Genomic DNA, 255,120 nt, shown 5'->3' with positions numbered 1-255,120 from the left:
CACCACTGGCATGTGGGCCCCTTTAGGATGCCCAGAACAGAACGTGGCTCTTAGACTGCAAAGGGTTCCCTACCCCTGTCTTATAGTGAAGGGTAACAGCATCTCTCCTTTCCATCTGTGTTATCTTGGTTCATCTCACTAGCCAACCACTAGGTGTCAGCATTAACACACAATTGGATCTTGCAGGATGCAAACAGCCAGTGAAACAGAGCTGGGCAGTTGTGGTGATATTGGAGCAGGATCCCACCCCATTTCCAGCCCTTGAAGCAGAGGGCTCATGAGTTAGTAGGGATAATTTTGGCCGTCTCACCTGAATAATGGGCTCCCATTTACCTAAGTGTCTCACTTATTATTTTATTTTATTTCATTTTTTGTTTGCTGTGTTTATAACCCACCCTTTTCTCCAGGGACCTCAGGCTAGCATTCATGATTCTGCGTCTCCTCATTTAATCCCCCAACAACCCTGTGAGGTAGGCTAGCCTGAGAGAGAGAGACTGGCCCAAGGAGCTTCATGACCGAGTGGGGATTTGAACCCTGGCCTCTTGGGTCCTAGTCCGACACACTAACTGCTGAACCAAACTGGCTCTCGCACTTGCAAGATGCCTGGCACTCACTGGGGCGGTAAACAGGGGGAGCAATTGTAGGCGAAGCCTGAGCAAATGATAGGCAGAGCCCATAACAGGCAGAGCCCACTAATCCTTTTCCTTTTCTTGATGCGCGTGGGCACCCTAGCAATGTCAGCTGTCCCACCATGCTTTGCAGTGTGCTGCCATTGTCATCGCTCCCCACCATGCTCTAGGGCACATGCAGAGTTGCGTGTCGAGATCACAAGACACCCCCCACAATAACTCACACAACACACAACAATTTAAGTTTAAGGTTTGGGGCATTAATTTGGCCACAACTTTATTTAAATACAACCAAATGTGAGTGGTTGCTTAGACATTGGTTAATCCATCTGTCCCCCGCCCTGGGACAGATCCATACTGACTTCCGCTAGCCATCTAGGGAAGTCAGTAGGTAAACACCCAGAGGGGGAGGATGTAGTTGTGAGTCAGGCACTCTCCCCTCCCCGAAATGCTCCCTGAGGCTCTTGTGCTTGTAAGGCCCTTGCGGGGGTACAGACGAGAGCCCGTCAAGCCCCAGGATTCCTTTAACAGAATACCTCTATAAGCAGCAGCAATTTTTGAGGGGTAGGCCCAGCCTTTCCATTCCCCTCCACCAACCAATTTTGTAGCCAATGCCTAACCGCCAACCTTACAAGTTGTGACGATTTGCTACGCAGTAGGCAAAAACCAAATGGCCACAGCCAATCAGCCAAATGGACAAAATCCCCAAAGCAGGTGACCCCATGACAGGCATAGCAATGTCAATAGCAAAAGACCCTTAAAAAAGAGGTGGGTGGGCGGGAGATCCATTGCACTTGGCAAAAGTGAAACCGCAAGCTGCACACAGGGGTTTTTATTGGCTAAGGTTGTCAATCAAAACTTGCAACATACTCTTTACCCCAGTAACAAGAATGCCCCAATCAACAGACCCTCTAGCAGGGCCGGCTCTAGGTAGAGCCCCGGTGGCGCAGGGCGCCAGGGCACCGGGCCGGTAGGTGGGGCGCTGTGCGGCAAAGCCGCGCGGAAGCCATGCTGCGCGCTGCGAGGGCGGGGGCGCCGGAGCAATCTCCGCCCCTCAGCGCCAGGGCGCCCGACCTGCTCGAGACTGCCCTGCCCTCTAGACTAATCTGCCCAACAACCCAGGGGATGTCTTGTTAACCCTTCCGCAACTCGTGCTCTCCATGATTGGAGAACCCGTTTTGACGTATGGAGGACAGCGCAAGATGCCAGCAACATCAATGTCTTGTGATTCTTGTGAAACCAGTAGGAGAATGTCACCCAGGACATTCTATACAAGATCTCAAAGTAGCTGTCTTATTACAAAAGAATTTCAGAAATAGACTGTAAAGAGAAGTTGCTGAATTGCAACTTATTATCAAGCTTAAAACCATGGAGAGACCTGGTCTGAATAGAGACATTGGATTCTTATCTCATTATACATGATGAAGCCATTTTTAGCCATCTCACCCCTTGCTTTTTCCTGTAAGACCAATCAGTCGTTAACAGTCGTCAACAGGTTCACCACACCTATCAGCCAATCACCCATTCCCACCACCCTTCTGAGTAATACCCCTTCCCACCCTCCCACAATACATAAGGGTCTGGTGACTTCTGTTTTAGTGCATCCTTCCCAGGTATCTAGACAATCCCTCAGCTGTTGTCCCGTGTCAACAGCCAAGGTACTCTAAGCAGCTGAAGGGGAAACTCTGCTTCCATGTGGTTGATAATAAACCTGTAACAACTTCATTAGAGACCTTATTATAGTACCGAGGCTGATTTTTGGAAGACTCAGTGTTGACCCAGATTGCTTTGTAACGCCACCGCTGTTTCACACTGCCATCTATCAAGTTTGACAGCATCTCTACTTAGGGAAGCAAAATCGGTGAGCCAAGCAAATTTCACGGAGAAATACGTTTTGTCAATACGGTTTAAGGTCCCTCATGCTCCTGAATTCCAAAAATGCAACTTCCATAATGCAAAATAAGTAAATAAAAATAAAACAAGATATATTTATTTCAGATTGTTAGTCTTGCTGCAGTAAATTAATCCCATTTGTGCCACGGACTCCAGAGTGCCAAAGCCTCATAATACTTTTCTGGGAGAAAGATCTATCCCGCAGGGAGCTGAATGGGCGAATTCAATAAAACATAATTATACAAGCTATGGGCCTCCCAACGTTATTGGACTACAACTCCCATGAATCCTGTCTACTGGCCATGCTTGGCTGGGGCTGACTGGAGTCGGAGTCCAGCATTATCAGGAAGGCCACTGGTACACAATGCCTGGGTAAGAATGCAATTGGCTGGCAATTTGTGTGCGAACTTCCTGCTGGTTGCTGTGGTTCCTGCAAAGGACGCTGAATTAAGGTGGACTGAAATCTGCTCCAGCAAGGCACTTTTCACTCTTGCTTGAAGACTTGGACTCACCGGACAGAGTAAAACTTAGTTTAAAAATAACTGAAACTAATTGATCTAAGGTCCCATCACCTCCTGGCAAATAGAAGGGGAAGAAATGGAGGCAGTGAGAGATTTTACTTTCTTGGGCTCCTTGATCACTGCAGATGGTGACAGCAGCCACGGAATTAAAAGACGCCTGCTTCTTGGGAGAAAAGCAATGACAAACCTAGACAGCATCTTAAAAAGCAGAGACATCACCTTGCCAACAAAGGTCCGTATAGTTAAAGCTATGGTTTTCTCAGTAGTGATGTATGGAAGTGAGAGCTGGACCATCAAGAAGGCTGATCGCCGAAGAATGGATGCTTTTGAATTATGGTGTGGAGGAGACTCTTGAGAGTCCCATGGACTGCAAGAAGATCAAACCTATCCATTCTGAAGGAGATCAGCCCTGAGTGCTCTCTGGAAGGACAGATCCTGAATCTGAGGCTCCAATACTTTGGCCACCTCATGAGAAGAGAAGAATCCTTGGAAAAGACCTTGATGTTGGGAAAGATTGAGGGCACTAGGAGAAGGGGACGACAGAGGACGAGATGGTTGGACAGTGTTCTCGAAGCTACCAACATGAGTTTGACAAAACTGCGGGAGGCAGTGGAAGACAGGAGTGCCTGGCGTGCTCTGGTCCATGGGGTCATAAAGAGTCGGACATGACTAAACGACTAAACAACAACAACAATTGATCTAAGGTACTTGTGCTCATTGATTTCAATTATCTGCTCTTGTTGCGGCTGGTGAAGAATGAAGCAATGAGACAGGATGGTTTCCAACGTGAAGGCTACCTCGAGCATTTTTGGGCGCTCCCTTTTATTGACAGTTCTACATGACAGCTAATGATTAACCTATTGGCGCAACTTTTAACCAATGGTGGTAGCGCGACTCCATACAAGGTGATGTTCCTGTGCACCTCACTTTCCCAGTACTGCCCCAAAATGTCTGCATTGCCTACGTGCAGTTTCTCATGCCCTCTGTCCATGCTCCTGTCACATGCCTGCTCTCCAAACACTCCTCCTTGACCAACTCACAACCCTCTCAGTAGTTTCCCAGGACCCCATTGTTCTCTTCCAACTTGCCTCTCCTTGTCCGGTCCTGACCTGTCAAATCCTGCTTCATCTTGTCCTGCCTTGCTCTGCCCTGTTCCACCTCGCTCTGCCATGACCTGCTGCCCTGCTGACCCGTGCCTCCCAACCTGTCCTTTTACACGTGTTTTCCTTTCTGACGTTAGCCGGTATACCGGGCTATTCCTTCTGCTTTAGAGGATCGGCGTGGTGTGCCAGGGCCGACCCAGTTGCATTCCCTACATGAAACCCTTAAGCCTTTCATTTCTATCTGCATCAGGCAAGTTTTCCTTGATCACCATTCCCTGAACCTCCTGCATTATTATTATTTTTTAATGGCCCTTTTGATTGTTGCGCTGTTTAAATGGGCTTGTTTCATAGCACATTTCCGTTGCAGATTTATTGTTGACATTTCTATGGAACGGTTTGAGTGTGTACTTTAGTTAGATGCGTTTATATTTATTTGTAATTGGTTTTCTACTTGTAAAATGCTTGGGGGCCAAGGAGGAGGAAGAAGAACACAGAAAGCTGCCTTATTCAGTCCCTTGAATCCTGTTGGCTATTTTTCTGAGCCATGCAGATTTCACCATTGAAGCCCTAGAGATGAAATAGACTCCACACCCCAGACTTTGAAGAAGCCTCTTTACTTGCAGGGCAACAACTATTACAAGCAATATCATACATATACAGTGGTACCTTGGTTCTCAAACGCCTTGGTACTCAAACAACTTGGAACCCAAACACTGCAAACCTGGAATGAAGTGTTCCTGTTTGCGTACTTTTTTTGGAAGTCAAACCTGTTCTGTTTTGAGCGTTACACTTCCGATTTGAGTGCCACACTTCCGTCTTGCGTGTTACGCTGTCTGTTTTTGCTATTTATTTTGCGTTTTTGTTTTTGCGGCTCTTTTTTGTTTTGTTTTTGCGACTGTGTGGAATCCAGTTCAGCTACTTATTGATTGATTGATTGATTGATTGATGGTGTGACTGCAGTACATTGTTTATTGCTTTCATTTTATGGATCAGTAGTCTTGTTAGATAGTAAAATTCATGTTAAATGGCTATTTCAGGGGTTGTTTTTAAAAGTCTGGAATGGATTAATCCATTTTGCATTACTTTCTATGGGAAAGCACACCTTGGTTTTGGAATGCTTTGGTTTTGGAATGGACTTCGGGAACAGATTAAGTTTGAGAACCAAGGTACCACTGTTTACTAAGTCCAATGCAATGTGTTTCACTCTCTTGAGCCCAAGAGAGGGTTTTCTTGCTTCTTGCTTCTAAAACTCCCTTGAAGCAGTCCATAAATTATAGCTCGGTGCTCACCAACTCCTCCGGGCCACATGTGCTTAGAGTTTCCACACTCGGCGAAACAGCCAGCCAACCTCCCACCCATCCTATCACTACCCATGATCACTTTTAAAGGGAGTTATCCATTTCTGTGACCGGCATTTCTGTCACCTTAATTGGAGCCACGAGATTTTGCAGCTGCTATATTACATCACATGGGTTTTCTCTTCCCCCAGTTCTTTGCAAAATGCATTTCCTAACAAATACGGAACCATTACAATTACTAACAAGTCCATCTAGCTCAACAGCAGTGCAGACATTGGACCAAATTCTTTCAGTAAAAAGCTCGGTAGCTGCAGGTCCTGGAGGTTCAGAAGGAAACCCCGGTTTGGGGAGGTGTAAACATAGGAAGTTGCTTTCTATAGAGTTAGATCTTTGGTAGTGAGAGATTTTATTTTCTTGGGTTCCACGATCACTGCAGATGGTGACAGCAGTCACGAAATTAAAAGACGCCTGCTTCTTGGGAAAAAAGCAATGACAAACCTAGACAGCATCTTAAAAAGCAGAGACATCACCTTGCCAACAAAGGTCCGTATAGTTAAAGCTATGGTTTTCCCAGTAAAATCATAGAATCATAGAGTTGGAAGAGACCACAAGGGCCATCCAGTCCAACCCCCTGCCAAGCAGGAAACACCATCAAAGCATTCTTGACATATGCCTGTCAAGCCTCTGCTTAAAGACCTCCAAAGAAGGAGACTCCACCACACTCCTTGGTAGCAAATTCCACTGCCAAACAGCTCTTACTGTCAGGAAGTTCTTCCTAATGTTCAGGTGGAATCTTCTTTCTTGTAGTTTGAATCCATTGCTCCGTGACCGCTTTTCTGGAGCAGCAGAAAACAATCTCTCTCCCTCCTCTATATGACATCCTTTTATATATTTGAACATGGCTATCATATCACCCCTTAACCTTCTCTTCTCCAGGCTAAACATACCCAGCTCCCTAAGTCGTTCCTCATAAGGCATCGTTTCCAGGCCTTTGACCATTTAGGTTGCCCTCTTCTGGACACGTTCCAGCTTGTCAGTATCCTTCTTGAACTGTGGTGCCCAGAACTGGACACAGTACTCCAGGTGAGGTCTGACCAGAGCAGAATACAGTGGTACTATTACTTCCCTTGATCTAGATGCTATACTCCTATTGATGCAGCCCAGAATTGCATTGGCTTTTTTAGCTGCTGCATCACACTGTTGACACATGTCAAGTTTATGGTCTACCAAGACCACCACTACCATAGTGGTGTATGGAAGTGAGAGCTGGACCATAAAGAAGGCTGATCGCCGAAGAATTGATGCTTTTGAATTATGGTGCTGGAGGAGATTCTTGAGAGTCCTGTGGACTGCAAGAAGATCAAACCTATCCATTCTGAAGGAAATCAGCCCCGAGTGCTCACTGGAAGTCAGATCCTGAAGCTGAGGCTCCAATACTTTGGCCACCTCATGAGAAGAGAAGACTCCCTGGAAAAGACCCTGGTGTTGGGAAAGATTGAGGGCACAAGGAGAAGGGGACGGCAGAGGACGAGATGGTTGGACAGTGTTCTCGAAGCCACGAACATGAGTCTGACCAAACTGCGGGAGGCAGTGGAAGACAGGAGTGCCTGGCGTGCTATGGTCCATGGGGTCACGAAGAGTCAGACACGACTAAACAACTAAACAACAACAAGGTCAGTATTGTCTACACTGACTGGCAGCAGTTCTCCAGGGATTCGGACAAGGGCATCTCTAGCCAAACCTAGAGATGCCAGGGATAGAAGCTGGGCCCTTCTGTACACAAAACAGACCCTTTGCCACTGACCTATGGCACTCCGCCGAGAAAGAACAAGGAGAAGGAGGAAGAGGATGGAATGTTGCTTTGCAAACATACAACACCATGGAGTTTTCTTAAAGAGAGGGAGGGACAGAGTGAGGCCACAAAAGGCAAAACTGAGGCACCCAGTTCTTGGCTTCCTTCTCCAGAGGTCAACCATCGCCCTCTCTGCACACACAAACAGTTTCTCTCCAGCAGATCACCAGGACAGAGCCCAAACATAGAATCCATTAGAAGTTCTCCATCTCTTAATTCGTTGTTAACGTGGCTCTTCTGGAATTGGAGCTCCCCAGAGGAGGGCTTCGTGTTCTGTTATTTTCTCAAAACTGCCAATCAGCGTCTTCCTACACAACTGGGAATGCACACGCAAAGCTCTTTATGAGGTTCTTTTGACTTTTTCTAGAAGCAATTTATCGTTGGATCCGGCTGAGGTCGTTCCATTTGGCAAGCAACACAAATCCCCTCTAGAGGAAAGCCTTATTTTAGCTGACGGCGAGCTTGCATCCTTTCCAAAGCAGGCACTTAACAGTCCCAAGAGTGTGTGCTTGTGTGTGTATCCCCGCTGACTACTGAAAATATTTTCTTATTCATTCCAAGCCACCCACTAATAGTTACCACTTTTACCACCCACTAATAGTTAGTTCTCTGGGCAGTGTATTTTTTTAAAAAAAGTATCAAATCTAAAGGTAGAATAAACATCAGTTAAAACAGCAATTGGATAAACTACAAATTACTCAAGAAGCACTCAAGTGTGTGTTTTCCAAAAACCTAGAGAATAAAGAGGAATTCACCTAGCAGCCAAAGGCCACAAAACAGGCACAGTTCACTTTGAGGCTGAGAGGGGATTTGAACCCTAGCATTCCAGGTTCCCGTCCGAAAATCCAACCACTGCACAACGCTGCCTGTTTTGACTATTGTCTTGCCGACTGGACATTGGCACTTTGGCGAATGCAACCTATCAAAGCTCCTCTTTCAAAACTCCAGGGGGAAATGAAAAAGGAGTTATGGGGTTCCCTAAAAAAATGTCCGCCTTTGTATTAGCCTGGGAGCATCCTTGTCAATGAGACAGAGCCAGAGTTGTGCAAAGGTAACGTGGCTGAGCTGACAAATACAGTTTGTGAGGAAAGTACTAAAATAGGATACCATTCCCCTATATCTTTTGGTCTGGCAACATTCTTCATATGCACTGAGATGCCTGGGGAGAATCGCACAACCTTGTAGAACGTCAGTCATTTTGTGGCTGGTTCTAAACTGTTTACAGGCGAGCTGCTCTTTTGCCCCATAAAACACACAGGCCAGCAGGGGAGGCGGGGAGAGACAACCTTTCCCTTTTGCTAAGCAAAGGTTGAGGCAGTCAAATTACAGTCCAGGAGCCTCTCAGGAGCTGTAGAGAGGAATAGGAAGTAAAGCTGTACTGGAAATGAAACAGCTCATCTCTCACTCAGTGTTCCCAAGAGAGTCATGCTGACTGGAGGTCACATATTCTAAGGACTTCGGCCCTCTTCGCGCCTTCTTCAAATCCACGTGGGCATAACGAAAATGGTCAGAGGATGGAGTGACAATGCTTACAGCACTGACAACTTTTTAGTTTAAAGGAAAGGCGAGTGAGAGCTGGCACAAAAGAAGATTATTAAATTACTAGTGTCATTCAGCCCGTTAAGTAAACGGGCGCTAGAAAAGTGCGGGCACTCTGCACACGCTCAGAGGCGTTGCTGCCCGACAACCGACAATGAGTTCCGGAGCGAGCCCTGCTCCCGCCTCTGGAAAAAGGGGGTAGGGAGGCGAGACAAAGGGAAGGGGGCTGAGGGGAAGCCATGAGCCCCGCTCGTCATCGAGGCATTTCCCCAGCCGGCCTCCAAAGGGGGTGGAATGAGGCATGAGGAAGGTTTCCGAGCTGTCCGGCGGCCGAGGGAGGCGAGCGGCCTGTTTCCCCCTCCCGCCCTCAGACCACCGCGGCCGCCTCCGATCCATTCGTCTCCGTTTCCGCGCTGCTCTCACCCAGGCGTGAGTCGCGTAGGTCTGCGCTTGAGGAGGCTGGAGGGATGGTAAGTGGGGCCGAGCGGGGACCCACTGGCTGAGGAGGCGGCGGGCTGAGGGCGCCCAGGAGAAGGCCACGATTCGGCCTCTTTCTGCGGCGGCGGCGTGGGGGGGGGGCCGGCTGGCCCCTCCCATAGCTGCCGCTTCGTCAGGGCGCTCCGCTGAGCCCAGCAGGGCAGCAGGCACCCAGGAGAAGGCCATGATTCGGCCTCTTTCTGCGGCGGCGGCAAAGGAAGCAGCCTCCCCCTCGCACAGTGAGGCGCTTGTCCGGCCGGGAGCGGCGGTTGGCAGAGGGGTGGGGGGGTGGGGAGAACGTGCACACGCATGATGCGTCCAGTCTCTGCGTCCAGTCCCTGTGTCCGTGGGGCACATGCGCAGTAGCGCAAACCCAGGGACACAGGGACTGGACGCAGAGACACAGGGACTTTATTATATAGGATGTACGGGATGGTGGCTAGAGAGAAGTTTTTCTCCCTCTCTTCGAACTCTAGAACTTGTGGACGTTGAGTGAAAGTGAATGTTGGAAGGTTCAGGACAGATAAAGGAAAGCAGCTCATAGTTGAACTGCGGAACTCACCCCCACAGGAGGCAGTGATGTCACACTTCTAGAACCAATAGGTGAAAGCTTCTCCTAATGTTGCAGTGCAGTTCTCTAGCCAAATAATGTGTACAAACGTGCATTTTTTAAGCAAGATGTGTATTATTATTATTATTATTATTATTATTATTATTATTATTATTATATACAACACTTGATTGGGGAGGGAGCCTTCCAATCAGTTTCTAAAGAAGATAAAACAATAAAATTACCAACAGCTTTCTTGGAAAAGCTAACGTGGAAACTGCAGGTAGCAAAGGGCCAAAAGAAAAGCGATAACTTCTATGCAGTATGGGGCGATTTTTATTGAATACACAGGTAGGACATAGGGGTGTTTGGGGTGGGTAACATAGTAATACTTGAAGTATACATTTTAACCTTTCAGATTGTGGCAGGTATAATGTATTCCTTTCCTTTTAATGAGGTTGGCGCACATGATGGGTTATTTTATGGTTTTTAAGATTATGAGATTGTTTGAAATATATACTGTGGCAAATGAACCATTTTTAAATTAAAAAACCAATACAAAGATCAATTAATATAATTAGTCGAAACTGCATACAGATATGTAAATAATAAAATACAATACAATAATAAATAAACCTTTATTGTCACTACGCCACCTGTGCGCAGTGAAATTAAACGAGCCCCCCCTCCCCCCCCACATACACTCAGTCTTGTTCGCACTCTGTGTGTTTGTCCATATCATGCTAAGTTGCATGAAAATGGTGGTGTATTTTCCAAAATGGTGTGGAAATGCAGATAGATGAAGGTAAGATTGGAAAAAGGAGAAGTTGGAGGCAATTGAAGTGGATTCCTCTCTCCCTCCTTACAACTGCGATATTCTTTGGTGCTGCAGAGTTCATCCTGCTGGGTTTGGGGGTCTGTTTAGCAACGCTAAAATCCTACGGTAAGTTTTGCCCAAGAGAGATAGAGATAGATACTTTATTGTCATTGTACACAATACAGAACAACAAAATTGAATGCCACCCCATGAAAACAAAAACACAGTTTCAAGAGTTACAACCACACAAACTGGTACACATACATATACACACACATTGCAACTCCCCAAGATTTAGTTACAGCATTTAAGATGGTTATAGCTCTTGGATAAAAACTGTTTTTTTTAATCTATTTGTTCTTGATTTAATTGTTCTGTATCTCTTGCCCGAAGGCAACGGTGCAAAAAGACTATATCCAGGGTGAGATGAATCCTGCAAAATATTATTTGCTTTTTTAAGGCAACAGGAACTGTATAGTTCTTCCAGAGTTGGGAGGGGATGACCGATAATCTTTTGGGTTGTGGTTATGACCTTCTGGAGCATGACTGTGCAGCTGGAAAACCAAGCACAGATACAATATGTAAGAATGCTCTCTATGGAGCCTCGGTAGAAGGACACCAGCAGTCTCTCACTCAGCTTGTTCTTTTTTAAAAGTCTGAGGAAATAAATTCTCTGCTGGGCCTTCTTTACCAGAGCAGTGGTATTAGCACTCCAGGTCATACCCTGCTCGATGGTAACACCCAAGAACTTAAATACAGCCAGGGCCGGCGCGTCCGTTTATGTGAACTAGGCAGCTGCCTAGGTTGCCAAAATGGAGGGGGCACTGGCCAGCCTGCCCGCTGCCCACCACCGCCCACCGGTGTCACCTCCACTGTGCCTGTCACCTGTTGAGCAGCTTCAGGCCTCTATCCTGAGGTGCGCGCTTGCCTCCGGAGAGCGGCCTTAAGCCACTCAACAGGCACACCTGACAGGCGCAGTGGAGGCGGCCCCAGGCTCGCACTCCTCGCACGAAGCTCCAGAGGCGCGCGGGGAGCGCGAGCCTGGGGCCGCCTCGCCATGCCTCTCAGCTGTTTTTTATGTTTTATTTTTATGTTTTCTACTTTTTTATTTTTTCTATTTTCTATTTTTATGTTTTCTACTTTTTTATTTTTATATTAATGGGGTGGGGGGCAGAAGGTGATCTCGCCTAGGGCACAAAAAACCCTAGCACTGGCCCTGAATACAGCCACCCTCTCCACCCGGTCCCCGCCAATATACAGGGGCTGAATGTCTGCCTTTTTCTTCCTGTAGTCCAGCACCAGTTCCTTGGACTTGGCAATATTAAGGACCAGATTATTACAGCATCTCAGTTCTTAACGTGGGTCAGAGGAGTGGGAATATAGGTACTGTCCAAAAGGGTCCATTTCCCAAAAATTGCTGGGAAGGGTGATAGAATGGAGCAGCGATAAGGTGAAAGAGGTTGGGTGTGCAGGAATGATGTTGGCATGTGGGCAGGCAGAAAGACAAGAGGAAGGGAGGAGCCGAGTTTCCCCCTGGCTCCGTTTGAGAATCCGAGCCAGAGAATAACTTTGGAAGTCATAGCACTTGCCTTGTATCTTAACTTATGATTCCGTGTCCCTGAGGTCCACATTCTGAGTCGCCGAATTGCTAAGCTTGGCTGCACCATTCATAATAAGACACCTTTAAAGGGACTTAGAAAATATTCAAGAGATGAAATTGCATATAGCTTCTACCTAGCTGATACTTCGGGCAGATGAAATACATACTCGGAAGCAGAGCAACTCCCTGTGGTTGTAAATATGCAAAGTCCTATCTGATAGCACGAATTGGAACTTTAATGTCCTTTAATGGTATATATTAACAGGAGCACCAGAGCATCGTTCCATCGAAACCCTAGGCGGGAAAATGGACATTACGGTTGCTCTTGGAGCTGCCTTTACTAAGCCCTTGTATGGTTTGATTTGAGTTTGCAGCTGTTGTCCATTCATATGCCTCCAGGTTCAAAAACTGGAACAAGGCCCCCAAACGTTGCTCGCAAAGGTTTGAAAATTCAGCACTGCCGCAAGGAGACATGGCGTGACTCGCTTTCCTGCAGGCAAAAATATCGGCGGACATGTCTCTATCGTCAAGGAGAATTTTGAAGAGCAGAGATCCTCTGCCAAGACACTCCCCCCTTCCTGCGCTTTTTGACTATAGTTGATTGCCAAATTTGACTGCGTTTTCAGCATAACGAAGGGCATATTTTTTCCAAATAAATGAATGAATGGATCTGGAAATGGCTGTTATCAGCATGTCTTCCATATGTCCCAGTGAATTCAGGGAGGCTTTGTGTTCTAGACATGCCACCCTGCCCTTGCTAGCTGGTGAAGTGAGACTGGTGTCTCTCCTGGAAATCTCGTTCTCACCTTGCTAGTGGATAATCCCTGCTTTAAATGCGCTCTCACAGACGCAAGCACGCATGTGCATGCAAACCAATTATGTTCCTTCTTTCCCTATAACACAGAGAACAGGGCAAAAGGTCTTGCATCATCCTGGGCTTTCTCGTGCCAAAACATTACAAACAGTGACTTTTCCCCTACAAAATACTTCCCGGCTGAACATCTAGAAGCGGCTTTTTAAAATGTTTGTATCCAGGAACGAACATTATGTTCCCAGACCCGGGTTGTTGAAATAGCTTTCCAGGATTGTTTGCCTTGATTTTTAAAGGAGCACCTCTTGTACAGAATTCCAAGGCACCCAGAGGCTCCCTTGATGGAAATATAAGCCACAGTGTGCAATTTTGTTGTTGTTGTTTAGTCGTTTAGTCGTGTCCGACTCTTCGTGACCCCATGGACCATAGCACGCCAGGCACTCCTGTCTTGCACTGCCTCCCACAGTTTGGTCAAACTCATGTTCGTAGCTTCGAGAATACTGTCCAACGAGCTCGTCCTCTGTCGTCCCCTTCTCCTAGTGCCCTCAATCTTTCCTAATATCAGAGTCTTTTCCAGGGAGTCTTCTCTTCTCATGAGGTGGCCAAAGTATTGGAGCCTCAGCTTCACGACCTGTCCTTCCAGTGAGCACTCAGGGCTGATTTCCTTCAGAATGGATAGGTTTGATCTTCTTGCAGTCCATGGGACGATCAAGAGTCTCCTCCAGCACCATAATTCAAAAGCATCAATTCTTCGGCGATCAGCCTTCTTGATGGTCCAGCTCTCACTTCCATAAATCACTACTGGGAAAACCATAGCTTTAACTATACGGACCTTTGTCAGCTTAGTGATGTCTCTGCTTTTTAAGATGCTGTCTAGGTTTGTCATTGCTTTTCTCCCAAGAAGCAGGCGTCTTTTAATTTCGTGACTGCTGTCACTATCTGCAGTGATCAAGGAGCCCAAGAAAGTAAAATCTCTCACTGCCTCCATTTCTTCCCCTTCTATTTGCCAGGAGGTGATGGGACCAGTGGCCATGATCTTGGTTTTTTTGATGTTGAGCTTCAGACCATATTTTGCGCTCTCCTCTTTCACCCTCATTAAAAGGTTCTTTAATTCCTCCTCACTTTCTGCCATCAAGGTTGTGTCATCTGCATATCTGAGGTTGTTTATATTTCTTCCGGCAATCTTAATTCCGGTTTGGGATTCATCTAGTCCAGCCTTTCGCATGATGATTTCTGCATATAAGTTAAATAAGCAGGGAGACAATATACAACCTTGCCATACTCCTTTCCCAATTTTGAACCAATCAGTTGTTCCATATCCAGTTCTAACTGTAGCTTCTTGTCCCACATAGAGATTTCTCAGGAGACAGATGAGGTGATCAGGCACCCCCATTTCTTTAAGAACTTGCCATAGACCTGTTCATCTTGGGTGGCCCTGCATGGAATAGCTCATAGCTTCTCTGAGTTATTCAAGCCCCTTCGCCACGACAAGGCATTGATCCATGAAGGGGGTGTGCAATTTAGCCCTCCTAAAAAAAAACAACCCACATGTATGGAGTTTGGGAATGCTTGGAACAACTATGGAGTTTGTTGCTTGAGGCTCAGATAGACTCAGTGGCTTAGCGGTGCCTTTTTTCTACTATAGCTGAGATGCCAACTGCAGCCAAGCTTGGACGGGCGATACATACATTGGTAACTTCAACACTTGATTACTGCAATGGGCTCTCTGTGGAGCTACGCTTGGAACTGGTATGGAGGCTCCTGCTGGCGCAAAGTGTTGCAGCTAGACCAGGGGTTGGCAACCTGCGGCCCACAGGGGTCGTTTAAATGGCCCATGAGCCGCCCCCGAACCGAGCCGCCCACTCAGCAAGTCCCCGCGCACTGCACTAAGGTGGCACAGCACGCAGTGAGCAGTCGCTTCCGCGGCGTCAGAAATCGCACATGCCCAGGCACAATCCGGCCCGCGGAGTGATCTCTGCGGGAGTGAACCGGCCCAGGCAAGGTAAACCTTGCCAACCCCTGAGCTAGACTGTTGGTGGGGACAGACTACCGACAGCACATACTTTCAGTTCACAACAGTTTGCATTGGCTGCCCATACTGGCTACTTTAAAAATGTACTGCAGAAACCAAGATAGCAATGAAAGCATTCACTGACAGTCCACTGACCGGGATAACAATACGTAATACAAATTGCCACCCATCAGCCCCACGGGTGTCCTGTTCCTGATGCCAATCTGGACCTCACCAAGGTTGCTGCCTCCTACCTAAGACTCTCATCCAAGGATGGGTGAAACCGCACCCTCGTCCCTGGCACTCCTTCCTCAAACGGGGAAGTGCCTTCACACAATTGAGCTAACACAACACGCAAATGAACCTGATGAGCTACCACAGCTGAGTTCACTGCATACATTTAAAGCACTATGATGCCACTTTAGACCGAGTTACAGGTAGGTAGCCATGTTGGTCTGACATACCATAGTTGTAGTTAAAACAAAATTAAAATAAATAAAAATAAATAATAAATAAATAATTTTTTTTAAAAAAATCTGACTTATTGTTGGGGGGGGGGGAAATTGCAACATTACCAAACTTAAAACCATGGAGAGACCTGGTCTTAATAGAGACGTTGGATTCTTATCAAACGCGAGAGCCAGTGTGGTGTAGTGGTTAAGAGCGGTAGACTTGTAATCTGGGTAACCGGGTTCGCGTCTCCGCTCCTCCACATGCAGCTGCTGGGTGACCTTGGGCTAGTCACACTTCTCTGAAGTCTCTCAGCCCCACCCACCTCACAGGGTGTCTGTTGTGGGGGAGGAGGGGAAAGGAGATTGTTAGCCGCTTTGAGACTCCTTCGGGTACTGATAAAGCGGGATATCAAATCCAAACTACTACTCTTCTTCTTCTTCTTCTTCTTCTTCTTCTTCTTCTTCTTCTTCTTCTTCTTCTTCTTCTTCTTCTTCTTCTTCTTCTTCTCCTCCTCCTTCTCCTTCTCCTTCTCCTTCTCCTTCTCCTTCTCCTTCTCTCATTATACATGATAAAGCTATCTTTAGCCATCTCACCCCCTGCTTTTTCCTGTAAGACCAATTGCTGTCATTAACAGTCGTCAACGGGTTTCCATATCTATCAGCCAATCACCCATTCCCACCACCCTTCTGAGTAATACCCCTCCCCACCCTCTCGCTATATATAAGGGCCTGGTGACTTCTGTTTCAGTGTATCTGAAGAAGTGTGCATGCACACGAAAGCTCATACCAATGACAAACTTAGTTGGTCTCTAAGGTGCTACTGGAAGGAATTTTTTTGTTCGTTAGTTTCAACCACTTTAGACCGTCATAGTTTTCCCCAAAGAATTCTGGGAGTGGTTGAACAGTCAGTCCCTCTTCACAAGGAATTCTGGGAACTGCCTCTCTGTTAGGATGCAAGACGCCATTTTCAGTCAAGGTGAAGGGCCAAAATGCAGCTTTGCTGTGGCTTCACAAGGTTCTCAGCATGATGGGTCCAAATTCACAAATTACGCTATCCATTTAAAAACAAACAAACACTCCCTACTAGTGTAAGTAGAGGTCAGGGGTGGGGAACCTTTTTCAGTTCAAAGGTTGCATCCTTTAACATGCAAACACAGAGACATACATGGCTCTCATTTTTAAAAGATTTCGAGCAACTGCTGTAGAGGAACAATAAAACCCAATCTCTGCGGGGATTCCAAGCATCACATTCTTATTTAAAGAGAAAACATAGAAGAGCTTGTTAGAAATGGAGCAGAACATAAAAACTTAATGCTTATGGCAGTAGGCAAAATATTGCGAAAGTTGATGATTAAAACCAGCTGTTTAATTTGTATCTCTCAGGAGGCTGCCCTGAGAGATGCCTGGTTGGAATTATGGAGGGAACTCCAGAAAGTTGTCTTTGTGAGACCCGGCATTAAACCTCCATTGAGTAACCAACTGCCTTCCTTTATCTTCCACGCGCCGTTTTAGTAGGGATGCCTTAGGCAGAAGGAAGAGAATCGTAGCCGTGGCTTCTGGCAGTGTGTTACAGAAGGAAAACACAAAACATTTGTGTTCTGGAGGTAACGTGGGACGTAGGAATTTCTTTAAAAATCTGCAGCACAGAGAAACCGGCAGAAGCTCTTTGGACCTCAATGGTCAGAGCTGCCTCTCTGCTCCTCGAATCATTTCCCAAAATATAAGATAAAAAACAAATAAAATAAAACCTACATACAGCAGCTCTGTTTTGTGTTGTGTAGGCTCCTATGATGTAAGTCATGGGCCCTGCCTGCTAGCCTGCTCCCTAAAATATCACTGGTTTGCTCATTTCTATATATAGGGTGCCTACATTCTGCATGTGAAAATGGCTTTAAATACCTACCCTATATAATAAAGTCCCTGTGTCTCTTCATCCAGTCCCTGTGTCCATGGGGCACATGCGCAGTAGCGAGGACACAGGGACTGGACGAAGAGACTGCACGTGCACGCTCTCCACCCCCCGCCTCCTCCAACCGCCGCTCCCAGCTGGACACCGCCTCACTGCAGGGCACGTCACGGAAGCGAGGGTGGAGGCCGGCGGAGGTGAATGGGGGGGAGGAAGGGCGCCTTTGAGGAGCCCGGTCCGGCTCCCACAGCCGCGGCCATGGCCGCGGCCCCGGAGCCTGATGCCACCATCTTGGTCCGCCTCCTCACAACCCTCTCTCTGCGCTCGGCCACGGGGGGCGTCGCCACCACCGCCCCCCGGAGCTAGGCAAGGCTGGGCTGTGCAGCGGCGAAGGTGGTGGTGGCAGCAGCAGCAGCAGCAGCGCCTCTGTCAATCAGGCGGACTTCCCTCCTGCACGCTGGGCGCTTCCCAGCCAGCCGCCTGCTGGTGTATCTGCTGCCTTTGCGGGGGAGAGCGGAGCGCTGGAGAGGAGGAGGAGGGTGGATGCGCCAGGGCAAGTGCCGGCGGGGCTGAATGTTCCCTGCCGGGGGCAAGAGGGCAGCACCGCCTGCCCTCCAATGTGGCCGGAGCCCTCTGCAGGGCACTTTGGGCAGCCTCCCGAGGCTGTGCGACGCCTGCGATGGGTTCTCCGGGCGGGATCTCCGCGCTCCTCACCGCCGCCTGCTGCTGCTGCTGCTCCTGGGCGCTCCTTCTGGCCTCGGGGGCCCAGCACCCTTATCAAACTCACTGTTCTAGAACCCATTAATTTAACGGGCTTCAAGATACTAGTTAGGTCCATAAATTACCATATAGCATATATTCAACACAAGAAAAACAGTGACAATTTGTTGTTGACAAAGGACAGCTGGACCTATAAAGGGCCCCATTACCTTCAGTAGCGTAGAGCCGCTTCAAACCTAAATCTGGCCCCGACTGTCCTCCTCAGGAAGGTTCAGGAAGAGGTAGAGAGGCGGTCCCCACCATTCTTTCCCAGTCCAGTCCCTGACACCACCCCTTTTTAGAGAACCTTGACTGTGGACCAAGTGAGTTGTGATTTACTAAAATGGGAAGAGATAAATGCGGAAAGAAGACCTGATCAATGCCCCAGGGAGGTTTCTTGTTTAATGCGGCTTTTCAGTGTAATCAGATATTGATACTGCCCGCCTGTTACAGAATGGCATCTGCAGTCATTGTCAAAAGCAGTCTTAACAGCTTGCTGCAGTCATCAAAGCTGAAATAATATCTTTCGTGCCTGGTCCATTTAACATTACTAGTGTTATTGCCCTGCAGCGTTTATTTATTTGTGTGTGTGTGTATGTTTATAAAACTGCAATGGCAGCTTGTATGCAAACTTTTTATATAACCTCCCTCCTCCCCACACCCTCTTCCCCCTCCTTCAAAAAGCCTAGCAACTGTCAGGCAATTTCTGAGCAAAACTTGAATCTGGCTCTGTGTGCCAGAAAAAGGAAGCGAGCGATCACAGGTTTTGTGTATTCTGCTGGGGGTTTTTTTGGGATGAAAAGGAAAGCCAAATTGGGAGAGAGGGGAAAAGATCTAAACCTGAAATTAACGCAGGTGAATTTTTGCATTTGGAATACAGTCAAAGCTTCACTGAATTCCTGCCCCCCCCCCTTTTCAACAAATACGCAATCAGCTCTTGTCTTAGGTTGGTGAGGCAATCAATATACAATGGTAGCTCATGTTGCCTGTTCGCAACATGAAAAGGCCGCAACATGAAACACCGCATCTGCGCACGCTGTGACACAATGCGGTGCTTCTGCACATGTGCAAAGCATAATTTAGCGCTTCTGCACATGCGCGCAGGTTATGGACGTGCCGAACCCGGAAGTAACCCATTCCGGGACTTCCAGGGGCGCGTCCATAACCTGAAAAGACGCTACATGAAGGTCCAAATTTCAAATAGAATTGTTGGAAGGCAGAATAAAATTATTGTCAAAGATGTATGATTTGTTGTTAGAATGGTATACGAAAGATGAATTGACAAAAGATGTGATGATAAAATGGGCAAAAGATTTTGGGTATAATATTGAATATGATGCGTGGTTGAAATTATGGAATCAAACGTTGAAATTTACTGCATGCATTGCCCTGAAAGAGAATGTTTTGAAGATGATGTATAGATGGTATTTAACACCAGTAAAAATGGCTAAGATGTTTAGGATGAGTAGTAAAACATGCTGGAAATGTAAAGAGAAGGATGGTGAATTTTATCATATGTGGTGGACATGCGAAAAAATCAAAAGATCTTGGGAAATGATATATATAACAAACTGAAAAAGATTTTTAAATACACTTTTCCTAAAAAAAACGGAGGCTTTTCTATTAGGACTTATAGGACAGGAGATAGTAAAAGGAGATCAACTATTATTTATGTATGCGACAACCGCGGCTAGGACTTTGTTAGCCAAAAAATGGAAAACTCAGGAGTTACCGACGATTGAAGAGTGGCAGACGAAAATGATGGACTATGCGGAACTAGCAAGACTGACTAGCAGGATCCGAAACCAGGGAGACTCAAGGTTCCAAAAGGATTGGAGTAAATTTGTGGACTATATGGAGAAGAACTGTAGAAGTTTAAAGACACTTGCAGGACTGAAATAAATCCTACGAATTGTCTTTAAGAAGGAATGAAGGAACTGTGAGATAGGAATGGATAAGAAAACCGAATGGGGGGAAGGAGGGAAGTCAAAGCTCGGCAGAGCAAAGTAAATTGTAATAATTGATTAGATGTTAAGAAGAGGAAATTTTGTGTTTATTATGTGTTGTTGTGGTTGTGGTTGTTTGTTTGTTTTGTTTTTGTTTAAATGTGTTTAATTGGAAAATTTAATAAATTGTCTTTTTTTTAAAAAAAGAAAAGACGCTACATGAAGCGGACGTATCACAGATTCACCTTGGATAGGATGAAAACCAGAAGGGGGGCTATCTCTGTTGTGCTTATAGCACCTATGGAAGACTTCTTAAGAACATAAAAAGAGCATGCTGGATCAAGGCCCATCTTGTCCACAACCTGCCATCAGAGTAACAAACCAGATATCTATGGGAAACACACAAGCAGAATTCGGCATAAAAACACCCACGGAATGTGCTTCTAAGTGAAAACAGGCAAGCCCCATTCCTCCAAGTGGTTTGAGACAGGGCCACCTTGGTGGTGGCTTCGCAGCTGCAGAATTTGCCTCCAACTGAGAATAGACTATTCATGATCCTCCTCTAAAGCCCTCCAAATGTTCTCATATCAGGGGTTGCCAAACAGTGGACTACAGACCAGTAGCAGTCCGTGAGTTTCGTTCCGGCGGTCCAGGGCATATCTGTGAAGAACATTTGCCACTTGGATTCTATGGAATTCAAATTGTAATACGATAAAAGACGACGTAAGAAATAAAAGCCCTGGTTTCTCGGATCCTAGTCTAACACTCTGGCCACCGCACTACACTGACTTCCTAGAATACTTCTGCTACAGGGCAGCTATATAAATTAAGTTGGTAAACAAATATGGGGAAAGGAAAATGTCACTCCTCTTATGTATTTATGACCTGAATACTTCACAGAGAACCAGGAGAATGGCTGTGTGTTATGTGTGTGATTTGCACATCGCATCAAACCTCATCTTGTGTCACTCTGACCTATACTGCATTCATCCTTCATTTAGGAATCTCTCCCGCTCTCCCCTTTAACAACAACAGCAGGTGTCCAGTTTCTGAGGCACCTCAAAAGGACCTGCCTTTCAACAAGCAGGTGCTAAGCTAAAAGCCAATTATAGTCCCAGGCTCCATGGATTAAGTCCTCCGGTTTTGTCTTCGGCAAGCTCATGTTTTCAGCTCTTTGGGCCTCGAGGTCACCTCTGGGCTGAAGCGTCTTGCTGTCAAATGAGTCACCTGGCTGCTAAGGTTTCAACAATGTTTTAAACCCCAAAACAGCACCTGTGATGTGCATGGAGTGGGATGGAGAGAGCTGAGAAGAAAATCAGCATTGTGGGGGAGAGAGAACGGTGTTAATTCCTGGTTTTCACATATTGGTGCCGCACAGGGGAATCAAATGCGTGAGAAGGGAGAGGGAGGTGGATTTGAGCTAAAGAGTCGAGCACCATGTAAAGTAAGCTGCATGCTGAGGTGTGGAGGCAGGCGGCTGTGTGCTGGCAACAGCTTTGTCTCCAAGAAACCGGAAAGAAAGGCTGATTCACACATCCTTGCATATCCCTTCTCCTTGTCTCTTGATTGCACAACACCTTGCCTGGATTTGAGGGGCGAGATTGGCCACGCCCTCCCTGCACCCTGCAACTTGTGTGCTGGGGTTACCTCCAGCGGCCACACATTTGGCACCGGTGGGGCTGGGTCATAATCCTGCAGGGCTCTTCTGAATGAGGGAGAAACCAGAGGGGATCTGTTCTGCCCCAGGCATTCGTCCCAGCTAGATGCATGGGTTTGTAGCCCAAGTGGAGGGTTCTGGCTAGGGACACAGAGTCTGGGGAGATAACTAGGTCGCATAATGCCGGCACCGGTTGGAGGTTCAAGAAGCCAAGGCAGGTCAAGCAAAGGGCAGATTCCAGTCAGGCAAGGTCAGGCAAGGCAGAAGGTGAGCCCAGATGAGAAATATCAGGCAAAGCAAAGATCAGCATCCAAGAAGCAAATTGGTCAGCACCTTGGAGAGCTCCAAGTGGAGCTTTGGGCAGAAAGTGAGTCAAGGCAGGCTTGAAGGTTGGTGCAAAAGCCTTCAAACTCAAACATAGGCTTCAATGGGGCTGCAAAGGCTTTTGGGTAGCTAGCTGCACCCCTGAAGAGTGGAACCTCTGCCTGCTTTAAGAGTCATAGACTCTGGAAGAATAATGGTCTACAAGTTCGAGTCCTCAGAGTCGGAAGATCATTATTATTTATCTGTTGCACTTATATCCCACCTTTTCATCTAAGGAGCTCAAAGTGGGTATAACATGGGCCCAATTCCTCATTTAATCCCCACAACAACCCTGTGAGGTAGGTTAGGCTGAGAGGCAGTGACTGTCCCAAGGTTGCTCAATGAGCTCCATGGCTGAGTGGGGATTTGAACCCTAGTCTCTCAGGTCCTAGCCCAGCACTTTAACCGCTGGGTCTGTAATGATCGCCAACAGGACACAGCACACACACCTTCCATCGTCCTGAGAAAACCCCTTAATCCCAATTTTATTTAATTCTTTGGTATATTATTTTCCCCTCCTCCTCCTCCCTGAGCTTGAAAGTAGAAGCACTGGCAGGGGAAATAGGGACATTCCGGGACCAAATCAGAAGCCAGGATGGCTTCTATGATTCCGGGACTGTCCCTGGGAAATTGGGACATCTGGAGGGTAAATTGCATTCAGCTTAGCTGAACTTACTTTCAAGTAAAGGTGTTCAGGGTTGACTGAAAGCCCTGGGGAACACCAACATTGCATCATTGGAGCACAAACAATGTGGCAGCCATGACCAGTTTCACAGTCTAGTGATGGAACCCTGTGCATTTCTACTCAGAAGTAAGTCCCAATGAGTTCAATAAGGCTTATTTCCAGGTAAGTGTGTGTAGGATAGTAGCCTTAGCAGTTATTTTAATCAACTATGTGTGGTTCCCCCCTAGGTAAAGGGACTCTGGGGTTGTGGCGCTCATCTCGCGTTATTGGCCAAGGAAGCCGGCGTACAGCTTCTGGGTCATGTGGCCAGCATCACTAAGCCACTTCTGGCGAACCAGAGCAGCGCACACGGAAACGCCGTTTACCTTCCCGCCGGAGCGGTACCTATTTATCTACTTGCACTTTGATGTGCTTTCAAACTGCTAGGTTGATTCCCCCCCCCTACCTTACCCCAAATTATATGAGCCACCTTCAGGGACTGAAAGACAGAATATGAATTGAAAATAATTTGATTAGTAGAAACTCGTGTTGCACAGTTGAAATGCAACCCCCAAGGGGATTAGAGGGACTGTAAATTCAGCAGTTCAAGATGTCTGAGGATCCAGGCAACTGCAATAACAGAAATCCGAAATCACCACAGGGCAACTATTTTTCCAACCAACATCATAAATTGGAGAAGACGTTTGGTAGTTCATAATCTGCCTCCCTCAAAATTTGCTCCAGGCGGCTGAGATGAACCATGGGCACATGTAATTTTGCGAAGTCAATATGCCATGAATATTCAACTTCTAACCCAGTGAAGTTAACACCAAGACTCAGTTAAAAAGTGGAGGGGCTCTCAGTGGGATCTTCACATCACTCTCTTAACTTCTCACCTTCTGCAAGGCCCTTGGGACATATTTCTAATTTGGTATATTTACGGGTTGCGTTTTCACTGCCGATGTTTAAAATAGCTGGAGGGGAGTCAGTGCCACTCAGCAAAGGAAGCCGTTCTGAAAGCAGAGCAAGGCTTCCATTATGGGCGAGAGAGATCCACTGTGCAGACAGAATTGCACTCGTTATCCTTTAAGGTCATGACTGCCAGGACTGGAGGGGGCAATTTCTCCATTCTACCCTGTTTATTATTAGCATACAGCAGCAGCAGCAGCAGAAGCTACAAAGTGGTTTACAAGAATAAAAATGTCCAAGTAGAAACACCCATAATTAAAATGTGCAGTAAGCCAATCCAATTAAAAGACAGCAATTAAAATGGAGACCCAACTTCCCCTCTCATCAAAAGATTCCTGCATTGCAGGGGGTGGACTAGATTCCCCTAGCAGTCCCTTTCAACTCTACAATTCATAGAATTCTACGATTCTCTGTAGAGTTGGAAGGGATTCTATGAATTCCACGATCCTATGAATAGGATCTGTGAATCTCCCTCTCCAGCAGTAGAGACTGAGGTTCTTTGCTTCTCTTGGTAGGATCTATTTTCATTCCTTTATTTAACAGCTCCAAGGGGACCTAGTCAGCCGAAGGCTTCTTCCCTCCTGTGGCTGTAGGAAGACATTGTCTCAACAAGGTGTTAGAGCCCATGGAAGCCTTATGTAGGCTGATAAGACCTAGAGTATTGTAGGCTGCCCCTCCCTGGAGAACTGGCGAAGTGGATGGTCTTTCCTGAGCCCATGAAGATACAGGATGAGTGCCCTAGAAGGCCTTAGAGCATGATGGCAGGTTTTGTTCCCCAGGTAGAGTTGGGTCCAAGGACATATTTTCTGTTGGGCTAATTCATCTCAAGACAGGACTAAAGTCCACCCCATCCTTTCTCCATCCATGACAGTGGTACCTCTAGTTACGAACTTAATTCATTCCGGAAGCCTATTCTTAACCTGAAACTGTTCTTCCCTAGAGGCGTGCTTACGCTAATGGGGCCTCTTGCTGCTGTTGCGCCGCCAGCATATGATTTCCGTTCTCATCCTGGGGCAAAGTTCTCAACTCGAGGTAAATCTTCCAGGTTAGTGGAGTTTGTAACCTGAAGTGTTTGTAACCTGAGGCGTTTAATAATAATAATAATAATAATAATAATAATAATAATAATAATAATATATTATTTATACCCCGCCCATCTGGCGGGGTTTCCCCAGCCACTCTGGGCAGCTTCCAACCAAATATTAAAAACAGTACAGCATCAAAAGTTAAAAACTTCCCTAAACAGGGCCGCCTTCAGTTGTCTTCTGAAAGTAGAATAGTTACTTATTGCATTGACATCTGCTGCGAGGGCGTTCCACAGGGCGGGTGGGTGCCACTACCGAGAAGGCCCTCCGTCTGGTTCCCTGTAACCTCACTTCTCACAATGAGGGAACCGCCAGAAGGTCCTCGGTGCTGGATCTCAGTGTCCGGGCTGAATGGTGCGGGTGGAGACGCTCCTTCAGGTATACAGGACCAAGGCCGTTTAGGGCTTTAAAGGTCAGCACCAACACTTTGAATTGTGCTCGGAAACGTTTGTAACTCGAGGTACCACTGTATTTTAAGGACAAATAGTTGCACATGATTTTCCAATAGGAAAAACAGTTACAATGTGGTCCGGGTTTTGTTTATGAGATTTCTTCTTTTGTTGTGGTCGTATTTTTTTGCCTGAAACAATTAAACTGTTTTAATTGCTGCCCTCTTTTAATGGGCTTATTGTGTTGCACATTTTAATTGTGGGTTGTTTTTTTAACGTCTTGATGGAACTGTCTCAGCGAGTATTTTAATGATGTGTGTTTATATATATTTTCTAATGGTTACATACTTGTAATTCGCTTAGAAGGCACTCTGGCAATCAAGTGGTATGTTAAATATTAATTGCTCCTCTGGGAGGAAGGAGGGATATAAATTATATATTATTATAATATATATATAACTTTACATAAAATATGCACAATTCTCCCTATGACTCTAAAGGAGAACTGAATGTAAAATACATACATGGTAAGTAGAATTATCACTGAGATTCTTGTGCTATCATCAAGACTCATTGCTCTCGGTGGGATGTGCTGTTGATTTCAATGTTCCTCCCGAAAAAATACCCTCTTAAAGAAGGCAAGCAGGTAAGCCCCAAGACTACCTCCTATGGAAACCCATAAGCAGAGATCGGGCAATGCATAGATTCTGGCGCAACCCCAAACCCCTTTCCCCACATTGGTTAAGGTTGGTCAAATCATAGAATCATAGAGTTGGAAGAGACCACAAGAGCCATCCAGTCGAACCCCCTGCCAAGCAGGAAACACCATCAAAGCATTCTTGACATATGCCTGTCAAGCCTCTGCTTAAAGACCTCCAAAGAAAGAGACCCCACCACACTCCTTGGTAGCAAATTCCACCGCCGAACAGCTCTTACTGTCAGGAAGTTCTTCCTAATGTTTAGGTGGAGTCTTCCTTCTTGTAGTTTGAATCCATTGCTCCGTGTCCGTTTCTCTGGAGCAGCAGAAAACAACATTTCTCCCTCCTCTGTATGACATCCTTTTATATATTTGAACATGGCTATCATAAAACCCCTTAACCTTCTCTTCTCCAGGCTAAACATATCCAGCTCCCTAAGCCGTTCCTCATATGGCATCGTTTCCAGGCCTTTGACCATTTTGGTTGCCCTCTACTGGACACGTTCCAGCTTGTCAGTCGGTATCCTTCTTGAACTGTGGTGCCCAGAACTGGACACAGTATTCCAGGTGAGGTCTGACCAGAGCAGAATACAGTGGTACTATTACTTCCCTTGATCTAGACGCTATACTCCTATTGATGCAGCCCAGAATTGCATTGGCTTTTTTAGCTGCTGCATCACACTGTTGACTCATGTCAAGTTTGTGGTCTACCAAGACTCCTAGATCCTTTTCACATGTACTGCTCTCAAGCCAGGTGTCACCCATCCTTTATTTGTGGCTTTCATTCCCCCCCCCCAAGTGTATTACTTTACATTTCTCCTTCAGCATTTGCTTTTGGAATCAGCTTGTGGGGTTTCTCTCCTTCCATCTTCCCTACTACCAGCTGGGATGGCCCCAAATAAAGCCCTGAATACCTGCTCCCTGGTCCTTTTTAATTGGCTGGCTGGCTCCCTGGCTCCTTTTAATTTTAATTGGAGATTCCAGGAATTCCACCAGAGAGATATTGCTTGCAAAGTACCATGGGCTCTGACACTGAACCATGGCTGCCTCCTTCCCTTCCCTTGCGCAAATTCAGACGAAGAGGACCACGGTCTCTTTGCATGTTCCTGGGAGCCAAATGGTTTTGTCCTGCGTGGTTTAAAATATCTGCCTTCACTAATTGAATGAAAACGAAGTGTGGTCTTTCCTGTCACTGCCTGGAGACATCTCTGCTCTTCTGTTTTGTCAAGAGCTGTTGCTTCTCTGACTCCTTGCCTGTAGCACATTTGACTCCTGCTAGGTGAGAAACAGCTCTCTGTGTAGGGCTGCCTTCAGATGCCTTGGCGGTCGGATAATTCCACAGCCTCCAACATTTCTCTGAAGAAATTAGGGAGAAGCAGGACACTCCAGGATCAAATCAGAAACCGGAACAGCTTCTGTGAATCCAGGACTGTCCCTGGAAAATAGGGACACTTGGAGGGGGACCAAATTAGAATGGGGACCATATCTTATAGTAACTGTCTTTTGTATTTTGCAAAAAATTAATCAAAGCATAATAAAGATTTTGCTTGGGAACAATGTTTTTTTAAACGGATTCTGTAACACTTGCTGAACTTTTGGGTTGTTCGATTCCTAGTTATTTCTGTCATTTTTACTATAAATATATCATGTAATACCAAGAAATGAGAAACAATTAAAGAAGGCAGTTAATGAAGGGAAAGTGTGACTCGTATTGAGGTAGATGGAAGTCACTTCAAAAGGCTAGAATGTTAAAGATTGATAATTTAGAATATTAATTATTGGTAAATGGTGGAGAGAAAAAATGTTGATTTTGTAAATAGGTAGTTAATAGAATCATAGAATTGGAAGAGACCACAAGGGCCATCCAGTCCAACCCCCTGCTAAGCAGGAAACACCATCAAAGCATTCCTGACAGATGGCTGTCAAGCCTCCGCTTATAGACCTCCAAAGAAGGAGACTCCACCACACTCCTTGGCAGCAAATTCCACTGTCGAACAGCTCTTACTGTCAGGAAGTTCTTCCTAATGTTTAGGTGGAATCTTCTTTCTTGTAGCTTGAATCCATTGCTCTGTGTCCGCTTCTCTGGAGCAGCAGAAAACAATTTTACACCCTCTTCTATATGACATCCTTTTATATATTTGAACATGGCTATCATATCACCCCTTAACCTTCTCTTCTCCAGGCTAAACATACCCAGCTCCCTAAGCCGTTCCTCATAAGGCATCGTTTCCAGGCCTTTGACCATTTTGGTTGCCCTCCTCTGGACACGTTCCAGCTTGTCCGTAATAGTTTATGTTTTTTACTGCTCTTGAGTTTTGTTTGTTTTTGTTTGATTGTTGGACTGTTTTTTTCTTTCTTTTGGGTTTCTGTAAGAGGCAAAAGTCAATAAAAATAAAAAGCAATACATAAATAAAAATACAATGGGGACCATATCAGAGTGAGCTGGCCGGATGGGTGGGGTATAAATAATAATTGTTGTTGTTGTTGTTGTTGTTGTTGTTGTTGTTGTTGTTGTTGTTGTTGTTGTCTCCAGCTACTGTTGGTCTTCTTGCCTACCTTCCTCCAATTCTCAAGCGACAGCAGCCACCACCACGGGATAGAATCCCAGACAGAACTGGAAGCCAAGGAGAGAGTAAAATGCATTTATGTATTGGCTCGAAAAGTGATGGGCTATTATCCAGGTTTACAGGGAAATCACCAAGAAGTGAGATTTTTTTTGCCCTATGTTTTTCTTATAATGGAGTACACAATCAGTTCCCCCTTGTTAGAACGAGTTAAACAGAATAACATGAAAATGCCTTCACCCCCTAGTGACATTTCCCTGTGAAAAGTAAATTGCACAAATTCGCACTCCCAATGTGCTGCTGGGAAGGCTTGCTGTACTTAACCCAGGGCGTTCACTTGTCTGTTATTTATTGATGCTAAATAACGCAGAGCTCTGAACATTGTGGCATGTTCCTCCTTGACAGGCTTGGTTTTTCTCTAAGTAAATGAAACTAATTAAAGCGCTACAGAGTTCAGAGTAATCCTGGCTCAATTACTGAAAGCCTTTCTGGAGTGGATTCGGAGGGCAAGTAAATACAAAGCAATCGAGATGGAGATTAACGTCGAATTATGCGTCCCTTTCAGCAAAGGCTTTAACTTTCCCACCAGTAAGAGAAAACCAGGGTGCTTGGAAACCTGGAATGGGATCTGCCTTCCCTAGAGGGTGGTTCTGGAATGTGTTGTGCCAAACTGTGACTGAATCCAGACATGATGGAGATGTAACATGAGGCTGTGCACAGCCCATACGTACCAAGTTCCTGTGGGAGAAATAAGGGACCGAACCGGAAGTAGCAGACCGGAAGTAGCGCTGCCGCCATTTTGGAACTGGGTGGAGCATGCTCAGAAGCGACTTTTGATGCTGCTTTGCCCAGTTCCAAAATGGCTGCTGCGCCAGAAGTTGCACTGCAGCCATTTTGGAACTGGGCAGAGCTGCATCAAAAGTGGCTTCTGAGCATGCTCCGCCCAGTTCCAAAATGGCTGTCGCGCCAGAATAAACCTGGAAAAAACAAAAAAATCTGTTTTTTCAGCTGAGAACAGCTAGAAAAACAGGGGTTTCCTGGGGAATACAGGAGACTTGGCAGCTGTGGCACAGCCCCACTACAAAATCTGGTAAACACCTGCCCCGACCCACAAATATCTGCTTAGTTGTTATCTGTCCTTCAAGGCTGTATCCTTTAAGGCAAACTAAGGCCCAGGGGCCAGATATGGCCCAATTGCCTTCTCTCTTTTTTTAAAAAAAAATTAATTAAATTATTAAATAATCGATACATTCCATCTTATACATTAATTTTAAAGAAAAAACATATCAACAAAAATTTAATACAAACAAAAAGCATAATACAATACACCGCCCACACCAATTCCCCCCTCTGACATCCCTCCACTGCCTACTCGACTTCTGTTTCTATCATTTTTGAATTCTGTAAATTCTATTATTATATATTCTATTAATATATATCTCTGCATGCATTCTATTTTCATATATTTCTTTATCCATTTCGTTTTTATCTCCAATTTTACCATCTTATATAACTTCATGTCTTTCATTCTAAGCATGAAAGCATATCGTCCTTTGAATGATATTTTTCCATATATTCATCGTAACATTTCCATTCGCTTCTTAATTTTTGTTTTGATTGACTTCTCACTGCTGCTGCTGCCAACAGCAACCAGTCAAAGACTGTAGCAGAGCCCGCTGAACAGGAAGAAAAAGTTAACCTGCAAAGAAGAAACAAAAAAACAAAGGGAGGATAAGGAGGGTGAATCTCCAGAGCCGATTGCCCGGCTATTGTCGGCTCCACCCCCTATTTATAAGTGGGGTGGCCCCACCTCCCAGCAAGAAACTTGATTACTGAGGCTGGGCGTGAACCTCCAAAAATTAACACTGAGAGGCAAGCCAGCCCCTGTTTGCCCTAAGCTCCCTGGGAACTGTAGCACCACGCACGATCCCACAAAGGGCACCCACAATGTAAAGTGTGAGTGCTCATTGTGTTTTCATGAAGAGAGCTTTAGATTCAGGCTACATTTTATCTGAGTCTACAAGAGAGGAATTAATGATCAAAATGAATGGACATGATCAAGCTCAGAGTTTGGGAGGGGGTGCTTAACCCCCAGAAAAGAACAATGGGTTTAAAGATGTTTAACTCTGCGCTTCTCTGTGCCTCTGCAACTCCGCGGACCGAATGTTTCTCAATATAAGTAATCATTCCCCATTTGTTGGGTCCTAGAAATTGCAATCAGTTTTTGAAAAGCCCACACACACAAAAAAAAGACGAGCCTCAGGTTCATTGCCCTCGAAAACACATCCGAACACCATGTCGACGCTAATGGCACCAATGGGAGAGTTTTCCTCTTAGGTCTTATGAAATTAGTACAAGAGCTTTGAATGCAGAGAAAGAGCTTCTGGCCGCATCGCTGTCAATGCCAAATGAGTTAAAAACCAGGTGCCTGTTTATTAAGGAGTATGGATGCGCATAAAGGCAAATGTTCTCTGTTTAGGGTGCTCCAAGGTTGAGGTCACACTGCACCGCAGCATGTGGGTTCACAGCAAGAGGGAAAGTATAGGAGAAGCATTCGGGAAATAGCCCCCACCCTCCATATAAATGGTAGCATGAGTTATCCCCATTAAAGGCATATTCACTGCTGCCGACAGATTGCATGAGAGAAGTTGTTTATGTTGGAGATTCATTCCCTGTGACTGCAGTCATGTGATTGTTGTCTATCACATGATGGTGTATGTTTTCATACCACAGAGTCAGATGTGACGGAACAGCTTAAATGTCTGAATCACCTTTGCAATTGACCACTATTTTATCTATACAGTGGAACCTCAGTTTATGAACACCTCGGTTTACAAATTTTTGGTTTACGGATGCCGCGGACCCATCTGGAACAGATTAATTCACTTTCCATTACTTTCAACGGGAAAGTTTGCTTCAATTTATGAACGCTTCAGTTTATTAACAGACTTCCGGAACCAATTACACCCATGCTTCGGGTTAAGTATGCTTCAGGTTGAGTACTCCGCGGACCCGTCCAGAACGGATTAATCCACTTTCCATTACTTTCAATGGGAAAGTTCGCTTCAGTTTATGAACAGACTTCCGGAACCAATTGTGTTCATAAACCGAGGTACCACTGTAGTAGTTCTTTTCTCCTGATCTTCTTAGTTGCCAACGCATATAATGCTACTTTATAAGTATCACTCAGCAGCCATTTCACCCTTTCCACCCTGTCCGAGTGTGTTCCATTCTTAAGCAGGGGTTTTACAAATTGGTCTCTTGGTTCTATATTAGCAGGCACTCCTCATTTGTAACAAATCACACTTTTTCTGTGGCAGCACCCACACTTTTGATCTCCCTGCCTATTGACATCTAGCAGGTGCCTTTGCTATACTCTGCTCAACACCTACTGGAAAAAATTTTGTCCGTGAAAGGCTGTCCAGAATATTGATATGTGCTATATATATTTTAGCTTACTGTTGATTTTCATTATTTTTGCCAGGTGGACCATTGTTGTTGGTTGGGAGGGAGAGAGAGAGGTAAGACAGTGGCTCCCCTACTGGACCCTCAGTGAATGATGGGGGTGGAGACGCTCCTTCAGGTATATACAGTCATACCTCAGTTTAAGTACACTTTGGTTTGAGTACTTTCAGTTTAAGTACTCCGCGGACCCATCTGACTGGAACAGATTAATCCACTTTCCATTACTTTCAATGGGAAAGTTCGCTTCAGGTTAATTACGCTTCAGGTTAAGTACGGACTTCCAGAACCAATTACACTCATACTTCGGGTTAAGTCCGCTTCAGGTTGAGTACTCCGCGGACCCGTCTGGAATGGATTAATCCACTTTCCATTACTTTCAATGGGAAAGTTTGCTTCAGGTTAAGTACGCTTCAGGTTAAGTACAGACTTCCGGAACCAACTGTGTATTTAAACCGAGGTACCACTGTACTGGGGTGAAACCAACACTTCGAATTGTGCTCGGAAACGTCCTGGGAGCCAATGTAGGTCTTTCAGGACCAGTGTTATATGGTCTCGGCGGCCACTCCCAGTCACCAATAAGCTCAGAAGAAATAAACAAGGCAAAAAAAATCTAAAAGCAGGAAGTTTAACAAGAGATAGGGAGATCTGGGACATGTGCTTTCAATTAACCGGGGGGGGGGGGGGAGAGAATACTTGTTAAACAAGAGTAGTGGCAGTTCCGAACATATCATTCTTTTAATCACAAAAACCAACACTGCAGAATCCAGTCAGGAGGCCATTTGGGACACGCCATTCTCCAAAGCACAGAATGTATATACTTCAAAGGTAATGAAGCTTTGGGAAACTTGCCTAGTTTCATACCACCAAAGTCCCCTCATAACTTTATTAATGGAACAAACTTGCTTCTAGTTGTAAGGCCCGATGCTTTGGAGGCCGAACGTTCCCCTCACCGGAAACATGCCATGAGTTTGCCAGGCCGAGTTAACTCACATGGCCTGCGGGATGCGTTTGTGCAAATTCCGTGTTGGCCTCGCTTCGTTCCATCACGACGAACTGCCTTGACGAGATTGGAATTTTGGATTCATTTTCTTCAAGAGAAACGAGCTCCGGGGCTGGGATGAATCAGAGGGCTCAACGCTTTTGATCAGCATGCAAGGGAGTTTTTTGCTGCCTCTCTCCTCTGCCTTCCTACACCTTGAATTATATAAAGTTAAAACGGAGACGGAATATGACTCATTAGCTCAAGACTAATAGGAATGGTTAAATGCATCTCTCCCCGCCCCCTCCTGGCTGCAAAGGGAAGGAGCTACACCAGACGGCCTCGAAAAATGCATGATGAATTTCTCATTGATTCTGTGTCCCCCACTTCCGTTCTCCATATGCAGCCACAGCTCCCAAGTTCCCCCATTCACTTCAGTGGAGAAGGTGGCTGCCTGTGGGCACATTGCTTTGCATATCCATCATTGGATGCCATCTGCCATTATTTGCTTAATTAATTAATTAATTAATTAGTCACTAATGACAATAGGGTGTGTCGAATTTTTCAACTTTCAAATCCCAACACTGGGGGGTGCTAAAAAGTTGAAATGTGACCAAAAATTAAAAAAGTAAAAACAAACAAACAAGTATAATAAAGTTGAATTGTGACTTGGGAATTCAAAAGATACTTTGGTTAAATTAGCACCATTTAGTTTTGCTTGCTAAGTAAAATAGGCATTGAAATCATTACAAATGATTGCTAAGTCCTTGAAGTTATAGGTGATGATTATTTCAGAAGGTAAAATGAAAATTCCTTGGTTTTCCGAAAGCAGTTTATGTGCTTCTTCATCAAAGGTAAATTTGCCAAGCTAAATGTTGTCCGGTCACAAAAATAGCAGCTTGCATTTGAATTCCTCACACCCAAAAATATATTTTTAAGGCCCCTCGCTGAAGAAATTTGCAAAAATTAAGTTTTACTCTCTGAGATGACACGCCTGACCAAGGCAAGTTACAACAACAGACAGACAAATAATAATAATAATAATAATAATAATAATAATAATAATAAATTATTTTTACCCCGCCCATCTGGCTGGGTTTCCCCAAATGCTACATAGATGCATTAAAACAGGCATCCCCAAAATTCGGCCCTCCAGACGTTTTGAGCTACAATTCCCATCATCCCTGACCACTGGTCTTGTTAGCTAGGGATCATGGGAGTTGTAGGCCAAAACATCTGGAGGGCCGCAGTTTGGGGAAGCCTGCATTAAAACCAAGAGGTAAAGAAAAAACCAAATCTCGGCAAATAGGGGGTGCTGCTGGTCTCCTCCCACCCCTAGGGAGGAAATGGGGGCATCGCCCTCTGGGGTCTCCTTAGCTCTGCACCTGCCTGGCATGATTCTTCTCCCCAAGATAGCCCTTGCTTCCTACTTGTCTTGTACAATTGATATAACCCCCCCCCCCGGTGTGGTGTAGTGGTTAAGAGCGGTAGACTCGTAATCTGAGGAACCGGGTTCGCGTCTCCGCTCCTCCACATGCAGCTGCTGGGTGACCTTGGGCTAGTCACACTTCTCTGAAGTCTCTCAGCCTCACTCACCTCACAGAGTGTTTGTTGTGGGGGAGGAAGGGAAAGGAGAACGTTAGCCGCTTTAAGACTCCTTAGGGTAGTGATAAAGCGGGGTATCAAATCCAAACTCCTCCTCCTTCTCCTCCTCCTCCTCCTCCTCTTCCTTATGTAGATATTTATCGTGCCTCTTCATCCCTGCAGGACGGGGAGCAATATTTTGTGGTTCACCTCGGGTGCCAGAATGTCTAGGACTGGTCTTGCACCAGCCCAAACCTTTGGCAGAGGTTTTGAGGAAGGTAATCAGATTTTAGGATTTCCAGTTAACGCTCCCCGACTTTAGTGTATCGCAGGTTCAGCCAAAAGTGCCAGGGTGATCGATAATAACAGCTCCCTTCTCCTCCTCAGCAACAGGCACCATGCTTTCCAAAGGCAAATAAATGAGGCGGTTTGCCGTTCTCTGAGAACTGCTTATCGGGCGAGTTTCAAAGTGCTCTCATCCCATCTGCTCCCATCTTGAACTTCTCTTATTTATGCAAGTATCCAGCGGGGTCCTGCAGCGTCTGCTGATGTGGTGCTTTAGAACCGGCGCTGCCTGCTTCTTCATGGCTGGGTGTGAAATGATCGCAGAACAGCCAAACCTGTCCGAATGCCTTGAAAACGGGAATGGAATGTAAATCCTTAACCCATGGCAAGAGTAGAGAACTCCCATGCAGTGGCCTCCCATTGAGAAATTGGCTGGTGGAAGAAACTACTCCAAGAAAAGGGCAATGGTTAAAAGAGGTTGCCCTCTGAGAGTGCCTTGTTTGTATTCGAATGCCCGCCTTGTTTGTATTCGAATCCCCGCAACGGGGTGAGCTCCCATTGCTCTGTCCCAGCTCCTGCCAACCTAGCAGTTCGAAAACACAACAGTGCGAGTAGATAAATAGGGACCACTGCGGCAGAAAGTTAAACAGCGTTTCCATGAGCTCTGGTTTCCATCATGGTATTCCTTTGTGCCAGAAGAGGTTTAGTCCTGCTGACCACATGACCCGGAAAGGTGTCTGTGGACAAACGCCGGCTCCCTCGGCCTGAAAGCGAGATGAGCGCCGCAACCCCAGAGTCGCCTTAGACTGGACTTAACAGTCCAGGGGTCCTTCTCATTTCCAATAGAGTCCATTTATGTATGATTTAAAGATCACCTCTGTTTTCACACCTAAAGGTCCCATAGTCATTTGATACAGGACTTTTGCACGTGAATCATTTCCCCCTGACAGAGGGGTCAGCAACAGCTGAGAGGAAGCAAGGTTTTTCTCCACACAATAAATGGGAAGGCAGGAGCGCCCGGAGGCTGGAGATCAGAAGAAAGCCAGGTTGGAGATTATGCCAGGCATATTACATAAAGATCATCAATGTTCGGTACAATTTGTCCTGCCACAATAGAGAGCTCCCTGAACGCGGCTGCATAAATCTGTATTGCAAGTGGGAGATCGCTGAATGATAAATAGTTAATAAAATAACATGAATAAGCCGTCGAGGGTGAATGGCAGCAAAGCGGGAAAGGCTCTGATCGCTGTCCCATCGAAGGCCAATCATACTGCTGTTTTGGAGTTATAATGTGCTGTATCCTTAAAGGTGGAATTCAAGTTGTTGCTTTTTCTTAATCTTTCCATAATGCATTGAAAGTGGTTCTCTATAGGATGGATTACAGGATTAAGAAGCAGCCTGTCTGTTGTTCTCCTAAATCACGTTACAGGCTCTGTTCAGCCCCAGAACAGACAAATCACGTCCTCCCTAACAAGAAGGGAACATGTTGCGGTGTGACATGGCAACGAAACCCTGCGTTGTGGGTGGGAACGTTTGGATGGCCACAACACCCTATTGGAGGTCCCTCGATGCTGGGTGCAATTAAACCAATGGGATGCCAGGTAAATTCTATTGAGGGACCTCTATATGAGCCCATGCACATGTCCTCGAGCTTCCTTTTTGGGGCCAGTGCATCAGAACACCTACCCACCTCTCCCTATATTTAGGGCTTGTGCTTGACCTTGCTATGCCGTCGTGTGTCATCTGTCGTTGGGACAGGGGCATGGCAGGAATTTTCCCCACTTGGCTGATTGGCTGGTGCCATTTGGGTTTCGCCTGCCGCGTAGCAAATTGTCACAACTTGTGAGGTTGCGGATAGGCTCTGCCTCAGGTGGCCATCCCTATGCAATGGGTATTCCATTAAAGGAATCCAGGGACTCTTTGGTTGGTCAACCCTGAGAGGGGTTGTGTGCCCTGTGCCTGAGTCCAGGGAGGCATCTGGCTGGTGGACGGGCTTGACCCCACTTTCAACTGTGACGGGTGTTCACCCAAGGCTGACCTATGGTGTGCCCTGGGCCAGCGCTGTCTGCAAGGGTGCAGGGAGCTAGTCGAATCAGAGCCTATGCAACCACTCACTTTATTGTAATCAATAAAGTGGTGGCCTAAATTCTGCCAAAAACCAAACCAAAAATTTGAGTCTTGTCTGAATTTATTTGGGGGTTGTTAAAGGGTCTACTTTTCTTGGGAGAAAAGCAATGACAAACCTAGACAGCATATTAAAAAAGCAAAGACATCACCTTGCCAACAAAGGTCCGTATAGTTAAAGCTATGGTTTCCCCAGTGGTGATGTATGGAAGTGAGAGCTGGACCATCAAGAAGGCTGATCGCCGAAGAATTGATACTTTTGAATTATGGTGCTGGAGGAGACTCTTGATCGTCCCATGGACTGCAAGAAGATCAAACCTATCCATTCTGAAGGAAATCAGCCCCGAGTGCTCACTGGAAGGACAGATCCTGAAGCTTTGGCCACCTCGTGAAAAGAAAAGACTCCCTGGAAAAGACCCTGATGCTGGGAAAGATTGAGGGCACTAGGAGAAGGGGACGACAGAGGACGAGATGGTTGGACAGTGTTCTCGAAGCTACGAACATGAGTTTGACCAAACTGCAGGAGACAGTGGAAGACAGGAGTGCCTGGCGTGCTCTGGTCCATGGGGTCACGAAGATTCGGACACGACTAAACGACTAAACAACAACAACAACAAAGGGTCTACACAGGCAACTTGTTACAAACATTGCAATGGAGCAAGGGATGAAATTGTTACCTTTGTGCAGTAAAACTGGCTGCTCACACATCACTGCCCTTCCTCCTGGCAAGAAAGAATCATGATCAGACTTATTTGGTCCCAAATGGGGAGTCAAATCTTCCAAACCAGGGCATGTCCCTAATAAATATCAACTGTGGTCCTCAGGGGTGCCCCTTCCCATTTTCCCACCTGATGGGAAAGGAGAAGGTGCTGCGAATCGTTGCAAAAAGACTTACAAAAAAAGCAAGCCTGTTCTTATTTTCCTACGGTCAGGCAGAGAGGTTGTGAAAGCTGCCCTATGTGAAATAGGAATCCATTACGTTTGGAGAGTTTTTCAGTTCCTTCATTCCTTTGATTGCAGGTATACCAAATCTTGAACCAAATATGCCTTTGTGAAGACTCCCTCTTTACACTATACAGTAGATTTAGCAGACAAGCTGTCAGCTTCCTGGTTTGCAGTCTGATATACTTTAACTTATAGAAGCAGTTGTCAGGGATTTTGCAAAACGTAAACTTTTTTTTTCATGGGAGACTTCCATGCCCATCCTGTGGCGCCATCCGTCATTATTATTTTTCTACTGATGTTAAGAGAAAGTTGGAATCAGCTGACATGATAGCAGTAGAATGTTAAATATTAATTTTTTCTTTCACTTAACTTGCCTCTTCTCAATTAATGATGTACGGGTGGAAGTTAAGAGAATGCAGGAGGGTGATGCAGAGTCGTGCCAAAATTCATTTTGCGTGGGCTGCATCCACAACCATTTGCACATCGTCATCCTCAAAAAAAGTTACATGCTGCTTAACGTGCAAAAATCCCAAAGCGGTATACATATAACACAGAGGGATGATTTTTAAAAGGAAAAGGAAATTGTATATGCCAAAGAAATACACCTGTCAAAACAGAGAAGCCATCGACAAAACATTCAGCAAGATAGCAATAAGCAACAAAACAGAACAACGTGCTGAATCCATGGCACTGACAACGTCATGGTCACAGGTTCGATCCCCATCTGGGGCAACTGCAAATTTCTGCATTGACGGGGGTTGGGCTAGATGACCCTCAGGGCCCCTTCCAGCTCTACAATTCTGTGATTCTATGTGGGAATGCCTGCTTAAATAGATGGATCTTTAGGAGATATTTGAAGTTTGCCACTGTTTCTGCCTTGTGAGCAGCACGTGAAAGGATGTTTGGCCATTGACCATGTTGACTGGGATGAGGGGATGGAAACAGGAGCAGACAGAGGCTTCTGTCCAGCTCCTGGCAATGAGCTCTTTCTGGCTCGGGTTCCACTTACTCACTGGCAGGGATATCAAAATTGTTCAGATGCTTCCACAAAAGCCTGAAAGATCACTTCTGCCTACTGAGACACCGCAGTTGCCAGGGCAATAATAATACACACCCATAGCCTCCATGGGGGGCAGTGTGTGGTTGTGAGCAGGCGCAGCCTCTCGCCTCGATTTCCTGCTGATCCTGTTTCTGTGTGTCAATTATATCCAGTTTTCAAACACTAGTAAAAAGGCTGTCAAGTGTTTCTTATTTGGCACCTCCAAATCTGGCTTGCGCAGCTCTGTGCAGAAATTGAAATTTTAAGTTTATTTCATTTCTGGGAAGAGAAATGAGAAGTATAATTTATGGAGAAAGAGACAGGGAGGCTTTGCCTTTCTTTGGTCAGGCCTTGTACATAGCAGAGTGATGTTTGACCCAACCCACAGGGGGAAACTCCCTCAGATCTAAGTAGCCAATCAGAGCACATGCTGCCTCAGTGAGTGTCATGCCACCCTGACTGGTTGCTAAGGAACACATCCGCCCACACACCCTCTTGGTTGGCTGATTTACTAATACAGTTATACCTCTGGATACGTATGCTATGGGTTGCGTACAACACAGGTTACATAAGCACCGAACCCGCAAGTAACGGAATGAGTTACTTCCGGGTTTGGCGGTTTGCACATGGACAGAGGCATCGAATGATGTCATGCGCATATGCGTCGAATCACAACCCACGTGTGCGCAGAAGCGCTGGCGCGGGTTGCATACTGCTCTGGATGCAAACGGGGCTCCGGAACGGATCCCGTTCGCATCCAGAGGTACCACTGTAGCAGAATTAACCCTTAGGTTACAAACAGAATGATCTCTGTTGTTGCACTTCCGGCACATGGAAATAGGGGCCACCAGGGCCGTCTTAAGGTCATCGGGCGCCCTGGTGCAGGGATCCCTCGGGCGCCACCCCCCCTCTTAAAAAAAGGAAAACTCTTGCCGGGCGTGCCGGGCGGCGGGAGCCTCACGGTGGCCCCCGCACCTCACAGCAGGGTACGCTGTGCCGGAGGCCGCCTACCTGTCCGATGCCGCCGGATTGAGTGGGGGAGGGGGCGCCGCTGCTCCGCGCGGCCTTCCTCCCTTCTCCCAGCGGAGCGGGGTGCCTGGGCAGGCCGGGCCACGGCGGGTTCCTTCCCGCCAACAGGGCGCTGCGTTTCATTGGTAGAGGTGCTGCCATGTGGCGTCACCTCTACCAGTGAAACGCAGCGCCGGGGTGAGGGATGACCCTGGCGCTGCAGAGCGGAACAGGGTCCTAGTGCCCCTGTTCCGCTCACTTCCCTCCCTGCTCTCGTGGCGTGGCTGGTGGAGGGAAAAGGGAGGCTGCCGTGAAGCTCCCCCACTTGCTGGGGCGCCCCTCAGCGCCCCCTGATCGCCCAGGCGCCGTGGTGCATTGCGCCACTAGAGTCAATGGGCGAGCCGGGCCTGGGGGCCACCAAGAAAAAGAAGAAGATGGGGACTATTCAGAGATAATATTACAAAGTGGCCTTCCGTTTCTGAGCAGGTGGGTGGGTGAGAAAACTTTCCTCATGAAGTTTTTCAGGAGAAGAAAAATATTTGATAAAATTCAATGCAACTTCTGCATGGTCTGCAGTTTTTTTAAAAAACGATCAGAAATGTTATCACTTATTGATGAGCAGTAAAGGGCAAGGAAGAAAGTGAAAATATATTTCCAGGCGCTGATTGTTCCCGGCAGAAACCCAGGAGCTGTCACTCACCCTCGTCCAAATCAGAAAACGGGGCCAGGGATGTAAAGAGAGTTGATGGATCTGTCTCATGTAACTGAGAGGGGGAGTTGGCTCCGAGTCAAGAGTATTATCTGGGAGCTTTCAAACAGAACATGCCGCTCAGCACATCTCTCTCCATTTTGTCATGTCTGGGCTTTTCAGCAATCGCTAGGCCTGTCACCGGACTAAGGCACTTTTTTTGTGGGTTAATTGCACAGGGTCGGAATAAATTTATCAGACCAATCTGCATAATGCTATCCTTGCATTTGTTTGTGATCAGGGCCCGTATCAGGTCTGCAGTCCCAGCCCACACTCACAATAGGCCCCCCTCCAGGAAATGGATCACGACAGTTGCTGCATTTGCTTCACTCAATGTGTGTCTCTGCTGAGCTCTGGGCTTAGAGGGAAGGGCCGGAGCTCAGCCAGAGGCGTAGCTAGCTGTTCCAGCCATAGCTGCCAAGTCTCCCGTATTCCCCGGGAAACCCCCGTTTTCCCAGCCATTCCCAGCTGGAAAAAAGAATTTTTTTGTTTTCCCCGGTCTACTTACTGGCCAGGGGAGGCTCCTTCTGCGCATGTCTGGACTCTCTGGCATGGCAGCCATTTTGGAACTGGGCGGAACATGCTCAGAAGTGACTTTCGATGCTGCTCTGCCCAGTTCCAAAATGGCCACAGCGCTACTTCCGGTCTGCTGATCTCTTATTTTTCCGGCAGGAACTTGGCAGGTATGGTTCCAGCACCAGGAGCAGTGGGGGCTGGGCAATCCGCCCACGGAGGCAGTGCGGTGATCCGCCCAGGGGGCGCCATGGCATGCTGCCCACGGAGTCCGCCTGGTGGACGCAAGACCCACACTGCCATTTCAGGCTCTGCGAGTCCTGAGCCATGGCATCACTCCCAGAAGAGAAGCGTGGCTTGGGTGCGCTGCAGGCCAGACCCCACGGTAAGTGCCACCCCTGCGGTGTGCCATTTTGTCACCCCCTTAGGGATGACACCCAGGGCAAACCGCACCCCCTGCACCCCCCTTCCTACGCCCCTGAGTTCAGCAATAGAGCACCTGCTTTGCATTCAAGAGGTCCCAGGATCAGTGTCCACTAGGGTGATGACTTTTTCATTTTCTTTTCTCAAAAATTATTTCCTGTAAGACAAATGGATGAACTTTTGCCTATTAATGACTAAAATGAGGTATATACCATTGAAATATTTAAAAAGGTCACACACAAACCGTTTTTAAAATTTTTGTATGCCGTTTTACCGTTTCATAAAATTGTATTAACAATTCTATATATATTTCGTATCAAATTTGGACACAACACCACATTCCACAATGGGGAGTGTTCTTAGCAACATAGGGTATACAAATGTCACACCTGCACAAGGTAAAAGCCCCCTTTTTGGGACCTCAAAACTCAACCAGCAGACCCTGCCAGACATGCTGGGAAAAGAACCTACAGGAGAGGTAGCAAAACATCGTCCTCTAGCGGCGTCTATGCTGTTACTGCAGCTAAAAAAAGCTTCCTTGTGTGTTTGATGACCCTATATAATGTTGTATATATGTGACTCTAAAGCTTGGGTTCAATTTTATATCTGCTTACAGTGATTTCAAAAATGGTCAAAAAACTGATAAATAAAATTTTTAAAATCATTTTGTGCGTGAGGTTTTTTTATCAAATCCCTTTGAAAGTAAGATTTTATCTAATCTTTAATGAAAGCTCATCAAATTATGATACAGGGAAATGAGGTTGTAAAAAAAGTCATCACCCTAGTGTTCAGCCTCGGAGTCCTGTCACCAGCTCTTCCTGCTCACCGGCTCTTCCTGTTGCCCCTTCAGCATCCAGCACATCGTCCCGACCTTCTTGCTCCGTGTCCCACCACCAACGCCCTGGTTGGTGCCTCCCAGCGCTCCTCTTCATCCAACCAGGCCCTGGCAAGGGGTGACTCTGACTCAGAAAGTGGTAACACACCAGCAAAGTCCACGGCAGGCATTGGACCCTCTCAGCATACCTGCCAAGTTGCTGTCAGAGAAATAAGGGACCAGGCCGGAAATAGCAGACCGGAAGTAGCGCTGCCGCCATTTTGGAACTGGGCGGAGCATGCTCAGAAGTGACTTTTGATGCTGCTTTGCCCAGTTCCAAAATGGCCACCGCGCCAGAAGTCGCACTGCAGCTATTTTGGAACTGGGCAGAGCAGCATCAAAAGTCGCTTCTGAGCATGCTCTGCCCAGTTCCAAAATGGCCGGCGCGCCAGAATAAACCAGGGAAAAACAAAAAAATCCGTTTTTTCAGCTAGGAACAGCTGGAAAAACGGGGATTTACCGGGGAAAACGGGAGACTTGGCAGCTATGCCCTCTCAGTGCACGGAGACCCCAGCAGCTGCCCAAGGTCATCAGGCACTGGTGCCATCCCTGAGTACGTGGCCACTATAAATAAGCATAAAAGGGAAATGGGGAAATGATAATCTACCTACGTCCAATTTGCAAACAGAAGCGGATGGCTAAATTATTCCTAGAGATGCTTATTGGATGAAAATAGACCCTGCCTGTTTATTTCCATTTCCAGCGAGCCTGCTTTAATTTCCTCCTCCGTTGGCCCCTCCTGAATTGCTGCTTCCAGGTTGTCATTAACCTTCTTTGTCTTTCCTTGGAGTATGCGGGTTTTGTTTCTATTTTTGCCTAATCCCTCCAAGCCCCTGCCTGGTTGCCTGCCTGGTTGCCATCTCAGTCCCAGGACAGAGGGGCTTGCTCCCCCTTCTTGGGCCTTACTCGCCCAGAGGCAGCTCCGGTGACTACACATTTGTCAATTAAATCTCTCTTCCGCAGAAGCGGAGCAGCTTTCCAAGAAATCCGCTGTTAGCTGTTGCCGTCAAGATGCCAGAAGCACTTGGACATCGCAGCGATGCACAGCGGCAGCCAGCTCCAGTCACTGTAGGCTTTGTGAGGGATGATCTCTGTGTGAGGCCACTATCCATGGGTGTGCCTCCTAAGCCTGACTTGGGAACATGCACAGAGGTCTCCTGCCTGTAAGGTGCCATGTTTGTTTCTGCAGCTGGTGTCGCACTGGAAGCAGGCAGGAGTGGAAGGCAGGCAGGCAGGCAGGCAGGCAGGCAGGCAGGAAGGAAGGAAGGAAGGAAGGAAGGGGAGAGAGAGAGAGAGGAGGGAGGGAGGGAGGGAGGGAGGGAGGGAGGGAGAAAGAAAGAAAGAAAGAAAGAAAGAAAGAAAGAAAGAAAGAAAGAAAGAAAGAAAGAAAGAAAGAAAGAAAGAGGGAGGGGGAAGGAAGGAAGGATGGAGCTCCCATCTCCCCCCACCTCAGGCTGCTCCTCCCCCCTCCCACGTTCCTGTCGCTGGCTGCAGCCGCGGAGGGGGCGAAAACAGCCCGATTTTGGGCTGCTTCCACCCCCCCCCACACACACATTCCTGTCGCTGGCTGCAGCCGCAGAAGGGGCAGAAACAGCCCGATTTCCATAACCCGCAGCGACTTTCCCCCTTCATTTTTCGGAGGGAAAAAGTGCGGGTTATGGTCCGTAAAATACGGTAATTTTTTTTTGCTTGGGGGGGCAGCTTTTCCCCTTGCCCCTCGCTGGGTACGCCCATGCAGTGGAGGCTGGTCCATTAGGGTGAACAGGACAACCTAAGGCTGCCCACAACAGCCAACCCTCACCTGCCTACCTCCTGACTTACAATCAGTCTAGAAAGTGTTGCCATTGTGAAACTCAGCAAAACTCCACCAGCCATTTGCTCTGGCTCCCCCTACTGTTGGCCTCCGTTCCTTCCACCCCAACCATCCCGAGAGGCGCCAGCCACCACTGTCATCATCTTCCCTTCCAGTGTGCGTGTGGCAGTTGTCATCTCCCATGAGCACACCCGGGCAGCTGGAGTCCTTGGTGCAATCTCCGGGCACAGGTTTCATAATTACATGCCATGAGATACAGTTCTAGTTCTTTAGTCTCAAATATTTTGTGGATGGCTGTACTAATGCACTGGTAAGGGGAATTACCCCAGAAGGCATTATATTCAGATTTCTAGGGCAATCTAGGAGTTTTGTGTAATATATCCAACCCCATATAACCAACATCCTTTACTCCAATTAATGCATGAAGGGGTTAAGACCATAGAGTAAGCTGTCCTGCCAGGTCACACACTCTCACACTGGGATGACGGGCTACCAAACTCTTTCTTCTCCCACTTCCCACCGTTCTTCTTCCACCATGTGAATCCGACCAGTAAGGATGTCTAAGCTGAATGGTCCAATTACAGGTAGGTAGCCGTGTTGGTCTGGGTCGAAGTAAAATAAAAAAATTCCTTCAGTAGCACCTTAAAGACCAACAAAGTTTTTATTTTGGTATGAGCTTTCGTGTGCATGCACACTTCTTCAGATACACTGAAATAGGAGTCCCCAGGCGCTTATGTGGAGAAGGGGTGGGGAGGGGGTGGGGAGGGGGTATCACTCAGAAGGGTGGTGGAAGTGGGTGATTGACTGACTGATAACTGTTGATGACTGAAAATGACTGCAAATGGTTTTGCATGAAAAAGCAAGGGTTGAGATGGCTGAAGATCGCTTTATCATGTATAATGAGATAAGAATCCTATGTCTCTGTTCAAACCAGGTCCAAGTTATATTTGTGCTTCTATATAAATAATTTAAACTCTTACCATTTTTGAAACTAAGTTGTACTGCCTGTCTTTTCTTGCTGCTGTATGGGAAAGCACACGAATCTGACCTTTGAAGAGATTGTAAGTAAACAATTTTTAACTTACCAAATGTGTGGTCTCTTTCTATGCTAAGGGGAAGTAGGAAACTTTGGAAGCAACTTAGGAGGACATATTTCAAAGGTCTAACAGCCTATATTTTCATGCTTCGCTTCGCTGGATGTTTTGTGGTTTTAAAATCTCTTCTGGGGTTCTCTCACCAAAGAGTAATTGCCCCAAACCTGCATCTAGGCATCCACAGAATTTTTCTTTCATTCTTTCACCAAATTACCAAAACCCAACAAGTAGGGGGGCTCTTTCCCCCCCTCTTTCAGCCATAAGGAACCTTCTGTGGGGACTGTCAGCCAGTGGTGGCTGGAGCCAAAAGCAAAAGTAGGCAGTTATGATGCTTAGCCTTTAGCCACCAATGCAAAAGTCAGATTTTTATGCTCATAAACATCCTTCCATTCAGACAAGTAAGGGGCATTATCACAGTTCAAGAAACCATTCCAGGCAGACGGCTGCACTCAAAGAGGGCACGAAGCTCTTGGGGTTTAAAAAATTAATCGGTTTATAGCGGAGTTCAAAGCTTGGAAGCTAGAGCTACGCAGCCCCACTACCACCACCTGTTCTGTTGAATTCCCACATCACCAGGATTGCTTAACAGAGTTTAAACATACACACACACACACACACACACACACACACACACACACGGTCCCACTGGTGAAGAAGAAGAAGAAGAAGAAGAAGAAGAAGAAGAAGAAGAAGAAGAAGAAGAAGAAGAAGAAGAAGAAGAAGAAGACCCTTATTTACAGTTTCTTCATATTTACGACTTTGGATTCTAGGCCTACGTAGTGGGAGGCTGTTCCATTGCCGCATCACGTAGGGAGAGGGGGAGAAAGAGAGAAAGGTGGGGTGTGAATGCAGTAATAAAATTTGAGGATCTCCCTCCCTCCCTCCCCCTCCCCCCCTCTCTCTGACACACACACACCAATTTATTCCCCTCCAATCTAGATCTAGAAGCATCCCCTAGCAGCAAACAAATGGTGTGTGCGCATGTTGAGTTTTGCTGTGTCTCCATTTGTGCCCGGCAGGGTACCAAAGCAAACCCTGCTTTCCGAGGTTCATCTAGTTTAAAATCTATCCAAGGCAAGTGGGGGAGGGAGGGAGGGAGATGTGGCATCTCTCTTTTTTTAACTAGCTCTGCCATTGGCATCTCATTTCTATTTTATTTTTTTAAAAGAAGTGACAGGATGTGTTTCAGTCATTGTATCTCCTGTCATTTCTGCGTTTATTTTAAGCTTGCGGTCTATTGTCTCCTTTTATAAGCAGAACTCTTTGGCCTCGGAACGGAGTATGCTAGGAATCGACTTGGGATGTCGCCCTCCTGTCAGCAGGAGTGCAGAGTCGTGAGAGGAAGGGGGGGGAAGGTTTAAGGGTGGGGATGGAGGAAACATACCTTTTAAATGGATTAATACCCAGATTACGTGTCAGAGGTTGTTACGGCTAGTCTTGAGTAACGACTTTCCACATACTTGTCTTTAAAAGAGTCTTTATTGGGGCACGTTATTTACAGTGTAGTGAGCTGTCAGTTTCATGTCCGCTCATTCCGTCTCAAAATCCGGCACTGCCCGTTTTCGCGACTTAACAACATAACAGCCTCGGGACAGTGAATCTCCTCCCCTTTCTCCTTCTCCTTAATTCCGCTGCCGGGGGGAAAGGGTCTACGTCTTTTCCCTCTCCCCCCTTTCCGTCTCTCTCTTTTCCCGCCTGTGGAGCAGGGGCTCTCCTATGCTGCCGGAGACCTGGCTCTCCCTCTCTGCTTCCTGACTAGCTCCTTCAGACCCCACACTTTCATGGCTGCTTGGGGACGAACTGCTCCTGATGAGAGGGGGAGGTTCTCTGTAATCTCTCCCCCTTACATTACGCATTACAAAGGTGTATGCAAACGTGGCTCGAAGGCTGGCAACATTAACCCCACCATGTGGGAATCCCTTGCAGATGAGTGCGGTGGCTGGAGATGGATCAGTCCAATCGTGTCTCCACTGCAGTGACCAGAGGAGAAATGACTGCCTTCATCTGCCCCAGCTGCAACCAAGCATGTCTCTCCCATATCAGTCTCTATAGCCGCAGCAGATACTGTAACTCTCCAATGGTTTGAGTTCATCCGAATTGGCATTTTTGTTAGGTATAGTAGGGGAGGAGAACCCAAAGAGAGATATAAAACAGTTTATGTATGCGACAACAGCAGCAATAACTCTTTTAGCCCCAAAATGGAAGCAACAGACAATTCCATTGTTAGAAGAATGGCAGACAAAAGATGTAGAATTGGCAAAGCTGACCGGGGAAATCTGAAACCAGCGTGATCAAGCTTTCCAAAAAGACTGGAGCAAATTTGTACAATACTCGAAGGACAACTGTAAACAGTTAACAACACTAGCAGGGTTGTTGTAAGAAAACTTACAACAATGATTTGTAACTTTTTATATTTATTTAAAAAATTGTGATGAACGGAAGGAGTGAAACGTAAATTGGAAAATGTACAAATGCTATGAAGTAATAATGAACGATGAAAACCATGAGCTGGGAGGGAGGGAAGTCGAAGCTTGATTGAGCAAATAAGTAAATAGTATAATGTGTTTAAATATGATAAATTAGAAACTTAATAAAAAATATTTCAAAAAAGGAATTGATTGTATTTTCAGAAGAACTGGGGTGGGAAGACTCACTGTATTTGTCAAGATTAAAAAGTGAGGTGGGAAATAGGGAAGAATAAGAAATCCATGTGGGTAAGTTCAACATCAAGACTGTCAGAAAATTCCATCCTGATGAAGTAGGTTCTAGCTCACCAAGGCTTGTGCCATAATAAACTTTAAGGTTTTCACAAGAATCTTGGCTGTTTTGTACAGTTCCCATGCAGCTATAGGGGTCCTCGCCTTTGCCCCCCCCCAAAAAAAAGTGGTTGGATGATGTGCACACATGCATATTCCTGTGTTAAACCTTTGCTTTCCACCTGTTTTGTGGCAAACATAATAATTTATGCCCATATCAGCTGCTGTGATCCACAATCTCCCTCTCCCTGCATGTAATTGTGAGCCCGGAAAGCCCAGCGACGGCCTTTTATTAATAACATTCTTTCCATCCATCAACAGTTCCAAACAAACCTATTCACTTCTCCTGAGCTGTTGCAAAGCTCCCTTTTAAATCTAATTAAGCTGGCATTAAGGACGGACGCAGGAAAAAGGTGAGGTTGGAAGAAAGCACATCCAGTAACTAATCAACAGAGTGCGGGGAGGCGTAAGAGCACAATGGGATAAATATAAAGAAAAGTGGCCTTGCTGAAGGGTTATCACTGGTCTCTCTTCTAGTCCAGGGATTGAGAACCTACAGCTCTCCAGCCAGAATTTGAAACAGAGTGTTTGAAAGGACAAAATGAGAAATGGGGAAGCTGTGTGGCTCCCCAGAATTTGCTGGACTCCAGCTCCCAGCAGCCTCAACCTTTCATGGCCAATTGTCAGGGATGATGGGAGATGGAGTCCAGCAAATTCTGGGGAGTCACACAGCTTCCCCAGTTCTAATTTTGTCCTTCACTCTGTTTCAAATTCTGGCTGCCAGATGTTTCTGGGAAACAAGCAAGGCATAGCTAAATTGTGGGCAACTTGCTCCCGTGAAAGGCACAGTTAGCCACCAGCTTCCATGGTTTTGAAAAATGGTGGAAGGAGGAGGAGATGATCAATGGTCACTAGCCATGATGTTTGTGTGTCGAGGTACCACCAAGACTTCCCACCAATAACTCACACTTCACACAGAATTTAAGTTTAAGGTTTTGGGCATTAATTTTGGCCACAACTTTATTTGGAGTAATTAATTTTGGCCACAACTTTATTTGGAGTAATTTCGTTGTGAGTAATTTCGTTGTTCCCGCAAGGGGACAATGACAATAAAGATATCTTATCTTATTTAAATACAACTGATGTGAGTGGTTGCTTAGGCATTGGTTCCCATGCCACCTGTCCCCCGCCTGGGACAGATCTGACTCCCCTAGCATACTGGAGAAGCTAGGATAGGTAAGCACCCTCTGAGAGAGGCCGGGGCAGGGCCACCACGCCCTATGACCTCTCCCCCAGATGCTCCCCGAGGCTCATGCGCGGTCCTAGCCCCTACCAGGCATACAGACAAACATGTGGAGCCCCAGGATTCCTTTAACGGAATACTCCTAAAGGCAGCAGCAATTTTGAGGGGCAGGCCCAGCCAAATCCGTACCCCTCCACCATCCAATTTGAACCAATGCCTAACCGCCAACCTTACAAGTTGTGACATTTTGCTATGCAGTAGGTAAAAACCACAAGGGAACAGCCAATCAGCCAAATGGCAAAATTCCTACTAGGCCCCCGCATCAATACGGACGACCCCATGACAGGCACAGCAACGTCATGCGCAAACAAACCCCTAAATATAGGGAGGAAGGGCAGGAGATCCGTTGCAAGCACCAAAAGTGAAACCGCAAGCTGCTTGCCCAGTACATATAGGCTGTGGCTGTCAATCAAACAATTACAACATAACATTCTTCCCAGCAACAATACCCTCAGTGGCCATCCAAACTGACCCACCCAAAAAACCAGGGAATGTCTTGTTAACCCTTCCGCAACCCATGCTCTCCTTAAGGGGAGAACCTGCTTTCTTCTCTGCCTCCACAGACAGAGGTTGCAATGCTTCTGAATATCAGTTGCAGGAAGCCACAGAAGGGGAGAGTTGGTCTTGAGTTCAGGTCCTGCTTGCTGGTTTCCCACAGGCATCCGGCTTGGCCACTGTGAGAACAGGATGCTGGAGTAGATGGGCCAGTGGCTTGATCCAGCAAGCCAGTCCTATGTTCTGGTCCAGCTCCAAGGGCCTTCTGCAGTTCCCTCGCTGCGAGAAATGAGGTTACAGGCAACCAGGCAGAGGGCCTTCTCAGTGGTGGTGCCCGCCCTGTGGAACGCCCTCCCAATCAGAAGACAAGGAAATAAACAACTATCTGACTTTTAGAAGACATCTAAAAGCAGCCCTGTTTAAGGAAGTTTTTAATGTTTGATCTTTTGCTGTATTTTTAATGTTCTGTTTGGGAGCCGCCCTTTTTTTCAAAAAGAGAGAGAGAGAGAGAAGAACAATAGGACTTTTGCCATTTGGAAAGTGACAAGAAAATGCATGGAAAAACGTTGGACAAATGAACCAAATCAGTGCTCCCAGTCACACAACTTTCCCCGTAAACAAATTGGGATGAATATTCAATAAAGACCAGACAAATGAAGATGAACGCTGAACAAACAGGTCACCGGGAGCAGCCCTGAGTGTGGTGCATAGACAGGAAGGGCCCATTGCTCAGTGTTTTGCAGATGAGCATATTTAGTTGAAGAATTGTCTCTCATTGCCCCTGCCTCACCCGATCTTTCATGTATTGCATTTCAAAATAATGGGGTATTTCAATTATGGGCATCAGGTCTTTGATGCCAATGACAAGTGTTTCCAGGCCACTCATGCATTTATTGTCCGTGCAGTTTCTAGGGGGGGGGGGCATTTTCCTAACACACACACACACTCACCGTTATTTCAGGAAAGTGTTGCATTCATTATTAATAGAAGCCCTTGAGCTCACTTTCTTTACAGGCTGAAATTATTATGTTCCTGGTTTCAAATGTCAGAGGCTGCTGGCTGTTCTCTGTGGCTGAATGGCTGTTCGCCAAGGACAGACCCACTTCAGATCTGCCATGCTAAAGCCTTCCCACTAGGGTTCCCATTAGAGGAAAGCACAAACCTTTCTTTTGGTCCCCATTTAACCACAGATGAGCAGGCAGGGGCTCTTTGGGAGGGTCTGATATCTGTTTAGGAGCTAATTCTGGAATGGAATGGGGTTTTAGACCAGAGGTCCACCTAGTCCGCTCTGGTCAGACCTCACCTGGAGTACTGTGTCCAGTTCTGGGCACCACAGTTCAAGAAGGATACTGACAAGCTGGAACGTGTGCAGAGGAGGGCAACCAAAATGGTCAAAGGCCTGGAAACGATGCCTTATGAGGAACGGCTTAGGGAGCTGGGTATGTTTAGCCTGGAGAAGAGAAGGTTAAGGGGTGATATGATAGCCATGTTCAAATATATAATAGGATGTCATATGAAAGAGGGTGAAAGGTTGTTTTCTGCTGCTCCAGAGAAGCGGACATGGAGCAATGGATTCAAACTACAAGAAAGAAGATTCCACCTAAACATTCCTGACAGTAAGAGCTGTTCGGCAGTGGAATTTGCTGCCAAGGAGTGTGGTGGAGTCTCCTTCTTTGGAGGTCTTTAAGCGGAGGCTTGACAGCCATCTGTCAGGAATGCTTTGATGGTGTTTCCTGCTTGGCAGGGGGCTGGACTGGATGGCCCTTGTGTTCTCTTCCAACTCTGTGATTCTATGATTCTAGTCCAGTGTTCTATTACTGCAATAGCCAGAGAGGTGTTCCCAGAAAGTTCACAAACACTTAGGGCAGACATCAACTCTTTTGGAAACCTTTTGTGACCTGCTGGATAAACCAGGCAGAAAGTTGTCCAAACAGATCCCTCAAGACTGGCTCCTGAAGTGTCTCCATCCTGAGGTAGTTGGGTGGATCACCTCAAACCAAGGATGAGGGACTCATGCTTGTTGACCGCCCCCAAATTCACGGATACCTGTTGGTGGGTGGACTTATCTACTGCATCATGACCAACTGCAGTTTTCTGGTGGGATGGATTGTGCCACTTCAAATGGCGGGTGCTAGGGGCCAACATTACTGAGTGCTCCCTGGTGTAAAAAGAAACTCCCTTCAAATTTTAAAAAATAACAATATTTAGCAAAGCTGGAAGAAATGTTGTACAGCTCGCTGGACAAACACCTTGCACAAAGAAAAACTCGCAAGACGAAAGTGTTTTGCGAGTTTTTTGGAGACTCGTAAGACAAAGTTTCCTATGGCCGTGCTTCGCAAGACGAAGCAAGGCAGGCGCACGAACGGGCGAGCGGCTGTCTGGTTGGGCGTGTGAATGGCTGCTGGGGAAGGAGGGAGGGCGCATGGCTGTGCAGAGGCACCGAGCAGAAGTCACAGGGCTTCCGGAGCAGACGTCTGGTTGGGCGCGCGAACAGCGCACGAACGGCTGCTGGGGAAGGAGGGAGGGAGCCTTTCCCTGGCCCTCCTCCTGCTTCCCCCTCCCCAGAGCCTTTAAAACTTCCGGCTGTGGCGGGTGAGTCGGCGCCCTTTTTTACGCCTTTTTTTTTTGCCCATAGGAACGCATTAATTAAATTTCAATGCATTCCTATGGGAAGCCGTGCTTCACAAGACGAAATTTTCGCAAGACGAAATGACTCACGGAACGAATTAATTTCGCCTTGCGAGGTACCACTGTATCCCAACCTGCTTCCTGATACATTCATTTTCTACCTGCAAATAACTTTTATACAAGGGAGCATTAAAATACAATGTGACCCTCACCATTGCCACCTGTGGTGTGAAGTGGTACAGTCCTCACCATGGTGCCTCTACAGAGGATACAAACTTTCGTTAGGGAGGAGACGGAGGCATCATGTGGGGAGGGAGGAGCTAATAATACCCCGCTTTGAATTTTTGAGAACTTGCATTGGGGATGAGATTCAAACGCTTGTCCAATAGCCAAAGTAGATGATATGCAGAAGACACATTTACTTTCTTTTTTAAATTGAAAAGCAGCCCTTTTCCAAATCAGGGCTGCTTAACCCATTTCCGCTCCACCATTTCTTTGCTCTCCCAGCTGCTTTTTTCCCTGCAAGAGAAAAGATATTGAGTCCAGCTGAGAACTGCATGGGGCTTTCTGGGTTGTGTACTTTGATTTCATTGAGACATCCTTGGGCAGCCTAACCCATCTGTCATGCCTGGCCCATGGCAGTGGGCAGGGAAAGAGATAATGATCTGGGTCGGCAGTCTGTCTCCCCCCTCCCTTGCCAGCCCGTACCATTTTCTCTATAGGAGGGGGAGTAATTCTGTGGTGCCGGAGGGGAGATTATAAAAAGGACAGGAAAGGGCACATCTCTGCTTCCTGCTTTCCCCCCTCCTGATCGCAGCTTCCCCTGCTGTTTTTCAGCTAAGAACAAGAAGACCGCCTAACCTTGCTATGTCCCAGGCAAATCAAGGGATGCACTGTTAAAGATTCCCATTGAACAGCGGCACAATTCATGTCAATGAGGAATCGTACCTTCAGCATAGTTGGCCCAACTCTATGGAATTCCCTCCCGTTAGAAATCAGGCAGGCACTATCCCTGCTGAGTCTCAAATTCCAGGTTCCAATATTGTTGTTTTTCCCAGGAAGCCTTTGCTCCATGGACACAGATAAAGGGCTCGCCCACACTTGCACACTTGCTCCGAGGGCCTTCTGGCGATTCCCTCGCTGCGAGAAAGTGAGGTTGCAGGGAACCAGGCAGAGGGCATTCTCGGTAGTGGCACCCACCCTGTGGAATGCCCTCCCATAAGATGTCAAGGAAATAAACTACTATCTGACTTTTAGAAGACATCTGAAGGCAGCCCTGTATAAGGAAGTTTTTAATGTTTGATATTTTATCGTGTTTTTAATGTTCTGTTCGGAGCCGCCCAGAGGAGCTGGGGAAATCCAGCCAGAGGGGTGGGGTATAAATTATTATTATTATTATTACTACTACTATTATACACACTGTACTCCTGAGAAATTTCTATGTGGGACAAGAAGCTATAGTTAGAACTGGGTATGGAACAACTGATTGGTTCAAAATTGCGAAATGAGTATGACAAGCCTGTATATTGTCTCCCTGCTTATTTAACTTATATGCAGAATTCATCATGCGAAAGGCTGGACTGGATGAATCCCAAACTGGAATTAAGATTGCCAGAAGAAATATCAACAACCTCAGATATGCAGATGACACAACCTTGATGGCAGAAACTGAGGAGGAATTAAAGAATCTTTTAATGAGGGTGAAAGAGGAGAGCGCAAAATAAGGTCTGAAGCTCAACATCAAAAAAACTAAGATCATGGCCACTGGTCCCATCACCTCCTGGCAAATAGAAGGGGAAGAAATGGAGGCAGTGAGAGATTTTACTTTCTTGGGCTCCATGATCACTGCAGATGGTGACAGCAGTCACGAAATTAAAAGACGCCTGCTTCTTGGGAGAAAAGCAATGACAAACCTAGACAACATCTTAAAAAGCATCTTGCCGACAAAGGTCCGTATAGTTAAAGCTATGGTTTTCCCAGTAGTGATGTATGGAAGTGAGAGCTGGACCATAAAGAAGGCTGATCGCTGAAGAATTGATGCTTTTGAATTATGGTGCTGGAGGAGACTCTTGAGAGTCCTGTGGACTGCAAGAAGATCAAACCTATCCATTCTGAAGGAAATCAGCCCCGAGTGCTCACTGGAAGTCAGATCCTGAAGCTGAGGCTCCAATACTTTGGCCACCTCATGAGAAGAGAAGACTCCCTGGAAGAGACCCTGATGCTGGGAAAGATGGAGGGCACAAGGAGAAGGGGATGACAGAGGATGAGATGGTTGGACAGTGTTCTCGAAGTTACCAACATGAGTTTGACCAAGCTGCGGGAGGCAGTGAAAGGCAGGAGTGCCTGGTGTGCTCTGTTCCACGCTGTCACGAAGAGTCAGACACAACTAAACAACAAACAACAACACCATTAAAGCACCTCTGAAGCACATTCTCTCCACCCCCACTCAAATAATTCTGGGCACTGTAGTTTGTTAAGGGTTGCTGGGAATTCTCACTCTGTGAGGGATCAACATGGTCATGTACTGGCTTGCTCACGTACACAGACTGGAAGATGGCAAGATCCCTAAGGATGTGCTCTACGGGGAGCTGGCTTCAAGCACCAGGCCTGCAGGCATACCAACTCTGCGTGACAAAGATGTCTGTGATGTGAAGGCTGGCAACATTAACCCCGCCGTGTGGAAATCCCTTGCAGACAACCGACCACAGTGCCTGGAGAACGACAGTCAGTTTGTGTATCCACAGCGGCGACCAGAGGAGGAACAACTGCTGGGAGGAGAGCAGAGAGAAGAAACGCCATTGTGCATCTGCAGCAGTGCAACTGGACGCCTTCATCTGCCCCAGCTGCAACCAAACATGTCTCTCCTGTATCGGTCTTTACAGCCAGAGCAAGCACTATAACTCTCTGGTAATGTGACTTTACCCCTCAAGGTGCACCCTTCTATTGTCTCCCGGGACAGACGGGTGCCAACAAGAAAAGGGTAAACATCTATGCCAGGCACCCCCAAACTGCGGTCCTCCAGATGTTTTGGCCTACAACTCCCATGATCACTAGCTAAGAGGGCCAGTGGTCAGGGATGATGGGAATTGTAGTCCAAAACATCAGGAGGGCCGCAGTTTGGGGATGCCTGATCTATGCCCATACTTCTCGGGTGGAAAGGATGCTCTCTCCTCCATATCTTCAGGCTTCGTCCTCAGATTCCAAAACAGGACAGGGCATTTTCACCTTGAGATTGACACATGCCTCTGTTTTTCCTTCGGATGAAGCCTGAAATCAAATCCAAACCTTGTTCCTGTCAATTAAAAGCAGCAGCAGCAGCAGCAACCCCCACCCCCTTCAATGAATAAATAAAAGATACCGAAACATTTCTAATAATAGTGAGCTTAGAACCTGTTTCTTTTTTAAGAAAACAAGAGGAGGATTTATATTTTGACAGGCTTCCTTTCAACAAGGGATTCTTCTCGGGGGTAGAGGCTGACTAACTGAAGTATTTATATAGCAGCTGGGTAAACACCAGGAACAGTGGGATAGTGGTGCTCTGTAAAAGTATCAATACTGGACTTTGCAGCAGAGGGTGTCAGGGAGAGATGACTAGGGAAGACCCCCCCATCTGTTCTTAATAATAATAATAATAATAATAATAATAATAATAATAATAATAATAATTTATTATTCATACCCCGCCCATTTGGCCGGGTTCCCCCAGCCACTCTGGGTGGCTTCCAACAAAACATTAAAATACATAAATCTATCAAACATTAAAAGCTTCCCTAAACAGGGCTGCCTTCAGATGCCTTCTAAAGGTCTGGTAATTGTTGTTCTCTTTGACCTCTGGTGGGAGGGCATTCCACAGGGTGGGTGCCACTACCGAGAAGGCCCTCTGCCTGGTTACCTGTAACTTGGCTTCTCGAAGGGAGGGAACCGCCAGAAGACCCTCGCTGCTGGACCTCAGTGTCTGGGCAGAACGATGGGGGTGGAGACGCTCCTTCAGGTATACTGGACCGAGGCCGTATACCTGAGGCCGTATATCCGGGCCACAAAAGGGAAGTTTATTTATTTATTTATTTTTTTGGGGGGTGCTAAGTTCCAAAGTGACTAAGTTCCTTACACAATAAAGGGTTTTGAATTGGAATCATTTTTTGGATTTTAAACGAACATATTTGGGGAGCGGGGAGGCTACTAGCCATGATGGCTGTTCTCTGCTTATATGGTTGGAGGCAGAAATGCTTCTGAATGCCAGTTGCAGGAAGCCACAGGAGGGGAGCGGGATCTCGCACTCAGGTCCTGCTTGCCGGTTTCCTACAGGCACCTGGTTGGCCGCTGTGAGAACAGGATGCTGGACTAGAGGGGCCATTGGCCAGATCCAGGATGCTCTTCTGGTGTAAGAGGGCACAGCCTTGTTTTCTGTTGCTGCGGAGGGCAGGACTAGGTCTGGTGAGCTTAGTAACAGGATGTCAGAACGTCTGTGGAACAGTTTAACAATGGAACCTGTTCCTTCCGGGCTTCCCTTGCCTTCGGGTGGACAGTCATCTGTTATGGTGGCACCACCAGGGCAGGACTTTAGGGAAGGATGAACAAGGGGGGCACATAGAGCAGGCTTCCCCTAGAGGAGAGGCAGTTGTCAAGCAAAGACCTTCTGTACGAGCTGAGAGGCCATTCAGTCTAGGGACCCAAAGCTCAGGTCAGCCCTTTGCTTCTCTTGAGCTGCAATCCTGGACATGGTTCACCTGAGAGTAAACCGCACAGAATTCTTCTTCTGCACTGACCTGCCTTGGCTTGCATTGCACTGGTCTGAATCTTCCTCCTTGGACCCCAAGAGCTTCTGGGGTTCCTGCTTGCTGTGGAAACAATCCGCTGGTGGACTTCTCATGGGCATCTGTGGAGAACAGGTTGCTGGACCAGATGGGCCAGATCCTGCAGGATACCCACGGAGGCTGACCTGCTGGCAACTCACATCCCAGTCCGCAAATGGGCTGATTGTGGTGCTTTGGTGGAGAGAGGGGGGGTCACTTTGCACATGTCCAGGAGCCCCCACACCCTGCTCTCTCTCCAGATACCTTCCCACCCAAGCCCTGCTTCCTGAAGCCAGGAGCTCTCAATAATAATAATAATAATAATAATAATAATTTATTATTTATACCCCGCCCATCTGGCTGGGTTTCCCCAGCCATTCTGGGCGGCTTCCAACAGAAAAATAAAATACAGTAAGCAAAATAAAATACAGTAAGAAAAATAAAATACTGCCCTCTCGCCCGCGTGAGAAGTGCCACCACAACACCGGGGCGATGGGCAGCTTTCTGGAGGCGGGGTGGGGTGGAGGGGGAGGCCCTCTGCATCTGCTCAGAGGTCCCCTTGTCTTCCTTATTTTAGCACACACACAGAGAGAGGACCCTGCAACCGAAGGCAACCGGAGTTTCTCGTTCCTGCTGCCTCCCCTGGATCCTCAAGGGCGGGGGGACCTGAGCGAGGCAGCCTCGGGCGGAGCGCGCAGCGAGCGCAGGAGAAGGAGGCTCTGCGGCAGGAGAGGAAGTTAGTTTGCCTTCATTAGCAGCGGCAGCGGCTCCGGGCGCCTGCGATGCGCTTGTCCCTGCCGGAGCCGACGCGCTCCGGGCGGGCGTGAGCCGGAAAGGACGGCCGGCACCGGGGGCTGCCCTCATGGGGAGGCGCTCGGCCCAGCCGCGAAGCCCCCGAGCGCTCCCCGCCGCTTTCTTCTTCCTGCTACCGGTAAGTGGCCGGAGAGAGGTCTCTTTCCTCGGCGGGGGAGGGGAGGGAGAGGCGCCTCTACGGGGAACCCCCCCACGCACGCACCTAGCTCACACCTGCAGTTAGGGACCTGCGAAGCTGGTTGGTTGGTTGGTCGGTCTGGCCAGCTCTGTGGTGTCGACACGGACTTGCAGCGGCTCTCCGGGTTTTGCCCCCCCCCCCCAAGCCCTATCTGGAGGTGTTTTCGAGGACCTTGCGCGCGGCATGCGGATGCTCTGGTCAGGTACACATGCCTGCGACGCCTGCTTGCTATCCCATCCCCAGTGGTTGGGGGTGGGGAGTGAAGGCCCATAGGGAGCAGGAAGGGGGTATTTATGTCTTGCTTTTGCCCTGAGGTGGTTTCCGCATGTGTGCACACACCTCTCACTTTATCTTCACAACAACCCTGTGAGGTAGGGCCAGCAGCTCTGAGAACAGGGTGCTGGGCTAGAGGGGCCTTTGGCCTTATATAACAGTCAGGGTCTTCTTTGGTTCTCCCTGCCAGTTTATTTATTCCTTCATAGAAATCCCTTAACCCCTTTTTAAAATCAGTTTCTTTTTAAAAAATAGCGCAATAGGGGAACTCACTGCAATCTCCCCTAACCCTAACCCTAACCCCCCCTTGCTTTGCGGTACAATTGCCCCCAGAACTCACCAGAAGTTGGCAGCCCTTCCCTGAAGTAAGAAGCATGGAAAACACTCTGCACATGAACAGAGGAACTCTTTTTAGATAGGTTTAATAATCACCTTGCTCATGGGATGCGGGGCAAGTCCTGCTGTTGACAACAAGCCCTGGGATTCAGCTCCAGTGTGCTTTGAATCAAGCCCCCTTCATAATTATTAGGATTATTCTAAAGCAAAATAAAAAAATTCCTTCAGTAGCACCTTAAAGACCAACTAAGTTTATATTTTGGTATGAGCTTTCGTGTGCATGCACACTTCTTCAGAAGTGTGCATGGTATCTGAAGAAGTGTGCATGCACACGAAAGCTCCGGCATCCGTATCTGAAGAAGTGTGCATGGTATCTGAAGAAGTGTGCATGCACACGAAAGCTCATACCAAAATATAAACTTAGTTGGTCTTTAAGGTGCTACTGAAGGAATTTTTTTATTTTGCTTTGACTCAGACCAACACGGCTACCTACCTGTAACTAGGATTATTCTAATTCACCACCCTGCACCCTAAAAAGATGATCACATCCAGATCTCAGCCTCTGATGAAGTTTGTTCGGTTGTTCTGCACCTTTTCGCTCTGGGACTTCCTTTGAGCTGGGGGTCCCTAAGGCCCAAACCTAGGCCCCAAATATAATATCTGAGAGAGAGCCTCCTCTCCTGCAGACCCTCTCAGGTGTTAAGATCAGCAGAGGGGTCTCTGGTGGTAGATCCACCGCCATCCTTCAGACAGGGCCTTCTCTGCAGCAGCCCCTAAATTGTGGGAATCCCTCCCTGTAGAGGTACATCTGGCACCCCCACTGCACAGGCTTTGGGTGAACGCTGAAGTTGCACCTTTTAAAATGTATTATTATCCTTTATTAAATTTGTCTACTGCTCTGTACTTGCAGGTCTGTTTTTATTGCATTCTGTGCATTGCCTTGACATGAGTGTAGGAGGCGATTATTATTATTACATAATAGGTTGTGTCAGTAGATCACATTGCTAACAAGGACCACACTCCATTGTGCTTGGTTCAGATGGCTTTCCAGGGTAGAATGATCCACTATTGCTAGAAGACCTGCCCTTCCTAAGCTCTCCAGTGATACCATATGTGTGCAGTGCAGAGAGTCTGGGACTTTGCTTAGGAAATATGTATGAGCCAAACCTTTTGGAAGGTGTCCATTTTTGTTGTTTGTTCTCCCACAGTGGTGTGGCTGATAATTTCAGCTGGTTCCGATTGTGTGTCGATTTCAGTTCCTTGGGTGTCTTTCCCCATGTTCCATTTCTCTTGGTTGCACTGCGCTATGGGTTTTGTAGTCTATAGCTAAATAAATGGATGGTTGCATTCCTGCACGACGAATACAAATGTATATTCCTCTTCCACCACTTAGAGCTGCTAGGCTGCCTCCTGCCCAGGTGCAGATCAGGCCCATATAGCTGCTTAGATATTCAAGAAGTTAGCTCCATTATGCCATGCCCTGAAGGTATGTGTTGCTCATTAGAATAGCGATTTGGTGGACAAAGAGAGGTGGCTGAAAAATGTCAACAATACAAATGTGTTTGTTGTGGGAATGTTCAGGGTGGCAGGAGAGGATATATTGTTTATTGATATCCTTCCTAACTTGCACTAGCAAGTTCCTTTACTTAGCAGAGTTTACATTCCCCTTCTAACATAGCTGGTTGCAGGCTTGTGTAAGCCTCTCACTATCCTACAATTCAGTATTGAATTGTATGTTCCTGGTGAGTTCCCTTTTATCCCTCTTAAAAGAATAAAGACACGGCAATCTTATTTAAAGTCAGTAAAAGAGGTTTACTCACATTCAGTTCACAGTTGGATCCCTGAAGGCAGACTTAGTTACAAATATGTACATGTGGATCCACCCCATATGGGGGGGAATGATCCCAGTGCTTCTGCTAGCTGAGAGCTAGCAGAGCATTCCTGGCTAAAAAGCTGGACCAACAAGGAAGGAAGTGAAAAAGAGAGGGTGTGGCAGCATGCCTTGTCCTTTTGTTACCTGGACAGGTAAGGTCACGCCCACCTCTAGTCACATGCAAAAGGAAGGATGTTCCAGCCAGGAGAAAAACAGGAAGTTTTCAAGTGGCTGGATCAAACATTCCTGTATGTCTTCTCTAGCATTAAAAGGAATGTTGAACTTGACTGCTCTCAGTGAATTACATTCCACATTTGTATCATTTGTGTGTGGATACATATGTTTTGTACCAGCAAAAGATAGTGCAAGAGATTAAGACGGCACTAAGAATGCATGCAGTTTGGGGTGTAAAGGATGGAATGTTACAAACAGCACGGTCGACAATACATAAGGTTTGCTCAGGCAAGCATGGCTCGTAAGTAGATTTTGTTGAAAGTTCGGTGGATTTTGGAATGGCTGCCGGAATGATTTGGAATTTTAACATTTAATGCAAATTCTGGGGTTGTTGTTTTTTCAATCCGGCAATTAGGAAAGCTAAATGTCTGCTTTGGAACCTAGGAAACAGCCTTATAGAAACTCACATTATTCATCCCTCTAGCTTGGTACTATCTCCAAGTGTGGAACCTGTGAGGCATGTGAACTTTCTGAAGTTTCTAGACTACAGTTCCCATCATCCCTGACCATTAGCCCTGTTGGCTTGGGCTTGTGGGAGTTGGAGTCCAGGAAAATCCAGCACAGAGGCTCCCATTGGCTGTCTACACAGACTGGCAGTGGTGCTCCAGAGCAGGGGTCAGCAAACTTTTTCAGCAGGGGGCTGGTCCACTGTCCCTCAGACCTTATGGGGGGCTGGACTATATTTTTGTTGGGGGGGGGGGAATGAACTAATTCCTATGCCCCACAAATAACCCAGAGATGTCTTTTAAATAAAAGCACACATTCTACTCATGTAAAAACATGCTGATTCCTGGACTGTCCACAGGCCAGATTTAGAAGATGATTGGGCCGGATCCGGCCCCCGGGCCTTAGTTTGCCTACCCATGCTCCAGAGTTTCAGAAAGGAGTCCCAAGGGAATGTTTTGAGGGAGCTGGGTCTGTGTAGCCCAGAAAAGAGGAGGTGAAGAGGAGATATGATAATCATCTTCAAATATCTCAAGAGTTGTCATGTGGAAGATGGAACAAGCTTGTTTTCTCTTGCACTGAAGGGCAGGACTCAAACCAATGGCTTCGAGTTACAAGAAAGGAGATTCTGACTAAACACCAGGAAGAACTCTGGAAGTAAGAGCTATTTGACAGTGAAATGGACTCGTTCAGAAGGTGGTGGATTCTCCTTCCTTGGAGGCTTTTAAGCAGAGGTTGGATGGCCATCTGTCATGGATGCTTTAGATGAGATTCCTGCATTGCAGGGGGTTGGACTAGATGACCCTCGGGGTCACTACAATTCTATGATTCTGCGATATGTGTAAATCACGATTCTGTGATTCTATAGGAGCCCAGGGTGGCAAACGCATCAGTGATTAAATAATACAATAAAAATATCTCAAAATCCATATATATGAAAACAATTAAAAACAATTCCAATGTGGGTGTAGACTGAGATAAATATATCTGCTTAAGGGGCCTGTTGAAGGATCTTTAGTAGGTTCCAGAAAGACAGTAGAGATGGCACCTGAATAATATTTAATGGGAGGGGATTTCAAAAGGTAGGTGCCACCACAGTGAAGACCCCGTTCCTATATCATATGGAATGGACCTTCTGATAAGATTGTATCTGCAAGCAAGGATGGAGGAGCCTCTGACCTAGAAAGACTACAACTCCCATCATTCCCAATTGTTGGCTATGCTGGTTGGGGCAGATGGGAGTTGGATTTTGACAACATCTGGAGAGCCACACTTCCCCATCTGTGGCTGTAGACAGAGTGCTCCCCTCCCCCAAGTTGTAGTTCTATGCAAAAGCTTCGTTTGGAAGGGGCAGCGGGAGAAGCAGAATTTCTTTCTTTCTTTCTTTCTTTCTTTCTTTCTTTCTTTCTCTCTCTCTCTCTCTCTCTCTCTCTCTCTCTCTCTCTCTCTCTCTCTTTCTTGCAGCAATACTTTAGAAAATGAGGGATGTGGTTGCGTTTTTAAAATACAATAAAACATACAAATAACCAGGCATAAATCCCCACCACTGTATGAAACAATGTAGGCTGAATTTTAATTTCTGATGAAACCTTAATCTGTTGCGATGGTTTGACAGTTTGAGGCGAAGCTATTCTGCAGCTCTGGAAAAACACAAAATATTTGGGGAACGGCATCACTTTGCAACAGTTCACAAGCCTTCGATTTAAGGACTTGACTTTCCTTTTTCAGATGCATAACTACTTTTTGTTTTGTTTTAAGTTAGCCAGAAAATGTAACTTGAGAATCAAACAAATGTATCGGAAGGGTACATGTATCAGAAAGTTTGCAATTCCCCATTTGCAGTACGCTTGGTGGCTGTGTCATGTGTGGAATAGCGCTTATTCCTTTCCTGATGGGTCTGTTCAGGATTGGCCCATAGCTGCCAAGTTTCCCGCTGAAAAATGCAGGATCAGCAGCGGCGCGACACCGGAAGTCGCTTCTACGCATGGCTGGACATGTGTAGAAGCAACTTCCGGTGCCGCTCTGCCCAATTTCCGGTGCCCAGGCATGGGCAGAGCGGCACCCGAAATGGAGCCTCCCTGGCAGGTAGGAAATCCAGGGGATTTCCAGGATTTTTTTCTATTCGGGATAACAGCAGGAAACTGATTAAAATCCGGGGGTTTCCCGTGAAAAACGGGAGACTTGGCAGCTATGGATTGGCCATGATTCAATAGTGTCAGATTCCACATAGTGATTTATACAGTTCCTAATGCAAATATTCCCCATCTTGTAATGTTCAATTATATTACGAGATGAGCACAGTTTTCCTGAATTACTTCAACACAAAATGCAAGCTTATGAATGTGTGCAATCAGCAAGGTATCTTGGGAAATGTAGTCTCTCAAGGTTTCTGAATAGGTAAAAAGTTAAAGGTAAAGGACCCCTGGGCGGTTAAGTCCAGTCAAAGGTGACTATAGAGTGTGGGGCTCATCTCGCTTCAGGCCAAGGAAACCAGCACTTGTCCACAGACAGCTTTCCGGGTCATGTATCCAGCAGGACTAAACCGCTTCTGGTGCAACAGAACACTGTGACAGAAACCAGAGCGCACAGAAACGCCGTTTATCTTTCTGCTGCAGTGGTACCTATTTATCTACTTGCACTGGCGTGCTTTCGAACTGCTAGGTTGGCAGGAGCTGGGACAGAGCAATGTGAGCTCACCCCATCGCAGGGATTCAAACCGCCGACCTTCTGATCGGCAAGCCCAAGAGGCTTAGTGGTTTAGACCACAGCGCCACCTGCATCCCTGGTATGTGAGTATGCAATAGGAACACGATGTACCCTGGATACCACACGTGCCGTTGAAGCGGTAGTGTACCACTTTAAACAGTCATTGTTTCCCCCAAAGAATTCTGGGAGGTGTAGTTTGTTCAGGGTGCTGAAGGTTGTTAGGAGACCTCTCTACTCCTCCCTCTGAGCCACATTTCCCAGAGTTCTCTGTGAAGAGGGACTGATTTTTAAATCACTCTGGGAATTGTAGCCCTGGGAGGGGAATAGGGGTTCTCCTAACAGGTTTAAGCACCCTTAACAAACAACCCCTTCCAGCATTATTTGGGGGAAAGAGGCTTACTTGTGAGTAGCTCCTGCATGAAGTAGCTCCTCCTGCACACCAGGAGACATCTCTAAGCCTCTTAGAAGATTTCTCGCAAGAGGGGAGAGGGCTCTTGTGCTCGAATCCTGTTTGTCGGTTTCCCACGGGCATCTGGCTGGTCCTTGTGAGAGCAAGATGCTGGACAAGATGGGCCGGATCCAACAAGTTCTCATTGTGTTCTTCACACCACTTGCTGGGTGGGAACCACAGAAGAGGGCTGTTGCCTCCAGGCCCCGTTTCTGGGCTCCTTGGAGGCATCTGATGGGACTGTATGAAAAAATGAAAAGATGAATCCTTGGTCTCCGTCAAAAATACATTTTGCAGGGCATATCGTACAGCTGGAATGCAGGTAACGCCTTTTGAGCTATAATATCTGGTTATGAGGCTTGTTTAAGCTGGGATTTCATCCCAATTTTGCTCCCGGTATGAATGAGTGGCTGGAGGAATAAGTGTCTGTTAATGGGATTTCTGGCAAACGCTTGACTTCTCAAGTTTTGGCTGTGTGTTTGTTCTGATGCTCTGGGGGAGCCATTTGAATGTGCTCAAACAAAAGAGGGTTTTAACACAGTAGCCAGCTTGATCTTTTGGCCCGCTAGAAGACCCGTGAACAAGTAACAATGCTCAGCTTCGCCCGAGTTAAAAGGGGAAGGTATACTTCTAGATTTTGACTGTGCTGGAGGTCTGCTTGCTAGTCATTTTAATGTTTTTAAACACTTCAGAACTGTTACCTGAGGGTAAATTTATGTTGGATTTATTTCAGTTTTAACAGTTGCATCTTCCCAGTGTGGTCACATCTCCTGTGGCATTCAGAAGCATTTTTCCTCCAACAAACGGAGGTAAAACGGAATCACTGGAATTATTAGCCATTGATTATGTACTTTACTTATATTGATTAGCTACATTGAATTTGTCTGAGCCTCTTTTAAAGTCTCCACCCCCATTGTCCTACCCAGACACTGAGGTCCAGCTCCGAGGGCCTTCTGGCGGTTCCCGCCCTGTGACAAGTGAGGTTACAGGGAACCAGGCAGAGGGCCTTCTCAGTGGTGGCACCCGCCCTGTGGATGTCAAAGAAATAAACAACTATCTGACCTTTAGAAGACATCTGAAGGCAGCCCTGTTCAGGGAAGTTTTTGATGTTTGATGTTTTATCGTGTTTTTAATGTTCTCTTGGGGGCCACCCAGATTGGCGGAGAAACCCAGCCAGGTGGGTGGGGTATAAATAATAAATTGTTGTTGTTGCTATGGCATTTGAAAGTGCTGTAAGGTTGTTTTAAATGTATAGAGCAGCTGGTCAGTTAATTCCTGTCTTATTTTCTTTCCTATCAAGGATGGTACCTAGGGGACATGGAAGCATGGGGACCATTATGGAATATGGATAAAAAATTAACAGCATGTTATAGTCTAAGAGAAAATGGTATGAAAATGATACAGTGGAACCTCGGTTTATGAACACCTCGGTTTACGAATTTTCGGTTTACGAACGCTGCGGACCCATCTGGAACGGATTAATTCACTTTCCATTACTTTCAATGGGAAAATTCGCTTCAGTTTATGAACGCTTCAGTTTATGAACAGACTTCTGGAACCAATTACACCCATGCTTCGGGTTAAGTATGTTTCAGGTTGAGTACTCCGCGGACCCGTCTGGAACGGATTAATCCACTTTCCATTACTTTCAATGGGAAAGTTCACTTCAGTTTATGAACGCTTCAGTTTATGAACAGACTTCCGGAACCAATTGTGTTCATAAACCGAGGTACAACTGTATATCATTGGTATGCAACGCTGAGTAAATTGGCAAAAATGTATAAATCTAAGTCAAATAAGTGTTGGAAATGTAAAGAGAAAGAAGGTTCTTTTGCCATATGTGGTTTTTAAGGCTTACTGGGAAATGATATATAAAGAAATGAAAAGGATGTTTAAAATAATGTTTGTAAAAAAAAACACCAGAAGCTTTTCTTTGAGGACTTATAGGGACAGAACTACCCAAACTGTATAGGAACTTATTCATGTATGCTACTACAGCAGCGAGAATGTTACTCGCCCCAAAATGGAAAGAAGCAGAAGTCCCAGAAAAGGAAACTTATCAGAAGAATAAGAAATCAAACTTTTAATAAAAGAATGGAAATGGTTTACTGAGTATTTGCAGGCAAATTGTAAACAGATAAGAACATTGGCAGGATTATTGTAATAACCTGCAGCTTTGTAAGAGTATATATTTAAAGAAGGTGAATAAATGAGCAAATTAAATGAATTTGGATGTGCAGAAGATATTAAAAATAAATTTAAGAAACCGCAGAAAGAGGGGGAAGGAAGTCAAGTTTTGAAATGTCAAAAGATTGTAAAATCAGTGAAACATATAAACCTGAAAAGTATAAATAAAAAATATATATTAAAAAGATGGCACCTAGGGGAGGCTTAGCAAAATATACCTTAGGGTGGATGATATCCTCCCTGCCAGTTGACTTTCCCGAGTTTTAAAGAATTAACGCTATTCTTCTTGAATCTACTGAGATGTACAAGAATGCCTCCTGAATAATTTAAACATGGTTTTTGTTCTGAGTGTTTCTTGGGTGTGTGTGTGGTTTTTTTTTTAAAAAAAGATGTAGGCTAAATGAAAGAGAAAACCCATTAAAAATAGAGAATATTCAAGCCAGCATTTTGTAGTGCTTTGGAAACAGTAAATATTCATGAAGGTCTGCAGTAGTGTCTAGGGCCTCCTTGTCTGGGTGAGAAGTGCCAAACAGATTTGCCAGACAGCTCTGGGACTTTTGAGATGTGAATTTTGTTTTGTAAAAGCCACTGTGTGGTACTGTATGTTGTTCACTATCAATATTAGATGTTGGCAAAACCAGGAAATCTTCTTGCACATCAGGAACTGGTTAAACAACAGGAAGCTGAGAGCAGGAATAAACGGACAGTTATCCCAGTGAAAAACTATTTGCGTGTCAAGACCCTGCAACCACCCTCTCAAAGAGGAATAAAAACACCAAGACACAGGATATAAGGTTAATGTTATTGGGCAAATTTTGGCCACAACTTTATTGGTTACAGAATGTGAGTGGTATTGGCTTAGGCATTGAGTAGACCAGGTTATATCTGACTCCTGCCCACTGCGCAGGAAGTCCGGTAAGGGTAAACCACCGGTAGGGAGAGCCCCGTCGATGCAAACCACCTCAAGCTCCCCCCTTGGTTCCCGAAGGGGTCGTGGCATGGCCCTAGCCCTGCCCCGGGCTTTGGACAAGATCCACCCCCCGGATTCCTTTAACGGAATACCCTTAAGCATGGAGGGGCAGGCAATGGCCAGGTCTCCCCTCCCCCATCATAAGGTCACCCAATGCCTAACCGCCACAAGAGCCCAAAAGGCTGGCCACCACATACCCTCACAACTGCAACCAATACTTCACGCCCTCAATTATGTCAGCCAACCAGATGGTGTATTTTACAGAGGAGGTCAAATGTAACAGGCCTACGCCAGTCCCTGCTTGAAGGTTGCAATCTACGCCAGGCATCCCCAAACTGCGGCCTTCCAGATGTTTTGGCCTACAACTCCCATGATCCCTAGCTAAGAGGACCAGTGGTCAGGGATGATGGGAACTGTAGTCCAAAACATCTGGAGGGCCGAAGTTTGGGGATGCCTGATCTACGCCAACCTTCAAGCGCCCTGCGTACCACAAAATCAGCACAACAGGAAGATGAGAGCAGGAATAAACGGACAGTTCTCCCAGTGAAAAACGCTTTATTGTGAGGAAAGTGAGGTGTTTAGTTAGAGAAATAGCAAGTAAGAGTTGACCTGATGGAAGTGCACAAAATTGCACAGGATGTACTAAGGGTGGACAGAGAAAAAAAATTCTCCCTCTCTCACATCTCAGGGTCAGCCAACAAGGCTAAATGCTGCAGTATTCAGGACAGACAAAAATAAAGTATTCCTTCACACGCCACAGACTTAGGCCAGTGTTTCCCAGGGTCTCCAGCTTTTGGGGGGACTTCAATTCCCAACATCCCTGACCACTGGTCTTGCTAGCTAGGGATGATGCGAGTTGTAGTCCAAAAACAGCTGGAGACCCAAGTTTGAGAAACACTGACTTAAACTATGGGACACACTCCCACTGCCGGGTATAAATCTATACCAGAGTGATTTCCCCAGCCACTCTTTGCGGCTCCCAACAGAATATTAAAAACATGATAAAACATCAAACAGCTGGACGATAGGGGTGGAGACACTCCTTCAGGTATGCTGGGAACCAAAGAATCCTGGGAACTGTAGTTTGCTCAGGGTGCCCGAGTATTGATAGGAGACCAGGGCCGGCTCTAGGTAGACTCCTGGTGGTGCGGTGCGCCAGGACGCACGGAAACCATGCTGTGCCCTGCAAGGGCGGGGGCGCCAGAGCGATCTCCGTCCCTCAGTGCCAGAGCGGCCGACCTGCTCGAGACTGCCCTATAGTAGGAGACCCCTGTTCCCCTCACAGAACACACAATGCAAACATCATAGAATACTGTGGCGAAACTCATCATAAAAGAGAAAGAATATGTGGTGAAGGTTCCTATTCTTTTTATTTTGAAAATGCAGTGTGTTCAATTCTACAATTCCCAGAGTGGTTTAGCAATCAATCCCTATTCCCAGGGAACTCTGGGAACTGTAGCTCTGTGAGGGGAATAGGGATCTCCTAATAATGGCTCTCAGCACCCTTAACAAACTACAGCTCCCAGAATCCTTTAGGGGAAGCCATGTTGACAGTGGGTTCCCTCAGGGATGGGCAGCCATTTTGCCCCATGGGTCCCCCAAATTCTGCAGAGAAAAGTCGCCACAGTGAAATATGTTATTTCACAGTTGCTTCTTCTTCGCATGTGGCTGCACAAACCCCGTTTTAACCTTGAGGGTGAACAAATGGGGACTAATTGCATGGAAATGTCATTCGTTATGGCGGCATTTCCCCTGTAAAAAACGAACGGCACAAAATCACTGTTTCTCATCTCTGCTGCAGTGAAGCCTAATTGCACTTAACTCGATGCCTTTGCTTAGGAGCCCATCTGTATTTATAGACACTAAACAACAGGAGCTACCAAGCTCCGTAGCACGATAGGCCTTATTTTTCCTAAGTAAATAAGACTAATTAAAGCGCTGCAAAGTTCAGAGTAATCCTCGCTGAATTACCAAAAGCCTTTCTTGAATGGTTTTGAAGGGCGAGTAAATACGAAGCTGGGCCTTTAACTTTCACACCAGTAGGAGACAATCAGGGGGCTTGGAAAGCTGGAAGCCCACCTGCCTTGGCGTGCCGATGGTTCTGGAATGCCATGGACTAATCGCCAGTGCTTTGAATCACTTGAGACACACTGGTGTTCTGAGTGCATATCTGGGGGGAGAGTCTATTGGCATGTGCCCCCCTCCCCAATATCCAAGTGGTGAGTTTTTTTTGGGGGGGGGGTCCAGTGCTTACTGGAGAGCCAGTGTGGTATAGTGGTTAAGAGCGGTAGACTTGTGATCTGGTGAACTGGGTTCACGCCTTCGCTCCTCCACATGCAGCTGCTGGGTGACCTTGGGCTAGTCACACTTCTCTGAAGTCTCTCAGCCCCACTCACCTCACAGAGTGTTTGTTGTGGGAGAGGAAGGGAAAGGAGAATGTTAGCCGCTTTGATACTCCTTCAGGTAGTGATAAAGCGGGATATCAAATCCAAACACCACTTCTTCTTCTTCTTCTTCTTCTTCTTCTTCTTCTTCTTCTTCTTCTTCTTCTTCTTCTTCCTCCCAGGGTTAACTTTGCTTGGAATTGTGGGATTGTTGAGAATAGTAGGAGAGTATATATTGATTAAATATTATCCTTCCTCACTCATGGCAGTGAGCTGGTAGCAGAGCACATTCCCTGTATATCTCAGGAAGCTAGTTGGTAGATTCGTTAGAATCTCTTGAGTTAAGCAATCCAGTCTGATAAATTCCCCTTTAATTCCCTCTTAAAAACAATAAAGGCACAACAGTCTTCTCTTAAAAGTAATAAGAAGTTTACTTACATTCAGTTCACAGAATGGTCCCAAAGGCAGGCTTTAGCTTGTAGTTACAGAAGAGAGTGTGGGTTCATCTCATGTGGGGAGTGAGCCCATGTGCTGCTGGCCGAGAGCCAGCAGACAGCATAAGAACATCAAGAAGAGTCAAGAGAGAGAAGGGAGAAGGGATCTTGCTTCTCCATCCAGCACAGAGAAAGCATGTATTTGTGTCTCCAATCTGCTCCCAGCTCAGCTCACCCATGCAACTCTGGCTATTGTTCTCTTACCTGGCAGCAAGGTGAAAGGCCCATGCCTTTGTTCTATGGCACAGAACAATTTCTTTGGTTATGCTAATCGTGGTGCTTAACTGGTCAGCCAAAGCCGTTGCCTGGACGAAGGGACTGGTTTGCTTGCTCTTATCAATTCTATGAGATCCCAAGAACTGGAGGGGTCTCAGGACATCATCTAGACCAGGGTTTCCCAAACTTGGGTCTCTAGCTGTTGTTGGACTACAACTCCCATCATCCCTAGCTAGCAGGGTCAGTGGTCAGGGATGATGGAAACTGTAGTCCCCCAACAGCTGTTGATTCAAGTTGGGGAAACTCTGGTCTAACCTTCTTCTGCCTGGAGAGCAGCTCTCTCCAAGAACTCAGGCAGAGAGGGCCTTTCCCAATTCTGCTGCCTGTAAAATGAAACCCGAGACCTTCTGCAGGGAAAGCTGTGGGCCTTCTCTCCTAAGAGCAACAAGCAGGAGAGTTTGTGAGACTCTCAAACACAAAACGGGAACTGTAAGAAGCTGTTCTATTGCTCCTCTATCCTAGCTTCATCTGCTCAGACTAGGAGTGGCTCCTTGGGGTCTCAGGCAGAGAAGACTTTCCCATCACCTGTTAACTGATCTTCTGATCTTTCTAACTAGAGATGTCGGGGACTGAACTTGGGAGGTTTTTCTTGCCAAGGATGTGGTCTACCACCGAAGGGTGGCCCCTCCATAAAACAAGCGGTTCTCTTCCACATCTATGGCAGTTGTTGCTTTGGGAAAGGAAATGCTTCTCTGCTCTTTCTGCCAAGCGGGACAGCATTTATTTATTATCCTTTTTCATTATTTCCTCTTTTTCTTTTAGTAAGCTCAGAGTGGCTTGGATGGGGGGTCTAATTAGGTCCAGACCTAGTTACCTGCAGCAGCTTCCCAGCTACAGGTGCTCCAAGTTAGTTAAACATCCATAACTCCCCCTTTCAGGTATCCTAGGAAGCAAATGTCATGACTCTTGGGTCTTGGTAGTATAAATTAAAACCAGATGAAGCTTGTCCAAGTGCACACCTAGGGTTGTAAAAGGACCCAGCAGAGCTGTCCCTGCAGTGGAATGCCAAGTCAATAATTAAGATCTCACAGGCATTGAAAAACAACAACAACAACAACAACAACAACAACAACATATTTATACCCCGCCCATCTGGCTGGGTTTCCCCAGCCACTCTGGGTGGCTTCCAGCAAAATAGTATAAGTTTAAAACAACAACAATAACAACAACAACAACAACAACAACTTTTATTTTACAAACAAGAGACTCACGATGTGTCCAGTGGTGCTCCCTCACATAAATAGTGAGAGGAGTAAAAAACAACAACAAGCAGCAAGGCCAGCCAGGAAAACTGGGGCCTAAGCTTTGCTGTTGTGTAGGTGTAGCCTTCAAGGAAACTGACTCTGAGCATGCTCAGAACAGGTCCTCAGAACAAACTGGCTCCTGAGTCTACTATAGCAGCAGACCTATTAGCATTATATGCTATGGCTAGATTGCCAGCATGGCAAAAGGAAAACTTCACAACCAGGGCTAAGAATCAGCTCCGTCAAAATATAAGTTTACTATCACATGCCTTTTTTTCTTCCTTGAGACAGATGAGTGGGAGCTCCTTGCCATAGCAATACATTTGAATCAAAATTTGGTTGAGTGGTCCAGAGAGCTGATTGGCCAGAAATGTCTCCTGGAGCCTCTTGAAATTCAAGTGGATTGTGGGAGGATGTGTATAGGACTTTGAGGGGTTTTTTATGTGAGGGGAGGTGAAAACAATTGCTTGACATTCCACTCGAAAGGGTTGTGCCCTGATTGCCAGAATGGATTGGACCCCACTGGTATAAATGCTGTAAATAATAGGCAACGAATACCGGTGATTTTGCAAGCCCAAAGGACTTGAGGGGGGGGGAATCTGCTGTCACTTCAGATCTGGGATTTGCAGAAGGCAGAAGCAGTAGTACCTCGGGCAGCTTCCGATGCCTGAACTTTGACTCTGCATGTTTGTTGGTGTAGCTTGGCTCCTAGCAAGAGAACGGTAGTGGTTTCTGTGTGCATAAGAAAAAGGCCCTCTCGCACTCTGCAGGAGCCGGAGCCGAGCCCTCGAGCCGGCCTGACATTCAACCTTTCCCTTCCCGTTCTCGCTGTGAAATGCTCTCCAGAGCAGCCTTGTGAAGCGAACAGCTGCATGAGCGGGGTGTAATTTAAACCGGGCATTTTGAAGTACAGCATCTCTCTCTCTCTCCCCTCCTTTCATTGATCGTGTAAAACAGGGTGTGTCGCAGCTGGTTTGCAGCAATTTTTAAATGCAGCTCGACAGTTTGGCGACGAGCGGTGGCCAGAGTTGCTTCAGAAGCCGGCAGTGGCAGAAGAGGACTGTTTGCTCTTCGCGCACCCCCCCCCCAAGTGTAAAACACTTTTGGGAATAAATCCAACAGGCAGAGAGGGTGGGGCTGCTTGGAGAAATCGATTGCTTCCAATTCCATTTTGAAAAGTTGCGATTGGATTAATGCACAGGTCACAAGTTAACCATCTGGCACAGATTTTGCACCAGATTTTGCAATGCAATTCTTGGAAGTTTTAGGCATGGTCCGAAGTGCATTTAAGCACTGTTTTCAGGGGAAACACGCATTTAAATTATTTTAAAATCTCAATCTCAATATACTTTATTCGACCGATAGTCAGAAACAAAAAAACATTTCTCAATACAAAGATAAACATATAAAACTGAAGGCATCAGAGGGATACATAAAAATATAAAAATATAAAACTGAAGGCATCAGAGGGATACATAAATGGGGTATGGCCGCGCTACTAAACCTCCTACAGATAACCCACATCAAGGCATTCGATTATATGTTTCTGACACTTGAGCGCCAGGAAGAGGAATTTAGCCACTGAGAAGGTTATTTTCCCAGTAGGCTTGTTGAGCAAATATGCTGCCTGCCGTTCTCTTGGTCGGGAACTAAACTGAGATAAATACGGGTCTATAAGATATTGCCTTAAATCATTATAAAAGGGACAACTCAGTAGAATGTGTTCTGTGGATTCTACCTCACCCAAGGCACAATGGCACATTCTCTGACCGTATGGGACTCCTCCAAATCTTCCCTTCAAAACCGCCGAATCAAGAACATTCAGTCTGGCCGCAGTAATTAGTCTGCGGTATTCCACGTAGTGGATATCCGCCAGGTAACGGGCTGGTGCAGACCGATACACCTGCTCCCCTAAAAACATCCCAGATTTCACGTGGGCTATGTCCTCCTGTTTGGCGATATCCCCCAATCTCTGAACGGTCATCGCTTTAGCGCGGCTGTATGTCATGGACTCAATATAAAGGGAGGACAGACCACACTTTTGCACTTCCTCTACCACTTCCCTTTCCCATGGAGATTTAAAATTATCCCTCAGAATTTTAAAATCTGCATGTACAGCAGTGAAATTTTTCATAGCGAAAGAGTCCAGGCCAGAGGCGCCAACTTTTTTGGGGGGCAATTGGGTGGGGGCAACTTTGTGCACATGAGCTTTGCACCTCCCTCCATAAGCCAGGCAGACGATTCTCAGCTTTGGAAAAGAGGCACCAGGCTTTAACACTTGAATACTCCAATTTACCAGGAATATTTAGGGAACTAACTTATTCCCCCTAGTCCACAGACCACACACCACTGATCTAAAGATTATTCTTGATTTTTTAAAATATATATATGCAGATTTCTTTATTATTTATTTCAACATTTTGTACACAGCTTAATCACCGTCGTCCCTAAGCAGTGTGAGAGAGACTCAGTGCAGTAAGACTAAAAATGAGTCAAAACTGTAAGAATTCCATTTAAAAGTCAACGGGAACATTTTAAAAAGTCTTCAGTAGGTCTTGAAAGTTCTACAAGGAGGGGGACCTTTCTGACCTCGTCTGACCTCGACTGGAAAACAAGTTCCACAAAACGACCCACAATAGGGAACATACAGATCCTGGCGTATATGTGTCATGCATCCGAGCCAAGGAGGACCTCAGACAGTGTCCCCTTTGAAGAGCTGAGTGATCAAGCAGGGCTATAAGGGTTCAGATGGTCCTTGGGGTATCAGGGGTCCAAATTCAACAGAAGTATAGTGTCCAGATCAAGGAAAGTCACAGTACCACTCTATTCTGCTTTGGTCAGACCACACATGGAATACTGTATCCAATTCTGGGCACCACAATTTAAGAGGGATGTTGACAAGCTGGAACGTGAGCAGAGGAGGGCAACCAAGATGATCAAGGGTCTGGAAATCTAGCCTGATGAGGAACGGTTGAAGGAGCTGGGTGTGTTGAGCCTGGAAAAGAGGAGACTGAGAGGAGATATGAGAGCCATCTTCAGATATCTTAAGGGCTGTCTCATGGAAGATGGAGCATGCTTGTTTTATCCTGCTTCAGAGGGGAGGACTCAAACCAATGGCTTCAAGTTACAAGAAAGAAGATTCCAACTAAACATTAGGAATAACTTTCTGACAGTAAAAGCAGTTTGACAGTGGAATGGACTCCCTTGGGAGGTGGTGGACTCTCCTTCCTTAGAGCTTTTTAAGCAGAGGTTGGATGGCCCTTTGTCATGGATGCTTTAGCTGAGATTCCTGCATTGCAGGGGGTTGGACTAGAGGACCCTCGGGGTGCCTTGTGACTATAATTCTATGAAATTGTTTTGTTGTTTAGTCCTTTAATCGTGTCTGATTCTTCGTGACCCCATGGACCAGAGCACGCCAGGCACTCCTGTCTTCCACTGCCTCCCACAGTTTGGCCAAACTCATGTTTGTAGCTTCAAGAACACTGTCCAGCCATCTCGTCCTCTGCCGTCCCCTTCTCCTTGTGCCCTCCATCTTTCCCAACATCACAGTCTTTTCCAGGGAGTCTTCTCTTCTCATGAGGTGGCCAAAGTATTGGAGCCTCAGCTTCAGGATCTGCACTCGGGGCTGATTTCCTTCAGAATGGATAGGTTTGATCTTCTCAAGAGTCTCCTCCAGCATCAATTCTTCGGCGATCAGCATTCTTTATGGTCCAGCTCTCACTTCGATACATCACTATTGGGAAAACCATAGCTTTAACTATACGGACCTTTGTCGGCAAGGTGATGTCTCTGCTTTTTAAGATGCTGTCTAGGTTTGTCATTGCTTTTCTCCCAAGAAGCAGGCGTCTTTTAATTTCGTGACTGCTGTCACCATCTGCAGTGATCAAGGAGCCCAGGAAAGTAAAATCTCTCACTGCCTCCATTTCTTCCCCTTCTATTTGCCAGGAGGTGATTGGACCGATGCCCACGATCTTGTTTTTTTTGATGTTGAGCTTCAGACCATATTTTGCGCTCTCCTCTTTCACAAGGCTGAATGCTGCAGTTTCTGCCATCAAGCTTGTGTCATCTGCACATCTGAGGTTGTTGATATTTCTTCCGGCAATCTTAATTCCGGTTTGGGATTCATCTAGTCCCGCCTTTCGCATGATGAATTCTGCATATAAGTTAAATAAGCAGGGGGACAATTGTTAGCGCCTTGTAAATTCATACAAGAAGTTTGAACCTGATCTGGTAGGATATGGGCAGCTGGTGCAGCCTTCGGATCGCCGGAGTTATGTGCTGGGAACTGTCTGTCCCCATCCGCAGTCTAGCTGCAACGTTTTGCAGTATCTGGAGCTTCTGGGACAGAACCAATGGTCGCCTCACATAGTGTGCATTGTAATCATTGAGTTTGCCACTGCATGAATTGCTGTGCCCAGGCTACCCCGTCCAAGAACGGCTGAAGCTGGCATACCAACCAAAGCTGGTAAAAATCATTCCTAGCCACTGTGTGTACCTGAGCCAGCAGCAACAAAGACAGAACCTTCAAATCTGTTCTTTTGAATGGAGTATGCCCCCATCCAGAACCTGCAACACCCTGGCACGGGGGCTACCAACCCCCAGTGTCTCTGTCTTCCCAGGGTTCAAGCTCAGCTTACTTGTCCTGGACTCAGATGTTACAGAGAAGTAGAACCCCCTCAAAGATAAGGAAAGAAGTATCCAGCCTTCTGATACAAAAGGAAAAGGGGATGGGGAGGGAGGAGGAAAAGACGCAACTTCAGGTTCCAACTTTTCCGCAAGATTGCATAATGCCCAGGTGGGGTGGCTATTGCAGAAGGTTGTTCGGCGGTTGTGATGGGAGGAGGAGGATCCAAGTGGCCAGTTTGATGGAGAGGGACTTGCTGGTCTCGCCAAGCCCTCTGGTGCAGCCATGTTTAACAGATCCCAGTGGAGGAAATTATGGGATGTTGTATTTCTATGTTTGTCAACATGCAGCGAGAGAGGAGGATTCAAAGAGCATTTGGTCCTGGCAGAGCCAATAAAGGAGGCCTCAGTGACGCAACTTTCCTTCTTTTTCGGCTGCCATAGTATTCACTGCTGATGGTTGAGTGATGCTTCGAAAGTCTTGCCTGTTCCCTTCCCAGCTTCACCCCTTTCCACCAATTGTACTAACAAACTGGTTCTTGGGTAGCTGCATGGCTCCTCTTTCCAACTGCCAAGCAGTTGAGATGCTTGTGAATATTTCGTAGCACCGCTGAAGTCTAATTTCTAATATCATGAAGCCAGACCTCTCGCAGCTGATCATAGCTGCTAGCTATGGATTATTTTTAAAACTCAGCCTACATTTGTGTCCCTGTCTCCCTGCCCCTTGTCTCATTTTGAGCGTGAAGTGGCAAAAAGCACCGCTTTCTGCAAACCTGTGCTTTAATCTGACATCTCATTTGCCTCCCTACCACCGTAAATACCTCAAAGGATTATCCAAAGTGGCTTTTGATATCACAAATAAAAGTGTTGGATAGAGTTCGTACTTCCCTCACCCCGCTGGCAAGATACCTCATTTTTTTAACAGCTCATTGAGAAACGAAAGATTAAGGAACCAAGATTCGGACTCTGAAATCTCCATTTACAAGGCAGGTGGTGGGAAGGGACGCTTTGCCTGGAACTCTAAAAAGTTGTTTACAATTTGAGTCAAGTCGGGGGTAGATAACCCTTTTCACTTTGAGGGCTGCATTCCCCTATTTATTACATTTATGCACCCACTGTGGGATGTGATCCATGAGAGACAGTCAAGTACAACATTCCTTGTAATGCAAGAGAAGACATGCGAGGGAATGTTTGGTCCAGCCAGTCGAAACTTCCTGTTCCTCCTTAATTCTTAAGAATTAAGCAAAAAATTCTAGTAGACAAAAAGGAGAGGGGAGGCTTTGCCATGCCCGAATTAAGGCTATACTATGAGGCAGCATGCCTTCTTTGGCTCAAGGACTGGATTATGTTACAGAACACAGATTTGTTAGACCTTGAGGGGTATACAAATAGATTTGGCTGGCATGCCTATCTCTGTTATAACAAAGTCCATAGGGGTTTTATGAGTCATATATTTAGAGGCTCAATTTTAGAAGTATGGAACCGTAACAAAGCTCTACTGGAAAAGAAAACACCATGGTGGGTGTCCCCCCTAAATGCTCTAGCAATACAGAAATTGAACATGGAGAAGAAAGGAGTGACCTATGAGGATATTGTAGTAAAAACTAAGGATGATTTTAAATTAAAAACTTATGATCAAATTCAAGACAAATTCGCCGGGTGGCTACAGTATTATCAAGTCAACGACTTATTTAATAAAGATAGAAAAGGGATTGGTTTTGAGGAAAAGAAGTCGAAGTTTCAAATTGAGTTATTGGATAACAATCAAAAATTATTATTGAAAATGTATAATCTGTTATTAGATTGGTACACAATGGATGAGGCGACAAAAGATTCTATGGTCAAATGGGCGATAGATTTCAGGCACAATATACCAATCAATAGGTGGACAAAATTATGGAAAGAAAATTTAAATGTTACGGCGTGTACTGTACTTAAGGAAAATGTTATGAAGTTAGTATATCGCTGGTATTTAACACCGGCAAAACTATCTAAAATGTACAGGAACCAAAACAAATGGTGCTGGAAATGTAGAACATCGGTGGGAGAATTCTACCACATGTGGTGGGAGTGTGAAAAGATCAAAAAAAATTGGGATTTGGTTTACAACGAATAAAAAAAAAATTGAGATACACTTTCCCTAAAAAGCCCGAGGCTTTTTTGTTAGGATTAATAGATAAGGAAATTGCAAATGTAGATAAAAAAAATTCTTATATGCCACTGTGGCGGCGAGAATTCTAATAGCCCAGAAATGGAAAACTAATGAAATTCCATCAATTACTGAGTGGCAGTCGAAGATTTTGGAATATATGGAAATCGCCAAACTCACCTATAGGATTCTGGAACAGGATGAAGTAAAGTTCAAATTGCAATGGAGTGAATTTGTTGAATATGCTAAGGTCAATTACAAAGGTATGAAAACATTAGTGGTAATAACATAACTCTTACAATGGTACATATATACTTAACTAGGTAATACGATATGAGAGTGAAATAACTTACCATCTGCTGGAAGGAAGGAAGTCACGCTGTGGATCTTGATGTATATAATGGCTTTGCTGTATGAATGTTGATTGAAAACAAATAAAAATTTATTTATAAAAAAAGAAACTTCCTGTTCCTCCTGGCTGGAACATCCTTCCTTTTGCATGTGATAGAAGGTGGGTGTGACCTAACCTGTCCAGGTAACAAAAGGACGAGTCACACAGCTTTTCTTTTTGACTTCCTTCTTCATTTGACCAGCTTCTAGCTAGGACTGCTCAGCTAGCAAAAGCACTGGGATGATTTCCTCGTATGGGGTAGATCCACATGTACGTATTTGTAACTAAGTCTGCCTTCAGGGATCCAACTGTGAACTGAATGTGAGTAAACTTCTTTTATGGATGTGAGGGACAGGGGATATCGTGAAGTCCCTCCCCTCCTGAGTTCAAGCCCATCCCCGAGCACAGGGGAAAGCAGAGGGAGCTCCGATTCCAGTGAGGAAGCAGGAAGTCGTGTCCGAGGCTCAGGCAAGGTAGCGGAGCCAGGGTCCCAGGTGGGACAGGAAGGGGCAAATAAGGGGGGGAGACCCATCCCCCCAACTCCGGAATTACGCAGAAAGAGGAGGGGAAAGAGGATGGGTCTTCCAAGGCTTTTGTGTTGGGGAAAGACGCGCCAAAAGCCATTCGGAGGTTCTGCAACATAATGACCCCATCGTTCCGTGTAAATAGCAATGACTTCAGCACTGTAAATACGCAGCACCAATAAAGTAATAAAATGCAGAGCTGTGTAGCGTCGTCTCTCTGAAGTAGCCTGCTCCGGCCACTGTGACAGCAACCTCCGAATCTTTTTTTGGGGCTACTTTGGAGTTGCCGGGATGAGTGTGTCAGAGGCGGAGAAATGGCGGCAGATCGCGGAGAAAGCCCAGCAAGACCTGCAGCAGCTGGCGCAGCAGGCGCAGGGGGAACTAAAGGCAGCTAAAGAAGAAACCAAGAAGGTCCAGGACGACCGGCTACAACTTGCGGAACAGGTGAGAGCGCTTCAGGAAAGAGAGCAGCAATTAAGGGCGGTGGCGGTAGACCTCCAAAACAAGCTGGATGCAGAGAAAAACAAGGCGGGAGGGGCCCCCCAAGTCCAAGTGCTGCCAGGAAGGAGAGCCGGGACCCTAGTAAGCAAGTTCAATGGAGACCCGAGGGAATATCAGGGCTTTGAGACTGAGATTGTGTATGCTCTTGAGCTGCACCATGCTGACTTCCCTGATGATGAGCACAGGGTAGCGTTTATTGTGGAGCACCTTACCGGGGCAGCCAGGGAGTGGCTAAGACCGTTAATCGCAACAAAGAATCCTTGCATGAAAAATGTCAAACTATTTCTAGAAGCTTTGCAAACTATGTATTCGTCCGATAGTCATATGGACCAGACTAAGGAGGAACTTCATAATTTACGCCAAGGAAAAATGACAGTTCGCGAATATTGGGCGAAATTCACCATGCTGGTGCACAGACTGGGGTGGGAACTTGAGTCAGCCCCAATGCAAGCGGCGTTCTACTTGGGCTTGCATGAGGAGGTGAAGGATGAGCTCTCGAGAGGTCCAAAGCCCAGTAATATGGATCAGCTGAGCAAAGCGGCTCTGGCGGTGGGGATGAGACAGGAATCCCGGTGGAGCGACAAGCAAGCAACGCGCGCAAAGCGGGCTTGGTTCCCACGGTCGCAGGAGAAGCCACTCCCCCAACAACCCTTTCAAGCCACGCCTGGGGCCAGCCAGGACCAGGAACCCATGCAGATTGATAGCGCGCGCGCGGGGGCTTTTCAAACCCCAGCGGCGCCAAGACGCAAGGAGGGAAGGGGCGGGAATTGCTTTCTCTGCAACTCCCCCCAGCATCTCGTCAGAGACTGCCCACATCGCAGGGAGTGGCAAGGAAAGGCGGGAACGGTAGTGCCCTCCCCCACTGACGCAGCACCACAACAGGGAAACGAGAAAGCCTGGCTGCAGGAGACAAGGGGCAGCAGCCAGGCGCAGTCAGCAGACAACAGCCCCAGCCCACCCACCCGCGCAGCGAGGAGCAGAGCCAGCCCACCCCTCCCAGAGCAGGAGTGGTTCTAGAAGTGACGCTAACGCTCCCAAATGGCTATCCCCTGACGGTCCTCGCCCTAATTGACAGTGGTGCCTCAGCCAACTTCTTCTCGAGAAACTTTGCAGAAGAGCACCAGATCCAGCTTCTGCAGCTGGATTTTCCCCTGCACGTAGCCACCATTGACGGCAGAGAGTTGCTGGGAGGGGCCATCACTCATCAAACCCCCCCCCCATGAGAATGACGGTGGGAAGGCACTCAGAGACACTGGCTTTCAACGTCACCACCATCTCAGACCCCCCCATCGTCTTGGGCATGAGCTGGCTGGCGCGCCACGACCCCTCCATCAGTTGGCACCAGAGATGCATCACGTTTGGATCGGACTTTTGTCTAGAACACTGCATGCAGCACCAACCAGGGGAGGGGCCTCCGATAGCCACGGTGGCCACCATGCACGTCAAAGGGGGTGAGGCGATCCCCAAGCCGTACTGGGACCTGCAGGAGGTCTTCAGCGAAGCGGAGTCCGACCACCTACCCCCACACAGGCCTTTTGACTGCCAGATCAACCTGGTGCCAGGGGCAACTATACCCCCAGCCAAGCTGTACGCCATGTCAGATCAGGAACTGGAGGATCTGCGCGCTTTCATCGACAAGAACCTCAAGCGGGGGTTCATCAGAGAAAGCAAGGCAGCAGGGGGCAGCCCGGTCTTCTGGGTGGACAAGAAAGACACGCAACAGCGCTGTCTTGTGGTGGATTTTAGACGGCTGAATTCAGTAACAGAGCCAGTGGCTTTCCCCATGCCCAGAGTGGATGATCTCCTGACAGCGGCGCGCAGGGGCAAGGTTTTCACCAAGCTAGACCTGAGGGGGGCGTACAACTTGATCAGGATCCGGGAAGGCGATGAATGGAAAACCACGATGTTCACGCCTCTGGGCTCTTTTGAATATCTGGTGATGCCCTTCGGGTTGCAAGGGGGCTCAGCATGCTTCCAGGCCTTCATGCACCACGTCCTGGGGTCCCTCCTCTTCAAGAACTGCTTGGTCTTCCTAGATGACATCCTTATCTATTCCAATGACCCAGTGCAGCATGTGAAAGATGTCAGGGAGGTGTTGCAGCGCCTGAAGGAGAACCACCTGTATGTGAAGCTGGAGAAGTGCAAGTTTCACACCAAAGAGGTGGACTTCCTGGGCTACAAGCTGTCAGACAAGGGGCTGGCGATGGACAAGGACAAGGTGCAGGCCATCCTGGACTGGCACAGCCCCAGGACGCGCAAAGATGCCCAACGCCTACTAGGCTTCGCCAACTTCTACAGGAAGTTCATCAAGAACTTCTCTCGCGTTACGGCTCCCATCACTGACTGCCTGAGAGGCAAGCAGAAGTTCAGGTGGACACCTGAGGCGCAAGCAGCGTTTGAAAGCCTCAAGAGGGTGTTCGCCTCAGACCAGAACCTGTTCCACGTGGTACAGGATGCGCCCCTACGCGTTGAGACAGATGCTTCAGATAGAGCTGTGGGCACCATTTTGTTGCAACTGGACGCCAACAGAGAGTGGAGACCCTGTGCCTTCTTCTCCAGGAAGCTGACCCAGCCAGAGCGCAACTACACGGTGTTTGATAGGGAACTTCTTGCGATCCACGCTGCGTTCCAGCATTGGAGACACTTCCTGGTGGGCGCCAAGCACCCCATCCAGGTGTGCACAGACCACAAGAACCTGGAGTTCTGGAGAACTGCCAGGGTGCTCAACCAGCGGCAGATACGGTGGGCAGAGTTCTTCTCGAACTTCAACTTCTCCATCCACTACATCCCGGGGGAGCAGAATGTCAGGGCGGATGCCCTCTCCCGCAAACCGGAGTACATGGAGGAGGAGGCGCCACCGGCACCCAGGCACATTTCCCCCCCGTCAGCATGGTCCTGCGGAGCAGCAGTGGTGAGCGAGGCAGAACTCACAGCACTAACGGCAGCGGATTAATTTGCCAACCGCATCTTCAGAGAACTGAGAGGGGGGAGGGAGCAGGCAAAAGACTTTGCAGAACGCAGGGGGCTGCTTTTCTACAAGGGTGCACTGTACCTGCCCACCACCCAGCTTAGACGTAAGGTCCTCCAGCAGCTGCACGACAACCCAACGGCGGGTCATTTTGGAAGGGACAAAACCGCTCACCTGGTCATGAGACACTTCTGGTGGCCAGGGGTGCGGGAAGATGTTCGAGACTATGTACGGGGCTGTGACACCTGCCAGCGGGCAAAGGTGGTCAGAGCAGCGCCAGCAGGATTGCTGGAGCCCTTAGCCACACCACACAGGCCGTGGGAAGTGGTGTCCATGGACTTCATCACAGATCTGCCTTCTTCCAGAGGCAAGACCGCAGTGTTGGTGGTGGTGGACCTTATGTCCAAAATGTGCCACTTTATACCGTGTGCCAGAGCGGTCTCTGCAGAAGAGACAGCCAAACTGTTTGTTGACCACGTCTTCAGACTGCATGGATTACCTTTACGAGTTATTTCGGATAGAGGCCGCCAATTTGTTTCCAGGTTCTGGCGGCGGCTCATGAACCTCCTGCAGGTGGAGGTCAGCTTGTCGACGGCTAGACACCCGCAGACCAATGGACAGGCGGAGAGGGTCAACGCCATTCTGCAGCAGTACCTGAGATGCTACGTCAGCCAGAGGCAAACAGACTGGGTGGATCGCCTGCCACTGGCAGAATTTGCCTACAATAATGCAGTGAACGTCTCCACAGGGGTGTCGCCCTTTAAGGCCAATTATGGGCGGGACCTCCGATCTTTCCCAGAGAGGGAGGGGGAGGAGGAGGAGGGGGGCCCGCAGGCTGAGGATTGGGCAGAGGAACTGGAGACGGTGCACCAGCAGCTCAGAGAACACTTGGAGAGAGCCAAGGAAGCGTACAAGAAGGGGGCAGATCGCCACAGGCGACAAGGGGAGGTCATCAGGGTGGGGGACAAGGTTTGGTTGTCCTCGGAGGGCCTTCCCATCAGAGGGAGGTGCAAAAAGCTGGCGCCCAGACGGTTGGGCCCCTTCACGGTCACGCAACAGGTCAACCCAGTGGCCTTCAGACTGGCACTGCCAGAGGAAATGAGGGTGCACCCAGTGTTTCATAGATCGCTGCTGTCGCCGTACAGGGAAAGCAGCAGGCTCAGAGGCAGCGAACAAACCCCCGAGGGAGGGGGGAGAGGGGAGGCAGGGAGCAACTCAATGAGGCCACGGCCATCCTTGATTCACGGAGAGGGGTGGGGGGCCTGGAGTACCTCATGGCATGGGAGGACGCTCCACCGTCTCAGAATGAATGGGTCCCAGCCACTCAGATACAGGAGGAATTCTTGGTGGAAGAATTTCACGCCCTCTTTCCCCACAGACCCAAGCCCTGGCACATGGAAAGGGAGGGGGAGGAGGGGGAAGCACGGGAGAGCAGTTCACCATGGCGCTGGGAAGCGGAGTTTGAGGAACCAGAAGACGAGGTATGGGTGTCACCGAGATCCACCCAGTCAGAGGAAGAAGCCGATTGGCAGCACATTTTTACCCCCACTAGCTCGGACGCCACGGACTTTTTGGGATTCCAGTCCTCCCAGGCGGAAGGGGGGGGCTCGCAGGACTGGGGGGAGGTGTTCACACCAACGGGTTCGGAAAGTACTGAGTTCTTAGGCTTCGAGTCGTCACCGACACCTGGAGGGGACTTGGGGAGGGGAGAAGGAGAGCTTGGGAGGGGGGTGGATGTGAGGGACAGGGGATATCGCGAAGTCCCTGCCCTCCTGAGTTCAAGCCCATCCCCGAGCACAGGGGAAAGCAGAGGGAGCTCCGATTCCAGTGAGGAAGCAGGAAGTCGTGTCCGAGGCTCAGGCAAGGTAGCAGAGCCAGGGTCCCAGGTGGGACAGGAAGGGGCAAATAAGGGGGGGAGACCCATCCCCCCAACTCCGGAATTACGCAGAAAGAGGAGGGGAAAGAGGATGGGTCTTCCAAGGCTTTTGTGTTGGGGAAAGACGCGCCAAAAGCCATTCGGAGGTTCTGCAACATAATGACCCCATCGTTCCGTGTAAATAGCAATGACTTCAGCACTGTAAATACGCAGCACCAATAAAGTAATAAAATGCAGAGCTGCGTAGCGTCGTCTCTCTGAAGTAGCCTGCTCCGGCCACTGTGACAATTGACTTTGAATAAGATTGTGGCATCTTTATTCTTTTTAAGAGGGATTCAAGGGAACTTACCAGGAACGTACAATTCAATCTGAGGCAGACTGAATTGTATAATAGTGAGAGGCTCACACGAGCCTGCAACCAGCTATCTGTTGTGCATGTTAGAAGGGGAATTTAACTCTGCTAAGAAAAGGAACTTGCTAGCGGAAGTTAGGAAGGATATTAATAAACAATATATCCTCTCCTGCCACCCAGAACATTCCCACACCCACTTCCTGTCATGGCACCTGAGGTAGTTGACAAGGGCCATGTCCACACCACAAATTTAGAGCACTGTTATGCCACTTTAATCACACACACACACACACACACACACACACACACACACACACACACACAAAGAGAGAGAGCTTTATTGTGCTCCATAGACCCAAAATACACAGCACAGCAATAATATATATCAACAGTTATTAAGGAGTCTTGCTAGCAGCCATGGCTTCCCTCAAAGGATTCTGGGAGCTGCAGTCCATTTGCAGCTGTTTGCAGACACACACCCTGCCCCGTTTTCCCTCATAGAGCTACAATTCTCAGAGTGGCTTAACAACCAAGCCTTCTTCCCAGGGAATTCTGGGAATGGCAGTTCTTTGAGCAGCAGTGCCAAGTTGCACCCAACATGAGGGCCCCCCATCATGTGTGAATGATGTCACATGCACGATACCCCCCACCCAAGTCCGGCCAGGCCAACTCGGCACACCCTCACCCCCCACCCCCACCCCACTGCCAGCCACCTTACCTTGTGAAAGGAAGGCGCTGGGCAAAGATGCTTCATCCCATGTGTCTCCTGCAGAGATCGCCAGTGCTGCCCCCCCCCCCCCGGTTGGCAGCATCTTCACCCTGGCGAGTCCTTTTGAGGATCGCCGTGGCATTTTTTGGGAGGGGGAGGCGGCTGCCTTCTTAAAAATATTTGGGGGCCCTGCCCCCAATCCTCCGCTAGATTGTGCCTCTGAGAGGAATGGGGGCCTCTTAAAAAAACTCTCGGCATCCCTGACAAACTGCAGCTTCCAGAATTATTTGGGGGAAGCCATGGGAATTAATATTGTGATTCTCATTATTAAATTTAGATACTCCCCTTCATGACAGAGCCGTTTACAGTATATAAAAAACCCCTAAATGCATGACACAATAACACCAAAACAAAGCAACAACACATACCCGCCCCACACACATTTCCCAGGGAAATCTGGGAAGTATAGTTCAGGGAATGGAGTTGAGGTCTGTCAGCACCCTTAACAAACCACAATTCCCAGAATCCTTTGGGGGAGACCAGGGCTGTTAAAATGGTATCATAGTGATTTAAGTGCATTGATGGAGACATGCAGGTTGTCTGTGTACATCTCTCTTTCCTCCCCCCCCCTCCTCTGGCACAACTATATATTTCATTAGGCCTTAAAACCCCGATTAAACATGCAAATTGGATATAGCATGCACAAACGCATAATTAGAGAAACAGGGACCTCAGTTGTCCATCATCTTGTCTGCTTTGGTTCTTAGCCAGCAGCCATTTCTGGCGGCATCAAATTCCATCCTTTCATCTGGCATTATGTGAATAAGCACTTTTTGGTTTTTTTGTCTGCCCCAAATTTCTTTTGGCAGCATCGTGTAATTTCATATGAGGGAGCGTCTGATCGTCCCGTAATTGCCCTGCAACATAGCAATTGATCTCTTTTCATCTCAGATATATAATTTTATAGGCCGAGCCGGACGGTGCCTTGAATTATTCCCAAGGCTAGCTCCGCCGAGAGCTTTCGGTGGATCATAATTCAGAGCACTTCGGGAGAAACAAAATTAGTCGCTGTTCCTCCACCTTGTGCATCGGGTATACGCCTTAAATTGCCCACTGACTCATGCATGAAGGAATCCTTCATTGTTTGGAGACTAAGCCCAGAAGGTTTCAAGCGCGTGCCAGAGATGTCGCTGATGAAAAACTAAATATGAAATTGCAGAAGAGCAGCAGCGTCGGCAGTGAAAGGACACCTTTGGGCACACCCACCCAGGCATTCACAGTGTCTAGCGGCTAGCCTCTGGTGAATGACAGCCAGCTATGCATTCTGCAACAAGGAACAGTGACCTCTATGACTTCTTGTCTCCAGGCTGTCGATGATTTGCAGGAGGGATTCAGGTGCATACTGGAAATGTCGGTCTACAAAAGCATTCTGCCACCCAAGGGCCACAAATCCACCTTGTTTTCTTAAAGGCCACTTTGTGGTTAGGTAGGATTCTCATATGTCTGGGGTTTCCCAGGCCTGTCCTCCTTTCAAGGGCCAACATCTCTGCCCAACATCTCTGGTACGCAGGCTGAGACCCTACCTGCCCGCGGACTGTCTCACCAGAGTAGTGTATGCTCTGGTTATCTCTCGCTTGGACTACTGCAATGCGCTCTATGTGGGGCTACCTTTGAAGGTGACCCGGAAACTGCAATTAATCCAGAATGCGGCAGCTAGACTGGTGACTGGGAGCGTCCGCCGAGACCACATAACACCGGTCCTGAAAGACCTACATTGGCTCCCAGAACATTTCCGAGCACAATTCAAAGTGTTGGTGCTGACCTTTAAAGCCCTAAACGGCCTCGGTCCAGTATACCTGAAGGAGCGTCTCCTCCCCAATCGTTCTGCCCGGACACTGAGGTCCAGCGCCGAGGGCCTTCTGGTGGTTCCCTCGCTAAAAGAAGCCAAGTTACAGGGAACCAGGCAGAGGGCCTTCTCGGTAGTGGCGCCCACCCTGTGGAATGCCCTCCCACCAGAGGTCAAAGAGAATAACAATTACCAGACCTTTAGAAGGTATCTTAAGGCAGCCCTGTTTAGGGAAGCTTTTAATGTTTGATGGATTTCTGTATTTTAATATTTTGTTGGAAGCCGCCCAGAGTGGCTGGGGGAACCCGGCCAGATGGGTGGGGTATAAATAATAAATTATTATTATTATTATTATTATTATTATTATTATTATTATTATTATTATTATGCCCGGGTGGATTTTTACAATTTTCAATAAATGGCTGGGTTTTTTTGTTTTGTTTTGTTTTTTGTTTGAGCAGGCGTGTGCCTGGGAGGCTTCCGATCCCCAGCTGACCCAGCACTGGTGCTTCGCCTGCTCACTCGCGAACCAGCGCCGGGTTGGGGGATCCTTTAACTGGCCCTGGGCTGTGGTAGCTCCACAGCCTGGAGCCAAACCCCTGTGCCTTTTTCTTGGGCTTAGCTGGCAGCAGGGAGTGTGTGTGTGTGTGTGTGTGTGTGTGTGTGTGTGTACGTACTGCTCATGTTGTGTGGATGCCTGATTATTGTCTTCCAGAGCAACAACTCTACTTTGACCTTAAAAACGGAAAGCGTAATGCCTGTGGTCAACAAAAGAGGTTCAATGGCTCTCTCAAGGCAAATCTTTAAAAATGTAGTATAAACACCAACAACTGGGAGACACTGGCCTGCCTGTGAGTGCTACAATTGGAGAACAGCCTTTACCAAAGGTGTCATGGACTTTGAAGACGCTCAAACTCAGGACGAAAGGGAGAAACGTGCTAAGAGGAAGGCATGCTTGGCAAATCCACACCGTGATCAACTCCCACCCGGAAACCAATGTCCCCACTGTGGAAGGACGTGTGGATCCAGAACTGGTCTCCACAGTCACTTACAGACTTATTGTTAAAAAGATAATCTTACTTGGCTACAAGGGATCGCCAAAGAAGAAGTATGAGTCGGCAAATGTGTCCTTTTTGTTCCTCAAAATATGGCAACCCTAGTTAGGAAAGTGAGGGGGGAAATGAGTTGGAAAGTGTGGAAAGACATATAACATACCCTCTAATATACCTCAGGTGAAATTTGGGACATTTCTCACTCCCTCGAACTGACCCTCTTTGACCCCCCATTTTTGGTCAACATTTCCTATCAGAAGAAGGATGAGTGCCACATACTCAGCCACGAAGTTCCCTGGGTGACCTTGGGCTGCTTACTCCCTCTCAACCTAACCTACCTCGCAGGGTTGTTGTGAGGGTGAAATGGGGAAGAGGAGAGCTATGACCTTGAGCTCCTTGGAAGAAAGGTTGAGCCACGAGTGTCCACGTAACTTTCTCCCCAGAGGAACAGCAGAGTAAGACGCTGAAAGGCTATTTTCTTGGGGCAATGTAATACGGTAGTACTTGCACATTTTGTGTCATATTTCATGTTCTAGAAGGGCTAGAAACTTTTTTTTCTTCCCCTAACAAATCCTGTGTTTTCTATTCTTTCTCCCTTCAGTTTTCCTACTAACAAATCTTGTTGTCTCCTTCCTTTCTCTCAGCTGGTTCTGCACTGTGATTCTTCTGCAATCCTGCCCTTCTCCGCTCTGCTGGAGAGATACTGTGAAGAATGGTCCTCCCATCACAATTTGACAGGTAATAATGACCTTGAGATAGTGTCTAATTAGTAAGAGACACCCACTGGCTTAGACAGCTTAAAAGGGGAATTTTGTGGGACAGAGGTATTTCAGTTGGTTGTGGGGTTGTTGTTGTTGTTTTTTGGCCTTGATAGTGAAATGGAACCTGCATTTCAGATCCATGTTACCTCTAAATATCAAGTGATAGAGACATGCAATGGGTTAGGGCCCTTGCCTTCTTGCCCTTGTCTGTGGACTCCGTTTTAATTCTCTCGGTTTCTCATTTAACCTATCATAAATTCAGTTGTCAACATTTTGCAGCAATCTGCTTTCCTTTTTCTTTTAAGCACCTCATTCAAATTCATAAGCATTGTAGGGCTAAATTTCTCCTAGCAAACACGTTTTATATGCAGCCTTGACTAATGTAAGTATTTTTGTAATCAATCTTTCCCAATATAATGCATTTTTATAATGCTGTTTTCACTTTCCCCTGCTAGTTCTCACATTCTTTTGAAAACGGCAAATTTGATAGATTTGGATTTAAAGGTGCACTGAATCAAATTTCTGCTCCTTCCCTACTTCCAGATGACCTGTTTTGTTGAGTATTTGATCCCTATACGTTTGTACAAAGTTTGCAGGGAGGTTACTGTAAATCAGGCATCCCCAAACTTCGGCCCTCCAGATGTTTTGGACTACAATTCCCATCTCCCCCGACCACTGATCCTGTTAGCTAGGGATCATGGGAGTTGTAGGCCAAAACATCTAGAGGGCCGCAGTTTGGAGATGCCTGCTGTAAATGATGTCAGCTAGTTGCTGAGCAAACATTCTGATTTGTTTCTGGGGAGGTTATACAATGTTGCATCCAGCGAGTGTCATCCCATTTCCAATGGCTTTTATGCCACTTTCCTTATCTCGGGAAGACTGGTTTGTGGGCAAGGACAGAGGACTCAGCTACGTTAGTAAAGAAACAACGATTTGAATGCACTATAAACATGCAACACCAGGTGGTGCTAGAGAGCAAGAAATTTCAAAACACGATTTTCAATAGAGATTTTTTTTCTTTTGTTATAACGATTTAATTTCTGACTTATTTATAGGGTTCCCGCCCCGCCCCGCTCCCCAATCCACCCAGGCTTTGTGGCACAGAAGCTCCAAATCAGCTCTAATTGCACAAACTCTGAATTTGGTGGTACCTGAAAATAGTCTGGGAGCACTTTCAGAAGCCACCTTGCATGACCCAAAAGGGGAGTATTTCTCTTGGAGGAAGGGGACCCATATTATGTGTGTCCCGTCAAAGCAGAAAGTGCATGTCACTCTTAGGGAGGGGCAAACCCGTCAATCTTGGTTTCTCTCTCTCATTTTCCAATCTTAAATTCCCTACATTTCTGCTTACAACTCCCTCCTCCTTCTCACACTTTCCTCTCAGACCTCAAGCTGAGAGATCATCTTTAACTGGCTGCCAGTTAGTTTCCAGGCCCAATTCAAAGTGCTGGTTTTGACCTACAAAGCCTTAAACAGCTCAGGACCGCAATACCTCAAGGATCGCCTCTCTCCATTTGAACAAACCAGGACCCTGCAATCATCATATGAGGCCGCCTCCTGCATGAGAGGTCTGGAGAGTGGTAATGCCAGAAAGGGCCTTTTCTGTGGTGGCTCCCGGGATGTGGATATTCTCCCTAGGGAGGTTTGGCTGGCACCTTCATTATACATTATACACCTTTTGGCACCAGGCGAAAACTTTCCTTTACAACCAGGACTTTGACTGATTGCCCTTTTAAATGTGTTGGGGGCGGGTTATTGGTTTGTTGTTGTTCTTATTTTTTATTTATTTTATTATTATTATTACTATGTGTTTTGTGGTTCTTTTATTGTAATATTATGGTGTGAACCGCCCTGAGATCTGTAAATGTAGGACGGTATACAATTCTTCTTCTTCTTCTTCTTCTTCTTCTTCTTCTTCTTCTTCTTCTTCTTCTTCTTCTTCTTCTTCTTCTTCTTCTTCTTCTTGCTGCCTTGTTCTGCTCCAGATTTGTTAGCTAGACTAGAACGAGATACTTTTCTATCCAAGTTGTAGATTTCCTGCAGGAAACAACTTTGCCATTTCCCCACCTACGAGCATCTCTGTGTGTGATTGCAACAAGTCTGCTCTCAAACCAAGATCTGACAGCTTAAAGGCTGTATACGAAAAGGGGTTTCAGTAGGTAATTGACCCCTCTTATTCCATTGCAAGGCATTAAAGACAGCCTGCCTGTGCCCCCTAAGTTGGCCTTCTCCCCCCAGGAGCACACTGTCCTTTGATCACCAGTGTCCAAATAAAATTCAGCGGTGACTTCTGGGCCTGAATGGAAGTGCCATTTCTGCAGGCTGGTCCCTATCCGCTTGCCAACGCTGCAATCGTTTGCTGATTTCCCGAGTTCCTCCTTTACAGTTATTCATTCCGTTGGCTAACTGCTCTAAAGCTACAACTTATTTCTTATCAGTTAATTTCATTCAATACAACTCCATTTTCCTTCCAGACAAGCCAAATGAAAAGACTATTCACTGCTGAGTGGTTTGTTGTTGTCTTTTGGCATTCTCTTCCAAATTAAGTGCTCTTCTTTTTTTAATTCTCTCCCTCCCTCCAAATTTGTGGTCTTCTTAAATAAGATTTTGAACACCACAATAAAACTACAATGTAGTTTGCAACAAACAAACCTGTTATGCTTCCCTGCCCATGAAATTGGAACCTCCCAAGTGTGTTGACATTCAATCCTGGCAAATAGTTTAGTTCTCAACTGATGGATTTTTTTTAAACAAACAAACAAACAACCTCCTGCTGCTGCTGTAGGCTGAAGGCAAATGACTGAATTAGTTCACATTTAAAGGCAAACTTAGCAAATTCACACTTTCCAAAGCCATATGTGGACTCAAATGCAGCCATCCTTCAAAATTCATGCTTTTTCCTGAATTTTGCAATGCAGTTCTCCAGCCAAGCAGTGTGCACAAAAATGCATGTATCATGTGCGCATGTAAAATGCATGTAATGGAGAGCATGACTTTCAAATATGCACTGTGTTAGGGGGAAATGGTTGGCAAAAAAATGTTTCTGTTTCTCAAAACTGAATATGAAATTTGTGTTTATTAGGAGAAAATCACAGCAGGCCACTGAGACCTTACTATGGAGATTTTGTGGATTTTTGGTTTTTTTTAAGGGAAATTGCAGATTGCCGCAGTAATGTATTTCAAGAGCGGAAAAATGAGAAACAGAGAGAACCAAAAAAGGACAGATTCATCCATCCCTAGTTACAGGAGGGCAGATTTCAGTTGAACATTAGGGGAAAATTCTTGATGAGAATGGCAGTTTGACAATGCAACTAGCTACTTGGAGAGGTGCTTGAGGTCTTTAGGAAGAGGCTGGAGCAGTGATCCGTTGAGGATACACTAACTCTGGATTTCTTGCATTGAGGAGGAGGTTTAACCAGGTGCCTGTACATTCCTGTGCAAAGCATCTGCATTAAAAATAATGTAACCCATATGGTCAGCCTGAAGAATGACTGCAGCAAGTAGAGGAAAGAGGGAGGATCGAGGCAAAGGAACTAGCAGAGCAGATTCCCCCACTACCTCTCCCTTTCTGGCTGCATTACATGTGCATGTGTATATGTGTTTGTGCATAAGAGAAGGGATGTAAGGAGGCATCATTTTCCACCCCCAGCCTGTACTCGCTGCACGCAGTACTGTTTCCATTCCACTGCAGTTCGACTCTCTGTGTGCCTCTCTGTGTGCTGCAAAAATATTACATTAGGTGTGGAACACACGCAATTAATTGCGTAAATTGCATTGTATTTACCTTATTCCACCACATTCATTTCAATGCAAAGGAAACGTGATACAGTGGTGCCTCGCTTAACGAATGCCCTGCTTAACGAAATTTCCGCTTAACGAAAGGATTTTTCAAGCGGAGGTTGCCTCGCTAGACGAATTTGTTTTATGAAAAATTCGTCTAGCGAATCGCGGTTTCCCATAGGAATGCATTGAAATTCAATTAATGCGTTCCTATGGGCAAAAAAAAATCCAAAAAAAAATCAATGCATTCCTATGGGATTTGCTAGACGAATTTTTCGTTATAAGAAAAGACCCGTGGAACGAATTGAATTCGTCTAGCAAGGCACCACTGTACAATTTTTTTCGGGGTGTGTGTGTGTGTGTGTGTGTGTGTGTAATCAATGTTGTGTCATTTACGGACAGCGAGCAACACCAGCAGTGAATACCAGTTGTATTTGTCTGATCCGGACGTCAGATGGCTAAGCGAAGACGGACAATTTCTGCTCCTGTCTTGGTTTTTATCGGAATTCTCCAACCTCTCTCGGCAAGAGGGCAGACATTTGCCATTATGATTTTAAAAGAAAACCAGGATTGTGTGGGTGCTTGTGAGCCAGTTGCATCCAAGACACACAAGAACCACTTTATGAAATAACTTGGAAGACCGGGGTTCAGATCCCCACTCAGGCATGAAGCTCATTAGGTGACCCTTACCTACCTCACAGGGCCGTTGTGAGATGGAGAGGGGTACACCACGTCAGTTGTGCTGAAGAACTACTTGGATCTATGCCTTTTAATAGTGCTCTGCTCTCCCGGTCTGCCCTCAATCTGCCTGGCTTCTCATGAACAAGACTGACCTTTGCTTCAAGTGATAAATGTTCCCCGTTCAGCCCCGCAGCCATTTTTTGCTTCCTAAAATAAAAATGACAAAGGGGATTTTCAAGAGCATTTGTATCGTGTGGGTGAACGGAATCAGTCCATTGATTTTCTTTTCTTTCTTTGTACGTGCGACTCTTCCTCGCTCCCTAAAGCTCTCTCACTTACTCGGGTGCCTAGGTGTTGATTTTCAAAACTTGGCAACAACATCATCCGCTCATGGAAGGCTGGAACTTGACACGCACTCCGTTCACTAACTTAACGTGTTTGCAAGTGGGAGGTATAATAGTGCTTTTGGAGCACTATCGATCCTGAATTTTAGCAACAATCTGCGCAAAGCACTTTCGAAAGAAGGTTACCTTGCAGCATAGCATGGAACAGACTTTTGTCTCTTCCTTCAGTTCCCCTCTGCCCCCATCTGTTGGGTTGCTGATTTTCTTTATGAGTACAGTGGTACCTCAGGTTAAGAACTTAATTCGTTCCAGAGCCCCGTTCTTAACTGAAATTGTTCTTAACCTGAGGTGGGCTTTTGCTAATGGGGCCTCCTGCTGCCACCGTGCCGCCGGCGCACAATTTCCATTCTCATCCTGAGGTAAAGTTATTAACCCAAGGTACTACTTCCGGGTTAGTGGAGTTTGTAACTTGAAGTGTTTGTAACCTGAGGTGTTTGTAACCTGAGGTACCGCTGTATTTCCTTTCAATACAGTGGTACCTTGGTTTACAAACACAATTGGTTCCGGAAGTCCGTAATTAACCTGAAGCAGGTTGCAGTTCTGTACCTTTAAACATCATTCCTTTGGCACTACCTGGAGTTAGCTATAACATTCTTTGAAGCTGTGAGTTTAGTAACAATGACTACATGAGTCACTGTTCCGCTAGTATATATTTATCCATATGATGGACGTGGTATGTATTCAGCGATTGTACTTCATTGTATATTTTGTTTTCATATTATCAAGTAGATACAGTGCTACCTCGGTTTAAGTACACAATTGGTTCCAGAAGTCTGTACTTAACCTGAAGCAAACTTAACCTGAAGTGAACTTTCCCATTGAAAGTGGATTAATCCGTTCCAGACGGGTCCACGGAGTACTCAACCTGAAGCGTACTTAACCCGAGGTGTGATTGTAATTGGTTCCAGAAGTCCGTACTTAACCTGAAGCGTACTTAACCTGAAGCGAACTTTCCCACTGAAAGTAATGGAAAGTGGATTAATCCATTCCAGACAGGTTTGCGGAGTACTTAAACTGAAAATACTCAAACCGAAGCGTACGTAAACCGAGGTATGACTGTACATTGATTTGGCCAAATGTTGGCAGTATGTGTGAGGATCCAGCAGGCAGGATAATGTTAGTTAAGCTCCCTTAGGCACCTTTGAAGGAGGGAAGTTGAGTCTCTACAATGCTATGAGGCTATGATTCTAAGACTTGCCTTCTGGGATGAGGGGCCTGATGACCGTGTAAAGATCACCTTTCCATCACCTGCTTGGAGTTGTGGGGTCCTGAAAGGAGGTGCATCAAGACCCAAATGGGTGGGGCTTAATATTTATGCAAATATTATGCAAATCTGGGGCTTGGTGGTGGGCAGACATAATCAATAGTGCATAATTGGCCACCCTGATTTCACTCTAGCAGAGACACGTGGTCTTCTTCCTCGGCAAGGCTGCGGACGTGTGGTCCTCTAAAGCTTAGGGTACGGTGTGCCCCTGTTGTGCTTCAGGAAGAATCCAGCCCCCAATGCAGATTCATAGAATCATAGAATCATAGAGTTGGAAGAGACCACAAGGGCCATCCAGTCCAACCCCCTGCCAAACAGGAAACACCATCAAAGCATTCCTGGCATATGGCTGTCAAGCCTCCGCTTATAGACCTCCAAAGAAGGAGACTCCACCACACTCCTTGGCAGCAAATTCCACTGTCAAATAGCTCTTACTGTCAGGAAGTTCTTCCTAATGTTTAGGTGGAACCTTCTTTCTTGTAGTTTGAATCCATTGCTCCATGTCTGCTTCTTTGGAGCAGCAGAAAACAACCTTTCTCCCTCCTCTATATGACATCCTTTTATATATTTGAACATGGCTATCATATCACCCCTTAGCCTTCTCTTCTCCAGGCTAAACATACCCAGCTCCCTAAGCCGTTCCTCATAAGGCATCGTTTCCAGGCCTTTGACCATTTTGGTTGCCCTCCTCTGCACACATTCCAGCTTTTCAGTATCCTTCTTGAACTGTGGTGCCCAGAACTGGACACAGATTCAATTTGATTGTTTTCTTCCAACTCCTACACCTCTCTCCATCGCCTGTTGAGCTTTCTCTTGGCCCTATTCGGATCTGCTCAGAGCGCTGCCAGGTCCTGGTAGTTTCTCCCAACAGATCAGCAGAATGGAACCCCCTCCCCTTCACTCCTCTTCCTTCTATTTATATTCACTGCCTTTTAATCCCACATTGCAGAAACATTCTAATCCCACCCCCCTCTCCAGGGCTTTCTTTTATGATATCCAAGGTCAAGATGAAAAGCCTTAATTTTGTCAAGTTCTTCTTTTTAAGTTCATCATATCTTGCGTGTATATTATGCTTTTAACCCTTAATCTGCATTTGTGTGTACTATATCATCATTATTATCACCATTTCTATCCCACCTTTCCTCCAAGGAGCTCAAGCTGACATTCGTGGTTGACGTCTCCTGCATTCTGTCCTCACAGCCAGGACCGGGGCGTCCATTTAGGCAAACTAGGCAGCTGCCTAGGGCGCCAAAATGGAGGGGGCGCTGGCCAGCCTGCCCGCCGCCCCTGGTGCTGCCTCCACTGCGCCTGTCAACTGTTGAGCAGCTTCAGGCCGCTATCCCGAGGCGCGCACTTGCCTCCGGAGAGCGGCCTGAAGCCACTCAACAGCTGACTGGCACAGTGGAGGCGGCCCCAGGCTCGCGCTCCCCGCACGAAGCTCCGGAGGCGCGTGAGGGACATGAGCCTGGGGCCACCTCGCCGCGCCTCGCTGCTGTTCAGCAGAGGCAGCCCCAGGCTCCTGCACCCCGTGCGAAGCTCCGGAGGCGCATGGGGAGCGCAAGCCTGGGGCTGCCTCCTCCATGCCTGTCACAGTTGAGCGGCTTCAGGCCGCTATCCCAAGGCGCGTGTGTGCCTCAGGAGAGCGGCCTGAAGCTGCTCAACAGGCACAGCTGACAGGCACAGTGGAGCTCAGGCTCACGTTCCTTGCGCGAAGCTCCAGAGGCACACGGGGAGCACAAGCCTGGGGCCACCTCGCCGCAGCTCTCAGCTGTTTTTTATTTTCTTTTTATTTTCTATTTTGATTTTTTCTACCTTTTTATTTTTATTTTTATTTTTTCTATTCTCTATTTTTATTCTTTCTATTTATTATTTTTATTTTTTTTCTATTTATTTATTTTTATTTTTTCTATCATTTTTATTTTTTCTATTTTATTTATTTATTTATTTATTTATTTTTATTTTTTATTAAGGGGGGGCGCCAGAAGGTGATCTCGCCTAGGGCACAAAAAACCCCAGCACTGGCCCTGCTCACAGCAACCCTGTATAACTGAGCTAGGATCATGGCTGATCAGGGATTTGAACCCTGGCCTCCCAGGTCCTAGTCCGACACTCTAACCCTCCCAACTCTACAATTCTGCAGTTCTAATGGAGTGAAGGTAGAAAATAGGAATCATGGCTGGTAGCCATCTACAGACATATCCTCCATGAATTTGTCTATAATCCTGTTTTAATGCCATCCGATTCAGTGGCCATCTTACAGCAGGGAGTTCCGCAGTTTAACTATGTACTGTGTCAAGAAGTACTTTCTTTTCTCTGTCCCAAATCTTCCTGCTTCATTGAATGTCCACAAGCTCTGGTGTTATGAGAGAGGGATAGAAACAGTCGTGTTTAGGAATACGCTGTTAGTTCTGTCAGTTTTTCTTGGTCATTTTTTTCCATGGGACTTCCATCCTGCACCCCAACATTCCCCAATCATTTCACCCTGTTTCTGTTCTTTATCTTGTGTTTATCTTGTGGCGTATAGAGCCAGCCGTTCCTATTGCCCCCTGAATTTCACAATGCTCTGAAACGGGCTGTCGGAAACACTTAGGGAAACGGTGTGAGAAACCCACAGTGATTTTTATTTTTATTTTTTTAAATCTCACACACAAAAATGTGACACTTCCATTGAGTTACTAGATTATCCAAGCATGCTGAAAGATGAGAAAATAAAAGTTAGCTTTAAGGGCTCTCTCTTCTCTCCCTTTTCCCCCACCCACCCCAATTTTCCTTTCCGCCTCATCTGTCAAGTCCTAAAAGGCTTTTGGGGAATTCTAGAATGTGCGAAAATGTTTCTGAGGTGATTTATGCAACACAAAAGATGCAGAGTAATTTTTTAAAAAGGTGTTAGGAAATGGCATACCCATGAGATTCTTTTCCCCGCTTCTCTCAAAAGAGATGGACCCCCCCCCCAAAAAAGATCTTTTAAATACAGCTTAGTCCAGATTAGTTATTCCTATGAAAACCCCTAAAAACCTGGGTAGCAGAGGAAAATAATTTCCTCTTCGGTGGTTAGATCATAGCCTTTTCTTCCCTTGTGGAATGGTGGTGGGCCATTTGCTAAAGCATAACCAGGGAACCTCTGGTCCTCAAGATGTGTGGGAATGTTCAGGGTGGCAGGAGAGGATATATTGTTTATTAATATCCTTCCTAACTTGCGACCCAGGTGGCGCTGTGGTTAAACCACTGAGCCTAGGGCTTGCTGATCAGAAGGTTGGCGGTTCGAATATCTGTGACGGGGTGAGCTCCCGTTGCTTGGTCCCAGCTCCTGCCAACCTAGCAGTTCGAAAGCACGTCAAAATGCAAGTAGATAAATAGGAACCGCTACAGCGGGAAGGTAAACAGCGGTTCCATTTGCTGCTCTGGTTTGCCAGAAGCAGCTTTGTCATGCTGGCCACATTACCTGGAAGCTATACGCCGGCTCCCTCGGCCAATAATGCAAGATGAGCGCGCAACCACAGAGTCGGTCACGACTGGACCTAATGGTCAGGGGTCCCTTCACCTTTACCTTTAACTTGCGCTAGCAAGTTCCTTTACTTAGCAGAGTTTACATTCCCCTTTTTATGCAGAGCAATTAGCTGGTTGCAGGCTTCTTTAAGCCGCTCACTATTATACAGTTCAGTCTGTCTCAGATTGAATTGCATAGTTCCTGGTAAATTCCCTTTAATTCCTCTTAAAAGAATAAGGACACGACAATCTTATTTAAAGTCAATAAAAGAACTTTACTCACATCAGTTTACAGTTGGATCCCTGAAGGCAGACTTACTTACAAATATCTACATGTGGATCTACCCCATATGGGGGAATAATCCAGTGCTTATGCTAGCAGTCCCTAGCTAAAAAGCTGGTCCAATGAAGGAGGAAGTCAGAGAGAGAGTGTGTGTGCTGCGTGACTTGTCCTTTTTGTTACCTGGACAGGTAAGGTCATGCCCACCTCTAGTCACATGCAAGGAAGGATGCTCCAGCCTAGGAGGAAACAGGAAGTTTTGACTGGCTGGACCAACATCCCCTTGCATGTCCACTCTAGGAAAGCAAGGAATGTTGTATTTGACTGCTCTCAGTGGATTACATCCCAGAAGATGTTGCTGGGCTACAGCTGCCATCATCCCTCACCACCGACCATGATTTCTAGGGCTGATAGATGTTGTGTCAGGTGATGGCTGGATGAGGAGGTGTAGGGGTAGCTGCCCAACCAAGAAGCCCCCCCCCCGGGAAAGCACAGAGGATCCTGGATCCTGGGGGTGGGAAACTGGCCAAACTCCAGAGGAGACGAAGAGCTGGGAAGTCCTGGAGGCTGGGAGCTTGAAGGATGATGAAGAGGGGGAAAACAGGCAGGTGCCCCAGCACAAGGCAGGGACAGGAATCTTTTTTTAAAAAAATATGCTTTATTGAATCCAAAAAGAAAACAAACAGTCAATATAAGAATAATACACATTACCAAAAGAAAATACTTTCATCATACATATAACAACGTCCAGTCACCCCATCACAGGTCCTAAGTAGTTTTAGCACATCGCACTTATCTTTATCAGTCAAAGCAAATCCCAATTCTCTTAAATTCCTAAGATTTTCTGCTTTCCTACAGAAGTCACTCCAGACCTGCCAACGAATTCAGGTTTTTACAATGCTCCCTGAGATATTTTCTGTACATGTCCCATTCTCGTTTGTCCTGTGTGGTCCCTTAATTTTTCTGTCATCCTTCCTCATTCTGCATATTCTACCAGTTTCGATTGCCACTCCAGTTTAGTTGTAGTTGAATCTCCCTTCCATTTTCTGGCTATTAGAGTTCTTGCTGCAACTGTAGCGTACAGAAATATCCAGTGGCATAGGAAAGGGGCGTAGGTAGGGGCAGGCTGCCCCGGGTGCCACTGCTGAGGGGGGTGACAAACTGGGGGAAAAATAAGCTGGCTCGGTCACCCCCGAACTTGCAGCGCAGAGCCGCCTGCAGCAGAAGAGCCCGCCGTGGCTCTCCGACCAATGGGCGGACTCTTCCCCAGACTCAACTCTCGGGCCCCGGACTCTCGGCCTGGTGCCCCTGAGAGCCCGGTGCCCAGGTGCCCCACACCCCTAGCGCCTATGGGTAAGACAGCCCTGGTCACCCATCCAAGTGCTGACCAAACCCAGATCTGGTTAGTTCCAGCAAACTGGTGGCTTCACGTCATTTGGCACCGTACAGCATTCTTCAACCTGGGGTTCCCAGATGTGGGTGGGCTGCAAGGCCCACCATACACAGCCACCTTAGACCAATGACCAAGGATTATGGGTGTTGTAGTCTACCCACATCTGAGGACGCCAGGCTGAAGAACAATGGTTGAAGAACATTCTTAGCTTAGAAGAAGAATAGGGAAATGGTGGACCTTCTAATGTTTTTGGACATCTCCCAACACCACCTGTAAGACCTGCCCTGAAACCTTTGGATGTGCAAAAACAGCATTGTAAGCTGCATTGCATATAACTGCCCCAACACCATCACAAGCACAAATCATCATGAATTTACAATAATAATAAGAAGTATTTGTACAGTTGGCTAGTTTCTACACTCACTCGCAAACCCCTCTCTATCCTCCATGCAAGAGGCATCCACAGAGTTAAAAGACATATTCCAGCTAGGCAAAAGGCAGAAAGAAATCACAGCAGATTTTGGTTAGTCTGCCTGAATCTGAAACCTGGTCTGAATTCCATTTTCTTCTGGAATCCCTTGACTTTCCTAGTGATGTCAGGTTTGGCTTCCTTCTAAGTAAACAGCTACAAGGTGAATTTCCAAGTCCACCGTCTTCTCATGTCCCCCGCCATGCCAAAATCAGCATCTCTCCACCCAAGTTATACATAAGCCTCCAAAATTGTAATATAGCCCATGTTATCACTATGCCTTCAAATTTTATTAGTAATCGCAAAAGTATAACCTCTCCCTGAGGCTCAGGCAAGGCAAAACAGAGCTGTCTCAGAGAACTATTTTAATTTGAAAAACCAAATAAATATTTTTTAAAACAGAAAAGAAAAGAAAGTGGCCACCTTAAGACCAGCCTCTGTGCAATCCCTTATTTGCAAAAGGAGAGACCATTCGCTCTCACTAAGACAGCAACATTCTGCAGCCAAACAAAAACTGCTTATGATTTGCATGTTTGTGGACCTTGACACGAGCTGAAGGATTGGAACTTTATAAGCATGAATTATGCTGCTTCCTCGCAGTCCGCTTTCCTCATCATCCACCCACAGCCCCCACACTCTCCCCTCCCTGCATCAATCTGTGATGTGCTCCCTTTGTATTTGCAAAACCCGTTGGGAGCCCTCCAGTGGCCGGCATGAAAAATCTAAATTTCCATGGGTTGTGGGTGGGGAGAAGAGAATACTGCTCATCACTCAGATGGAGACACTTCCCCAGTTTCTAATGAGATAAAAACCCTTGCTAGGGTGCTGGGAGCAACTATTTTCTTCTCAGGGGGACCCCTGGCCAGATACTCTCTGGCTTTTCCCAAAAAGGGATGTTATGTTCAAGAGCTGGACATGAGCACTGTGAAAATCCCATCAGCAAAATGAGTTTGAAGATCAGACCATCTGGCTTGACACACAAGTGATTCTGAGAGCAAATGTTTGAAGTTGTTCCACTATTAATCTCTCTCTCCATCAAAGACAGTTCTCAAAATACTGTGGTGTGCGCCTCAATCTCCAAGCGACAGGAAACTCCAGGGGTGCTTGCATATTTCAGGGGTTCAGTTTCCTCAGAATGAAGGTCACGGGAGACTGTGGTGCCTTTCGGATATATGGTTTTATTTACACATATCGTAGAATTGTAGAGTTGGAAGGAACCTGAGGGTCTTCTAGTCCAGGGGGTCCCCAAACTAAGGCCCGGGGGCCAGATGCGGCCCAATCGCCTTCTAAATCCGGCCCGCAGATGATCCGGGAATCAGCATGTTTTAACATGAGTAGAATGTGTCCTTTTATTTAAAATGCATCTCTGGGTTAAATGTGGGGCATAGGAATTCGTTCATGTTTTTTTAAAAAAATAGAGTCCGGCATCCCACAAGGTCTGAGGGACAGTAGACCAGCCCCCTGCTGAAAAAGTTTGCTGACCCCTGAATCTAGTCCAGCCCTTTGAAATGCAGGAAAACTCCACCAAAGCACTCATGACAGGTGGCCACCCAACCTCTGCTTAAAAACCTCCAAGGAAGGAGAGTCCACCACTTCCCGAGGTCGTTCCCCTGCCAAACAGCTCTTCCTGTCAGAAACATCTTCCTGATGTTTAATTGGTATCTCCTTTCTTGTAATTTGAAGCCGTTGGTTTGAGTCCTACCCACCCACCCACCCACCCCCACCCAGAGCAGGAGAAGACAAGCTTGCTCTATCTTCCATGTGATAGCCCTTAAGATCTTGGAAGTTGGTCATCATATCTCCTCTCATAAAGAAGGCTGATCGCCAAAGAATTGATGCTTTTGAATTATGGTGCTGGAGGAGACTCTTGAGAGTCCCATGGACTGCAAGAAGATCAAACCTATCCATTCTGAAGGAAATCAGCCCTGAGTGCTCACTGGAAGGACAGATCCTGAAGCTGCAGGTCTAATACTTTGGCCACCTCATGAGAAGAGAAGACTCCCTAGAAAAGACCCTGATGTTGGGAAAGATTGAGGGCACAAGGAGAAGGGGGCGACAGAGGACGAGATGGTTGGACAGTGTTCTTGAAGCTACGAACATGAGTTTGACCAAACTGCGGGAGGCAGTGCAAGACAGGAGTGCCTGGCATGCTCTGGTCCATGGGGTCAAGAAGAGTCGGACACGACTAAACAAGAACATCTCCTCTCAATCTCCTCTTTCCCCCCAGGCTAAACATACTCAGCTCTTTCAACTGTTTCTCATAAGGCTTGGTCTCCAAACATGCTGGGGACTTCTATTTTGTGGTGACCATGGAGAGAGCACTGTTTGGAACTGGCTGTTTTGAAACAGGGCCAGCACCAGATTAGCACCTCTGCAATTTCCATTCATTTCAAAGGATCTTCACACCAGAAGCTCCCATTGCCCAGATGCTTGTTATCTTTCCACCCCTGGTACGGGAGAAAAAGGCCCGCTGCAATAAATGTTGTTTCCCCAAATATGGCCCCTGGGTCGCTCTTACTCTTTATCCCAAAGTTCCTGCGTCGCCTGGTAAGTCACGTCGGAGCTGTTCTAATAACAGCTCCTTAATGGCAAGGAAATGGATCTGACTCTTATCTGCAGAGATCGATTTTCCAATGCTTAATTATGTGGAATTCATCATGCAGAATCACTAATTCCATAATAACGCCTTGCCGGTGCTTCGGCTGACATAACTCCACAGGATAGCTGCCAACTTTGATTTTAAAAAGAAAAGGAAAGAAATACTGGGCCCCTGTGGGGTGGGGTGGGGGGAGTTGGGGCAGAGTTGGTTTGATTGGCACTTTGTTGTGGATCTGAATCCTTGGCGGCACTTCCTGAAATGATGCACGAATTGTAATGCAGGCACACTTCTGCAAACCATGTTCTCACTAGTTTTGCAATGCACTTCTCTGACCCAATTGCATGTGCAACAATGGAGAGGGGCAGGCGTAGCAAAGCGGGGGCCCCCTCTAGATGTGGGACTCCACCTTCCATCAGCCGCAACCAGCATGGCCAATGGTCAGGGATGATGGGACTCAAAGTCCATCAACGCCTGGAGTATGCAATGTTGGGGGAATATGTCTGCCCTTCACACTGTGTGTTCACCGCATCCTAGGCCAAAACACCATCACAAAAACTGCAGCGCTACTTAAAATGCAAAGAAGCTAATAGAAAAATGAGGGTGGAATAATGCGAGGTTCAATATAGCAGTTTTTCACGCATTCATTCTTAGCACCTTTTAATGGGTTAGCTTCAAAAATTGACAGTGTTGTGCCCAGATATCATTTTGGCGCAGTTTCTTTATAGTTTCCCAGCACGACTAACATAATTCTTCTCATGTAATAGGATTCACTCGCACAGTTTTTATAGGACTGGGGAATGGCAAAATGTGCTCACCCCCGGATAAAATATAGCCAGGGTGTTGTGAAACATTCTCTTTAAAATAAAATAAAATATTTGCCCTACTGCAGTCTCTTCTTCTGCAAGCAGTAAATATTTCTTTCCAGTTTTTGTTGCAGCGTAAAGAATTACTGTGAGGAATCTGCATATTGACACTTTATTTGGTTGTTATTTTTTCTTGACAAACCCTCCCAGGTTGTCATTTTTCATTCCTTAATAGGAATCTGCTTGCTCTGCAGATGCCAGCTTGTCAGCTAAGAAAAAGACAAGCGCTCGTCAAGGAAGGGGGCTAGATAAGACTGTGACAACGAAGAACAGAAGCAATGCCTGACTGTATCAGAGATCAAGGGTCCCTCTGAGCCCACAGTTGTATTTCCAGTGATGACCAAGCAGATTCTATGAACACAAACTGCTCTTCATCAGTAGTGTTGGGGGTCAAAAAGTTGTTATTCCATTTGCCTAAGATCTGGCTGGTGCTCCCTGATTCTGGGACCTTGGAGCTTTCACCACCAAGTAGCACAGAAAGATGCCTCAGACTTTTGGTCTACAGTGGTACCTCGGTTTAAGTACACAATTCGTTCCGGAAGTCCGTACTTAACCTGAAGCGTACTTAACCTGAAGTTGAAAGTAATGGAAAGTGGATTAATCCATTCCAGACGGGTCCGCAGAGTACTCATCCTGAAGCGTACTTAACCCGAGGTATGAGTGTAATTGGTTCCGGAAGTCCATACTTAACCTGAAGCGTACTTAACCTGAAGCGAACTTTCCCATTGAAAGTAATGGAAAGTGGATTAATCCATTCCAGACGGGTCCACGGAGTACTTAAACTGAAAGTACTCAAACCGAAGCATACTTAAACGGAGTTATGACTGTATCCGGTTCATTAAGAACATAAGAAGATGCTGCTGGATCAGGCCAATGACCTGTCTAGTCCAGCTCCCTGCTCTCACAGTGACTGAACAGTTGCCAGTGGGAAATTCATAAGCAGGATTCAAGCATAAGAGTCACTCTCCCCTCCTGCAGTTTCCAGCAACAGGCATTCAGAAGTATTGCTGGCTCCAACTGAGGAGGCAGAACATAACCAGCCTGGCTAGCAGCTATGGTGTCCACATGACTTTCAGGAGCTCTCTGTGGTTTCAGACAGAGCACTCTCCTGGTCTTGTTTGGGAACTAGGATTGAACCTGGGATCTTCTGTGTCAGACTTCAAAAGGACTCCGATCGTCCTCCCTCTGACTGGATGCCAGAAACGGAAAAACAAGACGTTCTTCTTACCAATGTATTTATTCACAATTCACAGAGATGTACAGAGGGGCAGCCGCTCAGACAACGGCATTGCTCCAACTGGGCTCCTCCCCACTCCCTTCTTAGCAATAGCATTTCCCTTTACGGTGGCCACCAGGGGTTAATTGTCTCTGAGTCTTTTCATAGAATCATAGAATCATAGAGTTGGAAGAGACCACAAGGGCCATCTAGTCCAACCCCTGCCAAGCAGGAAACACCATCAAAACATTCTTGACATATGCCTGTCAAGCCTCTGCTTAAAGACCTCCAAAGAAGGAGACTCCACCACACTCCTTGGCAGCAAATTCCACTGCCGAACAGCTCTTACTGTCAGGAAGTTCTTCCTAATGTTTAGGTGGAATCTTCTTTCTTGAAGTTTGAATCCATTGCTCCGTGTCTGCTTCTCTGGAGCAGCAGAAAACAATCTTTCTCCCTCCTCCATATGACATCCTTTCATATATTTGAACATGGCTATCATATCACCCCTTAGCCTTCTCTTCTCCAGGCTAAACATACCCACCTCCCTAAGCTGTTCCTCATAAGGCATCGTTTCCAGGCCTTTGACCATTTTGGTTGCCCTCTTCTGGACACGTTCCAGCTTGTCAGTATCCTTCTTGAACTGTGGTGCCCAGAACTGGACACAGTACTCCAGGTGAGGTCTGACCAGAGCAGAATACAGTGGTACTCTTACTTCCCTAGATCTAGATGCTATACTCCTATTGATGCAGCCCAGAATTGCATTGGCTTTTTTAGCTGCTGCATCACACTGCTGACTCATGTCAAGTCTGTGGTCTACCAAGACTCCTAGATTTTGGTCTTTCACTTTCAATGCGTGCTGGGTTCTGGGAGAAGGGAATTCAGGAATGCTGTCCAGTGATAATGTGTCAGCTGGCTGCTCTATCTCTGTCTCTCCCCTCTCTTCTCACAACTCCTCCCAACACTTCTGTTCATCTGTCTATGAGCTGTGACCTTCCGCAAAGCACTGCCGCAAATCAATATCTTCCCCTTACCTGGAAGGTTCAAGAGGCGCAGGGGAGGTCTCCACCATTCCTCCTCAGTCCAGTCCAGTCCCCCTCATTCCAGTCCCTGACATTCTGTATGCAAATTATGAGATACAACCTCATCAAAATCAAATGAAGAAAGGATATTGGATGGCATGGAGTTATGTCTTAAAGCCCTAAATAACTTCAGCCCAGTATACCTTAAGAAGCATCTCCACCCCCATAGTTCAGCCTGGACACTGAGATCCAGCTCCGAGGGCCTTCTGGCGGTTCCCTCATTGCAAGAAGTTAGGTTACAGGGAAGCAGGCAGAGGGCCTTCTTGGTAGTAGCACCCGCCCTGTGGAACGCCCTCCCATCAGATGTCAAGGAGATAAGGAACTATGGAACCTTTAGAAGACATCTGAAGGCAGCCCTGTATAGGGAAGTGTTTGATGCTTGATGTCTTAAAGGTAAAGGGTAAAGGGGCCCCTGACCATCAGGTCCAGTCGTGTCCGACTCTGGGGTTGCGGCGCTCATCTCACTCTATAGGCTGAGGGAGCCGGCGTTTGTCCGCAGACAGCTTCCGAGTCATGTGGCCAGCATGACAAAGCTGCTTCTGGCGAACCAAAGCAGCGCACGGAAACGTCGTTTACCTTCCCGCCGGAGCGGTCCCTATTTATCTACTTGCACTTTGATGTGCTTTCGAACTGCTAGGTGGGCAGGAGCTGGGACCAAGCAACGGGAGCTCACCTCGTCGCAGGGATTCGAACTGCTGAACTTCTGATCAGCAAGCCCTAGACTCTGTGGTTTAACCCACAGCGCCACCTGGGTCTTACTGTGTTTTAATTTGTTGGGAGTCACCCAGAGTGGCTGGGGCAATCCAGTCAGATGGGCAGCATATAAATAACTTGTTGTTGTTGTTGTTGTTGTTGTTGTTGTTGTTGTTGTTGTTGTTTTTAAAGACAATTTATTAAATTTTCCAATTAAACACATTTAAACAAAAACAAAACATACAACTACAAACACAACAACACATAATAAACACAAAATTTCCTTTTCTTAGCATCAAATCAATTATTACAATTTACTTTGCTCTGCCGAGCTTTGACTTCCCTCCTTCCCCCCAGTCGGTTTTCTTATCCATTCCTATCTCACAGTTTCTTCATTCCTCCTACTTAAAGTCAATTCGTAGGATTTGTTTCAGTCCTGCAAGTGTCTTTAAACTTCTACAATTCTTCTCCATATAGTTCACAAATTTACTCCAATCCTTTTGGAACTTTGACTCTCCCTGGTTTCGGATCCTGCTAGTCAGCCTTGCTAGTTCCGCATAGTCCATCATTTTCGTCTGCCACTCTTCAATCGTCGGTAACTCCTGAGTTTTCCATTTTGGGGCTAACAAAGTCCTAGCCGCGGTTGTTGCATACATAAATAATCTCACTATCTCCTGTCCTATAAGTCCTAATAGAAAAGCCTCCGGTTTTTTGGGAAAGGTGTATTTAAAAATCTTTTTCAGTTCGTTATATATCATTTCCCAAAATCTTTTAATTTTTTCGCATGTCCACCACATATGATAAAATTCGCCATCCTTCTCTTTACATTTCCAGCATGTTTTACTACTCATCCTAAACATCTTAGCCAATTTTACTGGTGTTAAATACCATCTATATTGTTGTTGTTGTTGTTGTTGTTGTTGTTGTTGTTGTTGTTGTTGTTGTCGTCATTATCATTAAGGAGATGAAGTAGCTCCTTGATGAGGAAAGGTTGTAGCATCTGGGACATGTTATTGTAGGAAAATGGCATGATTGAAGTTCATGAAACAATGAATGGCATTGAGGAAGTGGGACATGCCCCCAGGAGGCAGTGATGGCCACCAACTTGGATGGCTTTACAAGAAGATTGGACCAATTCATTGAGGGGAAGGCTATCAATGGGTACTAGCCATGATCCCTAAGCTCTGCCTCCCGAGTCGGAGACAGTAATTTTTTTGAGTACCAGCTTCTGGAGACCACAGGAGGGGAGAGGGCTCCTGTGTTCAGCTCCTGTTTATAGCTTTCCCACAAGCATCTGGCTGGCTAGTGTGCGAATAGGACGCTGGTCCAGATGGGCCATTGGCTAGATCCAGCAGGCTCCTCCTTAGCACCATTTGCTTTGGTGGGTACGGAAGAGAAGGGCTATTGGCTTCATGCCCTGCTTGTGAACTTCCTGGAAGCACCCTTTCAGCCAATATGAAGAAAGGATGCTGAACCAGGCGGTCTGATGTGATCTAGTTCAGAACATTCCTCGCGGAACCCCTGCTGACATTTCAATTCCCAACGCTGGGTAATGCTGAGCCATAATTACAAAGATGAACTTAGCTACCAAAGGCATTTTCCCTTCTTACAACACCCCACACCTTTCAGTGGGGTCTCCCTTGTGTTAACACGACCCGGAGGTGATGCCATTGCCAGCAGCCCCACATCAGGGATCTAACCCTGTCAAAACGCTCTCATTATTCAAGCCACTTAGCTAATTGAGCCCCTTGCAATATGTAGCCACGCACATGCATAGTGGGTAACATTATGGGATTTCAGTGTGCGATAAAAGGTGCAAGGCTTAATAATTGGGAGGGCAGGACACTATCACTTAGCAACCAGCAGGCGCCATGTAAACTCTCAGGTGAGTCTCTGTCCCATTGCACAATCATGTAATGCGACCAAGCAGCCCTTGTGTGCTCCTTCGCTGTTGATAGCAAGGGGAAGTGAGGCCCGTGATCAGACTGTAAAAGTGCAGGGCATTGTCAATATCTTTGAATTCCTTGCTTTAGAGATTAGGGGGAGGCCTGTGCCATTTCACCATCTGAGGTGAAGCAGGAATGTGCTGCTCCCTGCCCCCCCCCCAACTTCCAGCATTGCCGGAATGCCGCCCCCCTGCCCTCACAAAACTTTGCAAGAGCCAGAACCCTCCTCTAAACATTGCAGGGAGACGAGCAGCAATGCTGCGTGCAGGCTGCTTCTCAAGTCGTTGCGGCACGTCTTTTCCACCTGTCATGGGGCTGGTTGGATGTAGAGGAATTGTGGGAGGAGCCAGCTGGGAAACCCTCAAGGGAAGAAGGCTCAGAGCCAAGGAGGTGATGGTGGGACAATGATGAGGGGTCAGAGGAAGAAGACTGGAGAGAGGAGGTGTCGGAACCTGAAGAGTTTACAGGGTTTAGTGAGCAGGGGGAGGCTGTGGCAGAGAGAAGTCCAGAATCAGAGGCAGAAGCTGAAGCAGGAGAGAAGGGAGGCCAAGAGGCAGAGATGAGTTAGGCTGTTGAAGAAGCAAGGGGGTCTCCCCTCCTGCTGTGACAATAATAATAATAATAATAATAATAATAATAATAATAATAATAATAATAATAATAATTTATTATTTATACCCCGCCCATCTGGCTGGGTTTCCCCAGCCACTCTGGGTGGCTTCCAACAGAAAAATACAATACAATAATGGATTAAACAATAAAAGCCTCCCTAAACAGGGCTGCCTTCAGATGTCTTCCAAAAGTCTGGTAGTTGTTTTTCTCTTTGACATCTGATGGGCGGGCGCCACTACCGAGAAGGCCCTCTGCCTAGTTCCCTGCAACTTGGCTTCTCACAATGAGGGAACCGCCAGAAGGCCCTCAGTGCTGAACTTCAGTGTCTGGGCAAAACGCTCCTTCAGGTATACTGGACCGAGGCCGTTTAGGGCATTAAAGGTCAGCACCAACACTTTGAATTGTGCTCGGAAACGTCCTGGGAGCCAATGTAGATCTTTCAAGACCGGTGTTATGTGGTCCCGGCAGCCGCTCCCAGTCACCACTCTAGCTGCCGCATTCTGGATTAGTTGTAGTTTCCGGGTCACCTTCAAAGGTAGCCCCACGTAGAGTGCATTGCAGTAGTCCAAGCGGGAGATAACCAGAGCATGCACCTGGTTTCCCAGGACCAGGAGAGGCATGAAGCACAAGGAGCAAAGACAAATATGCAGACAGAGTCTCTGATAGCTTGGGAAAAACCCTGGAGACGCGGAGACATAGCTGGCTGTGGGGAGGCAGGAACCTTTAATCCCAGCAACTGCTTCATTGGGGCAAAACCTGAGTTGCTGTGCTCATGAGACCTGACACTCCTGTGCGGATCCTGTTTTGCTAATAAGGAGTTAACTCCAGCTTTCTTGCTGTGATTTACTTCTTGCTCCCTCCTGTCAGCAGGACGGGTGGCAAGATGAGTGGCCATGTACCCTCTCTCAAGCCACACCCCTTCTCCCCAGGCCACGCCCCTCCCTCGCCCTGCTTTGCACCCTCGCGAAATGCTTTTGTGCAGGTGAAATGGGCACTCCTGCAACTCTGACCGTGCTTTTCCGTTTGCCTGGATGGAGAGACCAGTACATAGGGACAAGCCTATTGTACAAAAGTAACATTTACTGGTACATTGGTTGCTTTGCCTCAGAGCCCACTCGCATGCGGCCCCCGAAAAGTTGCCCAGAAAGCAGTGTGGCCCTTGGAGTTAGAGGAACCCTCCCCGCTTCAGGCTTAGCACTCCCTCCCTGTCTTCCACGTTCCGCCTGAATTATAGGGAAAACACAGAGTGTGGAGGCCCTGAAATGTGGGTGGGTGACCTACATTAATCACAGCTCTCCTGGATTCCAGCAGGATTTTAGCACGATCAGATGTTTGCCGGAGGGAAGCCGGCACATCCAGTGCTGGGGGAAGGCAATGAGCCCCTTAGAACATTGGAATACAGGAAGCTGCTTTCTAAAGACTCAGACCCTTGATTTCTCTAGCTCAGGACTGCCTGGTATTTATTTTGTTGTTGTTTAGTCGTGTCCGACTCTTCGTGACTCCATGAGCATGCCAGGCACTCCTGTCTTCCACTGCCTCCCGGAGTTTCGTCAAATTCACATTGGTAGCTTCGAGAACACTGTCCAACCTTCTCGTCCTCTGTCGTCCCCTTCTCCTTGTGCCCTCAATCTTTTCCAACATCAGGGTCTTTTCCAGGGAGTCTTCTCTTCTCATGAGGTGGCCAAAGTATTGGAGCTTCCGCTTCAGGATCTGTCCTTCCAGTGAGCACTCAGGGCTGATTTCCTTCAGAATGGATCAGTTTGATCTTCTTGCAGTCCATGGGACTCTCAAAAGTCTCCTCCAGCACCATAATTCAAAAGCATCAATTCTTCGGTGATCAGCCTTCTTTATGGTCCAGCTCTCACTTCCATACATCACCACTGGGAAAACCATAGCTTTAACTATACAGACCTTTGCCAGCAAGCTGATGTTTCTGCTTTTTAAGATGCTGTCTAGGTTTGTCATTGCTTTTCTCCCATTTATTTACTGCATTCATATCCCATCTGTGCCTCCTAGGATCTCAAAGTGGCACACATGGTTCTCCCCCTCCTCAATTAATCCCTACGACAACCCTGAGAGGTAGGTCCCAGGGCAATTGAGCTTCTTCCCATGTGGAATTGGTTATTGTATCAAGAAACCCTTCTGTCCCAGTTGTTTATTTAACACCAATATTTATTTATTTGTAGGACACGGGGGGGGGGGCGCTGTGGTCTAAACGGGGTGAGCTCCCGTTGCTCGGTCCCTGCTCCTAGCAGTTCAAAAGCACATCAAAGTGCAAGTAAATAAATAGGTACCACTCTGGCGGGAAGGTAAAAAGCATTTCCGTGCGTTGCTCTGGTTTGCCAGAAGCGGCTTAGTCATGCTGGCCACATGACCCGGAAGCTGTACACCGGCTCCCTCGGCCAGTAAAGCGAGATGAGCGCCGCAACCCCAAAGTCGTCTGCAACTGGACCTAACGGTCAGAGGTCCCTTTACCTATTTATTTATTTATTTATTTATTTATTTATTTATTTATTTATAAAGGCTGGGAATTATGCACACCAAAAATACAGAAATAATGCAGAAATAATACAGGTGCACAAATTGCTCTGTTCAGGTTGTTCCACAAGGTATAATTAATTATGATTGCATTTATATCCTGCCTTTTTCTCCAAGGAGCTCAGGCTAGCATGAATGGTTCTGCCCCATCTCATTTAATCCCCACAACAGCCAACTTCGTGGCCAAGTGGGGATTTGAACCTGGGTCTCCCCTTGCAACATCCAGCAAACCCTAAAAACGGATTTCCCTCAGATCAGCTCGAATTCTGCCATTACCCTGCATAAGCTGCCTGGGTGTTTTTCCCCCCCTCCCCGTGCTTGCAGTCTGTCTGGGAAGAAGAGCGTCCCGGGGCATGTGCAGAGTGCTTTATCCTTTGCCACTCAGAGATGCTGCTCCTGATTTGCAGCAGTTTGACGGTGGCGGGGGTGGGGGGGTTGGTGGAGGAGGAACTGATGCTTAAGAACACCCTCCCCACCCCCCCTGGCAGGGAAGAGTCGGTTCTCGGTTTCGGATACACGAAGGGAGGTTGTTTCCATCTCGCGCGACGCCTTGAAGCCCCTTCTCACCGATTTCGCAGGAAATGTTTATCGCTTAAGGGACAATCAAGCCAATACAGAGACGCGGGGGGGGGGAGGGAGAGAGGGAGAGAGGGAGAGAGGGAGGGAGGGAGGGAAGGAGGGGGAGAGAGAGAGAGAGAGAGGGAGGGGGAGAGAGAGAGAGAGAGAGAGAGAGAGAGAGAGAGAGAGAGAGAGAGAGAGAGAGAGAGAGAGAGAGAGAGAGAGAGAGAGAGAGAGAGAGAGAGAGAGAGAGAGAGTCCCTTCTCCTCTTGAATAGCCAGGGCATGGCAGGATTAGACAGCAGCCAAATGTCAGCAGGAGGGAGGCGCAGAAAGACCCTCACTGAGAAACCGGCTGTGATTTTATTGGCTCCTGAGCTGCTGTTTAAAGCAGGAGCGCTTGGGAGGATATCACTGTGCTGGGTCCACCCACCCTCCAAAAGACAGAAGGAGGGCGGGAGGGAGAGAGAGAGAATGTAGCCAGTAGGGTTTGCTTCACTGGCAAAGGGAGAAGAGGAAAAAGAAAACCACGGGAGAAAGGAACCAACCTGGAACATCAGCCCAGCTTGTTCCTCCTCCTCCTCCTTCTCCAGAACGGGACCACCATGAACGAGACGATCGTCCTCCAGTACTTCATCGAGGAGCTGGATGCGAACTGCAGTTTCCTCGATTTGTTGCAGGATGGATTTGATGGTAGGGGAGCGCGGAAGAGCTGGAAGAGTCTCTCTCTCTCTCTCTCTCTCTCTCTCTCTCTCTCTCTCTCTCTCTCTCTCTCTCTCTCTCTCTCTCTCTCTCTCTCTCTCTCTCTCTCTCTCTCTCTCTCTCTCTCTCTCTCTCTCTCTCGGTGTGAGGGTTCCGGTGCGGCGCGCCCAAGCGCACGGAGCGCGGGTGGTTTCAGTCACTCCCTTTTCTCTCTCTCTTTTAACTTGAAGGTCCCTACTGCAACGCCACCACCGATCAGATCGGAACCTGCTGGCCCAAGACCAGCGCCGGGGAGCTGGTGGAGAGACCTTGCCCCGAGTTCCTCAACGGAGTCAAGTACAACACCACCAGTAAGTGCCAAACTCTCTCTCTCTCTCTCTCTCTCTCTCTCTCTCTCTCTCTCTCTCTCTCTCTGCCTTCGCTTTTCTTGGAGGATGAATTCTGGGGTTTGGGGGTGAAGGTGGGAATGGGTCTTGGTGGAAGCTCAGTGGCAGAATGCAAGATAGATAGATTAGATAGATAGATAGATAGATAGATAGATAGATAGATAGATAGATAGATAGATAGATAGATATTATAATGAATATTGCTGCTTCATTTATCTCTTGCCTGTTACCTGTGTCTCAAGGAAGGCAAACCACAAAAACAGGTAAAATAGTTTTAAGAACAGTACTGAAGGCAAGTTTTAAAACAAGGCAAAATGAACGTCTCAGGGGTGTGTCCGCCCCCCCTCCCCACACACTGTTTCCTCCTTAAGTGTTTTCCTGGAAAATGAGGAGCTTCGTTCCAGAAGAGGACAGATGCAAAATTGCGTTCCCATGTTAAGTTTAGTTTGCTAAGAGTTCATTGACTTATTTCAGTTTTTCCCTGTGGGGAGAAGAGGAAGCTGGGTGCTTTCAAACGGTGCAGTAAAATAATTGAGAAGTAAGACGGGCCACTGAGTGTGTTGTCATGTGGAATCCTTTCTTTCTCGATGTGTGTGCATTAGGTCTATTTTAGGAAGTCTCTAAGGTTGGCTGTAGTCATCACTTGGGAATATTCGAGTGTGTTTTGCGCCTTCCCTTTCCCCAGGTGTATCTTGATCTAGTGGTGAAGTTGGGCAAATGTCTTGGCTTCTGCAAATAGATGGAAATTCCTGGTTGCTACTGGGAATAATAGGGACCCAGGTGGCGCTGTGGTTAAACCACTGAGCCTAGGGCTTGCTGATCAGAAGGTCGGCGGTTCGAATCCCTGTGACGGGGTGAGCTCCCGTTGCTCGGTCCCAGCTCCTGCCAACCTAGCAGTTCGAAAGCATGTCAAAATGCAAGTAGATAAATAGGAACCGCTACAGCGGGAAGGTAAACGGCGTTTCCGTGTGCTGCTCTGGTTTGCCAGAAGCGGCTTTGTCATGCTGGCCACATGACCTGGAAGCTATACGCCGGCTCCCTCGGCCAATAATGCGAGATGAGCATGCAACCCCAGAGTCGGTCACGACTGGACCTAATGGTCAGGGGTCCCTTTACCCTTTACCTTTACTGGGAATAATACGCCTTCCCTGATCCGAAGCAAATCAAGCGTGCAGATGGGGAATAATGCGGTTCAATATGCATGTGGCTCTGCTTGCTCTGGGCAAGAGTAGAGCCCTCTTTGCTACTGAGTTTTGACTGTTCAGTGCCACTTCTAGATCTGCCTGAAAATCGCATAACCCAGATTTCAGCTCCTAGAAGTTGGTCAACCACCGACAGTCAGCCCCAAGCACTTTATATAAGAGTATATATCATGTGAGTGTTGATCATCGCAGACAAATGTGAGAATTTTGACACAGGTCACCTGAATGTGGCTGCATTTGACTGTGTGATTGTGCTTGAATAGCAGGGAAATAGGTTTTTGAATTTGGCAGAATTCTTCCAGGATCAGCAATAGTCACTTCTCAATGTCAGTATTTGAAAATGTATCTTGATCTAGTGGTGAAATTGGGCAAGAAATTGGGCAGGGTTTGGGATTTAGAGGGGAAAGTGTTGTTTGGGGGTGAGTGGGAGAGATATTTTGCTTATACCGGGACGAAAGGATCTGTAAGAACTTTAATCGTTATGTTCAACCCTCTGATTGCTTGGCAAAATATCTGAAGGACAAGATAACCAGGGAGTTTCCCATAGAAGAAACTCTGGTACCCAATCAGCGCTTAACTGAATCAAAACGTGCCCAGGCATCCTAGCCCCGTCCAGAGACCAAAAAAGTCTTTTCTGCTAATTCTGGAATGCCTCCTCTTCTGGATTATTTTGCATTGTGAGGAGTGAGCCCCAGATCTGGCAGCGAATGATGGCGCTCAGCTCAGGTGTGCCCATGGGGCTCAAATTAAGAGCTGCTAGCAATTGCAAGTGCGGGGAATCTGTAGTTCTCCCATGTGAAGTAGGAGCTACCTGCTGTGTCAAACCTGTGATTTCCCCAAGAGATGCTTATATGCGTTGTGAGTAGACAGCAGGAACCCAGAGCTCTGAACCAATGTGCCAGATCACCTGGAAACTATCACAGGACAAGAATGCTTTGATGGTGTTTCCTGCTTGGCAGGGGGTTGGACTGGATGGCCCTTGTGGTCTCTTCCAACTCTATGATTCTATGATTTCTAGAGTTTAACCCACTGTATCAGCCACTTTGAAAGGATGACCTGATTGCAGAGTGTTGCCTAGAGTCATGGAAGGGACGCGGGTGACGCTGTGGTCTAAACCACTGAGCCTCTTGGGCTTGCCGATCGGAAGGTCGGCGGTTCAAATCCCCGTTGCTCTGTCCCAGCTCCTGCCAACCTAGCAGTTTGAAAGCATGGCAGTACAAGTAGATAAATAGGTACTGCTGTAGCAGGAAGGTAAACAGTGTTTCTGTGCACTCTGGTTTCTGTAACAGTGTTCCGTTGCACCAGAAGTGGTTTAGTCATGGTGGCCACATGACCCGGAAAGCTGTCTGTGGACAAATGCTGGCTCCCTCGGCCTGAAAGCGAGATGAGCACTGCAACCCCATAGTCGCCTTTGACTGGACTTAAATATCCAGGGGTCCTTTACCTTTTTACCTTGACCTTTAGAGTCATGGAGCTGGAAGGGACCTCAGAGGCCAACCCCTCTAACCCCACCTGCTCATCACAGGTTCTGCAGTGGAAGATGCAACTGTGGAAGGAGTGAGGAACTCTTTGACCTGCCCAATGTGGCTGAACTACAGTTCCCGTCAGTCCCAGCAAGCATAACCAACAGCCGGGGGTTGTGGGAGTTGTAGTTCAGCAACACCTAGAGGACCAAAGGTCCCCCATACCCGAAGTGCAGCATCCCTAAGAGGTGGACATCCAGATTCTACCTCCAGTGACAGAGTGCCTCCACCTGCTAAGTTAGCCTCTTCCACTGTCAAATAGCTATTATTGGTTAGGAAGTCTCCCCCAATGTTGAGTCACAACCAGCGGCGATTCCTCCATTGCAGGGGGTTGGACTAGATGACCCTTAGGGTCTCTACCAACTCTTAAATTCCAAGATTCTACATCTGTTCTATCTTCTGCGTGAATAGCTATCAGCTTTGGCTACCTGAGGATAGCTCTTGTGTCTGATCTAAATGTTTGATTCTAGCATCACTGTAGCATAGTGGTTAGGAGAGGTTGAAGCTGCAAACCAGAACGTCCTGTGTTCAAATCTCTCAGCTGTTGCAAACTCACCTGGTGGCCTTATATAAATGACTCCGCTGCCTCTCACCACAGGGATGTGCAGTTGTCATCAGATGCACTGCTGTTATTTGAACTGGGCTTGTAGTGCCTTGATTTGATCTGATGACTTCGAATCTTTGGGAGCTGCTGGGAGTCCTTTTTACACAAACCGAGCATGACAAGGGATAGCGCAGCGGTAGTGTATGGTCTACATTTCTAGAGCTATCTGGAAATTAATTAAAATTAAGGCACATTGAGTTTACCGAGATCACCGACTCTCATTTCCTCTCCTCCTCCTCTTTTATTAATTTATTCAATGATTGATTGCAATGCCGTTGATATTGTCTCAGTTGGGTATTACAGGAATGAGCCAGTTTGAGCTTCAGACTTTAGCAGCCTCTCTTCTCCTCTCCTGCCGCACAGCCACAAAGAGGAGTTTCGAAGGAGCTTCTTTCAGGTTTTAATGAAACCCAGTTTGTTGTTACATCCCAAGTGGGAACTGCAATTAGTTGAAATTTGCCATGGGCCAAAGCCAGGTTTAGAACCTGGCTTATTTCAATAAAACCATGGTTTGAATGGACCATGGTTTGTCCTGGTGTAGCAAGAGAATGTGGAAACCTCTTGCTTCCAACCTCTTCTCTATTGCCAGGGAAACTGTGTTGTGTGGTTTTCCTTAGTGACTGGAATAGCTCCACTGGCAGAGCATGAGACTCTTAATCTCAGGATTGTGGGTTCAAGTTCCCCCAAAAGATTCCTGCATTCCAGGGGGTTGGACTAGATGACCCTGGTGGTACCTTCCAACTCTACAATTCTGTGATTCTAAGAAGTATTGGACTATAGCTCGCAGTCAGCAGAGCCAGCCCAGCCAAGGTCAGGAGGAGATTGATAGTGGTGTAGTCTGAAATATCTGGAGTGAACCAGGTTGGGGGACACTGGTTTGGTGCATTGCAAAAGACAACGGCCTTGCTGGATCAGATTAATAAGGCCCAGCATCCTGCTTTTCAGGAATTGTTTAGGACAGATGTCTTCAGGAAGCTTACCAGTAGCAGTTTCCCCCTGTTTTGTCATGTTCAGTGTCTGGTATTCAGTAGCACACACCTCTGAGAGCCAGTGTGGTGTAGTGGTTAAGAGCGGTGGACTTGTAATCTGGTGAACCGGGTTCGCTTCCCCGCTCCTCTACATGCGGCTGCTGGGTGACCCTGGGCTAGTCACACTTCTCTGAAGTCTCTCAGCCTCACGCACCTCACAGAGTGTTTGTTGTGGAGGAGGAAGGAAAAGGAGAATGTTAGCCGCTTTGAGACTCCTTCGGGTAGTGATAAAGCGGGATATCAAATCCAAACTCCTCCTCCTCCTCCTCCTTCTAACATGTTGTTTGCACTTAGCTATCACCAGTGATTGCTGTTGATATGCCTCCTCCTTGACTCATCCCTTTCAAAATGATCTAAGGCTCACTCCTCAAGGAGGCAATGATGGCCACCAACTTGGGTGGTTTTAAAAGAGGACCGGACAAATTCATAAGAGGAGGAGAGGGCTTTCAGTAGCTGCTATCAAACCAAAGAGTTTATTGCATCCACCAAAGGCCATAACCATTTCAGCCACTGCAATTTGCCAAGCTGGAGATCATACTGTACAGTAATTACATAAAACAAGGCACCAACGATGTGAAGAAAGGGAGTCAGAATTCATAACCTGTTAGCTCATACCTAGCTTAACTTCTGTTCGACCTCCCAATCTCCTGCGCAACTTATTGCAATGCCATCTAGCTCAAACTTTCTAATCTTACACACACACACACACACACACACACACACACACTCTTACTTTTCAGGTTTATACATTTCACTGATTTTGCAATCATTTTAACGTTTCAAAACTTGACATCTTTCCCCCTCTTTCTGCAGTTCCTTAAATTTATTTTTATGTCTTCTGCATATCCAAATTAACTTATTTTGCTCATTTATTCATCTACTTTAAATGCCGTATATACTCTTATGAAACTGCAGGTTATTACAATAATCCTGCTGATGTCCTCATCTGTTTACGATTTATCTGTAAATATTCAATAAACCATTTCCATTCTTTTATTTAAAAAGTTTGTTATCTTGATTTCTTATTCTTCCAGTAAGTTTCACCATTTCTGCATATTTCATAAGTTTTTGTATCCATTCTTCCTTTGCTGGGACTTCTGCTTTTTTTTTTCCATTTGGGGGCGAGTAACATTTTTGCCGCTTTCTAATGTTTCTTGCAACCAGAGCATAATGCTCCTCTCTATTTTTCACAAAACTGTTAGTCTCTCTCTTCCACCCTGTGTCTCTCTCACACAGAGAGTGCTATAGCTTTGGGCCCCACTCTCTTGAGGGTCCTCAAAAAAATTAAAGGGGGGAAAAACTGGGTGTATATTTCCAAAATATAAGATAAGTTCAACAATTGCTTTGATAAAATACATATTTTATTAGGTGCAAATGGCTTTAGATACCTATTAGGTTCATAAATTACCACACAGCACATATTCAACACAAAAAACAGCGACAATTTGTTGTTGACAAAGGACAGCTGGACACATAAAGGGCCCCATTACCTCCAGTAGCTTAGGGCCTCATCAAACTTAAATCCGTCCCTGCCCTCCCTCTCTCTCTCTCTCCCTCTCTCTCTCTCTCTCTCTCACACACACACACACACAAATGAACAATTTCTGCCATACTAAGCCTGCTTGCCAGAGTCAGCAAAGGTATCAGCAATCGATCTCTTGGATCCCAATATAATGGGCAGATCAGTAAGTAACGTATTATATCTTCCACCTGAGCTTGGCCACATATGCAGAGCCTGTCATCATATGGAACCCTGTTGCAGTGGCCTCCCAAAACTGTTTTGGGCATCACAAGGAAACTGAGCTCCGTGAAACCATTTCTTAATGGGCCAGGCACGGGTATGGTCAAGTAGCATTCTCTGTGGTGCTCTGTTTTCGGAAATGGGAACCGTGGTGAGAAGCTAGGATTCCTAATTGAATGCAAAGCCCCTTCTGGGTTCTATCCAGAAGAGTCAATCCCGAAGTTGTCCCTTGTACATGGTCAGAAGAGAATTCAATTCTGCAAAGTAATAACTCTCTATAAGGCACGACGTATAGATTTCCCAATGTTGTGAATTACGTTGCAAACCGCCCTTTGTGCTGCAAACCATCCTGAGATCTACGATTGAGGGGCAGTACAGTGGATGCTCGGGATGCGAACGTGATCCGTGCAGGAGGCACGTTTGCAACCTGCAGCGCCGCGTCTGCGCACGCGTGGGTCGCGCTTCGGCACATGCGCAAAGCGTGATTTAGCGCTTCTGCGCATGTGCAAGCGCCGAAACCCAGAAGTAACCTGTTCAGGTACTTTCAGGTTCAGCGCAGGACGCAACCTGAAAAGACGCAACCTGGAGTGCCTGTAACCTGCGGTATGACTGTATACAAATAAAATAAATTAATAATAATGATTATGATGATGATGATGTTGGTTATTACCCCATTCCATATAGCACTAAGCAGGAAAATGTTCAAGGGGTTGAATTGATGAAATTTAGCTGGGTTCAGTGAGCTCTTATCTTAATTGTTGGCCACCCCAGTTCTGTGCAGACAATGGCTACCAGCCACAGCGGCTCTTTTCTGCCTCCTCAGTTGGAGGCAGGAATGCCAGTTGCTGGAAACCACAAGAGGGGAGAGTGGCGTGGCTCCTGTGTTCAAATCCTGCTTGCGGGTTTCCCAGCCAGTAGAGGCATCTGGCTGACCCCTATGAGAACAGGATGGAGGACTAGAGAGAGGCCATTGGCCTCATCCAGCAGCCAGGCTCTCCTTCTGTTCTTAAATGTTCTCCCTCACCAAACTTTCAAATCTTGACACAGTGCTTCGGCTGAACTCTTAACTGCAAGAGATGGAGACAAATTGCTTTGGGGCGATTCTCTCAATTATTCTTTAATGTCCGACATCCTTAAGCATGCAGCATGGTTTTCTTTGCTCTTAAGTAAATGGTGATTCATAAAGGAAAATGGGAGCTGTGGTTTTATATAGTCTCCCTCTCTATTAACGAGCGGAACAGACGAGGAGGGAGGTGATACAAAAAACCACCCCGATTACTGAAAGATAATAATTGTCTCACATCAGAAATAATTTCAGATATATGTGACTGAGGAGCCAGGAGGAAGAAGAGGGGACAGCCATTATGTGGCTGTGCTGTAATTACAGAGAAATTTATGGTTCCAAATGAACCTTTTAACCTGGCTTATTATATGCCAGGTAGGTAAATGTAATATTTGAGAAACATTGGAAACTTCTCTCTCTCTCTCTCTCTCTCTCTCTCTCTCTCTCTCTCTCTCTGCCTAGATTCCCAGAGCTAAAAAATATGGAGCATCATAATGAGAAGAAACAGTTTGGGAATTATTATTAGCAGTAGTAATACTACTAGTAGCAATGTAGTTGTTATTTATATAACAAATAGCAGTGTGTTGGTGTTCAGAGTTGTTCAGTGTTCCAGGCAGCTCTGCCCTCTTCCAGGATACACAATTCCCATAAACGATCACATGTGGATTTTATACAAATTGTGCTCTCTCTCTCTTGTACTCTCCTTTAGAGATGCATAACTGCCTACTAGGGAAGGTCCTAGGAAGAGCTGACTTCCAAATTCTGGTTGCAGCCACCAAGAAGGTGCTGCCCTGTGTCCTAGCCAAATGCCCCATTGAGAAACAGTTGAGGGAGCCCAGAGGAGAGGTATACCATGATACCTTCATGTCTAAAAGGCTGTCCCATGGAAGATGGAGCAAACCAGTTTCCTGCTGCGCCAGGGGTAGGACCTGAACCAACAGATTCAAATGATAAGATAGGCGGTTTCAGCTACCGAACTTTCTGTTGGTAGGTGGGACAGACTCCCTTGGAAAGTGGTGGACCCTCCTTCATCGGAGGTTTCTAAGCAGAGGTTAGAGGGCCAAGTGTCTGGGATTCTTTAGCTCTGATTCCTGCATTGCAGGGGGTTGGACTAGACGATCCTTTGGGTTTCTTCCAACTCTGCAATTCTGTGATTCCTTAGATATTGGGGAGGGAGTGAAAGGGGAACTGAGAAAAGGGCTGTATCAGAAGATCTTGGGAATGGCAAAGCTGATCCTCACCCCCAGCCCAGCTTCAAGGTCAGAGACACAGCCCTGTAGTACCAACCACAGACATCTGCTCCCTGACTATTGCCTGCGCTCATAAACTTCATGTCATGAATGAGCCAGCTCCCAGTGAAGGTTTGCAGACAATTGGTAGATGGAATGCCTGTTGATAAGGGAATGGCTGAGAGCAGGCCAATGCTCCAGGGAAGTGCAAACTGGTGCAAACAGAGAAGGAAGCAGTTTATCAGAAGAGATTGGAGCTGATCCAATCCCTCCTAAGAGTCAGCTAAGGGGAGGGCTTGTTAGACCGGAAACAAAGCAAGAGGTGCAAAGTGAGAAAGTTCAGTATCTTCTGTTACCGGAAGGGGTCTTCAGAAGGGTCATCATGATTGATGATGCCAGGAGGCTGTGTTAGAGCCATCCAGAATTATCTGTTGTTTTGACAACAAATCATCCTTTTTAAATAACTATGCTTACTGTGTCATCAAGCAGGGAACTGGACTCCTGACACTTCATAGAGAATCACAGAGTTGGAAGGGATCATCTAGTTCAACCTGAATATTCAGCTGCCCCATACAGGGATCAAACCTGCAACCTTGGCGTTATCAGCACCACGCTCTAACCAACCAAGCTGTTAAAATGTGAGTCGTGCTGACCACACCACAGTGAACAATGTAGGTTTAAACAAGCAACAACAACAACCCACAGCAATATGGCATCATAGCTGCTGAAGGAACCCCTATAACATGCATTCACTGGCATAAGCCCACCAGGAAGGAGATAGCCACGTTCTCCACCAGTGAATGGAAGCGAGAGAGATGATTTCAAGGGCGGCGTGTGACAGGTACCTTAGCCTTGAGCTGACAAAAGCATGAATGGTTGTTGCTAGGTTCCCCCCCCCAGGAGCTGTAGGTGCAGAGCCACAAGGCCAGCTCTTGCCATCTGTCTCTGCTGAATGGGAGTTGCGGCAGATTGCCTCCCAGGCTGCGCATCTGCAAGAGAGCTTTCCCCCCACTGCACGGAGGTGCAGGGTTTGCATCTGCTAGCCTCTGTCCTGTTTTTTAACATGTTGAGACAAAAACCCAGGCTTGCATGTGAGGAATGTGTCCCTGAGATCTCTCTTGCACAAAGTTCTCATCGGCATGGGATTGAATGCAGAAGTGAAATCAGCCATGCTTCATTAGGAAAAATGGTTTTTGTTTTATTATTTTGTTTTTAAGTCCAAGGCTGGCCCCCAAGACATTTCGCTGCCTGAGGCAAACATGGCATTTGCCAACCGCTTCAGGTTGAAATGAGGTTGAGGTCCTCTTTCAGCCACGCTCACTGAGCGAATTTGGGCCAGTCCTGAAGCCTCACCTGCCTCACTGGGCTGTTGTGATAAAAAAGGGGGGATGGGGAGAACGATGTAAGCCAGCTTCATCTCCTTGTAGGAAAAGCGGGCTGTAAATGTGGTGGCTATTTATTTGTTTATAGCAGGTATCCCCAAACTGCGGCCCTCCAGATGTTTTGGCCGAAAACTCCCATGATCCCTAGCTAACAGGACCAGTGGTCAGGGAAGATGGGAATTGTAGTCCAAAACATCTGGAGGGCTGGAGTTTGGGGGTGCCTGGTTTATAGCATTTATATGCCACCTTTTTCTCCAAGGTTTCATGATTCAACCCTTCCTCATTCAATCCGTACAACAGCCCTATAAGGTAGGCTAGAGTGAGATGTGTGGGAATGTTCAGGGAGGCAGGAGAGGATATGTTGTTTAATAAGATATCCTTTCCAACTTGTGTTAGCAAGTTCTATGATTTAGCAGAGTAACATTCTCCTTTTTGTGTTTCACAGCCCACAAGATGCAGTAACTAGCCCAAGGTCACTGAGCAGGGAGCTTCATGTCTGGGTAGGGGATTGAACCCTGATCTCCCAGGTGCTAGTCTGAGACTCTAACCACTGCACCACACTGGCTCTCAATAGATGATAGATAGATAGATAGATCGATCGATAGATAGCATACATATCGGATCAGCTTGACACTTTATTCTCACTCCAACTGTTGTGATGGGGCATCCTCCTCCCAGGCACCTAATTCTGTTTGTCAGGGTTGTTGTGACTACTCTTGAGTAACGACCTTCCACATGCTTGTCTTTCAGAAGCTTTTATTAGTGCACATTATTTACAGTGTAACGAACTACTGGTTTCATGTCTACCCGCTCGAGTCAGATTCCTGCACTGCCCCCCTCCGCATTCTAGACCAACATAAAAGCCTCGGAACTGAGAAGCGCCTCCCTTTCCTCCTCCTCCTCAATTCCGGCGTCGGGGGGGGGGGGCAAGGGTCTCCAGTCTGACTGATTCCTGTCCTCTCTTTCCCCCTCCCTCTCTCCCTGCCTATGGAGCAGGGGCTCTTGGATGTTGCCAGAGCCCTGGCACTCCCTTTCCGTTTCCTGACTCCCTCCATCAGACCCTTCGCTCTCATGACTGCTGGGAGACGAGCTGCTTCGGATGAGGGGGCAGGGCTGTTCTCTGTAAGCCCTCCCCCTTACACTGTCCTTCCTCACTTTGTCGTCCCGTCCCCCCCGCTTTTGCCGCCTGGGGCAACTGCCTCGCTCTACCTAACAGTGGGGCTGGCTATATTTGCATGCCAACCACAGTCTCCAGTAAGCTGTTTTCAGTCTCACATGTAGGGAAATGTTCCAATGCTTTGAAACATAAAGAAAGCAAGAAGAGCCCTCCTGGACCAGGCCCAAGGCCCATCGAACGTCCTGTTCCCACAGCAACCAACCAGACGGGGAGCCCACAAGCAGGATGTGAAGGGCTACAGCTCTCTCCTGAGCTTGTTCCCCCACCAACTGACATTCAAAGGCCCTGGTGACTAACAACCCTCCGCACTCGTGTCTTCCACGAATTTGCCTAAACCTCTCTTAAACTGAGCCTGGCTCTACATCTTCTGGGAGCCGATTCCACAGTTTAGATCTGCCCTGGGTGACGAAGCGCTTCCTTCTGTCTGCTCTGAACCTCTCCCCTCTTCAAGCTGCATCTGATGACCTCTCTGTGGGAAACTGCTTGCGTAATATAGTTGAAGGAGCAAGAAAATGTGAGAAAGGAATCCAGGCTCTGCCGTGCTTTCTGATCTAAAGGAATTTAATAAGCATTTCCGGATGGGCTTCATTTTTAATGCATGCTAATGATCCCCAGTGTTTCTTGGACTGAGAACCCATTTTTTTTACCAGATTTTCTTCTACGCCTTTTTTCATAAAAGGGGGGTTTCACAAAAGAGGGCGCCCTCCACATGTTTAGCCACTGCATAGAGTGCGCAGGGGAACCTTCTCCACGGCTCCAGTTCCTGACACCTGGGCGCCTTCTAGATTTCCATCCAGACATGTTGAGCAGAGCTTTACCAAGGTGCTCTGTGCCAAGTGATTTCCCAGGCTGGCAGAACTTTACACAAGAGGAGGCCATGTTGATGCATTGAGCAGTTTGCATGGAGAACTTCCTTGCCAGGATCCTCGTGGCTCTGCTTTACCTCTACCTGCGATGCTCTGGGATTCTGGGAGGTGTAGCTTATTAAGGCTAAACATTGGATCAGCACTTGATCTTGCTCTGACAGGGTGCGAGAGCCCCCCTCCTCCTTCCAAAAGCCCCATAAGTGCTTGCTGGCTTGGTGAAGGTGGCAGAAGGGCTCCGGGAGCCTGCCGACACCTCCTTCTCAAAGGCCAGGAAGTGCTCCTTCACAATGCTGCTGTGTGCTGCTTCCCTGAGCCCCCGTCCACAGGCGGCGTGAAATCAGGGCACCCGGGGCACCTTCAAAGAAAGTGTGGGTTTCCAGGTTAAATCAGGGCCTTTGGAGGTGTGGGTGCTTGGATGGAAGGTGAGGAGAAAGCAGGCTTAGTCCTCCCCCCTCAAAGCTTTGGCAGTCGAAGTAGAGGTGAGCGCTTGTACATTTCTGTGCTGGTCCCAGGGGTTATCCAAGAAGGGAAGTCCAAGTCCGGTCCATGGTGTGTAGATTCAGGGTAGAGACAGTCTGAAGAAGCTGAGGCTGGGTGCAGGACAGGGCATCAGGTGAGGTCAGGAACAGGTACGAAGTCCAGGAACTAAGGCAGGTCAGGATCACAGTTCGGGAAGCAAGGCGGATCTAGCAACCAGCAATGTTGCTCCTACAACCTGGGGCGGGGTTTGGCCGCCTTTTATCTGGAACGGGGTAATGGACGGCCCTGCTCTCCTGGCGACTCACTCCATTGCCTCGCCTGGAGACGAGCACTCCTCCTGCGAGTACTCATGTCTCTCTTTCTATTAGCCCTGAGTCTCTGCAGCTCGGGAGACTGGACCCAGGAGCTGCCTCAGCCCCAGCCGGCAGTGGGTCAGATGCTGGTGACGACCCGGCTGTTGGCAACAAGGTATCCTCTGCACCTGGAACCAGGGCAGGCTCAGGCCCCAGCCTCGGCTCAGCTGGTGCTTGTTGCAGGGGAGGTTGAGCAGACTGAGGCTCCTCAGGATCAGGCCCCAAACTTGGTTCAGCTGATGTCCCAGGCAGAGGGTCTGGTGCAGGCTGCGATCCCTCCGGCCCCAAGTCTGAGCCCGAGTCCCAGGCCATCACAATTTGGCTATGAAGTCAAAAAAGCAAAAGGCCACTGTACCTTTAAGACAGGGCTCACATTCCGTCAGTTCTCCCTCCCTAGGCCACACCCTTTACCTGCTGGCCACACCCCTCGCCAGGGCTACACACAACCTTCTGGGGTGTTGCTGCCTGGCTGGAGTGCGCCCTTGCTCACTGGTCACGTATCTTTCTTGCCATGATGGAGGACAGAGAGGGCTGTGTGAGTGGAAAGGAGCCTACTGTACAGAGTTGAAGTTTGCATTCATTGCTCCCCCACTTTTGTCTCTGACCTCGCCCCCCCCCCCCACTGGCATGTGCCCACCCCCAACCTCTGGCAGGTTACCCAGAAGGAATTACAGCTCTTGGGCTGAAAATAATAATAATGGAAATTTGGCCTGAAAATGATATTCCAGCAAGTTCAGTTGTCCTCAGCCTTGCATGGCATTTGACTGTGCCCAAAATGTCTGCTATAGGACCGGTGGATTCCAGCCGGCTTTCGTGGGTCACAAGTTGCAGCGGCCAGATCTCACCCATTCCTGCCTGAGCAACCTTTCCAAACATCTCCTCCCTCCCCCCCCCCCAATGCTTTGCGATCTGCTATTTGCCTCCGTCACCCGCAAGGTCAAGATTCTGTTTACTTTTCGGTTTTCTGTGCTTATTTTAGCATTTTGCGTTATGTACACAATCTGCTCCGAGCGCGACAGATTGGAGCTGGCATCGAAACACCCTCTTGGTAATTTAATAAACTCTCGAAGCAAACCATCTCAGGGGAGTGGCAGTGGCGGGTTGGGGTGGGGGTGGAGAGAGTTATCGAAAGTGGGGGAAAGCAGATGGGATGGAAACTTGCAAAATTGCTCTGCTGTGTCCTATTAGAGGAGCCTTTCAATGGAACCACACAGTTCTGGCTCAAAGGTAAGAAATAAGTTTGGTCTGTGTGAGAAGAAGAGATATTTGCGAGCAGGTAGCAAACAATGTGGCACCATACATTTAAAGCAGCGTTTCTCAACCGCTGTTCCGCGGCACACTAGTGTGGCGCGAGACGCTGGCTGGTGTGCCGCGACGTGCGGCAACGAGAAGGGCGATTTGCATTGTCACGTGCCTGGCGGCCGTCAATACGCAACACTGACCCGCCAGAAAGCAATATTTCTCCTCCTCTTTCCCAAAGCTCAATGCAAACAAGCCTGGCGGCCGCCAATCCACAACACTAACCCGCCGGAAAGCAATATTTGGCAAGTGTTTCTTACAGTCATAATTATAATATAGGGCGGCACAGAGTTAAATTTTTTAACTTTTTTAATGGTGGTGTGCCTCGTGCCTCCGTTTTTTCACGGAACAAGTGTGCCGTGGCCCAAAAAAGGTTGAGAAACACTGATTTAAAGCACTATGATATCAAACCATCATGGGCTTTCCCCAAAGAATTATGGGAGGTGTAGTTTATTAAGGCTAAACATTGGATCAGTGCTTGACTTTGCTCTCCCACGTCCATCAGGTTACCTGTCTGTCAGGGTTGTAGTGACTACTCTTGAGTAACGACCTTCCACATGCTTGTCTTTCAGAAGCTTTTATTAGTGCACATTATTTACAGTGTAACGAACTGCTGGTTTCATGTCTACTCGCTCGAGTCAGATTCCTGCACTGCCCCCCTCCGCGTTCTAGACCAACATAAAAGCCTCGGAACTGAGAAGTGCCTCCCTTTCCTCCTCCTCCTCAATTCCGGCGTCGGGGAGGGGGGGGAAGGTCTCCGGTCTGACTGATTCCTATATTCTCTTTCCCCCTCCCTCTCTCCCTGCCGATGGAGCGGGGGCTCTTGGATGTTGCCAGAGCCCTGGCACTCCCTTTCCGTTTCCTGACTCCCTCCCTCAGACCCTTTGCTCTCATGACTGCTGGGAGACGAGCTGCTTCAGATGAGGGGGCGGGGCTGTTCTCTGTAAGCTCTCCCCTTTACACTGTCCACCTTTTAAAAAAGTTTTGTGACACATATATGTTTGTCCTCCTGCCACAGCCAGAAAATTCACTAAAATTTATGCTTTGGGGTTTGGCAGGGTTGAGGTGTCCCTGGTATAAGCCAATTGGTGCCTTCCATATAACCTGGTTCATCACCCTCTCCATTTGACTGAACCACTCTGGAAACCCTAACCCATTTTCCCGGACTTTATGACAAAGAGAGAGAGAGAGAGGTTTTCAGAGAGACCCAAAACGTTGCCTGCCAATCTTAAGCTGTTTCATCTGTCCTCACTCTGAGAATTTAGTTATAAATATAAGCTGCAACCAGCATTCTCCCGCTAGCTTTTTACCTTGATGGGAAACGTAGCCCCTTTATTATATGTGGGGAGCAAGAGGGGAATGACAGCAAGGGAAATGTGTCCGAAAAGCCGAAACTGGAGCCCTCATCATCAAAGCAAGAGGCATGTGTTGTTCTAGGAACACATTTATGCCAATGGAAGTAGAATTCGGTTCATCGTTTTTCTTTGATAAAGAACATTTGATATTCTCCCCCCCCCTTTGGTGGTGCAAGTTACAATTAGCTGATGGAAAAATCAAGCACTTTTCTAGGAACCGGGGTAGGGGGCGGGCGGGGGGGGCGACTTTCTTGAAGCTATTTTCAGATAAAGCAGTTACAGAACATGTTCTGATAATTAAAGAGCCTGTCTGTTTTACAAGCGGCCGGCCTGAAGGCAGTTCCGAGAGTGTTCCACACCTTTTGACTTCAGCGCAGCCCCTGAGGCCCTTCCTGTAATCTCTCAGTCCTGCATGCTCCAATTTCCTAATGGCTTCTCCTGAATTTTTAAGACAGGCATGCTCTAATTTCCTAATGGCTTCTCCTGAATTTTTAAGACAATTTTTAAGAGGACCTTCCTCTGAATGCATTGGGCATTTGAAAAAGGCGTGAAGGGATGGGGGGGGGTGTCGGTTCTGCCCCATTGAAAGCTATGGGGTTGACACCAGAGCAGAAGAGAGCGGGTCCCTGCCTCTGTCAGTGGTTGCGACAGTAGGGTTTCCAATCAGGAGCACCCCAAACCCTCCAACATTTTTCCGATGAAAATGGTGACATACAATTCAATATTATTAGTATTATTAATACCCCGCCCATCTGACTGGGTTGCCCCATCCACTCTGGGTGGCTTCTAACTTCCCTATACAGTGGTAGCTCGGTTCTCAAGCTTAATCCGTTCCGAAAGTCCGTTCCAAAACCAAAGTGTTCCAAAACCGAGGCGCGCTTTCCCATAGAAAGTAATGCAAAATGGATGAATCTGTTCCAGACTTTTAAAAACAACCCCTAAAACAGCAATCGAACATGAATTTTGCTAACAAGACCATTGATCCATAAAATGAAAGCAATAATGCGCTGCAATCACACAATCAATCAATCAATCAGACCTCAGCATAACACTCAAAACGGAAGTGTGGCACTCAAAACAGAAACATAACACTCAAAACGGAGCACATTCGGCTTCTGAAAAAAGTTCGTAAACCGGAACACACACTTCTGGGTTTGTAGTGTTTGGATTCCAAGTTGTTCGAGTACCAAGGCGTTTGAGAACCAAGGTACCACTGTTCTGAGCTGCCTTCAGATGTCTTCTAAAGGTTATATAGTTACTTATCTCCTTGGTTGGGGGGGGGGAGGTTACATAACTCCATACCCTCCAACATATCTCCATTGAAAATAGGGATGTTCTAAGGAAAAGCCAGACATTTCAGATTCAAATCAGAAACCGGGACCGTCGTTGCAAAATAGAGACACTTGGAGGGTCTGTTTTTCCTATGGCATAGAGCTAATTGTGATGCTTAACCAGTCAGCCAAAGCAGTTGCTAAAACAAAGGGAATAGTTTGGCAAAGTACCCCAGATACAAGATCCAAGAATCAGAAGGGGACTCAGGGCATCATCTAGACCAGGCATGTCAAACCTGCGGCCCTCCAGATGTTTTGGCCTACAACTCCCATGATCCCTAGCTAGCAGGACCAGTGGTTGGGGAAGATGGGAATTGTAGTCCAAAACATCTGGAGGGCCGCAGGTTTGACATGCCTGATCTAGACTGACCCCTCAAACTTGACATGGGTTCTGTAAATCTGGCACCGTCCCTGGAAAATAGGGACACTTAGCAGGTCTGCAGCCTGAGATTTCATGGCTCAAGCCTGTGACCTAAGGGTAGTTTCTGGTGACATAGAATAGAATAGAATAGAATAGAATAGAATAGAATAGAATAGAATAGAATAGAATAGAATAAATCTTTATTGTCATTGTCCCCTTGCCATAGCTGCCAAGTTTTCCCTTTTCTCGCGAGGAAGCCTATTCAGCATAAGGGAAAATCCCTTAAAAAAGGGATAACTTGGCAGCTATGCCCCTTGCGGGAACAACGAAATTGTTCGGTTGCTGTATCAACTCAATTAAGACACTCCACATGAATTAAAATACTAATAAGCTGCAGTGATATCATTAAGCATGCCATATTAAAGCATTAATCACCATAATTGGTCTAATTACAGGTGGAGATGAATCAGCGTACAGGGGGGAGGTTCAAAAAGTATCTACATGGTGCTTAGAGAATAACTTGCACCTAAATATTAGCAAGACAAAGGAGATGGTATTGGACTTTCGGAGAAAGAGAGGGGAACTAGCCCTGTTGTATATCAGGGGGGGTTGTGTGGAGAAAGTTTCTTCCTTTAAATTCCTGGGAGTTTACCTTAGTGAAGACCTCACATGGAAAAACAATATAACTCAGGTGGTTAGGAAGGCCAAACAGAGACTCCGTTTTCTCAGGGTCTTGCGAAAGAACAATGTTAAACAACAATTGATGACCTCCTCCTAAGGGTCCACAATAGAAAGTGTCCTCTCATATTGTATCACAGTGTGGTACGTTGGCTTGACAGCCACGGACAGAAAGTCTTTACAGAGGGTGGTGAACACGGCACATGATATCATGGGCTGTCCCCTGAGCTCGCTAGATGACCTCGCGAGGGATCGTGGCCTTAGGAGAGCGAGAAAAATTCTTAGGGACGATTCACACCCTGGCCAGCACCTCTTTAAACTTCTACCCTCGGGCAGGAGATATAGAAGTATAATCAGTCGTACCAACAAGCTAAAAAAACAGTTTCTATCCGTGGACTGTTAGGGTGCTGAACAGAAAATAATATAGTGCTACCGATTTTCAGGGTTGGTGTGTTGTGCAACAAGAACACAGAGTGCAATGAGATTAAGTGGGGGGGGGGGGCGGGCTCGGTTAATTTCATTGTTCACAGGTTGTACATTGACAATAAAGGTATTATTATTATTATAGGCTCTGAGAGTGTACCATTCAGATAAAGTCTAACAAATAAGCAAATATGTCACTGGTCGGAATCTGGCATAATGGTGTAACTGGTTTTTTTAAAAAATGGAAGATGGTTTTTTTAGAAGTCAAAATACTGACGGCTGTAGTTTGCATTGACCAAAATCAGAATGTCTTTTTTTAATACGCTTGCTTAAAGAGGAATAGATAATATAGAGGATTGTGTACTTTGGGTATTTTAAGTGTTTGAAATGGGCATTATTTGAATTGTTCTAGTCATTGAAAGTCCTTTAAAAACGCTACTACTAAGTGACCATTTTTGTAATGTCCACCAGATGGAGATTATACATGATGTTCTCCAGTGCCTGCAATACATTTTTCTAAATAGTTTGATTTTATCGCTTTACTTTATGCTGATGATGCTCATATTTTGATAGAAGGCTCCCTTGATATCAATATGCCTGGCAGCTGGCAACAGAAGGAACATATGCTGTTGTTGTATGACAAGGAGCTGCTTGACTCTATAGAGCAAACTTGTAGAAACTTGTGTTGAAGTGAGGTGCCCTTTGAGGGGTTTGAGGCATAGCAGAGCCACAAGCAGAGCCACAAGGTGACACAATGCAAACCGGAAACCCCTGAAGCACTTTGTGGCTGTGGCACTTTTTGGCTGTAATCCACTGGGAGCAGCCAAATACAACATTCCTTGTTTTCCTAGAGTGGACATGCAAGGGGATGTTTGGTCCAGACAATCGAAACTTCCTGTTTCCTCCTAGGCTGGAACATCCTTCCTTTTGCATGTGACTAGAAGTGGGACCCAGGTGGCTCTGTGAGTTAAACCACTGAGCTTGCTGATCAGAAGGTCAGCAGTTCGAATCCCTGTAACGGGGTGAGCTCCCGTTGTTTGGTCCCAGCTCCTGCCCACCTAGCAGTTCGAAAGCACATCAAAGTGCAAGTAGATAAATAGGAACCTCTACAGCGGGAAGGTAAACGGCGTTTCCGTGTGCTGCTCTGGTTCGCCAGAAGTGGCTTTGTCATGCTGGCCACATGACCTGGAAGCTATACGCTGGCTCCCTCGGCCAATAATGCGAGATGAGCGCGCAACCCCAGAGTTGGTCACGACTGGACCTAATGGTCAGGGGTCCCGTTACCGTTACCGTTAGAAGTGGGCGTGAACTTACCTGTCCAGGTAGCAAAAGGACAAGGCACGCTGCCACACCCTCTCTTTTTCACTTCCTTCTTCATCGGACCAGCTTCTTAGCTAGAAATGCTCTGCTAGCTTCTCAACTAGCAGAAGCACTGGGATTATACCTCCATATGGGGTAGATCCAAATGTACATATTTGTAACTAAGTCTGCCTTCAGGGATCCAACTGTGAACTGAATGTGAGTAAACTTATTTTACTGACTTTAAATAAGATTGTCGTTTCTTTATTCTTTTAAGAGGGATAAAGGGGAACTTACCAGGAACATACAATTCAATACTGAATTGTATGATAGTGAGAGGCTTACAAAAGCCGGCAACCTGCTGTGCATGTAAAAGGGGAATGTAAACTGCTAAGTAAAGGAACTTGCTAGTGCAAGTTAGGAAGGATATTAATAAACAATATATCCTCTCCTGCCTCTCTGAACATTCCCACAGTCACGACCTGGCAATCTAGATGTGGAAAGAAATGCTGCAGACAAGCATTTGCTAAAAGCGAGTGTCCCTAAGATTACCGTATACATAATAATGCCAGGATGGCGTTGAGAGAGAAAACATCAGAATGGGGAGAAGGTCGATAAAGACCTCTGTTGTGACTCACAGATCAAGCTTCTTGATTTTAATGCCCTTACCCGGATAGTGGAGGGGAAGACACTCTTTCAGTAACCTGGTTCAGAGCGGTTTAAGGGAAATAGTTGGAAAGGAAAATAGACCAGACATAAGATAGGATTCTTCTACTTCATTGTGCTGTGTCTGTAGAGAAGGCCTCATCCTCTCCTCCTTTCGGCCTTACCTTTCAAATTCCTCCTATCCCAAACCTTCCTCAATTTGTACTTTTCAACCGTATCCCCCTTTCTATCACATCTCTGGTGTTTTCTGCTACATGGGTAACAGTGTGGTACCTTTCAGATGTTGTGAACTGCTAGGTCCCTCATCCTTGGCTATCAGGCATGCTTACTGTCATTGATGGCAGCTGTAGTCCACATCTGGAGGGCCATATTTTTGCTGCCCCTTTCTATTTTGGAAACCAAATTGCGACATATTTTATTTTTTATTTTTCATGCTGTTTCCCTACCTGGTGGATTCCCACGATATATTTGAAGCAGTGGCGTGCTGTGAAATTTTGTGTAGGGGAACAGGGCCAGAGGCACCAGGCTGCAGGGGCAATGGGGCAATGGGGAACATCTCACCTTTCTCTCTAAGCCAGGCTGAAACTTCCCAGGCTTTCGGAAGGAGATGCCAGAGGAACATTTAGGGGACTAGCCTTGTCCCCCTAGTTCACTGACCGCACACCTCTGCTTTGAAAGATGGTCACATGAGAATTTAATATGCATCGAAAAGTATACTCAATGCCTTTGTTTCTTACCCTGATCAAGTCGAAGAAGCAATCCTAATTCTCTCTCATACAGTGGAACCTCAGTTTATGAACACCTTGGTTTACGAATTTTCGGTTTACGAATGCCGCGGACCCATCTGGAACGGATTAAATCACTTTCCATTACTTTCAGTGGGAAAGTTCGCTTCAGTTTATGAACGCTTCAGTTTATGAAAAGACTTCTGGAACCAATTACACCCATGCTTCGGGTTAAGTACGTTTCAGGTGGAGTACTCCGCGGACCCGTATGGAACGGATTAATCCACTTTCCATTACTTTCAATGGGAAAGTTCGCTTCAGTTTATGAACGCTTCAGTTTATGAACAGACTTCCGGAACCAATTGTGTTCATAAACCGAGGTACCACTGTATATATATAACAATTTAGAATATTCATTTAACCAACCTTAAAATATCAAAAACTTCCCTTCTTCTCTTTCCATGGTTCATTTTTCATATCCTAAATCCCTGCACATTTTACATGTACCATTCAGTATTCCATTACTGCATCCATCAAAACTTATTTACACTGTTTTATTTTAATGCTGCCAATGTTTTCAAGTGTACACAATTCCCCCCCATATATTCAATAAAGATTTTCCAATCTTCTTTAAACATATGTTCTTCTTGTTCCCTTATTCTATATGTTAGGTCCTCAGTTTAAGTTGTCATTCTTCTTTAGTTAGGACTTCACTCGTTTTCCATTTTGTGGGCTAACCAAACACGGGCCACAATAGTGTCATATATATACATAACCTTTTTTTGACACCTGGGAATTTCCATCTGAATTATCCCCAACAAAAAAGACTCTGGTTTTTTTGGGAAAGTGCTTTTATACATTTTTTTCAATTCATTATGAATTATTTCCCAATACTCTTTTACCTTTTTACAGGTCCACCACATATGAAAGAACGTACCCTCATTGCATCTCCAGCACTTATCTGATTAAGCCTTATACATCTTAGCAAGCCTACTCGGAGTTAAATGCCATCTGTATATCATTTTCAGGTAGTTCTCCTTCAAGGAATAGCATGCTGTAAGTTTCAGATCACTCTTCCAAAGTTTCTCCCCAAAGCAATCCTAATTCCCTATTCAGATAGTCCTGCACTTCCTTTCAAACCAAGGCAGTAATATCTCAAACAATTTCATCATGGCTTATCTCCTTGTTATAAGAGGATGAAAAAATGACAAGGCACCAGTCTTAGACAGACTTCTGGCAGAATCGTCTTAGAAATTTTGTGTTACGTTATTAATTCCTTTTATTAATAAAATAAATGAGCTCTCACAGCAATGGCAATATCTCTGAAACATTGCAAAACAGCTCAGATCATTCTGAGAAGCAATAAAGTGAAAGTAAAATAAAAAAATTCCTTCAGCAGCACCTTAAAGACCAACTAAGTTTTTATTTTGGTATGAGCTTTCGTGTGCATGCACACTTCTTCAGATACAGTGAAATAGGAGTCCCCAGGCACTTATGTAGAGAAGGGGTGGGGAGGGGGTGGGGATGTATAATGAGATAAGAATCCGATATCTCTGTTCAAACCAGGTCCCTCCATGGTTTTGAGCTTGGTGATAAGTTGTAATTCAGCAACTTCTCTGAATTACAGGTTCCACGCTGCCCAAACAGTCTGCCCACTGCCTCTCTTCCCCCCCCCCCCAGCTATAGGGCAGCTGAGTGGGAGAAGGCAGGCAGACTCTAGAGGGCCCGCGGCGGTGCACCCGCCCCTATGGCCGGCTTGCCTCACCTTCACCCCACCCCTATGGGCAGCTTGTCCCTCCCCTGGGTGTCCCGCCCCAGGAACCCGAGCGGCTTTCTCTGCCGCTGCTCTGCCCAGCTGCACACATGACCTTCTGAGCATTGGTAAAAGGAGACTGCAACATGCATGCATTTGCTACCTTGGCATGAGATAAGGCAGCTGGTTTGGGACATATATCTCTCCCATTTTTTGAAATGAAATGACCTCTGATTTGAGAAACAGGGTGTGTTGGGTGATCCGTTGGGACGGGCATTCTGGCATTCCAAATGGCCAAAGCCAGTTTTCCTAATCCACATGCAAAAGCTATTAATGCCGTCCGGGAGAAATATTAAAGCGAGCTGACAGCTGTTTCCTCCCACCATAGACTGTTTTTTTTGTTATAATGGATTCAGCACAGCTGCTTTGTATTGAGTTTTCTCAGTTTGGAAATGGCATGGTTTCACAAAAATAAAAGCCTTGGAGGAGGCGGTGAGCTCCCGTAGATAATTTCCTCCTTGCAATGCACTTTGGGAGGACTTTGCAATGCCCCTTGCCTGCGCTCCTTTGGGAAGAAGAGCAGAATGTAAATTTAATAAATAAGGTGGCTGGGGAATGCAAGGTGGGGAGGGGCTGGGAACCTGGTGCTGAGAAGATTGCAATGCAGGCACCAGAGAGCCTCTTTAGGGAAGCTCTAATTATAATTGGAAATGAATATTGCATCCATTATAATAATAAAAAGATTAAGTAACAGGAATGCCTCCACGCTAATCTGATCAGTGGGAGTGCATCTGCAAACGTTCTCCTGTATCTGACTGCGAGTGCGAACAACAATATAAAATTAGGGATACTGACACAGCTCGAGTGACTGGGAGCTCAGAAGCAGGTTGTATCTTGAGGCTGATTCACAGGGATACAAGAAGATCTAGTATAGCATCCTGGCCAATCAGCTGCCTCCGGGAAACCTGCAAGCAACTTGTATTCAGGAGCATTACTATTTCCAACTCAGTGGTATAGCATTGGGGGGCCACAGGGGCAGTTGCCCCAGGCACAAAATTGTTAGAGTGTGCAAAATTTCCCCATGTGAACCAGGAAGTGACTTCTCCAGGCAACAGAACAACTCTTCTTTTCTTATCTCTGTGGCTGCGATCTCCTGGGTGATGGGAGCGCCATTAGGCAGTTGAATACTCATGCGTACTCCGTCTGTTTCCCTCCAACCCACCCTCTCTGCACGGCCCCGGGCACTGGCAACCCACGCTATGCCACTGCTCTGATTGTAGAGGCAGAGCAAAGCCTTTGCACTCTGTGGAGGCAGAGCACATCCTCCATCACGCCTTATAGCTATGCAGAGCCTTCTCCCTGATCAATCTGCCCAGTCCTCTTTTACAGCCATCCACGTTGGTGGCCATCACTGCCTCCTGTGGGAGTGAGTACCGTAGTTTAACTATGCACTGCAACAAGAAGTCCTTTATCTGCCCTGAACTGTGCACTTTAAGGCACAAACGGCAGGCATCAAAAAACAGATTTTGTGCCTGTCATTTGAAGCTCCCTGCCTAATCAATCCATGTTGGGTAGAGATCTTAAATGCGACTTGAGAATCAATGGGAAATTGCACAATTCTGCTTTGATTGTCTTCCGCAGTTGGATAATAATGACTTGGTAATGGTTATGAGCCAACATGTCACTTGCGATTTTCCTACTTAGGACCCACAGGAGAATTTGTGTACATGCCCCTTTCTTCTTTCTGGAGCATCTCTTGTTATGAGGCACCTTTTATCATTAGGTGGCTGTGCTGTTTCACAGCAAGGTAAATAGATTGAAAGCAAAGTTCAGGTCTTTCAAAAGCAAACACTAATTCTCTTTATTCCTCCCGCGTGTCACTTTAAAATGTTCAGTTTCTGTGAGCATTTTTTTTTAAAAAAAATAAAATGTCTGTAATTGCCTCTTGTCTATAATGATTAGGGGTACTTTGACAACCACTGCCTCTCCAGATTCCGCCCCCCCCCCCCCCGGCTAAATGATTAGAAATCAACTGTCTTGTGAAGTTCTAAAATCAGTTCCCCAATCAAATCGATTCCCGCATCTCACGCCCAGTGCCAGATTTATAAGCTGAACAAGCTATAGCTTAGGGCCCCACTCTCTTGGGGCCCCCAAAAAAAATTTAAAGGGGAAAAAACTGGATATAAGATAATAAAAATAAAAATAAAACCTACATACAGTGACAGTGTTTTGTGTTGTGTAGGCTCCTATGATGCAAATAATGGGCCCCGCCTGCTCGCCTGCTCCCTAAAATATCACTGGTTTGCTCCTTTCTATATATAGGGTGCCTACATTCTGCTATTTATAATTATTAGTAGTTTGCATCATATATTGACACCTGTTATTATTTCATGTTATAGCAAGTTTCTAGAGACTAGGTTATGAGTCTTTGTAAATTGTGTTTCTAAAGGAACTTTTGTTATTGCCAGATGCCAATGTGTTTGCATTATTAAGTTTGTTATGAATAAAAAATCATTTTAAGTTGGAGCCTAATAACTATTTCACTATTAATATATTTCTTCTTAATTGTATTTCACTACTAATAAACCTCTTAAATGTATTTCAGTTCAGCAATCACTTTGATAAAATACATATTTTGTTATGTGAAAATGGCTTTAGATGCCTGTTAGGTCCATCAATTACCATATAGCATATATAGCATATATTCAACACACACAAAAACAGCGACAATTTGTTGTTGACAAAGGACAGCTGGACATATAAAGGGCCCCATTACCTTCAGTAGCATTCGGCAAAATAATGGTTTTGCTTATTTATTCTTTTCCTTTTTCTTCTGTGAAAGATTTCAAGTAATATTATGAACATGAATGACACAATTGCACAAAGAGTGTAAGAGTGTGTTGTGCTGAAGAAATTGCCCTACAAGGTTATTTTTTCTCAGCAATCACCCAGAGGTAGTTTGTGCCTATCAGTTTGTACTCGTCTGCTAAGATGCAGACACAGGCAGAGGAAGTTGAGACTTGACTCTTCTGCTCACTCAATTTTTCTGGGTCTTAAGGAACTCAGATGTAAAACTGCGGATCTGCTAACAAAAATATTTTAACTTTCCCGCTACAGTGGTACCTCGGTTTACGAACACAATTGGTTCCGGAAGTCTGTTCATAAACTGAAGCGTTCATAAACTGAAGCGAACTTTCCCATTGAAAGTAATGGAAAGTGGATTAATCCGTTCCAGACGGGTCCGCGGAGTACTCAACCTGAAGCGTACTTAACCCGAAGCATGGGTGTAATTGGTTCCGGAAGTCTTTTCATAAACTGAAGCGTTCATAAACTGAAGCTAACTTTCCCATTGAAAGTAATGGAAAGTGAATTATTCTGTTCCAGATGGGTCCGCGGCATTCGTAAACCGAAAATTTGTAAACCGAAGTGTTCATAAACCAAGGTTCCACTGTATTATCAGGCTTCGTACCTGAGGACTGGAAAGTGCCCAGGGCAACACCAGATTTTGAAAGGGGATCTAAGGGGATCCTGGTCATTACAGGCAGGTTATCTTAACTGATGGAAAGTATTGCTAAAGAGAGAATGATTAAGCACAGAGAAGAACAAGCCTCGCTGAAGCAGAACCAGCATGGCTTCGGCAAGATCAAATCCTGCCTTGCTAACCTTTTTTCAGAATGTCAACAAGCCAACAGTTGGCATTGTGCAATTAGACTTTCCAAAAGCTTTTGGGAAAATACCTCACCAAAGATTCCCAAGTAGAGCTTGGCAGTCGTGGAATAAGAGGAGAGGTCTTCTTGTGGATCAAGAAACAGGAAGCAGAAAGAAATAAATGGACAGTTCTCCAAATGCAAGGATGTAGAAAGTGGAGCCCCCCTGAGGACTGGCATTGTCTTATCTTTGCAAACTGTATCAGGACTCATTCTGATTGGGTAAAGCGATACATAAGTCACATAAACCAACTTGCAATGAACAAACCTAACCTTCACACTGAACCATCAGGCTTCAAATGATGCTATTATTTTCAGTTAGGGCATTTTCTCAGATTAGGAGCCACCTGGCCATGAGCTCATTTTTCTACGAACGGATGGAAAATGTTGAGACATCTGGATTAATAGATACTAAAAACCCTACACTCTGACTGCAGGTATGGCCTTGGGTTTGTTTTGTTTTAATTTTTTTCTCTAGCATTATCCTATATAAATGACTGCTGGAAATAATTTTTCAGGGTTATTGGGATGTTAAAAATGCTAACTACCTGTTTCCCATGTTTGCAATCCACAGTACAGTAAAAGTTAAATCAAAATGTACGATATACAGCACCATCAAAGGAATATAAAGGTGCCCTGCAGTTAATGATCTTTGAGAGTGATATCTGCATCCTCATTAGAGACATTGTTATCGTTTTACTTCTTTAGACTCCCCACCACCTCTCGGTTTTGTTTTTCCTCATTTCCAGATGTTGCTTTTTTTAAAAATGTGGCGAACGCAGCAATAATTGCACAGCAGAAATGGAATCAACAAAATTACTATGGAAACAAGTGCCAAATGTGAAGCACTGAGAAAGAAACCTTTCACATTCTATTTCATTAATGGGGAATATGGGGTACTATCTTGGCACACTTCCAAGGGAAAGGCTTAGAATTAGGGACAGGGAGAATTTTGATTCAATTTGCATTGAAAGGTGAACCTACCAGATAGGCAGTTCCTGATAGGCACAAAACCCAGCCCAGGCGTCCTTCATAATTTGTACATCTCTGGATTTTGCAGTGCAAGTCTCCAGCAAGAACTGTGTAAAATAAATGCACATTCCAGTTTCTGGCAATCTCAATCACGCTATGGCATTCATAGAATCATAGGATGGTGGAGTTTGAAGGGACTTCATCTAGTTCAACCCCCCCCCCCTCCACAATGCAGGCATCTCAATACATGGGTCTCCCATCCAATTTGAAACCATTCTGGACCCTGCTTAGCTTTGCAAGTATGCTAGCAGTTTTATTGCTCATGTCCTGCTTCCCACTGTCATCTGGTTGGCCACAGTGAGAACAGGATGCTCAGCTAGATGTGCCATTGGCCTGATCTAGCATGATAATAATAATATAATAATAATTTATTATTTATACCCCGCCCATCTGGCTGGGTTTCCCCAGCCACTCTGGGCGTCTTCCAACAGAAATATTAAAATGCACTAATTTCTTAAAGATTAAAAGCTTCCCTAAACAGGGCTGCCTTCAGATGTCCTCTAAAAGTCTGGTAGTTGTTTATCTCTTTGACATCTGGTGGGAGGGCATTCCACAGGGCGGGTGCCACTACCGCGAAGGCCCTCTGCCTGGTTCCCTGTAACTTGGCTTCTCGCAGCGAGGGAACCGCTTAGCTTACTTCACTTACTAGTGTTTATGGGTAATAATTTCGTTGTTTCCTTTCTTTTCTGATTTTGTAATAGATGAGCTTGGGAACCTTCAATAGACAGGTGGAATGCAGCTATCTAAAATAATAACTTTTGCACTCCTGGGGTTTGGGACATTCGTAAAATTGGCTGGAGATTCTTAAGGTTCAAGATTTTGGGGGTATTCCCTGCAACATGCATCATCGAAGCAACCTTTGATTTCCTTTCAAATAGAAACTTTTCCTTAACTATCTTGAAAACATGGACAGTTGATAGTTCTGTAGACATTGGTGTTCCACTGGTACCCAGTTTGGAACTCTGTAATTCCAATAAAGAGGGCAGAAGGGAGTCTTTCCCAGTCCCCATTTATTACTTTAGCAATTACCGCCATAGAGGTCAGTTTCTAGGCACAGATGTCTGCCTTGCTTACTAATGGACTGTCTGGCTGAGTCCTTGCCCATGTGTTGCATTCATCCTAAGAAGAAGCCACATGCTTTGAGCGTTAATGGCTAAGTTATTGAAGGTGCTGAAAGCATTCTGATCAGTTACACATGTCCAGGAAAGATGCCTAGCTGTAAATCCATCCATTTTGCTCTTTGCGGCTCCATTTGGAAGGTACGCTTCTTACCAAATACAACCACCTCTTGACTTCAAAGATGATCATTGCACTGTCTGGAAAGATCACATGTCTTCTTAAAAATTGCTCAATCTAAGCCAGCTAGCTTCCCGGGAGAATTTCATTATTTCTGTATTTCAAACAAGCTCGTCATGATGTATCTTCTGCATCTAATGATATGCCCCCACCCATTGATTTTTATTTTTTTTTGCAATTTGTTCTAGCACAGATTTGTCCAACAGACCAGAGGTCCTTGGAGAAGGAAGGCTGCCAATGTGTATATAGATACAGATTGAAAATGAATGGAAATGTGGGTTGTGCAGAGGTCATACCTGTTTTTCCAGAGAAAAGAGGGGGTGCTGCTTCTGATTGGAAGTTTGATTGATTGATTGATTGATTGATTGATATGATTGATATAATTAAATTAAATTTATCCACCACTTGATTGTGAAAGAGAGAGGGGGACACAGAGAGAAAACCTTCAAAGTGGTTTACAAAGAGAATAAAGCAATAAAATTACCAGTAAAAACAACTATTTAAAACGTTCAAAAGTTAAAATCAGCATTAAACTAAAAACAGATTGCAACATACATCAACATTCTACATGCCTGTGTAGGCTTTTCTAAACAAAAACCTTTTTTTAGCAGGCTTTGGAAAGAGTATGGTGAAGTGGTAGTGAAGATGACTCCTTTGCTGATGGCTCCACCCGAAGTAGCTCTGACACAGGGGAGACAGTCATACAAAAAGGAACTCATGCTGTTTTTAGCAGACCTTCATCGGATGATGAAAAAGTGCTAGAAGCACTTGACCCACTGTTTACCATTGGTAAGAGTTCTCCCAAAAGTCCTGAAGGGGAGAATCTCAGTAAACAGGATTTGCACCTCTCACGCAGGTCTGAGAGGATCAGAAGAGGACCCAAGAGGTATTCTCAGGAGTTTGCCAACACAGCAATTGCAAATCTAGCTGTGCTTAGAACTCCAAAACAGGCAGCAGTCACACAGGCTAAGCCACAACAAGAGGTTGTCAAACGCAACACTGTTTCTGTCAACAGAGCAACTGCTCTGGTCCCCTGGAAGCCAAAACTGGTAAAGCCAGTCTCAGAGAGTTCCACAGCAGGAAAGTCCTACTTTGTTTATGACAACTGTCTGTTCACTTCTCTTAATGATGCTCTCACATTTGCATCTTTTTCCATTTCAGGATTCAGGGGAGATGTTAGCATAAATCCTCTACATGGCACAGATGCTGCATGTGACTGAATTGTTTACTTTATGAGACTGCTGTAACTTTCCCACACACAGGAGACAGTGTAACTTGATCTCCTGCCATGTGATGTTTTCTCTGTTCTGTTTCTACTTTCACTTCTGAACTGGAGAGTGATGGCGAACACACTTAAACCACACTCTCTTAATAAACGTAGATTAACACCTACGATTGTTTACTGTCTTCTTAACCGAAGCCAGTGGCAGTAGTAAGAATATTGGAATTTACACCCCAATATTCTAACATATGCCTGCCTGATGTCCATCGGCGGGGAATTCCAGTGCATAGGTGCTGCTACACTAAAATACTGATATTATTATTGTTGTTGTTGTTATTATTATTATTATTATTATTATTATTATTATTATTATTATTTGTATACCGCCCTATACCTGCAGGTCTCACAGGAAAAAAGTATCACACATTACAGTGGTACCTTAGTTCTCAAACGCCATGGTTCTCAAACGCCGAAAACCCAGAAGTAAGTGTTCTGGTTTTCAAACGTTTTTTGGAAGCTGAACACCCGATGCGGCTGTCGGCTATTGTTTCCAGGGCACTTGCACCAATCAGAAGTTGTGTCTTGGTTTCTGAACATTTTGGAAGTCAAACGGATTTCCGGAATGGATTAAGTTTGGCGCTTTTGTTTTTGCTATTTATTTTGCGTTTTTGTTTTTGAGGCCTTTTCGGTTAATTTGTTTTTGTTACTGTGTGGAACCCTGTTCATGTGGGATATGTCAGTCAAATCCAACATTCTAAGAAAGGACCAACTGCCACTATGTATCAGTTAGTTTGGTCAGTTGGTCAGTTAGGCTTCTGTTTATAGAAGTGTTAAGAAGCAAATGCTCTGAGGGAGTCTTTTTAGGACTCACTAATATCATATATATAAGGTAAAAGGTAAAGGGACCCCTGACCATTAGGTCCAGTCGTGACCGACTCTGGGGTTGCGGCGCTCATCTCGCATTATTGGCCGAGGGAACCGGCGTACAACTTCCAGGTCATGTGGCCAGCATGACAAAGTCGCTTCTGGCGAACCAGAGCAGCACACGGAAACGCCGTTTACCTTCCCGCTGTAGCGGTCCCTATTTATCTACTTACACTTTGACGTGCTTTCAATCCGTCACAGGGATTCGAACCGCTGACCTTCTGATCAGCAAGCCCTAGGCTCTGTGGTTTAACCCACAGTGCCACCTGCGTCCCTCTTTACCTAATATCATATATATAGTTTATATCTATTGTAACCTAAGTATGTACTCAATGAATCTGACAGTAAACTATATTGTTATCATTCAGATTCATGTGTAATTATTCTTTCAAGAGGGACAAAAGGGATTAACAACCAAGAAGGCAGGAAGGACTCAAACGAGTCAGCAATCCGCTTGCTGCTGTGTAAATTCAATAAGGAAACGTTTAGCCCTGCTATATTATATATAAACGTTCCTACAGTTCAGCTACTGATTGATTGATTGTGTGACTGAGGAAATGGATAAAAGCCCCCCATCCAAACAATGACTATCATCAGTGCAGGGAAGAAGAAAAAGTAATTTTAATTTTGATAATCTACAATACTGTAGATGATACAATACTACAATACTGGAATGGACTAATCACTAATCTGTTTTGCCTTACTTTCTATGGGAAAGCACACACCTTGGTTTTGGAACACTTTGGTTTTGGAACGGACTTAAGTTTGAGAACCAAGGTACCACTGTATTATAGATGTGGGAAGGATATTAAGTGGCACCTATAAAAGTGCCTATTCCATACTTTTATCTATCATCTACTGTATCTATCTATCATTTATCATCTATCATCTATATATATCATCTATCATCTATCTATCTATCATCTATCTATCTATCATCTATCATTTATTGATCCTGACTAATCTATCCTGACTAATCAGTTGATTAGAAGTTTTCTGTTGCTTACTCTAAAATTGATCACCTTTGATTGAGCTCAAATCAATCTCCTGCCCTCACACCGTCTCTCTCACTGATTTAGGAAATCCCATTCTGTAATAAAGATTGTCCATAGCCCTCTTCAGATGTTCAAAATAGCACATGAGGATTCATGTGAAGCTGATTTACACCATGTCAAACTGCTCTTCTCTCTCCAAGGCACAAACTTGTCATGACGCAGGGCTCCAACTCCCCATCCTCAGGGGACAAACCATGGGTTCAGAGGACATCTTGGACTGGGAAAAGGATTTGTCTCCCAGAGCCTTCAGCCTTCAATGACCCTGAGCTTCTTGAAAGGCCCTAGAGATGCCACGAGGCCAGTGCCTCTCCATCCTGAACAGATCGCAATGCCTTCTTAAGGATCCAGAGATCCCAGCAAAGAGGCCATACCCTGGCCCTTCCCCATGCCATGACAACAACTCCCAAAACAGGTTGTGTCCCTTTAAAGGGGGTGGAGAAGCTAACTCCCATCAGATGCCAAGGAAGTAAACAACTATCTGACGTTTAGAAGACATCTGAAGGCAGCCCCGTTTAGGGAAGTTTTTAATGTTTGGTTCTATTTTTAATATTCCGTTGGGAGCCGCCCAGAGTGGCTGGGGGAACCCAGCCACATGGGTGGGGTATAAATAAATTATTATTATTATTATTGTTGTTGTTGTTGTTGTTGTTGTTATTATTGCCTAGAAGGAACTATGGTCCTACTTACCATTTGTCTGAATTTTCTTTTTCTCTTTTTGATACAATTTATTAATTTTATAATAACAAAAAACAAAAAAATGCACACACATTACAATCAAATATTTAAACCATTAATCTTAATTGACTTCCCTCCACTCCCCCTCCTAGTTCCATTTTTGTATACTTATTCATGCACGTCCATATAATCTTATATTCTTAACCGTCCATTTTTAAAACCTCATTCATCTTGCTACAAGTAACTTTTCGAAGTTCAACCAACGTAGAAACTTATACACAAAGCTTACCTAATATGCAATAACATTTCTCCTTTAAAAAAAATATCAACGTCCTTTTTCTTCCTTGGATTTCAAATTATCTTATATGTCAGTATTCGGTTTTGCCAGTCTTCTTTGGCTTTGGCTTCTTCCTTCTGTAAAGATGGACTGGTCTTGGCCTGACCTCCACTTTCAGATACAGGGGCCAAGTCTATAAGTCCATCAAACCCTATACATCTCAGTATCATAACTTTTTCTGGAGCAACACTAAACTGCTTTGTGTGGCTACCAGCTGAGCTTCACTTGGAGCTCTCCATGGTGCTACTATCCATCCTGCTCCTTTGGCTTGTGAACCTCTACTTCCTCTAAACTTGCTCAGCTCGAACTTGATCTCTGCTAGACTTGACATTGTTTACTGGATCCTGACCTGGGACTTGCAGCGCATGATCTTGGGCCCTGGAATTTGTTCCTGTATCTGTGCACTAGTAAGTCTTTGATGGATCTAGTCCTCCTGAGGCCAATCAATGGAAACTCACTGCAGCCTGGTATGTTCCAAAGTATGTGCCAGTGCCTGCGTATCATCCTTATAACCCTGTCTGCAGTATTATACTACGGGGCATATCAGGAGAGCGAGTTTGTCTTTTACAGCCCTTTTCTCCCAGCCTGCGACGCTTAAGGAAAAGCGGAGAGAGAGGCAGAGCGTGCACGGGGCGGAGGAGGAGGGGGGAGGGTGTTGCGAGCGGAGCGGGCGGTGCAATCGCGGGGCTGAGTGTCCCCGTTCCCCCGAAAAGCCCGCGAGGGGCCTCTTTCCCTGCATGGACTCACCCAAGCCAGGACTCTCCTGGGCTGCCACCGGCGCTGCTCCTCCGTCGCTGCTCCGCCTCCTCCTCCCGTTCTAGCACCCGTTAATTTAACGGGCTTCACGATACTAGTTTACAGATAAATTACAAACAGATAAAAACATTGGCAGGATTATTTAACAACCTGCAGTATTATAAGAGTCTATATTTAAAGAAGATGAACAAATGAGCAAATTAAGTTAATTTGGATTTGCAGAAGATATTAAAAACAGATTTAAAGAACTGCAGGTTTTGAAATGTCAAAATGAATGTAAAATGTAAAATTTGTGAAATGTATAAAACTAGTGAAACGCATAAACTTGAAAAGAATGAATGAATGAATGAATGAATGAGGGGGGGAATAGAATTCCCCTCGGTGCCCAAAGATTGATAGAGGAGCTGGGATGTGTGCGGACTACAGGGTTAGGGCTTGCACTCAAGCCCCTTCCCACTTTAAACCCACATGTAGCAAGCTTGAAGGCGACTAAAATTAAACACCAGATTTAATCATGCCAAGCATTATATTGAGTTATCAAATGCAAATTCAGCACACACCGTTACAGCCAGTTGGTAGCATACTGGGAAAACAAGGACAAAACTGTGGGTTCTCTTTGCCCTTCTGATCGCCCCCATCGGAATTGTATACAGCCGGATGTGCAGAGATTATGCAAAGTATGCCCATTTGCATACATTGAATCATTTAGGCTGCATCAGCTAGTCAGTGGGGAGTGCTAAGGCATTATGTGGGGCACAGAACCCCCCCAAACCAGTAGGAATCCTCTGCCTCGGCATAACTGACCGAGCTCAGATTATGGGGCTTGACACGGCATTGCCCCTCAAAGGGAACCGTTCCAAAGCCTATTACAAAAGAGGTGAGTCATTTAAACGGGTTTTATTGCCACGACGCTGAAGACTAGGGCCTGATTTATAGACCGATCGGGCTGTCAGAGAGACATTAAGTCCCGGAATTTGCTCTTGCTGTTGAATAAAATGTACATCATAAAGCGCAGCTCACAAAGGGAGCTGATTTAATTCTTCTCTTTCTTATATTGTTGCCGAATGTGCTGACAGAACACTCTGTGCTGCATAGAGCAAATAATTAGGGATGTGTAGAATTTCGGGAGGAGATCAAAACCTCTCCTTCCTTCTGAATGCCTTTGAATTCCTAGGAAGAACATTGATGCTTGAACACTGTCTTCTACCACTCCAACTGCCCTCCTTTGTTGGACTCTGCAGACATTTTATTTTGTTTTGTTTTGTTTTGGAAAAACAGTCGCACTGAAAAAGTGTGCATGGATGTGGTACGGTGGACAGAGTCACCGTCAATGGGTGGTGACCTGAGAAAGCGCAGTGTGGGAAGATGATACTGTTCACCACCATGCCAGATGTAGGTGAATACTGTTAACGACTGGATGCCGTTAAACTACAGAATTCACTCCCACAATCTATAATTATGCCCACTAACTCTGCTGGCTTTAAAAGAGGGTTTTACAAATTCATGGAGGGTGAGGCTGTTGATAGCTATTGATGGCTATTGATGCCTCTGAATACTGGTGTGTTATTGTCCTTGGGTATTGCTTGCGGGTTTCCCATGAACATCTGTGTGAGTGCCTGGAGGTGGTTGGAGGATGGATGGTGGCTAACAGATTGAGGCTGAATCCTGACAAGTACTGTTTGGGGGGATAGGGGGTGGGCTGGTGGGTGGGGGTGGAGGACTCCCTGGTCCTGAATGGTGTAACTGTGACCCTAAAGGACCAGGTGTGCAGCCTGGGAGTCGTTTTGGACTCACAGCTGTCCATGGAGGCGCAGGTCAATTCTGTGTCCAGAGCAGCTATCTATCAGCTCCATCTGGTACGCAGGCTGAGACCCTACCTGCCCACAGACTGTCTCGCCAGAGTGGTGCATACTCTAGTTATCTTCCACTTGGACTACTGCAATGCACTTTTCATGGGGCTACCTTTGAAGGTGACATGGAAACTGCAACTAATCCAGAATGCAGCAGCCAGACTGGTGACTGGGAGTGGCCGCTGAGACCATATAACACTGGTCCTGAAAGACCTACATTGGCTCCCAGTACATTTCCGAGCACAATTCAAAGTGTTGGTGCTGACCTTTCAAGCCCCAAAGGGCCTTGGCCCAGTATACCTGAAGGAGCGTCTCCACCCCCATTGTTCTCCCTAAACACCGAGGTCCAGCTCCGAGGGCCTTCTGGTGGCTCCCTCACTGTGAGAAGTGAAGCTACAGGGAACCAGGCAGAGGGCCTTCTCGGTAGTGGCGCCTGCACTGTGGAATGCCCTCCCATCAGATGTCAAGGAAATAAACAACTATCTGACGTTTAGAAGACACTGGGGTCAGTTGGGTGGCGGGGGGGGGGGCTGTAGTGGCTGCTGGGTGATCAGGGGTGGGCTTCTGGGCCACATGGGAGCCTGAGGGCGGCACGACAGTTGCTATCTGACTTTTAGAAGACATCTGAAGGCACCCCTGTATAGAGAAGTTTTTAAATGTTTCATGTTTTTAATATTCTGTTGGGAGCCACCCAGAGTGGCTGGGGAAACCCAGCCAAATGGGCAGGGCATTATTTATTTATTTATTTATTTATTTATTTATTTATTTATTTGGTTGGTTGGTTGGTTGGTTGGTTGGCCAGTCTGAGAACAGGATGCTAGAGTAGCTCTTCAAATATCTCCAGGAGAGGAAATAGAATAGCCATCTTCAAATATCTCAAGGCCTGTCCCATGGAAGATGGAGAAAGCTTGTTTTCTCCTGCTCTGGAGGGCAGGACAAAACAATGGCTTCAAGTTGCGAGAAAAGAGATTCCAACTAAACATTAGGAAGAACTTTCTGATAGTGAGAGCTGTTGGGCAGTGGAACAGACTCCCTCAGGAGGTTAAGGGCTCTGCTTCCTTGGAGGTTTTTAAGCAGATGTTGGATGGCGATCTGGCATGGATGATCTAGTTGAGATTCCTGAATTTCAGGGGGTTGGACTGGAAAACCCTTGGGGGTCACTTCCAATCCTACTGTCCTGTGATTCTCCAATACTAGATTGGTTCTTCCTATATTCTTACTCCTTGGATGCCTAAGGAGGAGGCTGCAAAGAATCACATCCAAAGCAATGTTTTCATACACTCCTAGATCACACACATGATTTCTATTCACCAGTCAAAGGACGACAGCAATCTTAATAATTGCAACCCAATGTCATCATCCTGAACCAATCCCAATCAGATCAGCCTTCATCATGATATTATGTGATTACATAAAATCATTTTTCAATGTCTTTCTTTATTAAGACTTTGACTAACTTTCCTATTCATTAAATGCCTCCAATAGCCTCTTTCATCTATCTACAAAACAATTGAAGATTTATCACAACTGCCATGCGGAGCCGATTCTCTCTTCGTACATAGATTCTAAAAGTTCTGTGTGTGTTTTCTGGAACAGATATCCACTGCATACAGTACTAGTTCTGTACTGTATAAAGAAAGGAAGGCAAAGGCTTTTCAGTTTAGCTAGGACATAAACTCAAAAGAAAATGGGATCATCAAAAGGATACAATTTTATGACATTTTAATTTTCTCTGTCAGCTGCAGCCTGGAACCCAAACACTGCAAACCTGGAAATAAGTGTTCCGGTTTGTGAACTTTTTCCAGAAGCCAAACGTGATCCGTTTTGAGTGTTACGCTTCCGATTTGAGTGCTGCGCTGAGGTCTGTCTGTTTTGCTATTTATTTTGCGTTTTGGTTTTTGCGGCTCTTTTTTGTTTTGTTTTTGTGACTGTGTGGAACCCAGTTCAGCTACGGATTGATTGATTGATTGATTGATTGTGTGACTGCAGTGCGTTGTTTATTGCTTTTATTTTATGGACCAATGGTCGTATTAGATAGTAAAATTCATGTTAAATTACTGTTTTAGGAGTTGTTTTTAAAAGTCTGGAATGGATTAATCCATTTTGCATTACTTTCTATGGGAAAGCACACCTTGGTTTTGGAACACTTTGGTTTTGGTACAGACTTCCGGAACAGATTAAGTCTGAGAACCGAGGTACCACTGTATTGCCACCTGGAGCATCAGAGAACATGTCTCCTCCATCTTCTGCAGGACTGCCCTTCAAATGATTGAAAACCACTTTTATGTCTTCCCCATAATCTTCTCCAGGCTAAGCATATCCAGCTCCTTCAACTGTTCCTCATATGGCTTGGTTTCCAGACCAGTCATCCTCCAGAGGTCATGTTCCACAGGACCCTGATTCACCAAGGTCTCTGTGTCTTCCTCCAGTTACCTGAGATCCTGAATCCAAAGATGCTGAGGCCTTTGTTGAACAAGACATGTGCTTGACCAGTGAGCTAGGACCCTTCCTCCTAGGTAGCATCCAACAGTTCTCCAGAAGGAGTTTCTTCCAGGGGAGGCACAGGAAGGAAGCCTTTGGTACAACCCTGAAGTCCAGTCACACACACACACCATGGCTTCTTTCATCTCAGATCACTATTCTTGCTTTCCCGAACCATCAAAGTTTTTCCCACTCAGCTCCATCAGATGCCTGTTGATCACAACTAAAGCGAATATATAGTCAACTCTTCTGATAGTGCCTTGAATTCAGTTGCTGCCTTCTGATAGCCAATGCCAGCTTCTACAGGTACAGTTTGCATCAGCTAAGCATGTTTACTCAGAAACAAGCCTTACTGAGTTCAATGGGTTTTACTCTCAATGAAGTTTGCACAGCCTTGTTATTTCAAAACCAGTTGCTTCCAGTATCCTTTTTTTATTTATCTTTCCAAACATATTTTTCAACTTGAGTACTGGAGCATTGATTGAAGTTTGTTCAGCCACAAAACTTTGCCTTCACTCACAAAGAAGTGTTCAAGGTTGAAGGATCACCTGTAACGCGTCTTTTCTTTGTTGTGAACAGAGTACCCCAAATATAAACAATCCACAAAAAATTGTGGTTAGGTCACAAGCTCACCTAGATTTTGATTCTGCAGCTGTGGAGATGTTTCAAATAGCAGAGTAATTTCAGTTTTATACTGGTGTAAAAGAACAGATGAATTCTAATCTTGGAAGAAGAGGGCATTGCATTATGATCTGCAATACTGTTTCTTCCTCTTTCAGATATGTAAATCTTCTCTTGGTTCCTTTGTGGCTATATATTTATAAGCATAGTCTTTGCTTTGCTTAGCTTTTGATTTCTTTGTTCTCTAGAATTCTCTGTTGTGATTGTACTTCCCAGACCACAAATCGTTTTTTTATTATTATTGCAACTTGTGCTGGGAGTATAATTCTTAGCTCTCTTGAAAAAAACAAACCACAAAAGCATAAATTTCATTATTCTGTAGAAAGTTTTAATATTTAGCAAAGTAGACGTTCAGTTGTTTTTGTTTTATATTTTGGCATCTTGCTAACAGTGAGTTTCTCTTTTTGATTGGAAAAGCTCAAGAAAATGAAAAGTGTTTTTGATTCAATTCCTCTTTCTTTCTTTCTTTCTTTCTTTCTTTCTTTCTTTCTTTCTTTCTGAAGTTTGGACAAAAGTTTGGCTTTGTTTTTGCACTTACTTATATATCAATGTAGCCGCTCACACTTTCTTGCTTTACTAATGACATCTGCTTTCGTTGACCAAAATTGATCCCAACCAAGAAAATAAGCAAAGAGAGAGACTGATGGATTGGTGCATTAATTTCATGCTATTGGCAGGAGCGGACCTTGGTAATATACTGCCGTGTGTGAGGCGAACATTTGACACTCTCTCTGCAGCCCTTGCAGCGCTGGGTAAAAAAGGCATGCGCTTTGGGGAAGTGATGTGAAGCTCTGGCAGGGAGTGAACTTTCCAGATAGATGCAGTACAATCACATTACATGCATTTACCTTGTGCTATTTCAATCTTGCGTGGTTGAAGGCCAGCTGGTTGGAACCGTGTGTGTTAAATGCAAGCAAGGCAGAGAGGAGAGCTTAAAGGGTTTCCCAGTGTAGAAAGAGTTTTTGAGCTCTCTGACTTACTGGGGGGTGGCATTGTGGCAAGGCCTGCTCTGTGTGCCAGTTCTGGGATGCTATCGCCGAAGAATTTATGCCCTTGAATTATGGTGCTGGAGGAGACTCTTGAGAGTCCCATGGACTGCAAGAAGATCAAACCTATCCATTCTGAAGGAAATCAGCCCTGAGCGCTCACTGGAAGGACAGATCGTGAAGCTGAGGCTCCAATACTTTGGCTACCACATGAGAAGAGGAGACACCCTGGAAAAGACCCTGACGTTGGGAAAGATGGAGGGCACTAGGAGAAGGGGACGACAGAGGACGAGATGGTTGGACAGTGTTCTCGAAGCTACGAACATGAGTTTGACCAAACTGTGGGAGGCAGTGCAAGACAGGAGTGCCTGGCGTGCTATGGTCTATGGGGTCACGAAGAGTCGGACACGACTAAACAACTACAAATCATTGTGGGAATGTTCAGGGAGGCAGGATAGGATATATTGTTTATTAACTAGCAAGTTCATTCACATTCCCCTTTTAAATGCACAGTGGATAACTGGTTGCAGGCTTGTGTAAGCCTCTCACTATTAGGTTCCTGGTAAATTCCTTATATCTCTCTTAAAAGAAAAAAAACACTGCCACAATCTTGTGTATAAAGTATATAAAAGAAGTTTACTCACATTCAGTTCACAGTTGGATCCCTGAAGGCCGACTTTGTTACATGTGGATCTATCCCATATGGGGGATCTATCCCCCATATGGGGATAATCCCAGTGCCCTCTGTTGGCTGGAAGCCAACACAGCATCTCTAGCTAAAAAGCTGCTCCAACGATGGAGGAAGTCAAAGAGAGAGAGAAAGTGCTGCATGCCTTGTCCTTTTGTTACCTGGACACGTAAGGTCACGCCTACCTCTAGTCACATGCAAAGGAAGTATGTCCCAGCCAGGAGGAAACAGGAAGTTTTTGACTGGTTGGACCAAACATTCCCCTGCATGTCCACTCTAGGAAAACAAGGAATGTTGTACTTGACTGCTACTTACATGTCACATCCCACAATCATGGTACCATCCGAGTTCCTGCGGGATCTCGTGTGAGCATCCCTAGGCTTCCAGAGTTTGTTAAAACTTGCTGAGAATTGAAACTCTCTGAGGCCAGAGTTCCTTAAGGAGGAGAATCTATTGTGTGTACACAGCATCAGAGAGATGGAACCTGGGGACCTTTCCCTGATGCAAAAGCCTTGCAGTTCTGATATTATTCATTAATGCCTCCCACTGACCACACACACGGTGTGGATTACTATGCAACTGAACAATCTGAATTCCAGCAGCCCGTAGTTCTTCCTCTTCTTTCCTCTGCTTTCCAGCACTAAGTGAACATTCTTCAATTAGAGCCAGTCCCACAGTCCTACATGGGCACAGCAATTTGATTTTTCAAAGGAGGCCAGGGACGCAGAATCTATAATATAACTTTCATCTTTAGAAAGAAAATTAGGCATGAACACTGCAGATGGAAATGTTGTTTCAGGGAGGTGTTGCATAAAGGATTTCATTCGTCTTCAAAGTGGATTCCTTTTTTTCTTTTTCTTGCTTGATGATTAATTTCCCTTTCCCTGCAAGAGATATTTTGCATTCCTAGGCTTTGTTGTGGCTCTGCACCCTCCTTGAGCATCTTAACCTGGCCAGAATGTGTCCTTGAATTATGATGGCCTGGACGGAGAGGCGTGGACATCCAGGAACTTCTGTGTGGCTGGAATACCGCCTACAAAACAGAAATAAGAGTTAAATAGGTTGTTATGCCCACCTTTGCCTCTTGCCACCACTGGCTGTGGCCCCCAGAAGGATTTAGACGTTGGAATGTGGCCCTCACACTGAAAGGAACACTTCCCAAGCCCTGCTATATCGGAACATGTGGCCTATCCTCAAATGTTTGATCAGAACCCAACGTCAGAAAAGCTATTTGGTGTATTCCCAACAATAATCACTCCTTAGCAAATATTATCTCCCAGATCAGGGTGTACATCGATTACGCAGACTGCGAGATCTTGCTTGATCAAGAGAAAAAATCCAGCTTCTTCTTCTTTCGTGATCACCCACGACCCTGAGATTAAGAGTCTCGTGCTCTGCCACTGAGCTACTTCCTCTCTGCTTGGAACCTGTAGCTTCTTCTCCTTTGGCGGTCACTCATAGATGAGTAGGTTTGTCTTGCATGAACACGGTTTTAACAGTGAGTCCATAAGTGACTGTGGAGGCCAATTCTGGATCCACATGTCCTTCCACAGTGGGGACATAGGTTTCCGGGCAGGAATTGATCACGGTGAGGATTTGCCAAATGTACCTGCCTCTTAGCACGTTTCTCCCTTGCGTCCTGAGTTCGAGTGTCTTCAAAGCCCATGACACCTTTGGTAAAGGCTGTTCTCCAATTGGAGCACTCATAGGCCAGTGTTTCCCAGTTGTCAGTGTTTATACTACATTTCTTTAGATTTGCCTTGAGAGAGTCTTAAACCTCTTTTGTTGACCACCAGAATTACACTTTCCATTTTTAAGTTCAGAATAGAGTAGTTGCTTTGGAAGACAATAATCAGGCACCCACACAACATGACCAGTCCAATGAAGCTGATGTTGAAGAATCATTGCTTCAACACTGGTGATCTTTGCTTCTTCCAGTCCACTGGCATTAGTTCGCCTGTCTTCCCAAGTGATGTGTAAAAAATTTCAGAGACACCGTTGATGGAATCTTTTGAGGAGTTGGAGATGGCATTTATATCAACATCCTCTAATGCTCTTTCTGACAGTTTTTCGTTTCCCCCTTCCAACGCCTGAGTCACGCTGAGGCAGCCCAACCAAGGCAGGAGATGATCACCAGACTTTCACATCAAATGCCATGGTTTTGATTCAGACCATGCGTTGGTTGTATGGAACTCCTACTGAAATCAATGGGCCTTATCTTATGTCATAACCGGCCTGTCCCACTGATTTCAGCGGGGACTAAATTCAACTAACTTAGCCTGCATCCAACCCAATATGAACAAGTGGCTGCAGGTATGCATTGAGTTTCACACTGCACAGAGTATATCTTGCAAACTGCCATGAGATCTTGTGATGATGGGAGGTATAATAAATCTAATAAATAATAAATAATAAAATATGGCACGCCCTCTGGAGGGCATTGATCTGGTCTTCACAGGTGATGTATTCATAGGTATTTAAGGACCACACTCAGAACTATAGGATTCTAGAAGCCCCCTAGTTGGTAAAAAAAACACAATTTTTATTTATTGAAGTACATTATTAAATACACACACACACACATGAAGGAATGAATGAATCTTTATTTGCATCAGCCATTGGCCGTATATATTTGTTGGATTTTTTGAATAGTCAAGTTACTTTAGAGCATAGCTGCCAAGTTATCCCTTTTTTACAGGGATTTTCCCTTATGCTGAATAGGCTTCCTCGCAAGAAAAGTGAAAACTTGGCAGCTATGCTTTAGAGCCGGTCTAATGTAAATACTGTCTGTTTAAGAGAAACAGGTGCGGGTGTTTCTGTTAATTGCTCACAGGCGTGGGCTCTGCTTTTTGTATATAAGGCTCTGCCAGAAAGCCTTCTGTATCTCTTAGTTAGATCTTTCAGTTTGATTCATCTCTAAGTAGATCACTCTCTCAGTTCTTCTCAGTTTAAGAGATTCCCAGTTGAATCTTAGTATAAGAGTTGCTTAGTTATAATGCTAGTTTGCTGTTAATTCTCGGGTAGTTTAATGGGAGTTTTGTGGGAGTTTGAGGGAGGTTTGGAATGTGGGAGAAAGCATTTATCTTTAGTTTAAAGTCTCTTTAGATTCAGTTTGTTTTGAGACTTCCGGTTTTACCGCAACAGCGTTCGGCCACGCTCCGTGAGGGCTCTGAGCCGCGGGGTGTCTGCAGGAGATCTAGGGGGGTGGCAGAAGGCTAACTGCCCTCCCAAATTAAGGGGCAGAAGGCGATTCAGCCCCGAGAAGGTCGGCGGTGCCTAAGAGAGCTCCTGGCATCCCTCGCCTTCGGGCTGAGGAGGGGGGGAGTCCCGGGCACTAAGACGCCAAAAGCAAGTATCCTGCAGAAAGCCGTGCTACCGACGCAGTAAAAGACGGTAAAATCTCTTTTTACTTCAGCTTGAATTTGTACCGGAGCGAGGAGTTAACTAAAAGGGGAACGTGGATACACCCCTCCCTTGGAAAAAGAGAACTTAAAATTTAAAGGAGGAAGGAGGAGGCGGCTAAAGTAACGCGGATATAAGCGAAGGGGGGGCGAATACGATCAAAGAAAGCCGTTTTAAAACAAGTCAGAAACGCTGCCGGAGAAGTAAGAAATTAACCCGTAAGAAGCGAAAGATAAGGAGAATTTTTCAGAGAAGTTTGCCCGTGCACTGGGAGGGAAAATACGTACCATGAAGGACTGTGTCAGCCAAACGTTTAACCCAGGGAAAGCCGCTTGATTAGTACTGCGAAAGGAGGAGACAGAGAAAAACCTTAGAAACTATAAAAGTGAGACGCTGGTGAACTGTAAAAGCAAAAGTGGATAGAAATAGCGAAGGGAAAAAAAAGTAAAAAAATGGCGTCTGATTAAAACATACAATGACTGTGCAAAGTAGCTGAGCAAAGAAGGCGGAAGTGAGGGAGAAAGTGGAGCAAGGAGAGGTAAAGAAAGAAAAGGACCCTAAGGAAAGAAAGAAGGCGGGTGCGCCACCTAGCGGCCGGAGGAATAATAGCAACGCCATATAAAGCAAGGAGAGGTAAAGAAGGAAAAGGACTTCAAGGAAAGAAGGGAGGCGGGAGCGCCACCTAGCGGCTGGAGGAATAATAATAACATTATTTAAATAAGCCTAAAGAAGCGCCACCGTGTGGCTAAAAATAAGAAGTGCAGCTCCAAATCTATTTTTCTGTCTATCAAAAACAAACAAAATGCCAAATGACTCTAAAATGAAAAAAACTATTGGTGCAACAGGAAGCTCCCAACAAAGACGGACCTCAATGGCGGATCACGAAATGGATTTGAAAGAATTGATTTGGAGTCTGAAGGAAGACATGGGAGAAGTGAAAAAAGATCTCGCCGAAATTAAGAAAGAGATGAGTGACAGAGTCAAAACATTAGAGGATAAAGTAGAAAAGCTGGAAGAAAAAGCTGACTGTGATATAAAAGACAAAGAAGAAATAAAGTGCCACATGAAGGAACTTGATGAGAAGAGTTTGGAAACAACAAGAGTAATAGAAGAACTAAAATTGAGAATACAAGAAATGGAAAACACAATAAAGAAAATGACCAAAGAAAAAAAAGACAATAAGAAAGAAATAGAAAAAGCAAAAAAAGACATGGAAAAACAAATGATGATACAAGAGGCACAAATGGATGCGTTGGCCATGATGCAAATGAAGTTAAGGGAAAAGACATTAAGATTTAGGAATATTCCGGAAATGGAAAATGAGAACACCGAAAAAAGGATTGCCGCAGAAATAGCAAAATGGCTAGGATTGGACGAAGCAGGAATTGAAAAACAAATTGAAAAAGCATTTAGAGTAAACTCGCAGAAAGCAAGAGCAAATAATTGGCCCATGGACTGCCTTGTCACATTTAAATCGAGCTGGCTAGTAGAGAAGATCTTGCAAACAAAAGGAAAGAAAAAATTAAGAATGGAAGGTACAGAGACTGTAATACTGAAAGAGATCCCACCACGTTTAATACAAAAGAGACAGAAATACCAATTCTTAACAAAACACCTGAAAGCGAAGAAAATAATCTTCCGATGGGAGTACCCAGAAGGATTATCTTTTTTCTACAAGGGAAGAAGGAGAAAATTTGAGAACGTGGGGGAGGCAGATATCTTTTGGAGGAAGTACTGGCAAGAACTAGGGGGGGACAGAGCAAGACAGATTGAGGAAGAAGAGCAGAGAAGAAAAGAGGAAGAAAACATCCAGTCCAGCTCAGGAGAAGAGGAAGATGAAGATGAGGACAACGGGGAAGGGGAGGAAGGCGTAGAAGAAGAGGGGGCCAAGGAACAGGGGGAGATAGAATGAAGGTTAAAATTAAAGAAGGGAAAAAGTAGTAATGTAATAGAGGGGTATTCTTTCCTTTCTTTCTATGATCTCCAGAGGATGAATTTGAATTGTATCTCCCGAAAATGAACCTTCTTTTTGCTAAATACTTTACATTACTTTATTTTTTATATAACCAAAAGGAATTTTATATTAATTATATTGATTCTCCAATCTTTTATTTCCTTAATAAAGTGTAATAAATTGAAGCAGAATGAAATTAAAATTATTTTCATGGAACATAAATGGCTTAAATGATAAAAAGAAAAGGAATAAAGTGGGACATATATTGAAGAAATTAAATTGTGATATAGCCTGTCTACAAGAGACACATGTAAACAAAAAACATGAAAGGGTCTTGGTAAATCCAAGTTTGGGGAAGGAATTCATTTCGACCGATGTAAAAAAGAAAAGAGGGGTGGTATTATATATAAAAGGAAAGTGGGAACCCAAAATAGTATGGAAAGATAAAGAGGGAAGGATAATAATGGTAGAAATATTGGTAGAGGGGGAAAAGTGGCTGATAGTTGGGTTATATGCGCCAAATGGGAGCAAAATTAATTTTTTTGAAACAATGGAAGAGAAATTATGGGAACATATGGATAAGCATATAGTATTAATGGGGGATTTCAATGGAATAGTGAACCCAGAATTAGACAAATCAACAAATAAGATTAAAAAAAGAGAAAACAAATTACCAAAAAATTTTGCCGAAATGGTGGAGAATCTACAATTAGTGGATGCATGGAGATACAAATATCCAATAAAAAAGGAGTTTACATATTATTCGGCAATTCATAATTCGGCCAGTAGAATTGATGCGATTTGGATAAGCAAAAATTTAACTATAAGATTGGGGAAAGTGGAAATCCAAGCAAAAACAATATCAGACCATAACCCAGTGGTAACAATACTGGAAGAACAAGAAAAAGTAATTAATAAAAGATGGAGATTAAATGTATTCCTACTAAGGAATGAGAAAGTTGTCCAGGGAGCCAAGGAATTAATGAAAGAATATTTTGAAATTAATTGTAATGGGGAAGTGGATTTAGGTACAGTGTGGGAGGCTGGGAAAGCGGTAGTGAGGGGGTATTTTATAAAACAAAATAAATTAGACAGAATAAAAAGAGAAGAAAAAAAATCAAAATTAATGGAGGAAATTAAAAGAAAGGAGAAGATATTATATAGAACTGGAAAGAAAGAAGTAAACCAAGAGATACAGATCTTGCGGTCAGAGTATGAAAAATTGCTAGAAGAAGAAGTAAATAGACATGTAGAACTATGGAAATACAGGAACTTTGAATGGGCCAACAAACCAGGAAAGCTTCTGGCTTGGCAACTTAAGAAAAGAAGGGATGAAAAATTAATAAATAGAATAAGAGTAGAAAATAAAATCATTGAAAAGCCACAAGAAATAAGAAAAATATTTGAAAAGTATTACACCAATCTTTATCAAAAAGAGGAAATAAATGAACAGGATGCCACCGAGTATATAAGAAAATACAGACTCCCAAAAATTCCCCAAGAAAAAATAAATTTGCTAAATGAACCATTTACAGAAAAGGAAATTAAGGAAGTGATACAAAAAATGAAAAAAGGGAAATCACCAGGGCCAGATGGCATTCCATTAGAATATTATAAAGAGTTAGAAGAAATTATAATAACCCCCTTAAAACAATTAATGAATGAATTACCAAATAAGGGAAATATCCCAGAAAGCTGGAGGGAAGCAACAATAACATTGCTTCCAAAACCAAATTTGAATTTAGAATTACCAAATAATTATAGGCCCATATCATTATTAAATTGCGATTACAAAATTTATGCGGGAGTATTGGCTAAAAGACTAAATTTAATTTTAGGTGAAATGATACATGAAAATCAGGCGGGATTCATTAAAGGGAGACAAATAAGAGATAATATTAGAAACGTAATTAATATTTTAGAATATTTGGAGAGTGATAGAAGTAAAGAGGGCGGAATCCTATCGATAGATGCAGAGAAGGCATTCGATAATGTTTCATGGTGTTTTTTGGAGAAGGTATTGCAGGAATTAGAATTAGGGGACAAATTAACCAAAGCAATTGGAATTATATATAAAAAACAAATTGCAAGAATTGTGATTAATGGAAAATTGACAGGAAAGATAGAAATATATAAAGGGACCAGACAGGGATGCCCACTGTCCCCCTTATTATTCATAATAATATTAGAAACTTTAATGAAAAATATAAGAGAGGACAATGAAATTGAGGGGATCAAAGTTGGGAAAAACAGATATAAGGCGCGAGCCTTTGCCGATGACCTAATAATAACGACCGAGAACCCGTTAGAGTGCATTCCAAAGGCAATTAAGAAAATAGATGAATTCGGAAAATTGGCAGGATTCAAAATAAATTATAAAAAAAGCGGAATGCTGGTAAAAAATCTGGAAGAGGAAGACAAAATAAGGTTACAGGAGTTAACAGGAATTGAAATAATGAAAAAAATAAAGTATCTAGGGATACAAATGACGCCAAAAAATATTGATTTGTACCAAGAGAATTACGAAAGAATCTGGAAAGAAGTAAAACAAAAATTAGGGATGTGGACAAAATTAAAACTCTCAATTTTGGGAAGAATTTCAGTTATAAAAATGATTGTATTACCCAAGTTAATGTTTTTGTTTCAAAATTTGCCGATTTTAGGGGGGCGGGTAAATTGTTTCAACGAGTGGCGAAAAGAAATAACAAAATTTGTGTGGGACGGAAAAAAACCCAGAATAAAGTATAAAATTTTAACAGATGCAAAAGAAAGAGGGGGATTAGGTTTACCAAATTTGGAAATATATCACGATGCGGCAGGATTGGTCTGGGCAAAAGATTGGATAGAATTAAAAAACAATTTGGTGTTAGATTTAGAGGGAGTGGGACTCGGATTCGGATGGCATAAATACCTAATGAAAGAAAAAATGGAAAATCATAATTGCTTCATGGAAAATATAATTAGAAAGTCAATATATAAAATTTGGAAAAAATACCACAAAATTTTAGAACCCAAAACACCATGGTGGACGTCGCCATTCGAAATTGAAGCCGTAAGAAAAATTAATATGAAAACAAAATGGCCGACATATGAGGAGATTTTGGAAAAGAAAGATGGAAAATGGAGTTTAAAAGATTATGAGAAAATAAAAAATCATTGCAATGTGTGGCTACAATATTACCAGATAAGGCAAAGATACCAATTGGATTGCAAATTAGGATTCGAAAATGAAATGTCAAAATTTGGGAAAATTATATTAGGAGGAAAAGGAAAATATATAAAAAATTTATATCAATTGATTCTAGAATGGGAAACAAAAGATGAATTAACAAAAGAAACGATGATCAGATGGGCACAAGATTTTGGGAAAGTAATAACAATAGAAAAATGGGAAAATTTATGGAAGCGGGATTTAAGATTAGTGACAAATTATGATTTGAAAGAAAATTTTTACAAAATGCAATACAGGTGGTATTTGACGCCTTCTAAATTATCCAAAATGTATAAAGGTATAAGCAATATTTGTTGGCGGTGCCAAGAAGAACCTGGAAACCAATTACATATATGGTGGAAATGTAAAAAAATTAGAAAATTTTGGGATGAAATATATAATGAATTAAAAAAAATTCTAAAATACCCCTTCAAAAAAGATCCAGAGATGTTCCTGTTAGGGATAATAAGTGATGAAGTAAAAATAAAGGATAAAGTATTAATAATGCATGCAACAGTCGCCAGCAGAACATTAATCGCAAAGAATTGGAAAAGTAAAATAATACCGACAAAAGAAGAATGGCTGGAAAAATTGATAAATTATCAAAATTTGACAATTAGGGCCGAGAGAGCAAAAGGAGTGAAAGAAGAAAGATTAGTAAAAGATTGGAATCTATTTAAACAATACCAGAAAAAATTAATAGAAAGAACCACTCTTCTAGCGGATATATAAAAGACACAGGATAAGAACAAGAGGAAAAGATAGGAGAAAAGGTACGTATAAGGAATATAAGGAAAAGCAAAAGACCAGAGCTAAGGGGGAACTGGAAGTCAGCTTTTAGAGGGGGGAAGGGGGAGGGGGTATCGGAGGAAAGAAAAGGGAATGCTTTTTATTTTAAGGATTTATTTATAATTTATGATTTTGTTATCAAATTTATGTTAAAGTTTGGTTTCCTTAAGTTCATTCAAGATTAAGTTTGTATTATTTATCAGCTTTTTTATTTTTTCTTGAATTCTGTTTGTTGATTAAGATTATGATTATATTTATTTATTTGTTATTTGTTATTATTTGTTATTGTTCTTTCGTTATCATTTGTAAATGTTTTTAAATTTCAATAAAGTTTAATTATCTATTATTTAAAAAAAAAAAAATAGATTCAGTTTGTTTTTCAGTTAAAGAAACCCAACCGTTTGTATTTTCATCTGCATACTTTTACAAGTGTGCAGCTAGTAAGGGGTTTCATATAAGGGAGATAATACCCTACGCTCTTGGTGGTGTTTTCTTAGCCAGGTCAACTTCTGACTGTGTATACTCTGCCTGAAGCGTACTTTAAAGGGCCGCTGTAAAACTGGGATATATGATTTAGGTTAAGCAGGTTTCAATATCCAGTTTTCTCCAATATTATTATTATTATATATATTATTTTTCAATAAGAATTACAGTCCTTCAGTCTTGTTTTATCGGCTGCAAACTAATCTTAAACCAACAAATCAGCTAGAGTGGACCTGTGTAAAAAGGAAGGTCCTCAGGAGGCATCTACAGCACAGAAATGCAGCTGCCTGTCTCATTGCCAAGGAGATGGATTTCCATGATGCTGGTGCAGCCATGTTGTCAAGGCCTTGTTGTCAGGAACCGCTGAATGGTCTGGCAGCACCAGCAAGGCCTCATCAACTGAGCTCAGGGACCAGGTGGGCATCACTGGGGTAAGGCAACCTCTAAAGTGACCTAGTCCTGAGTTATTTAAGCTTTTGTAAAAGGAAAGACAAGGAGGACCCTGCTGGACCACCACAAAGGCCTGTCTAGTCCAGCAGCCTGTCCTCACATTGGCCAACGGGTGGGAACCCCACAAGTTGGAACCTGAATGCAACAGCAGTGTCCCCACTTGTAATTCCTAACAAGTGGTAGTCAGACAATTCTGCTTCTGACAGTGGTAATAGATTATAGCCATCTTAACTAACAGCCATGGGAAGCTTTATTTATTTACAGTGGAAGCTTTACTTATTTACAGTGGTACCTCGGTTTAAGTACACAATTGGTTCCAGAAGACCGTACTTAACCTGAAGCGTACTTAACCTGAAGTGAACTTTCCCATTGAAAGTAATGGAAAGTGGATTAATCCGTTCCAGGCGGTCCGCGGAGTACTTAAACGAAGCGTACTTAACCTGAAGCAAACTTTCCCATTGAAAGTAATGGAAAGTGGATTAATCTGTTCCAGACGGGTCCGCGGAGTACTCAACCTGAAGTGTACTTAACCTGAAGCGAACTTTCCCATTGAAAGTAATGGAAAGTGGATTAATCCGTTCCAGACGGGTCCGCGGAGTACTTAAACTGAAAGTACTCAAACCGAAGCGTACTTAAACCGAGGTACGACTGTATTGCATTTTACAGACCCTCCAAGTGCCCCTATTTCCCAGGGACACTCCTGGATTTACAGAAGCCATCTTGGTTTCTGATTTGATCCCAGAATGTCCCACTTTTCCTTAGGACGTCCCTCTTTTAATCGGAGAAATGTTGGGGGCTATGCATTTATAACCCCACCTCACCTCCAAGGTAGGTGTACAAGATTCTCTCCCCCCCCTTCCCATTTTATCACCACAACAACCCTGTGAGGTGAGTTAGGCTGAGGGACAGTGACTGGCCCCAGGCCACCAGGTGTTCTTCACAGCCAAGTAGAGATTTGAACCCTGGTCTCCCAGGTCCTGGTCCAACATACTAACCATTGGTTTTGTCCAATCCTCTGCTAGAGCCATCCAAGATGGCGACACTCGCTGTGTCTTCTGAAAGTGAATTCCATCTTTCAGCTGTGTGCTGGTGAAGTACTTTCTCTTGTTTGTCCTGAATCTCTGAAGACATTGAACTCGGCAGCTGGTGCAGTCCTTTCAACAAAGGTGTTCCTTGTTGAAAGGAGTCTGCCCCACAGAGCAACCTAGCTCCGGCGTAAATATGTGCTGTGCGAAAAGTACTCGTAGTTTTCCTGGCGGTTAGGAAGCCAAATCTGTTTCAAGTCCAGGCAATTTGCAATCACAACAACATCTTTCTATAAGTAGTTGCCTTGGGGTCAACCAACCACCTGCCCTTAAGCTGGAAAAGCACACTTTTAATTGCCGGCATTTGTTCCCGAGGCAAATGTTATCAACTCGGCCAATCTATCACTGCTATCTTTACACAGGCTCGCTGTCATGCATGGTTGAAGGTGGATTACATTTTTCATCTTAATTGAGGTGGCTGGATATGTAACCCTTGTCAAAAAATAAAAAATAATTGGCATGTACCCCGCACCCTCGCCTCACCCGATCATAATTAGATTATTCCTCAGGGGCTGAATTGCAAGATACGCCGATGTCATTTTAAAGTACACAGTTCTGGATTTGCATCGCTCTCTGAATATATCCCTGAGATGGTGTTGAAATCAGCACTGACCATCTAGGTGTGGCCACAGACAATTGGGCCAGAGTTGCTCCATCTGTTGGCTTTCCATCTCTCGGGGGAATTTCACTAGTGAGGATGGAGGGTGGGTGGCAAGAATTCACCTCCAACAACAGGTTCAAAGCAGCATCCCAGAGCCCCCACAATGCATTGTCTTCAATGCTGTGCAGATAAAATCACTTGCAGCCATTCCAAACCTGGCATGCCTCTTTGCTTGGAGGTCCTTAACTCGAAGCAGCAGCGGACATATGTTTTGGAGGCCCTGAAGCTTGAAGTGTTATAGGGGCCCCTTTCACAACCAGCAATGAGTTTTGGATAACCACTGTTATCTTCTCCAATGGGCTTGGTCCACAACAGGTCACCACACATTGACATCTGTGCTACTGACTCTCAAACTTTGTTGAAATACAGTGGTACTCACCTCACAGAGAGTTTGTTGTGGGGGAGGAAGGGAAAGGAGAATGTTAGCTGCTTTGAGACTCCTTCGGGTAGTGATAAAGCGGGATATCAAATCCAAACTACTACTACTCCTCCTCCTCCTCTTCTTCTTCTTCTTCTTCTTCTCAAACTTAATCCATTCCGGATGTCCGTTCCGAAACCAAAGCGTTCCAAAACCAAGGTGTGCTTTTCCATAGAAAGTAATACAAAATGGATGAATCCATTCCAGACTTTTAAAAACAACCCCTAAAACAGACCACTTGCCAGATTACTTACATGGACACCACTTTCATGCTTAGAAATAATTTGCTTCCTTACCTCTATTGTTGTTCTCTTAAAGGTTCTCTTGGCTTTGCAGCTTTTATCCATTTCGGCATTCACACAATCAATCAATCTGTAGCTGAACTGGGTTCCACACGGTCACAAAACAAAAAGCCAGGAAAAAACACAAAATAAATAGCAAAAGAAGAGAAGAGAAGAATCCTTGGAAAAGACCCTGATGTTGGGAAAGATTGAGGGCACTAGGAGAAGGGGATGACAGAGGACAAGATGGTTGGACAGTGTTCTCGAAGCTACGAACATGAGTTTGACCAAATTGCGGGAGGCAGTGCAAGACAGGAGTGCCTGGCGTGCTATGGTCCATGGGGTCACGAAGAGTCGGACACGACTAAACGACTAAACAACAACAACAAATAGCAAAAACAGACAGACCTCAGTGTAGCACCCAGAACGGAAGTGTGGCACTCAAATTGGAAGTGTGGCACTCAAGAAGGAAGTTTGGCACTCAAGAAGGAAGTGTGGCACTCAAAACATGCACATTCGACTTCCAAAAAAAGTTCGCAAACCGGAACACTTACTACCATGTTTGCAGCATTCGGATTCCAAGTTGTTCGAGAACAAAGCTGTTCAAAAACCAAGGTACTACTGTATATACAACAAAAAACTGATCAATGCGAGCCATGCAACTCAAATTGGGTCTCCTTTACCTAAAATGTTCAAGCAATGTGAACTGAAGTCACTTCTGGGATCCTCTGGAATTAGGATCTTAAGCTTCATTAGTTTCATAGTAGACCTGCCCCACTGTCCGGAAACGTTTGAGTGATGGGCGAGTTCAGTCTTTGGGAACTCCAGTAGGAACTCGTTGACGTAATGGGTGAATTGGACCTTAATGGTGCAATCCACAGACTGCGTTAGCAGAGCAGCAGAACCACCAGTGCATCTGCAGCCCAAACACTCGCGGCGGCTATGATGGAGAGTGGGGAAGGAGGAAACTCCAGTCTGATCCTTGTGCCATGTCCTTCCCCGCCCTGCTCTCAAAACACCCCATAGCGGGGTTTTCCACTGGGCTCTGCCAACAACAAACACATAGATCCCTGGCTGGATCAGGCCAATGGCCCATCTAGTCCAGCATCCCATGGCTGGATGTGGAAGAGTGGTGGGAGCTTCCTGCCCAGGGATGACACAGGTGATGATTTGGACCTTGGATCATGGTGGTGGGACACTGGGGAGCAGTCTGGGGAAGGGACAAACTGGGAGGTGCTAGAAGCAGGGGAGTTGAGCCATTAAGGAGGGTCAGCAGACGGAGGGCCTTCCAGGACAGGGCTAGAGGCTGAGATTCGCAGTGTGAGCACAAACTCAGGTCGAGAGGATTCAGAGGTTGCCCCTGCTACTCAGCGGCAAGACAGTCCCAGTCCTGCAGGCACACCTTCCCCTCTGATACCTTGATCAGGGAGAGTCCTGCACGCTGCTGAGCAATAGGGTGGGCAGGTCCAGAGTCCACCCTCTCAACGCAGCCTTCGTCTTCTTGGGAGTGATACAGAGTGAGAGGCTAGAGGGGGAATGGCAGTGCCAGTGGTCAGTTTCAGCGACATCTCTGCTGAATTAAGACATACCAGACTCTGCTGTGTTGTCCTTTTCTGTTAATAAAAAGCTAGCCATGTTCTGTGCCTCCTGTGCTTCCCTGCCCTGTGGATGACTTGGGCTGGCCTGACAGCCCCCTGACACGTGGTCACAGTGGCCAACCTGAATCCTGTAGGAAATCTACAAGCACGACCAGTGCCCGGATTTACGTGAAAGCTAAACAAGCTATAGCATAGGGTCCCACTCTCTTAGGGGGGCCAAAAAAATATAAAGGAAAAAAACCCTGGGTGTACATTTCCAAAATATAAGTTAAAAAAATAAAATAAAACCTACATACAGCAACAGTGTTTTGTGTTGTGTAGGCTCCTAGGATGTAAGTCATGGGCCCCACCTGCTAGCCTGCTCCCTAAAATATCACTGGGTTGCTCATTTCTATATACAGGGTGCCTACATTCTGCATGGACTGGTTGCATGGCAACAAGTGCAAATGGCTTGAGATACCTATTAGGTCCATAAATTACCGTATAGCATATATTCAACACAAAAAACAGCAACAATTTGTTGTTGACAAAAGACAGCTGAACCTCTAAAGGGCCCCATTACCTTCAGGAGCTTAGGGCCTCATCAAACCTAAATCTGGCCCTGAGCACGACTCCAGCACAAGAGCATTCTCACCATCTTTTTATTTCCTGCAAATGGTAGTCTATTTGCTTTCTGTCTGGAATTTTGCTAGCTTAAGATAAGGATATGGGACGCGGGTGGCGCTGTGGGGTAAATCACAGAGCCTAGGGCTTGCCGATCAGAAGGTCGACGGTTCGAATCCCCACGACGGGGTGAGCTTCCGTTGTTCGGTCCCTGCTCCTGCCAACCTAGCAGTTCGAAAGCACAAAGTGCAAGTAGATAAATAGGTACCGCTCTGGCGGGAACATAAATGGCGTTCCCGTGCACTGCTCTGGTTCACCAGAAGCGGCTTAGTCATGCTGGCCACATGACCCGGAAGCTGTGTGCCGGCTCCCTTGGCCAGTAAAGCGAGATGAGCGCCGCAACCCCAGAGTCGTCCGTGACTGGACCTAACAGTCAGGTATACCTTTACATTTACCTTTAAGATAAGGATAGGCGGCAAAAATTCAGCAGAGACAGGATTTACCTGCACAAGGGTCCTGTGGCACTTGAGTCCTGCTTACAAGCTTGCCACAAACATCTGGTCAGCCACTGTAAAAACAGGACCCCTGACTGTCAAGTCCAGTCGCAGACGACTCTGGGGTTGCGGCGCTCATCTCGCTTTACTGGCCAAGGGAGCCGGCATACGGCTTCCGAATCATGTGGCCAGCATGACTAAGCCGCTTCTGGCGAACCAGAGCAGTGCACGGAAATGCTGTTTACCTTCCCGCCGGAAAAGTACCTATTTATCTACTTGCACTTCGTGCTTTCGAACTGCTAGGTTGGCAGGAGCAGGGACCGAGCAATAAGAGCTCACCCCGTCACAGGGATTCAAACCGCTGACCTTCCGATCGGCAAGCCCTAGGCTCTGTGGTTTGGACCACAGCACCACCTGCATCCTACATGGACTGCTGCCCTATTGTTCTCTCTCTGGACACGCAAGGTTGGCAGGTTTTCGAAACGATACGAAAACTTGCCTGACCTGCTTGGCCAGAGGCAGAAGTGGAAAATCTCGATCGGTGATCTCTGTCTTTCTTGAACCGCCTTCATCGCTCTGAGAAAAATGAAAGTGCTATCTGTCTGTAGCTCAAGAAGTTTCCTCTCCTCTGAATTTAAGCTAATCACCATAAAAATGAGATTCCTGAGGCTGAGGCTTCACCATGAATATATTCATCAGCTAGAAAATGGATCCTTGATTCTGCCTGCCCCCCCCCCCCGGCTTGGAAAATAATTTGAACGAGTTGGGTTGTAAGAATTTTTTTTTAAAAAATCCCTAGATAAAAAAATTGATCCTATCACTAGGAGGTGTTTTACATAATGCTGGCAACTGACTTGATTTAATTTTTTTCACCTTGCAATTTTCATAATTGTGTGTGTGTGTGTTTTAATTCCCGTTGTGCTTTATTTTGAGGTTCCCAATCTATTCCTGGTGCCAGAATATGATTCAGTATGAACTCCTGTCAAAACTATCTTTTACAACTGTCAGCAAACAAATCTAATATTCCAGAAAGCAATATTAACGCAGTGCTTCTGACTGTGTTCAGCTGAAGAAAATGAATTTTCGGCTAAACCCTATCTTGACAAAATCCTCCATTTAATCACTTGGGAGCAGAGCTGGAGGCTGGAAAATGCCAGGCGTCATTCAGACATTAAGTGCAGAAAAGGTGTGCACAGAATCACAAGGCAAAGAATTATTGAACCCGAATCAACTTGGTCCAAAAGCATCTGAAAAACATTTACTGTTTTTGCCGGTCAACAACAACAACAACAACAAATCCGTTTATTGTGAGGACCATGCCTGTACACAAATACAGTTTTTGCCGGTCAATGTTGTGTGGATTTTGTTTTTTTTATTGCCCCAATATATATTGCCCTTTGATAGATAATAGAAGAAAGCATACCCACCAACATTTCTCTGATGAAAATCAGGACGTCCTATTCCACAATAATAATAATTTTAACATTGCAACCTTTAGAAGACATCTGAAGGCAGCCCTGTATAGGGAAGATTTTTAATGTTTAATGTTTTATTAAGTTTTTATATATGTTGGAAGCCACCCAGAGTGGCTGGGGCAACCCAGTCAGAGGGGTGGAGTATAAATATTATTATTTATGACTATGACTATTGTTATTAAATATGACACCCCTATTTTCATTGGAGAAATGTTGGGTGGTATGATTGCAGGAGGTTGGACTATGAAGGCAGAGTATAGTCAGCACACAATGCTGGACTAGGTGGGTGTTTGGCCTGATCCTGCAAACCTTTCTTATGTGCTTATGAAATGTACCCACATAAAAAGCACATTATTATTATTATTATTATTATTATTATTATTATTATTATTATTTTAATCCGCCTTTTTCCCTGACAGGGACTTAAAGTCTACAGATAAGAACTGCCAAAAACATAGAAAAAACAATAATCAAAAACAATGATAGAATTAAAACCAGTGCTTTTTTCTTTAAAAAAATGTTTAGGGGTACTCACATTTTGACTGAAGAAAATCACCATTTTAGAGTTCAAATCGGGGAAAATAAATACAGTAAATGGACAAAAGTGCAAAGATTTACAACATGTTTAGGGGTATGTGTCCCCCTGCGTCCCCCTAGTGATTAAATCTATCTATTCATCTGCCTGCCTGTTTCTCTATCTAGTTGAGATTCCTAGATGACCCTTGGGGTCCCTTCCAACTCTATGCTTCTTTGAGTCTATATACCATACCAATAAATACCATAAAAACCGCATGGCACCAGCCCTTTCCTTAAAAGCAGCCAGTTCCCAAAAGCCTGTTAGAACAACAAGGGGGTAGTCAGCCTAGCTTCTCTAGGGAGGGAGTTCCAAAGTCTGGGAGCCACCACCAAGAAGACCCTCTCCCGTGCTCCTACCAAGCCTGCCTGTGAGGGTGGTGGGACCAAGAGAAGGGACTCCCACTAAGATCTCAAAATCCCGGCAGGTTCATATGAGGGAATGCTGTCTTTCAAATAGCTTGGGCCTAAGCCACCTTAGTCAGGAAGTGTGGACCAGGCGACTTCGCTTTGGAAATGGCGCTTGACAACTCCATCCCCACTCCTCAGTTGGAGTTGGAAGGAAGGGCAGAAAATGGCCTGTTAATAGGCTCAGTAGCAATATCTGTTTGGCCCCTGCCCGACTGTTCACAAGTTGAAATTCTTCCCTCCCCGAGAATGCAAGACCCTGGACCTTGCAAGGGTTAGGCTAGAGGACTCTGGGGGTCGCTTCCAACTCCACGATTCTATGGTTCTGTGATTCTTGACACGTTGCATCATGTTTGCAACTGTGACTACTTCTGCGTTAGCAACTTCTGTGCCGTTAAGCAATCATTCAACCCTGAATTCAGATTCCTGTGGGTGATCTGATATTCCCAACGGGAGGAGGTCAGCAAGGGAATTGGCAATCAATTTAGCTGAACGTCTCTTGATACTATTAGTTTGCTTTCAGAGAAATCAGTCAGGGGGAAACTTCAATATATCAGTGAGCGGAAGAAAACAATAACCTCCCACCCCCTTGCCTTCATTATCCAAATGACCGCAGTTATTCAGTACAGCTTGTTCAAAAGCAAAGGCAGATCAATGTTTGAAAGGAAGATTCTCGTTTTTATTTTTTTTAATGATGGCACAACTCTGTCGGGAGCAGGAGAGTGTGTTCTGATTTATGGTGAGTTCGCTAAACAGAACTTTAAGTTTCTCCTTCTTTCTCCTTTTTTAACCCCTGTAAACAGATCTTAACTCAAAGGGTCTGTTCTATTTTTTATCACAATTTATAAATTTATTTTCACACACTTTAACAAGTTACAGGTAGGTAGCCGTGTTGGTCTGATGCAGTCAAAATAAAAATAAAAAATCCTTCCAGTAGCACCTTAGAGACCAACCAAGTTTGTCATAGGTATGAGCTTTCGTGTGCAAGCACACTTCTTCAGATACACTGAAACAGAAGTCACCAGACCCTTATGTATAGTCAGAGGGTGGGGGGTGATGGGAATGGGTGATGGGTTGATAGGAGTGGTAAACCTGTTGATGACTGTTAACGACTGTTAATGACTGCAATTGGTCTTGCGGGGGGGGAGCAAGGGCTGAGGTGCTAAAGAAAGCTTGATCATGTATAATGAGATAAGAATCCTATGTCTCTGTTCATACAGGTCTCTCCATGGTTTTAAGCTTGGTAATGAGTTGCAATTCAGCAACTTCTCTTTCCAGTCTGTTTCTGAAATTTTTCTGTAATAGGACAGCTGATTTGAGATCTTGTATAGAATGTCCTAGGAGATTGAAGTGTTCTCCTACTGGTTTCTCTGTCTTGTGATTCCTGATGTCAGATTTATGTCCATTTATCCTTTGGCGTAGGGTTGGACAAATCCGCTTCTGGCAAACCAGAGCAGCACACGGAAACGCCTTTTACCTTCCCGCTGGAGCCTATTTATCTACTTGCACTTTGACGTGCTTTCAAATTGCTAGGTTGGCAGGAGCTGGGACTGAAAAACGGGAGCTCACCCCGTTGCGAGGATTCAAACTGCCGACCTTCTGATCGGCAAGCCCTAGGCTCTGTGGTTTAACCCACAGCGCCACCCGCGTCCCCACTACTACTACTACTACTAATAATAATAATAATAATAATGTCATTGTTTGTTGTTGAAATCCAATTACTTTCCTTAATCTGATTTCATTTCTGGTTCTTCCTGTCAGGAAATGTTTACCGAGAATGCATGGGGAACGGGACCTGGGCCTCCAAGGCCAACTACTCCCAGTGCGAGCCGATTCTGGTTGAAGAGGTCTGTATCTCTCTGAGCTTTCCACATTCTTGTTGCATGAAGCTTGTCAGTTTTTGAAAAACCGGCAAGCTCCCTGTCCTCTCCAACTTGGGTTCCCCCTTTGCAACGCCTCAGGGGCAATTTCATACCTTGGAAACATTGGTGGTCTCCACTCTGAAGCCACCTGAAGGTATCACTATGCTTCTCTTCCTTGCAAGTACAATGACCCCTCCTGCTCACAGTATGGAATACACTCTCCCTCTTTGTGGCCGTAGCTCAGTGACATAGAGCATCAGTTCTGCACTCAGAAGGTCCCAGGTTCAATTCCCAGGTAGGGCTGTGAAGGTGTCCTTTTTATTTGTCTTAATGGACCAGCCTCCACTGGTGACGGTGACGATGGCTTCTCCAGCCTGGAGCCCTCCAGATATTCTGGTCTATCAAGCGGACAGTAGCAAGAGCTCAATGAAGAATCTCAGTCAGCTCCCTTCAAGGGTTACTTTGATTTTCTAACACAGATTTTTCTCCCCACCCCTTATCACAAATGTTCATATTGCACAGCTTGAAGCATGATGAATAAAAACTAACTCCTCTTGGGATAAAAATTGTCCAGACTCATAAATAAGAACTAGTGAAGCTGTACGCCGGCTCCCTCGGCCAATAACGCGATATGAGCGCCGCAACCCCAGAGTCGGTCACAAATGGACCTAATGGTCAGGGGTCCCTTTACCTTTTACTACTGATATTACTACTACTACTACTACTACTACTACTATTGATTCAAAAGCTTTACTCACAAAACTTGTTCCAAAAACAGACACAAAACAATCAATGATACATCCAAATAGTTGTATAAATCATACACTTGTCAAAGCATAGGTTTAGCTTCTTAAAAACATAACATAGCTATGATCAAGGCTAAAAACAAACCTCTGTCTCTTTCCTAGCCTGCATTCTAGCCTAAGCCTATGTTCTCCTGAAGAGAGACCATTATTGCATCCTTTGTTCTCTGTGGTTTTCGGAGAAAGACAGCTCCCTTCAAGATGGAGATTTGTGACTGAATAACCACTCACATGATCTAAAGTTAAACATCACATAAGCGAGCAGAGCAGAAGAACACCCTAAGTTTATTAGCACCCCATTAGATGCTCAGAGAGCTCTCTAGTTTAGCTCAATGGAAATTTCCAACTTCAAACCCTTAGCAAGACGCATAGAGAGCATATACAGAGTTATTTCCATTTCAGTGTACAATTAAACAGTTAGACTTAACACCCCTCACACGACTTTCTGCCACTCTTGGCATCAGGGGGGGGGGGAACATGGGGGAGCTATGCCCAAATAGCTTCCCTTCACAGGGCTAGTCATATCTGATCAGTTTATATTCAATACTTTCTGTCATGGGAGCACTGAAGGTTCTCTCCAGCAGTCAGGAGCAGAAACATTCCCAGAAGTCCCCCTCGGTGCTTGAAAGGCATTAAGATATTTGTCTGGTAGTTCCTCATTGGTTTGCCAAAGTGCTTTATAAATATCAAAGCAGAGGAATATTCCCAAGTGCCTGCTCAGATCTCAAATGAGAAAGAGAGGCAGGGAGGGAGGCTGGGTTTATGACCAAATACTTCCTCGTAATTCCAGTTTTGATTAAAGCTCTGATTTAGCCTGCTTCCAATGACCTTTTTCCTGCCGCTTGTTGTTATTCATTTTTTAATCTCCATGGATGGAATATATTATTTTCTAGGCTGACCAGATGCAACCAGCCCATTTCAAAATGCTAAAAGAGCAGGGGGGGGTTCCCCCACCTTCCTCTCCAAACTGGGCTGAATACATAGGAGCCGACTCCTAGGGGTCAAGGTCCCTTCAGCTCCCCCCAATAAAATATTTGAGGACCCCCTCCAAAATTAATGGGGATTGCTGTTCAAATGTTATGTGCATGCCTCATCTTGTTGTGGGGCATGACTTACCTGCCCCCCCAAAAAAACCATTTTATTCAAGTTGGCACCCTGGATGAATACAGTATTAACTGTTGAAGTCTCTGGTGAGCCAGACTAGAGCCACATTCACACCATACACTATGATACTACCTACTTTAAACCATCATGGCTTCCCTCCCCCAAAGGATCCTGGGAACTGTAGTTTGCTAAGGAAGGGTGTGGAGAGTTGTTTGGAGATCCCCATTCCCCTCACAGAGCTACAGTTCCCTGTGAAGAGGGATTGACAACTCTCAGCAACCCTTGACAGACTACAGCTCCCAGGACACTTTGGGAGGGGGACCAGTGGTCAAGGATGATGGAAGTTGGAGTCCAGAAACAGCTGGAGACCCGAGTTTAAGAAACACTGGTATAACGCGATGCAATCTTTCAGTTGGCCAAGCTATGTGAGGTGATTTGCTTGCCTAAAAGCGTAGGCAGGTTACCACTTTCTCAACTGATTCGCCATATCTTAATGTGAAGGTGAAGAACCTCTGACCTTCAAGACCTTCAGCAGTAAACGGCAACTCATATCATCTCAGGCCATTGGTCATGCTTGCTGGGACTTCTTCTTCCTTTGGCGATCACTTGTAGCCGAGTAAGATTGACTTCCATAAACACGGTTTTAACAATGAGTCCGTAAGTGACTGTGGAGGCCAATTCTGGATCCACACGTCCTTCCACAGTGGAGACATTGGTTTCCAGGTGGGAGTTGATTATGGTGAGGGTTTGCCAAGCGTGCCTTCCTCTTAGCACATTTCTCCCTTTCGTCCTCAGTTTGAATGTCTTCAAAGCCCATGACACCTTTGGTAAAGGCTGTTCTCCAACTGGAGCACTCGCAGGCCAATGTTCCCCAGTTGTCAGTGTTTATGCTACATTTTTTTAGATTTGCCTTGAGACAGCCTTTAAACCTCTTTTGTTGACCAGCAGCATTACGCTTTCCATTTTTATGTTTGTAATAGAGTACAGTAGTACCTCTACTTACGAATTTAATGCGTTCCGAACGCATATTTGTAAGTCGAAAAAAATTGTAAGTCGAATCCCATAGGAATGCATTGGGAGAAAAAATTCGTAAGTCGAAGCAACCCTATCTAAACCGCATCCAAGATGGCGGACGGAGCTCCATTCGTAAGTAGAAACATTCATAAGTAGAGTTATTCGTAAGTAGAGGTACCACTGTAGTTGCTTTGGAAGACGATCATCAGGCATCCGCACAACATGACCAGTCCAACAAAGTGGATGTTGAAGAATCATTGCTTCAACATTGATGATCTTTGCTTCTTCCAGTACACTGGTATTAGTTCGCCTGTCTTCCCAAGTGAGTCCAGCAATCTTTTAAGGGCCATAGGAGGGGCCACCCTGCCTTGATTCAGGTCCATAGATTCAGGCTGCTTTGCTCATGAGACCTCTCTTTCTGTTTTCTCACCCCCAGACGAAGCCTGCTCTTTATTACCAAGTTGCCATGATCATAAACTATGTGGGGCACTGCATTTCTGTAGGGGCGCTCATCATCGCCTTCCTGCTCTTCCTGTGCTTGAGGTGAGTAATCGGCCCTGGCTGTGCAGCTTGCAGACATGTTAGCAAACTCCCTTAGCAAACTCTTTTCAACTGCAGGCAGACTCTGCAGCTACTGTGGGAAGAGAGAAAGAAAAGGGGCTATATATTTTGCAACTCTGCAACCCCACTGCACAAGCCTAGACATTAATATTAAGTAGAAAAAAATTCCTTCAAAAAGTATCCCCCTTGGCTAACAGAAGACCATGCAAAACCCATCTCAAGTAAGATCATTACAGCTCGCCATTCCAAAGTCGTTGCCTTGTTGCCTTCACCTTGAAGGACTTCCAGGTCTGGTGAACAACAGGAGTTAAGGATGGGGGGGGGGGAATGTTATTCTGTTCCCATTTGAAGATGAACAAGAAAGAAGATTCCACCTAAACATTAGGAAGAACTTCCTGACAGTAAGAGCTGTTCGGCAGTGGAATTTGCTGCCAAGAAGTGTGGTGGAGTCTCCTTCTTTGGAGGTCTTTAAGCAGAGGCTTGACAGGCATATGTCAAGAATGCTTTGATGGTGTTTCCTGCTTGGCAGGGGGTTGGACTCTATGATTCTATGATTCTAACCTATTGAATTCTCACTTTCTGCAACAATGCACAGCCACCCTCCAAAAATTTGCACTTTTCTGAATTTTGCAATGCACTACCTCTTCAGCCAGGAATTTGGCTTGCTGACTTCTTATAGCCCCTTTAAATGTATTTGCAGGAGGGTGAGGTCTATTGATTTGTGGTTTTTGTTCTTGTTTTCATTACACATTTTGCCTTTTTATATTGTCTTTTATGTTGTGAACCACCCTGAGATCTGCAGATGAAGGCTGGTGTTCAAATTTGATAAAAGAATAATAATAAAAAAATACTCCAGTCAGGTAATGTGCACAAAAATGCATTTAATGGGGCATAATGTGCATGCATTAATAGGAATTAATTGCAAATGCATTTTATTAGGGAAAGCTCCTTTGCAAAATGGGCACATCAGGCAGTACCGCAAACAAAAAATGTGCACATTCAGAGAAATTTGCACCAAAATGCTGGTGCGTTTTCATGAGGAATATATATGTGAAAATGTGAAGCAATGAACTAAAGGCTAGAAAACTGAGAAACCAAGAGAATGCAATTTCACTCAAACCTGTCCTCTGGCTTCCTGCGAGAAGAACTGGAGTGGGGGAAGGGGGTGAGTGCCAAATATCTTCATCCCTCTTTCTGTCTCCTGAGTCACTTTGTCTGCTGATCTGCGGGGCAACAATAGCAGCTGCTCTGCCAACTGCTGATGAAGTAGAAAGAGACGAGTAAATGCGATTGCAAAAAGGAAAAAAAGCAGATTGAAAAGTGGGGGGGGGCTCCTGCAGAGAAGCTCTTTCTCAGTGATCCTTCGTGCGCCGTAATATCCCTGGGGCGGGATATGAACCGCCGGGGTGCTGCTGTCCTTGCAGAAAACATGACTCTTTTTCACACACAGGGGCAGCAGCCAGGTTAGGACCTCGTTCTGCCCAGGTGGTTAGCAGATGCCCTTTCATTCATCATCCTGCCAAGTCAAGGGAGGAACAACCAGCCAATTCAGCAGCAAAGGTTTCTGGCTAAGCAGGGCAGGCAATGGCTGTGTGTGTCTGGAAGAAAGATAAAATCATCAGATAAGTGTGGGGAATCTCAGGCCCGTACTGGGCCCCGACGGAGCAGGTGGTTCCACTAAATTGCGAACCACCTGAAAGAGTCTCCTGCTGCTGTTTTCCACAGATGCAATAGAGGCGGTGAAGAAGGTCTTCTTCACCGTCGTTATCGCCACTTGGTAGGCTTGACGTTGAGCTCTAACCCATGTCCGTCAGATTCAGAATGAGTTTTCCGCCACCACCAGCTCTATAGCCGTCTCAGCGATTGTTTCATTGCCCTCAACTCCGGGGAAAACCATGGGGCTGTCCGGGCTCCATGCAATCAGAGAGGGCACTTCGGAGCCAGACAGTCGATAGCCCTGGTTAACTCCACATTCCAGCGGGCCACCAGGGAATCAGCTGAAAGGCCATCAACGTGGGATAAAGCATCCCCTACCATTCTTTGGAAACCATGTGGATCCATTAAGTAGCGGGGGCGGACCATGAAGTGACTCCTAATACAACTGAGTTACACTGGTGGCATAATGACAAGTGAGATGGGCAACAAAATCTGCAGCAGGTTTTCTCCCTCCTTCAAGGATGCTTAAGGAATTCTGCTCCCATTTTTTGTTTCCTGGCAGACTCGAAATTCTGTGGCTGCTGAATATTCTCAGTCCTCATTGGGCTCTTGGGGGTTTCTCCACCATCCCCGCTTTGGGATTGTTTGTCTGTTTGTTTGTTTGCAAACATCAGCATTCCCCAAGCATGCTAGCCCCTACCTTTTATTTCTCACTGCCCCCGTTTGGCTCTGTTTCTACTGGCACACACCACCTGTGTTTTGCAATTAGAAGGAGCAATGCTAGTATCGCTGTTGGGTATGGATGTCTGTTCGGAAAGCTAATGCTTTGCGCAACCATGTTGAGCTTGTTCTGGGGGACGCAGGGGTTTCTCAAAACAATAGCAGTCAGGGTGGGCAAAGATCCCTAAAAGATTGGAGCGAGTTGCAACCGGTCAAAGTAGGGTGACAGTGTTGTCTCGTATAAGGCAGATTTATATGTTCATACAAAGCTGAGCTCCCCCTCCCTTGCTGGAAGAATTCCTGCTTGCTGGGTGAGGAATTCAGACTTACAACAGCTGTTGCAGGCTGCAGATGAAGAGCTTTAATAAATAAATAAATCCCTGTATTTGACAGCTCTCGCAGCAAGGGCAAACTTGTACATAGAAAGGTAGAAAGTTCTCTGGAAGGTTAAAAGTACACGGGGCAAGTTTTGACGAGGATTTTTTTTGCATAGGAGGGTTAAAGGTTCATCCTGGGAACCTGGAGATTAAAAATAAGAAACCGTCCCATTTTTCTGTGGTTTTTTTTATGTGCACTGTTTAGAAATGCAAATAAATGGAGTTCTATAGAATTGTCGGAAGGAAGGAAGGAAGGAAGGAAGGAAGGAAGGAAGGAAGGAAGGAAGGAAGGAAAAAGGGAGGGAGGGAGGGAGGGGAAAGGGAGGGAGGGAGGGCTGGAACACTCTTAGAGTTGGAGCACTGGAAAATATTAGAGAGCAGAACTGGGCACTGTAGGAAGAAGGAACTCAGAAAATACTATGAAGGGAAACAAAAGCTGAATTGAGGGATAAAAATTATTAAGTATTAGCTTGGTTAGGGAAACAGTCTATAATAGTTCTAGATGACTACATTTATTTCTCTTTGTTTTTAAAATTTTGCTCTTATGGGTAACGGGCTCCAACTGTAAAATTATGGTTTTTTAACTCTAAAATCATTTCTTCGGTATCTGTTTATCTTGTTGTTTTGCTAAATATAAAAGCACAATTTGTGGGGGTGGGGTGGGGGAGATGTTTTGAAGTCCCACTGTAGACCTTGCAGCTAAGTACCAGACTTCTCTAGCCAGTATTGGGATTGGGTTGGGCCGTTTAAAGTCCAGCATGTTCGCAGGCAGTTCATTCAACTTCCTGCCTTTTCATCCTAAACTCTCTAGCAGAAGTCATGTTCCCAAATACTTTCTTTTCCAGGTGCTTTTGATGCCCCTGAGCAGCAGGAAATGTGCAAAATACCTACCGGTTACCAATTCCTGTTGGGAACATGTGTGTTCCCTGGCTCAAGGAAAACTGCAAAGCTGTTCCTTTTGGAGTTGGTTTCATCCCAATCCTTAAACCATCGCAACACTTCAGCCCAAATGTTAGCCTGTTCTCAACAGCGAATGGCTTTATCCTACAAATGTATTACCACACCATCAGGGCTGTCTCTAGGCCTGAGCTGGGTGGCGCAAGGTGCCAGGGCGCCTGGCCACCAGGGGCGTGGAAGGGGCGCCGAACGGCTGGTGTCTGGGAGTAGCAGCTGCCGGCGCCCCCCAGCCCCCACGGCGGCAGTTGCATGCGGCCATTGAGCTTCCTACACTCTAGGCGGGAGTCTCGCTGGTTCTGCCTCATGGAGGAAGTTCAATGGCCACGCGTTACTGCCACGTCCCGGAGCAGCCGCTGGAAGGAGGCGTCAAGGAGGGGCCGGTCCAGGGTGGGAGGCCGAGTAGCCCCCTCTGCGGGAGGTGGGCTCTGCGCTTGGAAAAAATCCTTGAGACTTCGTTCTGTCATCCTCAAATTCAGTGTTCCCTACAGAGCTCCTAATATTGATTCTGGCTCTGAGGAATCCGTACCACCTTTCGCCAGCTTCATGTGTGCCAAAGACTTTTCTGCCTTTTGGGGTCTCTCTTTAACAAAATCCATTTGAGCTTTGCACCATATAACGAAATCTACAATCTAATCCAGGCATCCCCAAACTGCGGCCCTCCAGATGTTTTGGCCTACAACTCCCATGATCCCTAGCTAACAGGACCAGTGGTCAGGGATGATGGGAATTGTAGTCCAAAACATCTGGAGGGCCGAAGTTTGGGGATTCCTGATCTAATCTGTTTCAGCATCATGTCTTTCCCCTGTAAAGCAGAGCAAACTGTACAAAAAGGAATCCGCTAGTTTCTTGAAAGGTTATCAGGAGTACCTTGCTGCAAAGATTAGCAAGGTGGGCATATTACACGGGGGGACTCAGCTACATTAGTCAAGAAACAGCATTTTGAATGTGTTATAAGCATGCAACACCAGATGGCGCCAGAGAGCAAAACAAAATTCTAAGCAGTTTTCCATAGCGGTTTTTTCCCCTTGTGTTATAACAATTTAATTTGTGGCTTATTTATAGTGGGGGTGGGGTTTCCTGTGTGTAGATCTACCCAGGATCAGAGCATGCCTGGTAAGGTGCAGTCGCAAGGGAATCTCGGGTGTTCAGTGCTTTGTTTATAATCATAGAATTGTAGCATTGGAAATGACCTATGACGTGATTTATTCCAACCCCCTGCAATTTATATCCTGCCTCTCAAATGTAGTTTATCTCTCTCTCTTTTTTGGTTACAATATTTATTGATATTGCAAAACACAGGTGCAAATAATTTCCGCAACTGTTCCTTCTCACTCAGAAAAACATGTACAAACATACATATATTATTCAATAAATCAGCATATGCCAGCTCTTTTAAAAAATCCAGCTTATCCTTGGTCCTGTAGCTCCAACTTGTAATGGCAGCATATGATTTTAACATGACAGAAGTTTACATGCAGTGGACATGCAGTGAAGTTAAATGTTGGGAGATAAAGGACAGATAAAACACTTCTTCATGCAGCATGTAGTTCATCTATGGAACTCACTGCCACAGGAGGCAGCGATCAACACCAGCTTGGATGGCTTTGAAAAGGTTTAGACAAATTCATTGAGGAAGAAGCTACCAATGGCTACTAGTCATGCTGCCTATACTCGGCCTCCATGGTAGGAAGCAGTAATGCTTTTGAATAACAGTTGCTGGAAACTGCAGAAGAGGAGAGGGTTCCTGTGCTCAGGTAGGTCCTGCCTGAAGGTTTTGCACAGGTGGCTGCTGTGAGAACAGGATGCTGGACTAGATGAGCCAATGGCCAGATCAGAGGCACTGGATCATGGGAGCTGAGCTGTTTTGGGCCACCTCAATATTTTGGGGGAGCAATCCCAGCCTCCCCCTGCATGGCCAGATTTAGGTTTGATGACGCAACCCATATCCTTATCTTAAGCTAGCAAAATTCCCCCAGAGACAGAAAGCAAACAGACTGGAAATAAAAAGATGGTGAGAGTGTTCTTGTGCTGGAGTCGTGCTTAGGGCCGGATTACTGAAGGTAATGGGGCCCTTTATATGTCCAGCTGTCCTTTGTCAACAACAAATTGTCACTGTTTTTTGTGTTGAATATATGCTATATGGTAATTTATGGACCTGTTGCTGTATGTAGGTTTTAAATTATTTCTCTTTTATCTTATATTTTGGAAATGTACCAGGGTTTTTTTTTCCTTTATTTTTTTGGGTGGTCCCCAGGAGAGTGGGGCCCTAAGCTATAGCTTGTTTAGCTTATATGTAAATTTGGCACTGCCCCCATGTGTGGGGCACACCCCACACCCCACTGCAATTACTCATTTTAATGATCTGGGTCATTGCCAGAACAGAGTCATTTGGGCAGGCGCTGGAGTGTTATGTACTGAGCTGAATCATAGAACAATAGGATCCAGAATCAGCAGTCTGATTGGTCCGCAGGAGCCACCCAATCCAACTCCAGGTGGAAGTGAATCCGCAAGCTGATTGGCCTGCAGGAGCAGCCAATCGGGCAGCTGGCAGAAGTGAATCCGCAACCTGATTGGCCTGCAGGAGCAGCCAATCAGGCTGCTGGCAGAAGTCAATCCACAAACTGATTGGCCCACAGGTGTAGCCCTGAAGTAGCCAATCACACACAAGCCCATTGTGTAAATAATGTATATAAGCAGATGGTTTGGGGAATATATTTCAGGGAGCAATGTATTTCGGAGTTGCGCTGAGATATGGGTGGGCTTGACCTGCCCCTTTGAGCACTTTCCCTTCCCCTTGATTTCGAAGGGAGGAGGGAGAGATGTATGTGTTTGACCCACTTCCCAGTGGAAAATCAGCAGAGCGTAGAAGTGCTGGGCTTTTCCCGATTTGCACTCACTGCTTTTTAATGAGAGATGCTTGAGGAATGCATCTCAAATGGATTTTGATAATGGGTTTGTGAAATCCAGGGCACTTGAGTTGTGTCTCATGCGGAATTGCTTCTTGTGTCAAGGACCCACTTCCGTCCTAGTGGCTTATTTAAGCGCCAAGATTTATTTATTTATTTTTAAGGCTGGGAAGTATGCACACCAAAAATATGTAATTAAGACCCCCCAAAATGCACAATTGCTCAGTTTGCACTCAGGTTCTTCCATGTGGTTTAGTCGTTCAGTCGTGTCTGACTCTTTGTGACCTCATGGACCAGAGCACGCCAGGCACTCCTGCCTTCCACTGCAGTTTGGTCAAACTCATGTTCGTAGCTTCGAGAACACTGTCCAGCCATCTCGTCCTCTGTCGTCCCCTTCTCCTTCTGCCCTCCATCCTTCCCAACATTAAGGTCTTTTCCAGGGAGTCTTCTCTTCTCATGAGGTGGCCAAAGTATTGGAGCCTCAGCTTCAGGATCTGTCCTTCCAGTGAGCACTCAGGGCTGATTTCCTTCAGAATGGATAGGTTTGATCTTCTTGCAGTCCATGGGACTCTCCAGAACCATAATTCATTAGCATCAATTCTTCGGTGATCAGCCTTCTTTATGGTCCAGCTCTCACTTCCATACATCACTCCCCTTTCTCCATTCACCATTCACTGCATTAAGCATTCCAAGGTGTGGCTGTGGATCTTAGGGAGAGTGGTTGATTGTCCAGAACTGGTGGTTGTAAGTTTATCTTGTCTAAATTCTCAGTTGGGAATAATCTTTCTTCATTCCCCCCCAGTTCTGCTGCTACTGTCTTACGATGGCTGCTGTTAAAAGGACTGGGAAGGAATTTCCCTGCATTGGCAGGTTTCGCCTTCCGAGTAGCAAAATGTCACAACTTTGGTGGTTATAGGCCTTGGGCGGAATCCTTTAGTCTATCTTCCCTAAATGGGGGGAGGGGTGTAAAGCGGTGACACCCCCTCCTGTGGTGGCGATCCCAGGGTTCCCCATTAAAGGGGTTGTGTTGAGGGGAGTCATACGCTGGCCATACGCTGAAAGGTTGTCAGTGCACTCCCCTATGTTTTGGTGAAATGGGGGGCAGGCTCTCTGCTTAAACATACGGGTTCCAGAGCCAATCCAATCCCCAGACAGATTGGTTAACCCTGATGTGCCCCAGATCCCCAGGATAAACTCCCAGTCCCTAAGCCAAGGCATAGCTGCCAAGTACCCCGTTTTCTCCGGGAAACCCCCGTTTTTACTTACCTTTTCCCGGTGGTCCCCCGTATCACTTCGTCTCCCGTTTTTCTCCGTTATTTTCTCCTGCCGGCGGCCATTTTTTTCCTTTCTGATTTGCCCTTCTATGGGCACCAAAAATGGCCGCCGCCGGCTTCAAAAGTCGCATCTACGCATGTCCAGAAGTGCATAGACGCTACCTCCGGTGTTGGCGGCGGCCATTTTTGGTGCCCATAGATGGGCGGAGCGACACCGGAAGTTGCGCCAACGCACTTCCTGACATGCGTAGAAGCGACTTTCGAAGCCGGCGGCGGCCATTTTGGGTGCCCATAGAAGGGCAAAGCGACACCGGAAGTTACGTCGACACAACTTCCGGTGTCACACGGCTGCCGGTCCCGGATTCTGCAGTCCGGGACTTGGAAGGTAAGAGCCAAGGTGTTCCTACATCTTAAAGTTTAAAAGAGTTGTGGCCAATTTTAATCCCATAACACGTTGTCATGAGTCATTATTCCATCCGGGTGTCGCCTGGGGTCAGGGGGTCTCCGCATGGGCACGCAATTACTCGCCCACAGAGGAAGATGCTTGTTGCCTTTGTGTGCAAGTTCTTGTTCTCAGTTTGCCTTCTTCTTCTTCTCATCCCCTGGCCAGTAACTTACACAGCAGCAAAGGAGTTTCGGCCTCTCGTGCTGGGCCATCTTTACCCAGCCCTGAAACTGACCCAGGTTCGAATCCTCGCACCAGTTTCTGTCACTCAGCTTAAGCTACTTCACACAGTGTTGTTATGAGGATTAAATGGAAGAAGAGAACTGCAGGTCCCCTCGAGCTTCTCGGAGGAAAGGAGATATATATTAATGAAGATGTTGGCGATAAATTAACCCACAAAACTCATTTGGTGATATTGGGCCAGTCACTCTCCCTCCACCGCACCTACCTCACAGGGTTGATGTAAAGAGAAAAGGAAGAAAGGACAATTAAAATTAGCCTGAGCTCCTCAAGGTACAAATGACAAAAAAACAACAAAGTTAAAGAATTACTCTTACAATGCAAGGTAAATCTTCTGAGGTATAGCAGTGAAGTATTTCTCCGCTTTTATATCACAAGAAAAGAAACGGAGAAGGAATTGGAAGTTATTGGAGGGAAACACCTATGTAGTGGTGATATTTAACTAATTAACGATTTAATTTCTTAGAGCCACACACCTTCCATTAATATATATGTGTGTGCTCTGGGAGGACCAGAGCAGAACATATTAAAAACAATCTAACAAAGAAAATGATCCAATAAAACCAACGGCAGCAGAACAAAGCACAACAACTTTGCTTCAGAGCCAGCCTAAATAATTCAGTCGAAGTTTTTAAAAGGTCTGGGGAAATGAAAAAGAAAAAGAAAAATGCATTCAAACTTGCGAGAGTAAAAGTGTGTCTATATATTAGAATTGCTAGATGAAATGTTTGAACTAGAGGGGAGGCTAGTCTAGCCTTTGTAACACATGGGGCAATGAGCCTCTTGGGCTTGCTGATCAGACGGTCGGCGGTTCGAATCCCCGCGACGGGGTGGGCTCCCATTGCTCTGTCCCAGCTCCTGCCAACCTAGCAGTTCGGAAGCACTCTGCGGCAGGAAGGTACCGCTGCGGCGGGAAGGTAAATGGTGCTTCTGTGCACACTGGTTTCTGTCACGGTGTTCTGTTGCACCAGAAACGGTTTAGTCATGCTGGCCACATGACACAGAAAGCTGAGATGAGCACCGCAACCCCATAGTTGCCTTTGACTGGACTTAACCGTCCAGGGACGCGCGTGGCGCTGTGGGTTAAACCACAGAGTCTAGGGCCTGCTGGTCAGAAGGTCGGCGGTTCGAATCCCTGCAACGGGGTGAGCTCCCGTTGTTCGGTCCCAGCTCCTGCCAACCTAGCAGTTCGAAAGTACGTCAAAGTGCAAGTAGATAAATAGTTACCGCTACAGGGGGAAGGTAAACAGCGTTTCCGTGTGCTGCTCTGGTTTGCCAGAAGCGGCTTAGTCATGCTGGCCACATGACCTGGAAGCTGTATGCTGGCTCCCTCGGCCAATAACACGAGATGAGCGCCGCAACCCCAGAGTCAGTCACGACTGGACCTAATGGTCAGGGGTCCCTTTACTTTTACCTTTAGCCATCTTTACATTTTACCTCTTTTTATCTATGGCTTGCCTTATCATTCCACTTTTTCTTTTCACCTTGATGCAATATTTCTCTGTGTTTGTGTGTGTGTGTGTGTGTGTGTGTGTGTGTGTGTGTGTGTGTGTTTGTGTGGCATTCCTTGATCTCGATTTGGCACCCAGACATATTATTTTTCAGCCAAGGGCAGCGAACATGACAGTTTTCACCTTTGCTGCAGCTTTCGGTGCAAATCATGTTTTCAATTTGTTTTTTTAAAAAATAAAATCCAGTGCATCCGAAGATGCAGGGAGCTTTTTTAAAATAATAATAAAAACCCCCACCTTCTCTCCTGTTGGATAATTTTGCAAAACCTAATTGGAATGAAACTTTGGAATGCCCCCAGGCCGTGCTGTTGGAAACACACACAGAGAGGCACACACAAATGTGTGTGCGCATGTGCACAGTCAGAGAGCTGCAGAAGCCCTTGGAATATAATTTTTGAGCTCCAGTACACGGTGGGTGTTGAAAAGGCCTTCGATATTGTGGAGAGTGGAAGTTCAGGGAAATAATATCTCCGAGCCATTCTCCACCTCATTAAGACACTGATTTGACGCTCTTTATGCAAAATGTTTAGCAACTGGAAAATGAGGAATGAAGCTGCCTTGCACAAGCCATTAATTCTGAAGCGGTTTCACAGTGGTCTTCTTAAAGTGCAGACAATTATTCCGGAGCCAACGGTTTGCAGATTGCAGCCTATCCCAGCAATTCTTTATTTGCGTATAGTGGTACCTCAGGTTAAGAACTTAGTTCATTCTGGAGGTCCGTTCTTAACCTGAAACTGTTCTTAACCTGAGGTACCACTTCAGCTAATGGGGCCTCCTGCTGTCACCGGGCCGCCGCTGTGCGATTTCTGTTCTCATCCTGAAGCAGAGTTCTTAACCAGAGGTTCTATTTCTGGGTTAGTGGAGTCTGTAACCTGAAGCATCTGTAACCTGAAGCGTCTGTAACCCAAGGTACCACTGTACTGCAAGAGAGCTGCTAGCATGCCATAAAAAATTAACAAATCAAAATTTTCCTGTGAGGCCGAAAACTTCCCATCACAAAGGAATGTTCTGACATATTTATATTAAGCCTGGCTCATTTGTCTCTTTGTTTATGAAACTTACATTTATTGTTATTGTTATAATTAATTTCATTTCTACGCCACTTGATATTTTAAAAGGGGGAAAAATTCACAGTGGTTTACAACACATTAAAACACCACATTAAACAATCCAGAAGAAGAATTAAAATTCAAGCTTCAAGGAAAATATTTCAGATCCTTCTCTAAGCGACATTTTGCTTTCCCCATATTATTTGCCTACTTGATTTATAGAGCTGCTCCACAGCAAAAGTACTCTAGGAAGGCAGTGGGGTGTAGTGGTTAGAGTGCCAGACTAGGACCTGAGAGACCAGGGTTCAAATTCCCACTCAGTCATGAAGCTCCCTGGGTGACCTTGGAGTCATTCGCAGCCCCTTAACCTACCTCACAGGCATAACTGCCAAGTACCCCGTTTTCTCCGGGAAAACCCTGGTGGTCCCCCGTATCACTTTGTCTCCCGTTTTTCTCCGTTATTTTCTCCTGCTGGCGGCCTTTTTTTTTCTTTCCGATTTGCCCTTCTATGGGCACAAAAATGGCCACCGCCGGCTTCAAAAGTCGCATCTACGCATGTCCGGAAGTGCATTGACGCGACTTCCGGTGTCGGCGGCCATTTTTGGTGCCCATAGATGGGCGGAGCAACACCAGAAGTTGTGTCGACGCACTTCCTGACATGCGTACAAGCGACTTTCGAAGCCGGCGGCAGCCATTTTTGGTGCCCATAGAAGGGCAAAGCGACACCGGAAGTTACGTCGATGCAACTTCCGGTGTCACACGGCTGCCGGTCCCGGATTCTGCAGTCCGGGACTTGGAAGGTAAGCTCACAGGGTCGTTGTAAGGATAAACTGAGGAGGGAACAGAGACCACGGACTCCTTGGAGCAAAAGGTAGGATAGAAAGGCAATAAAAAGCTTTTTATAAAAGCCCTTATGAAAACTACCAACAGCATTTTAATGCATATTCCTCCTAATAGCCCCATGTATGTTTTGCAATGTGTATGAATTTTTGCATCATGTGCACATTACAGCAAAGCAGTTCCCGCTAACATACTGCATTTCGTATGTTATTTTCACTAATACATTCATTTTCTATGGACACTTTTCCCTAAAAGATGTGCTTTTAAAGAAAAAAACTTTGGCTGCAGAACTGCATTGCAAAATTCAGAGATGTGGGAATTCCCCAGAATAGCTGTGTTTCAGTTCTTATACTGTTACAGAAACTGCGAATTGGGTTGGTTCGCCTTTCTCCCCCAATATATCTCTTGTTCCGTCAGCACAATGATTTCTCTTTCCACCGTGGAATGCTCTTCCTCCTATGCCCCCCTCAGATCGGATCTAGGGGTTCCCTGAACCCTCTGGGACAGATTTGGGTAGGGTGTAGGGCATGCGCAGGAAGAGAAGGTAAAATCCAGGTGTGCAAGTGGAAGTCCTTGCAATGATGAGACACATAGCTGCCAAGTCTCCCGTATTCCCCGGGAAACCCCCATTTTTCCAGCTGTTCCCAGCCGAAAAAAAACGGATTTTTTTTGTTTTTTCCCGGTTTATTCTGGTGCGGCGGCCATTTTGGAACTGGGCGGAGCATACTCAGAAGCGACTTTTGATGCTGCTCTGCCCAGTTCCAAAACGGCTGCAGCGCGACTTCTGGCGCGACGGCCATTTTGGAACAGGGCAGAGCAGTATCAAAAGTCGCTTCTGAGCATGCTCCGCCCAGTTCTAAAATGGTGGCAGCGCTACTTCCGGTCTGCTACTTAGAATCATAGAATCATAGAGTTGGAAGAGACCACAAGGGCCATCCAGTCCAACCCCCTGCCAAGCAGGAAACACCATCAAAGCATTCCTGACAGATGGCTGTCAAGCCTCTGCTTAAAGACCTCCAAAGAAGGAGACTCCACCACACTCCTTGGCAGCAAATTCCACTGCCGAACAGCTCTTACTGTCAGGAAGTTCTTCCTAATGTTTAGGTGGAATTTTCTTTCTTGTAGTTTGAATCCGTTGCTCCTTGTCCGCTTCTCTGGAGCAGCAGAAAACAACCTTTCTCCCTCCTCTATATGACATCCTTTTATATATTTGAACATGGTTATCATATCACCCCTTAACCTTCTCTTCTCCAGGCTAAACATACCCAGCTCCCTAAGCCGTTCCTCATAAGGCATCGTTTCCAGGCCTTTGACCATTTTGGTTGCCCTCTTCTGGACACGTTCCAGCTTATCAGTATCCTTCTTGAACTGTGGTGCCCAGAACTGGACACAGTACTCCAGGTGAGGTCTGACCAGAGCAGAATACAGTGGTACTATTACTTCCCTTGATCTAGATGCTATACTCCTATTGATGCAGCCCAGAATTGCATTGGCTTTTTTAGCTGCTGCATCACACTGCTGACTCATGTCAAGTTTGTGGTCTACCAAGACTCCTAGATCCTTTTCACATGTACTGCTCTCAAGCCAGGTGTCTCCCATCCTGTATTTGTGCCTTTCATTTTTTTTGCCCAAGTGTAGTACTTTACATTTCTCCTTGTTAAAATTCATCTTGTTTGCTTTGGCCCAGTTGTCTAATCTGTTAAGGTCATTCTACTTCCGGTCCAGTCCCTTATTTCTCAGGCAGGGACTTGGCAGGTATGATGAGACATGGCAGTCAAGTATTATCCTACTCCCAGGATCTCCAACAATTCTGGATTTACGTATAAGCTAAACAAGCGATAGCTTAGGGCCCCACTCTCTTGGGGCCCCCCCAAAAAAATATAAAGGGAAAGAAACTGGATGTATGTTTCCAAAATATAAGATAAAAAAAAAACCTACACATAGCAACAGTGTTTGTGTGTTGTGTAGGCTCCTATGATGTAAGTCATGGGCCCCGCCTGCTAGCCTGCTCCCTAAAATATCACTGGTTTGCTCATTTCTATATATAGGGTGCCTACATTCCGCAAGCACTGGTTGTAACAATTACTTTGATAAAATACATATTTAGCTATGTGCAAATGGCTTTAGATGCCTATTAAGTCCATAAATTACCATACAGTGGTACCTCGGTTTGCGACCGCAATCCGTTCCGCGGAGGCGATCACTTCCCGAATCGGTCGCTCACCGAAGGCACGCTTCTGCGCATGCGCAAAGCGCCAATAGAGCACGTCTGCGTATCCGAGCACCGCAGAACCCGGATGTAAACACTTCCGGGTCCGCGGTGGTCAGAAACCGAAGCGGTCGCTCCCCGAGGCGGTCGCAAACCGAGGTTTGACTGTATAGCATATATTCCACACACAAAAACAGCGGCAATTTGTTGTTACAGGTAGGTAGCTGTGTTGGTCTGCTGTAGTAGAAACAAAATTTTAAAAATCCCTTCCAGTAGCACCTTAGAGACCAACTAAGTTTGTCATTGGCATGAGCTTTTGTGTGCATGCAATGCACAATGAGCTTTGGTAGCTGAAGAAGTGTGCATGCACACAAAAGCTCACACCAATGACAAACTTAGTTGGTCTCTAAGGTGCTACTGGAAGGAATTTTTTAAATTTGTTGTTGACAAAGGTCAGCTGGACATATAAAGGGCCCTTCATTACCTTCATTACCAGCTGACAAAGGTCAGCTGGACATATAAAGGGCCCCATTACCTTCAGTAGCTTAGGGCCTCATCAAACCTAAATCCGGCCCAATCTCCAACCAGGGGTTCCACCAGAGAGATGGAATTTCACCCCGGTCAAAATGATTCGCAGAACCCCACTTGGACATGAAGCCTCAATCCCAGTCTCTGTTGAGAAAGCCACTCAACCAGGGACAGAGAACAGATCGGTCCAGATTCCTCCCTAGAATTTCTTCCTTCCAGAAGAATTTAGAAGAAGGAAAGATTTGGAATCCTTGCTGAGCTGCTGCAAATCACTCTGAGATCTACCAGTAGATCCCAGTCTATTACCCCCCCCCCCAAAAAAAAAATCTTGACATTGGAATGCAGGGGAGTGAGTGTGAAAATTCTGCATTCTCCTTGCCTTTGCCTCTTTAGGAGCATCCGATGCCTTCGGAATATTATCCACTGGAATCTGATCACCACCTTTATCCTGAGGAATGTGATGTGGTTCTTGCTGCAGATGATAGATCACGACATCCACGAAAACAATGAGGTACTAAAATAATAATCATAATCATAATCATAATCATAATAATAGAATTAAGGATCTTGCAGTGCAGGGATTACAGACCAACCAAAGCAGTAGGAATTGAAAAGCAATTCCTTCCTGCGTTAGAGGCTGTGTTTGCTATGCAATCCATCCTGGGTTACAGTGTTTCAGGCTGACTTGGGGGGGGGGTGATGCTCTATTGTGCAAAAGGGCAGGAGTTGGGCACAGCTCTGCCACCAGAGGGATGCTTGTAAGCTGGGCGGGCTGGAGCACTAATGGTGCACGGATGCTGAAAACTCCATGCTCAAAAGAAGGGGGGAAACTGCTGCATTCAGGCACAGCGAATTCAAAGTGGTAGGCTGGATGGGGGCCCGGTAGTTGAATGCTGGCAAGACAAAGGCCTTGCGGGCAGGTGGTTCCTAGGTCTTCAGCTGGGATAGCTCGGTTGGTAGAACGTGAGAGTCTTAATCTCAGGGTAGTGGGTTCAAGTCCCACATTGGGCAAAAGACTCCTGCATTGCTGGGGGTTGGGCTAGATGGGAATCACGACCCCTTCCAACTCTACAGTATTGTGGTTCAATGAAACCTCCCCCCCCCAAAAAAGCCACCCTTTTTGGAACAGGGTGGTGCTCACCTTTACAGAGCAGGTGTGACATCTGGGGGTACACCTGGGTCCCTTGTAATAATAATAATAATAATAATAATAATAATAATAATAATAATAAATAATAATTTATTATTTATATCCCGCCTGTCTGGCTGGGTTCCCCGAGCCACTCTGGGCAGCTCCCAACAGAATATCAACAACACAATAAAACAGCAAACATTAAAAACTTCCCTAAACAGGGCTGCCTTCAGGTGTCTTCTAAAAGTCAGATAGTGGTTTATTTCCTTGACATCTGATGGGAGGGCGTTCCACAGGGCGGGTGCCACTACCGAGAAGGCCCTCTGCCTGGTTCCCTGTAACCTCACTTCTCACAGGGAGGAAACTGCCAGAAGGTCCTTGAAGCTGGACCTCAGTGTCTGGGCTGGATGATGGGGGTGGGGGCGCTCCTTCAGGTATACTGTGCCAAGGCTGTTTAGGGCTTTCAAGGTCAGCACCAACACTTTGAATTGTGCTCGGAAACGTACTGGGAGCCAATGTAGGTCTTTCAAGACCAGTGTTATGTGGTCTCGGCGGCCGCTCCCAGTCACCAGTGTAGCTGCTGCATTCTGGATTAATTGTGGTTTCCAGATAGCCCCATGTAGAGCGGTAGTCCAAGCGGGTGCCACTACCGAGAAGGCCCTCTGCCTGATTCCCTGTAACCACTCTGGCACCACTCTGGCAAGACAGTCCATGGGCAGGTAGGGTCTCACCTTAAGTGGTCACAGTAGCTATGTGTACCATCTTCCAGCTTGGGCTGGTGCCCCAGAGGCCGTTGTTGGACAGGGATGACCTGACCACAGTGATCTGTGCATTGTCAACATCAAGATTGGCTTGCCGTAATGCATTCCACATGGGGCTACCCTTAAGGTTGGGTCCAGACGCTGCGGCTTACCTAGAAAGCAGCCTTATACCCAGCATAGGCAAACTCGGCCCTCCAGATGTTTTGGGACTACAACTCCCATCATCCCTAGCTAACAGGACCAGTGGTGTTTCCCACTTGGCAGGCGGTTGGACTGGATGGCCCTTGTGGTCTCTTCCAACTCTACGATTCTATGGTCAGGGATGGTGGGAGCTATAGTCCCAAAACATCTGGAGGGTCAAGTTCGCCTATGCCTGCCTTATACTGAGACAGACCTTTGGTCTATTGAGCTCAGTATTGTCTACACTGACTGGCAGCAGCTGTCCATAGACTCAGAAAGGGTCTCTCTCATCCCTTCCTGGAGATGCAGGGGGCTGAAGCTGGAACTTCTGAATGGAGGACATGTCCTCTGTCACTAGGCTACGGCCATTGGGCTGTGGAGGGACTCAGAAACAGCAGAAATGGAATCGACCATCCTTGCGGGGGGGGGGGGGCTGGCTGGCTGGCACTCTAAGCAGAAGTACTCTGCACTGCTTGTTTTATATGTACTGAATACATACCGGTACAGGCATACACACACACACACACACACACACACACACACACACACACACACACACAGGTGCATTTTATTCACAAAGTTTTAGACCCTGCTATATGCACTCCTTTTTTTTCTCCCCCAGTAGCCTGATCCTTACAAGAACTTTAAGGTAATTTACGATGCTACACCTCACCCAGGTCTTGATGGTACCTTGAGAAGAAGAAAGGGGGAATAAATTCAATCCATTAATCTCCGCCGCCCCGCCGCCCCAAAAAAGATCATTCCTATAAATAATCACTGCCTCTTGGACAGGGCCCAGTCCTAAATAATAGGATTGTGCCAGACTGAATTATATCCCCTCCTTGTCAACGCCTCAGAATTATGGTTTTCACCTCATTCTCATTCTGCCTTATCTCATCTCTCCTTTTATTTCGTCCCTCCAGCAAATATTCTGGGCCAGTCTTGGCTCTCGCCCCCCCCCCCACTCGCAAAGACTCCTGGGAGCTGTGGTTTCTTAGAGGGGCTGAGAGTTGTTAAGAGAGACCATCACCCTCATTCCCCTCACAGAACTACAATTCCCAAAGTTGTTTAACAACAAATCCCTCTTTCCAGGGGACTCTGGGAATTGTAGCTCTGTGAGGAGACTTGGGGGGCTGGTCTCCTACCAGCTGTCAGCACCCTTAACAAACCACAGCTCCCAGGATTTTCTTTGGAGTAAGTCACGGCTGCATAAAGTGGCGTCCTAGTGCTTTGAATCATAGGACTGTAGAGCTGGAAGGGACCCTGCGGATCATCTAGTCCAACCCTCTGCAATGCGAAAATATACAGCTGTCCCTTAAGGGGATCGAACCTGCAACCTTGGTGTTATCAGCACCACACTCTAACCAACTGAGCTATCCAGTACATAGTGCAGATGGTGTCAAAGCCCATCTGAATGGGCTAAGATGGGTCAATGGCCTGATTCCCCCAAGCGATTTATTTGCCTCTTAAATGAGTTCCAGGTCAATTGAGAATGAGAATGAACTTATTTACTGATCACAAGAAGCTCATTCTTGCCTTTTAATTGCATGGGTGAAAGAGGGTGGGCTACCCTCACTTATTTCCCCCCCCCCCCCCGCATGAAAATATTTCGTGTTTTGTGCAAATGAAGCCCAGGGATCGGGTTCCTCGGGGAGACAAGACGAGGCTTCTCTTTTAGCTCAGCTTAATAATAATGTATTTTTAAGTTCCATTGCTTTCAGTGGTGCTTACCTGAAGGTATATATATCAGGCATAGGCAACCTTGGCCCTCCACATGTTTTGGGACTACAACTCCCATGATGCTTAGCTAACAGGACCAGTGGTCAGGGATGATGGAAATTGTAGTCCCAAAACATCTGGAGGGCCAAGGTTGCCTATGCCTGGTATATATGGATGAGACCCTGCTCAGCCAACAAAACCACAAAACCCTACCCTAAGTCTATCATGGATCTCTCAGTCTAGCCTACCTTACAAGGTTGCTGTGATCACTGGCGGACATGTCAGTGTGAAAAATGCAAAATAGATTTCTGCAGTTATTTTCACTTGTATATTGCGGGCGCACAATAAAAAGTCTTGTTTAGGCCGAATTATCCCAGCAGGTCGGGAATATTACAGATATTAATATTGCACAGTTTGAAGCAACTGGATGCATAAAACCTAACTCCTTTTGAAATAAAAACATCCCCAAGGCCCATAAGTTTAATTAAAAACTTTACTTGCAGAACTTTCTTCACACCATAACAGAACCATCAAATGATACATCCAAACAGTTCTATAAGATATACGCTGCTCCAAGGCATAGGCTCCAAGTACCTGACAAAATATGAAATGATTCCAACAGAAATAATGCCAACAGACCTAGAAGCAGAGGTCTGTTTCTCTCCAACCGGCATCCTGTTTTAGGCTGTTTACCTGGAGAGCTTCATTTACATCTCACAGAATCTGGGAATTAAAAAAAAAATGACAGATGCCACCCTTCCAAGAAGGCAGATTTGCAATTCAATACCTCTCGTGTTGTCTAAGGTTAAACACTCCTGTGTTAGCTAGCAGAAAACAACCATAGTTGGTTATCGACTCAGAGTTCAGAGTCCTATTCTTGCCATCAATATAGCCCCATGGAAAATCCCCATGTTAAAGCTTTCATGAATACACATAGCCATTCGCATTTCAGAGTCAATTACACCAATTATACTTAACGAGGAAGTGTTCACCTGCCCTGTAGGCCTCACCTGTGCTTCCCTTCTGCTTCCCCTTCTAGCTGTGGTGCCGGTGCATCACAGCCATCTTCAACTACTTTGTGGTGACCAATTTCTTTTGGATGTTTGTGGAAGGCTGCTACCTGCACACGGCCATCGTCATGACCTACTCGACAGACAAGCTGAGGAAGTGGGTTTTCCTCTTCATCGGATGGTGTAAGTAACACGCAGGAGGCTTGCCAAAAAATGAGTCACAGAGAAGAGCCACCTGCCTGATATCAATAGGCAGGGAGTTCCAAAGTGCGGGTGCTGCCACACTAAAGAAAAACATGTCCTTACAAATGCAGAACTGCCAATTCTGCCAGTCGAAGAGAAGTGGGTGTTTGGGCTGGGAGAAGTGGCCAAGTGGGTGTTTGGGCTGGGAGAAGGAGTAGGTATGAAAGGGGGTGAAGGCGACCGTGGGGTTTGTGGGTGTGTGCAAAGGGAGCTGCAGAACAGCAGAGAGAAGGAACACTAAAGTAGTGTTTGTCAAAGCTACCTGGCCCATCTCTCTCCCCCCCCCCCTGCCCCACTGCTTTTGCAGGTATTCCGTGTCCAATTATTATCGCCTGGGCTGTCTGCAAGCTGCATTATGAAAATGAGCAGTGAGTAAAACCTTTTCATCCATTTCTTATGACTGAGCAGCCGAGCCGAAATGCTCCTCAGCAAGCGCCAGCCTCTGTGTGCATGCAGGGACGATGGAAAGTGAAAATTGTCACGACAGTGGGATGGACAGGATTCTATCTGTCCGTTTTCAGAGCTGGGTGCTTTGAAACAAGGGAGTCACCGCAAATATCCAAGTACCCGACAGCTGTTTGATCCCTTTCCTTTCTTTTCACCCCTCCCTCCCAGCTCCTTTGTTAAAAAATAATTTAAAAATTATCCAGGGTTTATCCATAGCTGCCAAGTTCTCCTTTTTTTTAAGGGAAATTCCCTTATGCTGAATAGGCTTCCTCGCGAGAAAAGGGAAAACTTGGCAGCTATGGGTTTATCATATAGTGCTTCCTCTTCTGTGAGTAACTGGAGGCCATTTCTTCCCGATTCCTCACCTCCTCCTTGGCTAAGAACCAGCCAAATACTTGTTAACTGGATGGCATGTGAGAGCATGTGTAAATGCTGAAGGAGGAGAATATCTCCTCATTTTCACAGCAGACTTGAAAGTGAGGAGGTACACGTCCCACATGCAACCATGTCTGTGCGTCGCAAGGGCTGTGGGGGACTTGCAATCTGCCATTACCGTCTCTGTCGAAAGGGAGCGCATATGATGGGGACACACACCAGATTCATCTGTTTCCTTTCCCATGCGCAATTGTGCTGAAAAACGAAACCAGTTTCAGAAGCTGTAGTTGTGTGCAATCCTTCAAGATCCAAGGCAGCCTTAGTCTTGTTTAGTTGATAGGTGGGATTTGCACAAGCTTAAGGAATGATGTTCTGTTTGCAGGTGCTGGTTTGGAAAGGAATCGGGGAAGTATATCGACTACATCTACCAAGGACCAGTGATTCTTGTCTTGCTGGTAAGGGGGGGGGGGGGATGGCACTGGAAGCCTCCTCAGAAATATGCAACATTCCACCTGTCTCAATTTCTACCTGAATTTAAGGTTTTCATGTGACCTGACCATGTTTACAGAGGACCCAGCTCCTGCCAATCTAGCAGTTCGAAAGCACATCAAAGTTGAAGTAGATAAATAGGGACCGCTCCGGCAGGAAGGTAAACGGCGTTTCCGTGCGCTGCTCTGGTTCGCCAGAAGCAGCTTTGTCATGCTGGCCACATGACCCGGAAGCTGTCTGCGGACAAACGCTGGCTCCCTTGGCCTATAGAGCGAGATGAGCGCTGCAACCCCAGAGTCGGACATGACTGGACCTGATGGTCAGGGGCCCCTTTACCTTTACCTTTTACCTATGCATAATAACAACAGCAACAACAATAATTTTATTATTTATACCTCACCCATCTGGCTAGGTTCCGCAGCCGCTCTGGGCAGCTTCCAGCAGAATATAGAAACACAGGGAAGTGTAGAATTTCTGGTTTTTTGGAAGCCGCCCAGAGTGGCTGGGGGAACCCGGCCAGATGGGCGGGGTATAAATAATAAATTATTATTATTATTATTATTCCACAGGGAGGGCACTGCCAGTGAGAAAGCCCTTTGCATTATCAGTCTGCTATTGTTTTGCTTGGTGGTGTCTCCCTTGGTTCAGACTACTGTGCATGCACAATTTGCTGCCATTTTCAGTTTCACTGACAGTAGAACAGACTGCTAGAGGTTTTTAAGCAGGGGCTGGGTGTTCGCATATCCGGGATGCCATACAGCAGATTTCCTAGGTTTGGACTAGAGGGCCTTTAAGGTCCCCCTGCCTCTATGCTATGCCTCTCTTTGGCACAAAAGGCCATTTTCCAGTCTAGTCTTTAACTTGATGTTACGTGCTTCTGTAAGGCAAATTGTGAGGTTATCCTTCCGCTGCAGGTGAGGGGAACTGTAAGGAAATAAGAGGCGCTCCCATAACGCCAGAACTTGTGGACATGTAGGAGGTTCAAGGCAGACGAAAGAAAGCATTTCTTTACACAGCGCTTGGTTGAACTATGGATTTCTCTCCCACAAGCTGCCGTGATAAAGCGGGATATCAAATCCAAACTCTTCTTCTTCTTCTTGATGCATCTTCTTCCAACCTCTGTTGGAAGTGGGGTGGGGGGAGAGAGCTTTAAAAACTGTGGCATGGTGACATTTGTCACTCTCTTTATGGAAATCATAACGGTAGGCGTTGATACCACTGACTGAATAAAAGGCTTGTGGGTTTTTTTTTTACAATAGGCGATGGACTCATAAAAGAGCCACTGATTTGTGGGAAAGGATGATAAATGTGCTTAATGAGTTCCTTGAAACACGCTTGGCACCAGATTCCCCTTAATTGTGTTAAGACAGCGCTACGCATCGGTTTACAGGAACCTTTGTTGTATGTGTTTAACTGCTGCAAGACAGACCACCAGGAAGCCTCGGAAGGCGGAACGGCTTAGTACGGCTTGGGAATTATTCACTTTAGCGAATTTAACGCAGCCCATCAATTTTCTGCTCGACAGTGCCAATCAGCCCATAACATGTCTATGAATTGCTGTTGGTCCTGGCAGATAAATGGGATTTCCATGTTTCAGAAGTGGTAAGCCTGTATATTTAGAAACACAGGAAACTGCCTGGTGTCGAGTCAGAACCATTTGTCCATCTAGGTCAGTCAACACTGGCAGGGTTACCGTCACAGAGTCTCCTTCCTTGGAGTTTTTAAACAGAAGTTGGGGGTTCTTTAGCTCCGACTCCTGCATTGCAGGGGGTTGGACTAGATGACCCATGAGGCCCCTACCTTCCCTATAATTCCCATAGGTGAAGGACCATAACCAAAGTGGCCCACCTCGGATGCTGTTGGACCATGCTGTTGGACCTTTGGCAATGCTGGCAGAGGCTGATTGATGCTGGGGTCCAACTGAAGGGCACCATGTTGCCTATGTCCCCTTGCTCTAACCATTACACTGCTCTGCCTCTGAAAAGAGAGCAAGGAATCATGGCATCCTTACAATGCCAGCCAACAGAACTCTTACCAGGGGGATCTGTCCGGGGAGGCAGTGTGGAGTTCTCCGCCCTCCCCCCCCCACACTTTCTTCCTCGGATGCATTTCCAAACATTTCACAAAATACCGGTAGCTCCTCGATTGCAAAGATCCCTCGCTTCCTCCATCCCTCACCACTCTCCTGGAAGCAAGTCGCTCACGTTTCAAGATGAATATCCAAAACGAGCCAGCAGGGAGGCATGTGATTTTGCCATTCTCTCCTCCATTCAGTCTTCTTTGAGCTTATTAAAGTGGACTTTTAGACCAGGCCAAAGGTGAAGGTGTAAGTCTGACGCAGGAGGGGGCTGCAGAAAGTGCAGATTTGACTGGGGTCACCCAGAAACAGCTCCCTCCTCATCCTCCGAGCAGGGTTTCCCTGCTCAGAAGTGACTTTTGATGCTGCTTTGCCCAGTTCCAAAATGGCCGCCGTGCCAGAAGTCGCACTGCAGCCATTTTGGAACTGGGCAGAGCAGCATCAAAAGTTGCTTCTGAGCATGCTCCGCCCAGTTCCAAAATGGTCGCCGCGCCAGAAAAAACCGGGGGAAAACAAAAGAAAAAATCCATTTTTTCAGCTAGGAACAGCTGGAAAAACGGGGATTTCCCGGGGAAAACGGGAGACTTGGCAGCTATGGCTAGTAGCCATGGTAGCTTCCAACCATGATGCCTGTGCTCTGCCTCCAATGGTCAGAAACTGTAAATGCTTCTGAATCCCAGGGAACTGCAGGAGGGGAGAGGGCTCTTGTGTTCGAATCCTGCCTGAGGGTTTATCACAGGCATCTGGCTGGACACCATGTGAACAGGATGCTGGACTAGATGGGCCATGGGTGTGATCCATTCCTATGTTATGTTCTCATGGTGCTCTCCACATTTGCGATTCCCAGCGATTGGTACTGGGAATTGCATACCCTCTGAGTGTCCCAATTTTTCCAGGGGCAGTCCCAGAATTGCAGAAGCCATCCTGGTTTCTGGTTTGATCCAGGAATGTCACGTTTTTCCTTTTTCCTCCCCTCCACATCTCAGAGAACAATTAAAAGTGTGGGTGTGGGTGCTAAAACGGAGTCCTATTTATACTGAAAATAAAATACCTGCGCCAAATCAAGGAAATGGTAAAGCTGGTGTATACAAAGCCTTGCCTATAATTTTGACGGACAAGGCCCGCTTTAAATTCTTTGATTGCAATGCTTCCGCAGCCAGCCATTTCTTAGGAAACATGTAGAATGTTTATACCTTGATTGTAAACTCAGCCTTTTGGAGCTTACTCCCAGGTAACTGGGTAAAGACAGGGCAGCCTTACATGGCAATCTGGAGCATTTTTTTCAGAACTAAATCCCACTGAGTTCAATAGGATTTACTCTCTGGTATGTTCCTTATCTGGGACGTGGGTGGCCCTGTGGTCTAAACCACTGAGCCTCCTGCCGATCAGAAGGTTGGCAGTTCGAATCCCCAGGACGGGATGAGCTCCCATTGCTCTGTCCCAGTTTCTGCCAACCTAGCAGTTTGAAAGCATGTCAAAGTGCAAGTAGATAAATAGGTGCTGCTCCAGCGGGAAGGTTAACGGCGTTTCCATGCACTGCTCTGGTTTCGCCAATAGCAGCTTAGTCATGCTGGCCACATGACCCGGAAAAACTGTCTGCGGACAAACGCCGGCTCCCTCGGCCAGTAAAGCGAGATGAGCGCCGCAACCCCAGAGTTGTTCACAACTGGACTTAACTGTCAGGGGTCCTTTACCTTTTCCTTTATGTTCCTGATCATTCTCACAGTTTCTATTATTAATTATTATTATTATTATTATTATTATTATTATTATTATTATTATTATTCACCTTTTCCCCTGACAGGGACTCAAGGCAGCTTATTTTATTCCACTTACCTGTGGAAGGTATTGCATATTATCCTTCCCTCGCACATTTCTTTTACAACGATCCTGTGAGGTAGGATTGGCAGAGAGCTTGTAATTGGCTTGAGGTGGCCAATGTCAATGTGTGTGTGGCATCTACGTGTGGGGTAGACATCAGACATGGGAGAAGCTTCCTGACGCAGAAGAGGATGTCCCTATTTTCATCTGAGAAATGTTGGAGGGCATGGAAGCATGCTGTCTTTGACAACAAAGGTGGAGCACAGCTTTCATGGCCAGTAGAACAGGACGCTTGGGAAAGATGGGCCTCTGGCCTCATCCAGCAGGCTCCTCTTAATAAGTTCTTAATTTCTTGGTGGCTCTACATATGCCCAGAAAATCAGCAGCCTTTGACCAGACGTAGTGTGGATTTTTAATATATTTTTTTGGCTCAGAGCTTGGCAAAGCAGCCTGGCCTGACAATTCTGTCTGACGGTCTCCATCTCCAGAAGCCCTGGCAAGCAGACTAAAGGTTATGGGGATTTAGATGATGCGCGGAGCCATTGCACCAGGCCTTAGGGGAAAGAGCGCTGTCCCTTGTGCTCCCCTGCGCCACCTGACTAATTGCAAGAAACAGCAGCCACCGCAGGTTCTGAATCACTCTGTGGCATTTGCGGGCAGCGGTAAGAACTTGTTAGCATTCTGTATTTCCAGTTACTCAGTCCCAAGAGGACTTGGGCCTAATTGACTCATAATGCAAGCAATCCAATGGTCTAGCCTCTAGCCCACAGATGCTTTCATTTCCCTTCATCTCTGGCCTGCACAGACTGACCGAGATATTGCTTTGCAGCCCCTTCAGTGATATTGCATAATATCACACCTGCAAGGCAATATGTTTTGGTGCCAGCATCAGGTTTGGGGAGGCTCACAGACAAGAGTTGACTGCACAAGCTTCTTCCTGCCGCTGCTGCCTGCTCTCTTAGAAGTGTAGGGTAGTAAAGCTGGAAGGGACTCTGAGGGCCATCTAGTCCAACCCCCCCGCCATGCAAAGCAGGGATCTTGCTGGCTCGCTCTTGAACCCAGCCTGCGCCGCTGCCCCAAAGGGCAAGGAATAGATGCCGAGAAACATCTCAGCCGCCGAGACCACATAACACCGGTCTTGAAAGATCTACATTGGCTCCCAGTACGTTTCCAAGCACAATTCAAAGTGTTGGTGCTGACCTTGAAAGCCCTAAATGGCCTCGGTCTACCTGAAGGAGCGTCTCCACCTCCATCATTCTGCCCGGACACTGAGGTCCAGCACCGAGGGCCTTCTGGCAGTTCCCTCGTTGCGAGAAGCCAAGTTGCAGGGAACCAGGCAGAGGGCCTTCTTGGCGGTGGCACCCGCCCTGTGGAACACCCTCCCAACAGATGTCAAAAAGGAAAACAACTACCAGACTTTTAGAAGACATCTGAAGGCAGCCCTGTTCAGGGAGGCTTTTAATGTTTAATAGATTATTGTGTTTTATTTTTCTGTTGGAAGCCGCCCAGAGTGGCTGGGGAGACCCGGCCAGATGGGCGGGGTATAAATAAATTATTATTATTATTATTATCTGAGGTTGCTCCATTAGAGTGAACGGGGCATTGCCCCGCCAGCCTCAATCTGCCCTCTGCCAGCCCGTTCCTGCCTGCCCGCCTTCTTGCTTATAAAACTAGTCTAAGGGGTGGCACTGGCTATTCATTATCTTCTCCTTAGGCTTGGGGTTGCTGTCATTGACTGGCTGGATGCAAATGGGTGGGGGGAGGCATAAGCCGGGGAACACATTGGAATCTCCTGGGGAAGGAGGCTGTGAGCCAGGGGATTGGTGGTGAGACAACAGGAATGGTTAGTGGAAAAAGACTGGGAGGAAGAGGTGTCAAAGGCTGAAGACTGTCTCACCAGAGTGGTGCATGCTCTAGTTATCTCTCGCTTGGACTACTACAACACACTCTTCATGGGGCTACCTTTGAAGGTGACCTGGAAACTGCGACTAATCCAGAATGCGGCAGCCAGACTGGTGACTGGGAGTGGCCACCGAGACCATATAACACTGGTCCTGAAAGACTGACATTGGCTCCCAGTACATTTCCGAGCACAATTCAAAGTGTTGGTGGTGACCTTTAAAGCCCCAAAGGGCCTCAGCCCAGTATATCTGAAGGAGCGTCTCCACCCCCAACATTCAGCCCAGACACTGAGGTCCACTTCCAAGGGCCTTCTGGCGAATCCCTCCCTGCAAGAAGTGAGGTTACAGAGAACCAGGCAGAGAGCCTTTACAGTAGTGGCGCCAGCCCTGTGGAATGCCCTTCCATCAGATGTCAAGGAAATAAACCACTATCTGACTTTTAGAAGGCATCTGAAGGCAGCCCTGTTTAGGGTAGTTGTTAGTGTTTGTTGTTTTATTGTGTTTTTAATATTCCATTGGGAGCTGCCAAGAGTGGCTGCAGAAACCCAGCCAAATAGGTGAAGGTAAAGGGACCCCTGACCGTTAGGTCCAGTCACAGACAACTCTGGGGTTGCGGTGCTCATCTCACTTTACTGGCCGAGGGAGCCAGCATACAGCTTCCAGGTCATGTGGCCAGCATGACTAAGCCGCTTCTGGCGAACCAGAGCAGTGCACGGAAATGCCGTTTGACTTCCTGCCGGAGCAGTACCTATTTATCTACTTGCACTTTTTGACGTGCTTTTGAACTGCTAGGTGGGCAGGAGTTGGGACCAAGCAACAGGAGCTCACCCCATCGCAGGGATTCAAACTACTGACCTTCCGATCGGCAAGCCCTAGGCTCAGTGGTTTAAACCACAGTGCCACCCACATCCCATAGCCAGATACGTGGGGTATAAATATATTATTATTATTATTATTATTATTATTATTATTATTATTAGGCAACAGGGTTTGGTGAGCAGGAAGAGGCTCTGGCAGAGAGCAGTCCAGAATCAGAGGCAGAAGCAGAGGCTGGTGAGGAAGAGGGCCAAGAGGCAGAGTGGAGGCAGGCTGCTGAAGAAGCCAGAGGGTCTTTCCCTCCTGCTGTGACCAGCTCCCCTCCTCCCTGGTCCCACAGAACATGCAGAGGAATGAAGAGGCTGGAGCAAAGAGAGACTAGATCAGGCATCCCCTAACTTCGGCCCTCCAGATGTTTTGGACTACAATTCCCATGTTCCCCGTCCACTGGTCCTGTTAGCTAGGGATCATGGGAGTTGTAGGCCAAAACATCTGGAGGGCCGCAGTTTGGGGATGCCTGGACTAGATGAAGGAGCCTTAGGCTGCTTGGGAAGGAACTGGGGAAGGAGCCTTAGCAGTGGGAAGTTGGGGACCTTCAATCATCACAACTGTCTCATTGCGGCAAAACCTACTCAGTTGCTGTGATCACTAGGCCTGCACTGTTTGGGTTTCTTTGAAACACCGACTGGGTGTTTTATTGCCAACCTACTCCTGACTCTGGCTCCTGACAATTGCCCTTGTGGGACACAGCAGGGGGGAGGGGGAGGAACACTAAAAGGAGTTGCCTGCCATTGGCTCACGTCTCAAAATGGTTCCGTGAATTCTAAAAGGGATTCTTTCTGGAATGCATATCGTTCCTCAAAGGAAATGAGACTTACTCAAGAACATCAAGGCAATTTGAAAAGGCAAATGAAGAAGAAATCCGGAGGTCAGGAGACCATTAGTTGAGCAAGGTCAGGCTGACAAAAATTTTGAAGAGCTCGGGTTATCAAATCACAGGATATGGGGTTGGCATTGCTTTTCATACATCGGCAAAGGGTGATTATTCAGGATAATAGCTTTGCTTACTAAGAAAGCGTCTCCCGCTAAGAGAGCAATTAGGAAATGGCCCGTGGTCTTGTAACTGATTCATAACAGCAATTTTATCTGGTATCTGAAGAAGTGTGCATGCACACGAAAGCTCATACCAAAATATAAACTTAGTTGGTCTTTAAGGTGCTACTGAAGGAATTTTTTTAGCAATTTTAAAAGCACAGATATTCAGCTGAAAAGCATTGCCCCCGCCCCCAACTCCAGAACCTCAATGGAGGACATTCTGGACCAGGCTGTCAAAGGACAAAACAGCACTGAATAGTGTGATGGTAGCTGGGGAAACCCAGCCAGATGGGAGGGGTATAAATAATAAATTATTATTATTACAGTGGTACCTCGGTTTGCAGACGCAATCTGTTCCATGGAGGCGTTCGCTCGCCGAGGCATTCGCTCGCCGAAGGCACACTTCTGCGCATGCGCGAAGCACCGATAGAGTGCTTCTGTGCACACACAGGCTGCGCAGATCGCTGCTGTGCATGTGCGAGCTGCGCAGATCGCGTCTGCGCATACAACGCCACATAACCCAGATGTAAACACTAACAGGTCCATGGCGTTCGTCAACAGAGGTTTTCGTAAACGGAGGTAGTCGTAAACCGAGGTTCCACTGTACTAAATTGCTGGTATCTGGTCTAAAGCATTAGAGCTCTTTGAATCCCAATTTATTTATTTGCTTACTCATCTTAAAGGTAAAGGTAAAGGTACCCCTGACCATTAGGTCCAGTCGTGACCGACTCTGGGGCTGCGCGCTCATCTCGCATTATTGGCTTTGGGAGCCGGCGTACAGCTTCCAGGTCATGTGGCCAGCATGACAAAGACGCTTCTGGCAAACCAGAGCAGCACACGGAAACGCCATTTACCTTCCCGCTGTAGCGGTTCCTATTTATCTACTTGCATTTTGACGTGCTTTCGAACGTGCTTTCGAACTGCTAGGTTGGCAGGAGCTGGGACCAAGCAACAGGAGCTCACCCCATCACAGGGATTCAAACCGCCGACCTTCTGATCAGCAAGCCCTAGGCCAGGCATCCCCAAACTTCGGCCTTCCAGATGTTTTGGACTACAATTACCATCTTCCCTGACCACTGGTCCTGTTAGCTAGGGATCATGGGAGTTGTAGGCCAAAACATCTGGAGGGCCACAGTTTGGGGATGCCTGCCCTAGGCTCAGTGGTTTAACCCACAGCACCACCTACTCATCTTAGAACCCCCTAATTTCCGAGCCAGCCTGGGTCCAACCTGACACCTGCATAGCATCTAACAAAGTCTCATTTGAACGTCTCCTTCCTCCTCCCACTGTCTGCTGCAAGACTATGACCAAATGGAGACTTCACAGCTTCAAGTTTCCCCCACCCCACCTCCTCCTGTCTTAATTGCTCCGTTTACCACCTAACCTTAAGAAGAGTTCTGGAGAACCCAAAAGCTTGCACACTATTTTGTGTTGGCTTAATAAAGGCATTGCCCCAATATGCATTTTGGAGCCCCAGTTAAAAAAACAAAAAACAAAAAAACACCCTAATTTAACAAATTCTCTAAGCAACTCTCAGGAAATTACAATCATTAACCAGCAAGCAAGAGGTAAACATGTGCTATCAAAATACAATTAAAAATCCATTTTTTAAAAAAAACATTGAGCAGAACATTGAAAGCAAAAGTACTGAGCAGGGTGATCAGAAAATAAATCAGCAAGGAAATAGATAAAGCTAATGTGGTGGCATGAAAATATACATTGCCCCTCTTGGGTGTTACCCTTCAAAACCATCAAGGCTGCACTGCATTGTTGTTAACTATTAATAGTGTGGCTCTAGCACCAGCGTGTTAGCGTAAAGGATTAGAGCTCTCTGAATCCTGGCTCTTATTGTCTCTTATTGTCCCCTTCCTTAGACTTCTCCATGAACTTCTCCTTTTGCTGATTTCAGGGTTACGAGAGGGAGAGAAGGCACTGCTGTAGATTTGCCTCTCTCTGATATTCCGACATTAATGAAATCTCAGCATTTTGCCTCTAAAAAGTATTTAAGTAGGAACACATAAACTGAGCTCGCTTCGGTGTCTGGTTTCAGGAACTGTAGCACTACTGATTCTGCGTAAACAAAAATAACATAAAATATGCCTGCCGGATCAGGCCAATGGCCCATCTAGTCCAAGACCCTGTTTTCACTGGGGCCAACCAAATGCCTGTGGGAAACCGGCAAGCAGGATCCAAGCACAAGAGCAACTCTCCCCTCCTGTGGTTTCCAGAAACTGGCATTCAGAAGCAGCACAGCCTCTAGCCTTGCAGAACCATGCAAAGTTGCTGGCCATCATTGCCTCCATATTGGACCACTGGTCCATCTCTTTCTCAGTACTGCTTGCATGCCAACAGGTGGCATCTCTGCAGGGTTTCAGGCCAGGAGTCTTTCCCAGCCCTACCCAGAGATGCCAGGGAATGGACCTGGGACCTTCTGCATGCAAAGCAGCTGCTCTCTCATTCAGCTACAAGCCATCAAAAAAGGGGAGGCAAAGGGACGTCAAAAAAGGGGAGGCAAAGGCGCCGTGGTGCAAAGATCCCTCCGGTGCCCCCCCCCGGCAACTCCAAAACAAGGGAGGGGGCAGTGGAAAATTTCCTCTGCCTCCCCCACCGCCCCGATCCCCGGCGTGGTGGCAGGAAAATGTGCTGGAGACAGGCTCTCCGGCGTTGGGGTGCCCGAGAAGGCAGCCCAGGAAGGCTGAGCGCCGCCTTTCTCCAGGAAGCAGGTGGAGGACAACATCCAGGAGCAGGGTCGTCTTTAGCAGATGCAGAGGCTTGGCATCCTAAGCCTCTGCGGGGATCGCTCTCCTCCTGCAGAGGCTTGGGAAGGTAGCTGCACGCCCGCCAGCCATATAGTTGGCGGGGCGCAGCTGGCGAGCGTGCAGGGAAAGGGGAGGTTTCCGGCAAAGCCATGCAGCTGCCCCATTCGCTAGGGCGCCCCTGAGAGGCCGGTGCCCTGGCGCAATGAACCACTAACACCAATGGGAAACACGGCGCTGGGGAGGCACATGCCAGAGAACAGAAGGAACAAGAGAGTGGCGTGTGCCCCTTTCCCCTTGCTCTCCACTCCATTTCCAAGAGCATTTCAGTCTCTCAATTATGGCGAATCAGCAAAGAGATCTTTCTGTAATGAAGAGGGGAATCCTGCATTTTATTCCCCTCCAAGGACGGAAAGGATTTCATTCTTGCTCCAGCCTCATTTTCCTCACCTCAGCAAGGGAAGTTCTCCTCCTCCAGCAAACCCTGCTGAGTTACCGCCATTGTTGATTTGCATCATTCTTCCTTCCTCACCTGCCAAACCAATGCGCCTGGAACATTTTTGTCTGCAGTAGGATTCAGAACGACTCGTGCACGTACATGAAACCTCCTCGTGTGTTGCAAGAGGGGACCATTTTTGATAGCTAGAAAATAAGCTCTTGCTGGAACCTTGTCCTGATTTTTTTTTATAGCTCAGCTGCTCAATGCTTCCCCATTGTGTTGTTAATAATAATAATAATAATAATAATAATAATAATAATAATAATAATAATAATAGCAGCACCAGGCAGTACTCCCCCTGCCCAACCATGCAACACACAGGTCTCCTAGGAAGCAGCAGCAGTCAGGGCCGGCTCTAGGTAGACCCCCCGGTGGTGCGGTGTGCCAGGGCGCCGGGCCAGAAACCATGCTGCACCCTGCGAGGGCGGGGGCGCCGGAGCGATCTCTGCCCCTCAGCACCAGGGCGTGTGACCTGCTCAAGACTGCCCTGGCAGCAGTCGGTGTCATATCCCCTACATCCGAGTCCCAAGGTTGCCCTGAGGAGGACTTGGGTGAATCCCAAGTCACCTCACTCAGGGCTAGGAGCCTTTGGCACCCACTTTTATATTGAGGACGGAGGATATGGTTCTTCCATCACCCTTAGACTCTGAGGGTGACTCCCCTGTTCCACCAACATGTAATCTGATTCCATTATGAGTCCGTTAAGGATTGCAGGGAGATTGGTAGAGCACAAGATTCTTAATCTCAGGGTCAGGGGTTCGAGCTCCACATTGGGCAAATGATTCCTGCACCACAGGGGGTTGGACTAGATGACCCTCATGGTCCCTTCCAACTCTGTGATTCTATGTCCTGGAAGAGAGGCACTAGGAGGGGGCTGGAATGGTACGCCTTGCAGTCTTCTTCTTAAACCTTCAAATTATTCTGGCCCCTGTGGAGACAAACACCACAGCTCAGCCAGCAGGATCCACTGGGAGCTGACCAAAGTCCTGAATTGGTTTGGCTGTACTAGATTGAAACAGGTTCTGGTAATTATTTCCACCTGTGAGCCCCAGCAAAACAAATAGTTCTCAGCTTAAGTAGAACGAGACATCCAGCATTGGTAAGGTAAAGATAAAGGTGCCCCTGACCATTAGGTCCAGTTGCGGACGACTCTGGTGTTGCGGCACTCATATCACTCTATAGGCCGAGGGAGCCAGCGTTTGTCCGCAGACAGCTTCCGGGTCATGTGGCCAGCATGACCAAGCCGCTTCTGGCAAACCAGAGCAGTGCACGGAAATTCCGCTTACCTTCCCACCGGAGCAGTACAAATTTATCTACCTGCACTTTGAAACTGCTAGGTGGGCAGGAGCAGGGACCGAGCAACGGGAGTTCACCCCGTCGCAGGGATTCGAACTGCCGACCTGATCTGCAAGCCCTAGGCTCCGTGGTTTAGACCGCAGCGCCACCCGTGTCCCTTATACAGTAGTACCTCGGGTTACGAACACGATCCGTTCTGGATCGCAGTTCGTAACCCGAAAAGGTCGTAAACCGAAGTGCCATTTTGCACATGCGCAAAACACGATTTTCACGCTTTGCGCATGTGCAAAATGCGTGCGGCGCTTCTGCGCATGCACGGAACGTGCGTGCAACGAAAAATACTTCCGGGTTTGCGGAGTTCGTAACCCGAATTGTTCGCAACCCAAGGTGGTCGTAACCCGAGGTACGACTGTACAGCAATGGTACTCTGCCATAAATACAATCAGTTTGGAGCTGTCATTTCCATTTATCAGTTCCTCCCTTTGAGGCAAACCTTCTGAAGAGGAACTTTCAAATCATAAAGATCACTATACTCAGTTGAATCGATGACTGTTATTCCAAACGTCTCTTATATCTCTACTGGGTGTCATCTCACAAAAGGCTTTGGGGAGAAAGGGCCTGGGTGACATTTGGTTCTCATGTCCCAGTTCAAGGAGCCATACCTTCAAAAGCAGTGCCTCACTGGAGCAGACCAGTGTCCGTCTGGCCTGCCCATCTGGTCAAGCCTTCTGCATGCAGACTGATGCCTGTTGAGAGTTCATAAGCAGAGTACAAATGCCATCCTTTGTTGTTGGTCCCTTCTATCTGCGGTCCTGCTATTTCTGATGTTCAGGGTGTGAGTGCCGTTCCTTTTGAAGTCAGCATGCCACCATCCAGCCACAAAAAGAGGGAGATATCAGCAGGCTCAAGGTTTTGCAGAAATACAAAAGAGATGGGGGGGTCACCTAGAGGTGTGTGAGTGTGTGTTAACCCCCCCCCCCAATAACCCAGCTCATTGGTGACTGAGCATGCTCAGTGGGTGCAGAATCCTGATTAACAGTGCAAAGAAAGCTCTTCCCCACCATTCATGGCCAACTCACAACAGTAAGTTAAGCTCAGATCCCCACAAACTACTGAAATTCTAAAGGCATTCTAATGCACACTGAGAATGAATCATAGAATCATAGAGTTGGAAGAGACCACAAGGGCCATCCAGTCCAACCCCCTGCCAAGCAGGAAACACCATCAAAGCAATCTTGACATATGTCTGTCAAGCCTCTGCTTAAAGACCTCCAAAGAAGGAGACTCCACCACACTTCTTGGCAGCAAATTCCACTGTCGAACAGCTCTTACTGTCAGGAAGTTCTTCCTAATGTTTAGGTGGAATCTTCTTTCTTGTAGTTTGAATCCATTGCTCCGTGTCCACTTTTCTGGAGCAGCAGAAAACAACCTTTCACCCTCCTCTATATGACATCCTTTTATATATTTGAACATGGCTATCATATCACCAAACAGGAGTCTATTTCACAGGGGAAGAAAATTCAGCAGAAACTGGAAGGCAGATTTCAGCACAGTGCTATTGTTGCAGGCACAGATTCGAAAGCAAGTTGCAGAACTGCGGAGTCTCTGATTCTTACAGCTAGGAGACATTCTCACTAGAGTCACCTGGGCTAAATAAAATTGCTTTGGGGAGTTAACGGTTGCCAGCACGGATTTCAGATAACCATTTCTCTGCCCCTTCCCTAAACTGCTTCTTCAATGCCGTTTGCGGCTCAAGATTGGAATGAGCATGCCTTCATTCCGCCTGAACATATTGCTCCTTTATTGAAACTCATCTCAGACAGGTAGGAAAGAGGGAGTGTCCAAGAGCGGCTCTCCATGAAGAAGGCCAATTTAATTTTCACTCCCTTTATTGTATCACATCTTGCAGAGGAGAAGCTCTTCCTGCACCGCCCAAAACACATCGATCATTTCGTTGTGCCTCGTATGTGTTTATCGGCACTGATCTCGTTTCCTCTCTCCCCCCACCCCTTTTGTCTTGCAGATAAATTTTGTTTTCCTGTTTAACATAGTTAGGATTCTAATGACAAAGCTGAGAGCGTCGACGACTTCAGAAACAATACAGTACAGGTAAGCTGAGTACTGTGCTGGTGAAAAATCACCTTTCCCCTTATATCCCCAACTAAACACTGATCCCGGGATCAACTCCCAGAAATCTCCAGGGAGGGCTGGGAGAGAACTCGAAAACTGCTGCCAGCCATTGTAGACATTACAGAACTAGATGGACCAATGGTTTGACTTGATATAAGGCAGCTTGATGTACAGTAAGGTGGTTCCTATGTTTTCTACAGGAGACTGCCTCATAGAATAATAGAATTGTAGAATTGTGGGATTGTAGAGTTGGAAGGGACCCTGAGGGTCATCTAGTCCAACCCCCTGCAATACAGGAAGCTCAACTAAAACATCTATGACCAATGGCCAACCAACCTCTGCTTAAAAATCTCCAAGGAAGGAGAGTCCACAGTCTGTTCCACTGCTACCGTCAGAAAGTTCTTCCTGATATTTAGTCGGAATCTCCTTTCTTGTAACTAGAACCCAATGGCTTGAGTCCTACCCTCCAGAGCAGGAAAAAACAAGCTATTAATTTACTTTACAAATGTATAGACGGCTTCACAACCCAAGTCTGTCTATACAGGATAAATAAGAAATAGATAAAAATTGTGACTAACATATTTCTTACACATAAGTGAAGCCACGCTGCTGGGTTGTGTTCTGATATCTGAGAGAAGCCAGTTGGAAATCCCCCGAGCCTTTGAAATCCTGATGTTCCTGTGGCCTTTCATCCCCCGCGCACCTTAGAAATTGCCAATCAGCCTGGCAAACTCAAAGCTCATTTGCTTAAACATGTCATTTCAACACTCCTTCACCTTAATCACTATGAAGTCAATCGGGTGCCGAGGTTTCATTTCACTGTGAAAGACACCAGTTATTATAAAGAAAATTCAATAGAGAGTTGTGATTGGAAATCAGGCTGAAGAACATTGCTCCCAACTGCTACCTCTTCATTTAACATTACCTTCCTTTAATTATAGGTGGTTTGTGTGTCATAGAATGGCTCAGGTTAAGAATATTTCATAATAGTGGAATGTGTATTTGCATACTAGAAGGTGGGGGGGGGGACCAGGGGTCTTCCAGCTGTTCTTGAACCTCCATTAGCCCCACCCATAATCATCAATGGTCATGGATGATGGGAGTTGTAGTCTTTTGGGAGACCGCAGGCTGCCCCTCCTTGCTACATGCGATCACTGGTGACTGTCAGTCTCATTCTATCTCATATTTTATATTTAGTCTTGCTGACTTTCCCCCTCTGTGCAGGAAAAACCCTGGCTTTAAGACCCATTTCCCTCACTCTCACATTGAAAGCTAATTTCCCTCTCTCTCTCTCCTGTTCAGCTCCACCTTCGTTTGAATTTTTGGAATCAAATTTATTGGCAATTAAGCTAAATGTTCCGAAAGCTGACTTGCTAGATCCCAGCTAATGCTTTGCAAAGCAGCTCTTCTGCAAGCAAATTAAAATAAGCTGATCTGCTCTTTACAAGTCCTCTATTCTCTCCCCCCTCTTTTTTGCCTTTTTTTGCAAAGGAGATAATCTTTGCTGAACCTGATCTGCTGAAGAGCTCTGCTCAAGGTTGTGCTAGCAAGCTAAGCAAGAGATACCTAGCTCTATAGACCCAGCTGTAGAAATTTGGGATAGAGCAACATGAAGCATATTAGAGTCAAATTATGGGGTAACAGAGGAGACACATGGCACAGCTCTCCTAGGGCTGTATCATTTCAGAAATCAGGGGGTGGGGTTGCATGTTTGAGGTTAAGAACTCCTTGCAAATAGAAAACGAGGGTTTAGAGCAGGCATCCCCAAACTGCGACCCTCCAGATGTTTTGGCCTACAACTCCCATGATCCCTAGCTAACAGGACCAGTGGTCAGGGAAGATGGGAATTGTAGTCCAAAACATCCGGAGGGCCGAAGTTTGGGGATGCCTGGTTTAGAGAAATGCCTGGCTTGCACCTCCTAATTTTTCACAGGGAAAGAGTTTGTAGAGTATTTAAGCTTATGATTTGCACCACCCATTTTCTGAAGTGGTACAGTTCCAGGAGCACACACACACCCAGGGTTATACCACAACGTTGTGAAATGTATAGGTCAGCTCTTCGGGAGTTTGATTTTAGCATACGTATAACTGAGGCAAATGAATTAGGACCTTGCAGAGGAATGCCCAGTTTCCCAAGTGAAAACAGGGCCTTTTCGGTGGTAGCACCTGAATTGCAGAACTGTGCTTTCAGAGTGTTATGCCTGGCACCACTGAGTCTCCTTTTTTTTTAAGCACTAGCAGAGACCTAAAAAAAATAGATTACCCAGACCTTTAAATCTATTATTTTCCATTTATTCTTTGGACAGAGTTAGGGATGGGGGGTGGTGGATTCAATTCAGTTCACATTGAGAGGTAAACCTACCTAATTTGCACTTCATGAAAAAAATATGCGAACCAAAACACAGCCACCATTCAAAATTCACCCTTCTCTGAATTTTGCAGTGTAGTTCTCCAGCCAAGCAATGTGTACAAAAATGCATATAATGGTGAAAACTGTGTTGCAAAAATGTGTATATTAGGCCAAATTCCATACAAATATGTGTCTATTGGGATAAATCAGAACTAAAACTCTGCTTAGTTTTCCTGATGACTTTCTTATACAGTGGAACCTCGGTTTATGAACACCTCGGTTTATGAATTTTCGGTTTATGAACGCCGCAGACCCATCTGGAACGGATTAATTCACTTTCCATTACTTTTAATGGGAAAGTTCGCTTCAGTTTATGAACGCTTCAGTTTATGAACAGACTTCCGGAACCAATTGTGTTCATAAACCGAGGTACCACTGTAAATCACAAACTGATGTGGAAATGTGGGGAAATAGGTTTAAGATTGGAAAAATGGGAACCAGGCAGGCACTGAAATTGTCCGACTCATCTATCCCTGGCTGTGTCGATATTGACTTGGGCAAGATCAGATCAACTTTGTTGGGTTCCTGGGTTTCAAAAGCAGGCTGAACGTTTGGCCATAACATGCAGATTTTTCATCCCACACATACCTTAGACCAGGCATCCCCATACTTCGGCCCTCCAGATGTTTTGGACTACAATTCCCATCATCCCTGAGCACTGGTCCTGTTAGCTAGGGATCATGGGAGTTGTAGGCCAAAACATCTGGAGGGCCGCAGTTTGGGGATGCCTGCCTTAGAAACTACCACAAGTCAGGCAAATCCAGTCTCATTCACTAAACATGCCATTTCAGCATTTCATTGGTGAGATGGTCTCCTCCACCAATGTTCTCATTTTCTGCTGTTTTTGTGAACTTTTCCCCTTTGATCTCCTTAACAGGAAGGCCGTCAAAGCAACATTAGTTCTTCTGCCTCTCCTTGGTATTACCTACATGCTCTTCTTCGTCAACCCCGGGGAAGATGATATCTCCCAGATATTTTTCATCTACTTCAATTCCTTCTTGCAGTCTTTTCAGGTAAGGGATGTTAAAAGAAAAACCCAAAATGGGTGCGGTTGACAAGTGTGTTACTCTGTCGACCGCTAGAGCTCGCAGAGTATTTCAATAAAGCAACGGCTCGAGAATCAACTTGTTGGCAGAGGAATATTGGCTGAGGGACATCAGGAGTAAAAAAAAAGGGGGGGAGGGCTTTGTGATGTTCATCCCCAAACATTCCAGCCTTTTCCCCCCATGCATCTTTCTAACCTCCTTTGCAACGAGAGAAAAATAACCTCATACCGATGTCTTTCTGTTTCTTCTAGGGCTTTTTTGTGTCTGTGTTTTACTGCTTCTTAAATGGAGAGGTAAGTTTCATTATTCTCTGACTGCACCGTCCATTCATAAAAAGTTGGTGGGGTGTTTGGTTTTTTTAAGCAAAAGGGGGAAGTCATGCTTCCTAATAGAAAAAGGACCATCCGGTCTTGGTTATGTTTGTCTTCCCAGCCACTCTATGAGGGAAGCCTCAGTCGGTAAACCATGAGACTATTCATCTCAGGGTCGTGGGTTCGAGCCCCAGGTTGAGCAAAAGATTCCCACATCACAGGGGGTTGGACCAGATCACCCTTGTGCTCCCTTCCCACTCTGCAATTCTATGACATACGTCCATGAAATTCTTTCCAATTTACATAGGAGAGACTGAGACACCAGGCAAGTCAGTTGCTTCATAGCTTGCTGGGCTGGGTAAATTAAGGATTTTCAACATGCTTGTAGGATCTGCAACATACATCAGATTACGCATGTTATCCTCACAGCCCCTTGATATGCACAATCTTAACTTCTCTACCCCCCCCAAAAAAATATGGCAAAACATTCTGAATCCGTATCCACTCCAAACCTTTGCTTTGAAATATGCCATGTTTTTCAGTGTATAAGACGATGCTTTTTGCTTTTAAAAAATAGGCAAAAATTGGGTGCCGTCTTATACACAGATAGTGAATGCAGGGGGGGGGGGGTGATTAATGGCTGCACCAAGCAGGAGATTGGCAGGGGTGATTGGGCGGGTGATTGGTGGCTGTGGCAAGGCCTGCTGGCGATTGGGTGTGGCTACAGCAATTGGGCAGGCGATTGGAAGCTGTGGTGAGGCGGGGAGGTGATTGGCTGCGGCAAGTGGGCGGGTGGGCTGTTGGTGGCGGCGAGCAGGCAGACAATTGGCGGCTGCGGCAAGGTGTGTGATCGGTAGTGGCTGTGGCAAGCGAGCAGCAGTGGCAGGCAGGTGGGTGAGCGATTGGCGGGAGTGACCTCCCCTCCCCCTCCCCCACCCCCAAAAGCTAAACAACTTAATTTCTTAATTTTGGGTTTAAAACAATAGGGGGCATCTTATACATGGCGGCATCTAATACACACAAAAATACGGTACATCTCAAAAAATAGAGTTCAGATGCGGCAAACAAGTGTGCACACCAGCAGACTGGAGCAAATGGGTGTAGCAAATGCAAAATTACAGGGAAGGATCATAGCTCAGAGGGTGAGCATCTGTTTTGCAGGCAAAAGGTCTCGGGTTCAATCCCCTCCCCTTGGCATCTCCAGGTAGGGCTGGGAAACTCCTCTGCCCCAAACGCTGGAGAGCCTCTGCCAGCCAGTGTAGACAATACTGAGCCAGGCCAGGTATTTGACTGAGAATAAGGCAACTTCCTATATGATCTCCTGGGGATGGTGTGCACTCTCAGGGAAAACACCTCCCTGACTCTCTGGCTGACAATGCAACAACATCTTCCACTATTTGTACATTTGCTGAGCAAGAACTTTGCAAGAACCATTTGCTTTAACAAGGGTTTTAAAGCTGGCTTCTACACACACATCTTGCTCCCATTTCCTCACTGCAGGCCGTTTAATCCCTTTGGACTCTGGGGAGAAGTTTCCCATCTTCCTTCAGAGAGCCATTCATTGAGCGCTCATCCACTCCACTCAAGCAGAGCAGCATCCTAATAGTTTTCTCTCCTCTCCCTGCCCACTTTTCAGAGCCATTAATAACAGCACCGTTCTTCTCTTTTTGCTCCACCTTTTGTGAGTTGGCCCACTCCATCCCATTAGCCTGGTATAACAGCATTTGATTGTGATAATTTTGGGACTCATTTGCTTCCCTTTCTGCCTGTGTGAGTCCCTGCTCTCCACCTGCTGCCCTGTGCAAAGTAGAGAGGCCTTCCCCGTGCGCCTCTTGCTCAGCACTTGCAATTATTCGAAGGCTTCTTGAAACACACAAATGGGGAGGAAGGTCCTTCCTATGTCAACCCAACCACATTTGCCAGTGGCGGCTTCCCCCAGTTTACCAGACTGCTGCTGCTTCCTCTTTGCATTGTTCAGTCCATCAATGGCACGCTTATGTGAGTCACTCCAGACACAGGAGAGAGAGGAGATGGGATAAAACAGATAACGCTATTTCATCAGGGTTCGGCCACCAAGGGTTGGCATGCTCGGCCAGATGGCAAGGGCCCATGTCCTAGCAGAGGGCCTGTTCTCACACACATGCACACACATGAGGGCCACTTCTCATCGGCCATGCTTCAGGGCCTCCTTGAGTGCTTTTGTCTAGGTGACATGTGCTCTGTGCTCTGTGGACTGTGATGATGCTTCTTAAAGCCCTAAATGGCCTCGGTCCAGTATACCTGAAGGAGCGTCTCCCTCGTTGCGAGAAGCCAAGTTGCAGGGAACTAGGCAGAGGGCCTTCTCGGCAGTGGCACCCGCCCTGTGGAACGCCCTCCCAACAGATGTCAAAGAGGAAAACAACTACCAGACTTTTAGAAGACATCTGAAGGCAGCCCTGTTCAGGGAGGCTTTTAATGTTTAATAGATTACTGTGTTTTATTTTTCTGTTGGAAGCCGCCCAGAGTGGCTGGGGAAACCCAGCCAGATGGGCGGGGTATAAATAATAAATAATATATTATTATTATTATTATTTGGCTGGATGGAGAATTCAGAGAAGTGTGGCAGGTGGGGGGAGAGGGAGAAAGTGTGTGTGTGTGTGTGTGTGTGTGTGTGTGTGTGTGTGTTAGAGAGAGGGAGGGATAGAAGAAACCTCTGACTTTTGCAAAGGTAAGAGCCATAGCCATTGATCAGTTGTCAGGGGCTGGTTGGACGCAGAGGAATGGTGGGATGAACCACCAAAGGAAGAAGGTTCAGAGTCCGGGGAGTGGTGGTGGGATGAAGAAGAGGAGTTTGGAAGAGTTTGGATTTGATATCCCGCTTTATCACTATTTGAAGGAGTCTCAAAGCGGCTAACATTCTCCTTTCCCTTCCTCCCCCACAACAAACACTCTGTGAGGTGGGTGGGGCTGAGAGACTTCCAAGAAGTGTGACTAGCCCAAGGTCACCCAGCAGCTGCATGTGGAGGAGCGGAGACACGAACCCGGTTCCCCAGATTACGAGTCTACCGCTCTTAACCACTACACCACACTGGCTCTCCCAGGATGGAGAATTCAGAGAAGTGTGGCAGGTGGGAGGAGAGGGAGAAAGTGTGGGAGGGAGGGAGGGAGGGAGGGAGGGAGGGAGGGAGGGAGGGAGGGAGGGAGGGATAGAAGAAACCTCTGACTTTTGCAAAAGAGCCATAGCCATTGATCAGTTGTCATGCAACCTTTGCATCCACCCTCCTCCTCAGCATCTGTGCTCCATCGCTCTGCCTGCTGCAGGGCCCTCCAGGGTGCTTTGCTATGCCACCTGCCTTCTCCCAATATAGTTTTATCACATGACAATGAGGCATCAGAGGGACACAATTGGGAAGAGGAGATGTTGGAAGCTGAAGAGGTAACAGGGCTGTGTGAATGGGGAGAGTCTGTGGCAGAGAGAAGCCCAGAAGCTGAAGCAGGAGAAGAGGAAGGCTAAGAGGCAGAGATCGTGAAGAGGCCCAGGTCTCTCCCAGTCCTGCTGCACCCAGCTCGCCTCCCCGCTTGTCTCCCAGAACCAGAAGAGGCATGAAATGGGAGGAGCAAAGGCAGGCACGCAGGCATAGTATCAGATTGCTTGGAAAAACCCCGGAGAGGAGGAGACATAGGTAACTGTGGGGAGACGAGGGCCTTTAGTCTTCATGAAGGCAATACTTGCCGGAGATGAGTTGCTGTGCTCATTAGGCCTGACACTCCTGTGTGGTTCCTGTATTGCCAATAATGAGTTAACTACAACTCACTCAGTGTGATTTGCTGCTGCTTGCTCCTTTCATCGGACCTCTGTTCTTTCTGGCTCCACTCGCCATGAGCAGGTGGTCTCCCAGAAGGCTCATGGGGGGGGTGAATGTAGCCCTGGAATTTAAAAGGGTTCCTCTACCCTGTTTTATAAGTTTACCAAAAAAAATGTTGTTGTGCTGAAGAGCAGTAGGGTGAATTTTTGAAATATAATGAAATGAAATCACAGCAGCTGGGGGTGTTTCAGGGGAAAGAGGCGAGTGTTTGGTTTAAGCCCTCCCTTCCCCCCCCCCGTCCTTTCCTGATGCAAACCCACCCCTTCTCCGTGGCAATTGCAAGGAGAAGGGGCTTTCAGGGAATGGTTACCTGGAGGGAGGGAATGGGGAGAGGCCAGCGGTGGGTGTGAAAGCCCTGTGGGACAGAGGTTTAACCTTTGCATCCAAAGGACCTTTGCTTTGTGAAGTCACCCTCCTCCTCAGCATCTGTGCTCCATCGCTCTGCCTGCTGCAGGGCCCTCCGGGGTGCTTTGCTATGCCACCTGCCTTCTCCCAATATAGTATTATGCCATTCCCGGCATCTCGGCTGCACTTTCGCTGTCAGTGCCATCATGGGCAATTGCACTTCTTTGCCATTCCCCAGGCGCACTTCAAAAAGGTTACCAGAGGCTGGGGGAGGGGAGAGAGAGAGAGAGAATGAGAGCCGGCTGAGGGAGAAAATTTGCTTGCATCTTTCTTTTCAGGTATCGGAGCTGGAATCCCTAAAAAGTCATGTACGGTTTTCCAGTGAGAAAATAAGGAACCACCACGCTAAATGCCAGATGAGATATAGTCGAGATGAGATGTAGTTTATTTTTTTTTTTATTTTTTTTTTTTTGTACATACTTTTTATTAATTTTACAAAATACAAAAAAGCAAAAAAAAAAAAAGGTACATACTTAAACCCCTTTTCCACCTCCTTCCTACCCACCCACATGGGTCCTCCCCTGCCACAGAAGTATCCCATGTATGTGAACAGTCAGAGATGGTGCATTTTATGCTTGGGTTTCTGTCCTCCCCCCCCTCCCCTGACCCCAAAGCCCCCCCCTGCCACCAGGGAGCTCCAGCAAACCAGGGCAGTACGCAGGAGGACATCCATCCAACCATCTATTGTCATACCAAAAAAAAAGAGAGAAAAATAGAAATAGGAAAAAAGGGGAAAAAAAAGAAAGAGCGAAAAAAGAAAAAAGAAAAAACAATACAAAACAAAAAAATTTTTCTTGCATTCATAATTGTAAAACCATATTTTGTGGGCTTCCCCTCCCCCCCCCTTCCCCGGTTTTCATCCCTTTTTTATCATCTGCAACAGTTTCTTACTTTATAAAAATACACCTTTGCATCTTATACAACTTATAAATCAATTGTTAACATTTTCATCTAATATTCAAATCACTGAGAAATCAAACTCCCATTTTCTCTTCCCGTGCCTAATTTTTTGTTTTTTCTCCCTCTATAAGCCTCCATATTTTCACATTTTCCAAAATCCATTCACTTTTAAAACTATAACTATTCTCAATTTAACCTTACATCCCCGATTGCCGGCTTCCCCCCCCCAATCCAGCAAATTCCAAAATCAGCAGACCAGTTATAAACCTGTTAATCCATCCTTAATCACAACATCACTTTCCCTTCACCCCACCCCCTGTTTACAGTCTTTTGTCATCCAGGCCACCATACAGGACCCCTGAATTTCTTCTCTTCTCTGCATATTTTTTCCTTCTTCCCTGTGGGCGTTCTGGAGTTCCAATGATACCAATCGTGCCCCCCTCAAAAGCAGGGCACTCCATCCAACTTTTTGTAGAGTAGAGTCATCATTTTTTTCGTGGTGTGCTTCATTTTGTGTTGAATCATCACAATCCTCATCTTCTTCTTTTCCTTCCCCATCATTGTCATTCTCACATTCATCTTTTTCAGTGTCCAAAGCTTCATCTCCTAAAAAATCATATTCCGCCATCACCTCCTGGAATTTTTCCTGTAACTCTTGCCGTCGTGTCTCCTCTTGACATAACTCTATTCTTGTTTCCCACATTAAGGTCAAAACAGACCGCTGGAACTCAGGGGAACACTTTTTTGTTGACATATTTCAGTCCTGCCAAGGTCAAAACTTGTCACGTGGGGTGGAATATGATCACAGTTTATTTTTCGACTCCATTTTAACAAGCTGGCTGCATTCTTCAAGTCTTATTAACCATAAAGTTCGAACTCACATTTCACAAACACTTAAGCCAAAAAAGAGTTTCCACAAAGTCCAGAAATACAAAGTGAAGTAAAATTTGACTCATAAATCCTGACAACTCACTGGGTTGTCTGGGCTGCCGGCTCCCGAGTGGAAAGGTTTTTTTTCTTAGGCTGTACCTCTTATTGCAGGGCATCATAAACCGCAGTCTCTCTCCCCTTTTCACCCTGCATCAAAGGGGAGATTCTCTTTGATGCCTTTGAGGGATCCTTTGAATTGTAAATCTTCTGTTTATGGCCTCGGGTTTCTATTTACTGTCTCTTTTGTTGCCGTGGGGGGGGGGTGGCTTCCTCTTTTCTCCCCTCTCTCCCAGATCCAAATTGTTTTATAATAATCCAAATCATGAGGTTACTTACAGTCTTTTCCAATCATTTTATTTTCGGAAGAATCCAGCGCTCTCCGCCTTCGGCTTGAAGCTTCTCCCTGCTAGAATAACGTTGCCGCTCAAAATGGCCCCCGCGACTTCTACCCTCCTCGCTCCGGAGCTCTTATTAGAGCTAGCCGAAGAGTTGGGGAGTCCGGATTGGGTCTGTGCCGAGCAAATTGCCCTCGGGACGCCCTTCCCGAGGTTCTAAGGGGCGCAGCGTCGCTCTCGCTGCCCTCCCCACTCCTAGCAGAGACGGGCCGTCTCGGAGACGAGACGAAACCCCGCCGATCGACGCTGGCGCTGAATCCGGAAGATATAGTCGAGATGAGATGTAGTTTAAAGCAGTGGGCTGGAGGCAAGGAGACATTAGTTCAATTTCCCCAGGCAGTGATGCAGTCTCTTGGTGCTATGGCCCTTATAGCTCTGGGCCTCAGCTCCCTGCCTGTGAAATGGGGACATTTGCTGGTTTTCACCCTTTGCCTTGCAAACTTTAGGTTTAATTTCCTTAGAATGGGGATCTTTCTTCTGTGCCCTTGAGGTAAAATAATCCGTTCCAGAAGTCTGTTACAAAACCAAAGCATTCCAAAACCAAGGCGTGCTTTCCCATAGAAAGCAGTGCAAAATGGATTAATCTGTTAATCCGTTAATCGCCGAAGAATTGATGCTTTTGAATTATGGTGCTGGAGAGCCCCATGGACTGCTAGAAGATCAAACCTATCCATTCTTAAGGAAATCAGCCCTGAGTGATCCCTGGAAGGACAGATCGTGAAGCTGAGGCTCCAATACTTCGGCCACCTCATGAGAAGAGAAGAATCCTTGGAAAAGACCCTGATGTTGGGAAAGATTGAGGGCACTAGGAGAAGGGGACAACAGAGGACAAGATGGTTGGACAGTGTTCTCGAAGCTATGAACATGAGTTTGACCAAACTGCGGGAGGCAGTGCAAGACAGGAGTGCCTGGCGTGCTATGGTCCATGGGGTCACGAAGAGTCGGACACGACTAAACGACTAAACAACAAGACTTTTAAAAACAACCCCTAAAACAGCAATTTAACATGGATTTTACTATCTAACACGACCATTGATCCATAAAATGAAAGCAATAATCAATGTACTGTGCTATAAAATAAATAAGACAGTATTGTAGATGATAAAAATTAAAATTAATTTTTTTCTTACCAGCGCTGATGATAGTCCTTGTTTGGATGGGGGGCTTTTATCCATTTCCTCAGTCACAAAATCAATCAATCAGTAGCTGAACTGGATTCCACACAGTCACAAACACAAATTAATTGAAAAAGCCTCAAAAACAAAACCACAAAATAAATAACAAAAACAAAAGTGCCAAACTTAATCAGTTCTCGAAGTCCGTTTGACTTCCAAAATGTTCGAAAACCTTCTGACTGGCGCAGGCGCCCCGGAAACAATAACCGACAGCCACCTCGGATGTTTGGCTTACGAAAAACATTCAAAAACTGGAACACTTATTTCTGGGGTTTCGGAGTTTGAGAACCAAAGTGTTTGAGAACCAAGGTACCACTGTACACTGATGAGGATATTCAGAATATTATCCTTACCATTATTGTTGACATACTGCACAGAGTTGTTAGGAGAAGGTGTGTGTCTGGCCTTGTATAGCAGAAATAGTTGTAATGGTTGTGGGCTCCTGTTTGGAGTCAGCCGGATGACCTATAACTTTACTGTATTTTGGAAATGCCTTTCTAAGCCGAAAGAGCTTCCCTCTGAGAAAACAGAGCTTCGAACACCCTTCCATCAGCACTTAGGCTCCCTTGCATGGAGCTCCCAGCCCCAAAATGAGCTGGCCGTGGTCCTGAACACTCAGGTTCCATACCCTGGGCTCTTCAAAAGCAAATTCTGCAGACTTCAGCCTGGAACAGGAGGCGGTCCTGTTGTCGCCAGTTTTAACTTCCTTTTCCCATATCAATTTAATGCAGGGGCAAACCAACATGGTCCCCTACAGATGTTTCTGGACCACAGCACCCCTCATCCCTGTTCACCGGCCATGCTGCTGGCGTCTGATAGGAGCTTAAATCCAACATCTGGCAGGCTCCATATTGGCCGCCTCTGACCAAGAGGCTCAAAGCGCATTCTAAGTGAAGTCTCTCATCACAGCGCATTGGGCGTCCTCTTGCTTTCTCTCACAGAGAAGGGAAGGGAGCAACAGCGCCCACCAGGCAGCCTTACCAGGCTGTTTGTTTTGGCACCCCACTCCAATATATTTGCCAAACTCCAGCAAGTATAATTCAGCTTCCTATACTCCTGTGCCTTTTTAAGCACAGCACGTATGCTTTTTTAAAGTTTCCCTCCTCCTTTCACCAGGTGAAAACATTTCTCTATAACCAGGTTTGGGGCTGATTAGCATTTTATGTGCTTGTGGGAAGAGGGTTCGTTTTTGTTTTGTTATGCAAGCTGCCTTTATTGTTCGCTGCTTCTCACTCGGTTTTTTCGTAAGCTGCCTTGTAAGCATCTAAGCAAAAGGCAGAGTAAACTTTAAAATAAATAAAAGCGCTTTCTTTACAAATTAGAAAGGAGAGATTATAGGGCAGAAACGAGAGCAGAACTCTCCGATTGCCTTTGCAAAGGCGGTGCCTTCCAGATGTTTTGTGCTGCAAATCCCACCACACCAGCCAGCAAAACTGAGCTGATGGGAGATGACAACGGAAACATCTGCAGGGCACTCACCTGTTGAAGGCCGAACTACGTAGACAGACAGCTGGAGGATAGATTTATCTGTTCCCATCGCATCTGGGAAACGGGGGCAGTTATTTTCCATGCCAAAGGAATACATCGTATTCATCTGACTGGAAAAACAATCTTGAAAATCAACTACTTCTGACGTTCCACCAGCAGATTCAATTGTTTCCTCCTAGCGTGAATTAAGAGCGGCAGCCACTTTCCAGCCATGGAGAAAAAGGAGTCCTGCCATTTCTCCTCCGATCCATTTGAAGCAAGCTGGCTTTTTATTTATAACTGCGGTATTTATAGATAAGCATCTATGTGGTGCCCATAATTGATGTATTTTCTCTTGGGGAAGGGGGGGGCAAATCCCTTGGTGATTCAAAACACTAGAAGGGGGAAATCGTTCAGCAATACCTGCCATCCCATCATTACTGAGCATTAGTTGTACCCAACAGCTCTGCAGGGCAGAAAGCACATCCATTCATTCCTGGTTCCCTAACTAATCTCCCCGACCAGCTGAAAATGGGCTTTCTGTCCTTTTCTGTTGTTTAAGGTTGTTATCTCTCTGCCTTGGCTGCTAACCTTCCTTGCTCCTCTCCCGCCAAGCTGCCGGGGAAGATTAGACTAGATGAGAGAGATAATGGAGAGGAATATCAGGAAGAAGAAGAAGCAGTTTCTTCTTCTTTCCATTGTGACTTCACACCCGCTTTGCCTCTCTCTCCTCTCTGTCAGGAAGGATCCTGCAGAGCTCTGAAAAGCAAACCGCAGGCTCTTTTTAGCAGGTGCTAAACACGGCCTGCAGCTCACATTTCAGGTCACGGAAGAGCCAGGCTCCATATCTGATCAAATCCAGGCTCTATATCTGATCAAATAAGAGAGGTTTTGAAGCTTGGAATTCTCACCTTGGAGGTGTCATCACAGCTTCCATTCCATTGCAAAATAATAATAATAATAATAATAGACATTTATTTTGGTTGGCAAATGACTATGTCAGCTTCTTCTCTGCGTAAAGTAGTCAAAGCCACTTACAGGGCCGTCCCTAGGCCCGGGCTGGGTGGCACAAGGCGCCAGGGCGCCTGGCCATCAGGGGCGCGGAAGAGGTGCCGAACACTGGTGTCTGCCTCCGTGCGCCTCTACTGTTGAGCAGCTCCAGGCAGCTCTCCGGAAGGTGCGTGGGGAGCGCTGGCCTGGGGGCGCCTGAACAGCTGAGAGGCGTGGTGCAGCGGCCCCAGGCTCGCACTCCCCGCACGCCTGCAGAGCTTTGCATGGGGAGCAGGAGCCTGGGGCCGCCTCCTCCGCGCCTCTCAGTTTTTGAGCGGCTTCAGGCCGTTCTCCGGAGGTGCGCAGGGAGCGCGAGCCTGGGGCTGCCTCCTCCGCGCCTCTCAGCTCCCTGCATGCCCCTCCTGCCCGCCTCACTCACGGGGGGTGCCAGAGGGATCTTGGCACCAGGGCGCCAGATATGGTTAAGACAGCAAATAGAAATACAGCAATTCAATCGTGTGTGTGTGTGTGTGTATGTGTGTATGCAAGGTTTTTTAGCAGCTGGATTTTATGCTTATTTCTGTGCTGCTAGAGGACTGGATATTGTTAACATGTTCATTGGAGTTGCGCACCGAGGCTTGGGCAGCGAGGTGGTGACTGTTTAGCCCTTTTCTTATGTGCTGCCAAAGTTTGCTGTTGCCATTTGAGGGGGGTGCTGTTTTGTGTATGTTGTGTGTGCGAATTGCAGGTGTTTTGTATGAATCTGTTAATAGCGCGACGTGTTTATGTTTCTAAATGTGTTGAGAGAGTCGCTTGGGGACATTTGGGCAACAAGCAACTAACCAAGTCTAACTCCCACTATCCCTGACCGCTGGTCCTGCTAGCTAGGGATAATGGGAGTTGTAGTCCAAAACCTACTCTGAATTATGGTGCTGGAGGAGACTCTTGAGAGTCCCATGGACTGCAAGAAGACCAAACCTATCCTTTCTTAAGGAAATCAGCCCTGAGTGCTCACTGGAAGGAAAGATTGTGAAGCTGAGGCTCCAATACTTTGGCCACCTCATGAGAAGAGAAGACTCCCTGGAAAAGACCCTGGTGTTGGGAAAAATGGAGGGCACAAGGAGAAGGGGAAGACAGAGGACGAGATGGTTAGACAGTGTTCTCGAAGCTACCAGCATGAGTTTGACCAAACTGCGGGAGGCAGTGCAAGACAGGAGTGCCTGGCGTGCTCTGATCCATGGGGTCACGAAGAGTCGGACACGACTAAACGACTAAACAACAACAACAACGTCAAAAAACAGATGGAAAACCAAGTTTGGGACTAGACAATAGACACTGTACATAAGGAATGTGGTTCATATCTTTGGGAAATCTCAATCCTGGAGAGAAGGTACCACCTCACCCAAGGTGGTTGATTTCATTTGTAGTCCCAAGATGCCAGCTCTGAGAAACCTGAACTTGCAGTCAGTTATCCATTCAACTGTAGAAAGAAACTAAGTGATGAATCAGTCATAAAGGGCTGTGAGTGAGTGAATCTGCAGCACTGATAGCCTGGGAAATCTCCCTCTAAGCAGCAGGTTTTGCAACAGTGAGATTGTCTTAGGAGCACCAAGCAACAATCTGCTTCATTGTACTAAAAGTGGCTTTTATTACGGATTCAGCAGCCTGGGAGCTTGCTTGTCATAATAGCCCATTATGAATCACGGTTTAACTGATGAGCTACCCACCTGCCTGCACATCGCTGTTGAGAGAAGCTTTTCAGGCATCTCTCAGGAAGGAGGCATGTGGTTATGAAAGCATCCGTCAGAAATCAGAATCACCAGATTCGTAGGGCCAGGAGGGCATTGCTGCTCAGCAAGGCTTTTGCCAAGGGGCAGGAAACCTTTTTAGATTTGAGGCCCATGTTTGCTCACATGCACTCTTCTGGGGGCGACATGCCGGAGGCAAAAAAAAGGAAAAAAGGTGGATCAGCAAGCTATGTAGTCTGTCCTTGGTCCACATGGACAGAGTGCTCCCCATGGTCTTCCCTAGTCCTACCTAGAGGCAGTATTGGGGATCAAGCGTCCTGCATGCATGGCAAAAACTGTCCCTCTGAGCCACAGCTCTTCCCTCTCCCAACCAAATCCTAGTCTCTCAACCAAGATTCACGGGGCTATGAAAGGATGTCCCTCTGCTCAGTTGGCCTCCAGGTTAGCTCCTGTCACGGTCTGGTCGGCGGGCGGTTGAAGCCCTGGCTGAGGATGTCAGGACCAGAGGCAAGATGGTGGTGTAGAAGCAGGAACAGGTGCAGGGCTGAGGGTCCAGCAGCAGGCAGTTGCAGGGTCAAGGAGCCGGGCGGAGGCGAAGGTCTGGGGGTCGAGGAGCAAGGCGTCGGCAAGGCGAAGGTCCAAGGGTCGAGGAGCAAGGCGTCGGCAAGGCGAAGGTCCAAGGGTTGAGGATCATGGCGTCGGCAAGGCGAGGGTCCAAGGAGCAAAGCGTCGGCAAGGCAAGGGTCCAAGGATCAAGGCGTCGGCAAGGCAAGGGTCCAAGGAGCAAGAGGCCAGATGCAACCAGGCAGGGATAGCGTCGCTGTGGCAAAGAGCTGAAGGGAAATGCTGAGCTTTTGTCCCTCCCAGCTCCTGCCACCAGGTGCAGTGAGTTATCAAGTGGCCTCACCTGAGTGGCCACTCCTTGCTTCTCCAGCACAAGCTGAGGCAGGCCCCAGTCCTGCAAAGCACTACAGGCCCCAGAGCCTGACTCCTGCCCATACTCCTGACAGCTCCTCCCCAAAGTAAAGTAATTACCTCTAACACACAGTCTCGTAAAATTGTACAGTTGGTAGGGATCCCCAGATTCATCCGGTCCAGCCCCCTGCAATGCAGGAATCTCAACTAAAGCATCCATGACAGATGGACACCCAATCTCTGCTTTAAAACCTCCAAGGAAGGAGAGTCTATTGCCGCCTGGCAGTGGCATTGCGTCCTTTATTGGCGCCGGGGGGGATCAGGGCGGGACCAGGGGCTGGGTGTGGAGGGTGAACAAAACCCATTGCACCAGCCAGACTCTCATCACCAAGCAGGCGTGGGGCATGGAGAGTTCACAGGGCCACCCTTGCAGGAGGGAGCCCAGCCAGCCAACGCAGCCCTCAAAACCATGTGCTTGGGGCTACGACCACCCTGGCCCTCCCCACGCTACACCCCTGCCTCCTGAGGGCGTCCATTCAACTGTCAAACAGCTCTTACTGTTCTTTCTGATATTTAGTACTGCCCCCCGGAGCAGGAAAACACAAGCTTGCTGCCTCTTCCGTGTGACAGCCCTTGAGATATTTGAAGATGGTTATATCTGCTCTCAGACTTCTCTTCCTTGTGCTAAACATACCCAGCTCCTTCAACCGTTCCTCACCAGGCTTAGTTTCCAGACCCTTGATCATCTTGGTTGCCCTCCTGTGCACCTGTTCCAGCTTGTCTTAAAGTGTGCTGCCCAGAACAGGGCACAGGGCTCCTGGTGGGGCAGAATGGATTGGAATTACCACTCAGCCTAGAAGTGCATTAGCTTTTTTTGCTGCTGCATCACGCCATTGACTCGCCCTCTCTCTTTCTCTCTTTTTCTTTTTCTATCTCTTTCTCCTTCCCACTAGGTACGTTCTGCAGCCCGGAAAAGATGGCACCGCTGGCAAGACCACCACTCCCTACGAGTCCGCGTGGCTCGGGCCATGTCCATCCCAACCTCTCCAACAAGGATTAGTTTTCACAGTATAAAGCAGACAGCAGCCGTGTGACAAGTCCCAGCCAACCACCAGCTGACTATGGAGAGTTTTGTTCTCCCTCCTCCTCCTCCTCCTCCTCCTCCTCCCCACACCAGAGAAATAATCTTTCTCCCTGTGTTCTTTTTTTCTCTCTTTTGAACCCCTTGGTTGTCACAATTCCTCCTCGTCCCTGTGGTAGAGTAATAAAATTATATATTTGTAAGGGTCATCTGGCCCAACTCCCTGCAATGCAGGAATCTCGGCTAAAGTACCCCTGGCCACCCAACCTCTGCTTAAAAACCTCCAAGGAAGGAGAGTCCACCACCTTCCAAGGGAGTGCCACTGTCGGAACAGCCCTTACTGTGTTCTCCATTTATTGCTTTCCCACACTCTCCCCTCCATAAATCCATAAATCCCCTATGCTTTGAAAACCTAAATAGGAGAACTGCATCTGTTGCATGGGGAATCTCCAGGCAGGCCCATAACAGGGAACCTACCCTCATTTCAGGGAGATCCTGAGCTTCTGTTGCTGGGGACCCTGCTAAATGAAGGGATCATATGCGAGAGACCATCGCCTTTAGAAAACTAACAAGCCAATCCTATGCAAGTTGACTCAGCTTTAAAATCCCGAGTGAGTGTGCACAGGTCTGCCGCCTTATTTATTTTATTTATAAAGCAGAAGTGGCTGCAGGGATCGTGGCTAGGATCACGGGAACCTGCCTGGTATCAGTGCATAGCAATGTTCCACCTGGCACAGTGTTATTGTGTACACTGACCGGCCGCGGCTGTCCAGGGTTTTGGATTGGGGCCTCTCCTAGCTCTGCCTGGAGGGTATGGAGATTGGTGCAAGGACCTTCCAAATACAAAGCCTATCTGCTCCCAGTGAGCTCTGGGCCTAGAACCAAAGAAATCTAAAGTTGGAAGAGACCCCAAAGGTCATCTAAAGCAACCGCCTGCCGTGCCGGAATCACAGCTAAGGAATCTGAAATATACTCGGAGTCGAGAGTGAATTTCATGCTCTTTATTCAGCTCGTAGTCATCAAGGAGAAGAAGAATGCCCTTTCCCCAAAACCATCTGCTTATATACATTATTTACACAATGGGCTTTGCTTGATTGGCTACTTCAGGGCTACACCTGTGGGCCAATCAGTTTGTGGATTCACTTCTGCCAGCCGCCTGTTTGGCTGCTCCTGCAGGCCAATCAGGTTGCGGATTCACTTCCACCTGGAGTTGGGTTGGGTGGCTCCTGCGGACCAATCAGACTGCTGATTCTGGATCCTATTGATCTATGATTCAGCTCAGTACATAACAGAATCCCTGCCAGGTCGTCCTATTGAACAGTCTTGAAATCCTAGACTTGAAGCTCTGTGCCAATTTTTTTTTAAAAAAAAGGATGCTGCATTTGATGAGCAGCCCTCAACCTCTAAAGTTGTTTAAAATGCTGCACACAAACACAACCTCACAATTCTGGGTGGTTTCAAGTTGTAAGATCTGTGTTACTGTTCAGTAATAGCACCTTAGGTCCACCTCTAAACCATTACAGCTTTGACACAACCACATTCCACCCAAGCTACCAGGAGGAAAGTCGCATTTCCAGAGCTACACAATACTGCGGTTGGAGTGCTGGGATCACCAACCTAAAAGGCAGGGATCCGGAAAACACACACACACACACACACCCTATTACCAGCAACTGTGCAATTGTCCTGCCGAAATAACCATCTGGGAATGCCTCATCCTTCTCGCTAGCCTTACCCCCATCCCCTTGCCACCTGTGTGGGTTGCAAATCGCAGCCCGCAGAAGGTGCTAGCCCTCAAGAGTTTCACGTTTGTCCGTTGGCCTTTCATGTCCCTGTTTTCGTCATTCGCGGAGCACCGGAAACCTGAATGAAATGACAACAAAAGATCTAGCCGCCTTGTGATCTTCCTCTCCTAGTGGCCTGGAGGTGAAGCTCACTTAGCTTGGCGGTTTACAAGCCTGTTTCAATGTCCAAGATAACACTTCTCCCCCCCCCAAAAAAAGTGGAAATGTGGGGAATGGATGGTTAGAAACTGCACACGGACCTTCTCCACTGTTCCCAAGGTCTTGGGAGCAGAATTTGCCTTCCGTGCTACATGCTGGTCCTGCTGGCAGACGGAGCTTTTAAATGGACCATCTCTGTAGTACATCTCTCTCTCTCTCTCTCTCTCTCTCTCTCTCTCTCTCTCTCTCTCTCCCTCTCCCTCTCCCTCTCCCTCTCCCTCTCCCTCTCCCTCTCCCTCTCCCTCTCCCTCTCCCTCTCCCTCTCCCTCTCCCTCTCTCTCTCCCATATTCTCTTTTTGTTCACCTCTCCTTCACCACTGAGCTTTGAAAGAGTGCTGACCAGCTTCTTCAGCTGCCTTTGGTTTTCCCTGGAAAGAGGACAACCGAAAGATTTCTCAACTTCTTTCGATGGAGGCTCAGAAATGAGTTGTTTTTTTTTTCTAAAGGGAAACATGATACAAAGATTATGGTGACAATGCAGCTGTGAGGCTTGTATTGCATCAAGAGCGTCTCATCTGCATTGGGCAATGCAGTAGACTATCCTCGGGGGCTTTTTATGTCACACTGAAGATATGATGTAAATATTTTCAATAATAAACACTTCTTCTGTTTTGGGTTTCTATGGAATTGGAGAGTTTTGTTCTGGCCGTTTTTTTAACCGGAAAGAAAACGGGAATAGCATTGCTTTATTGGCTGGAACACGATTTTCTTGCGTGGCAAGATCCCGACCCCCACCCCTTGGTTGAATAAAGACACATGACTCAAATATTTAAGGTTAACGGGATAAGAAAGGCCACAACTTTATTGGTTACAGATGATGACTTAGGCATTGGATCTAACCAACTATATCTGACTCCAGCCCGTCTGCAGGGAGTCCGGGAAGGGTTAACCACCAGTTGGGGGAGTTCTGCCAATGCACATCAACTAGGAACTCCCCCGGGGGTCACTGATAGGGGTCATGCCTTAGGACCTAACCTCCCTAGGCTTCGGACAGGACCACGCCCCCCAGAATCCTTTAATGGAATATCCTTCAATATGGGGGGCAGGTGATGGTGCTGCCTCCCCTCTTCAATTCTCCAGATATATTCCAATGCCTAACCGCCAAACCTTAAAAGTTGTGACAATTTGCTACGAGGTAGGCGAAAACCAATTGGCAAGTGCCAATTTGCCAAGTGGAAAAATTCCTACCAGGCCCCTCAACGGTGACCAACCAAAGTCCATAGCAAGGTCAAAAGAGATGAAAACCTTAAAGGGTGGGAGGGTGGGAAAACCGGAGCAGCTGGAAGCCGGAAAGAGAGAGAGATCTCCCGGCTGCGTCCTGCCTTTATGGGGCAGGCCACACCCCCAGACCAACCCGATTGGTCATCCTGGCCAGTGACGCAGCAGGGAATCCCCCAGTCGCACAGGGCTGGCCACCCACCCCCTGCGCACGTGGGGAGGTCGTGAGAGCCCGCAACACCACCTCCTCCTTAAGGGGGAAGTGGCCATGTCGGAAGCATGCCCAAAGAGGGCTGGTGCCATACCTGGGCTCTTTTAACACCACAGAGGTAATTCTGCTTCACAATTAATTGCAACAGGAATTTTAAAACAGTTCCGTATCATGCCTGATTATATAATGTGGCAAGGCCCATCCCTTAAGTGCTATCTTTCTAGAACGCTTGCTCAGATTCAGCAAAGATCCCTTGCAACTTTAATTAGACGTTTCCTCCTTTCAAGTTCCGCCATTAATTGCTTCCAGCAGCATTGCTGATTAATTGGCCCCCTAATTAGCCAATTCCTATTCCTTGGAATAGGCGAGGGCTCATTGATTACTGCTTTTAAAATGAAATAGCATCCTTTTGCTACAGAGTGCAGGAGCTGCTTCTAGCTTCCATGCTGTTCCTCTCCCTGGTAGCTCAAGGGAAGATGCTGGTGAGCCAGAGAGGATGGGATGGGATGGGATGGGGTGGGATGGGATGGGATGGGATGGGATGGGATGGGAGCAGTGAGCAGTGAGCAGTGAGCAGTGGTGAGCATTATCTAGAAGCTCACAGCAACTGCATAAAAGGCAGGATGCTGTGCTGTCAGGCAGAGATCCCAGGGACAAAGAAAGGGTGGGTGGGTGGAAATTGAAGTTGAAGAATTTATAGACTTGTAGGCACAGCATGGGAAATAAAATGAGGAGAAAAGGGGTCAGATTAGAAGGAGAGAGAATGGTTCAAGGAAAGGAAGAAGGTCTGAGTGGTGAGCCAGGAAGGAGAAAGGGGAAATAAACCACTGCATGAACGAAAAACGTAGGCGCTATCCTTGGGAAGAGCTCTGATACAGATAGTAGGCTAGCTTGCAGATTCTCTAATGGGAAGGGTACTGGGAAGACCCAATTGGGAGGTCTCTGACAAGAAGAGACATCCTGGGGTTCTGATGATCCAACCTGGACCTTAAGGGACACATTTCTGATGCAAGGCCTCTCCCGTTGATCATAACACCCAGGTTGGTTGGTGAGAGGGAAGATGCTCCCTTGGGGTTCTTTAGGTACCAAGTTGCCCAGGGGCTCTATATGCCAAGTACAGTACAAGGCCTTGAATCACACACCTGGTAGCCAGTGTGTGGCACCTTCAGAACTGGTGCGATGGGAGCTCTCCTTCCTGCACCTGCCAACAGTTTAGCTCCAGCTTCTGGGCCACCTTCAGGGACAACAGCAGACCATCTTACAACAGACTACAAGAAAAGCAGTCGGACTGTTGTGGTTTGTTGCTTTGTTGGTCTGTGTGTTGGAGGAATGGAGACTCATTGGTAGCAGCACCATGGTGAGGACCTCCTGAAATCTGTCGCCACTGTCGGTGTCAGTATTTGATCGGCTTGGATTACCTACCAGAATTTAAATAGCTATACTTTGGCACATCAATGGGTGGCCTTGAACTGGATGGTTTAGATCAGGGATGGGCAACTTCTTCTCTCTCCCCACACCTCCTTGTTGGTGGGAAGGCACATACTGGCAGTGAGCAGGACTAGAACCGGAAGTGGGGTTCCTCTCTCTTCATCCCAAATTTCCCTTCCACGTCACCCTCATGAAATTAGTATGAGGACTGCACAGAATTTGTCCATTGGTCCTTTCTTTCAGTTTCTCAGTTCTTCACATTTCCACATAAGTTTATCTACCCTCGTGAAAATTCACCAGCGTTTGGGTGCAAATTTCTCCTAATATGTTCGCATTCCAAACTGCATTTTTACAAAGCAATTTCCCCCAACAATGCATTTCTGGGTGCTCCTTTCCCTAATACATGCATCTATATATACACATAGGGACGTGGGTGGCACTGTGGTCTAAACCACAGAGCCTAGTGCTTGCCGAACAGAAGGTTGGCAGTTCGAATCCCCGTGGCAGGGTGAGCTCCTGTTGTTTGGTCCCAGCTCCTGCCCACCTAGCAGTTTGAAAGCACATCAAAGTGCAAGCAGATAAATAGGTAATGCTCCAGCTGGAAGGTAAATGGCATTTCCATACACTGCTCCAGTTTCACCAGAAGCGGCTTAGTTATGCTGCCCACATGACCCGGAAGCTGTCTGCAGACAAACGCCAGCTCCCTCGGCCTATAGAGCAAGATGAGCACGCAACCCAAGAGTTGTCCGCGACTGGACCAAACGGTCAGGGGTACCTTTACCTTTTATATATAGACATTTAATTATTATTTATATATACATACATACATACATACATACATACATACATACATACATACATACCCCGCCCATCTGGCCGGGTTTCTCCCCCACTCTGGGCAGCTTCCAACAAATACCAAAATACATTAAAATATCACAGATTAAAAACTTCTCTAAACAGGGCTGCCTTTAGGTGTTTTCTAAATGTCAGGTAATTGTTTATCTCCCTGACCTCCTATGGGAGGGCTTTCCACAGGGCGGGCGCCACTACCGAAAAGGCCCTCTGCCTGGTTCCCTGTAGCTTTGCTTCTCGCAGTGAGGGAACCGCCAGAAGGCCCTCAGAGCTGGATCTCAGTGTCTGGGCTGACTGATGGGGGTGGAGACGCTCCTTCAGGTATACAGGACCGAGGCCGTTTAGGGCTTCAAAGGTCAGCACCAACACTTTGAACTGTGCTCAGAAACGTACCGGGAGCCAATGTAGGTCTCTTAGGACCGGTGTTATGTGGTCTCGGCGGCCACTCCCAGTCACCAGTCTAGCTGCCGCATTCTGGATTAGTTGCAGTTTCCAGGTCACCTTCAAAGGTAGCCCCACGTAGAGCGCATTGCAGTAGTCCAAGCGGGAGATAACTAGAGCATGCACCACTCTGGTGAGACAGTCTGCGGGCAGGTAGGGTCTCAGCCTGCGTACCAGATGGAGCTGGTAGACAGCCGCCCTGGACACAGAATTGACCTGCACCTCCATGGACAGCTGTGAGTCCAAAATGACTCCCAGGCTGCACACCTGGTCCTTCAGGGGCACAGTGACCCCATTCAGGACCAGGGAGTCCCCCACACCCACCTGCCCCCTGTCCCCCCAAAACAGTACTTCTGTCTTGTCAGGATTCAACCTCAATCTGTTAGCCGCCATCCATCCTCCAACCGCCTCCAGGCACTCAAACAGGACATTCACTGCCTTCACTGGTTTAACCCTAGCACATACATTTTTTGGGGGGGGTACACATTCCTTGGCTGCTTTGTGGTCTTTGGAGGGGTATAAATCTCAATGCAGGGCTGTGTTCCAGTTCTTCTATTGAATTAATCAATCTTGAATTGGGCAGGTTAAATATGGAATGAATTGAAGTTGTCCCCTATCTCTAGCTGTGAATGGAAGAGTTGCCCAGCGGAAGCACAGAAGTGTGTGTGGTCTTCTCCAAGTTACTTCCTGTCGCCCCATTGAACTTGTCTTTCCAACATGTAATTGCATTTTTATTTTGAGAGGGTGATAATGAGCATTCCGGTACACGAACAGGAGCTGTCATTTACCATGAAAGACTTCTTCTGACGCCTGTAATAATCCTGACACCTACCAGGGTGCATAAGATTGCATAAGGTACACTCATACAAGTCACCAAATTGCTGCCAGCTGCAACCTGAAAAGCGAAGTATCAAGAGAGTCCCCTGAAGAGTTATAAAGAGACACTTGGATGGTGGCATTATACCGGTGTGTGCTGCACACGAGTGTTCTGGGAGTGCTTGGCCGATCATAAACACTCCAGAAATGTTCAGAGAGAAAGCTACAAGATGCTATAGCAGACAGGATCCAAAACAGCTCTTGGAGCAGCAACACAGACTCATACCTGCCAAGTTTCTCTCTGAAAAATAAGGGACCGGACCGAAAGTAGCATACCGGAAGTAGTGTGGTGGCCATTTTGGAACTGGACGGAGCATGCTCAGAAGTGCCTTTTGATGCTGCTGTGCCCAGTTCCAAAATGGCCGCCGCACCAGAAGTCGCGCTGCAGCCATTTTGGAACTGGGCAGAGCAGCATCAAAAGTCGCTTCTGAGCATGCTCCGCCCAGTTCCAAAATGGCTGCTGCGCCAGAATAAACCGGGGGGGGGCAAAAAAATCCGTTTTTTCAGTAGGGGGCAGCTGGAAAAATGGGGGTTTCCCAGGGAAAACGGGAGACTTGGCAGCTATGCATAGACTTACCAGGCCCGTCTCCCTCACCCGGATGCCCTCCACAAATCATTGGACTACAACTCCCATCATCCTTGACCATTGGCATACTGGTGAGAGCCAGAGACCAACAATGTATGAAGGGCATCAGATGTTCGAAAGCCTAGGCTGTCTCAGAAAACTCTAGGCTTCCTCCGAAACCCATCAGGAGCTACTCAACAAGACATTCAGTACGAGCAGGCATAAGAAGAGTCTGCTGGATCAGGCAAATGGCCCATCTAGTCCTGTGGTGCCTGCGGGAAGCCTGCAAGCAGGAACTGAAAACAAGAACAACTTCCCCCTCCTGTGGTTTCCAGTCACTGGTGTTCGGAAGCATTTCTGCCTCCAGCCATGCAGGCAGAGCATAGCCATCCTGACTTAATAGTCACTGGTAGCCTTCTCCTCGATTCATTTGTCCAATCCTCTTCTAAAGTCATCAAGGTTGGTCTCCTTGGGAGCGAGTTCCATAGTTTAGCTACGCACTACGGCAGGGCCATCTTTAGCATATGCGCTGCTGAGGTCTGCCCAGCACCCCCAAATTTAGTTTAGCCACCCCCAGATTTTTTGGGGGTAAACTCAGAGTTGTTGAGCTTTTTTTGGGAAGGGGAGTCAAAGTTGTTTTTTGTGGGGAGGAAAATCGCTTGCCTTGTAACAGTGATGCAGCAGAAATAACTGCTTTTGTTTATGGACTCGTCAGGAGTATTTGATGCTATGGAGTAACAGAGCAATGGAGGAGGGTGACTTTCACTCCATTGCTTTTCGCCGCCGCCAATCAAGAGGGACCGGTATACTGTAGGTATACATTTGGCCCCTCCCATAATTCGACACCCGGGTGCACTGCACCCTTTGCACCCGTAGTTAAAGACGGTTTACGTAAAGAAGTGTGTGTGTTTTTAATCAGCCAAGATTTAGCTTCTTGGGTGTCCACCTCGCTGAAAGGCAGATTGACTGATGCTAATCTTAGTGTCTTAACAAATGAAACTGATTTGCAAAAACGATACATGTAAAAATATGAGAGACACTGCACACACCTTTGTAATTCAAGAAATCTTTAATAAAAAAATACTTTAAAAAACAACAACAACAACCATCCCACGAGCTATTATCCCCCTTGACGTAGAGCACTTCTTTGGCATGCAAAGAGCTGGGTAGAGTTCCTCTAAGCATTTCCAGTTTAAAGGACCTTAGAGAATTGGCGATGAAAAACCTCTGCGTCTGAGACTCCAGAGAGCTTCTCTCGAAGTGCTGGTCTCTGGCATGGCGAGAGAGTCAGTAGTTAAAGTGTTTGACTAGGACCTAAGAGACCAGGGTTCAAATTACTCCTTCCTGCAAGTCACCTCCCTTTCTTCTCAGTCATGAGCTCTGCATGTTCCAACCCTCGTCTCCATACGCCCCATCTCAAAACGCTAACTGCCCTAGATCTCTTTTTAAAACTTGTGCCCTTCAGCAGGTTCCCATTATATTTTCTGTCCACCTCCATTTGTCTCTTGCCATCACGGTAACTGCATCTTCTCTTCCTGTCTTATTCCATTGCGATTTGTTTTCTGATGTCGGACATTTACAGTCAGGGAACTGTGTTAGTATTATATCTGGAGAGCGAATTTCTTTCCTCCCCACCCTCCACTCCTGGCAACAAGGCCATAGAAATACTCTCTCCCCTCTCCTTAGGTTTCTGCACTCCCCCCCCCCCTTTACTTTTTTCTTGAAATAAACACAGTAACAAACACAAACAGCATACATTTTACCAAGGAAATAATCCTGAGGATAAAAACGGATACGGGGAAAAATCGCTAAAGAGCTCCAAACGAAACACATTTCTGAAGCTGACAATTTCTCTTGCCACCATCGTGGATGCAGGTGTGCCTGCCAGTAAGCGCTTCCTATGGCACCCATGGAAAATCTCAGTAAATATTCCCTCAAAAATCCACACTGCATGAGGCATGAGCCCCCCCCCCCCACTGCTTTGTGTTCTGGCTTCTGCTGCTGCTCTTTTAGATGCGGCAGCCATTTTGTATCATGCGACACACCCTATGGAAGCCATATTGTATCATGCCACACACCCTATGGAAGCCATATTGTATCATGCCACACACCCTATGGAAGCCATATTGTATCGTGCCACACACCCTATGGAAGCCATATTGTATCGTGCCACACACCCTATGGAAGCCATATTGTATCGTGCCACACACCCTATGGAAGCCAAATTGTATCATGCCACACACCCTATGGAAGCCATATTGTATCGTGCCACACACCCTATGGAAGCCAAATTGTATCATGCCACACACCCTATGGAAGCCATATTGTATCATACCACACACCCTATGGAAGCCATATTGTATCGTGCCACACACCCTATGGAAGCCATATTGTATCATACCACACACCCTATGGAAGCCATATTGTATCGTGCCACACACCCATGGAAGCCATATTGTATCGTGCCACACACCCATAGAAGCCATTTTGTATCATACCACACACCCTATGGAAGCCATATTGTATCGTGCCACACACCCTATGGAAGCCATATTGTATCATACCACACACCCTATGGAAGCCATATTGTATCGTGCCACACACCCTATGGAAGCCATATTGTATCGTGCCACACACCCATGGAAGCCATATTGTATCGTGCCACACACCCATAGAAGCCATTTTGTATCATACCACACACCCTATGGAAGCCATATTGTATCGTGCCACACACCCTATGGAAGCCATATTGTATCATACCACACACCCTATGGAAGCCATATTGTATCGTGCCACACACCCATGGAAGCCATATTGTATCGTGCCACACACCCATGGAAGCCATATTGTATCGTGCCACACACCCTATGGAAGCCATATTGTATCGTGCCACACACCCTATGGAGGCCATATTGTATCGTGCCACACACCCTATGGAAGCCAAATTGTATCATACCACACACCATATGGAAGCCATATTGTATCGTGCCACACACCCATGGAAGCCATATTGTATCGTGCCACACACCCTATGGAAGCCAAATTGTATCATACCACACACCCTATGGAAGCCATATTGTATCGTGCCACACACCCATGGAAGCCATATTGTATCATGCCACACACCCTATGGAAGCCATTTTGCATCATACCACACACCCTATGGAAGCCATTTTGTATCATGCCACACACCCATGGAAGCCATTTTGTATCATGCAACACACCCTATGGAAGCCATATTGTATCGTGCCACACACCCATGGAAGCCATATTGTATCATGCCACACATCCTATGGAAGCCATATTGTATCATGTCACATTCCCTATGGCAGCCATATTGTATCATGCCACACACCCTATGGAAGCCATATTGTATCATGTCACATTCCCTATGGCAGCCATATTGTATCGTGCCACACACCCATGGAAGCCATTTTGTATCATGTCACATTCCCTATGGCAGCCATTTTGTGACTGCTGCCAATGGCAGTTCATCAAAATTCCAAATGTGCCCACTGCGCCAAAAAGGTTGGCAACCCCTTAAGGCCTGCCTTTCCACCTTGGCAGCAGACGACAAGAAGGCTTTCTCAGGAGAGAGGTGCAATGGGCCCACACTTGGGTGTACGCAATAAATGAACAAGTTCTCCCTTTACATCCATAATGGCAGGCCTTTTTATATGAACTATAAACTCATTGAGGTTTACGTTGCTCAAACTGTAAAAACCTCCTCTCACTCCCTTGCTGTGAAGTTTTCTAAAGAACAGCCCACAATGCTGAGGTAATGCAGAGCACCCTTTCCAAGCACAATTTGCTTTTTTGCCTGGCTTTTTCCCCCCCAGGAAAGAAGACCTTTACAGAGTAAAAGCTACTTCCTCTTGGGACGCCCTTCCATGTCCCCGCCCTTCCCTCCGCCCCACACTTATACATTTATTCATTTATTTGTAGATGTATTTCTGTAGCCCCCTATTGAGGCAGTGTACACTGCGGAAACATCAAAGATCATTTTAAAAAATTAAAATTTAAAAATACAGAGAATCGTTAAGGGGACCGGCAAATCGAAAATTAAATAGCTGAAAAGCTCTGTCTGAAAGGAGGGAGTCTTCAGAGATGCTTGAAAGTCAAAAGCAAGGATGCCTGTTGTACCTATGTGGGGAAAGTTTTCTACGGCATGGAACCAGCAACTTTAATGTCTACCTCATGGTTCAGGTCAGTCAGAGCTCTCTAACTCAGGGGGACAAGGGACATCGCTGTTGTGGATGATCTATGAAGCAGGAGCTGGTGGACACATTCAAAATTTTAAGGAAATGCTGTGGGAGCCTGTCAAAAAAACAACAAGAGGAAGAGAGGAAGAGCCTTCTTCCCAATACAGCAGTTGCATTTTCCCAGCTCAAAGTGGAGATGGCAAGTGGGTGTTGCGTATGAGTTCCTTAACTCTATTTTAAAAGAAAAGTCCAAAGCCATGGGTCGGCAAACTAAGGCCCACGGGCCGAATCAGGCCCAATTGCCTTCTGGATCTGGCCTGCGGACAGTACAGGAATCACCGCTTGGATCACCAGCGCGTGTGAACGTTCTTTCCCTCGCCCTCCCTCTCCCTCACACAGTGACAGTGCCGTCAGCGCCTCCTCCCTCCCTCCTCCTGGCTTCTCCCTGCCCTGCCTAGAGGAGGAAGGGGGCTGGGCTTTGTTGGTGCCAGCAGCAGCAGCTCTTGAGCAGCCGCCATTTTAAGCAGCCCCTCTCCGGAGCCTTTTCACGCCCCACTCATCATCCCTCTGCCACCACTGCCAGCTCCTGCCGCTCACAAGACACAGGTAAGCAGCCACCGGGGCTCGTGGTGTTCTTGCATCATTTCCCCCCCAAAAATATAGCCCCCCAAGGTCTGAGGGACAGTGGACCAGCCCCCCTGCTGAAGAAGTTTCCTGACCGCTGTCGAAAGCTGCAAGATCATTGGCCATGTTGGCTGGTGCTGGTGGAAGCTAGAAGTCTAAGTAACATCTGTACTAAAGATGAGGAGGTCAAAGGGGTGATGATACAATGGGCTAAAGATTTCAGATATATAATATTCAGTTAGAATCCTGGGAAAGGTTGTGGAAGGCAGGTATTAATTTTACTGCATGCAGTGCACTTAAAGAGAATGTTATGAAAAGGATGTATAGATGGTGTTTAAAGGTCAAGGTAAAGGGACCCCTGACCATTAGGTCCAGTCGTGACCGACTCTGGGGTTGCGCGCTCATCTTGCATTATTGGCCGAGGGAGCCGGCATATAGCTTCCAGGTCATGTGGCCAGCATGACAAAGCCGCTTCTGGCAAACCAGAGCAGCACATGGAAACGCCGTTTACCTTCCCGCTGTAGCGGTTCCTATTTATCTACTTGCATTTTGACGTGCTTTCGAACTGCTAGGTTGGCAGGAGCTGGGACCAAGCAACGGGAGCTCACCCCGTCACAGGGATTCGAACCGCTGACCTTCTGATCAGCAAGCCCTAGGCTCAGTGGTTTAACCACAGCGCCACCTGGGTCCCTTATAGATGGTGTTTAACACCAGCTAAATTGGCAAAAATGTACAAGACAAGAACCAATGAGTGTTGGAAATCATAGAATCATAGAGTTGGAAGAGACCACAAGGGCCATCCAGTCCAACCCCCTGCCAAGCAGGAAACACCATCAAAGCATTCCTGACATATGCCTGTCAAGCCTCTGCTTAAAGACCTCCAAAGAAGGAGACTCCACCACACTCCTTGGCAGCGAATTCGACTGCCGAACAGCTCTTACTGTCAGGAAGTTCTTCCTAATGTTTAGGTGGAATCTTCTTTCTTGAAGTTTGAATCCATTGCTCCGTGTCCGCTTCTCTGGAGCAGCAGAAAAAACCTTTCTCCCTCCTCCATATGACATCCTTTCATATATTTGAACATGGCTATCATATCACCCCTTAACCTTCACTTCTCCAGGCTAAACATACCCAGCTCCCTAAGCCGTTCCTCCTAAGGCATCGTTTCCAGGCCTTTGACCATTTTGGTTGCCCTCTTCTAGACATGTTCCAGCTTGTCAGTATCAGTATGTAAAGAAAGGGAAGGTATCTTCTACCACATGCGGTGGACTTGCAAAGAGGTAAATGCGTTCTGGGAAATGGTATATAATGAGTTAAAGAAAATGTCTAAAAATACTTTTGTTAAAAAACCAGAAGCCTTTTTACTGGGTATAGTAGGCGAAGAGATACCAAGGGAAGATAAAAGACTATTTATGTATGCAACAACTGCGGCAAGAATTCTCTTGGCTCCAAAAAGGAAACAACAAGAAGTGCTAACGAAAGAAGAGCGGCAGATGAAGATGATGGACTTTACGGAATTGGCGAAGCTGACGGGAAAAATCCGAAACCAGTATGATCAAGTAATTCCAAAAGGACTAGAGCAAATTCATACGATATCTGTGAAAGACTATTGTAAGCAATTAACATCACTAGCAGGGTTGTCTGAAGACTCGCAATGAGAAACTTTCTACCTTTCCATATTTATTTAAATTTCGAACCATTATGTAATGAGGGTAATTAGAAGTGGAAAGCGTACAAAATGCAACGGTGTAAAGGTTAATTTTGAAAGCCATGAGGGGGTGGGGGTGGGGAGGAAGTCGATAGGATCTAAAGAGCCAGGGTAGTAAAGTAGACAATGATGGTGTGTATGTATATGATTAAATGGAGAATAAATTTAATTTTTTTAAAAAAATAAGAAGTCTAAGTAACATCTGAAGGATACCATGCTAACTATTTCTGGTGTAGACCAACTTCTTCAGATCCTCCTAAAGGCCCATATTAGCAGTGGCGGAGCTTCATGCTCCAGCACCGGGGGCGGGGCTGGCGCCCGTTCTGGGGACGGGACGCGCCTCCCGGAGGGGCGTGACACACATTCCAGGGCCGTGGCGCGCCTCCCGGAGGGCTGTAACACACCTCCCGGAGGGGCGTGGCACGTGTTCTGGGGGTGGGGCGCACCTCCCGGAGGGGCGTGACACACGTTCCGGGGGCGGAGTGCGCATTTTGAGGCGGAGCCCGCGATGCTACCCCTTAGAGCCCACCGCTCAGGGCGGCCCGCCCCCGCCGCCCCTATCTTCCTACGCCCCTGCATATTAGTACACAGAACATGTATCTTAAGCTACCAGCAGAACACGATGGGGCTCAACCTTAATCATGGCCTGGCCGTCGGATTTCTCCCGCCATCACTTCCAACAAGTTACAGGAGGTCCCACCAGGGCCAGCTCAGGACATTTTGGCACTTGAGGTGAACCACAAAATGGTGGCTTCCCCCCCCCCCCCGGACCGGATTTAGGTTTGATGAGGCCCTAAGCTACTGAAAGCAATGGGGCCCTTTATACCGGTACGTCCAGCTGTCCTTTGTCAACTACAAATTGTCACTGGTTTTTTTTGTGTAGAATATATGCTATATGGTAATTTGTGGACCTAACGGGTATCTGAAGCCATTTGTACATGTTGCCTTGCAACCAGTCCGTGCAGAATGTAGGCACTCTATATATAGAAATGAGCAAAACAGTGATATTTTAGGGAGCAGGCTAGCAGGCAGGGCCCATGACTTACATCATAGGAGCCTACACAACACAAAACACTGTTGCTGTATGTAGGTTTTATTTTATTTGTTTTTTATCTTATATTTTGGAAATGGAGATCCAGGTTTTTTTTCCTTTACATTTTTTTTTGGGGGGGGGGGCAAGAGAGTGGGAATCCGCAACGGGGGAGAGGAAGCGATGGAAGAAGAATGGAAAGATTTTAAGTTATATTTAGCAAAATATGCAAAAGTGATATATTAAGAGCAGAATTAGGTTGTAAATAAACTGTGGAAAAGTGGCACATGTGAATTAGAATTAAAATTAGACTTTACGAGGTGATTAAAATGGGTTAGAATTTGCTAAAATGGATATGTGATTAAGAACCACAAGGGAAGGGATCCCGAGGGGGTCCACATATGCAATGTAAACACCCAAAGAGTTAACTAATTATATGCCTTTTTTTATTCTGTATTTTTCCTTTTTCAGTCTTTTATCTTTTTCTGTAATGCTTTTTTTGTTTTTCTTGTATTCTGGAAAAAATTAATAAAAATATTATTTAAAAAAAGAGAGAGTGGGGCCCTAAGCTATAGCTTGTTTAGCTTATATATAAATCCAGCACTATGCCTGCCCCTCAGAGCCGGTGCATCACAAAGGGCTGGACCTCAGTGGCAGCAGCCTCTCCTCCTTGCCTGCCCTCCAGCAGCTGTTATGAGCTGCCCAAGGGAGGAGGCCAGCAGCAATGGCCATGTGGCCATGGAGAGACAACCAAGCGCTACCCAATAGCCACAGCCAACGCTGCTCAGGACATGGGCGTACCCAGCGAGGGGCAGGGGGGCAGCTGCCCCCCATAAGCAAAAAAAATTAAATGGTTATTATTAAATGGGCTCTCAGCTATAGCTTGTTTAGCTTATACGTAAATGCAGCGATGGGGGATAAAGATCTATGTTGGGATCTGCTGCCGGAGGTGGTCACCTCGCCTTGCCTCATGAGTGGGCCTTTCGATTCCGTCAGTGAAAGGCGGGGGCGGGGGGCGGACGGGCATGGTTATGTACCTGTTTCAACTGCATCTCACCCCTCCCAAATATGCAGCATTAAGCAGATCTAACTGAGCTGATTACCAGTTCCTCCTGCTCATTTCTTTAAAAACACCCGCGGCCCTCGGAAGCCCAGAATAACTCGGTGCACCTATTTTGAATCGCAAGGCGCTGCATGAGCGGCCCACCCACCAGCGCGATCGGTGCAGGCAGACACCCCCACATACAAAAAGGGGAGGGGGCCCAGGGTTCTTAAACGTTCCCAATTATTTCAATCCTGCGCTGTTTTATTGTCTTGGGCTTTCGTAACAGCCGTTTAAAAATACATCTCCATTTGCAAGCAAAAAATGGGCGCGGGATAAATTTTGGGAATAAATGTAACAGGTAAATAATCAAGCACTGCAAAAGCTTTCTCCCATCACTGGAGAACCTACTTAGCAAGGTCATTTTGCCCTGTAAAGGTAGCAGAGGCAAAGTCTCAGTTGCATTATCCCAATGGGCGGTGCTAAAAGAGGTTTTCACAGTGAGCCTGGAGACTCTGTGGCCATTGAATGCTGACTTGCCGAGAGGGAGGGGGCAGGAATTGAAACTGTTCGGAAGGGGAAATGGAATAGGCTGTCTTGGAGCAGGGCATCACTAACAGTCAGGAACAGTGAACAGGAGCAACCCAGATACATAATAAAATTATTGTTATTATTGTTGTTATTATTATTAACCTCATCAGTCGTGCAAATCTTGAACCAGTCTTGAACCAGTTACTGATCAATAGCATAGTAAAGGCTGCCTCTAAACGGCCAGTTTATTGATCATTCATCTTGGTCTGTTTGCAGGGAAGTTAGATGATGTCGGCTATTTATCGAGAGTTTGTGCTTGCTTATATGCAGAGAGGTTAGGCAATGCTGTTTTTGTCCATGGAGTTTTCTTGGCAGGGATACTGGAGTGGCTTGCTGGTTCCTGCTCCAGGTGGATCACGTTTAGTTAAAACTCTCCACTATTACCTGTCCGTCTTGGGTAGCCCTGCACGGCATAGCTCATAGCTTCCCTGAGTTATTCAAGCTCCTTTGCCATGACAAGGCAGTGATCCAGGAAGGGGAATTAAAGAACCTCTTAATGAGGGTGATAGAGGAGAGTGCAAAATATGGCCTGAAACTCAACAACAACAAAACTAAGATCATGGCCACTGCTCCCATCACCTCCTGGCAAACAGAAGGGGACGAAATGGAGGCAGTGAGAGATTTTACTTTCTTGGGTTCCATGATCACTGCAGATGGTGACAGCAGTCACAAAATTAAGAGACACCTGCTTCTTGGGAGAAAGGTGATGACAAACCTAGACAGCATCTTAAAAAGCAGAGACATCACCTTGCCTACAAAGGTCTGTATAGTTAAAGCTATGGTTTTCCCAGTAGTGATGTATGGAAGTGAGAGCTGGAGCATAAAGAAGGCTGATTGCCAAAGAATTGATGCTTTTGAATTATGGTGCTGGAGGAGACTCTTGAGGGTCCCATGGACTGCTAGAAGATCAAACCTATCCATTCTGTAGGAGATCAGCCCTGAGTGCTCACTGGAAGGACAGATCGTGAATCTGAGGCTCCAATACTTTGGCCACCTCATGAAAAGAGAAGACTCCCTGGAAAAGACCCTGGTGTTGGGAAAAATGGAGGGCACAAGGAGAAGGGGAAGACAGAGGACGAGATGGTTGGACAGTGTTCTTGAAGCCACGAACATGAGTCTGACCAAACTGCGGGAGGCAGTGGAAGACAGGAGTGCCTGGCGTGCTCTGGTCCATGGGGTCACGAAGAGTCGGACACGACTAAACGACTAAACAACAACAAGATCTTTGAAGCATTTTAAAGCCTGCTGATGCTGAGAGTTCCTTAAGCCCTTGCTGTGAACAAATTGAAGGAGGCATTTCCTGTTTTATAATCCTGCCATAATACAAACTTTCGCTGGTGTCCCACAACTCAGTTTGAGCACATTGTTTATCTCTGGGAGCCTTCACATTCATTCCATAGCCAACCAGCAGATTAGTAATAATTTTCAGAATTAAATAAACAGAACAAATCTTCTGTCTGACCGTATTAACTACACAGGACAGCTGCTGTGGTTTTTCCAAGGGCAAGATTCCAGAGGAGATATTTAAGACCAGGCATGATTAACCTCGCTGCCTGCTTGGCAATGGGAGAAATCTTGAAATTACAGTATGGGCCAGAGCAGTCTGGATTCTGCTAAGTGAGTGGTCTTTTCCAAAGCATGCATTTAAAGCGGTATTATAACACTCAGGGGTGGGTGAGCTTGACTGTTGCCAGGGGGGGGGTGTTAAGACTTTTAGAGATCTTAAGCACCGAATAGATTACGGAGCCTTCCATATATAATTCAGAATAAAACCAATTTTAGAAAAACAAGTTGGACTTGCTTGTTCTTCGATGTTATCCGCAAAAGATTGGAAAACTCTTATTTTTTGTGAAATGTAATTTAAAAAAGGAAAGACCAGATTACACAACGTAATTATTCGGGGGGGGGGGGTTGAAAGGGGAAGAAGGAACCAAGAACTGTAACTCCGAAGAGTGCGTCAGTAATAAAAAATAGATTTGTTGCAACACATGAAAAGTCCATTGTGTTGATCTAACATTAGCTGCTGCTGCTGTTGTTGTTGTTGTTGTTGTTGTTGTTGTTGTTGTTGTTGTTGTTGTTGTTGTTGTTTTATTTATACCTCGCCCATCTGGCTTGGTTTCCCCAGCCACTCTGGGCAGCTTCCAGAAAAAAATATAAAAACATAATGAAACATCAAACATTAAAAACTTCCCGATAGAGGGCTGCCTTCAGATGTAAGACATCTCCTGATTTTAGGTGAGGATAAGTAATATAAAAAGAACAGGAAAATGGGGGAAGAGTGTGGAGCATGAGTCTAACAAAATTCTGTTTTTTGCCATGATGATTCCTTGGAATGCTTTTAAAAAACTGTGCCAATTGTCAAATTCTTTAATAATAATAATAATAATAATAATAATAATAATAATAATAATAATTCATTTTTGTGTGTATCCCTGCTTTGCTGTGCTGTCCAGGACTGGTTTTCTGGAGGTGTTGAAATGAATTGGGCTGTGTTGTTTCAATATACTGTCTGCAGTGAGCTTGGGTAGCAAAAAGCAAAGGTCTGTATGCTTCCCCAACCCCCAGGTTCTACAGATTGTTTGGGTGATAATAACTGCAGAAATGATCTTCCTTCCATTAAAGTATGTTTGTTTTTCAGTTCCCACACTGATGTCATTTGCTCTAGCAAAATAAAAATCAAAATAAAAAAATGGTGGAACCCAGTGTTTCTCCGAGACAAAGTTACTGAATGCTTAGCACTTTAGAGATAATTAACACTATAAGCACTGTATAAATGGTTTTAAAAAAATGAAGCAGTGAGCTGTAAGAGGTCAGTTGGGTATGCTTTTTATTTGTAATTTTTCATTATTATTTTTAAAGATTCTTTAAAAAAAGAACACACACACATGTAAAGGACCACTGACAGTTAAGTCCAGTCATGAATGACTGTGGCACTCATCTCATTTTACTGGCCGAGGGAGCTGATGTTTGTCCACAGACAGTTTTTCCAGGTCATGTGGCCAGCATGACTAAGCCCCTTCTGGCAAAACCAGAGCAGTGCACGGAAACGCCATTTACCTTCCTGCCGGAGCGGTACCTATTTATCTACTTGCACTTTGACTTGCTTTCGAATTGCTAGGTGAGCAGGAGCCGGGACCGAGCAACGGGAGCTCATGCCGTCGCGGGGATTGGAACTGCCCACCTTCCAATCGGCAAGCCCAAGGCTCAGTGGTTTACACCACAGCGCCACACACACACACACACACACTAGCACAGCACACGTTGCTGTGAGTTTTTGTGTTAAATGGACCTTTTTCTGTTAAATTGACCTTCAGAGTCTCCTTCAGAGTCTCCTCACCTGCACTGTCCCAACCCTGACTCCCCTACTGTAAGTTTCAAAAATAAGACTCTCCCACCCACGCATGTTCCTGAAAATGTCCCCACCCCCCACTGCTTTGGCTGACTCCGGGTCCTACCTCCCCCCCCCCATGGCTATGTGTTTCCCCCCTCCCATTGTTGTGCCTCATCCCTGTGATTCCCCCACCCTATGAAAGGCCCATAATCTGTTTGTTTTTGCCTGTGGCCTACTGGGCAATGTTGCGGCCTACTCAGTTTTCCCTGCTGGGCAATGCTGCGGCCAACTCAGTTTTCCCTGTTCCAACCCACCCCCACTGCTTTGGCTGACTAAGGGTCCTCCCTTCCCCCCATGGCTATGTGTTCCCCCCTCCCTTTGTTGTGCCTCATCCCTGTGCTCCCCCCCCCCTTGTGAAAGGCCCTATTCTGTTTGTTTTTACCTGTGGCCTACTGAATGGTGTGGCCTACTCAGTTTTCCCTGCTTGGCAATGCTGCGGCCTATTGAAAAAGCTGGGCCTTGCTGCTGCAAAAGGACTGTTTTCAGTTGGTTGCTGTGGAATTTTGTGATGTCATCTGGCGGCGCAGCTTTGGAGGTGGCAGGGTGTGATCTGCCATTCTATTGGATGTTGATGGAGTTTTCAGAGCTTCTGGTGGTGATGTCTAATTTGGGCGCCACTTCTTGGTGTTTAATCATTATTTTAGGTGTGAAAGGTGTGGTTTTTTGGAATTTTTCTAATGCCAGATCCCTCCCTGATGGGCATGGAACGTTGTGGGCAAATTTGTTACATTACTGGTTCAGCAGTTGCGGAGAAAGGCTGTGACCTCCGCGTGTGCAATGCCTACATTAATAATAATAATAATAATAATAATAATAATAATAATAATAATAATAATAATAATAATTTATTATTTATACCCCGCCCATCTGGCCGGGTTCCCCCAGCCACTCTGGGCGGCTTCCAACAAAATATTAAAATACAGAAATCCATCAAACATTAAAAGCTTCCCTAAGTATTCAGCACATATATGTATGTATGTCTAGAATCTGAGAGTCCGATGAAAGCAGGTTTACCGTGGTTAGATTGCCGCACTGGATGTTTAGCAACAGTTTGAAATGTCGCTTTGCACTTGCGATTGAATTCCAGAAAGTGAGGAGAGCCTTAAAAGGGTAAACACCGAGAACTACTTGACTGAGAGCTTTGCAGGATTAGTTTGCTGTTTTCATGTTTGTTATTCTTGCTGTAGGAGGTTTTTCGAGTTCTGGCAGAAGAACAGCGACACCCCTGAGTTTGAAGATCTTGTTGAGTTCAAAGATCTTGTTGAGGAAGAGAGCTACCTTTTCTACAGTAATTTGAGGTTAATTTTTCCTCTACCATTCTTGCTGCTAACAAACAGGGGTCCGCAAGTACTTCAGCATAAGGTCGTACACCCTCAGATGATAATTCATAGGCACTCAGCAATGAGTTCTCCCCGCATAGACCGCCGCAATAAAGATGAGAGAGAGAGAGAGAGAGAGAGAGAGAGAGAGAGAGAGAGAGAGAGAACGTGAAACAAGGTGGTTGCTAGGCTTGGTCACATGGTCATTGAAGCATTTAGGAGCAACAGGGATGTTCAAACTTAAAGAAAGCAGCAAAGGAAGAAAATTGAAGAATCATAGAATTGTAGACTCCTGTGGGGATTAAATGAGGCGAGGGAGAACCATTTGTGGCACGCTCAGGGCCGTCTCAAGCAGGTCGGGCGCCCTGGCGCTGAGGCGCGGAGATCGCTCTGGCGCCCCCGCCCTCGCAGCATGGCTTCTGCGTGGCTTTGCCGCGCAGCGCCCCCCGCCGGCCCGGCGCCCTGGTGCCCCGCGCCACCGGGACTACACCTAGAGCCGGGCCTGGGCACGCTGATCTAGGATATAAATGCAATAAATACATACTAAATGAATTATTCCATTGCAAAGTTTTTTCTCTCAAGAGAGCCACATTCCCACGAGGATGACCTGTCATGGGCCCAATGGCGGAAGGAGCCTCTCCAGCACCCGGTGCGGGGCGCCAAGGGGCGGGGCAAACCGCCCGGCTGCGCATGTGCAGCACCCGTACGGACTGTGAACATGCCCTCAGCCGCTCTACAGCTGGGGGGAAGCAGTGGGCCATCTTGTCACCCCCCTAGGGTGGCACCCGGTGCGGACCGCTGCCCCCCCCTTTGTACACCCTTGCATGGGCCAAGCCAGTGACGGGTAGTTCCAGGGACAAAAGTAGGCAGGCCACCCATTCCCCTCCCCCACTCACTCTCCCTTTCTACCACCCCACCCACCCACATCCCCAGCTAGGAGCCTGCTGGAAGTGGGGCGAGTTGCTCTTCCCAGATCGCTTGCAGAGAGGGCTTTTAAAAGTGAATTGAATGAAAAATATATATATTGCAGCCTTCCTGTGATCATGGTCTTAGAGACACCAAAAACATTCAGTTCTAGTAAATCAAAGGAAGATGAGAGAAGCAGCGCTGCAGATACCATAAAATTTTAACAGGTGCTTTCAGACCATGTTTCAAGGGTGCTATAACATATAGCTGTGATTTATATAGGCCTGGCAAGATATATATATATAAAAAGCAAAACAAAAACTGACCATCTTATTGATTTTAACTTATATTTACAACTCAGGTTTCTCCACCTGCTAATTAGTAGCATCTTGCTGGATAAAAGGCCGCCATTAGCATAATTGCCTAGTAACTCTTCTAGAGTGACCTTAAAAGGCTGGGAAGCAAAAAAACAAAAACAAAAAAACCCTCATTTGTGTGTGGAGTTTTTTGTTTTGTTTTTTGAAGCTGTTAACAAATCGAACTGGTGCTCATCTGTGCCGTGCCCATCACTGGATGGGAATGGGGCAACTAAGGTTGCCATATGTCCTCTTTTTCCAGGACACGTCCTCTTTTTCATGGGTATGTAAAATTAGAGTCGCCATAGTGATCCATAGTTAGCATGCTAGAGGCGGAGGGTGGGGAACAGAGCTCAAAGTGGATGAGGCGCCCTTGTCTCTCTCGCACATATTATTCTCTCTCTGTTGCTTCCTTTCCTCTCTTTCTCTTCCATTCTTCCTCTTCTATCGCCTTTTCTCTAACACCCACTGACTCTTTCTGCCACCCCTTCTCTAAAGGTTTTCAATAGGTAATTGGAACCAGTCCAACACCCATTCTCTCTGCTATCCCCATCTCTCTCTCTCTCTCTCTCTCTCTCTCTCTCTCTCTCTCTCTCTCTCCCTTTTCTCTCTGTTAACCCCTCTCTCTCCCTCTCTCTCTCTCCAACTTCCTTTCCAAGTTTCCCCCCGATTGCCACCACCAGCATATAATCAAATACGTACATTACATAATTTCACCGCGGTGGCGAGTGGGACACACAGTGTAGGGTTCGGTGCAAGACAAACTGCAGCAGAACAGAAGCGCGGGTGCATGCGACAAATATAGGACAGGGTGGAATATGGGGGCTCCATACATCCCTGCCTGG

General features: G+C 46.3%; 2 protein-coding genes across 3 annotated transcripts; both read left to right on the top strand.

Annotated features, from left to right (window-relative positions):
* Positions 1 to 58,056: 58,056 nt before the first annotated feature.
* Positions 58,057 to 234,143, top strand: CRHR2 (corticotropin releasing hormone receptor 2). 2 transcript variants are annotated; one of them, XM_088653749.1, is made up of 13 exons: positions 58,057 to 58,352; positions 89,917 to 90,010; positions 114,826 to 114,945; positions 174,856 to 174,941; positions 178,314 to 178,420; positions 193,544 to 193,661; positions 197,982 to 198,135; positions 198,503 to 198,563; positions 199,400 to 199,472; positions 213,791 to 213,876; positions 217,185 to 217,320; positions 217,605 to 217,646; positions 231,388 to 234,143. In XM_088653749.1, the coding sequence occupies exons 1-13, from the start codon at positions 58,284 to 58,286 to the stop codon at positions 231,526 to 231,528; spliced, it is 1,287 nt and encodes a 428-aa protein (XP_088509875.1). In that variant the 5' UTR covers positions 58,057 to 58,283; the 3' UTR covers positions 231,529 to 234,143. The 2 variants fall into 2 exon arrangements, with proteins under 2 accessions (XP_088509875.1, XP_088509876.1); XM_088653750.1 differs by lacking the exons at positions 58,057 to 58,352; positions 89,917 to 90,010 and adding an exon at positions 114,063 to 114,586.
* Positions 158,058 to 160,750, top strand: LOC148684313 (uncharacterized). The gene has a single exon (XM_088653844.1). It carries the CDS (start codon positions 159,414 to 159,416, stop codon positions 160,521 to 160,523), a length of 1,110 nt encoding a protein of 369 aa, XP_088509970.1. The 5' UTR covers positions 158,058 to 159,413; the 3' UTR covers positions 160,524 to 160,750.
* Positions 234,144 to 255,120: the final 20,977 nt, after the last annotated feature.

Source organism: Zootoca vivipara, chromosome 11 (genome assembly GCF_965207765.1).
Source record: "Zootoca vivipara chromosome 11, rZooViv2.hap1.1, whole genome shotgun sequence".
NCBI lineage: Eukaryota > Metazoa > Chordata > Lepidosauria > Squamata > Lacertidae > Zootoca > Zootoca vivipara.
This window is presented reverse-complemented; position numbering and strand designations above follow the sequence as displayed.

What these genes read in the sequence shown, in the direction of transcription:
- CRHR2 (XM_088653749.1), top strand. Translation starts at nt 58,284, where the DNA reads ATGGGGAGGCGCTCGGCCCAGCCGCGAAGCCCCCGAGCGCTCCCCGCC. An exon ending in CTGCTCTTCCTGTGCTTGAG is followed by an intron (nt 178,421 to 193,543) that starts GTGAGTAATCGG and finishes TTGCCTCTTTAG; the next exon opens with GAGCATCCGATGCCTTCGGA. An exon ending in TCAGAAACAATACAGTACAG is followed by an intron (nt 213,877 to 217,184) that starts GTAAGCTGAGTA and finishes TCTCCTTAACAG; the next exon opens with GAAGGCCGTCAAAGCAACAT.
- LOC148684313 (XM_088653844.1), top strand. Translation starts at nt 159,414, where the DNA reads ATGCCAAATGACTCTAAAATGAAAAAAACTATTGGTGCAACAGGAAGC.